Genomic DNA, 271,716 nt, shown 5'->3' on the forward strand with positions numbered 1-271,716 from the left:
GTCTAGAAGAGGCTACTTTTAGCTATAATATTTTCTACTAAGTATTATAAAAGCTAAATATACTAAATACTTATAATAATATATATTATTATGTAATATAGTATATTAGAGTAACTTAGATTTAGTTAGAAAGTATTCTAGAAGCTTAGAAAATATAAATAGGTATTAAAATAGATTATAAACTAAAGAATAATACTTATAAAGATACTAGTAAGAGTTATATATCTTTAAGTCTTATTATACTAGATACGCGTATTTATAGTAGCTATCTTAATATAATAAGTTTCTACTAGAGTTAAATTTTACTACTATATATAGAATAAGAACAACTATAAAAGATTAACTATTATAGATAAATAGCTTTTTAACTACACTTTCTATAACTATTTTAAAATCTATAGCTATATTATATATTCTTAGCTTAAAAGGTCTTCTACTCTTATAACCTAATTATAGTTATCTTAAGTTTTATCTAACTTAATTAATATATATATAATTTATTATATTATTACTAAGTAAAAATAGAATATATATAATTATTTTTAGTTTCTATTAAGATATTCTTTTCTACTTAGCTTTAAATACTAAGTTAGTATTTAGCTCTAGTTAGTAAGATATTAGTAAAGCTTTAGTATATAGTTAAGTTAGTAAGCCTAGAGAAGCTACGTAGAGTCTAGATTGTCTTAATAATCTATAGCGTAAGAGTATTAACACTAGTTTATTATAGTATTATAGGTATAGAGTTTTTAGGCTCTATAAAAGTAAGTAGAGCTACTAGAGTATAGTAGTTAAATATAAAGAAGATTTTTAAGGCTTTTAAGTTAGTAAAAGTAATAGTAATAACTAATAGTAGTACTTACTTAGTATTCTAGGCAATTTAGTATAAAAAAGAAAGAAAAGAAAAATTAGAGCTAGATTTTATATACTTAAAACTTATACTATTTACTACTATAACTATACTTTATAATCTTAGTTATTTTTTTATACCTAGAAGAGCTTATAAAATTTTATAGTACTTTTATAGAGGTACTTTTTAATAATTTAAGAAACTTTTTATTTATAGCGTATCTTTAGGCTTAGTGCCTAAGACTTTTATCTTAAGCTAATTATTACTATAGATAGGTAGAAAGCTTATTTTCTTATAAATTTACTTATTTAGAAGTACTCTTAATACTTTAATAATCTAGTGTAAAATAAAGAATTATAGTTAAGTTAGCGTTTAAGATTAAAAAGCTTTAATATTAAAATTATAGACTTCTAAAAGTAAAAGTTTAAACTATACTATACACTATATACTAAAAATAATAGTTTTATTAATTATTTTATTATTGTTTATAAGTATAAAGTAAAAAATAAGTTAGAAGTATAATTATAGTAGATATAGATAGAAGAGAAAGTGTAAAAGTAATAGATATAATTTATATAGCTAGTATATAAAAGAAATTATAAGTTAATAGAAGTTATATATCTAATTAGAGTAAAGTATCTAAGAAGCTAAAGATAAAAAAAAAGCTTAAGAAATAAAAGCTAAAAAAGTAGTCTAGTTATAAAAAAAAAGTAGTAAAGAAGTATATAGTATAATTTAAAAAACTTAAATTTAAAGAAAGTATTCTTTTTTAAAGATTTTCTAAGAAAATTTAAAAGAATTAATTAAATTTAACTATATTTTAATAAGATAATATTTTCTTTAATTCTAGAACTAGATATAATAAGTAAGTATTCTAAAGTATATAAATATATTAATATGTATAGTAGCTAATAATAAGTAGTATTATAAGTATATCTAAATAATATTATAAGTAAAGTAGACTTTAGGTCTCTAAATATAGTAATAGTAGTATATAGAAAAGTAGCTAGTATTAAAAGAAAAAAAGAGTTAAAAAGTTTTATTATTAAAGCTTATACAAAAGCTTAGACTATTTATATATCTTTTAAAAATATTAAGAATTAAGTAAGTATATAGTATAAATAGCTACGTAGCGTAAGTTTATAAAAGATAAGTAATGTAAAGAGTATAAAAAAGTATTTATAGTAAAAGAAAGTAAGCTACTAAAGTTTTTAAGCTATAAAGTAAGTAATAATAATAGTTTAAAAGTTTATAGAACTAAGTTTATAAAGATACTTAAATTATAAGATAGCTTAAAGCTATACTTCTATATATTTTAAAGTACTTATAGAGTATCTAGTATAATATATTAGTATATATATAATATAATATAATATATTATAATATATATAGTGTATATTTTTTTTTTTTTTTTTTAGAGTCTATTAGTTTTTGCTAGTTAGAGCATGTTTCTATTCTATATTACTTTAGTTATAATAGCCGTAATTAAGACTTTACTCTGTCTCTTTAATTAATAATAAAGTAGTGTTTATATATATTGTGTTTTTTTTGTATTGCAAAGCTTATAGCTAAATTCTCTAAACTAGCAGCGTTAAAATAGTGTACTAAACACTTCTATAGCCCTTAAGATAGGTAAGTTAGCTCTACGCAGGCAATAATAGTAATAAGAAAGTGTAGCTAGTAACTATAGCGCGTAACTATAGCTATAGTTTAAGCCTTATAAGGCTGCTATAGAAAGTATAGTAGCAAAATAGTATACAAAATATCTTTTTGTATACAAAATTCTACCTACCTAACTTCTATACAAATCCTCTTATATACGCTAGCGCTTATTAAATAGTAAGACTTCTATTAAAAAGAACCTTCTTAATTAACGCTAACATCTAAAGATATCTAACTCTCTTAACATACATAGTGTAGCACTAGCTAATATTGCGCTAGTCTCTAAGACTAGTATTTTATACTCTTTACTAGGCGCACAAAAGAAAGCTATACGCTAGACTAAATAAGTTATACTACTTTGCAATACTATAGTAAAGTATAAGAAGAGAGCTATATACTACCTTAGAATGCACAAGCTTCTTATAGAAGTTTCTGTGCAGAATAGCGCAACTATAATAATTACTACTATAAGGTTTAGTATTCTTCTCTATTTTTAGTAGTTAGGCAATATATCTAGAGTAAGAGATTACTAGCGTAAAGAGTAGCTTTGTACCTAATACAACTATCTTAGAAACTTAAAGAGAAGAAAACTAAAGTTTATAAAGTAGTAGAAGAATGCCTTTCTATATAATATAGACGCTAAACTTAAGGCATAGATAGGTAGGCTTTAGAAGTTTATTACTACCTTGTAGAGAGATTAGTAGCAGTAAGCTCTACTAGTAACTTAGAGTTAAACGTAGCTAGTGTTATAGAACTCTATAGGTTGCTAGTGTTGCCTAGTTAATCTAAGAGCTATAGTAATAGCTCGCAATAGCCTATAATGCGTATTAACAGGTAATATAATACTTAATATAATAGATAATGCAACAGACAATACAAGAATAATATAGAGATAAAAAGTAATATAAACGCAGCGCGCGCGTGCGCGTATAATACTAAAGAGATAAGCTAGATAATAGTAGATATACTAGGCTGCAGCGCAAGTACTATATAAGGTATAGCTAGGTTATTATAACGTTGCTGCTGCTACTACAGAAAGTACTGCGTAAGGCGTAGTAGAGTTGTTATAACATTGCTACTGCTGCTTTTGTTATTATTATTAGTAAATAGAGAAAGTAATTAGCTAAGACTTTAAATAATATTATTACTTTCTAAGTTAACTATGTACCTGCCTGCGCGCGCATTTATAACTATAAGTAAGTAGTAAAGCGCTGTAAGCGCGTAATACATGTGTATCTATAGTAATAAAGCTGTAGTAAGTAACTTAGAATAAAGTTATAAAGCTATATACTATAGTAGGTATAATCTTAGACAAATTACTAGTTAGCGTAGCTAGAGATAATATAATTAGTACTACTTCTTTAGTAACTAGAGATATAGCTATAATATTATTCTTAGCGCTTAAACTAAGATTTAACTAAGTAGTATCTACTTCTTCTATACTATTTACGTATAACGTAGATTATATAGACTTTAGATTAGTATACGCTAGCTTATTAAATATAAAGAATAAAGAAGAGAATAATACTATAATAGTTAATACTTAGTTACTACTATTAGATAGTAGCCTATAACTATTAGAGGTGTAAGTAGTTATAAGAGAAGAAGTAAGAGTTTATAAGACTATATTATAACCTAAAGACTAGGCTAACGCTAGTAATCTTATATAAACTACTAGTATTATTTAATATTTATATTAGACTATAGAATAAACTTAGATATAATCTATATAGACTTATACACTCTACTATATATACTTTCTCTACTAGTAGCTATAGGTTTACGTACTAGTTATACTATAGAATATAACTTAGTTATTACTTACTATTTAATATACTACTACTATAACTATTATTTTTAGTACTAGTAGATACTACTTAGTCTAGACCTACTAAGTATTATTATCTTCTACCTATAATCTATAAGCTTAAGCCTTATAATTATACTTAGTCTAGGCCTTTATAGCACTATAGATCTATTAGTTAAGATATATCTTAGTTTACTCTCTATTTATACTTATAGTATAGTAGTCTTCTTATAGTAGGTAGTAACTAATACTATAGTATATTTTAGTAGAATAATACACGCTAGGTTATTAGCTATCTTAATATTAGAATATTCTATAGTAGTTAGGTAAGTATAAACTAAGAGTAATCTTAACTTACTATAGCTTTTAATATTAGTATAAATAAAACACTAGTAATATAACTTAAGTAAACTAGCGTTTTTCTAAGCTTAGAGATAAATAACCTTCTAATTATTATTAGTAAAAGATCTAACTAGAATTTATCTAATATATACTTACGCTATTATAGAATATAAGTAAGTTTAGAGTATTATTAGAAATATAAGCTACTATTTCTCTTAAGTAGATAGTCTATATAGAGATTTAGCTAAGTTAAAACTAAGAGTTATCTTATATATACTTCTTATTATCTAAGATACTTATTTTAGAAATTATTATTAGAGAAAAGTAGTATTAGGTTCTAGCTCTAAAGAGTCTAGGCTAACTTAGTATTAGCTATAAATACCTTAGAATTACTATTATAGCTTAGTAGTAATTTGTCTCTAGTCTCTTTAGAATAATACACCTAATTATAGTTTAATATTATATATCTAGTATTTAACTAACTCTATTATTTAATATTTAAATTACTCTACTTTATAATACTTTTATATATACTATTTAAATATAATAAGCTTTAAAGTAGATCTTTCTAGCGTAATATAATATAGTAGTAAGTAAGCTATACTATTCTTACGCGTAATAAATAATAACTAGAAGAAATTAGCTTCTATATCTCTAGAGATAGTAACACTACCTACTAAGAAACTTATAAACCTATTAGAAGCCTCTTTAGACATTACTAATCTAGCCTTAATTATTAGAGATAGTAACGCGCTATTAGAGCCTATTTTAAAACTAACTAAGCTCTTATAGGTCTTTACTACTAAAGATAAAAATAAATAAGCTACTTTAATTTATAAACTTAAGAAGTTACGTAAGTAGAAATAATTAGAGCGTACTTATTAAAACGTAGCCTATCTTAGAGAATTAAAGTATAAGATACTTATAGGTAACTACTTAGCTCTTAAAGAGAATATTACCTACTATACTTTAGCTCTAAGAAGTAAGTTTTAGTTAAACTTAGAAGCTTTATACTCTAAAAATCTAGAGATATTTACTATATATAATTACTTATAGTATAACTACTAAATACGTAATTATAAGGCTATTTTTAGAAAGACGCTCTCTACCTTTCTAATAAGTACCTAAAAGGTAGACTTTACTATAAGATTTTTTAATAAAACTACTTACTCTACTTAGAATACTTACTTCTAGAACTATATAAGGCTTAAGGCGTTTTAGACGCCTATCTAGAAGAAACTTAAAGTAGTTATACTTAATACGCTTAGTTCTAAGTTATTATAGTACTTTATAGTTTATAATAGACTTAAGTAGACTAAATAGAGGCTAGATTAGAATTTTAACTTTCTTTTAGTCTATCTTAATACACTTTAGAGTAAACTAAGTAACTATATAGAAGAGTAGCGCTATATAGACTTTATAAGCGCTCTTCTTTCTAATATTTAGAAAGAACTTTTACTTTAAGACTAGAAAGACTATAATATAGTTTTTAAGCTTAATACTTTAGCTTACTACTATTAAAGTAAGATAAAGTATACTACTACACTTTCTAAGTATCTAGCTTATAAGAAAAAGTTTTATAGCTATTAGGCCTAGAACTTTTTTTTAGAGCCTTCTTAGATCTAGAAAAAAGCTAAGAAGGTAGGTTTAGTAAAATTTAACTTATAACTAGCTAAATTAAACTAAAATAGTTTAAAAAACTCTAATATAACTTATTAAAGATATAATAAAACTAGATACTTCTAAAAAGACTATCTAAAGTCTAAAAGAAACTCTAAAAGCTTATCTAGCTAGAGATTAGAAAAAGGTAGTAAGTAGAGAAGCTAGAGTTTTTCTTAGCTACCTATGTTACTCTAAACCTAGTATTCTAGAACTTAGAACTTCTTTATAATATACTTTACTCTAAGCTAGTAAAGCTACTAATAGTAAAAGTGTTACTTAGCTAATTAGAGCTTATTAAGGCTCTAGTAGATAGAGGTTTTTAGTTAAACCTTATTTTAGCGTTACTTACTATAGAGTAAAGCTTACTAGTTTACTCTTTATTTAAGCTATTAGTAGATAGAGTAAATAGTAAAGAATTAAAAATTTATAGTACTACTATAGTAACTATAAAGGTAGTAGATTCTTATAGAAAATAAGAGATCTAGAATATTCTATATATTATTATAGAAGTTTATAAGTATTAGATATACTTAGATTTACTCTAGATAGATACGTATTACTTAAAGATTAGCTACTCTATATAGAAGCTACTCTTTTAGAGTACTAAGTCTAAAAATAGAACTATTTATAAAAAGATTATACTAAAAGAGGCTAAGAAGTTTAAGAAAACTATACGTAATTCTATAGTAAATATATATAGCTATCTTATTACTTTAATACTCTAGTCTAGCCTAGAAGAGACTAAAGAGAGTAGTTTACCTCTATAATACGCTAAGTTTACTTATCTTAGATTAGAAGATAACTTAAGAGTTCTTACTAACTATAGTTTATAAGACTTAGCTATTAATCTACTACCTAGAACTATAGCACTCTATTAGCTATTATATAACTTTTTTAGAATAGAGTTAGAGCTCTTATATAAGTATTTAAATAAGTACTTAGTATAAGAGTAGATTAAGTATAGTAAGTTTCTAGTAGAGACGCCTATACTCTTTACTAAGAAAAAAGATAGTAGTATATACTTATACGTTAACTATAAAGGCCTTAATAAAGTTACTATTAAGAATTAGTACTTTTTACTACTTATTATAAAGTTCTTAGAAAGATTAGCTAGTACTAAATTCTATACTAAGCTTAATATAAAAAAGGCTTACTATAGAGTATATATTAAAAAAGGTAATAAGTAGAAAACTACTTTTTATATAAGATATAGTAGTTTTAAGTATACTATAATACTTTTTAGCTTTATAATTACTTCTATATAGTTCTAAACTTATATCTATTAAGTTTTTATAGAATTAATTAATATAATCTATATTATATACTTAAATAATATTCTTATTTTCTCTAATACTAAAAAGAAGTATAAAAGCTATATTAAGAAAGTCTTACATAGATTATATAATATAAAGCTATTTTTAAAGCTTCTAAAGTGTAAGTAGTATATCTAGTACACTAAGTACCTTAGATATATAGTTTTCTTTAAGAGAATATAAATTAATAAGAATAGAATTAAGATAATCTAAGAATAGTCTAAACTACGTATAGTGCGTAAGATTTAGGTATTTATTAGCTTTATAAACTACTATAGGTAGTTTATTACTAGATTCTTTTAACTTACTCTACTATTAACTAAACTAACCTAAAAAAGGCTAGAAGTAGCTAAGAGTAGCTGCGTCTAGTAGAGAAAGAAAAGTTAGGTTCTTAACCTTAATAAGAAGACTAAAGAGGCCTTTTAGAAGCTAAAAGACTCTTTTCTAAGTATTTCTATCTTAACTTACTTTAAGTAAGATAGAAAAACTAAGACTAAAATAGATACTTTAGATAGCGTAATTATAGGTATATTAAGCTAATATATACTAAATAGAGCTAGAAAGTACTAATAGTGTCTAGTTAACTTCTTTTTGCGTAAGCTTATTATAGTAGAGTATAATTATAATATATATAACTAGAAGCTACTTATAATAGTTAAGAGCCTAGAGTATTAGCGCTAATACCTAGAGAGCGTATACTTTAACTTCTAGACTAACTATTAGAACCTAAAATAGTTTATAGAAACTAAGACTCTTAACTATTAATAGATTAAATCTTATATTATACTATCTAGGTTTAATTTTAATATCTACTATAAGACAGAATCTACTAACTCTATAAATAGGCTTTCTTACTACTCTAACTATATAGTAGAAGCCTAGAAACCTACTTAGAAGTATAATAAAGCTTTTATCTAGTCTATAAAAGATTTTATAACTAATAGTAATAGAACCTCTCTTTTAGTAGCTATAGTATAGATATACTCTACTAAGCGCACTAAGAAATAATAAAACCTTACTAAAGGTCTAGAAAGCTTTAACTAAGCTAGTAAATATACTATACTAGAGCTCTAGACTCTAGAGAAGTGTAATAAAATAGATTACGCCTTTTTAGGTACTTTAGATAAGTCTAAGTCTAAAGGTAACTAGTCTAGTTTAAATAAAGCTAAAACGCGCTATTATATAGTAAGAATACTAGTAACTACTAAAGAGAAGTTATAAGCTCTTTAAGAATATTATAATAACTTTTTAGTAAGCTACTTTAGAGTAAAATATACTTTAGAAAAGCTATAGAGGTACTACTTTTAGAAAAGTATATATAAAGACGTAGAGTAATACTATAAAAATTATCTTATATATAGAAAGTCTACTTCTATAAAATATAGGCCTTATAGCCTACTATAGCTTTTTCTAATACCTAACTACTCTTAGAAAAAGGTAATAATAGACTTTATTATAGAACTACTATCTAGTATAGTTTCTAGTATAAAGTATAACACTATACTAGTTATTATAGATAGATTAACTAAAATAGCTTATTATATACTAGTATAAGCTAATTAAAATAGTACTAACTTAGTATAGACCTAGATACGTAAAGTTATCTAACTTTATAGTATACTAAAGCGTATTATCTTAGATTAAGGCTCTTTAATAAACTTTAAGTATTAGAATTTTTTTCTTTACTACTTTAATACTAAGAGAGTTTTTACTTCTACTTTCTATTCTTAGACTAATAGCTAGACTAAAAGGTAAAACTAGATTTTAAAGTAGTACCTTTACTACTATTACTCTTTAGAATAGAATAATTAGGCGCGCTAAATATTTATTAGAGAGTTTACGTATAATAATAGTATCTACTCTACTACTAGAGTTACTCTCTTCTAAATCTACTATAGAAGGTACTCTTATAGAGTAGATTAGCTTAATTTAGCTCTTAGTAAGAGAAAAAGCTTTATAAAAGCTAGCTTTACTAAATAAGTAATTAAACTATAGTAAGAGTACTATAGAAAGATTAAGATAGTAAATACTTACTAGAAAGAGTACGCTAATAAGCACTACGCGCTAATACTCTTTAAGGTAGAAGACTAAGTTCTAGTCTCTAACTAATATATTAGAAGTACTTACTTAAAGAAAAAGCTAGATTAGAAGTTTTTTAGACCTAGAAAGATTATAGACTAGATTAGCCTTTTAGCCTTTTAGGTTAACTTTCTAGAACTTAATAGTATTTATCTAGTATTTTATATATTACTTTTAGAGCCTTTTAATCTAAAAGGCACTATTCTATACTCTAAAGCGCCTAAGTAGAATACTTTAAGAGAATTTAGTAATAATATATATAAAGTAGAATATATTATTAAAAGATAATATAATAAGAATAACTAATAGAAGTATCTAATTAAATAGGTTAGATACCTAGAGAAAGAAAACTTATAGAAACTAAGTCTAAATATCTTAGCTAATACGCTATAAAAGTTCTAAAATAAGAAAAGAATATAATAGTATAGAAAATCTTTAAAAGCTTAGCTTAAGAAGTAATACTATAAATAGCTTTATAAAAAGAGAAGATAAGTTAAGTTAAGCTATAATAGGCTATTCTAGTGTAAACTAGAGTATATCTTTACCTTTTTTCTCTATATAGAGTTTTTTAGAGTATTTAATAGTACCTTAAACTAGAATAGTCTCTAATAGTCTAAAAGAGCTTAGCATAGGCTATTTTACTCTAACTCTTTCTAGCGTAGAGTTATTAGTTCTTTAGGTCTTATAATTAGTTTTAAAGAATAAGTTATTATATTTTAGATAAATTTATATAGATAAATAACCTTAACTACTATAAAGAACTTTTATATTTATAGAGAAATTCTAATCTAAGTATTACTTAAGAGCTTCTAACTATACTATAATAGCCTATAATAGTCTAAAGTAGGCTAGTACTACTTAGTCTAAACTAATTCTACGTAAACTCTATTAAACTCTATCTAAATATACTAAAAGAGCCTATATTACTTTAGAATAGGCTAAAATAGGCTATAAAGAACTATTAGAGATTATCTAAGAGTAACTTAGAGAATACTAGCTCTAAGATACTTAATCTTATTTTTCTTAGCCTTAATCTACTTTTTAAGCTAGCTCTTCTTAGTAGTAGCTTTATTACTTTTTAGCTAGAAAGTAAGCTCTACTTAAAGTTCTTAAATAGTATTCTATAAATCTTTAACTATAGAAATAATAGCTTACTTAGTAGACTTTAAAATAGAATACTATAAAAAAAGTTAGTATAGACTAAAATAGGCTATAAAAGGCTAAAAGAGAGTAAATAGAGGTAAAGTAGCTACTAGTAACTTATAAAGAGCTAATTAGAGCTATAAGAGTCTAGAAGAGAGTATTTTAGAACTTACTAATTACTTAAATAGTAATCTAGTGTTAAGCGCACTAGTAATCTTATTAGCTCTCTTCTTAGATACGTAGAAAGTACTATTAGTAAAGCTAGTAACTATAGTCTTAGCTTTAGTCTTATTATTAGAGTACGCACTAGACTTAGTAGTATTATAGCTATAAAGTGCGCTAGAATAAAATTATAAGTACTTCTAATTAGAAGAGTAGTTACTACTAAAGTTAGTTAAAATAGTTTAGAATAGACTATTATAGACTAATCTAGCTCTTTTAGACTTTATAAAAGCTTTACTAACTCTAGAAAGAATAGAAAAGTCTATAAGACACTAGATTAGGCTAAAATAGACTAATATAGATTAAAACTTACTTAATAATATTATTATAGACGCTCTTATACTCTTCTACTAAGTCTATTTTTAGGTAGTATAAGTTACTACGCTTAAAGTTCTTTATAGCTAGTAGAGTAGGCGCTAAGATATTATTAGAGGCTTAAGAATATAGAATAATAAGTTTTTTACTAAAGAGTTTCTAGTTAGTTAATAATTAGTAGATAATCTTATATATAGTTTCTAAGTTAATAAGATTCTCTAGAGACTATATTAGTTAGTATTAGCGTAAAAAGGCCTAAAATAAGCTAAAATAGACTAAAACTATCTATTCTAGAGCTATTTACTATATATTAGCTTTATAGAGGCTAATAGAGAGTAATAGTAGCTAGAAAAAAGTAAAATAGATACTTATAGTAAAGCACTACTTATTTATAGCTTAACACTAGCTATATAAAATAGTTTAGATAATAGTATCTCTAGATAGTACGCTAGTAACTTTTCTAATTATACTAGTAAAGATAGCGCGCTTTTTTTTAGTCTTAAGAACTAGAAAAGTGTAGCTATAGTAGTTAAATATATAAGACTTATTAAGCTTTTATAACTATAGATAACTAGTATATAGTATATAACTAATTTTAAAAAGCCTAGATACGTAGAAGTAGCTTATAGTAATTTAATTATTACTAACTATAGTTAAGTTAAGGTAAAAGAAGCTATTAAGGCTTAAAATAGAGTAATATAAAGTATAAAAAGTAGATATAAGTAGAAAGAGAGTAAATTAGTATAAAGTACGCGTTAATAGTCTTAGTTAGAGTACTAGAGGCTAGTTAGTAGTAATTTAGTATAATTTACGCTAAAAATCTCTAATTTAGACTAAACTACTTTATTATACTTTAAAATAGGCTATAATAAGTTACTTTAGACTTTCTTAGAATTTTAAAAATAATAGATAAAAAGAGCTAATACTTACTATTATAAAGTAATTAGAAAGTAGAGAATAGAAAAAAGAAATTTAACTAGCTAGAAATACCTAAAGTGTATAGGCCTACGCTAGCTCTACTAGTATAAGTAGTAGCCTTATACGCGCGTCTATACGTAATTTTCTAGAACTACTACTTTTTATAATAGATTTCTACTTTTCTATAAATATAATATACTTACACTAGCTTAGAATAAGCTATTATAGGCTAAAATAGTCTATTATAGGCTATAGTTATCTTATCTAGCCTATTAAATAACTTTAGAAGTAGATTAAGAGTAATCTACTCTAAGAGAGAGAATAATATTAAGTTCTAGCTCTAAAGAGCCTAGACTAACTTAGTATTAGCTATAAATACCTTAGAATTACTATTATAGCTTAGTAGTAATTTATCTCTAGTCTCTTTAAAATAATATACCTAATTATAGTCTAATATTATATATCTAGTATTTAACTAACTTTATTATTTAATAAGTAGTAGTAAATCTTAGTTAAACTCTAGTATTATAAAATAGTAGTACTTAGTAGATTAAGACTTAGAAGTATCTTACTATTTATTTTAAGCTTATAGTATATTCTTTATAGTCTAGCGCTCTATTATAATATTAGTACACTTATTTATAGTTTTATAAAATTCTATCTCTATTAGACTAGTTTTATCTAAGATATATCTATATTATACTTACTCTCTATATATTAAAGCTAGAGTTTTCTAATCTAGCCTATAACCTAGTTAAGGTACTTATAGCTAGTAGCTTTATACTAGTACTACTTAGTATAAATAGACTACACTAAGTTTAGACTAACTTATAGTAGCTTTATAAACTTTTTTAATATATAATATAACTACTTCTAAAGTAATAAAAATAAACTTATATAAGTATTAGCTATAATTAGACTAAGTTTACTTTAGTAGCTTTACTTTTTTATAATATCTTCTCTTTAAGTTTCTAGTACTAATATTAAGATTAGTAAAATAGTAAAAAGTACTTTTAATAATAGCGTAGGTATATAACTTTTTATTCTATATAGTATTAACTTAGACTTATTTAGTATTTCTAGAAAATAACTTATAAAAAAGATATAAAAAAGGCTAATAAAGTAGGTCTTACTTACTATATAGATTAAGTAGTAGTACTATATTACTATAAGTATAGACTTATCTAAAATTTATCTAAAGTTACTTACTTTTTTAAAATAGCTATATACTTACTATACTTAAGGTTAATCTTAATATTATTACTATTACTATTACTACTACTAGCGCTTATATTAGTAATAGATAGTACTAAGTCTTAACTAGTATAGACTTTATAAGTTCTTACTACTAATATTTACTATATAAGTATAGTAGTAGTAGTATAGTAGAGTAAAAATAATAGTTATAGGCTAAATATAAAAGTAATAAACTAGCGCTACTAGCGTAAATTAAGCAAAAAATAGCTTATATTATACTTACTTTTTTTAGAGATAGCTTAGTTAAATCTTAAGAATAGCTAAGCTCTACTGTGTCTCAAAGTCGAGCGCCTACTTACCTATTAGCTTACTATCTGCTAGGGGAGGAAGAGAGGGTAACGTGCGCGTGTCTGCGTCCGCATCGCTAGCGTCTACATCGCTAGCATCCGCATCGCTAGCATCCGTGTCATTAGCATCCAAGTCGCTAGCATCCCAGACACTAGCATCCTAGTCACTAGCCTCTAAGTCGCTGGCCTCCAAGTCACTAGCCTCCAAGTCACTAGCCTCCGAGTCACTAGCAGCAAGAGGAGCCACTCTAGACACGGTCCCCAAGCGCAGGGCAAGATATAGCGACGGTTGTAGTCGAGTGTCTAGCAGAGCTAAGCACTGCCACTGCGCCAACGCGTGCTAGACTATCTGCTGCATAGCCTTGAGCTCAGGCAGATTGATAGGCTGTTGTAGTAGCTGCCAGCGAGTTGTCAGCACATGTCCACGCTCTGCGGGTCAGTAGCACGTACCTAGCGGGTGGCCATAAGAACCAGTGTCTCCTAGTCCTGGGGAACAGCCTGCTCGGCCCTCATTTCGCGCGGGCGCTTCATCGTTGTAGAGGGGGTAGGGAGTGGAGAAGTGGAAATCAGCTCAGGTGACACGATGGAGGGTGGTGTCGAGGATAGCTGCAACGTGATAAGAGTTTTGGTAGGTTTGCGTCACCACATTCTTATGGCCTGGTGGAATAGCCTTTCGCGCTTAGACTTGATGAGGGGCGGGATTCAACGATCACCACTCAAGACAACTCAATCCGCGTCGATGAACCAATCGTATTCGAAATGAGCATCAAAGACGCCTCAGTAGCCTGCGAGGCCTCATCGAATGGGACCATGTAGAATCTGTCTACATCTGAGAGCCCCAGGATACGCTGAACGACCTCACGCTGAGAAGCTGCAGAGGTGGTGGCAGAGAGTCGAGGCTTGCCAATGCATGCCTTCATAGCTGAGCCGCGAGACACTGTAGCGCCAGAGACCTTCACCTGACCGGTCTCAAATTTGCGCTTCTTCTCGGCCTTCGCATTAGCGTACTTGGTGTAGGTGAGGCATGAATTCTCAGTTGGGTTAGCGCCAGCGTACTTGGCAATCTTGTACGCGGCGCAGTCGGGGATGTTGGATGCGGAGATGGAGCTGATCATGCCATCGGAGAACTCTTCATCGACGTTGGAATCTTCCCAGTGCTGGCCGAGCTCCTTGAAGAGCGCATCGTAGACGGTGCTAGTTCTCACGCGAAGCCGAATGCCGTCCTCGATCCGTTGTGGGCCGTTCTTCCGTGCCCATTTGACGACCTTCTGAAACACCGCGTTAACGCCATTGTTGGACTGGGCGCTGACGAAGACGTGATAGCCCATGAGGACCATTGCGACGCAGATGGCGCGGAGAGTGTGAGATTTGCCGGTGCCCGGGCAGCCTTCAAGCACGAGAGTGGCGGCAGTGCATCCGCGAAGCGCAAGCAAGTATGCCTGCTTCTGCTCCAGATCCGGGCCCTCGAACAACTCTCTCAAGCCCTCGAACAACTCCCTGAGCTTGTAGGCGAAGCAAAAAGCCCTCGCAAAATTATACAGTGCTAGACAACTACATGAGATTAGTTTGGGCTGGGATACACGCGATGTTAGTAGTAGTCAACTACATAGACCGTTTCATGTGCCGAGATGCATGCAAAGGATGGAGGGGACGATTACGATAGTGCGATAAGTTGGTCGCTATTGTATGGAGAACTAGCGAGTACCTCCACGGTCCTACATAGCGTGTGGTAGCCTTCCGATGATAGACAATGTCGCAAGCATACCGAGGTCGGGACTTGAGATGGCCCAGGGTGATGAGCGATGCGCACGGCAACCGTAGCGTCGGAGGATACCATCATGGTTTCATTGATTCACATCGAGGTTCATCGTCTCATGCGGTAAGACTGGCGTTATGTAGGATAAGAATTCATCACGATCTTCCCGAGGTCGTGGGTTTGTGAGACTCTATGGCTACGTCATATCGACGCGAACTAGCGTCGCGCTAGTCAGCTAGGAAGGAGACGCGTCGTGCGATCACGATCAATCACCCATCCGTCTTAACTCATCCATCTACACAACAACGATCATCACGGCCACCCCCTCGCAGCCATCTCATTGCGCGATTGCACACTGCCAGATGTGCAGATGCGAACTCCAATCTAACGGGTTCCTTGCGATGGACAACAACGTGCATGAAGTATGCACGACCATGCGGCGTCTGGTCAATTCTCAGGCCATGAGGTGACGTAGTCCACACGCTCCAACCAAATACTGGATGCCACCTTTGTTTATAGCAGCTTTGCGACAACTCCGAATCTCTTATGATTTGCGGCTGCATCAACGCGAAAGAGGTCAGTCGGCCACTGGTGCTCGTGTGGTAGTGAGACCCGACCTTCGTTCGCTCATGTTGCTCTCGTAAAACCAACACATCAACATCACAGGCTTTCCACAACCCTTCGTCGATATCACTGCCGCGACCAGGAACCTCGACCCTGACTAGCGTCGGTCGTGCACCCCCTCCTTCTCACATGAGCCGATCTTGCTGTGCCTCACAAACGCATCTCCCCCTGGTACAGCGGAGGATTTACCTCATACAGTCCAGATTTACAGCGCTTTCAGGAAAAGATTCGACCACATCTCAAACGCTTGGTAGACAGGATGTTGCTCGCATTTATAGCCGCCCTTCGTCTGACCGCAACGACCAGACATTCCGTTCTTCTTCTGAGTGTCGGCTACCTGGTCACCTCCCACGGTCATAACTGTTGATCAAAGACGCATATCGGAAGTTAATAGGCGGCTGATGCATGCTCAACAATTCGGTTAACCGGAAGAATCCTTTCAGGTCCTTGCCCAACCCCACGCGACGTTGTTATTTCCCAATGTGTAAGAATCCTATATGGCCGGGGTCGCTTCCCACAGCACGGTACCCACTATGAAGCATTACTACGAGTCAGTTTCCGAGGAGCTGTCTCGAAAGACAAGACTGGTCGAGGGAGCAAATGGATATCAGTTGATCAATACGTCTCTCGAACCTATTGGACATCCTTCTAGATCTCACAATGAGCAAGATTCTACTCACAGGCGCTACAGGATACGTTGGCGGCACTGTTCTCGCCCAGCTCATTGCAAGCACAGCACCGAGCATCAAAAATCTCACTTTTGACCTCCTCATCCGCGACGAAACGCAAGCTCAGAAGCTCAAAACCGTATACGGCTGCCGTGTAAACACCATCAAATGGTCCGGTCTGGAAGATGTAGCCTTCATCGAAGACACAGCGTCCAAGTACGACATCATCATCAACACAGGCTCTGGCTTCATTCCTGAAGGCGCCATTGCCTTTGTCAATGGACTCGCTCGCGGCATCAATGCTGGAAAGCCAGCGCCATGGATACTACACATATCAGGTTGCACGAATCTATCCGACCGTCCCATATCGCAACCTCCACGACCCATACGAGAATGGAACGACGAGACGGACAAACGCAGGATCTTTAGCTTCATGAGAGCGCTCGATGAGATGGAGCCCTACACGCAGAGGACAACCGAAGTGGGCGTCTTGGAGGCTGCTGATGCTACTGGCGTACAAGCTATCAGTATCAACACACCATGCATCTTTGGCGAAGGCACCGGCTTGTTCAACAAGCAAGGCCTGGTCATTCCATTGATCATGATGTACGTTGTACAGCATGGATACGGTTGGAAGCTCAACGAGACAGCAAACTTCGATTGGGTTCACGTCATCGATCTCGCCGACATCTACGTCCTTCTCGTACGCAAGATCCTCGAACGCGAAGATCGCGGCGTCGGTTACCTCCCATCCGGCAAGAACGGCGTCATGTTCGCGGCCGTCGGGCGCACACTCATCAAGGATATCAACCAAGGGTGTCTAGACGCAGCATTTGCTGACGGTATCCTGCCACGTGAAGGTACTCCCAAAGAGAAGGAGATTCGATCTGTGCCGCTGCATGAGATTTCCGACAAGCTCACTGCGGGTCGTCGCGATATCGCGGAGCGTGGTTGGGGTGGGCATAAAGCTACGAAAGCGGTACTTGCACGCAAGCTATTGGGCTGGAAGCCAAAGAGGCAGCAAGATGCTTGGGAAGCTGACTTCCAAGCCGAACTGATTGCACTAAAGGAGAACAGGCGCATGGTGACAATGGAGAGCTGCATCGGCGCGACTAAAAAGTGAACAACCATGAGGTGGGCTTTCCATTGAGCATGCTATCTACGAGACCTGTTCAATGAGCGAAAGGATCTATACCGCCACCTCATACAAGAGAAAACCTGAACAGGCCTAGAGCCTACATCGACATTAGGTCACCTGCTTTGCGTGTTTACATCTTAATGTAGGCTGTAACAACAAAAGTGTAGGCTGTAGACCTGTTCAGTTTTTCCCTAGGTTGACGTGCCGCGTATGGTCGGTCTCTCTCATTTGATTACCCCAAAGCTACTCTGGTGCTCTAAAATGCGAATAGAACTACGTTCCAACGATCTTCGCTTTCGTTCTCATCGCGATCAAAACATGAAAATCGCTTCCTGCTCAGAATATCCTCAACGCGTTTCATGCAACAGTGTACGCGGCTCTCGCATCCTTCAGTCGGGAATAACATCCTATCGGAGCTGCCTGCCATCCTAAGCGGCAGGTCCCTTATGTAGGATTTAGCCACGGCATACGGCGTGGGGTAATGTCCGCCCTCGAGTCAGTGCGGCGTGGACATTTATGCGAAACTACCGAGTATGAGCTCATCTTTGCGTCAAAATCCTAACCGAGCCTCACAGACCACCAAGAGTTGCTTCTATTCAGATAATGCAACGACAATCTCAGCGCGGCCAGGGGATGCCCATACTTGCTCCAGTGAGATGGTGATCAGACACGAAAGAGATGCCATTTCGAGCCGCGACTGCATAGGCGTCCAAGACCGTTGCACTGGGGCGAAACGACAACCATGTGATTTACCAACAGACATAACGATCGCCAGCCTGTTCTCCCACGCCGTGAGGCACGGCGGGTGGCCCCGAGTAGGCCAATAGGTGTACCTATGTCTTCACCTGTGGCTGCAGTGGCACTTGGCTTTGGGTAGAACACCTTCTCCACACGCATCAGTTCTTCTTTGGTGTTGGACCATCGCAGATGTCTCCACTGCAGAACATGTCTCGTCAAAGGCAGCCTCGCGGGCTCGAGAGTGATACCAAGCAGTCTTCATTGTTCGCCATTGGCATCCCCTTCATCGCAATCGCCAGTGTCGTAGTATTCTTACGCGTCTATGTTCGTGTACGCTTGATACGGCTGAAACTGGCTACCGACGACTGTGAGTTGATCTCTATAGCTAATTCGCAAGCACCGTACTGACAGCTAAACTCAGATTTGATCATCTCTGGCGCATTCTTCACCATCTCGCTGTCAGTCGCTAATATGGTTTGTAAGTCTATAAATCTCAGAGCGAAACCGTAGCGGAGCTCAAGATTGACTAACAGCCCATTTGCAGGCGGTTGGTACGGTGTAGGCAAGCACAGTAAGCAGTCGAGACCGATCATCTGCTCGAATCTTAGCTGAAGATCTTACAGCACCCGACATTTCCAACGAAGACATCACTCCTATGTTGAAGGCAAATCTCGCGACACGCCTACTCTACGTTGTAGCGATATGCCTCGTCAAGTTCAGCATCCTCGTTTTCTACCACAGACTGGACCCTCGACGACCCACGAGATGGATCGTATACTTCCTAATGGCATGGGTGGCTGCACTCTCGATCGTAACGTTCTTTGTGTTGCTGTTTGTCTGCACGCCGCCATCGCTGTTTTGGGATCCTGCGGGCCAGGCTCTGCATCCAGAGAAGTGCCTGAAGCAGGACACGCAGCAAGTGTTCTTCAACATCAACGGGATCATGAAGTAAGCATTGCGACCAAAACCTCGACTGGATGCAGACTCATTGACTCTCGCGCACTACAGCATTATTCAAGACTTCGCCATATACATCCTACCAATGCACATTGTCTGGAAGCTGCAGATGCCGCGCGGTCAAAAGATCGCTCTGTGCGCTCTTCTCGGGGTAGGACTGGTCGCAGTTGCAGCTGGCTGTGTGCGCTTCTACTACGTGCTGTTCCTCTCCGATGAAGCCGATATCTGGTACTACATGGCTGACTCGTTGAACTGGTGTAGCATCGAGATCTACGCAGGTATGTCTCCTCTCAAATCTTTGATCAAATCCGTCAAGGCTAACCCTGTGTTTTTGCAGCCATCATATGCAGCTCGGCATCGACCTTCAAAGTCCTCATCAAAACCTACCTTCCTAGAGTCTGGAGCAGCGCCGGAAGTCACGACAAGGCTTCCGGCACGCCTCGCGCACAGTCCGATCGATCATATAGCAGCAGATTTGAGTTGAAACGTTTTGGCACGTCGTCGAACAAGTCAAACAGCAATAGGAAGTATGGGATTGAGGGGCTCACAGACCTTGGAAACGAAAGCGAGGAAGCCATTGTGCGACCTGAAAGCAAGATGGGCAGGGATATCGCGGTTTTCGTGACGCAACATTAGCTCATTTCGAGAGTTGCAGTCTCAAATCAAGCTGGACAGCTTGGTGCTGAGCAAGAGAGATAGACAAAAGCATGGTTACTGGGAGTTCTGACGCCAATCAATTGTCGAGGTCAGAGTGTGCTGTCCGGATTACTTCCCCATCTTGTATGCCTATAGATCGCAACGGAGAAGGCGAGCCACTTGACTATATCGTGAACTGGAAGACAATGATACGACAATACATTTCCATTACGTGCCGGGCACTACAGAAACCGCATATATGATACCCAATACGCGTCGCATGGATAAGAGTGGAAGTGTGCGCCCGCAGAGCATCTCTTGCGAGAAAAAAGCGATGAGCGATTTGGGACGGGAAGTGTTCTGGGTCCAGATCGCTGCCTAGTGGCACCGCGGAAGCTAGTGGTGATCCGCCTTTCCTTTTTCAGTGATGGCGCGGCACGCCTTACATTCACCCTGAGGCAGCCGCCCATAAACGTCTTCTGGGCTCCGCGCTCGAGCGTTCGTTGCCTTGAAAAATTGCTATTCATGGCTTCGTTCAGGCTGGCCCGACAAGCCTCACGCATTGCAGCCTGGCGCGTGCCCAGATGCAGCATAGCTCGTTCTACACCGTACTTGTCTTCGACACTACAAATGCAAAGACACATTCCCATAGTCCGCTATCAACAATTCACCTCAACCCCGCATACCGCTACCGCTGCAGGGAAAGAGAAAATGGAAGAAAGTCTTCGCAATATGAATCTTGATGCGGCGGAGAAGCACATGAAGGACTGGTTCGGGGACCATGCATCATGGAGTCACGAACAGCTGCTCAATCTTGTTTATGGTACTAAACCTCCATTCAACTCATGACCATACACTAACAAATACAAGAGGAGGACCTCGTATCAGTGCGAAACCTACAGGGCTTTAGTGACTACAGTACTGGCGGTCGCAGATCCGGCGGCGGCCGTCCGTCTTTCCCACTCATGACACAAGAAGAATACGGGCTGCTGACCGCGCCATACAGTCAATGGGCTCCTGCACCTTTCAACAGAAACAACTACAGTTGCATGGACCGCATTGCACCGCTGATGAAGAGGCAAGAAATCCCAGAGCTCCGAAGATCACCACACATGGGCTTCCTCGCGCGTCTACGCCCTCTCAAAGCAAAGCTCTTGCTTGGTATGGTGCCAATCAGCGGAGATCGCTGGGTAGAACGCAAGATGGATGACCCTGCCAACTACAGGAACCTCTTCGAATTGATCAATGACCTCACCAAGATATTTGAATGGTTCAGCCACGAGGAGGTCCACACCCGGACTCGCGACGCTTTCAACTGGATGGTCGACAGATATGTTGAGTTCCAGAAGGCAGCTAATTTGCGACGCGAACAAAATGGCGTCGAAGAGAGATTGGATCTTGCTGGCATGTGGGCAGAGTACTGGAACGACGGGATGACAAACATGTCGCAGCGTACGCATCAATGGGTCGTAGATCGCGTGGATGAAGTCCAAGCACGTGCCTTCGAGCAGTACAAAGATGCTCTGAAAACCGCTGGAACCGACGAAGCAGCTATCGGCGAGGCCGGCAAGAAGTACTACGAGTGTGTTCAAGATCTCAGAGGGATGCTCACCAGACTCGAGTACACGATCGGCGTCCCCATGACCGGTTTCAAGGGCTACACAACCACCAACGCTTTCACCGACCTCCCAGTCGCACAACGAAAAAACACCTGGTCTCAGATCATGGGAAGCAAATCCTTCAAGCACCAGTTAGCCATCCTAGAAGCCGAAGACAAAGCCGCCGCCGACCAAGCCGCCAACCCACCCTCCTTAGCAGAACAAATGGACATAATGGGACAGCTCACTAAGCCAGCCCACCCCCGTTTCCGCGACACCGAGAATCTGCTCGGCCACTACGAAGAAGGCAAGAAGAATCGCGATGAAACCCGCCTCGCCCTCTGCGGTCCACCCAAGCCCGCTGCGCAAGAACACTGGATCACGATTCTCCGCGAGCGCATGGACTTTTACGCAAAGAACCCACGGAATCTCGAGAGAAATCCCGATGCATGGGGTTTCGTATGCTACCGCCTGACCTACGAGCAAACCGACGAAGAATGGGCTACCTTTGAGGAAAACTTCACCAAAGACGTCATGCGATCTGGGACGTGGATCTCCGGCTACGACGCCATCAAGAGCAAGGCCAAAATCATGTTCATCGACGGCCGAGAAGCTGGGATCGCGGAAGGCGACATCGCGGCTGCGAAACAACATTTCAAGCGGACTTTCACCATGCTACCCACGCTAGGCCGTATGTGGACGCAAGATTTCCTTGTCGTGGACAAACAAGCGTTCAAATCGCACATCGATCCTCCGACCGAGGAGACTCGTCCCCCGCCTCCATACGGCGCGTCGTGGGGAAGTAATGGCGGCCATGTGCGCCTCGTAGACACGACATTAGACCTGCTTTCCCAGGAGTTCATCGACCAAGTGTCGCCGGGATACAGAGGCGAGATGAAGATCTTGTCGAGCCTGCTCCTAGAAGAAGTGTATCCGCTGCTCGCGACGCTGTCTGTTCGTCCATTTGGACTTTGGCCGTGCGCGAGGTTGCATCCGAGGGAGGTTTATGTGGGGACTACGGATGCGGCGCAGGAGGGGTGGTGGGAGTTTAGTCGGATTGATCAGAGCTTGATGCAGGGGTTCTTTCAGAGTATGAGGGGGAGGCAGGCGGATTTGAGGGCTAGGCAGGGTTGAGTGGTTGGGGGGGGGGGAGTAGGGAGTTTGTCTTGTGTTGCGGTTCGCGAGATTTTGCTCATGTTGAAGACTACTTGAATATCTGGATGTTCTTTTGCACAGTGACAACTTTCGCCTGCCGTTGAGTTACAAGATTCATACCGTCATTAGATTGTCCGGCCTTTTCTTTTCGCTTTGTCTTGCCAAACCTCCCTTTGTTCCATCTCGCCACTCTTATCACTTGCACTATACCACACAAAGACTTTGTACACGCTCATCTTTATCGTATTCTAGCACACCATACCTGTAATCGTGACCCATGATACCGTAATACCGACCCTACATCCTCCGTCCGCCACTACGATGACTCAACAACGACGAGCCAACCCCATTTGCAGCGCTCCATGCGACCCCTACGCAAGGAGGTGCGCTCGAATGAGAAGCATTGCAACTTCAAGGATACATGTTCCTCCACAGATATCCGATGCGAGTCGCGCACGAAACGTGACGATAGCGGATGTTGAAGCTGCGTTTGGCAGAGATCACGGTGTTGGGTTGTACCAGAGGAAACCACAAAATCTCGTCATGACGGAAGTCAACACAGCGTCTCTCAAGAGCCACAACCCTCCTCCTTCCCAGAAAATATCACGGAAGAGAACCAGAACCGATGTTGACGACCACCCCAACCCAGTCATCACCCCTTCCCCTTCCCACCACCAACTCCCCTCACAGCTCCCCCAATCACACACACTACACCCACCACACCATCACTCCGAACCCAACCAACCCCCACAAAAACGCCAAAAACGCCACATACCCAACTCCTTCTACACCACCTCGCCAACCGCACGCTTCGGCATCATACCCGCTGCCGCAAAGTGTACTTTCAATCACTTAGCGCACATTGGTATGAAGGGCGTAGATAGCTGCATCTGCGTATCTAAGACCGTACACAGGTTATGTAGAGGGATTCCGAGATATGTCCGCGATGTGCATAGAGCAGGTGTAGTGAGAGATGTGTTTGAGATGGTGGATGTACCTGGGGAGTGTTCGGGCTCACAAAGTGGAATACATAGCGCTACACGAGAAGAGAAGGAAAGGATGGATGCTGCCACGCGGACTTTGGCGAAGAAGGTAGATGCTGCGATGCGGGAAGGATTGACGAAAGAAGAGCGTAGACGCGGAGGAATCTTCACGCCTTTTTCTGATGAGGAACTGAGGGCGCTGCGGTCTCGAAAGCGGGATGCACCGAATGCGAAGACTTCAAACCCATCAAGCCAACCCACGCTACCCACGACCCGCTGTCCCCTCTGCCACTTCGACAGCCCATCTACATCCCCATTCTGCACCACATGTTTAACCCCCTACCCACCAGGCCCCTCTCCTCGCTCCCACGCTCAAGGCATAGTACCGTATGACAAATCCCCCGACATCTACACCTCGCCAGTCGACGGACAGCAAGCTACTCTCCTTACCTACACATCAAACCAAGACCCCGATGAAAGCTATCTCTTTACAGGTGGCGCCGGGCCACCCGGTACCATAACGCCCTCTGGTACGCACGTGGCAATAACGCCGGACGAACGGCGTCGACTGCTGCGAGCTAGGGAGCAGGCGTGGGAGAATGATAGTTTGAGGGAGGCGAGGGATCAGGAGCGACGGGAGATGGCTAGGCAGAATGGGGTGCAGATCCCGCAGGGTAACCAACCGTACTTTTCAGACGTGCAAGAGGAGGATGCGACGAGGCAGGCGTTGAGCCTGTATAGAAGTGTTGAAGTGGAAAGGGCGTGGATGTTGAAACTCGCGGGTTACAGAAAAGACGCTGAAGAAGGGGAGGTACCCTTCCCGCTGAACGTCCCTGGATACGAACTACTAGAAGATGTGGAGGCAATGCGGTTAGAAAGAGATGCCGAGGTATTGGATGGCTGGTTGGCTAGTATGGGTCACACTGACATTCTTCCTTCCCCTAAAAGTGGTGCGAGCGGTGACAGAAAGACACCGCTGGCCTCGAAGCGACTAGCCGCCAGAACGAAACGACTCAAAGCGATCCAGCAACGAGAAGCAGACCGGCAGTACCTCGAACATATCGCGGACCTACAACGCCAAGCACTTTCCATGGGATATGAGTTCCCTGAAGGTGTCCCAGGTTGGGAAGAGGTTCATCCTTCGGAGCAACGTCGTATATTATGGGCGGCGTATACAAGTCAAGTCAACGCCACGTCGAAGAAGAAGAGGAAAAAGGCGCGACGAGGATCACGGAATTCGAACACCATCGCCACTCCCGAGGAGCAGGCCCGAATGAAACGTTACGCGTTTTTGAAGGAGAAACTTGAGCAACCATACTGGGAAGAGCGAGTACGTGAGACCGGAGAGTCGAGAAGCGCCATTTTGCGAGCCGGAGGGATGTGGCCGGAAGACGCGACATACGAGGACGATAATGATGAGGAGTTGAAGGAGCTGGTGGGTTATATAACAGAATTTTTGGAGCTGAAGGAAGAGTTTGGAGATCAATAGGAGAAATTGTCGGTAGCCGTAAGCAAGCGTTGAGATGATGTCGCTGGTCGTCTCATTGCGCCTTCCCTCCACAATTAGTCATCACTCATCCAGCCAATCAGAAGCCACAGCGTCGACTCATCCTGAGCCGAGCGTCATCCATCTTAGCACCGCGCCCTGCATGGCCATGTCCTTTTTCGTGTATATGAGGAAGAAGGTCGCCGATGCCCAAGACAACCAAACCTGAAGACTGCATTCCAGCGACGACACTGCTAAGCTCAACAGTCGGCAATCCCTCTCACAATGGTACGCAAAGGGAAAGACGCAGCACCAGCCGCGGAAGAGCATCACGGCGGTGGACACATAACAGTCACGGCGCAGCAATCGCGGTACGCAGTTGATTCTGTCGATGCACCTGCGTCAAAAGAGGTAGGCGTGCCCTCACCTCTCCCTCATACACCAAGTTGAATCATGTAGATACTCGTCAAAGACCTGTCTATCACAGTCGCCAACCGAGAACTACTATCACGTACAACACTCCACCTAGTGGAGGCACGCCACTACGTGATGGTAGGTCGGAACGGAACAGGAAAGTCTACACTCCTCAAAGCCATCGCCGATGGTCTGGTTCCGGGTATACCATGGAGTACGCGCATTCTCCTTCTAGGTCAGACGAGAGAGGACGACTTGGGAGATGAGATGACTGCGTTGAGCCTGGGGAGCGAGACTGTCCTGCAGCATGTTGTCCGGAGTGATCGGGTTCGAGAGCGCTACGTGCGAGAAGCGAAATTGCTTAGTGAGGCGGTCGAGAACTCTGTTGATTCCATGGCACCGGTTCAGGCGTACAGGCGTATTGGGCATGAGAGGTTAGGGTTGCAATTGAGAGAGGGTCACCGGATTGCTGAGAGGAGGAGTGGTGCTCGGGGCAAGGCAGCTAGGAAGGAGCTGATTAAGCTTGAAGAGCGCTTCGAAGAATCTGAGAAGCGGCTGCAAGAGACCGAGATCGATGCCACGAAGCTCAGCGAAGAGACACAAGCAGCTGCGGATTTGCTTGCTGGCGTGCAAGCCTCCCTCGAGCTCATGGATGCAGCTGAGGCAGAAGCAAAAGCGCGCGTGGTTTTGCTAGGCCTTGGCTTCAAGGTGGATCGCATCGACAGGCCCGTGTCGGAACTCTCAGGAGGATGGAAGACGCGCTGCGATCTAGCTTGTGCTCTCACACAGTATGCGGACGTACTACTTCTGGACGAGCCCACCAACTTCCTAGACTTGCCGTCAATTATCTGGCTACAAGACTATATCCGCAATCTCAAAGGCACGACTGTCCTCATAACGACCCATGATCGCGACTTTGGAGACGCGGTAGCCGAAGAGCTCATTGTCCTCCGCAACCAGGTTCTCGAGACTTTCCGCGGTAACCTCAGTCTGTACGAGCGCGAAAGGTGGAAGAAGGTCAGGTACATGACCAAGATGAAGGATGCCCAGGACAAGCAGAAGAAGCACATTGAGAAGACCATCGCAGGCAACATCAAGGCCGCCAAGGACAAGGGAGACGACAAGAAATTGAAACAGGCTGCGTCTCGGAAGAAAAAACTTGATGATAGAATGGGGCTGCAGGTCAGTGCCAAAGGTGGTCGCTTCAAGCTGAACCGCGATCTCGCAGGCTATCACACGACGCAGCGGGCGGAGATTGAGATACCTGATTTCGATCCCCCAGTGCACCTCTCCTTCCCACACCAGCCGCCCGAGTTGAAGTTTCCCGGGGCACTGGTAAGTATAGAGAAGGTGTCATTTGCATACCCTGGGCGAAAGAAATTGCCCATCTTGACCGACGTCAGTCTGACCATACATCCGAGAGACCGGGTAGGTTTAGCAGGCCTGAACGGTTCGGGCAAGACGACGCTGGTCTCCATAATAATGGGCGGTGATGAAGAGGGCGGTCTCAAGCCCACATCTGGCAGTGTCGCGCGCCATGCAAGGGTGAAGATTGGCCGCTTCTCGCAGCAGTCGGTCGAAGAGCTCACTGCGACCGCGGCTGCCAACCCTCAGACGACAGCGCTCCGGCACGTGATGGAAAGTATTGGCGAGGGCGCACAGGAGAAGGATGCGCGGACAGTGCTGGGTGGACTGGGACTCCATGGCCAGACGGTGTCGGACGTTCCGCTCGTGCTCCTGTCGGGAGGGCAGAAGGTCAGGGTCGCACTTGCCAAGTTGCTATGGCCGCCGCCGCAACTGCTCATTCTCGACGAGGTGACGACGCACCTGGACGCTGATACTATTTTGGGTCTCGTGATGGCGCTGCGAGAGTACGAGGGAGCGCTGCTGGTGGTGACACACGACCGGTTCTTCATGAGGTGAGATTATTGCAGTCAATAAATAGAGTTCTTACTAACACCCCGCAGAACGGTGGTGCAGAGGGAGTCGGCGTACAAGCTAGCGCCAGGGGTTCACGCGTCCGAGGGCGAGGCTGACGACAGCAGCGAGTCGGAGGATGAAGCGCCAGGGTTAGCTCCGGGGAGCGTTTTTCGGCTGACTAGAGGGCAGCTCAGGAAGCTTGACGGCGGCATGGACGAGTATGAGGACATTGCGGCGCGGACAGCGGCGAGGCTGGCCAGGGCGGAAAGTAAGTAGAGCCAAAATAGACGCGAGTGCAATTTGTGCGTCGCGTCCAGAGTCCGTAGAGTCCTGTCAGACAGGTCGGGCCCTTTGGTTCGGGCGGGCTGGCTTCCCGCTGCACGCACGGCTGACTGCGCGCCTCCTGCGCGCGCATCATAGTGCCCGGCAGAAGCATTAGGGGCAGCTTTTCGCGCCAAGCCGCAGCGAGATAATATTGCTCCAACGAACGCGTCGCTCCTTTTGCCTGCAGCGTCCAATTGGTCTCCTCTCATTAGCCATTGGCGTGCACTATGCCCATCTTTCCTTGTATACTACCCCTTCCGACCGTAATAGTAATGTCATAGCTGCAGCTATAATCCTTCTACCCAAGGCACGCATGAACGACTCTGCGTATCGAGATAAGCTCGAGCTTGGGAACCCTGAGTAATAATATCTGCAAGCCATCATGGGCGAAACCGAATCGTCCACGCCTCGCTCCACCGCCGAACCACAGCTCAAGGCGGCCAAGGACAAGAACTGTCCCTTTTGCGGCCAGGCCTTCACCTCGTCCAGCCTGGGACGCCATCTGGACCTGTACATCCGCCCCAAGAACCCAAAGGCGCCCGATGGCGTGCACAATGTCGACGAGATACGGAAGCTGCGAGGCGGCATCACACGGCGGCAGGCCAAGGGCAGCGTGTCAACACCGCGGAGAGACGACAGCGGCACGAGCACGCCCGCGAACAAGAAGCGCATAGCGAGCGAGGATTCGGTCCTTGTGCAGAGCCCGGAAGACGACGATGAGCCGCTCGAGGTGGGCAAGACGAGGGGGCAGTTCAAGGATGTCAGCTGGGGAAGCGGCCACCGGCCCTCACGACTCAACACCAAAACACCAGACCCGCGCCGGGACGTGTCGCGGCAGTCGCGAAAGGCCGAGCTGGACCAGAGGCAGAAGTCGAACGAGGAGAATGAGATTGCGAGTGCCACCGAGATGGCGCTGCGGGAGCTGCTGAAGAGCGTGCAAGTAGCCAAGTATGTCACCAATTCACTCACCATATATCCTGCTAACAGACACAGCGCAAAAGCATCTGGCTCCGGCCTCTTCGAATTCGACCCCTACACCCAGAGCTTCCCCTCGCTGTGCCTTCAGATCCTCCCCGCGCCCTCTACCCTCTTCTCCCCCACGCCCTTTCCCACGTCCGAGTCATGGTCCATCACCCCGCCGGGACAGAAGCAGTTCGAAGCGCTGAATAAGCAGGTCCGCGAGCGTCTGCTTGCCTACCAGCGGCAGCGTCAGATTAACCAGGTCTATCCCTCAGGCTCGCACTCCTCCGCTCCTTCCACCAACACCTCGCCCCTGCCCACCCCACCGCTCTTCGACCACGACCCACAGCGCCTCTTTGGCCACATTGCAGACGCCTTCCACCACTGGACACAGCAGTCAGACAAGACGAGGCAGGAGTGCTGGCAGGTTGAGATACTGCGCTGCTATGCCCGTGCCGACGACAGGCGACGGGAAGCCGAGGTGCAGCTGGGGAATGCACGCAGGGAAATTGAATACCTGAAAGCCAACCGCTGGACCTCAGGCGCCCCCGATGTGTCGCCCATCAGCATCAACCTTGGAACCGACACGGCTAGGGAGCTTGCTAAGCACGGCATGGACTACCGCAACTGGGACTACGACCGCCTCATCGACAAGTGGCGGACCGCTATACGCGAGAACAGGGCCTCGGTCTCTGGTATGGGCGCGCAAAAGCCATTGCCCGGTGGTACCAGTACCAGAAGCTGCTCCATGGCTAGCATCCCACCACAGTTTGCTACCGTGAACCAGCCCAGGCAAGGCAGCCCGATCAAGGTTGAGTCTAACATGCCCTTTAGCGCGCCGCCCACCGTGTGTGGTGATGGAGATTGCGATCAGGTTGATGCGGAAGGCGACGATGATGACGACGACATTGACCTGACACCCCAAACTATTGAGGAAGATGACTCGATGCATCAGATGCAGCATCAGGCCCAGCAACAGGCCTTGCACCACCCCCAGCCCCAACATCACCACGGAGCACCCCTCCAGCCCACCCCGCCACATCCTTCGCAACAGCAGTTTCAGCCACACATGCAACCCACCCAGCACATCACGCAGGCCCAGATCGCCCAAGCGCAGGCTCAAGCCCAAGCATGGGCAGCCGCACGTCAGCACATGAACCAGTCGCGCAACCAAGACTTCCGGCCCCACCAGCAGCACCAGCTCTCGCCCCATGTGCAGCACGTCGGCTCAGCTGACAGCAGTCGCCGAGAATCGCTAGCCATGATGGACCCCCACGCCATGAACCAAAACAACATGAGCGGCATGGGCAACTCCATGGGCATGTCAAGCGGCATGGACGGTCTCGACAGCCACCAAGACCAATTCCTGCGCATGGACATGGGCATGTCAACGGGCTTTGTCGGTTCCAACGACCCCAGCGTCTCGATGGGTTGATCGAACTCGAGAGACTGTTTGATGCTGTTCATTACACCAAAGACAGCAAAAATTGTCACCAAACCGGCGTCGGACTCTTCGGGCAAAGGCGTAACGTGATACACGGAACGCGATACATGGAACAGTCCACACTCTACAGCGATATTTCCCTTTTCTCCATCTCCGACATATCTCATATCTACCGCAAATTTTCATTTGTCTTTCTTATCTTTCTACAACTACTACTCAGCTCGGCTTTTCGCTATACCCATTATACCCAGCCTTGACAGCTTGATACCCCCAGTTCAATTTCCTTTATCCTGTATCAACCAGAACGGTACTTTTTGCCTACCGCAACATTTCTTACACATATATACGTACTAATAAGCCTCTTCTCCTCTTTCTTCTTTTTTTGTACTCAGCTATCGAGATTGTTATCAGCATCGTTCTTGTTTTTCCTATGTAGATGTCTACACACATATGCCTTCGTTGGCACTGGCGGGCAAATGTCGTTAGTTGCACCGTAAACTTGGGAGGTCTTTTGTGCTGTTTTAAGTTGTATATACCCAACACCAAACTTTTCACTTGTTAGATATTAGAGAAATATGGGGGGTGGATTGGATAGGATGGGAGGTGGAGTGGGTGGAAGAATCGATTATACTAAAATCTTGGATGTGTTTAGTCTTTTTGTCTTGGGACTATGAGGATTTTGTGTGTCCTGCTAATGTCTGGCAGAACGAGATGAGACATTCCGGGTGCAACCGTATGTCATCGCCGACGCAAGCAGTGTGAATGAATCCGATAACAAAGCTAAGATGGTGCCCTCATCCTCATCAACATCATCCACACGAGGAGGACACAGACGCCCCCGTCATACCCCGACGCAAACAACTCAGTCGAAAGACGACATCCAGAATCAAAACAAGCGCTGTGCATTCGTCCTGAGTCCGTCAACAGCAAAGCCGTCCCGTCACATACAAGAAAATAAGCCCTGTGACGAATACCAAGAAAGCTGCCAGCGTTCCCACCCCCATCTCAGCACCACAGGTGGTCTAGCTGCCTTGATACGGAGTCAGCGGTCTTCATTGCTGCATCGCGTAAATCGCGCAAATTGGTAATAATGTAGCGGAGTCGTCTTTTACGGCAACGTCGTTTCCCGTCTGCGCAGAGGGTGAGGCGGAGGGTTGATCGGGCGTAGAGGATGCGTTTGCGGAAACGTGCGAGGGGGGGCATGGTGATATGGAGCCTGGAGGAGCAGTGTAGAAGTGGGGAAGGATGAGAGAGTGTTGGCGGATTGGAAGGTAGACATAGGTGAAGTTTGGTGTGGATTTCATGGGCGTATGGAGATGCGCCTGGATGGGGCATGTGATGCGAGTTGTGGACTGGTGACGAAGGCACCGGAACGGTGTATTGACGACACAAACTGCTGAACGGAAGTCGAAATTCGCGTTCACATTTAGAGCGTCATGCTTTTACTGCTGATCAATCTCAACTGGGTTGAAATCAGAATTGAAAAACTTGACGGCATGTCTGGAGCACCACGTGGAAACCGAGGAAACAGTATCGGCCGGAGGGGAAGGAGTTCCATTAACTTCGGTTACGGTGGAAGAGGTAGAGGAAGCTTCAATAACACTTTGAATGGCGGAGCGCTCAATACTTTCGAAGGTGGAAGGGGTAGAGGAGTTGGCAACGGCCTTCCGGTCGGAGGCATGGGGAGTGGTACTAGGAGAGGAGAGCCATCGTCCGTTCCAAAGCAGAATGCACAGATCAAGAAGGACTGGTTCAAAGAGAATCGGGTACCCAAGGGGCCCAAAGCCGACCAGCAGAAGACGGAGGAGGTATCGGCCGTCCCACAACGAGATACACAACCCGAAAACGACCGGATCAAAGAGATTCAGGACCTGATACCCACGGAACCAAAAGCTGACAGACTGGCGAGGAAGCGACAGGCAGAAGCCAGATTCGTTCCAGAACAAGACGCACATACCAGGAATGATCGGATCAACGAAAATCAACACAAGATACCCACGGAGCCGAAAGCTGACAGACTGGCGAAGCGTCGGCAAGCAGAAACCAAACCAGATCTCTACAAAGATGCCGCAAGACGAGCATACCACCTTCTCCGTCCTATACAGAAGCATCCACGCCGGGAAAGCATAGACCATCCTACCCCGATATACCGTCGTTCACGCTCACCCGAAGAAGAACGAGAATTTCTCTCTTCTTTCCCTCCACTTCCCTCATCACCAGCAGCGAACCCACTTCCACCGCCGCTGAACCAACCACCAACATCTGTCACCCATCTGCCGCTCCATCGGCGAGACCTGCCGGAAGGGTGGCGTGTTCGACCATGCCTACGGAGAGAACATTCCGCAAGGTAAGCGCGGATTCAATGTCAACTCCATCGGGCTCAATGGAGGGCGACGATGGCAATCTCTACGATCCGAATAAGACTGAAGAGGAGAAAGAGAAGATACGGCAGGAAATCAATGAGCATAATAGGGGCCTATTGGATCCGCCATGGTCCGGTCCAAACCTGGATCCTGAGATGCGAGATATTGAGCGTGGTTAGATCGGTATCTCATACGCTGTTTCCAGTGAAGCTGGATGAAGCAATCTCATCACACCTATGTATACAAGATGATCACGTCTCTCGCGAATGTTTGAGCTCTTGCAATGTCGATAAGAAAGGTACTGTGCCGATAAGTGAAGGTCACCGAGACGTGCCTTCCTCAACCTTGAGGGTGACTGCCCCTTCAACAATCCCATGACAGCATTTTCCTCTTTCAGCCCATGACGTCCGAAACTTACGATGGCAGCTCATTTGCGCCTGCCATCAACGACGACAACCATTCCAACCCACATGAAGTCACTTCCGCATTCCCGCCTTCACCTCTTCTACATTACTGTTACCGCCGTGCATCACTCAGCGTACGACATTCTCGCAAACAGTTCCTTCGAATCACACAGCATGACGGCTACCACTACAGAACAGACGACTACTACAACCATTAGCAAGCATGGAACGGCGAAGAAGTGGCTGCAACGGCATCTTCGCAAAGTGGCATCGCGACAGACGCTGAAGAACGATGAGGGACCAATTGAGATACGGCGAAAACCATCAGTCAGGCGGCCGCGTACGGCACCTTCAACAGGAGCGACACCGAGCCTGCAAGACGCACCAGCAGTACCCCCGCTCCCGATACTTGTAGAGCGGGTGTCGCCTCGACCGCCGGTTCTACCTCCTCTCCGTCCAGCGAGACCCGATTCTGGCGTGATACGGGACGTCAATGCATGGCTCGATGCTAGCATGAATACGCCTTCACCCCCGCTCATGGGAGGCCTTTCGTATTGGAGAGCAGCGACAAATGTAGGTACCAAAGACTCCGCAGTGGCTCAGCACGCTATCCCCGTGGTTGGAGCACCCGAAGTCGTCAGACCATCGACAGCCACCAGTCAACACGGAAAGTCGTTCCTTCGTTGCGCCAAAAAGATGCAGGTTCAGATGCCTTCGCTTTTACGAACCAAGTCTCAGCGCCAGGCATGTCGGAAGCAAATCAACAGACAGTCAGCATCGATGCCACTCTTAGCCATCTCCTACGAGGACGTTGCGGAAGCCCCTGGTACCATGCTCATGTCCCGATCTGGATCGCTTCGTCGCCCCGTCACAAGGCCATCGACACGACATCCTTCGACGCGCGCCAGTGCGCTTCTGTCAATCGACCAACAGTCGCAGCTACCCTCCCGGATGGGCACCCCAGCGAGTGCACGACTCGGCGATACAGAGAGCGTGTTTGAGCGCCGTCTTAACGCCATATTCATGCGCACGGCACGAAGCGCAGACAGCACCCGGCCATCGACAGCAGCGGCCGGTCTCATCCGCGAAGACTCGATGGGCGACCTCTCCGACGCCCCGACATACTTCTCGGGACCTCCACCACCTTCCTACCGGTCGCGCCCCGAGTCTCTGCTCAGCACTTCTTCGTTCGGCTGCATCGATGGCATGAACCCTACACAGCGACAGATCAGTCAGCAGCGAGCGGCATTACAACGGGGAATGAGGTGCAAGCTGAAGAGATTCGCTCAGGGACTTGCGACATGAGAAGCGACGACAAGGCAGACGCGAGGTGAGACACGAGACCACGATGATGACTGACGAAGGGATGACCGGAAGACACATACCATATATGAGTACATGACTATACGACTGTTTATCTTGGAGAGCTGGCATCTTCATACCCATAACAGGGAGGTTGACTCTTTCAGTCGGTACACTGAGGAATGCGCAAGGCGCGCGGTATTTAGCACAACTACATCAGATATAACGTAGGGTCTTAGTTTATAGTGATAATACAGATACAGCACAGGATGTGTCGTGCAGTGATGTTGGAATGCGCGGTAGTGAAGAGGCAGTGTGAGGTGAGAGCACGGTCATATGACGTGGGGACGGGCCGCGGTGAACCTAAAGCGGTTGGGGCGTTTTCACCGCCTACTCATTTGATGGCCGGGCATGGACTCCACCATCTCCATCAACATCATTGGGCCCAACGTGGCACGCTGTACCACGTCTAACGCTCCAACGCACACAATTGAATCTCCATGGCCGCCCGTTGATCCGCTCGGCTGCCAGCACAACGAAACCCAGCTGGCTGCTCCACTCGACTCCTACGATCCGCAGACTTGCATCATTACGTGCAGCTCCCACAGCCAAACGGCTCCCCGACCTCACCTCCCTCGACACGCGCGTGAACGTAAGCATGGCCTCAGCAGACGACTCTAATTCGCGGCCCCAGCGGCCAGCCGCCATGACCAGACAGTCGTCGTCGCAGTCGCACATCTCGCAGTCGCCGTCCGAGGGCGCCCAGCGCTCAGCCCATCACAAGAGCCAGCGCCATCATGTCGTCGGCCAACGCGTGCAGCGGAATACGTCCTTCGGCAAGAACCTCAACAAGCTGAGCAAAGCCGAGAAGCAGGCCCAGCAGGCGCTCCAGGGCGCAGAAAACACGGGGCGACACCACCGCCGCTCGCAGTCGGGCAATTCCATTTCGGCGCCTAGCAGCCCACACGCGCGTCCCGGAATGAAGCGCCATGCGTCTTCCGGCGCCGTTGTGAGAGCAAACACGCAGCAAGCAAACCTGCGCAAAAACCACTCGAGCGGCCATCTCCCGCCGCGGCAAGGGCATGCGAAACACGCGCTGAAGGGGTCTAAGAACGAGAACGCTACTTCCAAGCGTGCGCTCGCGACTCCCTCTCGATCTCGGCAAAGTTCTCCGGAGCCACACGCCGCGGTCCACTTTGACATGCCCAATGACGACGAGGAAGGAGACGAGGGCGGGTGGACCGAAGAGAGTGCGTCACAGTCGCCCACTACTACCCGATCCAACACACGCTCCAACTCGGTCATACTTGAGGCACAACACAGAGCGGCGGAGATCAACATGGAGAAGAACAGAGGAGAGTCGCAACACCCGGCCGGCACAGCTCGAGAAGCGCCCAGCCAGGCCACTCAGACGCTCACCGACCGCACGCGCACAAACACGCAGGTCAACGGCGGGAGCTCCTATCAACATTCTCGGCCTCCAGATGCGGACATGATCACATCGCGACTACTACAGCGCAGCGCCTCACACCATGTCGCTCCCCAGACATCGTCAGTCGCTGCGACCGTCGTATCCTCCTCCGATCGTCATAATCTGCTCAGTCACACAGCTGGGTCTGTTGGATCTACGCTGGTAGACACGCCGGGGAACAACCTGGTATCGCGCTTCATGGACGGAGACGGTTCCGCAGGGACACCTCACGATGGCGAGTACATGGCTGCGCATCAGCTCAAAGACGATACCGATGAAGGGGAGGTGGACAAGATCAAGCGCAACAAATCAATGCCAAACTTCAAGGGCGGCGCGGACACACCCTCCAAGACGCCTCAGCGCTCTGGCGCGACTACACCAACCAACCTACCCCCATCGCGGACACAGCAGAAGCTCATGCTTCAACGTGCGTCGTCCAACATTGAACCGCAGAAGCTCGTTCCCGTAACGCTTCCCCGCACGGGCGGTCCCACATACCTTCAGTCCAGCATCCACTACAACGGCAATGGTGAGGGGCGCCTAGATCCACGCCTGCAGCAGCAGTTCAACCACGTCGCGGTCGAGTACAACGTCGTGCGAAGATACCGCAACCCAATTGCAGACGCGCTTGCACGAATCTACCAAACGCCTGGCATGTCACGCAAAATCCGCGTACCCAAGTCGCACGGCGCAAACGGCTTCACGACAGGAGCCAGCAGCCTGAGCACAAGTTTCAACGAAAGCGGCGTCGAAACAGATGGGACGGGCTCGCGGAGATCACGAGTCAGTTTCGACCATGATGCAGGTCGCGGCAAGACTAGTCGCGACGAGAACGACTTTCAACAGAGTTTCGAGAGTGACCAGGCGCGCAGCCGAAACGAAGCCGAGGAGATCTGTCGCCGTTTATGGGAGAGTGCCGAAGTAGTCGAAGCCGACTGAAGACAATAGTGTGGTTTGTTTGGCGCACGGCGCTGATCAAACATTCACGACTCGCAGCGCGACGCTCTGTTGTTTGCGTCTTTGCGACTATTGTGTGAGGGATTGCCGAGACTGTTTTACTGTCCAGGTTCGTGCGTTCGCTTGCTTCCCTTTCTCTGCATTTTGCCGTAGTCTGCGCTGGGGGATGAGGGAATGAGCGTCTTTGTTCTCCCATCGTGGACTGCACGCACGGGTTGCTATGGCGCAAGGGAGGCTTTGTCTAGTCTGGCTGGAAACAGCATGGTGTTGGGGAAGAGGGCATTTGCGAATATTGTCGCGCCGGCAATGAAGCCGAAGAGGCATGCATGAAAGTCGTGGTGGTGGTGGTCGTTGCTGCTGCTGCATTTGCATTTTGCGCTCAAACTAACTTTTTGCGCGTGGCACAGAGTCGTGGTTCCCCGTCCTAAACCTTGCCGACTGGCGGAGGCGTTTGGCATGACACAACACACAACACACAACACACAACACACGACCGTTGGTTCGATCGAGGAAAACGAAAGCGAGTGCGATGGAAGATGATTTATTGTCAAATTTGCGCGCGCGCGCACCCTCGATTTTCAATCTGCCGTCCGCGACCCAATTGCAAGCATGCGAGCCTCCTAAGGTCGATTGCACAGGCGCGCGACTTGCTTGGCTTGAATTGCTTTCATTTGAGAAAGAGCGGAAGTTAGGAGCTGGACTTGCAATGGCGTTGCGCAGGGCTTCAATGCGATGGATGGGTCACGATGCGAAAGGCGGAAATGAGACAAGAAAGAAAGCCCATATTGTGTACTAGTAATGGTAGGGGTAGTGCTGCGGGCTAGGTAGGGAGCCAATCATGCGGCATGCTCGCTTGTGTAATTGTAATTTCAATTCTAGCAGCGGAAGATCGTTACCTGTTCCTGTGTGTCAGTGGGTTTTTTTATTTTCCTTCACGAGATGCGAGTTTGCATTGATGGTGATGTGTTGGCGAGCGCATCTGGACGCTTCACATGCTACTGTGAAGATTACTTTGAGTCACAAGATGCATTGCATTGCGTGCATGTGTTGAGCAGTACTACGCAAGCAAACTCTTTGCAAGAAATTCTCTACACAGTTCCACACCACCATAGCAATTCTCTCATCGCTCGCTTGCTTCGTTATTGACCGTCTCTTCCGCGTTCAGCCCGCCAAAGTGTCCAGGCAATGATAGCCTCGTCTTACCGCCGTCCACGTTGTTAACCTCACCCCGGGTCTATAGATGGCATTATGGGATGGGTCTGAGACGGCGGGCGCTGGTTGGCTTACCGTGTTACCCAGAACACATGTCGCAACGGGTAGCGTGCCACGAATGCGCGAGCTGAGGAAAGGTGCGGTGTAATAGCACGACGAAATTTGTCGTGCTGGCTCCAGTCGCGTTTCCGCCCTGAGTGGCCCGCCCGCCCGGTGTACAGCATCCAGCAATCGTGCTGGCCTAGCTGCCTCCAGTCGCGTTTCCGCCTTGGAGGCCGACAGACGGCACGATTCGCTGCGCATTGTTTCAGCGTCCGTGCGGGCGAGGCGCGACAACTGTGGACTCAGGCTACTCGGGCTGGAGTAGGAATGTGGAACGCATGGGGTGAGAGAAGTTGCCTGGGGTGATGGCCGTTGAAACTTGGTTGCACCTTGAGCATGGTGAGGATCATGGGGCGTGAACCTTGAGTTCGCAGATGGGCGATGACAGCATCTCACCTGGGCAGAGACTTTCCCAAGGTTGCCCCTAGCGATGGGAGTGAGAAGTGAGGTCACCACCCGCCCGTCACGAGGATGCAGCAAGCGTGCAGCACGTTGGCCGTCGAGTGGGTACCTCGGTAGTTCAGGCCCAGCGCTGCACCTCAGGCCAACCACAGGAGCTTGCGCGGACTGGGATGCAGTGCAGAGATTTGCCGTGGCCGCCCATTGCCAAGCGCCAGATCGGCAGCTTCCTTGCTCAGGTACTCCCGTTAGCACGCCCGAACCTGCGTTAGCGCGCCCAGGGGACCGAAATTGCGCTTTGGCAGTGGGAAATTGCACTGGCGGCAAGGATGCCAGGGACACGATACAAGGCGCCGGGGGCAGCCCACCTGGGTCTGCCCGTTGTTTCCCCCTTCACCCTCCTCAAACGTTGCGAGACAAACCCTCTTTTACTCTCTCTTCCTCGAGACTTACGATCTTTTAAAGCTTTAAGCTTACCCACACTCATTACATTGACAAGTACTATCCTTGATATCTCACTCTCTCTATCACTTGGTCCAAGACTATCCACACTGCTCTCTCGCATTCCAAACAAAAACAAAGCACTGTCGCTCATCTTACACGCACCTGCATAACACTTGCAACTCACCATTCTTCTGATTCGACATCGAAGCACTGCGCTTTCACAGTCGCATATCTCACCACCACAACTACTACCGTCCTTCACCACCAACCACCAAACCAACCACTAAAATGCGCTCCTTCACCCAAATCATCACCGCGCTCTTCGCGCTCCTCGTCTGCGCCTTCGCCCAGGAAGACCAGTACGACGCGACCGTCTACATCACCTCGACCGTCTACCGCGTCAACACCGTGACCGCATCCTCGTCATCCCCCGCCGGCTACACCGCCGCAAACAGCACCAGCACCATCTCCGCCACGCACCCCACCATCGTCCCCTCGTACGCCGCCGGCAACACCACCGCCAGCATGGCCATGCCTACTGCCTCCGGCCCCATGGCCAGCGTCTCCGCTTCCATGCCCCCTCAATTCGAGGGCGCTGCTTCTTCGCTCCAGATCAACAGTCTTGTTGTTGCGCTCGCGGCTGGTGTCGGGTACCTCGTTCTATGAACGTGAGATTAACGGTTTTTCGCCATCATCGACTGGCAGCGCATGTCTTTGATTCAACCCACACCCTTTTTCTCATGTTACATTGTTTTCTAAACAACACCCATATCACGAGGATGTATGTCCGTTTACGTCTTGTCCCTGCCTTCTGTTTGCGCTTTGCATCATACCCCCTTTTTTACTTTCCCTGGACTTGTCCACGGAACCTTTGTTCTACGTTCTAGGATTACCGAATCCTCCTGTCACATTACCCACACACACTCCTTTTGTAATCACACACTATCTTTCTCTTGTCTGCGACGATTGACGAAACTTCGTGGGATTATACATCAACAACTACTGGGTAATACTGGAGCTTTGGAATCTTGCCTTTGTTTGCGGTCGACCAACATTTTCTTTTGTTGAGTTGGTCGACTTTCTGTTTTGTTATACCCCCCCTTTTAGGCGCGCGACTAGGACGCTGCTATGCGGATGCGAATGCGAAAACCATCACATACTTTCTGGAGGTCCATACTTTGTACTTGGTTGAACGCGGCTTGCCGCGCACCTCCGATTGTGTTTTCGCTTGCTTTCTGCTGCGCGATTCGCTGCCTACTTCTCTGGTGGAGCTGGAGTTTGGTGATACCCCGATACCTACTTTTTTTTGAGAGAGTGCGATTTAGCTTGGTGTTTTGAGAGATTGCTGTGGATAGCATAGGATAGCTTAGTATAGTTGAGAACGAAGAACTACTTGTTCCATCGATTTGACTCTTTCTTGATCAACGTGAATGTATGCTTCCCAAAAAAAAGTACATCGTGATCCCAGAATTCCCGTATCTTCACCGCCTATCCTTCACCTCACCTCACCTACTCCCCAACCGACCACAGCATCAATCTCCCATCCTCCTATCCGCTCGGCACCCATAGCCGAACACCTCCCCACAGTCTCGCTTCTAGACCTCCGTGCCCTGGTGCTAGCAATCGTCTAGCTCATGCTTTGTCCACTCATTCTTTCTTTCGGTCGCTGCCGTAATAGCGATCGACATGTTCGGCTGTTTTTCTCTTTGACCGTCTCGGAACCGCGAACTATTCGGTGATATCCGGTTTACGGTGGGTACGGTCGCTTTCGTGATTTGAGTCGAAATGGGGCTGTCGGAAGTGGGTTGGCATGATGGAGTGGGGAGATGAGGGTTGGTGATGATTGTGGGTAGGTAAATGCGGTTGGATGTAGTTTTGGCAGTTGCGATGGAGGCACGCTGATGGCATTGCTTGCGCAATAGAGACTGAAAGAGAGGTTTCTAAGTTGTTGCGTATATGTTGCAATGTAAGTTTGCAGTAGTCTATCGTATGGACTGTCCTGCTGGATTGACGACTAGTCGCACGTGCTCAGTTTGGCGACGGGCATGGAAACAAGAGGCCTTCGAGGGAGCTCTCAATCTATTATATTGGGTTCCTGGAGTTTTGCACTGTCTTCAGTTCTGCTTTCGTGTGTCTTTGCACATGCCAATTCGCTTTTTGGAAACATGTTCCCTTCCCACACACCCCCTCCCGTCCCCAACAATCACCGATAACTCCCCCCCACCGGCCCCTCCAACCCAAAACAATTCGCAAAATAACTCACCGTCCCCGCCCAATCCGTAAAAAGCCCCTTAACCCCCACCTCCCTAACCAGCACATCCAGCACCTCATAGTACTGCCCATCATGATCCACCACATCCGCCACACTCGCGAAATAGTACTCCCCGTCCCTCTTCACATCCGCCAACGGCCCGCTCCTTTCAAACGTCCAAGCGATAATATCCATGTCATTCGCTTTAATCGCTTTCGCGTACTCGCTTTCCACGATGGTGGCGTTGTCCGACCCGCCGATAGATAACAGCATGGGGAGGGATGGCGCGATGATATTCACGCCTGCGGCACGTGCGGTGGATAGGTTTGCGAATCCGGCGGCGAGGTCAGCCGGTGTATCAAACTCCTGCAGGTAAACAGCCTGAGCACCAAACTCCTCATCATGATTAATCCAATACACCACATCCTCAAACAAGAAACTCTGCGGCCACACGCGATCCGCATGGATCCCCTTTTCGCGGAACGCAGATATCATGTCGGACGCGTATTGAGCCTGAGTGTAGTTTCCAAGAAAGGGCATGGGGACGGCTGCGGGTGGTGTTTTTAACTCGGGAGTGAAGTTGCGGTAGCCCGGGTAGGAGTCTACGAGGTCGATGTATTGGTTCAAAGTGAGGGTCTGCGCGCAGGTGTCGTAGAGTTCTGTGCGCCAGAGGGGGGTGCCGGCTTGGTAGGTGAGCGGGGTGGTGGCGGAGGCGTTGAAGCCGTCTTGTTTGCTGCAGAGGGTGGTGACTTTGTTTTGTTAGTAGAGGTTGGGGGGTTCGGGTCGTTGAGGTAGAGGTGGAGGACGTACATTCATCGATCGTGATGTCGGATGTACAGCATAATGCGTTCGCGGGACTCGTTGCATTCGCCGGTGTGAATGGCGTAGTACATTTTGCTGCTAATCCGGGCCTGAGCAGGATATCTGTTGTTCGGTGTAGATCGCATAGATCGTGTCTGCACACCAATCCCCTGTCGCTTGTGAAAGCTACATCACATTCCAAGATACCAGCGCCCATCCGCGCACCAGCATCTTGTGACCGGATCGACTCTTCTGGGAATTGGAGTGTTCCTCCGCCGCGGTGGCCGATTGTGAATGGAGAGATGGAAACCGGAGTGTTTTCACACGACTGGAGTTTCCGCTTCAATGGACTATCAGTCATATTGCTGATGATGTAGTATGGCCGAGGACCGACGGAGACGAGGTAGTCGGTTGCATTTTCGAGAGGTGTATGATGGTGCTTGCTAACAGCAGGATAGCCCAGAGCTGTAGCAGCGAGACCCAGTACCAGCAATTGGCTCATATTGACGAAGAGAAGATAAATTCTTGTAGGAACAAAAAGACGACAAAACCCAACACACCACCCTCAACCCCAGCCAAAGCCATCCATCTTTTATACCCAACGCCGTCAGCTTGCTCGAGCTAAACACCCTTCCCCTACGTCAACAACGCGCCCATTCCACAACCCTAGCCATAAGCTGCAGAAACGGACGCATACTAGCCATCCATCCATCCCATGTGCGCGGCACGTAGTGGGATATGCCCCAGTCGCCAAAGCTTGATATAAAGCTTGCGTGAGCTTGCTCGAGCTTCATCAGCGGCCGCGCCCCGTGAGGAAAGCTTAGTGTGACCAGGAATCGTGGAGGGTACGGACGGGTTAAAGTCACACGTGGGCAGGATAGGCGGATGTGGTTCAACGCGCGCGCAGGTGTAATCGGTTGGGATTGCGCCAATCGATTAGCGCATGTGGGGCGGGGCGCATGCGTGTGGGTTGGTGCGTCCCCGCGTGTCAACCCGCGAACGGCGATGTGGTATGCGCAGAAGAATTGTTCTAGTGCAACAGCCATTGTGGTCGTGAGTACACGATTCGGGGCTCTGGATGCGAGGACAATAACGTTGCGAAGCGCAGCTTGAGTTGCTTCTGTATGCACATTGCGGAATGCAGTCAACTACCCAACTTCCATTCTATCAACCTACTTCTCCAACCTCGCAGCCCTGCTTTCGTCCCTCCACCACTCGCATTGACGCCTCCTGATCGCATCTCCCTCCACCCTGCTATTGCCAAAAGCCTCCATCCTCAACTGCAACCCCGGCCTACCCTCGCCCTCATCCTCATACTTTGGCCAAACCGGTACACCAGTCCTGTTCCCTGCATTTGGATCGCCGAGCGCAACAAAGTCGGAGAAGTACGCATTGAGGAGCTCCTTTCCTACTTCTGGGTACTGCACACCACCGCTGCCGGCGGGTTCCGCCCATGTGTACTTTGTGTCGGCCGTGTGGGGGATACCTTTCCAGGTTGGGAATGTGTTGTTCACGGCGAAGACCATTTTGTAAACGGGAACTGAGGCAGACGACATGCGCATGGCGGTTTCTTGGCCAGCGCAGACGTACATGTAGTCGGTAAGCGCGGCGGAGAGGCGGTTGTATTGGGTGGAATTAGGGCTGTGGGCGTAAGGGCCGTTGATGTCGTCCGCTGGGTCTGGGTATAGCTCCTCGAGATCAGATAGGTCGTCGGTGGTCAGACCAGGAATCAGGTTCTTGATGAAGGCGAGGAATTCTTCGTTGGTGGAAATGTCGCCTGGGGAGTAGTACTTGGCTTCATCGACAACGTTGGTGGTGATGGTGGGGATGCGGTAGAATTGTTCGTTGATTCCGGATGTCGAGCCTGCTTGTTCAAGGAGAGGGCCACCTCGCGTGGGTTGGAATGGCCACGTGATGGGGTATTCTGAAGCGCGCCACAGCAGAGCGCTGGCGTTCTGGATCGCATCGATGGGCACTGAACGTAGGCAGCTAAGGATTTCGGCATCGGTGCTGTTGGCTACTGCGCTGCATCCTGTGTAGCCAAGATATTGCGCAAACTGGTCCTGGTACAACGGGTACGATGCATTGGGGAAAGCTCGAGCAGTCACACTGCCGGACTGGAGAAGAGCCTGCGAGAAGAGCGCCGGTGCGCCCTCGGTTTTGTTGTAGTTGTGGAAAAGATGGATGCCAACTGAGTGCGCACCAGCTGAGCGACCTCCGATAGTGACGCGAGAGGCGTCGCCTCCAAAAGCCGAAATGTACTTTTGGACGAATTCGAACAGGGTTTCCTGATCGCGGAGTCCGAGGTTGAGAAGTCCTTCGCGCTCAAAGACTGGAGACGGGAGGAAACCCAGAGAGTTGACCTGGATGACATTAGTCTGAGTCGTGTACGAACGATAGCCACACTTACCCTGTAGTTGAAAGTGACAACAACAAGCGGTTCCCTAGAGTTAGCCACGAAGGAAGCGCCATCGAAGCTCCTCGCGCTTCCAGCAACGAAGCCACCCCCATGAATCCAGATCAGCACCGGTAGTTCCGCATCTTCCGCAACGCCCTGCGGCCGAAAAACGTTCATGCTCAAACACGCCTCATCCAGTTCATACGGGAGCTCGTCTGGATCCTGGAAGCACGAGTATCCATAACTGCTCGCATTCTTGACTCCGTCAAAAGGCTCTGGCGCGCCAACAGGCGCAAACCTTGCCTCTCCAACAGGCTGAGATGCATAATCGATACCGAGCCAGGCATCTACAGCGCGCGGTAGAGGCTTCTTCGTCAACGTTTGCGAGACCGTCGTGCCGGCAAAGGTACCATAACCAGGAAGCGTGACTTGAGATGATGTAGTGTATGTAGCCGTTACGCTCGTAAGCAGCGCGAAGCTGGTGAGTAGTCGCTGAGCCATGCTATTGTGGCCCATGATGGCGTCGATGCGGGAATGTAGAATTGACGTGACGCGCTCGCACAACGCTGAAGCTATGTCCAGCGCCATGGTGGAAGCTCAAATACCAACATCCGACGTATGCTATACTTCCGAGATCGGTCGTATACCTTGCGCTGCGTTGCATTCGCATCGACGTTCGTCTCCACTCCCGACTCCACTACCCCACAGTCCACCTAGTAATCAAGGGCGCGATGGTCTTGGTACCTGCTACATACGGCTGCGTACGAGTCGAACGCGGAGATACGCGTTGTGTCGGCTGTTATCTGGCATCGGTAATTCGTCGGCACTTTATCTGACAGCCGATCGGATGGGATCCGACGATGACGGATGTTGATAAGTGAGGGCGGATGCCGATAAGTGTGGTGTTGGGACGATGCAGATTGCGCGAGCGGAGGTTTGCCGAGCGCGGAAAACGAAAGCCCGGGAGCCGAGCACCCCAAGCCATGACGGTATCGATGCCAAAGAGGCGGGTTGACCATCACAGTCGACCATGGTTTTCGCGATGATTCACTAGAATGCGGTCCTGCCAGTTGGTTACGCATTTGCTTGCCTGCTCTGGTACACTGGTGTCGGAGATATGTGTCATATTGACATGGCCTCAGACATACTGAGCCTTCAAAGGGCATGGAAGAGCTCCTGCTATCTGTGCCAACGCAAAGTCTGTCTCGAACAGTCTTCTGTCGTCTTTCGCACACACAAGGATGGCCCCGGAGTATTGTTCGCTAGAACCCGTGACTATCTTATGTGCGCCAGTCTCCAAGCTGATTGCAGATGTCCTAGATGCCTACTTCGATTTCTTCAATTTGTTCAATACCCATATTTGGTGTGGACTTAGTGAATTCTTTGAGAACTTCACTTTTGCGTTCGACTCGTCCAGCTGCGCGCAGAATCCCCTATCATTTTTGGATTTCTGAATCAAGCTGCTCCCGAAACTGGAGTGTTTGTAAGAGGCTGGGTTCTCTATCCGAAAGATGAGTGATCCTCGTTTGTTAGGTAATAGATGGTGAGGTAGTCCTTGCTCTTTCAAATGCAAGAACCTCTCTGTCACGGGCCCGTTTGCATGTAGCAATATCATTTTACCATCGAGATTTTGGACGTTCCTCTTCCAGCCTTTCTTCTTTTCTGCTGATGTAAGGTGGATCGTATGGACCATATCTGCATAAAGATGCTGGAATAGCAGATGTGGTTTCTACGAAGCATCAGTATGTCAAATTCGTGTCTCAGGATTTGAACACTTACATGTCGAATTTTGAACAAGAGGAAGGTTCCATCCCATTGAGATGGGTCCGTTTGCACAGCATAGCAGATCCTATCTTTGTCGAGCACTCCCCGCTTGATCTGTAGGCTGATCACGATGTCTTCGAAAGACTTCGAATCGTGGGACCCTGAATTGACAGTATTCCGCCGGAGCGTGAATTGCTTGCTCGTCCCTGTGAATACCTCTTCAAGAGTCACATAGACATACTCCCAGAACACATATGACGCTATTGCCCACGGCTTATTGTGGCAAAGTGTTGGCCCGACCCAGCACCTATCTTGCTCGTCAAAGCAATATAATTCTCCGTATTTCACGACAGTACTTTGTGACCCTTGACAGTTCCTTAGGTCGATGAGCGTGCCTTCATGTTCAGCTGATTTGGATGAGTTTGCGCGCTTGCTACTCGTCTGGTATATGAGTGCTTGTTGTTCGAAATCAGAGATAAAACGCGGAGTAACGCCACCGTCTGGAGCCTTGTGCGCCTCCAGAGACTTTTGCACACCCTCAGGCCGACTATTTTGCTCATCCGTGTCAGACCCGTCGCCTGAAGATTCAGGGCTGTCGCCACGTACGTGACTGTCGTTTCTGAGTGAATCGGTGTTTGACGGCTCTTGTACGCTACATGTGTCCGAACTGTTGCTCCTTGACGTGTCATCATCCTCGATAGCGGCGTCATCATTGTCAGGCATCGATAGCGGTTGTGAGGTTTCCAGGTGTACTCTTTCCACCCAGGAGTGGACTTCATATGACACGTCAACATCAACTTCCGTCATATTATCATTGAGGACCTCGTCTTCCAACGCCACCACATTTTCCGAGTTCATGAACGTTGTCGCATCACGCCTGCCCGCAAGGACGTCCAAATGTATTCGATCCAGTTTGGCCCGAATCTCCAGGAGCGACAGGTAATGCGCCTCAGTATTCCTCTCGATTCTCGAAAACGTGCCGACGTTGATGCCGGTCAGCAGCTGTTGCAACCGAACACTATGCGTCGCTATCTTCTCCCGAATCGCCGCCTGTTTCCCGGTCGTAAACGCCAGTCTATCTCGGTACCGCGCATCGCGTTTGTCGAGCGAGCGGAAGTCATGTAGTATCTTCTTGACCGAGCGGAGGTCGGCTTTGCAGTCTTGCAAGCGCGCAGCGAGCTCGCCTTTCTGCGCGGGGGAAAGCTGCTGGAACGAAGACTGTGGGTTCTTGCATTCATCATCTAGAGCGAGGAGGAGTGTGCGTAAGGAAGCCACTATCAAGCGCTGCGTCAGGATTTGCACGAACTGTACTGGCCTTAGCGAAAGAGAACTCACCATCTGAAGTGATCTCCCTGAAGTTGTCCCCAGCGTTCTTACACGACTTGTAGACTGAGTACGCGTAGTTGCCCACTAGGACGATGTCACCGATTGAAAACCCAAAGCCTGACATTGCGTGGTGTACACGAAGTGACGCTCAAGCCATGAGGATGAGCGTTAGAGGTCATTCTCAGGTCCGGTCAAGGCTGTGTCACAACCGATGTGCTGCGGCGAGGCTGAAGGATTGTGGCGGGGTTGTTCGTGCGTTAGCGCCACGCGAGCGCCTTCACCACGTTCAAGGACCTTGGGAAGACCCGGACACCTACCTCCCAGAAGGCCACCTAGATATATTATCCTAGGACTTCATCATAGAGAGTTATCTGGTCGCGCTGTTTTGTCCCGCTCTGCATGAATGTCAAGCTCACTACAGAGCAGGACCAATCTGAAAATCATGGAAGTGTGTCGGATAGTGCCATTGCTCTCGAATCCAGATGTGCAACTGATACCGCGCTTACAGCAGAAGTCGTGACCAACAAATTTTGAATGATATGCTACAAGCCCAAACCCTAGAAAGATGTCCAGGAGCCTCAGCTGCTTTCCCAATGTCCCATGACCGGAAGTAACGCCACGTAATAAACCTATACACAATAAATTCCCCACCCACCTATCCCCATCTCCCTCCCATCTCCCTCACCACCTACCCCCTCCCCCCCTCACATCTCCCCCCTAACTCCCCCCATCAAACCCCCTATCCAACTTCTTCAGCGCCTCCTCCACCTCCACGGCCCTCTCCTCCCCACCCCTGAGTCCCTGCAACCTTGGCAGATTATGCATAACGCGCTCCACCATCTCCTCCAGTGCTTTAGGATCGCGCACACCACCCCCTGCACCCGTCATCGTACCGCCAATCCCACCTAGCGCGGTAGCGCGCATGTTATCCCACACGGCTTGGGCGGAGTCTGACTTGGCTTTGCCTTTGGTGGTGGTATTGCCAGTATTACTTGCACTGCCAGGATTGCCATTGCCAGTACCGTTGGTGTTGTTGCCCATGTTTTGACCACCCCCATTATCTGTCCCCTTCGTCAGCTCCGTATTCTGAATCGGCAGTTGCTGCTGGTGCTGGTGCATCATATGCGACGCCGAAGACTGGGGCACATGTTGACGTTTCCTCAGCATGACCTGGCCTTGTTTGTCCATGTAGGTTTCGTACCCTTGTTGGTCGAGCACTTCGTCGGGGACGCGGACGTTGACTGGTGATCGGTTGCTGCTGGCCCCAACACTACCATGACCACTACCACTGCCACTGCCACTTCCGCTGCTCTCGCCCGGAACAGCAGAGTTCGAGTTTGCATGTGGGCTTGATGTCGCTGCAGGAGCGGCAGGGGCCTTAGCTTTCGCATTGGCATCTTGATTATACTTCTCCAGCGCGTGAATACGGTCTTGATTCTCCTTATTCCCTTCCATTAGAAACCGAAGACACATTATAGCGTGTTCGCGGATGTAAGGGTTGTGTTCGTCGTAGGAGCAGCAGTTCAACACCGCCTCAATACCACCCAATGGCCGTATCTGATCTTGAACATGCTTGTTCTTCCAGACCAGGGAGCTGAGGACGAGGACGGCGAGCTTCTTCAGGTTGCGCCACTCGAAGTCTGAGGGTTCGTCGGCTGCTTCGTCCATGTAGGGTCGGGGGGATGGTGAGGTGGGTGGAGGGATGTAGGCTTCGGCTGCGCCGGCTGTGGTGTCGTATGGTCGTTCGACAGCGACTGGTTGGGGTTGGGGTGGCTGTTGTTGGTCTTGCTGCTGGTGCGACGGAGGGATGTGGACCTCTACTGGGGCTGGAGGTGGTGGCGCGTGCTGGACATTCCTCAGAGGAGGCGGCGATAGCTGACCCTTGGGTATCGCTGCGTCCAGTTCTTTCAGTAGGGTGACCAGTTCATGTGAGATCTCCCAATTGCTCAGCATCCTCTTCCACGTCTCGTGCTCTGTGAGAATAGCGAAGAACTCTAGGTACTGGTAAACGCCCTCATACATGCGTTCCATGTCCCACAGATTAAGAGGGAAGTCCTCGGGTTGTGCATGTCCCGCGCGGATTTGGCCTTGCAGGAAGATGAGGGCACATGTCTGGGGGATGATATGGCGACGAAACTCGGTAAGTAGGAAGTTGACCATGTGGACATCGCCTTGGTCGACTTGAGGGTGATTAGCCTTCAGATGGCCCTTGGTGGGTTGAGCACGGGCCTGTCTGGCGCGGAAGATATTTGTGAGAAGCTTCATGATGACTGCCTGAGCCGGAGAGATGATGTCCTTGGATCTGGCGTAATGTTAGTTAACGTCCGTGTTTCTAATGGGTATACTTACTCAGACTCTCTAAAGGCGTGATAAGCAAACGGCAGTAGCTGGTTCGCAAGAATAGCCTCCATGATCTTGACCATGAACTTGAAGTACAACTCTTCCTCGCGCAGATCCCAAGCAGCAACAAAGATCAACAACTCGCGCAGCAGATTCCGGCCATTGTCCTGCGCAAGAAGTAGATGACAACGAACACCATGCATGCTCCTGACACTGCTGAAAACAGTCGGGTCAGAGTGATGACCAGGCTGTCCCTCCGTAGGCTCAACGATTCCAGCCATGATGATCATAGGTAGAACCTCAATCTCAGTAGGACCCAGAATAAGCGGAACATCTGTGAGCAACCCTCGGCCTTCATCACCAGGTATGTCATCGTAGTCGTCATCATTGTCATCGTCATCCTCTGGCGGAGGAGAGGTAGGAGACGCTACGTCACTGATTAGCCCTGATGGACGGTCGGGGTCTGGCTCCAGCCGCTTAAGCAGATCTTCTTTGCCATTTTGGAGAATCTCCGCACCGAAGGATGGCGGGTATGTCACACGGAAATCGATCTCACCTGCCGGGGGAGACCGTTTGATGCTGGGATCTAGTAACGAGTCATCCAATGCTGGTTTCGGGGATTGCTTCTCCGCTGTGGGTTGGGATGCTTGCTCGCTGTTGGACTCGTCGCCAGGTAGAGCTGTGATGGATGACCGCATCCTGTCGACCTCCACTTGGAGTTGGTTGATGCTTTTCGCCAGTGCTTGTACACTTTCTTCGTTCTTGGCATGCTGATCCACGACTTTGCGGTATGTGCTGGTTTGAGTGATCTGATCGCGATATCGGGCAACGACATCTGCATAGAGCATGTTCCATTTCTGAAAGTGTTAGCAGGAATCAGGTCACACGACAGACGTAACCTACGTTCTTCTCCTCTTCACCCATGGTCTGCCACCTCCGCCTGCACTCGGCCGCAATTTCATTGGCACCTGCCTTGACACCATGATGTATCAGCGCCTTCTTGACGTCGTTGCCAGTCTCGCCAATGTAGAGCAGGAATGGCGAGGACGCAGGCTGTTGAGGAATCTTGAACGCGTCCAGACTTCGCGCTGCATGAGTCGGCAGAGGCTGCTCCTCCGGTGGCGGGCCTTGATCTTGTTGTGGAAACTCGTCCATTTTGTACTTCATGTCTGCGAAGTTGGGCAGTTCATTGTCGAGATGACTGTCAAATAGTTCGATCCAGAGCATCAGTTTCCGCTGCTCGTTCCGCGCGATGAGATTGTTGAGGAACTGCAAACAAGTGATGAGGAGCTTCTTGTAAGCATTGATGACGCCCTGCCATTTGTCTTCGTCCTGGGTTCCAGCCTCGCCATCATACCCCCGCGCCGTGACGCGTACGCAGACATTGATCAATGCAAAAATGTCCTTGTCAAAGAGCCTGTCTGCACTCAAGTTCTGCACCCTCTCGCCATGTACCTGCACATTCCTTGCAATGCACACGAGCTGATTCAGCCGTTCCAGATCCCTAAGCAGACTCGGTGAATAGCTTGCGATGAGCGGACCCGACAGACCCTCGTATTCAGGCGCAGCAGGATCCGGCGCAGCGAAACAGCGGCGTTCGAGCGAGGGGATAGCAGCTTTAAGCACGCCCGCGAGATCGTCCCAGAACTCCCACGAGAGGCCGAGTTCTTCGCGCAACTCGAGGCTCTTGCGCGACTCTTCCAGCGTCTTCTTCACCACGTCGCGCTCTAGCATGCGCAGTGTATCGTCCCGGACATAGCCGGGGTTGTGGAAATGAACGGTATAGGGCGCGAGCGCGAGGCGTAGTCGGGTGAGGTAGGGTCGCGCGGTCATGCCGGACGAGCTCTCGGGCCGCTCCGAGTCGCTCACGCTCTCCGTGTCGTTGATGCTGCCTTCGGCCATTTGGGGCTCCGTCTCAGGCTTCATGTCGGGCGGTGATGGCGCGCGGCGGTCCCAGTCATTCCACAGTTGGTGCTCGGCGAGTAGCGATCGGTAGACCCATACACGAATGGGCCCGGGTGCGCGGAGGATGCGGTAGACGTTGTTGGAGGCCAGTTTTTCGACTATGTTGTGGTATTGCGCCAGCGCTATGGGTGCAAAGGCGAGGTGGGCAGTCTCTTTGCCCGTGTCTGCAAACGGCGAGGGGAGATGCAGAGCAGCAGGCAGCGAATCGGAGTGCGTGGAGGAGCCAGAGTCGGAGGTCATGATGGCGGCGGCGTTGACCAAAAATTTACAATCGCCTCAAGACGTTGCCCCACCATGCATGATCCCCCGCCATCTGACGTACCCGGTCAAGCAGGTGGTTGCGATTGCCCAACTATTCAAAGGTCCATGGCAAGCATCCCTGAGATTCCATTTCATTGCATTCACGTGTTCACTCACATCAAAATCATAAAAAGTCGATTTGTGACATTTTTCATTCATACCAATAGTGGCATCATCTATATGTACGGAGCATATGAACCTCGAGTAGGCATAGTATTTGGCCCGGCGAGTCTAGTGGTACCGCTTGTCTCAATCTTGGAAGCAATGTAATGTGGTCATGATACACGGTAATAGTATCTCCCACGGACATGAATTGTTCCGTTGGCAAAGCCTTTCAGCTTTGCGCTGTGCCGTTAGGCATGCACGCGTGACCCTCACAAGGGTCGGCGGTGAAAGTGTAGAAAGGGAACGACGATGAGAACGTGGTGGCGACGTTATACGGAGATATTACATACCCTCGGCCTTGAGTCTAGCCGCCATGAAACGGCTCACCTTTTTGGTCTTGCCATCTCGTTCTTCTACAATGGGACTTTCTTCGTCCTCTTCGGTTGCCTTGAATCCGCCTTGACGCTGGATGAACCGGTTGCGCGCCTTGTGATACTCTGCTTTGATCTCGCGGTCCAAGAGAACTGGATCAAACTCATCAGGTGCCTGGGGCTCTGAGGGTAGAGGGGCGTGCTCGGTAATGGTAGTGGCTAGTGTTCGTCCAGCTGGGCCACTTGGCACAGGCGACGCTTCTGGGACCGGAGGTGTTGGCAGCATCTGGGGAGGAGTGTTCGTCGCAGCGCGGGCACTCTTGAACCTGGACACCTTGGCGGGTTTGGGTGGCTCTATCGGAGCTGCAGGAATTGCAGACCGCTCGACAATGGTATCGGATATGGTCGTTGTCGATCTAACAGGTAACCGCGCGGCTCCAGCTGGTTCTTGTACTGGCTTTGGCGCTTCAGATATGTCCAGGTCGTCGGCAAAGCGCACTCCCTTCTTCTTCGACTCCTTTGTATCAGCCGCCGGCGTCGACGCAGGAGAAGCCATGGACTCGTCGAACTGATCGTCACTCTTCACCTTCATGGTGCGAATGTCTCCGATGTGGTCTTCAAGAGATGGCTTGCCCGACTCAGGCCCTACATTCTCAAGCATGCGAGCGCCCAGCTTCTTCTCAAGTTCCATCATCTGCTTGCGATAGTCCTCGGTGATGACGGGCTTGGTGCTGCGGCCATACTCGTCTTCTTCTTCGTCATCCTCGGTATCGTAGTCGCCGTAGTCGTCATCATCCTCTTCGTCAGAGTATGACGCAGTAGGCTGGTCCAGATCGAGTTCAGCGACAATCTGTCCGACCTCCGACATGCCATACTGCAGCATTTGCCGTCTCAGCTCGGCTTCCTCTACAGACTCGTCGTCGGGTATGATGGCATTGGCCAAGCTCTCGTAGTCGTCCTGCGTGAGCTCCTCATCGACAGAAAATTTTGCTTCGTGGTCGGGTTGTGCAGGTTGTGGTGTAGCTTTCGGGGTGGGTTCCACGTCGACCTCCTCAGCGAAAGACACTGACTTCTTGACAGGTTCTGGGTCTGAGAGTTGGGGGGAGGATGGAGCGGGTAGGTTTTCGGATGAGGATTGAGCAGCTTTCGACTCCGGTGTGGTGTGTGAAGGTGGCGTAGACGTGGACGGCGCATCTGGAGAAGCTTCTTGCGCCTCTGCTGCGTTCTTCTTCTCCAGCTCCGCCTTCTGGACACCAGCCTTGCGTAGGACCTCAACAAGCTCAGCTGCAGCCTTGCCCGTCTGATTCACAGAGCTCGAAACCTCGTTGCCATCGTCATCGAGTTCTTCCTCAATGTCCATCATCGGCTCGCCCTCTTCATTGTCCATGCCTGGCTCCAACAGAACATCGACACCAGCAAGCTTCTTCTCGGCAGCATCAAGGTTCTTTTCGATAGTAGCACTGCTCGTCCGAACATAGTCAATGCGTCTAGAGATCATGTCAATAACTTGGTTAGCAGTGCGTTCCTTGGGCGGGTTCTTGCAGAGCAGCTCCTCGACTTCCTTGGTGTCCAGTAAGGTAAGGTCGAGGTCGCGTGCCATCTCACGTATCTGTGAGGGCGAAGGGTCGCTGGCGCCTTGGATTTCTTCCTTGAGCGCCTCATACTCAGCCTCCCAGGTCGTCCAGTGGGAGAGGGCTTTGCGCAGCTTATCGACATTTTGCTGCAGCTGCACACGGCGGCGCTCAATCTCCTCTAGGGCGCTCTGTGTTGAGGCTGCCATTTTTGCTGATGTGGTGAGTGGGTTGGGGAAGAAGGAAAGGTGAAGGAATTTTGTGTACGAGAAAAAGCGTCGGTCTTGGCGTCAGGCCCCACAAGGGAAACCATGCAAGCCATGCATGCAGATCGTCGGTATGTCGTCTGTCAGACAGGAGCAGTTCCTGGACCTCAGATTCAGTGATTATCCCCTCGTCTACAATTCTATCGACTTCTAGTCATGCTCCCAATCTCGTAAGACGACCAGCGACTTCCGCCCGCTGAGTCAGCACCAAACCTCAAGATCCCTCGGCCCCATCCTCGCAGCTCCCTCGCCTCCGCCTCATACCCGCCATGTCGAAATCCGCGCGCGGCGCCGACGCGTCCAAGCCAGATGGCGGTGCGTCTCTCTCCAAAACCCTCTACAACTTGTCTTTACAGCAGTCACACCCCCCACGTTCCCTCGCTGACGATGCATCAGACTCTTGCCCCGTATGCAGGTCGTCGCGCTTCCTCAACTCCAACATGCAGTTCAAGATCAACCCGATATGCTACCACAAAATGTGCGATACCTGCGTGGATCGGCTCTTTGGCAAGGGCAACAGTATATGTCCTGTTGCTGGATGCGCAAAGACGCTGGCTTATCGGAACTTTCGGAGGGCGACGTTTGAGGATCTGAAGGTTGAGCGGGAGGTGGATCTGAGGAAGAAGGTCATGAAGATGTGAGTGCAAATGATTGGAGACATTGACATCTATCTAACAACGTATAGTATGAACAAAACAGAAGACGACTTCGAGTCCCTCCGCGACTACAACGATTACCTCGAGCAAGTCGAAGAAATCAACTGGAACCTCATCCTCAACATCGACGTAGACGCGACGTGGGCAAAACTAAAGAAATTCGAAGCCCTCCAAAAAGCCGAATCAGAAGCCGCCGCCCGCAACAAGAGCACCGGCATCAAAGACGACGTCGACCCCGGTTTCGCAATCCGCGGACTCAAGAAGCGCGTCGCGCCACCCGTCGAAGCACCCTTCGACCCATTCGGCGGCTACACCATCGCGCCACAATACTACGTCCTCCAGGACAGCTACGAGGTGGACTGGTACGCGCGTATGAAGCGAGATCCGGCGCATCTGGTGGGAGGACACAGCTTGCAAGACTACTGCAGTCGTACACTACGGGAAGCATTCGGTGGCCTGGGTGTCTTCGTCGAGGACGAGATTTCCGCGCGCGAAGCTCCGTCCATGTCCATGGACGCGGATGTTGGTACTGAGCATGCTGCGACGGCAGCCATGAGCAGAGATGTCATCATGGACGACGTTTTCTAGTTTCCTTGCACTGTGATACCCGGCTTCAGGCCAGCATTTGGGCGGCGTTGAGATAGCGTTTGAGTAGATGGGATTATCCTTTATGGCATTGCTACACCTCACACAAGAAAAAAACTAAACAGGTCTGCAGGCTACATTAAGCCAAAAGCTTGCAAAGGCGGTGACCCAGCGCCAATGTAGGCTCCAGGCTGTTCAGGTTTTTCCTAGGTTGGCGTGGCTACGCGGTTTATATCCTGCTTTGCCCGACCTCGCCCGCTGCCCCGTGATATCCAATGTCGTTGTACTCAAACTGCTCCTCTGGCAGCGCATACCCGTCTCCGCCCCTACCCCGTTGCGCCCGCGCAGCGATGGGATTCGGGTTGATGTCCCTCCCTGTATCCTCTTCATTTCTCTTCGCTTCCCCTCCATTCAGCACATCCAACTGCTGAAACACGCCCCTCGTCCTCGTGCCCCTCATGACCTTGACATCCAGCCCCAACGCGCAACCCGTGGCAACAAAGCCCAACAACGCGAAGCTGAACAGCGCCTTATACATCCTACACACGCTAACCCCGGTGTCTGACTCCCAACTGTCCGCGTCGCATACATGCGCCAATGTGCCCGAGCACCACCACGCCAGCAGAGCAAACGATACAGTCCAGAGGAGCGTGAGGACGCTGTTGAGAATCAGGTTGAGCGACGCGGATAGGCCGTGGCGGAAGTGTAGGACGATCGTGGTTGTGAGTGCGGCGAGGGTTAAGAGGGATACAGTCATTAGCTGGGTAATAGTTAGTAATGCAATAAACGAATGTAGTAGGTAAATAGCCAGAACGAAATGACGAAGGGACTTACCAAAATAAACGTCCAAGGCAACCTATACCCATCATGCGCCAATTCACGCAGGAAGTAAAACATAATACTCGCTACTACTAAGGACGAAAGCAGTTGCGCGCATCGTATGATGTGGAAGGGTAGGAATGGGTAGGCTGTGGGCTTCACCCGCGTCTTGCGCGGTGCCATGGTGAGCGAATATGTGACGTGCTGTTTGGCGTTGTCGGCAAAGATGAAGTATGTACAAGACAATGATAGAGGTGTTAGTGGATGAGCAAAGTTCGCATCTCCGTCATGCCCATGTTGGGACGCGGAGTTAAGACTAAACTAGGGGTCCAGCTGGCTGGCCTGGGCAGCTCAGCTTTCTCGTGTTGCTGCGGTTGGGCCGGGATGCCACCTTTTGGACGAAAGGCATGTGAGAAAGCTACAATTCTTCCAGAGTCTCGAATGAATAGGTTGGAGAGTAGTTGCGGTGTGTAGTGTGAGGATAGCCTTGTTCGTTCCTGCTGATAGAGGACATCAGGCACCCGACTAGCGCGCCCGCCCACTTGGTCGTTTCAATGTTCTACAGCTTTTGACTATGATTTCATTGACAGCTGCTTGCCTCTTTACCACGTTCTTGCTACGCGCACTTCTACCGCTCGCGCACGTTCGGGATAACGGAAACGTAGCGTTGGCGGCAGATTTGGGGGTGTTCAAAGGCCACCTGGGCATGGACCGTTGCCACCAGTGTGGAATACGGCTCGCGCATGATGCACCGTCCTACGAAAAACCGTCTAGTTCCCGTTCATCAACTCCCGGACCCACATTGCGGCTGGGTAGTCGAACAAGCCTTCACCATGTCCCCGGAAGCCATAGGTACCATGTTCCCGATGGAATGGCTCTCAGCATGGCGACAACGCCAGGGATCGTGACCGCACCGCCTCGAGAGCACCAGAAAGCACTGAAGCTCCCATGAAGTATCCGGATTACTCATACGAGATCCCCGGTAGACGGCGTAAGGACGCAGGCAAAGAGTGGGTGGTGTGCCCGCCCCTGTCCCGTCTCGCATCGGATAAAATGGATACACGACATCAGGCCCGCACCTGCATACGGAATCTTGGATCTCGGACCAAGATCTCGATGTCGCTAGCATGCTTTTCCTAGTTCAGTAGCGCTGACAAGCAATTTATATTCTGCTGGTATGCTCGAGGGCGGCGATTTACCGGTCTCCAAGCCTTGTATCGGCTATTTATTCTTTGAGAGAGCGCTGCTTTTCCACGGGACGCGATTATGAAGTTACAGGCATCCACTTTGCTGGCGTTTGCGCTGTTGGAGTATGGTAGTGCCGCAGTTATTGAGCGGGAGGCAAAGGGTGCGGTTAATGCCAGCTCTTATGACTTTGTACGTTGCCTTTCGAAGCCAACAGGTTCCATCCCAACTCCGAAGATGATCTAACAGACAATGTAGATAGTGATTGGGGGCGGAACTGCAGGTCTCGCAGTCGCTTCACGCATTAGTCTCGGACTCCCAGATCTCAACGTCCTCGTCATAGAAGCTGGACCCGATGGCCGTCAGGAACCAGGTATCAGCGTCCCAGGAAGAAAAGGGTCAACACTTGGTGGCAAATATGACTGGAACTTCACTACCATTGCCCAACCCGGCGCCAACAACCGCGTTTTTGCGCAGAACCGTGGCAAAGTCCTCGGAGGATCCTCTGCGCTCAATCTCATGACATGGGACAGGACTTCCGAGTACGAACTGGACGCATGGGAGAAGCAGCTAGGCAACAAAGGATGGAACTGGAAGAACTTGTACGCTGCGATGTTGAAGTGCGAGACATTCCTGCCGTCGCCTGCATATGGCACCGAGGGGGTCGGCACAACGGGGCCCATCCGCACGCTCATCAACAGGATCTTTCCCCGTCACCAGTCCGCATGGTATCCCACCATGAATAGCCTCGGCTTGGCGACGAACCGAGAGAGCCTGAACGGTAACCCCATCGGCGTCTCGACCCAACCTAGCAACGTCAGCCCCAACTACACTCGCTCTTACGCCCCAGAATACCTCAAACTCGCCAAGGATAACCTCGTCTTGAAGCTAGACACGCGTGTGGCGAAGATCAACTTCAAAGGAAAGACTGCCGTCGGTGTCACCCTGGAAGACGGTACAACAATCACCGCGCGAAAGGAGGTCATTCTCTCGGCTGGATCGTTCCAAACTCCCGGTCTTCTGGAACACTCCGGTGTCGGCAACTCTACTCTGCTCAAGAAGCTCGGTATTCCCGTTGTTAAGCACCTACCTTCGGTTGGCGAGAACCTCCAAGACCACATCCGCATCCAAATCTCCTACCAACTGAAGCCCGAATACCCTTCCTTCGACGTCCTGAAGAATGCCACCCGCGCAGCCGCTGAGCTAGCCCTCTACAACGCGGATGAGGTCTCACTTTACGACTACACCGCCAGCGGCTACGCATACTTCCCCTGGGGCACCGTCAGCAACTCCACCGCGTCCGCGCTCCGGAACCTCGTTGACAGCGACGCCAGCTTGACGTCCGCAACCGACAAGTTGAAGAAATCATACTTCTCCCCCGCTCTCAGCACAAAGGTCCCCCAGCTTGAAGTCATCTTCTCAGACGGCTACACCGGTCTGAAAGGCTACCCCGCCGCCAACTCCACCCAATTCGGCATCGGCACATTCGCACTAATCGGCGTGGTTCAACACCCCCTCAGCAAAGGAAACGTCCACATCCCCTCCCGCAACATCAGCGACAAACCGCTCATAAACCCAAACTACCTCTCCCACCCCTACGACCTCGAAGCCGCTACAAACCTCGCCAAATACATGCGTAAGATCGCTTCTACCGCGCCCATGAGCGAGGTCTGGACAAATGAGTACGAACCGGGCAGTGCTGTGCAGACAGATGCGGATTGGCGCAAATATGCGCTGGCGAATACGTTGAGTATTTATCATCCTATTGGTACTGCTGCGCTGCTGCCGGAGAAGGATGGTGGTGTTGTGGATAAGGAGTTGAAGGTCTATGGTACAAAGGGGTTGAGGGTGGTGGATGCGAGTGTTATTCCTCTTTTGCCGAGTGCGCATTTGCAGACGCTTGTTTATGGGATTGCGGAGAGGGCTGCGGAGATGGTTGTGGGGGAGTATAGTTAGGTGGTAGGGTGTTAGTGAATATGTCCACGATACTTGGATCAAAGATGTTGACTGAGCGGCAAGACAGCTGCACCAGATTACACAGGCACGTCAACCTTGCAAAAATCCGAACAGGTCTAGAGCCTACATCGACGTTAAGACACCTACTTTGCAGGATTCTATGTTAATGTAGGCTGCAGACATGTTCGGTTTTATGCTTGTATGAGGTGCAGGTCTCTGTAACTGGCGCGTTATTCCATGCCGGTCATGCTTCATAAGCGTGTTACTTCCTTCTTCTAAGGCCTCCCGACCCGTTTGGGCTAGCTTCCCTTCCCCCGCATGTAGGACCGACCTTAACCATCACTATTTGGATGCCGCCGATGGCGACATGCCGCGGCATCACTACCAATGCGCCCTTCGGACGACACCTCAACAATTCGGTGCAAAGCATTATTAGGATAGATGCCGACGGCAACAAAGTCATCCTTGGAATGGATGAGCCTCGTCACCAGAGCATGACGCCCAATAATTCTTCCTAGCAGTACAAGCTACATAACCCAGAGCTCGGACAGAAGACATCGGCCCACTGACTACACACCACGAAAACCTCCCTCAGGTTCACTCCACAAGCTATCAACATGTCTTTCTCGATAGGCATGCCCTGGAACGAGGGCGAAGAGAAGATGCACCGCCTCCTCCGCATTCCGCCTCAAGACAATCCAACATCAGCCATGCTCACACCACAAGCTGCCTTCATGTTCCAAAGAGCTCCGCTACTTGCTTTTGGAACTCTAGACGAACAATCTCGGCCTTGGACGACACTATGGGGTGGCGAACCTGGTTTCTCAGAGCCGCTTGGTGGAGGTTTCATCGGTACGCGCACTCTCGTCGACGGCAAGCATGATCCTGTTGTACGAGCGCTCTTGGGTGGAGGGGAGAAAGGAGAGAAAGGCGAGATGCCACAAGCGAAAGACGGTGGGAAGCTAGTAGCAGGTCTAGCCATCGACCTGATGACGAGAAAGAGAGTCAAAACCGCCGGCCGCATGATCGCAGGTACGATAAAAGACGTCGACGTCGAAGTAGAAGGCGAGTCAAACAGGAAACAAACGCAGCTCCAACTCGTCACGAAGATCGAGCAAAGTCTCGGGAACTGCCCAAAGTACCTCAATCAGTACGAAATCCGACCCGCGCTTCTGGACCCAGAACTAGTATCGCAAGGCTCATTGTTATCCGAAGAAGGAACAGCGCTGATATCCAACTCGGACATGTTCTTCCTCTCCACCAGCACAGAAGACGACATGGACGTCAACCACCGCGGCGGCCCACCGGGCTTCGTCCGAATCATATCCCCAACTACCCTCGCCTACCCCGAATACTCTGGGAACCGGCTCTACCAATCCCTCGGCAACCTGATGCTTTGCCCGAAAATCGGGCTTGCTTTCCCCGACTACGAGACCGGAGATGTTGTGTATATAACCGGCACGACCGAGATCCTCGCTGGCACAGACGCCTCCGCCCTCCTACCAGGCAGTAATCTCGCCGTTAAGATAACAATTTCAGAATTTCGGTACGTAAAAACTGGTTTACCATTCCGCGGCACAAAGAAAACACCAAGTCCGTACAACCCACTCGTCCGCACACTAGCTACCGAAGGCAACATCCGCGGCGCACTATCCAGCACCTCCCAATCCACACGCCAAACAGCCCTCCTCACAAAGAAAGCCATCCTAACACCCACCATCGCACGCTTCACCTTCTCCGTCTCCGAAGGTCTCACATACCGCCCAGGCCAATGGATCGCGCTTGATTTCAGCCAAGAGCTCGATGTGGGATATGAGCATATGCGGGATGAGGATCCGGCGAGTTTGAACGATGATTTTGTTAGGACGTTTACGATTTCTTCGACTCCTACTGCAGGAGACGCGGGTAAAGAGAAGGAGTTTGAGATTACCATCCGAAAAGTGGGGGCTGTGACTAAGTTTCTGTTCCAGCAGAATGAGCGGGCGGGGCTGGAGGTGGGTGTTTTGGGTGTGGGAGGGGAGTTCAAGGTCGTGAGTGCTAGGGCTGGAGAGGGGAGAAACGTGTTTGTGGCTGGGGGTGTGGGTGTCACGCCGCTGTTTGGTCAGGTTGGTGGATTGGATTTACAAAACAGCAAGTTCGCGTTGCTGTGGGCGGTGAGGGGGGAGGATGTGGGGTTGGTGCTGGATACGTTCAAGCGGTATCCTGGGCTGGCGAAGTGTGCGAAGGTGTTCTTGACTGGCCGGGCTATAGAGAGTGAGCTTGCTACGATGAGAGATGAGATCAAGGCGCAGGCGGATGTGGTGGAGAGGAGGATGATGAAAAGCGATGTACAGGATGTGCAGGCTGAGACGTGGTATGTGTGTGCTGGAAAGGGGATGAGAAAGGAAGTGACTGGGTGGCTGGATGGACAGAAAGTGGTGTTTGAAGACTTTGATTATTGAGAGCTGGAGAAGATCATGTAATCTTCACCCCAGAACCCCATATCCTCCCCACTCCACCCCCTCCCCTAAACCCTCCGCCTAACCCTCCCCGCAATCCCCTCTCTCGGCCTCATTGTCCCAAACGCCTTCCTCTTATTCCCCGGATCCAGCCTCCTCGCTCTCTCCAAATCACTCACTTCAATCTCAAACACCCCCATCAATACCGCTAGTGTCACAATGCCGATATTGCGTGCGAAATGCCTACCGGGGCATTTATGTTCGCCGCCACCGAAACTAGTCCAACTACCGCTTAGACCTGCGTCGCTGAACTTTTCTCTCTTCTCATCACCAGCATTACCAACGATATACCGATCAGGCCAAAAGGTATCTAGAGGCTTGGCAACAGTTTGAGGTCGGATGGACTTCCAGCCCTGGGTGAATTGGCCGGCGAATTTATGGCTGATGAAGACTTGGGTTCTTTTCGGTACACTGTATTTCCCATCTAATTTCCACACGTCACTCGTAACCTCTCGAACCGCGAGGTTGGAACTATACATTCGTGTTGTCTCGGCGTGGAGGCTCTGGAATAGCGGGCGCGATGTGAGTTGCATGAAGTTGTACAATTTTGTCTCCTCGTCTACGTGGTCCTTCATCTCAGACAACACACGCTGTTGTAGTTCCGGGTTCCGCAGCGTTTCGAACAGATACCAGAATGTGACGGGCACGGTTAGGCTGGTTCCTCCGTAGAGCAAACCGAGAGTTTGAGCGGATCGGCCTTCGATACCGTGGCCAGGCATTCCGCTGTACAGTTTCTCGCGCTCTTGAAGAAGGCCCGAACCTGCCACGGGGTCCCACACAGTGTTTACAGCGTTGGCTTGACGCAGAGCCTCGGACTTGATGGTCCAGGTGCGGATTGCGGAGAGGAGGCGGTCGCGGGCGGCGTATGCTTTTGGGATGACGAAGCGGGGGAGGCCCATGAAGAAGTGATCTGTGGCTTCTATGTGAACCCAAAGGTCTGTTATGATTTCTGGGTAGGATTCGATAATCGAGCTTCCAAGTAGTGTTTCCGTTATGCCGTAGGAGAGGTGGTATTCGAGGAAAGCGTAAAGATCGGGGATTTCGTGCCATGTCCCATCGGGGGTTGAGGCGAGGGTTTCGGAGATGGTGCGCCTCATGACATCGAAGAGGCGTTGGACGAGGAGACCGAGATTGGAGCCAGTGGTGTGTTGCCGGATGTGCGTAGTTTGGATGTAGTCCGTGTTGCTTTCTGGTGAGTTGTAGTAGTCGATGGCGGCTTTGGGACTGCTCATTAGTGCGCCCATGATCTTGTCGTGGATGAAGGGGTTGGGGTCTAGTTCGGCGGAATTGTTGAGCGCGCCTTTGATGTGCTCGGGGTCAAGGATGAAGAGCAATCTTTCGCCTGCGCCGTCGAGGAAGAAGGGTGAGCCGTCACCGTATTCGTTCCTGCTACCATGTTAGTTCTGTTGTGATGTGACAGTTCAGCACAGTTGTCCTTGGTTGCTTACATGCATTTGGCCAGAAAGCCATGTGAATCATACGCCATCGAGAGAGCATGTCGAAGTCCCGGAATCCAATACGGCAGTGTTGGTGGTAAGACATTGTGGCCTTTGCCGTACTTGATGGATCTGAAGACGTGCGACGACCATATCCTCGTGCAAACACATATCGCAGCTATGGCCACGACGCACTGTACGACGAGGCTGCTCTCCAATACTGCGAACGCCGGCCCCAATTGATCGTCCACACGTGTCGCGTTGCTGAAATCCATACCTAGGTATCGTTGCAAAGAGAGCCTTGGACACCTTTTCGATGATACCCCGCGGCTTACAATGACATTGTCATCTTAATGCAAGGAGAGTCCAAAGATAGCAAGGCGACATTTCTGCCAAGTTTGGAGTACGCATCCTTTGATATCCCATAGCCTCCGCAACGGATGGACACCTAAAGTAAAAGGGCCTTTTCGGTTCATCATTATTAGCATGAGCCAAACATTAGGCCCTTTGCCCTGTGCTTGGTGACGTTATCCATGTGTATCCTCGGTACTGCGCAGACTTACGCTGATGCTGTAGCTACATCGCAAAAACAATACATGTTGAGACATCTGCAATGCGCGAAGTATACAAACTCCACGATGATATTGTGCGTGGTGTTGTGCAGCTCACGTGTTACGATAAACCACAAAATCTCCGATCGTCGTTGATGCAGGGCGAGTCAGCGCTAACCCGAAGCGGCGTCTAATCTCTGTGGTATCGGCGGCCTCGTTGGCAGCCTTGGGAACGGTGGGCGCGATGGTTCAACTGGAGGATGTCCTGCATGGCTGTAGTGTACTCGAGCGACAGGTGAAACACCAACGGCGGCTGATTGCGTGCAGGTAGTGCATGAAGGCGCTATTTTTGGTGGCATGGTGTGCATCTGGCGTGCATAGTGCGGAGGTGGAGACGATTGGCCTAGCGTGTCAGGGTCCCGGCTAGAACAACAGAGCTTCGTCAACTCGACATCCTCCGCGCGCTTCGCTGTCATCACCACGCTCCTTCGCGACCTAGACATCCTCCGCCGGAACTCCTCATCCATTGCATTTCTTTTCCCTGTTCTCTTTGCGCACGCTTGTGCTATCCCTCGACCCTCAATAGCTTATCTAGCAGCTAGCTAGGACCGTCGTCAGCATGCCGGGAGTTCGTAAGTGCAATCCTCATCCATTTCCACTCTTCAAATCGAGTCCATCTCCGGATTCGATGCGCTTGCATCTTTGCAAACTTCGTCGTGGCAGTTGGCTACTTTGATGTCTGCTTGTATGCGCGCAAACTCCTACCCCCACAAGCCATGATCCACCACGTTAGCCCGTGTGATCACGAGCACACACGCAGAATCGCTATCTGACACATCCTTCCAACAGCACTCGACGCCATGGACCAGATGAAGAAGGCTTTCAAGGGTCTCTTCAGGGGCAAGAAGTCCAAGAAGGAGGAGCCAAAGCCCACGGCCACGGGTGAAGCCGCTGCTGCTACGCCTGCGCAGACCAAGCCCACCGAGACTACGCCGGCTGCCCCAGCTCCTGCTACTGCGCCCGAGCCCGCAAAGACCGAGACGACACCCTCGGCCACCAGCGCTGAGCCCGCTGCGCCAGTGCCAGCGCCTGCTGAGCCCGCTGCAGCTCCAGCTCCAGCTTCAGATCCAGCTCAGAGCGAGGTGAAGAAGGATGAAGCTGCGGCCCTGACTGAGGTCAAGAAGGCCACGTCCAGTAGGTTTACATCTCGTTCACACTCCAGTCCATTACCGTACCGCGGGAACGAAGCCTGCGATGGCTCTAGGCGGCGACAGAAGGTCGACCTAGACAACCAGTGGAACGGCCCCATCTAGGTGTGGGACTATTGCACCAGATGGATGGCTATGTGTTAGCATCATCGCACTTCCACCAGCACGTTACGACTTATGCGAGATACGACATTTGTCTTGACTAGTATTTCTTATATCTCTTCATCGCTCAAGACACCCAGACTAACGCATCATCTTCCAGCCCCCGAACCCGTTGGTGCCGTCGCGCCCGCACCCCCAACTGCTGCCGAATCTCAGCCCGCTGCCACCGAGGCCCCTAAGGACACTGAGGCCAAGGTCACCGATACACCTGCACCTGTGGCCCCCGTGGAAATGCCCGCAGTGCCTACCAGCCAGCCCGCTGCCGGCATGAGCGCTACAAGCGGTCCTATGTTCGACGAGCCCAACTTTGGCGAGGACAAGGCTGCTGCGCCCGCTGCACCAGCTGCGGTACCAGCTCCCGTTGCGCAAGCTGAGGAGCCCATCGCCCCTGCACCAACCCCTGCGGTTGCGGATCCTACTCTCGCTGCTCCTGCGCCTGCGCCTGTCGCTGAGCCTACCGCTACCACTGCTGCCCCTGCCGCCGCTGAGGAGAAGGCAGAGAAATAGGGAGCTTCCTTCTCGGCTTAAGAGAAGCCACTGGGCATCACCGCACAGTTGAGGAGACACCGCATCAAAAATGGGTCAGAAAACTACAAAAAACAATTTCTTTTGAATACAGCGGGCGAAGGGCGAGTGTTTGGCCAGGGTTTTCAGCATTGTCTCTTTCCACTAATACTATACCCCACTGCTGTATCTTTCGACGGGTGTGTCGAGCTGTTGGCGAGCTTGAACTTGAATCGAAACAATTTCCATGATGATTGCAGCTCTCTTGTCTTAGTGAAAAGTAAACGAATCATCGTCATTGCATTGCCCAAAGCTCCCAACTAGCGCGGGGCAAATCGCAGCCGCGCTACACGTCAAGACAAAGCCCCACCACCGACGTCAACCAAGGGACGCGATAATTCACACTAGAAAGCTGCCTCTCGCGAAACATTTCTACACGCCTGCGAAACGACTCATCCACGACGCGCGCGTGCCCAATAATTCTCACGTTCCCCCTCACTCTGCCAACAACAGCACTATTGCAGCGATGCCTCCCAAAAGCGGCTTCTCGCGCACGCGCAACGTCGACTACGATGACGACGACATCTACGACGACGATGACGATTACTACGAGGAAGAAGAAGCAGCTGGTGCAGCCGATGCAGGAGACGGCGGCATGACAGAAGACGATAAAGAGCAGATGCGTGCAGGTACCATAAGAGTACGCGAGGCGCTGGGGGATAAAAGCGACTTTACGAGCGACGAGCAGATACAAGAGGCGCTGTGGCATTACTACTATGATGTTGGGAAGAGTGTTAGTTATTTGAAGAATAGGCTTGGGGTGGGGGAACCGAGGGAGGAGGTGCAGAAGCAGGGGAAGGAGAAGGTTAAGCCGGTGTCAAGATTCGATCAGGCTGCTAGTGTGGCGGAGGAGAAGGCGCCGGTTACGACAGGTAAGCACGCTCACTGCACTCATCTCTTCACTTGCACTCCACTCTAGCTATGTAGACGCGTCTGCTGCCCCGCTGTCATCCTCCACCGTCGGGTGGGTGGGGGAGGTGGGGGGGAGGCGGAGGGGAGGCGGAGGGGCGGTGGTGGAGGTCTCGTGGAGGACATTTAGGTGTGAAGCAACTGTCATCACACGAAGCCCAACACGTCGCCCTTTCCGCTAGCCATACTCCCCACCCTCTTCCCCCCAACCACCTTCTCTGATTCCATCCCGCACCGTTGCCCCATCTCGATGCGATGCCTACCAACGCTGTCACAGACTTCTTCTGGGATGTGCCCTGGGGCAACGTACCACCCGAACGACTCGGCGTCATCACCGTTGATGCTCCACACTACAAAGGCGGACTACTTGGGGGCTCCTCAAAGCTGGCTGCTCTTGCGGCGAAGCGAAGAAAGGAACGAGAAGATGCGGAAGCTGCTGCCTCGAAAGCCAACAACGATGCGGATTCGGCCATCGCCATGCTTGACAAGCTTTCAGTGAAGAACCAGGAGGGTGGCAATCCTTCTCTCGGCGGCACTGGCCCAGCTCGTCCTTCTCGATACCCCATCCGCAGACGGTCGCCATCGCCAGCACCAGAAGCCCCGAAAGAACCCAAGATAGAAGAGCCTCAAGCACCCCAGCCTGCCGTAGTCGTCGAATCGCCAGCTCAACGCGCCACCGCCTCCATGTTCGCTTCCACCCTTTGCGGCTCTGACGAGTCATCGAAGCACCCCCAAGCACCGCTACAAGAGGTTCCACTACCTTTTGCTGCGTACAAATCGTATGATGGCACTGGTGCTTTTGCTGGGCCGAGTCCGGATGACATTGTGCGGGCAGCACAGGCAAAGGGCGCAGGTGGCGGACGTCACTAGATTTTGATACAACTTCTTTTTGAACATCTCTAAATCATACAGGAACAACACCAAAGAAGAAGAAAAAGCAGACCAACGGTGACCTGACCGAATCGGTCGAGAAGCTTACCGTGGCGGACGAACCGAGAGTGAAGAGCAAGAACCTGAACGTCATGGATGAGTTTGAGAAGAGCGCCTCGAAGCGGTTGGCGAACTTTGTAGTACTTGGTGAGTAGATTTTATCGTCAATGCTATGAAAATCTTATGCTAACTTCCCCAGGCCACGTCGATCACGGCAAGAGTACGCTCATGGGGCGGTTGCTCTACGATCTCAAAGTCATCGACCAGCGGTCAATAGACAAGTTGCGGAAAGAAGCAGAAACCATCGGCAAATCTTCGTTCGCGCTTGCTTGGGTCATGGACGAAACAAGCGAAGAGCGGAGTCGTGGTGTCACAGTTGACATTGCTACAAACTACTTCGAGACCGACAAGACCAAATTCACCATTCTGGATGCGCCCGGACATAAGGACTTCATCCCCAACATGATATCCGGTGCATCACAAGCCGACTTTCCCGTCCTGGTTATCGACGCAAGTACGAACAGCTTCGAGTCTGGTCTTAAGGGGCAAACCAAAGAGCACATCTTGATCGCACGAAGTATGGGCATGCAACATATCATCGTAGCCGTGAACAAGATGGACACTGTCGGATGGTCGAAAGCACGCTTCGACGACATTTCAAAACGCATGACTGCCTTCCTCACCGAAGCCAGCTTCCTCGAAAAGCGGATAACCTTCATTCCGCTCGCAGGCCTGACAGGAGAGAATGTCGTGAAGAAGATCGAAAACTCCGCCGCCCACTGGTACACCGGCGAAACCCTGTTAGAAGCCCTCGAACGCATCGATCTCCCATTCCGAAACTTTGCAAAGCCCCTCCGCCTCTCCGTCGCCGATGTCTTCCGCGGCGACATACGCTCCCCACTCAGCATATCAGGCCGCATCGACGCCGGCACCCTGCAAGTAGGCGACGTTATCCTCGCCCTCCCCGCCAACGAAACCGCCACCATCAAGTCAATCGAAGTACAAGACGCCCCCGTAGACTGGGCCGTATGCGGTCAAATCCCCACACTCCACCTCACAGACATCGACCCCATCCACCTCCGCCAAGGCGACATCGTCTGCGCGCGCAGCGATCCCGTCAAACTCGTCAAAGCATTCACATCCAAGCTCCTCGCTTTCGAACACGTACTACCGATGCCTGTGGAGGTGTTCCGAAGTACCCTAAACTCGCCTGCGGGAATTAGGACGCTGAGTGCTAAGCTGAATAAGTTCACGGGTGAGGTTGTGAAGAAGAAGCCTAGAATTGTTAAGCCGGGGGAGGTGGCGAGGGTGGTGGTGCAGTTGGAGAGGGAGTTGCCGGTGGAGGAGGGGATGAGGGTTGTGCTTAGGGAGAGGGGGAGGACGGTGGGGGCGGGGTTGATGGAGAATGTTGCGTAGACGTAGATGTTGTGTGAAAGGCGTAGAGGGGGGTTGTGCTGGAGCCACCGCCATCTGGAGGCTGTCGGAAATACAGGTTATTCGGTATCCTGCAAGACTATGGTGTAATCCTACGGAACACTAATTCGATTATCAAATAGCCCAGTGGATGTCTTTCCCATCACTGAGACATCTTCTCTCCCCTTCAAGCATATGAAAGTACCTGTTCACTCGCCCGGTGGGCAAGCGTGACTTTGGCATGTGGCATGCAGCAGTGGCGTGTGCTCTTCCTGGTGAGAAACTACCATCGGGAAGCCGCGAACCTTGGAACCTTTCGCTGACACGGTATTTAGCCCTGCTGTCAGCTCTCCTGATCATTCACCAACACTATTCAGGATCGCCAGTCTTCTACAACTCCTCATAACGAGGCGCCCTCATCACCACCTACTGCAAAGACGCGTTACGTGCGTCGCACCAGACGTCGCTTCCAGTTTGACCAGTTTCTCGGCGTGACCGAGCCTACTCGCTGCCACATTGATCGCTCGCACCTGCCTCCTGTCTAGTTGCTAACCCAACGCGGCCAATGGTCTGCCTCGACGCTTTGCAATCGTCCGATACTACGTCAACGCTTGGTCATAGCGGTCGTAGCGCTAATCTCTGGCTGTCTTCGTCTGCTGCCGAGTTCTGGTTCTGTTTCTTCACCTCCACCACACTTTTCACATCCACCACCTCGACCTGTTTCGAATCAACTCACACTCCCACGCCTACGCAATGCCACCTCGCAAGAACAAGGTCACCAAGGGCAAGCGTACCAAGCGTACCAAAGTCACACGTCCTCCAGTCTCGGATGCTGGCGAGTCCTCACCAGCCTATGATCAGGGCTAAGAGCGCACCGACCCGCATTCACCTTCCATGGACTTTTCTTGTTGTGGCCTTATGACGCAGCGCCGCTCGCGCCGTTCTTCAAGTTCTTCTACTGCGACTCTTGACCATGACACCACCCCACGACCCGTATCGTAAGCACAAACCCACAGCCAAGTTCGATAACCGCTGACGTATCCCAGACATCGTACCCGGGGAAAGAGGAACCGAGCCGTCATCCCAGACTCTGATGATGAGCTGGCCACTGAAGACGAGACCGAGGACGGAAGCCCCGTTCCATCGCAGACTCATATTGACTCGGGTTTGAACGATGTGCGAGGATGGGTCGCGTATTGCGTCCTACAATACTACGTCGTAACCTCGCGAAACACAAAGCTGATCCATTACGCAACCACTCAGTGAATGGCTTTCCCATCGATGAGACAACTTCTTTCTCCTTCCAGTACATAACCGCGTCTTCAACCCAGTACTGCTCCATTCCCGCCATTGATGCACTACACACATTCCTCATTCACAGTGGCGCAGGTGTATACATTCACACGACACATTGATCTAGCACTTTGCCGCGCGTTCTCCGACACCACATGCTGACCCAGTATATCGTTCGTCAACACCATGGTCTCACTCGCACTGTCTCGTCACGAATGGGATGGATTTTATTGTATAAAAGACTCCCCAGTATGGCTCCTAGTTGAAGGCATCACATCAACGCACACGCACATCTACACACCCTGAAGACCACCACAGTCTTCATCCACGTATTCCAACAAACACACCAACCGAATCCCCATCTCAGTAACCCAACATGCCTTTCGGATCTTTCTTCGGCGGCGACAACCCTTTTAGCTCCGGCCGTTCTTCACGCCGTGACCCGTATGAGTCTTCTAGCCGTGACCCCTACGGCTATGGCGCATCCAGCTCCAGTAGAATGACCGAACCCTTCTCCCAGCCTTATGGAGACTATACCAGCCAACCCCGTCGTGAGACAACTGGTAGCTCTAGACTTGGCCGCGCTGCATCCCAGCGCGACCCATACGATAGCCGGTACCAGTATCGCGACCTCAGCCCTATGCGCGCTTCCGAACGTCCCCGTGCATACACTAACAAGCATTCATACGACGACCATCGCTCAGTCAGCCCTCTAGGCTCCTCCCGTTTCGAGCAACCGTCTGCTACTCGCCGTCTCCTCTCTAGCATGGGCAGGCCCAGCACTTCCTCTTCCTCGTCCCGCTCTTCCTCCTCATACGCCACCCCCTCCTACGCTTCTAGCTTCCGCGAGCCCCAGCAAACTAGCTTTAGTATTGATCGCGGATACGAGCGTCCCTCGACGTCTGGCGGTTACGGTGGTGGCGGTTTGTATCGTAGTAGCGCGGTGCGTGGTAGCGAGGGCCGCGAGGCGCCGCGCCGGATGGGTAGCGATGGTGAGTATGGAGCTCATCTAGGGACTCAGCGTCGGCCGCAGATGGGGAGTAACTTTAGCAATGGCGGGTTTGGTTGGATGAACTGGTAGGGATGATGAGCGTGAAGGCTGTTGACGCGAAATCCTCGTAGGACCTGGTCCTTCTTTTTTCCTTAGTTTTCCATGTCTTGCGTAGAGCGTAGGTAAGTTGGGCTTGTATAAGCGCCTTCGTACTATGCTGTCGCGTTGCTTTGTAGTTCTGTGATCAGATTATCATCAATCAAGCGTAAACCCCACATCTCAAATTCGTGCGGATCCTGTGAAAATATCCGTCAAATGCATCGCGGTCTATTCTATACAACAAGCCCCCTCAATCCTCTCTATTTCACCATACCCATGTCTATGTTACTGCGTAAAACTCTTCATCATCTTCCTCCCCCTCCCCTCACTTTCACTCGCACTCCCACTAACACCCCCAGCCGTTGTGGTATCTTCATCTCTATACTTGTCCTCCTGTCCATCCTCCGTGATGAGGTCATGAGGCAAATTGATCGCCCGATCAAGCGCATAAGGCAGACCCCTGTGCCTACCACGCAGCATCATGAAGCAAATCACCACTTTGCCAAACGTGTTGAAGTGGCCAGACAGCGACGTGAGATTCGACGGGTGACCAAGCGAAAGACCGACGTTACCGTACGCAGATACGACTTCGAAGAAGATGGCGAAGACGTTGAAAGCCTATTAACATGTTAGTATACCGTTCCCAACTAAGAAAACCCGCTTCGGGGATTTGATCAACTTACATAGTCCTCGCGACTCATAATCCTATCACTCTCCGCAATACAAATCATGAAAACCCCCAAGAAGATATACCACAAATCGAAACTAAGCTGGTTCCGCATGTGGCTGATGAGGTACGTCTTCCCCCCCTTCTGCTCATCGAGATTCTCATCTCCGGCGTAGAGCCCCACGGATTTCTCCTCGTAGCTCTCGCTCATGCGTATGCTGATGGCGATGGGGTAGATGGAAATGTACATCATGACCAGCAGACTGAACTGAACAGCCGGGTTAACAGCCGCGAGGTTGAAAGTCGCGGTACCGGTGTGGCGCGAGGATGCGGATTGGAAGATAGCGGCCAGGATGCGGGGTCCGACGGGTAAGCTGTTTACTTCGGGGTTATCCAGATCGAGGACGATGATAAGGAGGGTGTCGATGAAATTGAGCGCGAAGAGGATGGATGCGAGGATCCAGGTGGCGGTGCTGGGGAAAAGGAGGGTGTAGCATCGGCGCGGGTGATCGAGGAGGAAGCGCAGGGATTCTTTGAGGGATGAAGCGGCGGGTGCGATTTTGTAGATGGACCAGATGAGCAGGCGGAGGAAGACTGGGTAGAATGTGTTGCCCGCGAAGGCGAGGAAGGACATTACTAGCATGGGCCAGGTGGCGTCGCGGAAGGTTACCATGCTGTCGGGTGTGAGGGTCAGGCCGAGGTTGTCGACCATGGTTTGGGCGGAGTAGAACGCCCTGGGAGATGTTAGTGATGGTGATGCGGTAGGGGAGGAGGTGAAGCGTACCACCACGTCTTGTCTTGACCCTGTGATGCGAGGTAGTCTTGATACTTGGCTGGTGCGGTGTGGATCCATGGGAGTAAGCAAACGACTCCCAGTGTGTGTAGGCCGACGAAGTATCCTGGAATGATGATTAGCATGAGCGAGCCATAAATGGCTCTCGATACATACCAATGGTAACCTTGAGCAAGACTTGCAGTGCGCGGTACTCAACACCACCCAATTCTTCCCGGGTCATGGAGCTCAGGTCGATGGTGGGCGTCCTGCGTGCCGGCTTGTCTTCGCTACGACGGGCGCCGCTTGCGGTACTTCCAAGAACGAAGATGGAAGACACAGCGCGGTCTACCGAGGTGGCTTTGCTCATGGTACGCGTGTTCATACTTCTTGTCTCTGACCTCAGGCGACGTAGTGGGTTGCTCGACTCTGCGACAGGCTTGATGCCGTCTTCATCTTCGTCTTCGTCTTCGTCTGTAGCGATCATGTTAGGCATGTTCTCATGGAAGTCCAATTGGCGAGCTTACCATCTGACATCGAAGTGATGTGTTCGCCATTATCGCGTTCTCGTGGACCAGGGACATACAAAGCGCCCTTTTCGTTGACATGGGGACGAGGATCTGGGGCGAATGTAATGCGAGGAGCAGGAGCGGAAGGTTGATCGTTCGACTCGTCTGCAGTGGGAACAGGCTGCTTTTCCGAGACTGTGGTCTCACCGGTGAGACCCTCCTCGATCTTTCGTGTATCGGCGGTGTTGTCGATTGTTTGAGCCCGGCTCATAGACAGTTGCAAGCTCTTGGGTCTACTGTGTGCCGCCGCTATTGGGGGTTAGCTTCAGCTGCAGGCTTAGAGCGACATCTAACATACCAATACCCTTGAGCTTTTGCTTGAACCAACGTAATCGCACAACGACGACGAGTACGTTGATGAATCCCAGATTTGTAACAATAGGTGTGATGTAAACAAAGATCTGCTGGTATGTCTTGAGAGCCTTGACATCAACACTAACGCACTGTCAGCACGGCATCCATCCCAGTACATCAACCCAAACATACGGGTTCAGGCCAGATTCAGTCGACGCGCTGACACCAAAGTAGTACGCATCGATAGCCGAGAGATTGCCATAGGGATAGATGATGATCAGGGCCAGAATCCCGAAACTGAGAATGTATGCATCTACACTTCATTAGCGATGCCGTTCCCGGATCAGACGGAACCGTCTGCAACTTACAATGCAGCGTAATGAAGTTGATTGGCGGCTTCCACATATTGCCTTTGTCGCTATGCGCTCAATCCGCAGTGACACACTGAGGGATTATCGTTACGTGCAGTAACGCAACGAAAGCGCAAGGGCGAAGTAAGCGAAAGAGAAAATAACTCTTTCGTGTTCAAAGTCCAGAGTACAGAAAAGTTACCAGTGTATTGGGAATGGAATAAGAAGGAGAAGAAGAGGACTGCAGAATCACCCAGAAAACACGTGAGCTACAGCGCAATACGGCCTGGGTACAAAGGCCCAGCGAAATAATTGTATGAGGGATTTATCTCGCGATCAGCGGTGTTGCTCAGCCACTGCCATCGTGGGCCTGGTTTTGCCTATTGCGGCGACGAAACCGCACGTGAAAGTAGGATGGGCTACATTTTACTTGCTTCGCCGGCGTGCGCCAAGGGGGGGATAATTCGCGCATTGTGATGATGTCGTGGTTGTGGGAAGGCAGTGCTTTGCCTACAAGCTTCTGGCTGCGGACTAGCGCGGACCCCTCCCGCTGCGTGAAAGCTTGTTATTGGTTGGTTGATTTGCGTGTATGCAGGTGCGCGATCGCTTGCACGGTGGGGGTGTTATTTCACATGGTATACTCGTGGGCTTTGCTGGTTCGTGATGCAGGCGTTGTCGCGCGTAGCTCGCGATGGCTTGCGGAACCTGTGGGATGACTGCCTTGGTGACGGCCTTGAGGGTGTCCACGGCAGTTCAAATGACCGCAAAAGGGCCACGACGTGCGGTGCTAGTGCATCCCATTCAGCCGTAGCCATCTCGTCCAGGGCGAGTCCAGGAACGGAAGACTTTACGTTTAGAATCCTCACCCTTTTCTGATTATTCGCGCAACACGAGACAGGATTTCCTGGCTACGCGCGCGTGATTAAGCTTACACCGCCCAGGTGGATACGGTGATGGGCTTCCTACTTCCATTCCGTCGCATTCGACGCAAGTACATGTTCGCGTTCGCATTCACAGAAGCCTCGAGACACAGTTCTAGGAGCTCACCATGCGGAGCGGTAGGAGTTGGATGATGAGTTCCGATTTTGATTCGACTCTGATGAAGTGGCGTGAAGCCGCTCGTAGCAACAAAGCGCACACAAACTATCATGAGGAGTGTCTGAAATTACTATGCTAACACAACCAGAACCCCAGAATACGTCGCAAAGTACCGTGTCTTGGTAAAGACCCCACTACTCCAAACAATGCCGCTAAAATTCACAAGAAATGTCGTGCAATCGTCTACCCAACAACCCGCACCCCAAAAAGCGCGACAAGAACCATAACGATAGCCGCGACACCCAGCGCCTGCGACATCTCCATCTTCTTCCCCACCTTCGCCGTCATCGCGACCGACTGCTGGAGAACAGGCGCAACAACAACAGGAACCTCCACAGCCTGCTCCACCTTCTGCTTCATCGCCTGCACCTTCTTCCCACCTTTCTTTCCGCGCCTCCTGTTCTTCTTTTTCTGCGCCTGCCGAGCTTGTGGGGCCTCGTCCTCACTATCAACCTCGTTATTGTCATCAGTGTCAACAGCAACAGGGGCAGAAGCGGCGTCATCGGCATCACCGGTATCGTCAGCGGCCAGCACGTGCCACATATTCGACGACACAACAGCCTGGTCTTGTTTGCGTTTCTCGTTGTGCGGCTGGTGATTCGTTTTGCTGGGCGCGGGAGACGGCGGGACGAAATGAGTGTGCTGTGGTGGCGATGACGGCGGCGATGGAGGAGCGCGAGCGGAGATCTGGACTGGCATGGTGGCCGTTTGCGAGGGCCTGTTATAGAAGGCAGCTACGTCGGACTTGTGAGCTGCCTCTTCGGGTGAAGATGACCGCAAGGACGAGGGCGAAACCATAGCACCAAAGTCCCTAACAACGACAGGAGCCTCAGAAATCACACCTCCCCCAAGCGCCGACATAACCTCAGACGGCTCAGAACTGGCCAACGAATCGGGAGCCGGGAGATTCTCAGGCTGCTCCATAGGAGCAGCGGCAGTATCCTTACTACTGGACGTTGCCGCATACGTGACCTCAGCCCTTGTAGACTCGGCGGCAGCCCTGGCCTTCTCCGTGTACATCTTCAGGGGGATGATGAGGCCCTCGTTCTCGCTCTCCTCCTCTTCTTCTTCTTCTTCTTCGTCGTCCTCTTTTTCTTCATCGTCCTGCTCATCGTTCATGAGAAGGGTATACGGATTTGACTTCAATGAAGCCGGGATCGCGGGAGGAGAGGAAGCAGGAGTTGCCAGAGATGCGCGAGAGGCTTGCGAAACGGGGGAGACTTGCGAGACGGGAGAGGTGGGTGTGGCGGGTGACTTTGAGCCACTGGAGACAGACTCGGTAGGAGTCACGGGTTTGGCTTGGGGTTTCGAGCCGGTGGTAGCGGCGAGGGGAAAAGCGAAAGGTGCGCCCCAATCCTGATCCCATTCTTTTGCCAATTGTGACAGGGGGATTATCGGGCTTCTGCTCCTCGTGCTAGTCGCAGTGGTGCCCGCAGTCGCAGTCCTCGCGCGTCTATCTCCGGAGACAATCGCAACAGGCACGCGATCCGCCTTTCCCTCACCAGCAACTCCAGCCTTAGGCGTCCTCTCTTCTTTACCCAAGCCCCCCTCCACCGACACCTTAACTACCTCTTCCCCATCCTTCTCCTCAGCCACGCCATCCGTCTTCGTCGCATCAGCCGCCCCAGGCTCCTCGTACTTCCCAGGCCAAGTCCCATTCTCCCTATCCTGCGCCATCAGGCGCGCGATAATCTCCTGGTTCTCGCCAGCATCAGAAATGCAACGCAGCTTCGCCATTACCATGAGCTCGAACGAGTTCTTGGTCTCGTAGTGGGCGAGGCTAGCTGCGTGGGAGAAGGGGGGAGAAGCCGCAGGGGGAGGAGACATTGTGGGTGCTGATGGTGTGGTAAGTATTGCGTATGTGCGTCAGGATTGTTGACTTGAAATTGGGAGAATATTCAAGCTTGGGTGTTGGTTGCGGGTTGGTTGAAAGTATTGAAAGTAAGAGGCGGTTAGAGTAGTCAGGAGGAAGAAAGGGTGTGCAAGAGATTTAAAGTGAGAGAGCGACTTTGCGACTGTGGGCGGTGCAGGGGCGCGTGCACTGAACTCCAAGGTGAAAATTGATCCAGGTGGAATATTGCGCTTTGTGTATAGGTGCGATAGCGAGTGGAGAAGTGGAGGCTGATTACCGGTACCAAACGTCTATGTCTACCGGTGGGCGGTTGAGCATTCGCGTAATTGTCATTCACGGCCAGTGATCTGGCCACGTACCCCACGAGCGTAAGGGTAGATCCGGGCTTTCACTAGACATGCAGTGGGAACTGTACTTATCGCATACTATTTGGTGCAGTGTCGTGTGGTAATCTTGAACATGGAGTACAGGGGAATGTGGTAGATGGACGGCCACCATCAGGGTTGGCGGAGACATATGCGCCAATGATGTTGTTTGCATTGGTATCAAAGAAATGTAGCGCACGAGGGGTATCATAAAGAGACAAACGGCGATAAGCGTGACGTTGGTAAAACACCCATTCTCGCTTCCCGGGAGGAGACGCAGTCGCGCATGGAGCAAAAACGGACGAAATGATCGAATATCCACACTTACGGCAATACTGGTATCTTCGTAATCCACTCCTCGACCTCCCAGCCATTGTCTTGATACAATTGCTGGAAGTCTGATCGGAACTGTGCTGCTTTTGTGACAATTTCCGCGACGCTGCGATCGCGCAAATGGCCGCTAAGTGGATGGGATGAGTCGGGGCGGCAATACATTGTGAAAATCTTCTCGAAGACTTGAGGACCTAGAGTAGATGTCAGTGTGGTTAGAATAAGCTGTGAACAATGACTTTGAACGTACCGGCAAGATGTCTCAAACCTTCGAGCAGAGCAGTTTCTTCTTGTTCGGTCCACTCCGGCTTATTGCTCAACGCCGATGCTTGACGATGCGGCGGCGCGGAGCGAGGTGTGAATACTGGCAATCGCTCAAAGACAACGCCGTTAGCGTCTCTCTCCTCCAAGTCCTCGAGCCTTGTGATAGCGAGCTTGCTTCTTCTGCGCGCATCGGGCTCACACGTCAAGCGTACAATGTGTAAAGCCTGCCAACGTTTCCACCGCTGCGTTCGTGCTTCCTCAAGCTCGGCTTTGCGGCTCTCCTCCTCTTCTCTTTCTTGCATCCTGCGCTCGAAGTCTTCTTGGATCTTGCGATGGTCCTCCCTAGCTTTGAGTCTACTAAGATGGCCGCGATGTGTCTTGGCGACCTGTCGAAGATGAGCAATGAGACCAATATCGACATCCTTAATGATTCGGTCGCCCTTGGAGCGTTGAGGCACAGAAACATTCCACTCAGTAATGCTGTCTTTGAAAGCCAGTATCCGGTCCATCAGAGGTGAAAGAATCTTCATAGCTTCCAAAGACTCGGTTACGTCACCGCTATTGTCCTGTAGCCACGTATACAATGCTTCGAGGTACAGTGTGAGAGCCCGGAAGACATGACGATAAGCATCTCGTTTGAAGGCGCGCCGGTCCTTCTTCTCGACATCGATGCTGATCTGTCCGAGCGCTCCTCGTAGATCGTCGGCTTCATCGACGACGGTGTCCATGGAAAGGTCGCCTTCCTGAAGGTGGGCTCTGTATGTCTTGCATGCGCGTCTGATGGTGGTAGCCAACTTGGTCCGGCACTTTCCTGGCCGTACCTCTAGGTTGAGGGATTCAAAGACGGCGTCAATGCTCCCAGGCCTTCCTGCAGGGCGCGTTATGTCATCAGCTTCCTCAGCGACGCTACTGGCCTCGTCTTCGTCCGAGTCGTCTCCAAACACGTCAATAACCTGCGCATGTTCAGTCTCTGGAGCATCAGCAACTTCCGCAGCTTGCTTGGGCGGCTCTGCATGCTTTTGCAATCCTCCCACGTTAGCCGGTAACTGCTGGCTTGATTCAGGGGTATCGTTGGTGCGTTTCTTCCGAGGTTTCAATTTTCGTGTAGGACCTTTTAGGAGTCCTAGGAGAGCCTCTTTTTTCTGCGCGTCAGTCCATTCAGCGACTTCTCGCGTGCTTGGAACATCGCCATGTCCGGTCGTAGTCGCCACATCCTGCTGTTGCGAGCTCCGCCGGGCCGGTATCCGTACCTGCGGGTGACTCTTCCTCGATGCGCTCGATTCGCCAGTCGTCCGCCTTTGTTTCCTCGGAATCTTGGAGGGCTGTTCCTCGCTGTAATCCGACTCCGACTTCCGTTTCGACGTTCGTCGTGTACTGCTATTGTCCTCCTGCGCACCAGCAGGTTCTCCATCTAGGCTTGTACCAGTGGCATCGACCACGCCATTGTCGCGTGTGTGCGGGGCGGCTTTAGACGGGGTGTGTTCCGGCGGTGCGAGCTCTGGCGGCGATGAGCGTATCTCGGGTTCTGCTATTGCCAGATCCTCCACCCGCTCTTCTTCATCCACTTGCGGCCCAGCGTCATGGTGCACCGGGAGCTCTGACGAAGGCGCGGGGACGTCACTCCGCTCCTCGACTGCCTTCACAGTGGCCTGCACCTTCTTCTTGGCCGGCTTCCTTTTCTCCTTCCTCTTTCTATTGATCTTCAACGGTTTGTGATTGACTTTCTCTGGCAACGCGTATCGACCCTTCTCAGGGCTCAACTCAATCTCGTATGGGTCACCTCGTATCGCGAGATTCTGTCTGGCTCCTTCAGGAAGTATGCTGACTCGTTTGAGCTTTCCAGGACGCGCTGCGTTGAGGAGGTTGGCGCCGAGGACTGCGGACGATGAGGGTGGGTTGACGCTTGGAGAGTTGGACTCGGCGAGGAGCTGTTGGGTTGCAGCATTGTCGTCTGAGGAGGGCGTGGAAGGCTTTGGAGCTGTGGTATGAGTGTCAGCTTATATAAGCTTAGATGGAAGCTGGTGAGCACGTTGGAGAGCTTCGCGCGTCTACCCGCCAGCTCGACGGCAGCTGCGACACCACGTACCTGCCTGCTTGGGCGCATCCTTAAGCCGCGCCATATAGTGAGCGTTCACAATACTAACGTATCCGTGCTAATGGAGGTATCCGAGCGATGACGGCGATGTGGGGGGAGAGTGAAGTCATCCCCGCGGCCAAAAGCATCCAACGCTGTCAAGGCGCGAAAGAGTGGGTCCATCCCCGAAACACGCTATCACATGAGATCGTCCCTGCCCACTAACCCCCAAACAACCACCACACCACGCACCCCGCCATGTCATCAAATCCATCCAAAGCACCTGTACTAGAAGTACTGAGTAGAGATGCATCGCACAGTTTCCAAGTCCCTGCGAAACGCATCCACGATGGCGACGACGTCACTTTCTTCTTGGCAAGCAGGGCCTATGCCGATATCATGACTTTCATCTTCCAGCTCAACACGGCCATGATACCACGGAAGATCAAGAGCGAAGACAATAACAGCACAGAAACCGCGAAAGAGTGGAAGTTGCATGATCCGGATGTGCCCCATCCACCCGTTGTGCAGAGCCTCGCCAAGCTTATCGATACCCTTCAATCGATAATGGATGAAGCGCCACCAGATCCCGGACCGCGTCGTTTTGGAAACGTAAGCTTCAGGACGTGGTACGACATCGTCAGAGAAAGAGTTCCTGGGTTGTTAGACCAATATCTACCGGAAGAAGTACTCTCTTTCAAATCTTCCTCCGACGTGTCAGCCAAAACCGAACTGGAGGCCTATCTTATCGGCAGTTTTGGAAGCTCTCAGCGCCTAGACTACGGTTCAGGTCATGAACTGAGCTTTCTCGCTTTCCTTGGCTGTCTCTGGAAACTCGGAGCTTTTCCCGCGTCGCAGGATGGCGAGCAAGAACGCGGCATTGTACTTGGGGTCATCGAACCGTACCTCGAATTGATTCGCCGACTCATCTTGACATACACCCTTGAACCTGCCGGGTCGCATGGTGTATGGGGACTAGACGATCATTCTTTCGTACCTTACATATTCGGTAGCGCACAACTCTCACCGGCCATCAACACACCAGCAGACGTGGCAGCAGAAGGCTCATTGCCATCGGCTCCCCACCCAGGCGACGTAGCGAAGGCTCCCGCAGTCGCCCGCGAGCGAAACCGGAATATGTACTTCAGTGCTATCGGCTTCATCTACGACGTCAAGAAAGGTCCATTCTGGGAACATAGCAACATTCTCTACGATGTCTCCGGTGTCAAGGCAGGATGGGCCAAGATCAACAAGGTTAATATCATGACACTCTTGATTACGTGCATTGACTGACCCCACATCAGGGAATGATCAAGATGTACAATGCAGAAGTACTATCCAAGTTCCCTGTGGTTCAGCACTTCCCCTTCGGCTCGCTGTTCTCCTTCTCTGCCGATCCGAACGCCAAGGCCATTCAAGCAAGCGTCCACACAGCCAGTCAGCCAAAGTCAAGTACACCATCTAACACGGCACCAACTGCAAGACCGCAGCCTGCATTGAGAGACCCGATGGCTGAGCCGGCGACTGGCATGCCAATTAGAAGCATGCCTGGCGGTACGGCTGGCACCGCGGCGCCATGGGCTAGTGCTGGTGCTACAAGGCCGGGTGGTGGCATGCCAGCTGCGACTGCTGCGCCCTGGGCTACTGCCAGAGGTGCAGACGCAGGTGTACCCAGTGGTCCGAACCAGCCTACTAAAGCGCCTTGGGCAAGTAGGACACCTGCACCGCCGCCGCCAGGAAGTGGTACTGCAGCACCCTGGGCAAAGGGGAATGCTGGAAATGCGCCGAGTGTACAAGAGGGCACGAAGGCGCCTTGGGCGAGTAAGAGATGAGGTGCAATGGGCAATGAAGGTATGTAGAGGAATTATACACGTCTTGTCAACGATTATACCCGACCAAGGCTCGATTCCGTCTCGTCTAGCGATACAAAGCCATCAACACACATCTATCTAGCCAACGCCGCAAGCGCACAAGGAGTTAATGTTATGAACGTTCCTTGCTCCCTCCACCATCATTCTCCTTACTACCCCTCTCTCTACTACTCCTCTCCTTACTACCCTTCTCAGCTCCATCCCCTCCACGCTTCTCCCTTTCCTCGTAACCGTCTCCATTCCCATCCCCATCCCCATCCTTCCCTTCATCCCCTTCCCCCTCCCCTTCCTTCCCATCACCATCTCCATCCCCACCCCCCTTCCCCTCCTCCCTCTCCCTCCTATTATCCAAATCAAACTGCAGCCTCGTCCGATTCAACATGAGCTCCGCCACCCTCTCTCTCTGCACATACACAGTGACCGCAAGATCAAACAACGCCATTTCCTGCTCTTGTGTGTATTCGCCTTCGGCCACACCGAGACTCTCGTGGGGTTCGGGGATTTCATCCGCGCCGAAGAAGGAGTCGGAGGGGGAGGGAGGGGAAGGTGGTGGATGAGCCGGGGGATCTGAACGGGGACGTTTGGAGGGTTTGGAGGGTTTGGAGGGTTTGGAGGGATGAGGGCTGCGGCTGCGGCTGCGGTTGCGGCGTTTCTTGTGGTGACGGTCTTGACTGGGGCGACGATCTCGACTATGACGACGGTCTCGACTACGCCGGCGATCTTTCCCACGGCCATGTGAAGAGCCGCAACTCCGCTGTTTACTTCGCTTTCGCTCTGGACTTCTTTCCCGCCCTCGACTTCGCTGCCGTTCTGCGCCACGGCTCCGCTCTCGACTCTTCCTCACCCCTCTACTCCTCACCCCCTCCTCCCTCCTGACCTGCCCAGAAGGTGGTGGACTCTTTTCGCGCGGCCGTTGCGATACCGGTGGGGGCCGTCGCGATGAAGCGCGATCGAGCCTTGCAGAGCGTCCCCGTGGCTTTTCTACACGATCTCCTTCTCCTCGGTACCTATCATCCCTTTTCACCAGCGACCTCGACTGACTCCTACTCCGACTGCGACTCCCATCCCCCGATCTCGGAGAAACATCACAACTCCCCCCCATCCCCATCGTCCGGTGTCTCCTCGCCATCCTCTCCAACTCCCCACTATCAAGAGCCCCCCTTCTCCTTCTCTCTTCAGACCTTGTGGTACGGCGGGCCGGCTGGTAGTGGTCACAGTCTTTCCCATACCGTTTCTCTGCACCATCCTGTCCCAGCCCCCGTCGTGCACCAGGACCCCTTGGCCCTTCACTCAAGGATATGCTTGAGAGAAGAGAGAGTGCGTCGTCGTCTTGATGTTCGGAGTAATAGCCTGATCCTGAGCGGAACTCGCGGTCTAGTGCGTGCAGGCCTGAACTGAAGGATATGGGGTTGGCTCTTGTGCCTGGTGTTGGTGTCGGTGTTGGTGTGTCGCGATGTGCGCCAGCCATTCTTTCTCGGTGGTAAGCGAAAGGGTCTTGACGGGGCTTCGATGTATTTTCTCTGGGTGGTACCATTGCATCTCGGCGTTCTTTGGACGGCGTGTCTCTTGGGAGTGGAGGTGCGTCGCGCAATGACTTTGATACCACTGGTTTCCCAGTCACCATCGATAGTGGCACAGTCTCTGCATGGCGGGTCGAGCGAGGCGGAATGTCAGTTGGATTCGATGGCGTTGTAGTTGCGATACGCGCTTTTACTTCTTCAATCTCTTTCTTGTTGGCCATGGTGAAGTGCTTGGTTAGTATCGCTGGGTCTAGTTCTCTTGGTCTGCGCTCTTTGGAACGCCTTGTTTCATCGTTTTCATCTACCCTAGAGCGTTTTATGAGAGGCTCTCCGAGGATTTCACCGCCCCCGAACGGTCTTTTTCCGGTTTTCGACGGTGGTAGGGGTTGTGCACCGGTTGATAGTAGCTTATCCACTAGCATGTCTGTTGTAGGAGTAACACGAAGAAAACCGTTGTTCTCCTGGTGCGAAAACCCGGCGTTTGGCGATTGTTCGTCTGCCATGGCTTTTATAGGATGAGGCTACTGATAATCACTATACAAAAAGGTGAGGCGCGCAATATAATGAGTGAGCTCTTGCGATGAAGAAGATGCTCGCTCACTTTGCTATGTATGTTGACGTCTTTGTTTACTCTGCACCTTTAGCAGACAATCGTTCGCCTGCTTTGCGCCTTTCACTCATCGACTATCATGCTGGGGACAACAAAGACTCGATTAGAGTCAAAGCGCCCGGACAATCAGCGCTTTAGCACAAAGCCGTTCACCAGTGCTATCCCGAATGCATGGCACCTGAAACAAGGAAAAAACCGAAGAGGTCTGCGGACTACATTAAGATAAACCCAACGTCGATGTAGGCTCTACGGTATTCAGGCTTTTCTTAGGTTAGCTTGATGGTACGCTTCTGTGAAGATGCGAACGGGCTCATGGACCATGATCGAAGACTATCGAACCCAATAGTCTTGGTACGCGATGAGGAAAGCTAACAGCAACACTGGCGTTCATGTCAGCGAAAGCCCAGCGGCTTCTCAATAGAATCTTCTCACCTAGAAGAGCGATGATTGTCGCGATACCCAATGCATGAAGAGAGCGGGTTTTGGTGGCCTTGGGTTGGGGTGGATCGACGTCTGCTTTGGTTTCGATGGGCAGACAAGACGCTGTTACGCCGCTTTCGCTTCGAATCTCGGCTGCACTGTCGATTCTCTGAAGCCGCCTGGACGCTTCGTCGGAAGCTGGAGTGCCATCGGACGAGCTTTTCTCGGAGGTCTCCTTGGCCGTGACGACCAGGTCCGCGGGTTGTTCTTTGCTGTCCATTGCCCTACGCTCCTGTTCTAGCAATCCAAGAATTTCTTGCTCGTTCTCGAGATGCCATAATTTTACTAGCTCCTTCATTGAGACGCGGCTTCTGAATCCTCTGTTAATAGTATAGCAAGTAGTTCCAGGTTCAAAATGCGTGAATAGCATCTCCGCTACCGTCTTGTCTTGTACTTTTACGTACATATGTGTAAATTCCCATCCTCCGACCTCCTGCTGTCCACCTTTAGAGATTTGCGTTCTATGGACAACGTTCCTCTCGTACTTATCCAAAAATAGGACGATGAGCTGACCTATAGTACGGGACCACAAGGGATCATTGTGGCGTAGGGATCTAGAACAAAGTTGGACAAAATTGCCCCACAGGAAGCGTGTAACGGGAGATGCGCGTTCAGTCAAGAATTTTCCAAAGCAGGCCACGATTCCCTCAAGCTCTTCAGCTTTCTCGGTCATGTCCAACCTGCGCATCAAACAGTGTGAAACGATGCCACGTGTCTGATCAGATAGTGGTGGTTCGTCAAGTCTTGTAACCCGCCAAAGAATATATGAAGTGTTACCTAGCCAGGCCAAGATAGAAGCTGGAGCTTTGGGTCGGATGGGACTTATACTGCTCGCCGGTTCTTCAATGTCTGTTTCTTTAATCCACAAAACACAGTGATCGCATGCTCTCTGAACGCATTGCTCGGCGGAAGGTAGCTCGTTCTCCAGCCAACCCGGAAATTTTCGTGAGATTAAATGCTCCAGTTGCACAAGGAAGTCGAACTGCGACCTATCTTTTCCAGAGTGGAACCGTAGCTCGATGATTTTACCGTATAGATATGGCCAGTACAGCGGGTCGATAAGAGAAGAAGGTATGCGTTGGAATTCTGCCAAATGCGACTGGGAGATCGCTTCAATCGCATCGAACGCGCCCAATTGGTGCGTCACGGGTTCTAGGGTTCTTGATTCTTCAAGAAATTCGATGACGGTGCGATGTACAAACAGGATACATCTCGATCCGGCGGGTTTAGAAGGGTCGGGTTCAGGTCTGGAGCGCTCAAAACCCCCTTCTTGCTTGCAGACTTCAGGGTTGCCTCGATCCTCGACAAGTCCTCTACAATACCCTTGTAGTTGTCTCCGAGCTTGTTTTTCATGCGCTTTGTACCATTCGTGTGGGTCTTGTCCGTCTTGGTAGTCCAGGACAGGCAATATATCAGGTTCCTCCGTGGATGATCGTGCGTTCATTTCATTTGCATCGAGGTGTAGACAAGACAGCAGCGATAGTTTGAACGGCAATGTCTCGTGTTGCAGCACCATAGAAAAGATTCGACGCGCTCTTTCCATGCGAAATGGGGAGATAGAGCCAAGAAGATGATTGAACAGCTTCTTCAACTCACTAGGCAGTGTGGCCAACTCCCTCTCAAAAACAGAGGCAGCATCGCCGTCCTCCAACGCTTGTCGGAGCTGTTTGATGACAAGTACAACCCAGAGGAAGATGCCATCTGATTTCTTGACAATTTCACTTGTAAGACGTTCTCGGGTGTTGTGGTCTTGCACGGATTCGAGCCTAGAACGTACGAAACACTCCATATCGTGCCTCGTGAGATCCTGCAATCGTATCCTTCGATCTTTAGCAAAAGCGTTCTCAAACACATTCTCTTCCCGGCTGGATACACATAGCTTGATGGAGTTTGGAGAGATCTGTGTCCACTTGCGAAGTTCGTCGACCATGTGTTTGTGATCATATTGGGGTATGTCCTCGTGCTCATCCAAAGCGTCGATGAAGAAACAGAATCGATATGATTGCTGAACGGTTTCATCCCTAAGGAGGGCCATGAAGCCATCGTGAATTTCATCCGAGGAGAGGCTATGTGGTAGCTCCATCCGACCGTCTTTGATGCTCATCCTTTGTTCCCAGATCCCTGGGAATGCATTCTTCGTCAACTCCCGATGGGATAACAGCAGTTGATAAAGTAGCGATCTCTCCAATCCGTTGAGTGACTTTTGTAAATGCAGCTTCGCGGGTTTCCAGAAGAAGTGGCTTGCCATCACCAGCTTTTTATCATCTGTGGTCGTCAATGGACACGTTACACATCAGGGGAAGAACAACGAACCTGCCCACGCCAACAGCCGTTTACGTGTTTCCGGATGCTTGTACAGGAATTTCGTGAGTGTGGATTTGCCCGACCCCAGCTTTCCCGCGATATGGAAGATTCCACAAGCATGATGTAGCCATGAAAGGTATAGTTCGCGAGCGTTAGTCTTCAATGTAACGTCGTCGACGTCTGCATCTTGCTCCACAATCCATCGAAAGGTTTCGCTGTGCTCTTTCGCGATGACATCAACTCTGGCCTCCATTCCTTCAAACGCAAGATCATTGAGGAAACTCCGAGCTACGACTGATTCTTGAGCTACTTCAGTCAATCCAAGTAGCTCTTTCAACTGATCTAGGGCTTCAACACCCAAGGAAGCAACACATGTGCCGCGGCGAATACGCTCGATCTGTTGCGGTAACGTTTGCAAGATTGCTTGGTTTGATTGCGCAAGATTTCCGAGGGCCTGGAGCTGCGCATGTACTTCCGAACTATTCCCGTGTCAGAGAAAGGGCCAAGAGCGAATTTCTGACATTGACTAACCTGTTCAACTTGCTGAATTGCAGATGCAGCTGGCTACGGCATCTAGCTAGTTTGTTCTCAAGTTCTCTTTTGTCGTCCTTGTACTTGATATTCTTGAACGCAGATCGCATATAACGAAGGGTTGAGTTCGGCTTGCTAGGGGCAATTTTCCTTAAGAGGCGGAGAATCTGATCTGACAGCTCACGGCACTCTTGAGCCAACAGACGGAGGTCTTCTTCATCTTGGGTGCGTGCGTGCGTTTTGGGGGGCTCCAGCCTCGAAGTTAGATCGCGCATCTGAATGGTGACTTCCTCCAGGCTCTTATTCTCCAACGTCATGCCGCTAACAGAGTTGCGCATTTCCTTCGCAGAGCCGACAAGCTTCGCGCCGAGGTCGACAAACTGAATGACATTGGCGATCAAGCCGATAGCTGTTAGGGCTTCCATGATGGATGCTGCGCGAAGGCCGAGATGGCACGTCGTGCGTGAATTCGAAAATACTTGAGATGGGAGACGGAAGGCGCGCAAAACAACCCTTCATTGTACCACCCATGGCGAAGCTGTGCCGCAATCATGCAGACACCCAATATGAGCGCGCCGATCAGCGCTGTCGTCCAATCTATGCACGGTAATGGAGGTTGTGTGCGAGAAACCTGTATGGTGACGCATACGAAAAGTGAGTGGAGTGGACAGGGTGGAAAGTGAGTGGACAGTGAGTGCGGGCTGCACATAGAACGGGAAGGTACCACCCACTACACTGCACCTTTGTCGAAGGAAACAGCCGGACACCCACTACGACCCTGGTGACGATAAGAAGGGTAAGTAACTTAGATGTCTACGTTATCCTAGGAACCTTCTTGGCCTTCGTTGCTGTGGCCAATGTAGTCTGCAGCGCACCTGTTTAGTCCCTTCCTTGCGTAAGTGCTCGCGTGGGGTCGCAACATCACTGTGCTCTTCTGCCTGCGAAGTGCCGTGAAACATCACCAGGGCCATTCAGGGATGACCACTTATCGACTGAAAGACATGAGGAAAAGTCCCTCTGGTTCGTTATGGCCGTTCCTTGCGCATGTACATGATCTACACGATCTACACGTCTCCAGATGCCTCACACATGGTATCTTCCTGAGCATGGTCTCCTCGTGTGCATTATCTCCTCCTGAGCACGATCAGGTAGCCGGCGGCGTAACCAGCCCATCGCACTCCTTCGCTTCCACCTGGGTATCATCCTCCTTCTCTATCCGTCTCGACTTCGCACCGATCGCACCGCCAGGGTGATTCGTTCTAAACACCGCTTTCGTCTCGTCTTGATGTAGCGCCTCCGCGACGGTCAACGCCAACATATCTCCCACCGCAATGGTGACAGTGGTGCTGGTAGTCGGCGCGCAGACACCAAACGAAACCTCCTCCAACTCATGTATGGGCGCAGGCAGCAGTATGGAGTTCGGCCGGTCGTCAAGGATCGGGCAGTCTGAGGGCTTCGTATGGGATGTGATGGCGAGGATGGGCGTGTGGGAAGGTATGTGCTCGAGGAGGGCCATGAGCTCTGCTGTCTTGCCGGAGTAGGATATGAACATTATTGCGTCGTTCTACTTCTAGTCAGTACATTTCTCATCTTTAGGGCTTTGGGATGAAACCCACCTTCCTGATGTCACCGAGATCCCCATGCAGTGCCTCAGCAGCGTGCATGAAGGAGCTCGCTATGCCCAGACTCTTCATCGTCGCGACCATCTTGCGCCCCACCAGGCCGCTCTTGCCCACTCCGCATATTATGAGTTTACCGCCAGTCTGGCTGGTCTTCGTAATGACTTCGACAGCCTGTAGGAGACCATCGCGCGCCACATGGTCGGACTCATATAGAAAAGTGACCTGCGAGAGCGCGGTGGCAGCAGTCGAAAGAACGTGGACGGCGCGCGAGAGCAGACGCGATCCTTCAGAGTCGCTTGCGGCTAACGGCGGGGTAAGAGGTTGAGTTTCAGAACCCGCTCGTTTTCTCTTCAGTGATGCTGGCGGGGACGATGTGCGTGATAGTGGAGAGGTCTCAAATGTCGCGGTCATGTTGGTGTGAAATGTGGAAGATCGGCGGGCGTGACGTGAACGCAGGGTCAACTGCTGCTGTATATCAACAAGGCCCTGGCGATCTATGCGACAGGTCTACACATGCGCGATCTAGATTAGTCTTCCTCGGGCAGCATCGGAGGCGGATCCCAGTTTAGTAGGCGTAATACACTTATCGATGTAGCAGCGCGACGCGACACAACCACCAGACGGAGTTGCAACAAGCCCTGGAGGGCCTGACAGCCCCTCCATGATGACAATTCGTCGCATGCCGGCTCGAAACAGGCTTCAGGCCTCGTCCGCTTACTCGGAAGATACCAGAAGGCCGAGGGCGCGAGCCAGACCAGTAGTCTATGGTGATAAAGAAAAATGGATGGCGATATCTACGCTAGAGATGACATGCATGCAGCATGGGCCCGCGACTAGGCCGGAAGCAAAGATAGCCGTTGTCATCAGTCGAGACCAACCATCAAACCACGTTTCTGTCACTGTAGCGTCTGATCGCGAGGAATAGTCGTCCATGTTTAAGGTAGGGAACTGCATACGTGCGTAGACGGCAAACCGCTAGGTCCCGCTATGCTGAGGGCGGAGCGCCCGCTGCTTCGGTGAGTTTTGCCCGCCGAGCCCCCATACAAACCAGCCCCTCCTCCACCCCGTCAAGCTTTGTCATGCCCAATTCCTTCCTGTAGAGCGCTTGCGCTTGCTCGCCGCCGGTCAAGAGGACCATCCACCGGAGGTTTTCCATTCCGGCGCAGATCTCGCGACAGCATGCGATGAGCCATTTGCCGAGTCCTTGGCCCTGGTGTTCGGGGATGAGGTAGACGTCTGTGAGGTAGGCGAGCGTCGTGTAGTCGGTAATGAAGCGCGCCATCCCAATAGGCTTCTTGACGCCGTCCGAGACAGAGTATACACCGAGAGTGAGGCTGTTGTCAAGCATGGTCGACAAGTCCGTGAAAGAGAGCGGTTTCGCCCAAAACATTGCGTCCGTCGCGTAGGCTTCCTGGACGAAGGTGTATGGAAGCAGCGAGCGGTCGGAGGATATGAGGTAGGTGCCTGAATCGACAGTGCGCTCCCATTGGAAGATTTTTGAATCCATCTTGTGCTTGGATTGATAATTCAGAGTGTGTGGTTGCAGATGTTGGCGAGCAGCTTCCCAATATACCTTCTGAGTCAACAGGTCCTATGTTCGGAGATATTCGCGACCCCTCGCGCCCTAGACGCCGACACCACCACCACCCAACCACCGTGCGACAACGCGACTTCACCTCCACCTTCAGTGCTGGACCTGGAACATATGGCATTCGCAAATGGGTGCCGCGATGCAGAAGCGAGGAGGTAGTCACCGCGACTGCCTTTTCCAAATGGCGGCACTTATGTGAGGAAGGTGCATACATACGCGTACACCGTTGCGATTATTATAACAAGTAGTTGATTGCACGCTACATATAGCATACGCCCGTTCAATCGCGCTTACCCAGTCACTTGCAGTAAGCTGCGAAGGTGTTTACTCCCAGTCGCATTATGACCACCTGCAGTCACGTGTCGATCACGCCCCTGTTCTTGGTCAGTAAAGCTCTTCAATACCAGCGGATCTACCCACAATCACGGCCTTCGCAATGCGCCATCAGCGTGTCTTTCCAAATTTCTCGGTCCAGAGTAGCGGTGGTGACGCGGAAATTTTCATACCCATCCAGCGCCCCATACAACTCATAGCCAGCCTCGATCAGCTGCCGCATCAGAGGAAATAGCGCGCTCACGCGTTCGGAGAGGAGGCTCATGGTGAATTCCTCGTCATACGTGTATTCACCTGGGCCATAAATGTAATCTACTCGCAGGTGGAAAACGATCGATGCGCCAGGCGCGAGCTTGAAGAGACACTGCTGGAGCGGAGTGACATTATCTTCGTATTCTGTTCCGCACAACTCGACTTCGAGATGGCGCAATAGACGATCGCTTCCCAGACCGAGACCCCAGATATCAGTCTCGAAGAACTCAGCGACCTCCGTAGGTGTGAGATATAGCCACAATTTGGTATGATAATACCAGCGACGTGCAAACTCGCTCATAGTGTCCAAATCGACAAATTTCTCGCTACACATATGCGCGTATCCGTATCCGCGTTCCTCGGCATAACCCGCAACAATGTCCCGATATGGCTCGTCGACGTCTTCGAAGTATTCGTTGTTGATGAAAATCGGTTCATCTCGAGCAGGGGAGAGTATGTGGTCGTATATCATGTCCCTGAGCTCGCGGGGGAGCTTACTTTGCATGGCGGTACACAATGCCCGACATTCCTGCTGCGCGTAATGTTCGATGTGGGCATCGGCGAAGTCTTCGGTTTCTGCCAGCTCACGATCCAGATTTGCGATTTGGGACGCCGTGAGTAGTGGGCTGTTCTTGTTCAGAACATGGTCGATAAGTGCGCAATACCTGAGTGTGCTGGTCCTCATATTAGTACTGAACAACCACTCCATCAATGACCCAGGTGTCTACATTGCCTTCAGGGTTATCGCGACTTTCATTTTTGTCCCCATGTATGCTGCAGCTCGCCTGTTCAGATTCTTGTATGAGGCTTTTGAGATGACTTACATGTACACGTTTTCACGAGTCAAATCGACTGTGTAAGCCATGTTGCTTTCGCTTTTGGGGGGCTTAGATGATGGGGTTGAAGTTCTAAGAGATTTGGTTGGGTTGAATCAGGTCTGCAGGCTACATTAAGCTAAAACCTTGCAAAGTAGGTAACCTAACGTTGACGTAGGCTCTGGGCTGTTTGGGCCTTTTCTAGGTTGGCGTGACTAACCTGTAATCCACATATTTCACTCCGTAGGTTGAGTCTCTGGTCCGTGGGTTCTTTCCCTTCACATGCACTTTGGATGACTGATCACAACGCCGCGTTGGGAAAAGCACCACTCCTCGGTCCCTCCAGTCTCAACTACCCGCCCAGACCTTTCTTCAACCACCCTCTCGACTCACTAGTCATCCAGTCACCATCATGGAGGTGCGCACTCCGCCCGCTGTAGGATTCTTTCTCGACCATGAATACGTTTCCCAGTAAGTTCCATCTGGGGTGCACAAAGCTAGCAGCTGCTAATGGTCCCAGTATCCTCAGGCATATCCGTATCCTGAAGCACATCGAAGCACCCGACCGAGCTAAGCTCAATCGCACAAGGCCTCATCAAAGGCGTAGTAATCTTACAGCAAAGACCCGACAACGATTCCAGAATCTCAAGCAAAAGCTGGCCAAAATCACAGCAAAACTAGACCGGCTCGAGAACGTTCTCCAGCAGTACTTGGAGGATTTCACGGCTTACCGTCAGCGAATCGTTCTGGAACTACTACAGACGGAGTTTGCCCGGGAACTTCGCGATGAGGTATACGGCTATATGATAAGCGGCGACCAGTTGGCGATCAGTATCAATCATCACGATCTGGTGGCGTCTGCCTCGCCAGCATTCGCCATCCCAGGTCACACGAGCGCAAGTCGTTCCAAGCACTTCCAGACGTCACTCACACGTGGTGGTTATGGCCACTTACTCGAAGCGCGGGCAATACTCAAGGACACGATGCTGGAGCTAGCTCATGCATGGTATAGGCTCTCCACGTTTCGCTTCATGCAAGCCATCCACGTCGATCTATTTCTCAGAACCGACTTTCATGGCTTCGGCCTCGATACGCCGAAGCTGATCCGGAGTGTCGAGGGTAAAGTAGCTGCCACGAATAGCTGTTAAGTTGTTTTGCTAACTTCTTACTAGTATGTGTTCTCCTTGCAATCGGATCATCACGAGACAAGCGCGCAAACAAGAAGATGTATTCTCCTTGCCACGCTTTAGCTGAGGCAATTTAAAGACATCTTAGTATCTGTGCTAACAGCTTGATAGCTATTCACCCCTGTCAACTCGTCAGGCGACTGCGACAAACTAGCTAAAGACTTGGCCGAACTCCACACGCTCAAGACTGGTGCCAACGTTCTGCTCAGCTTCCAGGCTATACCGACAGACGCAGTGTTCAGGGCAATGGCAGACCCCAGCGCAGCAGTCCCGCCTCGGGATCTCGCACTTCTCTTTCCAGGCATTCAGAACTTGATTGCAGCCGAATACCGTGTCACGGTGAAGCTGGGCTACCACTTGAAGTTCAAGGTTGTAAGCGAGGAGCTGACGGAAGAGTGTTGGAAGGAGAAAATCGAGGATAATGACAAAGTAAGTCACATGGTGTGGGGACAGACAATCGCTAAATTCGTCCCAGGCCATACTTGCGAAACGCGCTCTCCGTGAATGAGCGGCCAGTGATGAATCTGATTCGTCTGACGAGTCTGTTGAGTCTGCATTGCAGACTACAGAGTGATGGAAGAGGGAATCGTGCGAGGTCATAGCCTGCGTTGAAGACGTCAGGATGATGGAAAAGGAAGAAGGGCAAGGTCATAGCTTGTGCTGGGGATGACATGGTATAGGAGGGTGTACACACTGATCTTTTAGACAACGGCGAGAAGCGTCCAGAGTCTAAAGAATGAACTTCTTCAAAAGATTGGCGAGCTTCTCCGGCTGTTCAAGTGCCAAGCTATGCCCGCATTCCTCGAACACCTCGGAAATATGCACCTTCTCCGCCGCAGACTCCATCTGCTCCTTGACCAGCGGGCCAAAGAACCTAAACACGTCAGCATCAAGCCACATCAACACATCTCTTTATCGTAAAACTTACTCCGGCGCCCCCACAGTCATAACACAACACCTCAACTTCTCCCCAGTCAAAATCTCCTCCTCAACATCCACATTAACCCAATGCGCCCTATAACTCTCCAGCACACCCCTCAACCCACCCGGCGCCTTCAAACACCCCACCCACTCATTCACAGCCACCTGATCCAGCGCACTAGGATTATAACACTCAGCCTTCATAAAATGCGTCCAAAACTCTTCTTCCTTCCCCTGAATCAACATCTCAGGCACATGCGGCAGCCAAAAGAAAGGGATATGCCAGTTCCACACGCCGGCCTGGTTATACTGCGCTGCGATATTTTTGCGCGTGAAGAAGGTTTGTTTGGTAAGCGCGTAAGAGAGCAGCATTTCGCAGAAGGAGAGGTGGGTTACGCGTTCGGGATACAGGCCCGCGAGGCAGAAGGCATATGTTGCGCCGCGGTCTTCGCCGTGGACGGAGAATTTCTCGTACCCGAGTTGGGTCATGAGCTCCGCCATGTCTTTGGCGTTGGTGCGCCCATCGTAGCCTTCGCTTGCGGGGGGCTTGTCTGTTGCGCCGAAGCCGCGGAGGTCGGGGGCGATGATTGTGAACTTTTTGGTTAGAAGAGGGGCGATGCGGTACCAGTAGTAGTGTGTTTTGGGTGTGCCGTGGAGGAGGAGTAGGGGTGGGCCGGATCCCGATTTGATGTAGTGGAGGCGGATGCCGTTCACACGTGCCATGTGGTGGTGGACGGGCTTGCCATCGTGGTCATGTATTTCAGGCATCGCGGAAAGGCTGCAGTTATTCTGGATACGTTCCTATCGGGCCTGTTGGTCTTGTACCACGTTCGGTTGTTCTAGCAGTATGGTGGTGGTTCTACCCCACATCCAACGTCATGGTTCACGGATGTGTTGCGCGGAGTCATTTCCGCACTATAAACAAAAGCAAATCCATTGGCACTCCACCTTCAGAGTTTTGCATCGTACGATGATTTGGATGTAAGACTTCGATAGGTAAAAACCCCGCCATATTGAACAATCACATCCTGTTCTCACGCGGAAGGTCAATGGAGTTTGAGTCGTAATGACTGTGAAGATTTCGCATTGTCAACACAGCTTGGTGTACTGTCTTTTAGTTTCTATCTCTTTCTTGCAGATGTTCCACCTCATGAGTCCGGAATGGCAGCAATAGCCTCGACTTCAATCAAAAAGTTGCCCGGTAGCTTGCCAACCTCAACAGCCGTGCGGGCTGGCTTGGGAGTGGGCAGCATCGCAGCATACACCTCGTTCATCGCGCTGTAATCCGACATGTTGGCAAGGAAGACGGTGGTCTTCATGACGTAGTCCCATGATGTACCGGCTTCTTCGAGGATGACTGCAATGTTCTTGATGACTTGGGCCTGAACTAAGTGAGTATGGATTCATGATGAGGCAGAAATTGGCTCGTGTACCGTTTGAGCTTCAATGCCGCCTGCTACAATCGATCCATTGAACGAAGGGACGGTTCCTGAGGTGTAGACTATGCCCTTTGATGTCCATGCACCGCTCGCTTGACAGTAATTAGCACGTAGTCATCAGACATCGGCTGGTAGCATACAGAGAATGGGTCCTTGTGTACCAAGATAGGTCACAACCGGTTGCTCAGCGAGCTTTGGTGTTGGCTTGGCAATTACGGCACCAGTAACGGCGAGGAAAGTAGTGACAATGGAGGTGAAAGAGACCATGATGGATGAATTACAGCGATTGAGTTCTGCGAGGTTATGATTGTAGAGACACGAGTATAATGATATGAGTACTTCGATATCGTTGGTCCTATACAGTCTTATAAGAGTTGGCAATGCTCGCGGATCATCATCTCCCGACTCTTTCGTGTCCGGTCAACTCTGACCGCCCGCATTGTACCGAATGCCATGGCTTCCAAGAGCTGCGAGTGTCCATGTACCAGGTAAAGCTCGTTGCCAATGTTACTCCGACATGCAGCCAGTATTGTTGGATTCCAGCCACGGCTGAGGATCCGCGATACAGTCAGACCCGTTTGTAATGGTTAACGGTCCGCCGCCGGCTCCAAGGTACCGGAATGTCCACCAGGAACTGTACTACCTGCACTACACTCAGGTTGGCAGGGCCTCGCGCAACCGTTTCGGCGCCATCGTGGGGTTCAAAATCGCGTAGATATCCAGCACGCACTAGAAAAGGAAGGAGGATAGCACTTGTGGCGAGGTGGAGCAGAGGTCAGCTAAGCTATCGCGAGAAGGGCCGTCGAAGATGTAGTTCGCCTGGGCGCCGAGATATCTCTGCATTTGTATCCTGCGTTTAACGCGCACTGTGAAGCGCGCATTCGTCCTGACGTAACGTGAGATAAAGGCTGCAGGGTGTTGAGATAAGAGTCGGGGTTTAGGCCAGCCGTTGCGCGTTATCGCAATCGTGGCTCCACCTGGGGTATCCATGGCTTGCCGCTCATTTGCCGAGAGGATCTAGACCCCTGTCTGAACTTCCCTCCGTGAAGGACAAGCCTTTCCCTGCGGAGTTTTGACATTGTTCCCGGACGAAGTTCTATACCACGTTTTTGGCATATCTTGTGTCCGACTCATGCTGGTAGCTCAGCCCCACATGCACGCGTTCAGTGCGTTGTAGGGTCGCGCTGGACGAACATGCACATCATCGCACGCACCTCGCTTCTGTGTCACCTTCGCAATAACGCAGTCGATGGGGTGTGTAGCCTTCATCTTGAGGTATGTTTTGTGAGAGTAGTGTCCTTCGTCTTGTTCGAACGACCTGGCGGTCCATGATGTCTGGCGTCGAGGGAAACCGCATTGGTTGGTTCAAGGTAGCATCGTGAAGTTGCATACCAGCGCTGGTATCAGAGCCGAGATCGCTCGGAATGACGGTCGTAGCTAAGCCGAGACTCCTGTCTTATCCGATGTGGGTTATCTTTTCGCTGGTAGGAACCTCAGTCCACAATGCCATCTCTTCTGTAAGCTGAGTCTCCACACTATCACCCGTACTGCATTGCGCTACTGCACCTCGCTTCGAGGGTATACTGCGGGTCAACTGTAACAGGCATTTGGGCGTGTCGCGTACCCCATCTTACTTACGAAAAGTCTTGTAGAAGTCGCGCATGGCGACGCCCTGTAGTCCTTATCGCGGCCGAATGCGTAGAACTTTTGTTAGGCCAACGGCAAACGGTCCGTCCCAACGACAACTTCCGATGATCATGGCCACGCCCTACGACGATAAGACTTGGTGACCAACGGGAATGCGAAAGAAGGTGTAAGCTTCTGCAGTACTGCCCGCTGCGGTCGTGCATGTAGATCTGTATATGAGCAGGGCATCTTTCCCTTCATCTCGCACTCCTCATCACATCCATCTCTTCTTTACACCACAATGAAGGGTCTTTTCACAGCCTCTTCGGCTGCCCTTTCTTTGGCTGGTGGTGCTATTGCCAGCCCAGTTGCTCCTCGATCGGAGGTTGTCTTCTTCAAGCCTCTGGCTGTCACATCCAACTCGGTACACAACGTCCATGTCGGCTATGGAGACGATGACTTCGAGGGCGAGATTCGTCTGGTGTATGGCGAATGCGGCATGAAGAGCCACGCCGACGGTCACCACGACGTGGCATCCCACTACATCAAGCGATCAAGTCGTCCCGAGCGGTTCGTCTGGATCGTACCGGATGATGCTGTCCACGGCGGATGCCTTCACGCATACTCAGGCTCTAACCTGATTGGCCGCTCAGCGCCCATCTCGATCCAACATCCACCAAGGAAACGAGAGGAGATCTCCGACGTGGCTGATGCCATGGGTCCTTGGTTTGACGGTGTAGCCTACATGGAGGCGAAGCAAAACAACGCATCGTACGCCGCAGTCGAGAAGAGCAAAAAGATCGCCATTGTCGGTGGAGGCATGTCGGGGTTGATGACCAGTCTTCTCCTCGACTCCGTAGGCATCCACGATTGGCATATCCATGAGTCCTCGCAGCGCATCGGTGGCCGTATCCGGACGAAGTACCTCGCAGGCAGCACACCCGAGCAATACCAGTACCAGGAGATGGGGCCTATGCGATTCCCTGTTTCGATCACCTACCCGGACCAGAACGAAACACTGGAAATCAATGACCACAAGATGGTTTTCCAGCTCGGAGACGTCCTGAACCAGATGAACGGAGGCAACACCAGCGATCTTGCCGTCAACTTCATCAACTGGATCCAATCAAGCCCAAACCTGCCCGCTAACTCGAATGGGTACCGTCTGCCAAACGGCCGTATCCCCAGCGCAGCGCAGATCAAGAGCAACGCAACAGCCTACACATTGCCAGCAGCTGAGGGCCCTGATGAGGAGGCCGTGGAGAAGGCGGAGGAGGCATACGAAGAATTCGTCGGCTACACACCGGAGGTCGAGCGGGAAATCGCAACCAATGTTTTCAAGGCCCACAAGAATGCCGTCGACAAGGGTCTCTTCCATTGGTCTGAGGCTGCGTATATCAAGTACGCACTGAACGCCAGCGATGATGTTGTGGACTACATCACTGGCAACGCCGATGCTCCGATCTGGGAGTACGACACTGTATACTTCAAAGCAACAGATTGGCGAACAATTGACAAGGGTCTGGAGTCATTGCCTCGTGCATTCTACCCCCACGTCCAGGACCGTTTGACTTTAGGGCGCAAGGTAACCGGCCTGAAGCACGATGAGAGCACCGGCAAGATCGCTGTCCAGTGGCGTCAAGATCCTTTCGCCATGGAGCCGGAGAGTGAAGAATACGACTACGCAGTCGTCGCAGTGCCCTTCTCCAAGGTCAGGCTCTGGGATCTCCCCCAGTACTCCTCGCTTCTGTCGCGCGCCATCAGCGAGATGAATTACCAGCAGTCCTGCAAGGTCTCTCTGCACTACAAGACTCGTTTCTGGGAACACCTCCCAGAGCCCATCATCGGTGGCTGCGGCTCAGTCGACATCGCAGGTATCGGCAGCGTTTGCTACCCCGCGTACAAGGTCAACTCAACTGGGCCCGGTGTCATCCTCGGATCGTACATCTCTGGTACCCTTGCGCGCTCAGTGGGTGCGCTCAGCGAAGAAGACCACGTAGCATTGGTCCAGCGGGCGATGGTGGAGATTCATGGCGATGTGGCTTCCGAGCAGTGGACTGGTGCATATGAGCGACAGTGCTGGGAGACCGACGAGCACCAAGCCGGTGCTTGGGCCTCCCCATTCGTTGGCCAGCAAGACCTGTTCCTGCCCGCCTACTACAAGACCGAAGCCCAAACCATCTTCATTGGTGAGCACACCAGCTACACACACGCCTGGATCTTCTCAGCACTTGACTCCGCCGTGCGCGGCACTTCGCAACTGCTGCTGGACATGGGTCTGGTCGACGAGGCGAAGCAAATCGTGGATACCTGGATGGGAAGGTGGATCTCCATCTAGATGGCTCAATAGAAGAAAGTAAAAGCTAGATAAACAGCAATGAATAATGTCTGATCAATATGATAATGAACTGCAATGGTGGTGAAGTAAGGTCGTGAGAATTATTGAAAGACGCGTGGTGCAGGCGCGATGGGGTGCGACTCCCCTGCGATGGCGTCATCGCCCCTGAAAGTTTAAGACCGAGGCTTTCACATGCACGCCTCCAGCCATCCATCAACATCCTCGCAGAGCTCTCTTTGGGCCCCCATCAACGAGGTGACAACAATCGCGCATGGAGCCGTCCTGCGTCGGCAGAGAATGCGATCGCCCAGCCAAATACCATGTCGTTGGTGACGGCTGCTCATTGTGCCAATCATGGGAGTATCCTCAGCTTTGATTGTTCACGTGATTACGCGCCAACGATCTCCAAACACGCTCCCCTCCGACACCCCGCACGCGACAATCGATGTCGGAATAGTCCTACATGGAGCTTTCGCTGCTCATTGCTCGTCATCATGCGTGTCCAGACCGAGCGATCGCAACGACGTTGCCACTACCCATACAACAGGGATCATCAATAGGTGCGCTGCCGTCTACATCAGTATAGAGGAAAAGGATTAGCCAAAACCCAAGGTGACGTAGGCTTCTGAGAGGTAGGATATACATCTCGTCTTGTATAGAGTGTTGCTACCATAAACCCCGATCGATGAGCCAACTCGTCATTTCCGAAGTTGCGCCGCACGCCGGTAGGAGTCTGAATATGTAAATGCTACGGAGTTCACCTTGCGCCCAACTTGGTGTACTCAGACAGTAACATCTCTCGACTATGGCGACATCTCATCCAGAGAATCCAGTGAGGTCGGCTGGAGCGCTCAAGCGATTCCGTGACATGCTTGACAAGTAAGACAAATCTTCACAATTCACGTGTGTTGTGCTGATAGCCCAAAGGGACTGGTCTGATGCGGAGCCCTGCCGCAAGAAGTTCAAGATCGAAATCCGCAAACAGAAACGAGCGATTCTCATTGCCAACGCGCTGTTGCGTGGATCAAAGCGCCTTGCTGACACTGCTCACGGACCTGCTATACACGCCGCCGCGCAAGCCTGGAAGAGACACGCGAAATTCCTGCCGTACGAAAACTCCGTTGCAGTTCTGAAGAAGAAATACAGCTTTGCCAACTACAACAAAGAAGTACGTCGTTACGTATGTCACGGACTTCTCGAGAAGATCGCAGCGCAAGAGATACGGGACCAAATATACGGATACCTGGTTGAGCCTGGTCTGGTCACGCTCGTTGAGTCCTGGGATAGCCTCAGGGACGAGCATGAGAAAGACCATAGATATCTGGGTAATCGCCGACAAGCATGTCTATCTTCAAGAAACCACGAATATTGGAGCTTCGACTTCCTCTGCAAGCAGCCTGAATTGCCGGAGATCTTCCAGTGCGAGCATGTCGGTCACAAGTTCTTAGTTGAACTAGTGCAGCACTGGTACAGAGTCAACACCTTCGTCATTGAGCGTCCCGATGACTTGTCTCTTATCCCGGACTTCGCTATCCAAGATCGTTGGCAGCTGGGCATCGTGCCACGCGATCATGTCAAGACTATAACATTCTTCATTCATATGGCTTTCGTTGAACGAGATGGCCAAGGAGTGCCACCACCGCAATTGCCGCTGCTACGCAAGGGATTGGAGCAGTTCTTACAGTTCAACCCTGGTACCAAGATCAATTTCAGAATCCTGACAAGCGCACCACCTAGGAGCAGATTCATCAGCAGCCCTTTTTCGTCGCGTAATGTTGTCTCACGGGTACCGCATGAATGGTCTCTTTGGGCACGCAAAGAGACCGAGATACTGAAGTTTGTTGAGGAGCTTGAGAGCGGACTTTTCGATACGTTCAGGAGACTTTGCCATGCTGGGCTTCTACTGGTGGTTAACGTGGACCCTTATCGTGTGGGTCCCAATTTGGAGATTAGGGTCAACAATGAGGAGGAGATCGCATATGATTCGTGGGCTGAGAAGATACTGGCCTATAAAAGTAACTGAAATGAGGACTGAGGCAACGGGAACTGGAAGGCTACTTTGACAATATTCAGCCCCAACCCTCCGTGGGCCACTTCCCCTCCATCATACCATGTCGTACCAAATATATCCCCTAATGTGCAATCAATACATCAACAACAACCTCCCCACTCCTTCCTCTAGCAACTAAACCCACAGTCTGTGGTACGACATCTACCGTCGCCGTAATAAGCTGTCAAGCAGCTGCAGATGTCGGGGGTAGCTTGCGTCTAGTGTTGATTAGAAAATGCATCAGGAGACTCCGGATTGTAGGTCACTTACATCGAGACATTGCTCGTACCAGAGTGCGCAGATGTAGCACCATAAGAGTGGCTTTCCGTCGGCGGCTTCGGCCGCGACGGCCGCGTCGACTGCGGCGTCAATTGCAGTGACGTCGGGGCGCAGGACCGATGATGTAGGGACTGCGATGGCAGTTGTGGCCATGAAGGCGGTGATGAGGGTGAGGAAGTGCATGGCTGGAATCTATTATAGGAATAAGTTCTGGTAGTTAGGTACTTGGTGGAGGAGTGGTTTCTTCCAAATTAGTGTAATGGATTGTATCTAGAGAGACGTAGTACAGGCTCTTCTTATAGTTGGGAGGCTCCTGGTACCAGTAGTAATGCGTCAACCGCGGCGCGAGCGCTATCACGGCGTGATCTTTTGCCGATGAGTGAAGGACGAAGTCGCGATTTAACCGCTGTCCGTGTGAATGTTGGTTGCGAAAGCAGTGAACCCCTTACTTATCATGAGGGGTAGCTATCTTGATGCCTATGCCAGTGTGCCGATTGACGAGCTTATGTGACCTATCATGATGAAATCGTAATCATCAACAGGTGCGTGGTAACGACTTTGTACACGATCTTCCTTCTCGCGCCCCATCTCATCTGGGTTGCCATTGCGGCCATACATCGACAAGCTCAACGCTAACCTATATCTTGTTGCTCCGGGGATAGTTCCAGCTCTTTTGATTCATAATTCCCCAGCCAGAGGGTACACGATCTGTATAACCGATGATAATGATAGGGGATGCTATTGCCTATAGCTCACAATAGACTTTGGCAGTCAACGGCCTTCACCAGATCCTTGCACCGTCTCCATCGAGCTCTCCGATGCAGGCGTAGGTATACCTCGGTATCATGAACTGCTCTTATGTGACACCCCCGCAGCTGATAGCGGCTTCCTACCAACAGCACATGCAAGATGAATAAAACTCCGCAACGTCGTCTGTATGCTTGCGGCGTGGTACTGACGGCTCATGTCGATGACGTCGTGTCGCTGAATATGCCCAACAGCGATTGAACAGTCAGGGAAGCAAGGGCGTGAGTCACATCAGTGATGGTGTGCGGGACGTAGTAATCGGCTAGATCATGCGCCGGCCCGCTTTTGAGTCACACGAAGCAATCGAGATGCTGGAGGACGATGCATCAGCAGGTGCGTGTTGAGACACCTGGGCACGCGTGAACAAAGAGGACGTCACGTGGGCGTTATCGATAAGCTAGCGCCGGAACATCCTGACGCGGGCACCGCGAAACGTCACCTCACGACGCGTGCCATGGTTGCCTTCATCCTCCTTGTCCCCAACCGCGATCTGCCCACATGCCAACGACACCCGCTTCCTCTTTCGCTGGCAGTGTGCGCGTATGGTGTGAAACCCTGACCGGGTGACACGCGCTTGTCCTGTTCCTGTCCCGCTAGCCACCAGCTCCGCCGCCGGGAACGCACGATCGAGTTCTTTTCGCTTGCCGCTGACGCATCGGTCTCGTACGCCTTGCTCATACGAGCGCATTCGGATAGAACTATATCGCTCGAGTGGTGGGAAGACGGTTCTTGCTGGTAAATGCCGCAAGATCGCTACGGGAGATCATGCTGAATGCATGCCACTTCGGCGCTGGGGTCGTCAAAGGGCGGGCCCCACCATCCTCAATACACTTTCGGCGATGGTGACTTTCCAGTCATGCTGGATAATTGCCGTGTGGAGCGCACCTTGTTGGGTCGTCCATTCAGATAGCAAACAAGAGCGAGGAAGCCTCAAGGCAGAAAGGGCGGCTGTGCTATGCTCCTTCCGTACGCCTGCTGTATCCCGCTTCCCGATTGGCGCACCGCAATGTTCTGGCAGCACTTCATTCGAAGAAGAACCTGAGCGCTATGATGCCTACGTTGACGTTAGGTCATCTACTTGGCAAGATTTCGTCTCAATGTAGGCTGCAAACCTAACGCAGCATGCAGCGCACACCTCCGCATTCAATATATAGTAGTAAAGAAAGCATTCAGCCCTGACGGCCTTCATTCCAGAATAGGCCAGCGGCATGCCGCACATCCTATCAGGCAGCTGCGATTTGAGATTCTGTCGAATTGCGTGGAACCGTGGAGTCATCAAGTGTGGTGGGGGAGTACATATAGAGTCCCGTTCCATGGTAAAGGCGGCTTAGCGAGTATACCTGCCCCTTGAATGCTTTGTGCAGCCGCCAGAACCCAAGCCATTCACGTGTGCACGCTAGCGTAGATCAGTCTTCGGAAGCCGCATAACAGCTCAACCTGCCGCACCGTCCTCGCTGATTCCAACCTCATCGCACTGCCACCACGCACATAAAGCCTGCTCAACTCCCGCGCTGTCGCGTCAAGCACGACTGCACCCCGCACCCCACACAAAGCAACAGTCGACCTGCTTCTTCCGCACGACATTATCCCTCAACACTACACCCTGTGGTCGCGGCATTCTACCTGGTGAATCCTAGTGCTCCCGATTAGCGCATGCTTTCACCCCTGTCGTGCGTTGGCTGAACCCACCCCACATCGCGCCACCTGAAACAGGTACATCGTCAAAGGACATCACCAGTCACCGATCCGATTGCATCTTTCTCACACATACTTTAATCCACCGCGACAATTACTCAAAACCGTTGTAGCCGCCATGGCAAGATTTGACGACTTCCCGGCAGAGTTGCGCAACATGGTATACGACCAGCTTCTCCGCGATCGTCATACTCAGCAGCCAACTCACAACTCTCTTGCACTCTTCACCGTCTCACACCAGGTGCATCTAGAGTCTACTTCTTACTTCTACAAGAACAATCCCATCAGCACCGTCGCCCCGTCGTCGCCTATAAACGCTAGCGCCACCGTGCTTCCTCCTATCGCCGATAGGTACCTTCGATTCCTAAGTCGACTGAACGTATCTGCCACGATTGGGAGAGCGAATCAGGAAAAAGAGCGCAAGATCGCTGATACCATAGCATCACTAGCTACGATCGGCGCAACCTTCGAGGACCTGGAAATTTGCATTCAATCCTCCTTATCAAGGCTTACGAACTCGCGCGTGGATGACTCCGTATTGCACGCCAACCATCCCATCACGGTCTCATTGCGACGACTGCTCGATTCTGGGGTGGCCAAAGTCTTACGCCTCGATCTCCACAAGGTCTGGTTTGCGCCCGGTATCGCCCAAGACCTTCACGTTCGATACGGCACTCGACTCCAGTTCGTGGGTGACAGCAATGCTATCAGGGACCCACTCAGCATGGAAAGGTCTCTCATTGGCGTTTCTGCAAGCTCTCATCTGACCGCCTTAGGTGTCGATGACGAAGTCATGGCCAACGCTTGCTCGGACGATGCTTACACTCCCCGGACGCCATCTTCTCTTCCGTCCTCGATCTGTTCAGCATTCGAAGATCTGGATATGTTTTCGGTGACGTCGTTCGATCTCAACTCCGATACTACTGCCGACGACGAAGGGTCTATGGAGCACGCGAATGAAGGTTCATTCTTCTCTGGCGCCGACATCGAAGAATGGGAGGCCTCGACACAGGCTGCCGAACAGGACGAACCGAAACACCAGTACGACATCGAAATCGAAATCGACGAAGACGACGATGAGGATGAAGAGATGGAAGACATATCGCAAGACGATATGGAGGCGATCTTTGGCAATCTGGAGGAGACCGCTCATCACGTTGCCAATGATGCTGACATTTCATACATGACTAACTTTGCGCCTGAGCTGCTCTTGACTCGGCACAATCTTGGTCATCTGGAATGAGGCTTACGCGGTACTACTACGAGGTCTCGCGATACGGCATGTGTGGACTTCCCATGATGTCAGTGCGTGTTGTACAGCAGCCATCATGAGGCATGATTGCAGCGAGCAATATCGCGTGCAATTTGCGGTTATGGCATCTTTCCTTTCTCCGGCATACACCATACAGCGATCTTCAGCACTGAAGCGTGCTCATCGCGTTTTACACCATCGAGTGTTAGCATTTGTTAACGGCGTTTTCTTGGTTTTTCACATGTATCGGATACCCGTGCGCCACCATTACCAGCATTGAGGCGTTTTTCCTTCATTCCACGACGAAACACTGGCACGGAAATCGCCACGTCTCTTTATAGAAATTACCAATCGAAAACATACCTTCCATCCCATCTCACTTCGGCCTACCGATGTCATCATACCTGAGTCATCGGGGAATGACTCCCATAAACTTGCATCCTCATTGCTAATCAGCTTCTCGCAGCACTAGTATTCTCCCTTCATCATCCCCACCGTAGCTCCCTGCGGTCAGCGATATGGGGAATGATCGATGCAGACTTCGCAAACCCCGCATTTCCGATCCTCGTGATTCCCAACACGACGCGACCATGCCGGAGCCAGAGAACCCCTTCGCTCACTTCGTTCACTCCCAAGCACGCCGCAAATCCGAGTCCGCTGCAATCCCAATTCACGACCGTGATGTCAAGCGCGACACGGCGACAAGCTCCACTGCGCGCAACCCTTTTGCGCCGCCGGTTCCACCAAAGGACGAGCCGCGCGAGGTCGCGTCTGCTTCACCAGCGATAAGTGAGACAAGAAACAATCTGTCTGCTCTGGAGAAGGAGTGGATGCTGAACGACTGCATTCAGCCGACATTGGCACGTGAAGATAAGTTGAGGCAAGAATACTCACCGAAGAGTATGAGGGCGATAGACGAAAGCGAAATTCGGGAGGGAAGGTCATTCGCCCGCCGGATACATCCAGCTTTGAGGTCGATCTCATCACCGCCACGAAGCTTCATAGCCCTCCGAGAGAGTGTACAAGATAGCGGCGTCGACGTGTTCAGTCCCGTAACCTCCAGCGATACAACATCGGAGGACGCCAACAGCGAAATCAAGTCGAAAGCCGCAAAGCGCGATACCGTCGCCGATCTATTCAGCGAGATCATGGGAACCGGTAAAGCGCCACGACTACCGCGTCAGAAAGTGCTAGACGAGGTCTCTACACGCTCAGCCGTGCCACCTCCCCTGCGTATACCCAGCAAGCCCAAGCCCTCACCTCGTGGTAGCGCCCTACCGCCGACGCACAAGTACAACAAGCTAGAACTAGGTGGCCGCCCTTCACTCCAGATCGTAACGACGTTCGCCGAGCCCAGAACCGCACCAGAGCCCCTTGCCAATCGTCGCAGTTACACGAAGCGTATGAGTCACGGGCACGGTCGTAAGGACAGACCAGCACGCGCATCTATGATGCGATGGAGTCTCTTCCAGAAAGATGCGCAAGTACCTCAAGTACCAGAATTGCCGCAATTACCAGAACCACGGAATGAGACACCGCCCATACCCCGGAAGAGCAGCAAGAGAGGCAGAAGTATCACCTTGGAAGAGCCTTTGCTTCCAAAAAAGATACAACTTCCTCTTGAAGAAAGTGTGCCACCGCCTCTCACCAAGCACCGGCGCGCGCAAACCTTTCCAGCGCAAAAAAGCTCTCATAAACTGCGGAAGGAATCAGACATTCGTCTTTCACCCACACTACCGCAGCGCAGAGCCACGCATCACATCACCGTGAACAGGATGCGCGATCCAGATGAAGCTTTCGAGGAACTTATCGCGCTCCGCAGACGTGCGATCGCTGATGTCACGGATGGCGCACCCACGGTGCCTGCCCGGGCGAATGGCAAAATAAACGGAGGTAGTGGTAATATTGGTGGCGGAGGAGATTGTCTCGGCCTATACACCACAGCAAAAGGCCGTGTAGATGACATCGTAGAAGTAGTGCGAAGCGTCAGAGAAAAGAATAGAGCGAGGAAGAAGCGGGAGAAGATGATGGCGGAGGTGAGGAGGAAGTATGAGGAGATGGCTAGTGCGACTAGTAATCAGACGGGTGGGGAGGGAGGGTATAAGTGGTTGTGATTGGAGATGTGATGGGGTTTACTATGTTGGTGTATCCATACTATGTCTGAACTTGGATGAAATTTATTCTCGCTCGTTGACCGTGATCCGCAACATCGACGACCTGGACGAAAAGATACTCTCACAAATGGGGGAAGTCACAAGCGTAATATGATGTTAGCCATGATCAATGGCCACACGAAGTTCTCTGCCTTGCCTTCCCGTAGATCCTCAGCTGAGGGTGGGATGGTGGGCTGTCGTATTGGTCGCTGTCGCCCATCCGATGAGTGAGCTGAGGAGGACTTGAGTTGTGCCTGTGGTATGAACGTTGTTGCGTGAGGATTCAAAATCTGGTAGAGTCTTGCTGAAAATTCTTCATAAGAACGAGGCGTGTTCGAGGTGTTGCTGGTGGTGGCATTGGTGTCTATCTGGCTGACATTGGGTTCTTCGTTCGGTGATGTCATAGTGCTGGTATGGAGTGGAAACGGTAAGAGTTGTCTAGGTGTACAGCAATGTTTCCAGAAGAATTGTTCTGACTGTAAAGATGGGAGGAAATGGTTAGGGGCATGAATACTCCATACAATGCTTTAAGCGGCGGTTAGTGATTGTTGTGTGCGACAGTGTCTGGTGACCCGAGCAAACAGGCAAGTGTCTACTGTTCACAGCTCTTGTTCTAAACATGTCTCTAATGCTGTCGCAGAACCTAGCTGGACAAAGATTCCATGTTTAGAGACGTTTTGATGTTCTTACATACCACGTAAATCCCCAAAGAGATGAACGCAGGCCAACACGATCCAGAAACGAATACGATCGAAACGATGTTTGTACAAACAAACAATCGAGTCGTAGAAGTGACCAAGGGAAAAGGTTCTACGAGCACTGAGATGCAGACTGCCAGGGCACTGTTGGTGATACTTCGGCTTCATATGAACACCGAGTTTGTTACGAGGGCAAGCGCTTATTGTCGACACAAGAGCAGGGTGGACAAGGACCGATGCAACTCGGGGTAGATGGACGACTGCTAGCTTCTTGCACGCGTATGTGGATGACGACTTTCTCTCGTGTTGAAGGTGAAGTTTGGAAACGACAAGGACCGATGCAACTCGGGGTACATGAACCGCTAATAGCTTCTGGCAAGCGTGAGTAGGTGGCGGCTCTCTCGGATGTTGAAGGTGACCTCAAATCTGAGACGGAAGTGGGATGCGAAAGGAAAGGTGGTTTGGCGATAAGTAGTGCGCGTCGTCCGGTGTACGATTAAGAATATTTGTGTACCGCTCACAGTCCGACAACTGTCGTACTCACAAAAGACCCTAGCCTCCACCCTAAGGCTACATCTCCAAAAGAAGCCTCGTCCAAAGGCCAAGTAGCGTCATGTCAGAACCTGCTAGCACCGGGACCGGGTGCGCCGACCAAACCTGCCAATTCCAGCGTCCGGCGCAATCCGAAGCGCTTCGTATAGATCGACAAGCGCATTCAGCCTATTTCGGGACACTTGTCGCGAAAGCTCGCCATTGTCCATCCCAAAGCAGAGCGAGTAGTCTCCGCAGACAGACCGCCTGAACAGCGCCGTCGCAACTCCGGTCGGCCAACCTACATAGGACGCCGCCCTGCCAGCCGAACCCAATTTCGAGGACGTGGCTGACCGCCGATCATCGGCGCTAACGACGTTCTAGCGCCTTGGCAGATATGCAGTCTCGTGGCTAGGGTCAAGTGGCGGTGATAAGCGGCTGGGCTGGGCAAGAGATCCTGTTTTGTAGCTCTCAGGCGTGCCGTTGGTGATGCGCTTTACGGGCGTCTCAATCGTGGTAAGCTGTAGGATCGGCTGGGGGGAGTATACCTCGTTCGGCAGGTGACACTGGCCCCGGGTGTCACAGCGTCAAAAGCCAAGCGCAGCAACTCGAAACATGGCAGACGGAAGAACTGGCGCAATGTGGAAGATCAGTGTTGTGAATAATATTGATTGTGTGAACTGGAGACTCGTATTGGGGTATCATCGCGTCGGAAGACCCAGATCGAAAGTGCGACGGTAAAATGAATCGGGGCGAAAACCACCCAGCCCGAACCGAACCAAAACCGAAAACATGATAACAAATGATTGCCAATCCCATATCTGGAAAACGCCGTGGTAATGCAACGCTATGCTATGCGATACGCCCTTTCCTCTTTCTTCGTAAACGTATTATCTTTGCTTTGCCAGTAGAGCAAGCCGTTGCTATTGTAGTATGACATTCTCTTCCTGCTGGTATACGACGCCACTCGTGTTCTGCGCGAAGATCTTTTGTATCGGAAGTGTGAGTGCGTTCATGATGTTCTCGCGGAAGTCCATCTTGACGTTGCTCTTCTCGAACCAGTAGTGGCGGATGAGCTTGCCCTGGCAATTGCTGACTTCGACACCGGGGAAGCCATTGGCCTCTCCGCACTCAAGCTCCTTGATGTATTGCTCGTAGTCGTAGCGGATGTACTCGCCGAAAGCGGATTGCTCGTGGAAGCGGGGTTGCTTCCATTGCGAGCAGTTGGCGTAGCGGGTGTCGTCGGGGCACTCGTGCCATGCCTTGAGAATGGGCAGGGTTTGCTCGTTGTTCTGGACAATCATGAAGCCGGTGTTGGTGTAGGTGCGGTTGAAGCGGTCGGAGTTGTACTGGGGCTCTTTTGCGCTCCAAGGGTCTTTGGCCATGACGAAGGAGTGGTGCGGCTTTACGTCCCAGTGGTTGAGCATCCATTCGACAGGGACGTGCAGGAAGCGGAAAGCAGCATCGGCGTCGAGGAAGATGATGAACTTGTAGTCCTTGATGTGGTTTGCAAGTGCAGAGGGCTTGATCCAGGTAGCGTGTCGGTCTTCGAATTCGCGGGCTTGGACGAACTTGTAGTCGTAGCCGTGGACAAGCGCATACGTGTAGTGGTTGAAGATGCCGCCGGAAACGTGGTTGATGTTGCGCCAGTCATATTCGCCCCGTTCGTACTCCTCAGTAGACTTGAGGGGACGGGTCTCCAGATCCAGAATCAGGACGTCGCTGCCTAGGTTCTTCTTGTAGCGCGGGTTCGGTGGCAACGTGATGTGGCTGCCATTTGGTTCGCGAATGAAGGGCTCAGTCGGTGACACCTTCAGGTTCTGGTACAGTAGCTTGATGACATCGCCAATGGTCGAGTCGGTCTGCGCGCTGGCTGCAGCTCTGTAGGGTCTGTTAGCTTCCGCCGGAAAAGCATTGATTAGGCCATGGCCCTTCCATCCCAAGAACCATGAATTGACAGCACGTACAAGTTAGACTGGCCATGTGGGAAAGTCACCCGGGGTGGACTCTGCCAAGCCATGAAGGCGAAGATGAATACCAGGACACAGCCAGCGCTCACCGAGAGCGCGAGCAACGGGCTCCGACCTCCAGTCGACGGTAGCATCATCTTGGGCGGCGTAGATCCGGGAACGAGGATAGATCCAAACGAGCGACGCGAGAGTGCAGACGGAGATGTTACGATGGCGATAGGGGGTGCAGCGTGCTGTGGCAGGGCGTCGGGGGATCAGCACATTTTAAAAGACGACAGACCCGCCAGCTCGTCAGCACCAGCCAAGACGCGCAGGAGGTGGCATGGGGCGCTGGGGGCCGGCGAGATTGCGCTTGGCAGGCCCTTCAGCCTTTTGCGGTGTCCCTGCAGCCAGACGCCCCCGAACCTGGATCCACTGGCGGTGCTAAAGTGGCTTCTGGATCCCGTCTTGGGGCGAATCAGATGCTGGCCCGCTGCTGAGCCGTGAATCTTTCCAAATGGTGTTGATGCACGGTTCCTGCCGCGCTGGTAAACGGCTGGCACGGCATCACAGTGCAGTTGGCGGTCATGTGCCGTTGTGGCTGACAGCGCATCAATATAGACAAAGTCGAAGCTGTTGATATTTTCCGAGGAACAGAGGACAGCTGTTGTTGTACGTGTTGGGCTCGAGGCCATTTCCAGTGCGACCGGACGAGCGAAGATGGTGGCAAAGGGTCCAAATTGGGGCGACGCCTACCAGAAACTGGTAATCTCCCCGCCGGACTACCCGCCCCACTCGACATCTCCATCCCGCCTCCTGACATCTTCGCTGTTCCCGATAAGCCAACGCCTCCTTTCCAACATGCAGAACCACCCCGCATCCGACGCCGCTGTCTGTTACTGTCTGAAACGAACCTGTGTCCACTGCAGCGAAGGCCGTGTTTCCTGGGCGGTGCCACAATATGCGGCTGCTGACTGGGCGTTCCGCACTTCCGTGGAGCAATCAAACGTTCGACATTGTCAGCGTCAATGCAATAAGCTCGGTGATTACTACACCTATGGGGCTACGATGGTTAGCCTAGGTATCATTACTGGTCCTGATCACTGATCATCACTGGGGCCGATGTCTATTTCTTACATTCTTGTCCTCAGCCTGCCGTGCCGCGTAGTCGACTTGTCAAACCTCGAGTATGCGACACAACTCTAACTCTCTGTAACTAGCTGCACGGGTGTTCTTAACTTAAAACTGACTTCGTGACGTTGCTTTATAGACCTCATGCAGCGTAGCCTGTGCGCGCTGTATGCATGCAAACGCCAACCGATACTCAGGTCTACAGGAACTGGATGCCTGATCTGCCACTCGGGCTTTACCCACCCTAGCGCAAGGCTTGAATGGACGACAGACAACTGACTCCTCGTAGCAGAGTAGTTTCTAGAGATCTAATTGTGATGCTGGTCTGTTTGACTGTTTTCTCCGTCTGCCTTCCGCTTTGTCGCGCACTCTTTGAGATGAAGCAAACTTCTCCGTCAGCTGGGTATGTATACCGGGCTGCGCCACCACTTTCTCTACATACTTAATACATAACAAGCCATGAATTTAGTTCGCAGACTCCAAGATACAATGACAGAAGCAGGCCACCAAATGGAAAGTTCATCAACCCAAAGCCAGTCTTCGGCACCACAATCCTTCGTATCCACGAATCCCAATCTCATCGACACTAGTAGCGAAGCACGCGAACATGATGAGTCCAACGCTTCCTCTACCGACGACCGAAGCGATCATGACTCACGAGCCTCCGAAATCCCGACACCAGAAGGCGAAACGTCCGGCACATACACCCCCTCACAACTACTCATGGCCATATTCGTCGCAGTGGTAGTCTTCCTCATACTCGCAGTCTACCAGGGCATCTTGTACATTCCTGGTGCTCATCCCATCACCGCCGCGCTCGCCACGGTCTCGATCTGTACCGCGATCACTTCGCAACCCTCCTTCCTTGGTCGCTTCATCTACCTCATATTGTACGCAATCGGCTTCATGGCTAAAGTCATCGAGACATCGGTCCATGGGGGTTATGCCCGTGGCTCAGAGAGTCACTCTAGATCCTCCTCATGCCAACGTGGTTCTGGCAGCTCATCACCAAAACCAAGGCCCGCGGTCCCAAAGAAGAGTAGCCGTATCAGTAGTATGAAGATTTAGGTCACCACTTCTACGCTCCTCTGGTTCTTGGGTGCTTGGTGACGCAGCGAATAGAAGGCCAGTTGTGGAAGAGCCTCCTCTGGAAGAGTTCTTTGACCCTGCTCCATGATAAGGTATACGGGCGGAGGTACGGGAGATTAGAACGCAGCGGCAAGTACTTTGGAGTCCACTTTCCATTTTCACCTTTCTCCGCTATGGTAAATGTGGTAGATGTAGGCTGTAGAACATGCTTATTAGACAGCCAGTCAAGTCGTTCAATCAATAAACTATCAAAAACAGTCTTCCTTCGCAAAATCGTGATCCAAGACCTGTTTGGCAATTGCTAACCACAACGTATAGCTCTGTGAGCTTATGACACTGACATCTACCAGACTGCTCACTCGATATAGTGCTAAGTGCTTCGAAAAGACGCGGGGATAAGCCAAGCCACAGTCTTTACCCGGACGCCCATATACGGATTCGCCAAGCGCATCCACTATACTCTCGTGTTGGTGGCACAGCTGCGGCGCATACATGTGTATACAACCACCACCATCTATCTGGTTTATTTCCGCTTCTCTTGCCTCGTCCCCTCGACATTGACTTCCCACTGATCGTGCCGCCATCGCATTATCATGCGCCGCCACATCCAACATCCATCGATCTTGCTGTGCCTCATAGGCGCATGTACCGGACTCCAAACGGAAGAATCACCGGCTACATTACAATTCGACCTCGTTTTCCCTCCGAACTACTCCTTGATCGAGCCCTACTACCCAGCACCCGTCATCTTCGCGGTTCACAACTTCTCCGCCATCGGCCAAAACACTTTGTTCTGGAGCTGGAACATTCAAGGGCTATGAATCAACCACCGTCGTTGCCTCAGGTCAAAGCCGCCCCGATACCATCGGCGTAGAAATGTCGCCTGATGTACTTCTCATAATTGAGCCAGTCTCGCAGTTATGGAACAACACCATGGATCTTCTTCGTTTGAGCTACACATTTGGGCTGACGTACGCTTGTGGCAACACAACTGGACTCTCGACAACTGTTTCGAACGACACAGTACAGTTTAAGGGAGAGAGCTTCTTTGCGTTATTGCCATACTCCTCAGAAGAAGACGACGAGTCTCTAGTGCTCGCGAGAAAGGGACGCTGCGGCAGACCGATTGGGTCTGTTGGAGTTCAGAAGCGACCCTCAAGTACTTCGGAGCAAGACTGTCAGGTTCTCAACCCTGGTATACAGCCCACGCAATCATGTGCGCTGCCCATCAACGCGAGAGTCACAAGATGGGCGGAGTCTGTGATGAATATAGCAGCGGAGTGTCCTAACCGGACTTGGCCCGATACTACTGGGCTGATGGGTAATTGCATGTCGAGAGCGTCTGGGAAGAACGATTTGGAAACCCGTGGTATAGTTCTGTTCATGATTGCAGCCTTTCTTTTGATCGGAATTTACCCGTAATCTAAAACCAACACTGTTGTCTGGCAACAGCCAATTTGGTTGGAAGACATCGGCTGTGCACCAATAGAAGTTTTACGTTTGCTCTAGAGCTGCACCGCGTGCTTAGGGAAGGATGAAACCATCGCTCGTCAATATACGTCGTCCCTCACATACCTTGAGAAAGAAACCACGTCTACACAGGGTGAAAACAACTCAAACTCTTCCACAAGCAAGATGATCTCGCGATCCTCCGAACCAGCCTACATGACCATCTCTTGCCCGCGCAGCACGGGCATCAATCCCCGAAACAAGATACCAATTGGTATCGTCGACCCGGGTGCGCATCCAGCGTGCACATATTGGCACGAGAATCTGGACAACAGCCTCCCTTGTTGTATCCTTACCTATTTTTACCTCATCACGACTGAAGAACTATTTGCGTGGGTCGGTATTAGTGTATGCGCTTTATGACTTGGAAGAGCTGATGAGATGACAGAACCCCTCCCTTACCAGTGAATGCGGAAACTACCAAGTTGGCCATAGCTACTGCGTTGAAGTTGGTATCAAACCCAGCTATTCTGCGGAAGCTTTATCGAAGATGGTATGTCCGACTCCTTCAAGCTCACGATTGGCGTCTACGCCAGTCTCTCGTCCTTCCACAACGTCGCCGGTTACCTCAACTTCCCCCATACCTTCTCCCACGCCGGCAGTGACCACACTATCTACAACATCTCACGCATCTTCTTCAACATTCGCTTGGAATGGAATCGCTACAGCCCGTCAGAGACTGAGCCGATACCTGGGATTGTGTTGGGGGTACATCACGTAGATTGGATAGACCATACACGCTCTCACACGGGTCCGAAGGTACACTGCCTTGCTAGTAAACCTCCTATACTACCTGTACTAGAGCTTACAACGAGCCAGATGTCAACATGGAGGTATGCCCGCTAACCTCTGGATTGCTATCTGGTAACGGCCAGCATGTAGTAGCCGTATAACCCACCAAAACCTCAACACATGACACCACGACCCACTAGCGCCCCTTGCGTCAGCCCCACAACCCCCAATGTATAACGACAGCAACCCCAACATTCGCAGTCTCAATATGAACAACATCTCTAGCCCTCTTGCTCGCTTTTCCTCTCATCCCACCAACCATCAGCCTGTCGTGACACTAACAACTCAACCACGCTACCCGTCATGTTACCCGCAGCCGAAATCGATTCTGTTGGAGTTGGCTGAGGATTGGTATCACAAGTTTGGGCTGTTTGGGCCGGATCGGGAGCATCTTGAGTCATTTTTGGTGCATGGTGGGGTTATGAGTGTGGTGTAGCAAGTGACGCGTGAGCCCGGAAGCACGCTAGACGGCGACGTGGATTTGAGTTTGTAAGAATATATTGATGATGGGGTATCGAGCAAGTGATATATACAAGAAGAGGTGAAGTCTATGAAATGATGTGATGTGGAGAAAAAAAACACCCATGTGGGGGATGAGCGCACACCTGCTAGGCAGCCCAGAAGTCTACAATGCCTTCATGATATCATAATTTTGGTTTTCATAACGATGTAGACTGCAGGGCATCTGTTCGGGTTCTTCTTTGAACGAGATTGTACGGAACGCTGCTTAGTGACCGCTCTGATTTTGCTGCCCTAGATCTTCGCCAAGCTGTGGAGACCATGGGAATAGATCCAGGAATGAAACGTTATCCTCTTGACTGTGAACAAAGCTTTCATCGGACCTCGGAAGAGCCTGGTGATGATACCCGGACAATGATCCTTGCGCAGACGGAATGTCCTGATGCATGTTGTAAGGTGATGCTGCGGAAGGTAGCGATGGTGAATAGAAAGAGAAAGGCGACGCTAGAGGGCTTTGACGGGTTGGATCCACTGGGCCGTGTATGGAGGTAGGTCCGGTGTATAGGTGTGTTGGAGGGAAGTATGATGAAGAAGTGGTGTCGAAAATGTTGTTGCTTGGTAGGGTGCTCGGATCCGTCGACCCAAGATATCCGCTCACATTGGTTGGCGACAGCGGGCGTCTGTAGTCCTGAGCAGTGTAAGAAGGATGCAGATGCTCTGGCGATGGCCAGACCTGCTGTTGGGCGGCATTGTACGGTGTCAGTCCATGTTGGCCAAGACGAAGAAATGGATCGACAGCTTGGTGAGATGGTACCGCCTCTACGGCTTGCTGCATAGCGTAATGGAGCTGCTGGAAGGCTTGGTCCTCGCCTGCTGCCGGATCATACGATTGAGATGGTATCGAAAGCCCGTTTCCAGCGCCCCTGATATTAAAGAAGTCGCGTACAAGCGAGCCCTCACTTGGTGCTTGCTGTGTGTCGGGTGGAGTATATGAGGTCTGGGTTGGGTGTGCTGCGGATGCATGGATTTGAGGGGTCTGCGGTGCCGAGGGGAGCTTGGCTGGGGCAGGCCTCTTGGCTGATCGGCGACGGGATGTGGAGCGATTGTTGGCTTTGCGTGATGGAGTCGTAGCAGTGGCCGTTTTGTCCTTCTTTCTCCTGACGGGATCGGGGTGTAGACCCGGCTGGCACTTGCGCTCGTGCTTCAACAGGGCATCATTGCGAGCACATAAGACGTCGCACTTCGTGCACCTCAGAGAGGTGGCGTAGTGTTGGGTCCGTATGTGTCGTGCGAGATTGTTCGTCCTGTCGTTACCAGTGAACGGCACATTGCAGTGTTTGCACCGAACCTGGTGAGAGGTCGATGGTGGCGGCGCAGGCGTGGAGGAGGTGAGGTGCCCAGGTGCGTTTGTATCGACCAGCTGCTCACCACGTCGAGGATTGGCCGAGCCTTCTGTGGGTTGCAGCGGTAGGCCGTGGGTAGAGTTCGCGTGCGCGTGTACGGTGGGAGGGATGTCGTTGGCTTGATGGTCGCAAGGCGGCGTGTTATCGAGCTGGTAGGGAGGTTAGTCATGGACGCGCAACGAAGCAGAGAATGGCTTACATGAATGCCATGCTGCGACCAAGGATTAGGAGGTGTCGTGGCACAATGCGACCCTACGCCAGTGAGGTTGTATGCCGACTTGCCGGCGCCCATGGAGGAGCGCAAGGGACGCTCGAGGCATCCATCATCGTTGTGGTATATCGGCGGCGACATGCTGAGATGTTGCCCTCCCTCTAGTCCTGTATGAGGTGGGACGAAAGGTGGGTGAAACACCCAAGGTGGTCAGCGGAGGGTGTGAAGGTATGTGTCGCGGTTTGGTCCAATGCGATCTGGTCGAGGCGCATCATCGGTGGGTGAAACAAACGTCCGAAGGAGGGCTGGGGCAGCAGACTTTATGCATGGGAAGGTGCTGCGAAGCCGTGAACGAAGAGCTTCCCAACGGCAGCCAATGTGGTGCGCCTCCAGCCCGCAAGTGTGTAATTGCTCCTTTGCTCGTCCTCCCACGCTGCATTATCGTCACAAGAAGGCTAGCCGGTGCCCCGTGCGGGGACTGATGTATGAGGGGAGAATTCGTAGGGCTAGCCTAGGGGAAGGATTCCGGAAGGATGCCGAGAGCTTTGGATCTTAGATCGCGACCAGGATGGCCTCGTAGGGTGGAGCAATGAGGACGGCCTTTCTGAAGTCGCGCGTTGGTATCTCGTAGAGGGAGGGACGGGGCGAGTGCGCAGCCATGCAGGGAGCTTAGCAATTCAGCAACTGGGGAAAACGCGATTTGTACGTCACAGGGAATTGTCGTATGAGAGCGTGGTGGTACCAAGAGCGTAAGCCACTCAGGCTAGTATCTTCAAGTCGAGGCGGTGCACAGCAAGGCAACCACCAAGCATGGAAGCATAGAAGCTTTTTGCGCCTCAGATCTCATTTCCGCTCGCCGCGCTGCAAACGCACGGCAACTGCAGCATGGAGTAATGGAATAATCCATATTGGCGTAGACGCGTCCCCATCGCGAGCGCGGGAGTGCCTGGCGTCACCGCGAGCGGGGTGTGCAGTGCACAGACCGCGACAAAGGCACCTGTGGACCTATCGTGATCGCAAGCGGGAGGCGGAGCAGCGAAGAATAGTGGCAAATTTTCAGAATGCGCGCAGCTGTTTGGTGTTATGGGAAGCTCTTTGCGCCCAGGCTGGGGGACTCTTACCAAAGCTTCTTGGATGGTGTGGGTGGAGCGTGTAATCTCCATCAACTGCTGTCCTGCGCACGCCAGCCAACTTGGCGTCGTGGCTTCGCTCTTGAGAATTTTCTGAACATGAAACAATGCCCGAACGAAGGTCGAGACGCGTCCTTCGTAAACATGCTGGCGAAGGACGGGTAATTCATCTTGTTCGACGGATGACGTCGGTGGGTGAGGGGTACCGACTCCGTGACGCTCGAAGACGGCGCTTACGGCTATCTCAACAGTCTTCGGATAAGATCTTGGCTTCGTACGTGGCACGCTCAACGCAGCGTCAAAGCGTATCGCACGCCGCATGCAGTCAGCAACGTGAAACGGGTTCTGGCCAGAATTCGTGCGATGTGATGGCGCATGGAGCTACAGCTTCCCCTTAGTTGCACTGTGACCTGTCAGGGTAAGGTACCACTTGACACCGCACATGTCGATCCCGTCGTTCCCACAAACGCCCGCCTGTCGGGCCCTCTCCAGTATTGCATCATATTTATCCTGGCCCTTGACGCCGATCGTGATCGACACAAGGCCCTCTGGATGCCCTTGACGCCCTGGAACGAAACCCAGCCTGGCGTTCGTGAAGGCCAACAGGTCGCGGCTTCGCACAACGCCAAATATCGCTTCCCACTCTCGTGCGGCCGCTTCGTGGCCAAGGTCGCCGGGCTGCAGACGTAGTACACAGCCCTCTAGCGTAAGGTGTTCGGTCCGCTCCATGCCGGCCCTATAGCGGTCGATGTCTGAACCGCAAGCATGCCATGGAGAGAAGCGAGACTGGACAGGCGTAGGATTCTTCGGACCTGGTACGTGGGAGTCGAGTTCTGGCATCATGCCGCCTGTCACCTCGTTAGCCGTATACCCTTGCGATTGGTAGGTGCCTAGCGTACCTTTGATGCCCTTTGGATGGTACTGAATACACACTGAATCCGCGTAACTATGCTCAAAGATGACTTTGGACAGTCCCTTCGCTTCGATGTATTCGCGTCGCTTTTTCGCGTCTTCGGTCTGCATGATGATCATGTATCCGCCGTCACCGCGCTTCTCGATCAGCCGTCCGGCAGTCGTCCCTGGCTTAATGGGCGAGACCACCTCGATGAAGTCGCCGCCGATTGGTACTACAGTCATGTTAGTCGCTGAAGCTAGGAAGAGACGATGAACGTACTGAGGAAGTTCTTCAACCCCCATTGCTCGACAGCTGGATCCTCGAAGACGACTTCTGTTCCTAGAACGTATGTCTGGCATCTCTGTCAGTTCTCGGTCTGTCGACCTTAACATCGTCGGCCTACAAGCTGCTGCTTCGCGCGTTCGATATCCTTCGCGACAAGTGCGACCTGGCGTAGACGCGTTGGGGCCGGAGCAAGAGCCATGTCTGCTTGGATGTTCTTCCAAGGATATCGGATCTAATGGATAGAGAGAAATGATGAGATTGGGACGCGTAATGCCTCATCGACGCTTACTCGAGCTCAGCGGCTCAGCAGCGAATAGCTTCTTCCCCGCATCAGCAGCCGCGGCACTTCCTAATGCGGAAGCTACAACGTTAGTGTACTAGGTTAGTAGAGCATCAATTGGGATCAATGGGACGATGGGTGACATCGCAGGTATCGACTGAGATACGTATCAGAAGCGGTGTCGTGACGTCGTCAGGGCGTGATGTTGCGATGTTTCATCGCGACTGCCATCCCGGAGGTCGGGCCGAAGTGCCGAAGCACCGATGCTTTCGTCCGATCTTCAACGCGCCTTCCAACAACAATCACCTTCTTTTCACTTCCGCCGCTGATGCACATGAACATTCACCAGTGACTTTATCTAGTCATCACGGCGAAGGAACGACACGAATTGCGCTCCTTTTTTCGCACGCCTCTCGCGTACACCATCCACGACATGGAGATGGTTGGGCTCCAATGAGTCGTTTGCAAGACTACACCGTAGCCTGGAGGTACACAAACCCCTTAGATCGATCTCCTATCGGCAGGTGCTTCTGCGAACATCTCCGGACTAGGTTTGACGATGCATCACGAAAAGCAGCTTCTCCGTATACGTGGGTCTGTTTACTTACCGACTGATACATCTCTTACTTTACAGACCTTGACAGAAGGTCACCAGGCTTTTGGAAAGCTTGCCTCACCGCGACTGAGCTTCTGCGTGTGAGGCATATCAACTGACGATCGTTTGCTGACTTTACTTCATGACATGTCATGCCGCCTTCTTCGGGTCTATCTCCAAACGTCGATAACAATACTTCGTAAACAACTTCAGGACTCAATCCACACACAGCGAACTCAACACTCATCTTTCTTTATTACTCTGGATCCACTGGATGGTTTTATAAGGTACGCTTGATGTGGCATGCGAGGCCCGACCATCGCCACTTGTCACTGTTGCTATTGTGTACGAACTTCACTGGCGTTTGCCGGGCAAAAAGACCTGTCGCAGTAAACCATCGATCCTTGACGTCAACCAGAATACAGGTAATGGTAAGAGACAACCAAGGGCCTGACTACCGGCTACGACCTTTATCTACTATAATCCCCCCATCTACCGATCACTGCGCATTATCGACCTTTCCATACATCTTCTCTCTGATACTCGGGGGTTGTAGCTTTCGGTCATGCGTTCTCAAGCCTGCATCCACAAGAGCTAAACACAACTAACACCCAACGTAGGCTTTCAAGCTACACTGATCCGTCTTCATGGACTCATTCTCGAGTACGGTCTCCGTAGACTTGAGTCCTTTAGTACTACAGGACTATCGCCTTCCTGACATCGCACTTGCAGTCAGATCTGCCGACTCTACATTGAACTTCCGGACATCACACGTCGAATTACATCTGGTATACCGCATACCCTCCTCTAACCGGCTCTGAGCTATGGACGCTTTCGCTGGGAATCTCGCTGCGTATATCGAAAAGTCGTTGTATGCGCCTAATGTTCACAATCTCATACCATGGTAGCTATCCTCTGCTTCGCGACTAGCCACACATGACGAGCCAATCACGACTGTTTCAATCATAACGATCCTACATCGAGTTTAACAAGGAACCGCGTTCGACTCAGCAATCATAATGGATGCCTCAATCATTACAAAGCGTTCGTCGAGGAATGACTGTCAGAGGGCTTCCTTTCACTTTTGGTAGCATGTCCTGAGGACGTACTACACATCTGGAACAGGAAGCTGCCCAAGGTCCAGCTGATCAGGAGACCCTCGTGTCGCAAAGAAAGAGATTACCTCCTCACACTCATGGTCACGGCTGACCTGTTGAGTCATCCAAACCTGTCGACCCCTCCCTAATCAAGACAACATTCAGTCCAGCAAGATTGTCAGTACGTCATCTGCGTCTGTTTCTGACGCGCTCAAGTCCGTTTAAGGGATATACAAACGCTTTTGAAATATCCTATACGCGCCTTTTACGCGTTTTTACGCGTTGTGAGCTTCTGTAAGCGTCTTGTCGGCTTCACCACGGGAGTTCGGGTCCGGTGCCCGAGCGCCCACCCTGCCTGTTCAAATTCGTCTTCGCGGTCACCTCCGATTATACTCTCTTCTTACGACTCTCATTCAGCTTCGAAGTATTCGTTCATCTTCTTGTCATTCTTTATAAAGGCCGCTGTTCCTGTAGTCGTCTTCCCTTTCTTCGACCACTCCCTTGCTTCTGTTCCGGAGACGACGAGTCAATCGTTCTGTTCTACGTTTTCTAGGTAAGTCCCTCTTTTCTTTACTGTTCTGTTCTGTTTAGCGTTCAGCGTTGTGCTTTGGTGGGAGCTTCAGTGGTTTATAGCTCTACAGTGAGCTTGTCAAGATGTCGGACTCTGTCAACAACTATTTCTTCGCGATCGCGGCGGCAACACCGCTTCCTTCTATCGAGGGTCAAGACCCCATCAACAACGGCAACCTCGCGCCTCCGCTACCTCGTACTCGTTCTCAAGTCTCCGCACTTCGTTCACCTTTCACGGTTCGACCCACTGTCCTTTCCGCACCCGTTGCCAAGAAGTCGAGTACAAAGCCAAACAAGAAGCGCAAACCTGATTTCACCATCTTCGTCGACACCGAGGCAGCCAACGACATCCCGAGGCCCATCCAGACACCCAAGCGGTCCAAGACCAACAGCCTACGCACTCCGCTCGGCGACAGGACCTTCTCTACTGCTTCAACGCCCTCGCCGTCTCCCCGTCTTCCCGACACCCCGTTCCGCTTCTCGCCTGCCGACCCTCTCTGGGAGAATACCGAGAACTATGAGCCTTGGACTGAGACTCCTCCTTCGACCCCACTTGGTCCTCCTTCCACGCCCCTCGGTCCCACCGCCTCGGTCGGCCCACCTCCTCCGCTGTCCGCGCGCGCTCTTCGTCCTCGCCGTGATCGTGCTTCTTCCTTAGCCAATCTTCTCCCCCCGGTCAACATGCTTGCCTACAACATGCTTGGCATCCAGAACTGGAGGATCAGCTCTATCGGTATCAACCTCGCCTACCGCAAGGTCGCTAGTAGAACCCACCCGGACATGGTTGCGCCAGCTCAGAAGGAGCTTGCCACGCTGGACATGCAGCAGATCAACGCCGTCAAGGACATGTTGATGGACAAGGTAAGTCTCAATTGTACGAGAGGAATACGAGACATGTACTGATACCTCTATAGGACCTCCGCATCAAGTACCACCGCGACGGTCTCATCCCCTGGGTCGTCTGAGGCCCCGAGATGTTGTACCACACTGATGATACGATGACCACGATACGACTATAATGCTGGGTTTGTGTAAGAGATACTGGAAGAGAGTTGTGTACAGGGTTTTGCCGCCTGTGGCATCCCAGTGTGTTTTCCAAACGGTTGATACGATGAGTATGAGCATGATGGTAATGGTCAGAGGTTAGTGTGGTAATGGACAGTGGTTGGGTATATTGATGAAGGATTATGGTCCGTGGTGATAATGGGCGGTGGTGGAAAAGTGCCTGTCTTTCCTTGTTTTCTTTTCTCTTGCTTTCACGACACTCACTCGCTTATGGTGGTGCTACACGCACTCATTCGCGCACGACGGATACGTTTTCATGACGCTTAACGCGACACGATGGTTACGAATACTGGTATGCTCAATACATTACATTCATTTGTAACTCGAGCGTTGCGATGATATACGAGTGAGTTTCTGAATGATAATTTCGTGTCAGTGAGCACGTCATACACCTCCATTCTCACGTAAGCTGCCCTGAACTTGAGCATGGAATACATGACACAGTCTATAGCACAAAAGACGCGACACATCCCGACCACACCAAAGCCAACAAATAAAGAGCAGAGTGCACTTCAATCCCTCGATTCTTCGTCTATCGTACTCCGTATATCGTCGTCGGGTCGCCCCATAAGCTTCTCACTCAACGCGACCATCGAACTAAAAGCAACTCCGTGTAATATGCTTCGCTAGTAACAACAACAAGTGGTCCGCCCCATTCGCCCATCGGGTTGCCAAGGTTCCGGCCCGTCCCACTACAACATTTCATCTCAGCGGACATCTCCGCGGCACACTCGATCGCGAAAAAAAAAAACTGCCCCGCAGCGTGCCGTGCTTAGCGATTCAGGGCCAATTCGTCCTACCGTCGCAACCCTTCTGCATAACGTAATTCGAAGCGGGTCTGTCGATCTTCCCGTCCAACACCACCACATTCCATCAATACCCTTCCGTCCTAATCCTCACATAACTATCCGCATTACTAACATACCCCCTGAAACTCGGTCCCAGACTCCAACTCGCCAACTCCCTGACCACATCCCTCGCCGCATCGCACAGATCCACCTGGCCCGTCTCTTCATTACTACACAGCGCCTGGTCCGTCGCAAAGCTCCAATCGCACTGGATGTTCAAACTCATATCCATGAGCCACTCCATGCGCTCCTGCATAGCAGGGATCTGGGTAACGAGTTCGCGGAAGGCGGGCCAAACGATGAAGTCGACGATGTTGATGTGCGGCATGAAGAGTTGGTTGGGGGTAGGGCGGAACCATTCGGGGATTGCGTTGTAGGTTTCTGGGCTGGGGGAGATCATCCAGCGCATTAGGTACCAGAAGAGGTACATGGAGCCGAAGCAGGAGAAGGTGTTACCTGTGGGGGGTTTGTTAGCGATGACGTGTTTTTTTTGGGGGGGGGGAGGGGGAAGCGCCTGGTGAGATGTACCCTTCATGTATACGCCGTGCACCATGCCGACTGCCCATTTGGTGAGTATGCCGGAGTTGTTATATACGTCTTCGTCCCAGAGTGCGGCGATGTTGGGGTGGGTTTCGATGATTTGGTCGGCGGGTATGCCCATGTTCATGAGTGTTGTCGCTTGTTCGTAGATACCAGGGAATGCGCGTTTTAATGACCCGGGGTCAGGTATTGTGTTAATGGGTAACATGGACCATGTGGGTAGAAACAGGTTGGTGATTTGCGTCTCTTGGATGTCGCCTGGATAGTGGTTACTTCGGATGCTACTGGAGAATGGCATGTTGCCGAAGAGGTTGCGGAGGTTGAGATTTGGGTGTATCCTGATGGTGTTCACGATCGGTTGTCGACCAGTGAGATGCGTAGGGTATGCCGAGCGTATCGTGTTTTGTCTGTGTGGTGAGGGCCGTTGGCTCCGAGATGGTTTCGATGATGGTGCGGCGTTCCCGACTCCGTCGAAGCTCGTTCCTTGCTGCAAAAGTCGTGGGTCAATCTGGCTTTCCTGAAGCCTATCTTCCTCTTCACTCTCTTCCCCAGCCTCGTCCCTTGTTAGGAGATAGTCCTCTCGATCAAACAGCGGAACTAGGAAGGGATGATCGTTCGCTCCATCTGCCGTTGCTGCTTGTTTTCCCTTACCCGACGCAAATGTTGATGAAGGTGCTGACGGTGACCAGCCTCTGTTCTGGCTGGTGGGTGATGCCATGGAGATATTGGAGCCTTTTCGAAACTGTGAGGCGCCTTTACTCGTGTCAAATGCCGATTCGTGGCTCATACCGCTTCCAGAGGTGTCCGTGGACTCCTGAGCCAGTAAGCTGAACCAGAGTTATAAACTTGTTGTAGCCAGAGGAAGCTGTCGAGTGATGCATACCTGGGGGGTTGGCCGGATACCGCCGGGGATACTGTCATTGGGAGGGTCTTTGCGACCTCTTCAGGTGCTTCACCGAGCCTTAATCGAGCGAGGACAGCGGCGGCCTGGTCGTCGGTCCCGGAGCGTAGCGAGGTAACAATGCGCTTCAGGTCATCCAGCTCGCCAGTCATGCTGTCTCTCTTCATAATCTTCATCCGCTCGGCTCGCGAGACACCTTCGGCGACGTCGTATTGACATGATAGGTCGTTCTCCTTGCATCGATTGCATCGGGGTCTGGTGCCGTCACACTGCGAATAAGCAATCAGCACAGTCCGCGGGGCCAATGAAAGCTGCAAAAGGCCTACGTACAGGTAGTGTCACATGATGTGAGTACCTATAGAAGAGCGCAAATCAGGGATGCATGGGCCTTGAGTACTTGGAAGTATCCTTCAGTGCCTCGCAGGGCTGTAGCATGGCATAGTGCCTGATAGCTGAGCGAAATACCTTGGGATGGTCCAGGGCATTGCTATTGCGTGTAACTCGGTCCTACGTACCTTGGCCTTCCCATTTCGGCACTGCACGCACGCCACGGCAACAGCCTGTCGCTTCTTCCGCCGGTCTGAGGCTGCGCGTCGCTGCCCCGGCTCATCTGAGGCTGGTGCAATGCTTTGCCATCGCTCCGAGTGATCCATACCGTGAATGTCGATGTAGTGGGCGAGATCCCCGGTGCTCAGAAATGCCAAAGTCGCTTGTGGAGCCGGTGGAGCCTAGGCAACGTCGGATGCGTGAGCGTGTTCAGCAGGCCGTGTTGTTGGGCTCGCCTCGCGCTCTGGAGTTGCGCTTCGCCAACCTGTACACATCTGCAGCGGTTCGCCACTTCCTGTTGCACAGATAAACCGGTCGGGGACGCCACGGGTTCCTCGCCTTGGAATATTAGAACGGATCGCATTTGCGACCAAGATCGAATTTGATCGAAAGCTCGGTACAAAAGGCCGACAGCAAGCTTCGTCCGGGAATGCTCTCCTGACCAATGAGACGCTATGGCGCACCATCTCACGTGCTGTAGAGATCGGTCCAGAATAAGGCATCGGAATCTGTTACTATGAAAAAGAGGCGAAGGAGAAAAGTGCATGAGGGTGGAAACCGAGGCTACGTTCCAGACGGATAGATTGGCTAGCTTCGGCGGCACACGTGCGGCGGTTCGGGTCCAGATGTATTTGCTCGCTAGCATTCAACGGGGTTCCAGGCTCCCTAACCCTTCGAGAGCCTCAAACGACCGTCTGAGGTGTGGGTGAAGACTGGTCATGATTGGACGGCGTGTAGTAACAGGTGTGGTGGAGTGGAGGTGGCGGTGCGTGTCGTGCTGACTGCTAGGCTGGTCCATTGCAGCCGAGAAATATCTCGCATCGAAGTGTGACGTCGTGCCATCCACAGCGTCTCCCAAACAACCTTCTCTTGACCTTAGTAGGCATACCATGCATATACGCCAACGGGCGCGGCAGTCAGGTCGGTAGAGCAGCGTCGCCACCGGTCCTGCCTGGTGGGCTCTCCATGTCGCCGACCGTACATTGAGAAGAAAGGCAAAATCGCAATGCGCCTCGGAAGAGCTGGCGGACGAGGTTCAAATACAACATGCGTGATTGACGTCACTGGGCAGACTGAACTCCAGGATTGCTTTGAGGTGCCACGATGGCAAATCCGGAGCCTAGACCACATCGCGTTGCAAAAAATGTCCGACGGATGCTACTGGCTACATGCATCGGCAAGTTGGGTGGAATCGACATGCGTTGGTTGTCGTGGTATTGCACGAAGATCGCAACACCATCAACGGGAACGGGTGCCTGTAGCACTGCGACATTCGTGCGTCCTCTTTTGCTTGCTATGTAAGGTCCGGAGTTTCAGGCCGAACCGCCTCATTTTTTCGAGTCCGCAGTCAGCACTCGGAATATAGAACGACTGATATGGTATGTGCACGGCTTTGCTAACTATATGTCGACAAACTTTACCTCTTTCAACTGCCGTTGCATTGGAGAATCATATCTGATGAGAGCAAAATCCGAAAACTTCAACACGTGATTCTCGTAACGAGTTGCCCCAGCCACGGCTTCAAAAACGGAAAAGTGTGAGAATGCGAGCCACGATCTGTACTGCCAGTCTTGCCGATTCGCCAACGGAGTGCACATGCCGAAACACCTTCACGAAAAGGGTACGAGCCAGACCTCCTAGGGCCATGGAATTCGCAAATCGCATACCCACACCAAGATAGCCTCATCTTGGATCCACCTCGGTTCGCCCTCCGCCGAAATCTCGGCCTCCGGCGCCGCCCGCCAATCTGTCGCCAGCGACAGCTGCATATGAAGTCTAGGTACTATTTAGCTGTGCCTCAACATCAACTAGGGAGCATGCTTCCTGGTCAGGATGGGCAGGGTCCATCTGCGGGGTCTAGGCAGTGAACTTCGTAACGAACTTCGTACGCGAGAATAAGTGTTCAAAAATGTGGATACACGACGAGGTGATATGTAAGATGAATTGCGATACTAGCAACGGGCGAGTACGCCTCAGAAGCTCCTGGACTCCTTGCTCGACATATAAAATCCCCCGGTATATCCGTCACTCTATGTCTACGTGTCTAAGGTCCTCAACTGACAAAAGAAAGCGCTATGCCATGGCACATTGAAGGCAAACCCGTAATCCAGACACTCAGGGTTTCTAAACCCGACCCAATACCATATCGTTATCTGATGATGTGGTGTCCATACTCTTGCCCCGACTCGCCCTGTTCTTGCCAATCGTGTTACCAAGCGCTGGGAAGCAGTACCCAGGATGGAATACGGTAAGCACCAACACACTCATGACGATCATGGCACCTTCCAAGATGATAAAGTCCGTCTCATCGCGCATGAGCTCGCTGCCCCAGCCATCGGTGAGTTCCGGAATACGGTAGATGCATCGAATGTAGATACCCAAGAAGCCGACTATGATGGCGAAGATGAAGCATCGGAACGATGTCTTGCGGAAGAGCGTCATTGCTCCAGAAGAGAGTGAATCGCGGCGGTGGTAGGTGCGGATGGTGTACTCGACGAGAAGGGCGCCGAAGATGGACAGAACGACGACCTGAAGGACGACACCGGCCACCATGAGATTTGTTCCGAGATCCTGCAAATCCGAGCCGCTATCTGCTGTAGCAGCAATGCCACCACCGGCACCCTGGAGAACGAGCGAGAAGATGTCGCCGGTAATGAAGATGCGCGTGTACCACACCGGCGACAAGCGTGACCACGATTGTCCGAAGTTAATGACGATGTGCTTGAGCGTGACGTATATTCCAGCCGAAACGAAGGCGGGGGAGATAATCAAGCAGCAGATCTGCATCTGGAAGCCGGTCTCGTCGTAAGGGTTGTTGTACAAGAGGATGCGTCCGATGTATCCGACAAGCTCGCCCAAGCAGCCTAGACAGAGAGCAATCTATCGGGTATTAGATGCGTCCTGCCGAGTCGAGGAATAACTTACCATGTAGGTCCACGTCTTGTATCGGATACCCAGCCCCAGATTGATAACCAGGCAGAGGCCGAAGAACGCCGCGAAGAAAGCATTGGCTTCGATGCTGGGGTAGTAGCCGTATAGTGTACCCTCTACGGGACATTCGGGGCCAACTTCGACGCACCACTGAGGGACAGCTACTTGTTCGGGCATCGTCAAGGGTTCTTGGAAGCTGGAGGGTCGTTGCGATAGGGGTGGAATACTCCGAAAGCGATCGAGATAAGTGATCTCTGGAGAAGATGGAGGTAGATGCGGTGGTTTGTGATGATGACCTGTTAAACGACGGGTGATCCCTTACCTTATAGCCAACAGTCGGAGATACAGGTGAGATGGTGTTTCGCACCATGCACCGAATCCATACATGGCGCAAGTATAGCCCCAGCCTGAGGCAGTGCGGGCTACGCGTATCTCAACGACCCGTTTGCTAGTCCTAGAATAGCCAAGGATGCGAAATCTGACAAGCACATGCAGGATGCCTTCTCTTGCAAGCCACGTTCTAAGTCATCATTGTTTCGCGGATTGCCCCAGGATAGGTTTAGTGGCATCGCTTCGGTAGCCAAGACTTCCGAAAGTGGGTATGATTGGGTGCGTCATGTACTGTGGGCTGAGCAGATGTTGGTGATGAACTTATTTCACCGGACGTGTTTGCGTATATACGCATCTTCATCCGCATCTCCACATCATCTACGTAGGTGATGTGATGGTGTGGACCAATCGAGAATCTTGGACACGGGCTCGCGCGACACGATAGCTGCGAAAGACAACACCGAGTATGCCAAGCATACAGCAAGTAATGCGCCAGTCGCTACAGCGCGAAAGACAGAGACTGCAGTAGTAGTGGTGTATATTCGACTGTTGTTCCGCCCAGCTTTGTGGACCTCAGAGGCATACCGCCAGCGCCATGCTGACGTTTTGACGCAATCTGCGGAGGAACTTTAGGCCACCGCACCGCAGAGACACGGTGAGTTGTCAAGCCTCCAAGGAGTCCGACGAATTATGAATCGATAAGGATTATTTTTTAGCGGTATCCAGTTGGTTCCTCGTGTTTTATAGGGCTTGGCACCTCATCGTCCCGGTTACTCGGTCTTCGGTCGATGGACGGTTCCTCCTCGTTTGCTCGTTCGCAACCTACAAGCTTTGCACAGCCATGATACATGCGCTTGAGTAGTCGTCCTCTTACGCGCGATGAACTGCGAGCCCCATCGTCTCTACCCCTTTATGCACAGTAGCATCCAGAAGGGACAAGCGTGGGAATTCATGCTGGAGCAGCGCCGTGCTTGCCGTCACCGTCAGCTACCACGAGGGAAGTAAAGGGCAATTCAGAAACCATGGCGCACGCGAAACTGAAATTGAACAGCCAGCTCTGGACAATGTATCGGACGAATCGTGATGCGCTCGATGAGGGTGTTGCGATGGACCGTGGACGCGGCCTCAGCGATGGAACACGAGAAGCCGCCCGGCGCTTCGGCATCCGCATCTCCGACAATCTGGAGCGGCCGTGCGTACATAGGTCTCGCATCCCAGCTCTTTTTTGCAGCGCTCGCTCACCGTCGCGCGACACCGAAAGATCGCGATTGACACTTACGCGCACGAATGGATCGAAGGTCCCAGCATCTCAACAAAGAAGCCACGGAAAAGTGCCGGTCCTGATTCAGCGTCGATGCTGCGCGAACAGCGTCCTCCGGCGAGTCGAAGTCAACGTGCTGCCTGCATCATCAATTCCATCCGCACAAGGTCAAGCTATTTGGAGACGACTTCGGGATGGGCGGTTCATCGCGCGATCACGTCACATGTCACGATGCTTCCCTCCGCTGCATGCGAGTAACAGTCGCATCAATGGAAGGTAAAAGGTGAAAGGGATGCGACCCCTGAAGGGGATTACTGTTTAACAACTACCCTCCAATTAATAAATTGCAGGCGCAAGATTGGCATACGCTAGAGAATGCGCAAGATGAATCTGCATGCCTGGCTTTCCACCTACTGTTGTTTTCAAGGCTCTAACGGCAGTACATGGAGTGCAGCAATTGCTGGCAGGATTGCACAGCTTTAGTTCCGGATATAAGACGTCTGGTACCACGACCACGGGATGAGCGGCACAAGCTGGACGTCGCAGCATGCACTCTTTACAATGGCACCTGGTGCCTGTCAGAATCTCCAATGTCAACACCGAGCAGCCCGAGCATTCGTCAGTCTCGATCACACTTACGCACATAATAGCAGACTGTGAAAAAGATATTGTCTTGCTAGAGCGAACAAGAGCACACGTCGCATACTAAACACTGCAATTTTACCTTCGCATGGCGTCTGCATGGGACATGCTGTACCACATCGGCTCTCCCACACATGTCCGACTGTCGGTACAAGGTATACCAAAGTTTCCGAAAGATCACCATCGTTTTTTGCCTCAACCGCACCACGCTAACCTGTTCCTAGTCTAGGCAAGCCATCATAGAAGCATTGAGATGCACGCCACTTGTGTCTTCCATTCTTTTCCAGCCCAGCACGCGAGACAGCGTTTCGGACGGGGTTCCAATTGGCATCTGTTGCTCCTTGCATGTGCATGTGGGTTTTCTTGATCGTGCGAACACCCCGTGTGAGCCAATAGCTGGCCTCGGTATCGTCAAGCTTTATACCTCCACAATGGTCAAAACGATCAAACCATTCCCGCGTTGCAGCCCGCTACAAGCATGGAGACGGTCGGACCCTTGTTGCATCTGTGCAACATGGTTCTTTTGCGCGTATCGGGTGCTGGCACGCAGACGTATTCTACCCCTTCTGGAAGGGCGGTCTGTTCAAAGCCGTTGATCTTGGCCCATCGTGCAAGGGTTGAGAGCTTCGAAATATTGAATACGCGTTCATATCTGATCGGAGCGATTAGAGCATAGTCGAACGGGCCAACAACGTCAGTCATTTCCATGAAAAGCATACATTCATACTTAAACTCTCGAGAGCGCTGCTTCTTCAGCCAGATATACACTCTTTATATTTCATTCGTTACTTGTTGAGCAACATGTTGGGTCTATCTCAGGCACTCTTGTTGGCGGTGTACGCTGGAGTATCTTGCGCAAAGACTGTCACTTATGACTTCGAGGTTGGCTACGTGACTGTGAGTACTCTACTATACCTGTTGACACCAAATGACAACGCTAACTCACTGCAGGCTGCACCTGATGGCTTCGAGAGACAGGTTATTGGCATCAACGGAGAGTGGCCGATTCCTACCATAGAATGCGATGAAGGTGATACCGTTCAGGTGACGGTTCACAACAGCCTTCCGGATCAAACCACTGCTCTCCATTTCCACGGCATATGGCAAAAGGGAACGCAAAACTACGACGGTCCCAGTGGAGTTACTCAGTGCCCCATACAACCTGGGTCGTCATTCACCTACACCTTTATCGCGAACCCTGCTGGCACGCATTGGTACCATGCGCACGAGAAAGGTCAATATCCCGATGGTCTGCGTGGCAAGATGATTGTGCACGACAGAGCTTGGGAGGCGAGCTTGAATATCGATAAGCAGGTGTACCTTTCCATGTCCGACTGGTAAATAAACTCAGCCTTCTCCACGCGCGCGAGCTTACAACGATTAGGTACCACCGCCCCATGCCCGAGATGATCGAGGCTTACATGAGCCCCGACAACACCAACGCCAACTTCGACTCGCCCGACTCTTTCCTCTTCAACGATGCCGCCAAGCCTTTTGACCTCAAGATCGCTAAGAACAAGAGGTACCTTCTTCGTATCGTCAACACCGCCGCTGTCGCATGCGCTCGCTTCCACATCGCAAACTACACGCTGAGCGTAGTTGAGATTGACGGTGTCCAGACGCAGCCCCAGGAGGCAGAGACGATCATCATTTGCGCCGGCCAAAGCTATGGTGTAATTGTGCAAGGAAAGAAGGACCCCAAAGGATCCTCCAACTGGATTGCGCAGATGATGACAGACATGTTGACCAATGGCGCTCCCTCAGTCGAGGAACGAACGGTCATTGGAGAAGTAGTTTACGATGACATCTTCGGCGAGATCGACGACATCATCGACAGCATCTCTGATACAATCGACGGCATCTTCCTCGAGCCCGAGTGGACGCCCCCACCCCAAACCATCCTCAACGACTTCACCATGAAGCCGCTTGATGGCCAGAGACTCATGGGCCCCGTCGACAACCACATCGAGTTCACCACCAACCAGACCTACTTCGAGGGCGTCGGTACCCGTACTCCTCTCAACGCCCAGCCCTGGGTTCCTCCTCAAGTGCCTACTCTCTACACCGCTTTGACAACCGGCAGCATGGACCCCGCCACCTACGGCCCTGGCATCAACCCCTGGGTCATCAAGTCCGGCGAAATCGTCCAGATCGTCATGCACAACCCGCACATGTACCCCCACCCCATGCATCTCCACGGCCACGTCTTCCAAGTCGTCGCCACGGGTCTCGGAGTCTGGAACGGCGATGAGAGCTCGCTGCCCCGCGTGCCCCTCAAGCGCGATGGTTTTGTCGTACCAGCTTTCGGCTACGCAGTCATCCGTTTCAAGGCTGATAACCCGGGTGTGTGGTTCTTCCATTGCCACATCGATTTCCATCTCGTTGGCGGTATGGCTGCTACTATCATCGAGTCACCAGATCTGCTGAAGGGCTCCGTTCCTGCTGCTGGTGTTGCGCTCTGCGACGCGGGTAAGAGGAAGTCGAGCGGTAACTGCGCCGGTGAGAAGGGTGAGATCTCCGCGGCAGACGCGAGCACCAAGTGTAACAACGTGTACAATACCCGCGTTCGTGGTGCGTTGATCGAGCAGAATTAGTCTTTTCGCATTTTGCAACTTCCTCTTCTTTGTAGAACATTGAATACTGTACATGTCTTCATCTATATTTAATTAGACTGTATCTTATCATACCATTATTTCTCTTCCTACTATACTTCAGTGAGACTTTCCACAGCTGCATCCGCTCTTTGCTCCGACCCTCTTCTTCCAACTCCATGTCATTGTCGGGTCGGCAACCATTTTCTGCATCACTGCAGTATCTTTGTCGTTCCAGCCTTTGTCTAGCATGCTCATCTCCACACTTAGCCTCGCATACCGCACTGCCTCCCACTTCATCCCAAAACTACTATATGTCTCCGCAGCATGCTGATACGCCGTCGCAAGACTAGCGTCAAGACGCTCTTGCTGGTACAAACTGATGAGAAGCTCTGCCGTTGCAGGGGTGGCGGCAGAAGATTCTGTCCAGTCACTGAGAACGTCCTGCTGGATAGTCGCAATCTGTTCGAGCCTCGAATCCGATTCCGACACTAAAGAAGCATGTGCGGTGCATGTGGAGCAGGAACATTTGAAGCCCCAGTTCTTTTCCAACCCGCGCATGCGCCGTGCGCGCGGTAGCTCGTTGTTGATGTATGTGATTGTGATTTCCTCGCCGGGGTAGATGGGTCGGATGGCGTGGACGTAGTGCGTCAGCGTCTTTTCATCGAAGAAGTACGCGGCATTTGGTCGGCAGTCGTGGTTCAGCATGGCTATTTCAGGGAAAAGCGCGGATTGCGCGATACCATCGATAGCGACTTCGAAATTGTTGGTCGTGATGCGGTCGTCTATCGCGTCGGCATCGGGCGTGTGACCCATGAGCTCCCAGAACAAGGATTGTGTCGACTTCGGAAGCGTGTCTATGCCGCGATGCAGCAGCGCAAGGCGCTCGGATTCGGGTAAGTCGTATAGATCGGGGTCTGTGATGAGGATTGGCGTAGAAGCGAAGATCTCGTCGCCTCGCTGAAGGGTCTTGTTGGCGACTAGGCCTCTTCCTTTTCCAGGGAATTCATGCTGGTAGAATGGTGGGTTCTCGTAACGGTTGATGCGCTCGAGGGTTTCTGGGCGCTTGAATGCGTCGTGTTGCAGCATGGCGTAGGCGAAGGTACGTGCGGTGACGATGAAGATGCCTCTCCCCGATGCGAAGTCTTGTTTGCTGAAGACGCAGTAGGGCTCTGCGACTTTTTCGTTGGTGAAACATTCTGGCCAGAATGTCCAGGGGAAGTTTTCTGTTTGGGAAGCTAACGCGCGGGCGTCTTCTAAAGAGTTTGTGTGAGGCGAGGGGTCGGAGGTATTGGACTGGAATGCTACTGATGCTGGTGAGTTGCCATATGCCAAAGGTAGGCATTTGCCGTTGTCAAGTAGGTGATTTGATGGGCATGCGTCTTGTATGAGAGGTTGTTGCGCAACAAAGCCGACTTTCTCGTTCGATAGTGCGAGCGCGCTTCCCAGCAAGCTCAGGCTAATAGCTGACTTCATGATGATAGGCTGTGCTTTGTAAGTGGATTCGGTATTCCGGGAATGTGAAGATACAGGAGCAAAAGAACAGTATGGGTTACAGTTTCGTTTTTGTATAAGAATGTCTTGAACTTTTGAGTAGAAACTTGAAACGCATCCTGATCGTGAAGCCGGAGATGAAACGATTGCGCAAAACAAGCCGCACCCAGACGCGTCGGAACCACCGTCTGGAGTTGCTACATGGATACTGTAACATACTGGGTATGAGGCTTCAGCCTTTGTTTAAACATAGCTACGCGTTGGAGATAGAATGTTAGCTTGGCTGGCGTGTACTCCCTAAGTAGTTATGGGTGTCGCGAAGCTCAAGCGACGCAGCCGGAGTGGTCTTCGTAGGAGTCGTGCTGCCCCCATGTTGGGAGTCACTAGAGTGCGCAAGATACATTTCTGTAACATTGCTTGCTTGCAACAGATGTTGCTAGGATGTCGGATTACGAGTGCGCGGGGAACGGCGGGAGGATGCACGTGAGTGAAGATGTGACGCGTTTCGAGAGTGAAACCCTGGCGCTATCGTGCCTCGGCAAAACTTACCCGCTAGCACTCTCCAGAGCTAGCGCAAGCCCCGCCACTTGAACCTTTGTCGGGAAGCATCCACGCCCACGGAGGTTCATCACTCTAATTGCAAAACGCGTCATCTTGTGCCATTAGGCTGCTAACAGCATACATTTTGAGCGGAATTCTTAGGCCTAACGCGACGAAGTTCAGCGAGCCCCTCACCATACTCACAACAGCAAAACCTTTCGGCTCTGCGGGTACCTGAAGCTGCAAGGCCCCGAGAACTCAGCCATCTATAGGAGATGATCGATTGGTATAGACGCAGGATCGTTGCATCAATGAAGTATTCCCGAAAAGCAACTTTAGAACTGGTCTAGACTTCCCTAATCCATCAAGGATCCCACTCAACAAAAGCCGCTTGGATTATCGTTGTCACTCTTTCCAAGGTGAGGTCCTCTGGTCCAAACACGACTGTCCGGTTCCACATTGGTGCTACTATGACCTTATATCCCGCACGTCTCAGGCATGCCAATAGCCAAAACAACCACTCTACTTTCTGCGCGTAATCTTCCGCGTCGGTGCGAATCACGTCTAAGGATCTGGATTCGTTGTTGTGTCCTTCCAGAGTGATCGTAATGGTCGAACGTTCTTTGAGCTGGAATAGGGACCCAAGCCTTTGCAAGTCGAGGATCTCTTCGGCAGTGTCTCGGGCGTATAGAACAGGTATGTAGATTTCGACGTTTAGGACCAAGTCAAGTGGCTTACCCACTAGAGCAGCACTCCATTCGAGCTGAGAGAGGCAAGAATCGATGGTGCTGGCATCTTCGGTAGAGAACCTCGTCGCTTCGTACCATGCTTTAGCTAGCTCTTGTTTGATTTGAGTATCCGCAGCGAAAAGTCTGAAATTTACCCCAAGGTCTCGGCGGAAGGGAGCAAGATTACCGACCTTATATTTCCGCGCCGCTAGATTCTCATACACGTCTTCGAAGAGGTATTCATACACCATATCGCGAAGCTCTCGAGGCCAGAAATCTTGCATGTGCTGGAGGATTGAACGACGATAGGCGTATCGTATCCGATCGCACTTAGCTTCATGGAAAGCGTCGATATCCGCTTTTGTGGCATGTCCTGTTGGACTGTGGTAGGCTGATGAATGAAGAGCAGTCCAAATCTTCTGAGAGCCTCTCAGTTCTGTCGTCGCGCTACGAAACGTTAACAACCATAACATCCATGGTGACACCCTGATACGCACTCATTGAGGTATGCGCAACACGTAGGCCAAGCAGCTTCAGCGGCTTCTCCGTCTAGAATCGCACCAGCTTCCTCGCCTTGGAGCTCACCGTTTTCTAGAAGCCCGTCGTGCTCATCTCTTAGAAGCGCAGCGTATTGGTGGTTCGAAAACCCGCATTTCTCTTGTGGAAGCCTATCGTCTTTATCTTCTGAGTCTCCATCTTCCGAGTTCTCATCCTCTTCATCGTCTGAGGCCTCATCGTCTTCATCTTCCGAGGAACTATCTTCTTCGTCGACTGACATCTCATTGTCCTCCTCATCCGAAGGCACATGATTATCTGCTAGAAACTCATTATACTCAGCGTCTGAGACATCAGACATCTCCGTATCTGAAGAATCCGAAGAATGCGAGAACCCTACGTTGGCTCTTTTCGTTCGTTAGTCATCAAGATCTAAAAGGCTTTTACAGTAACTTACTGGTGGGTTATATTACCCGCGGTAACATAGTGATTTGTAGCAATTTCTTGCATCCTTCGGCCATAGAACTTATTAGTAGAACTAATATCGATTCAGAAGTGAATTTGTATTGTAAAACGTGCGAAAAATGAGAGTTTAAGTAGTGAACCCCGGCATCCGGTATCGCTCGGGGTGCCGAATTAGGTGTCTTCTGTTGCCATCTTCTTACTCGTCTTTGGTAGCCTCATCGTTCATTTCAGTGGTAGTAGAAATCAGGGCGTGCCGTATAACAGCTACGGTAGAGCAGTCACGACTAAAGGATACCATGGGTTTTATGCGCCCGGGTCTTGCGGATGTACGCCCAAGTCTACCCGCTTTCTTTATCTAGGTACTGCTGTCGCTTCCGGCACAGCGCTATCGAGGTCCATGGACTGGACTTGGTGTCATAATGTGAGAGCCAATAAGGCAGTAAGGAAATCATGACTGCGCGGTACGCAGTTTCAAACTGAGCATGTGATGTTTTCTGGGATGGTACGGACGGATAAGAGCTCCACTATATCCAAAGAACAAGCACGATGAATGTAACAAGCCAGTATCAGACCCAGAAGTCCACATAGCTTGTAAGTAAGCCTGAACTACTCTTTCAAACTCATGTAGACGCCAGAAATCACTCATTCGCCCTCAACCATGCCTCCACCCAGCGGTTCCCCCGCTCCACCACTCTCTGATCATTCATGTACGGTCGAACTATCATCTTATACCCCATACCCCTCATACGCAATGCTACCGGGTATAAAGATTCAGCGCGATATAAATCTTCATTCGGATCATGACTCCTTTCAGGGAATCTTTTCACGATGATGATGATGGTTGTGCCTGGCTTGAGACATTCAAGGAGCTCCAACTCTTTGCTTACAGCCTCGCGCATCAAGGGGGCTTCCAGGGGTTTTGTCTTTAATTGCACTCGTCTGATAAGTTCGACTGGATCAATGCCAGCGCTCCATGGATATCTCTCCAGAGAGGGGCGAATGAGTGCGGCATCCGTGACAATGAAGTATGATGTCCGGAACCATGCTTCGATGAGCTCAGTCCTTACTTCATGGTCGTGTATATATCCTGGCTTGAGTAGGTAGCTGTAAGGATAATGTCTTCCCATGTCTTGCTTTACACAGTCCGGAATGTCGTCGGAGTTCTCGGCTTCGGGTTTGTTCGCTTCTAACAAGACGTGCGTGCCCTGGAAAATATTCTCAAAGACCATTTCACGAAGCTCCTTCGGTAAACGATCCCGTATTTTCTGGAAGAACGCACGGCAACATGGGCCTTCTTGGATCATAATCCGTTCGTCGACCTCGGCTGGAAGGCGGGCGAGAATGTTGGAGAGGCTGCGGTCAGCTGCGCTGAACGTATCGCACTCTGTTCCGGTGGCGAATTTAAATTTGCCTGTTAGCTTCGGTGAATAAGCCAGGAATTCTGCACGCCCGCGGTAATCTTCTAGCCATGCGCTTGCACTGAGTTGTGTCAGCATGTGTCTTTATGACAAGGAGATTGTGTTACACACTCTCTAAGGTAGTCGTGGTACTCTTCCTCTTGAGGGTCATCGTAGCTATCAGAAGGATTGCCCTCATAGAATGGATCTGGGTTGGGTCTCGTGAGCTGTGCCATACTGTTAAGCGCACTGTTGTCGTGGAGCTGTGTTACAGGTTGGAAGGTGGAAGTAAAAGAAGCCTTCGTGGGCATGGAAGAAATTTAAAGGGTAGAAGCGGAAAAAGATTATGGCTGTATTCTCTTTAGTCTGGTAACGTTGGGACTGCGGAGCCTGTGAGTGGCTTACCGTCGTTAGACGTCATTACAGTACCAGTGGATGAAGTGGATAGCAACCAATGTATGCGTCAGGGCCCATGGTAGCGACGGTAAACTCGAATTGCGCACTCGCGTCGGTCGCAGGTACGTTAGCAAGCGCATACGTTCCAAGGCGCTGGACAGCGGCCTCCCCATATAATATGACAATAGAATACTATCCCAGCGTATTCATCCGTGCCGTATGTCCCTCACATATATACCCTACTTCCCCCTACGTGTCCTCAACACCCTCCCCCCTCTACTCGTATCGCTCTCCACAGCACCACTGTCCCCACTCTTCGCTTCTCGTCTGACCCGCCCCTTGTTTCGCACCCTCTCTTCTTTTCTCGAGACCCTGCCGCGTCTACCAGCGTTCCCCTCAAGATCCACACTTTGCTCATCCTCACCTTCCGTTCCGCGCTTGGCCAGCGCCTCATTCTGGACCCGCTCTTCTATCCTCAAGACCTTGATTCGCCATATGCGCTGCTCCATGCTCAACTTCAGTTCTTCTAATTCTCTCTTCTCGGTTGCCGTTGCATTCGTCGGAAGTTCGGGCAGAGAGGCTAGGAGGTTCATGGCCTCGATCTCGGTTTCTTCTGTAGCATCTATCGGTTCGTGCGGTTCACTATCTGGTGTCGGGTTTTCTGCGTTATCCAAAGCCGGGTCTTCGTCATCGTGCGCGTCAGGTATGATCGCGCCCTCTTCTTCCTCCTCTGCAGCAGATATACCGGGCGGTTGCGTCGGAGTCTGAACATCAAGAGTGATGTTATCGTTATTCAGCTGCCAGTGCGGCTCCCTAATACGCTGTTGCTCAAGTCTCGATAGTCGTTTCTTCCTCTTCCTGCTTTTCTCCCTCGCCTCATTGCCTTCAAGATCTGAGAGGAAGCCAGTGTCATCCGGTACCCGGGGGTCGGGGTCCTGGTGCACCAAAGTTGGGAGTTCGACTGCCAGGGGATCTGGCATTGCGTCTTCGTTCGCTTTCCGTCTCTTGCCTCTTGGTGGAGGCTTGGGTCGCGTTGGCTTCTTCACAGCGGATGCATCGGGATTTAGGTTAACTTTGACGGGTCGCACGCCAGAGAGGTACTGGTATTTTCCCCCGGCGAGTGGTTCAGATGAACCTTCTTCTTCCTCCTCTTCATCTTCGTCGTCGTGGTTGACAGGTGTTTTCGGCACCTGTATACGGGTATTCCGGGTCGTGCGGCCACCTTTCCTATCCTTCGCGTCTGACTCCGGGCTGGCTAGCCCAGCTCCCATCTCATCGGCGTCTCTTTCATATTGTTTCAAGACCGCTTTCAGATCTACAGCTTTGGCCCGACTCGACCTGCCAGCCGCAGACTTGTTCTTCTGTTGACGCATCTTTACAACTTCCTTCAGTCTTCCCGTGAAGTCTGGGAGAGTAGCGCCAGGTAGTGATGAGATCTCGCTCAAAAGCATAATGATGTCGGCACCCCATTGAGGGAAAAGGTCCTGGGGCCATAGTGGACGTGGAATACAGTCTTTGGCAAATTCGAGATGCCAGTTGGTCATGATGGTGGTGACATGTTGTTTCAAGGACCTTGGAGAGATGTAGTTGAGCTCTGATTGGATGGCTTTCGATATATCGAAATCTTTGGAAGGTGCCATGTTCGCGTCTGGGAAGAAATGTCGTATATCGTATTGGTGTTATTGAATAGTCGAGTGCGAAACATAAGGATCATGAGATGGAGGAGATGGGATTCGTAATTCTGGCGCGTGTGGAGGCAGCATCGTGGTTTGGGGTGAAGACATCGAATGAAGCGGCGAGTGCAGTATTTCCAGGGTAGAAAAGGCGGTCAAAGCTCATTGCCGTCAGCCACGCCGACTCGAAGAAGCTAGCATCAACCTGCAGCTATAACAGACTTCGTTGAGTGGCTTCCCCACGGGTGCGTTCTAGGCTTGGAGGCATTTGCAGTGTCCCAAACGTCGCGGGATGCCGGGGAAGCTCAGAGGATTATTTACTGGAGAGTGGGTCTGATGATGTCATCAAGATATTCTAGGCGGGTTTTGAGTTTAAACTATTGCGGTAAGCTCGGATTCGATAGATTGGGTGCGCAATAGCTGGTGAACATTGAGATGTGTCGTATCTTTTGAATTCCGCACACTCAAGCTTCCGTCTAGAGACGCCTCCAGATGTTGTACAAGTCGTGTCGCGTATATGATACAGGTATAGCACAAAGCTGAGGAGAGTGTGAACGCCGCCCGCTGCCGAAACCTGCGGTATATGCCAAACATCCCAAAAACACCGTCTGCCCAGACATCAGACATGTCGCTGCCCGCCCGTGGCCTGATAACGGTTCGCTCTGAAGAGGTATAAATCGTGAATCGAAAACGTTTTACGCGGCCACAGCCATGCCGCCGCCGCCGGATGGTGCACCCACGTCGGCTGGTGGTGGTGGGGGCGCATCGAGCCTTGTGTTGTCGGCCATCATGCGGTTGAAGCCAATTGAGACACCCTCGATGACAGCCAGCAAAATGGCACATGATATCGCGCCGTTTCGCATCGACCTGTATCCTCCTCGTACTGCGAGCGAGCCACCTGTGAAGAATCCTGCGATGATGGCGTTCCACGGGTCCTCCTTCTTCCGTATTCCCTTGACTGCGCAGTCGTATGTGTTGAAAAGTCCTCCCCAGACTCCGAAGTTGCCGCCGAGAACAGGCGCGCGAGCTTTGATCGCTGTGATGGCGCCGATGCGTCGCTCGCCGTAGGGTGAGTTACGGAACTGTGGCTGTATAAGCGCAATTCAAAGTATGAATTAAAAGATACTTACACCCTTCACACCATGCCATACTGCTCCTCCGACAGCCTAATGCGATGTTAGTATACGGGCCAGAGATGCAGCGCTGGTGGGGACATACACCCATGGCAAAGGCACCGCCAAAGTCATTCAGAATGACCCAGGGGCAGGGATCGCGCGAATGGTCCATTATGTATTATTGGAGGATATGATGTGTTTTGGGCGATTCCGGGGGTGAGGCGAGGGCGTGGGCGAGCTCGTGGTCGGACGGTAGCCACCGGTGACGATGTGCTTCGATGGAATTTCTTGAGGACCCTTGCTGCTTTGGCGCTAGCGGCAAATCTTCGGGACTGGCGCGACCACTTCTGCCGTCAAACCTCCTTCCATGTATCGTCACTCACCCTCAGAACCATCTATGCGGCATCAACTTTTCGCTTTTATGGAGTCATATGCTACTTTCTCTGTCATTTGTCAGCCATAGCAGCTCTGTCGAACGATGGAGCTACAAATCGCTCCTCCGCGCAGCACCCATCGCCTGCGACTGTGCACGTCCAATGAATCTATACTGCAAGATCCAGATCAATTCGTCGCGAAGTCTACTACCACCTCATACAAGAAAAAGGCTGAACAGGTCTAGAGCCTACATCAACGCTAACTTGTCTATCTTGTAGGGTTTCAAGCTAATGTAGGCTGCAGGCCTGTTTAGCTCTTTTCTTGGTTGGCGTGCTACGTCTATTCTGTGATAGTAGCAGCTATTCGACATCTATGTGACAGTTCTCCTCTGTCCGCCTCTCTCTCCCGCGATGATTCCCCAGCTTGTCCATCAACTCTGACTGTTTTCGTTTCTATATCTTCAGCATCAATTCTCTGTACTGTGTTTCCGAGGACGTGTGCATCGCTTCCGAGGTGAGAGTGTGACCTGGACATCACTCTCAGACCACGTACAAAAGAGATGATATCTCGACGGAGTTCTCAGACCTACATGCAGGTAACGTACAAGCATCTGTCGTCCATCCAACTCATGTCTTCTCCTCGCTGCAAGTTGAGCTCATGCGTATCATGCATTCACCGCTCACCGCTCCAGAAGTGGTACCAGACTCGCGCTCACCACGACATTCCGGCCCTCTCGTCCTGGGGTTTCTACGCTCGTCCAATGGTTTCCATTTGCGTACTGCTCCTGGACCCTGCTTTGGAGTCTGTGTCACCTCGGATTTGCTGCCTAGAGTCAAGTCTTGGCGCTCGCGCTCTTGTTGTTGTCAATTTTGCTACCACACTCACCTACTTACCTCTTACCACTACACCACTTGACTTTCTGTACAACCTCTCAAAATGGTGGGTGCTACTCGAGGCCGCACACGTAAGGAGGCTGTAAAGCGACCAGTCTCACCTAGCGACGATGGTACCATTGCGGACGCACCGCTCGAAGGTACCGCTATTGTCGACGCTCAAAGCAATCCGCACATGCCTTCGTCAGCCACTCACCCCGCGCGTGACGACGTATCGCGTCTGAGTGAGGGTCTCGAGCCGCTTCACCTAGTTGGGCAAGATGGTGAGTAAAGCGCCAGCACAACAAGATTTTATTCAGCTAACAATAATCTAGACTCAACACATCCAATCAACACACCTGCTTCTAGAGAAATCGATCCACTTACTATCCATGTGAAGGAGGCCATTGCGACAATTGGCCGACTAGAGGCCTTAGGCTTGCAACGCTACGACATTCCCCTGCCCAAGTGCATCGTGCTAGGTAAGTCACCAAATTATAGAAAATACAAAAGTTTTGTTCGCTGACATCCTTAGGCGAACAATCTACAGGAAAGTCTTCAGTGATTGAAGCCATCTCTGGTATCAAGACTCCGAGAGCCGATGACACATGCACCCGATGCCCTCTTCTCATCAAGTTGGAGTCCTCCGATGATCCGCGCGCGGGCTGGAGCGCGACCGTAACACTTCGACGCAATTTTGGTTACGATGGCAAGCCTGCAGGTCCAAGCCACGAACGTCGCTTTCCCGGTTGGATACAGTTACCACTGCCTAACGACGCTTTCTTCGCTGATACCGACAATCCTGAGAACCTGGAGCACATCATTCGCCGCGCACAACTGGCCACTATTAGTCCCCGCGTTGACTACCATGAATTCTTGCTTCCGAGTCTTGCCGCACTTGGAGAACATCACAAATGCAAGTTCAGTCCGAACATTGTATGCATCTCCATCACTCAGCCGGGTTCACCGTCTTTAAGTTTCTACGATCTTCCTGGTCTCATCAACCAAGCCGACATTGAAGAAGAAGCGTATCTTATCCAGTTTGTTCGTGACGTAGTTGTGGACTACGTCAAAGACGCCGAGTCTCTCATACTAGTCACCTGCTCGCTAGCGACTGATATCGCCAATTCAACCGCTGCTGGCATCGCGCGTAGTTTGAAGGCTACTGACAGATGCATTGGTATGTAACATCATCGTCTATAACTGCTTTTGCTAACGTAGCTTCCAGGCGTACTCACCAAACCCGACTGCCTGCCGAAGGGATCACGTCACGACAAACTAATGGAAGTCTTCGATCAGAAACGGTTCGCGCTAGGGCACGGTTACTTCGTTGTGAAGAACCCAGCACAGGATGAACTTAACAAAGGCCTTACACATCAAGAGGCTCGGTTGCAAGAGCACCACTTCTTCAGCGGAGAAGACCCGTGGTCTACAACCTTCAAAGATTATGCACACCGATTCGGAACTCTCAATCTCCAGAGTTTCCTTTCGGGGAAGCTTGCCGACCAGATAACGAAGAAGCTCCCAGTCATCGAGCATGAGATCGATACTCGGCTTGCTGAAGTAGAGGCTCGTCTGCAACAGTTCCCTGAACCTCCCAACCACAACGCGTCGCGTATCATCTCTGACATCGTGCTCGACTTCTCACAGGGGGTTCGTAAAGAGCTCGAAGCCGAATTCCCATGCAAGGAATGGCGTAACAAGTGGAGGCTTCTGCAAAACGCTTTCTTCGATGCGCTAGTCAGTATGAAGCCCACAATGGCGACGGGTGGACGTCGAGACGCAAGCGTTTATGCAGACGTACTAGACTCTCAGCCAGGAAGTTCTGCGAATAAAGCTATTTCGCTAGACGACGACGATGACGGAGAGCACAGCGACGATAGTGAGTCTGCAGCGCGCAACAACCCCGAGACACCTACCAAGAAGCGCAAGATCGACGGCATGCCGGGGCTCTCTCCAGTCAAGACACCGAAGCGAGGTCTGCCCAAACCGCTGGAAGAACAACCAATGATTACAGACTTCCGTGGCTTGAAGAAGAAGTTCGTTCTCGACGAAGTCACTGATTACTTGTCCGAACACTCCCAGTCGAAGGTACCAGGCCAGATCGAGCCACGAGTAGTCGATAACCTCATGCTCAGCACGCTTGAACACTGGGAGCAGCCGCTTGCGAAATTCTTCGATGCTTTCGAAAAGCAGATTAAGGATCAAATGAAAGCCCTGTTCACCCAACACTTCAAGAAATGGCAGGGCTCAACTTTCCATCAGACCGCATGGAAGATCGTTGAAGAGATGCTAGCAACCAACTTCGACCAGCAGCGCACTACCATGGCTAACGAGAGCCTCAATGACGAGAAGGAAGGACCATACATCTTCCATAACGACATCTTCGAATGTGAGAAGGAGGCCGTCTTGGAGAACTACCACCAGGCTCGCTTCAAATATCGCTTCACAAAGTACAAGAACAGCAGAGCGCAGCGCACAGGCAAGCCAATGAGTCCTGCTGAAGAAGAGAGGTTGAAGAAAGATGTCAGGGCTATGGAGGTATTCAACCATGAGCCTTATCTCGTCGAGCGAGGCGTTGTCGCTCAGGTCACTACCTACTACATGCTCGCCGTGCGCCGCTTTCACGATGCGGTATGTATGCGAATAGAGTCCAAGTTCTACAAGCAGCTCCGCACTCAACTCCGCGACGAGCTTGAGAATGGTCTTGGTCTGAACGAGGGTCATGAAGGTAAGTTTCCATTATCCAGACGGGAGACTATACATGCTAATTGTTGCGATTCAGGTTACGAAAACGCCAAGCGCCTCCTCTCGGAATCCTCTTATCGCTTCAACCAACGTATGGAGCTTGTTGGACAACGCGACTCTCTTCTTCAAGGCCAGAAGATCCTCCGTGATCTCCAGCAGAGGAGGTACGGTGGCGACAGCTCATCCTCCACCTTGGACGTCGGTTCTCGGACTCGCCGCTCCAGTGCTTCCGGCGGCATACCCACACCGGTTTCGGCAGAGATGGAGGACGTGGATATGGCTGGCGTTCCGCGTCACTAGTCTGGTGGTTTTTCATCTGTGGTTATGGCCTTGTTCTGGATACGATATGATGCACGAAGCTTGCGATGTTGGTGGATAAGGAACACTGTTTGCAGGAAGGTTTCTTTGGTCTACGTACGCGTGAACCAGTGGTCACGCGAAGCAGTTGCATAGCATGAGTATTGTCGTTATGGTTCATTTCTGGCAGCGTTGACTGGCGGCTAGCTGTCGAGCTAACTTTCATGTATGACGACTGACACGCAATCAAAGCACTTCGTCTATTCTAGATTGCTAATATGATCTGTGAATACAAGTGAGCATCAAGTCTAACATCCTAATCTACCGATCTTGAGATAGGAAGAAACGCTGCTTACGACGTCCGCGAACCGGTAGGGATAGACCCGTCTTCTCCTTCATTCCCTTCACTTTCTCCATGGCCCTCTCCTTCCCTGACATCTTCTTCAACATCTCCACCCTCGCCAGCTCCACCTTCCCGGTTCTGCTCTCGCCCTTCTTCCACACCTCCGCCATCACCACTCTGTCTCTGCCAGCGCTCATCCCCACCCGGCCCAACCGTCTCACCCACTCTCTGGGGTCTTCCAAGACTCCTCGCACATGCATATGCCTCAGCAACACGAAGCTGTTCTTCGGAAACTCTCAACTGGCGAGTGGCTTGCTGGTATGCACTCTCGCCCTTAAAAGCAGCGCGAGCACGCTTGGCTTGCGCTACTTTAACCGCCGCTTCAGCGACTACTACTGCATCCCAGGCTGCTTGCATCTCGAACGATGCTTCATCACTTCGTGCGGCGTAACGTCGTTGTTTATCTGGCCGTGACGCTGTTGGTACTGCCTCTGGCCGCGCTACCTCGGGTGGAGGGCCTTGCTCATTCTGATCGCCTTCATCGGCTGATAGTCCAAGCGAGTCCTCCGATACCGATGCCCAGCGGTAGCTCCTAGCAGTAGCAGTGATAGCTTGATAAACTGCCTTGAGACTATACCGTTTCATCCTCTTGCAGCGCATTTCCAGTTCCTCGCTGATCTTCTTGCCTTGTCGCTTAGTAGGAAAACGTTCGGACAAGTCGCGAAGCAACTCGATGATCACATCTTCAATACCAGTATCCTCTGGAGCATTAAGATCGCCTCCGCGTAGCATAGCTGGGAAGTCTTTGTGCAGTGAGACGATCTGCCAGTTGGAGTATATGAGGACGAGTGCCGAGTCTTTATCATCTGTCGTATGTATGGTCTGGGCTTCGGGTGCTTCGCTGAAGATGCTTGAAGTGTCGTCGTCGGCTTCTGCTTCGTTTGCGTTACTCTTTTCCCTTTCTGTCTGCTGTGCTTCTTTTTCTGCTTCGTCCTTTCCGTGCGATCTTAGTCTTCGTCTGAACTCATTTGCCGCTCCATTATTCGCTGGCTTGGCTGCAGGCTTAGGATTGGGTGCTGGAAGAGGCTCATCGTCTTCTGCTTCGTCTGATTCGGGAACGACGATGTCTTCTTCCTCGGATGTGATCGCGTCATCTTCATCTTGATCGTTGCTGGCGATGGGGATGGCGGTAGTGGTGTTCTTCTTTGTCTTCTTCCTGGCAGCCTGTTTCTTCCCAGGCCCCTTTCCCGCTGCTGGTCTCTTCTTCGTGTTGTTGGCTTTGAACTTCGCTCGGTCTATGAAGGCGCCCGCGAGTAGTTTCTGCAAATCCTGACAGATGTGACCCATCTTTTCCGACTTTGTGCTTCCTATGGGTCCTGCGCTTTTGTTGTGGTATCTCCGAACATAATACTGCTCGATTTGGTCTTTGACTTCTTGGCCCCGATTCGGAGTGTTACGCGATAGATCTCGGAAAGCGCGTATAGTCGTCATGTCGCAGGTGAACTCTGTCATTCTCTCCGTACTACCCTGGAGCCAAGTGTCGACGTGCATCCAGTTGCGCATGGTGGAGAAAGCCTGGCCCCAGTTTGCGATAATGGTGGCGATCGCCTGTCTTCGTTCCAGGGCTTCGGCCTGGGTGTCTCCAGGGGGTTCGGCTCCCTTGAGGTTGGGCGTCTTTGGTGGCATTGCGTTGGTGATGTCTTGAGAGTTGCTTGAACTGCATTTCCAAATCACAGCTCTCCTCTCTTTAAGGTAACCCCGCGCATTTCCATCTTATTCCAATGTTTGTTTCCAAGCAAGCACGCTCTTTGATCTTTGAACAAGACATTGCTCGAATGTTGCCAAAGCAGCAACAGTATTGAGCGGAGCAATCTAACATCTGAACAATGGTACTTTGGAGTGTGTCGCTGTGTTGCTAGCATCATTGGCGATGACATAAGAAGACACAAGTGTGGCAGATGATACTCTCAAACACAAAAAATGAGAGTTGAAACGCCTTAGTTCACATCCAATACATATATCGATGAGTGAACGACTTCTCAAATATTTACTAGTGCAATAGAAAGAGAGTGACATGAAGTAACATCGGTCTACCGACACTCGCTGGGTGTTAGCAAGCCATCCTTCCGCTACTTCGGCGGCGGCGGCTTCTTCGTTTTCTTCCTACCTTCTCCAAGACCTCCTCCGCCACTCTCTCCACCGCCCCCTTCCTGCTGTCCCTCTCCGCTTCCCTCCTCACCAACACCCTCAGCCTGCGCGCGGCGTCCCAATTCAACGTTACCGGAAAGACCCCCAAGACCATCACCCATCGTACTCCGTCTCGACCGTGCTCCTACCCAGCGTCCCTGTAACTCGTCCGTCCTCGCATATGCTTCGTCACTCACTCTTCTAGCTGCTTCAATTCCCAACAGCAGAGCGGCTTGATCCTGAACGGACTGTCCATTGAGAACGGCCTGCTCGTATCTACGACGGGCCGAGTGAATGCGTTGATCAGCTTGCCTGCTGTCGTTGAGAGCACGGCGTAGCGTCCAGATCGATCCTATAGTCAGTACACCGCCTTCGAAACGCGATAATCCTAGTTGTGCAGCAGGCTGCGTCGCATCTTGCGAAGCTCGGAATGATTGGTTTGTTAAGAGAGGTGCAGTTGGAGGATAACGTTCGCGGTCTCGGCGCCTGCGCTCCCTTTCTTCGAAGGTGAGTAGGAGTGGCTCTCCGCGCGAATCATCATCAATCGTCGATTGCCTTGCTAGCATTTCAGCGGCGCTGAGTCTACGTCCTCCCCTTGTGATTGCCGTAGTGAGCCTGGTCGTTGATCCCCCTGGTGTCGGTACTGCGGCATGCGTCGGCCCATCAAACTGTGCGAGGAAAGCAATGGCTTCATCTGTACTTCTCGCCCTTATAAAACTCTGCATCAAGTGAGCCCTGATCCGTTCCATAAGAGCAAACGCCTGCCGAGAATCATCGTGAAGGTTGGAAAGGTCAAGCAATCGTGCGACGAGTCTGAGGTCGATAGCCGTATCGCTCGTTATGTTGGCTGGAAAGAGGCCTCGGGGGAAGTCGAGATGCAACTGGTAGATGTTCCAGTTGATATAGATGTCACTGAGTGCCCGTCCTCTCTGTGATTCGGTGAGTACTGTAGCTTGCGTGGCGTTGTTTGCTGTTCCAGTCGCTGCTGCTTTGCCGTTCTGCTTTGCGCTTGCCGCTGCCTTTCCGCCATCGTCTGCCTTCTTCGGGGCTGGGCCGTCGTGGAGTATAATACTGGAACCTGAGCCAGAGTCGTCGTCGTCGTCTTGATGTAGGCGGTGAGGATCTAGGTCGTTGTAGTTCGGCTTTGCGCTATGCCTCAAGGTCTTCCTGCGCTCAGACATCTCTTTACCGTCATCTCCTGCAGATCTCTTCTTGCCTTTGCCCTGAGCTTCGGCCTGCTTCTCGTACTCCTTTAGTATCCTCTCCAAATCATCGCGCAGGCTCTTCTGTTTCTCAGCCGGCGTACTACCTATATCGCCAGTCTTTGACTTTCTCGTGTTCCAGCGCGACTCAATTTTCTTTCTGACTTCTTTGCCGAGATTAGGAGTTGCGTCGGATAGCTTCCGCAGTTGTTTAAGGGTGTCTGGTTCACATGTGTGTTCAGTCAAGTCCTTCGTTTGACCTTTGAGCCATGTATTTGCCGGTATGCAGCCGCTCAGGGTACTGAACTGTGGACCCCAACTCCTAGCCATGGCATTCGTCTCTTGTCTTACTCGTTGAGCGTCCGTCAGAGCAGGGGCCGGGACAGGTGCGATCGCCGACGCAGCTGCATTACCCACAGGAGGAGGAGGAGGATCACTCGCAGTCGCCGGTCCAGCTACTTCGTCGTCTAGTTCAGTCAAGTAGTTAAGCAGCTCTTCTTCATCTTCAGGAACAGGTTCGCGGTGCGGCTTCTGTACGCCATCTTCTACTGCCTCCTCCGCCTCCTGCTCAACCTCCTGTTCTCTCGCCACATCCGCCTCATCATCAACCATCATACTGTCTTCCCTTGTATCAAGATTTGCATCAGGTCTGGCTGGTGCCACAGTTGCCGTTGATGCTGCTAGTATGGTGGGTGCGACTGGCCCTGCGTTGCCGTTGTTCTCGTTACCGTCGTTCTGTTGCCTCCGCCTTCGTAGCTCGTTCTCCTTCCGTAGCGAGATATCATACTGGCGATTCTCTTTCGGCGGCATTCTCAGACTGGTATCCTTAGTATTCTTTCGATTCTATCGTACAGACTGAATAGTAAGATGGGCGAATGAACCCACTTGGACGTCCCCCCCTCATTAATACCCCTACCTACTAATCTATCTAATTCTATCGTTTGCATCTAAACAAACTCGTTCTTTGATCTCTCAAATCTGAAATGAATTAAGTTAGTACTAGATTCTTGTAGAGCAATCTAGAATCCAAGCACTCGCATTTCGAAAATGCTTCGCGTTATCGAGAGCATCGTTGGCTGGTGGCATCGCGATAAACGAGTCTACCTAGGTATTGAATCTTGCCCTTTAGTATTGCAATAAGTACCTGTGGGTCTTAATATCCTCCCTACATATATCACACACCGATCTAGACAGATCTTGGACTCTTGCTAGTTCAACTAGAAGACACTGACATGAGAAGATATCATTCAAACACGACCATTAAACGCTACCATCTCACATTTGCATTACCCAACTACCCCCCTCAATCTACGACTTTGTCACCGTCCACATTTCCATCAATCTATTCATCTCACTCTTCTTCCCCGTCGTCTTCCCCATCATCTGCATCCCTTTCCTTCTGCGCGATAACATGTTCAAGACGCTCAACTTCCCGATGCCTAGCCGCACTTCGAAGCACGCCGTCCTCGTACCTGAGCAGATATCCCCTTCCATCTCGATCAGTGCGTGCGGCAGCAATACGAGCTGCTCGCAGTAGAACTCTGGTGTCAGAAGTCGTTCCCATGTTGTCGGGATGCGATGGACGCTGTCCTTCAGCGGCGGCGTAGAATTGCTCGCCAGCCACTGCGATGACCGCAAGGATGTCCTCTAGAGAGGTACTTGTACGCGGGCTCATGCTGTCATGTAGCGCTTGTCTGACGGCTTGACCTTGCTCTGGTGTATTGGTGATGTTGGATAGATCGCGTATGCGCTCGAGGATGGCCCGGGGAATGTGCTCATCTGCGTCTTCGCCCATTTCAAACCAGCGTTGTGGCAAGAACTCCAGGACAGATTCGATGCTCCAGTTCTGGCGGATGAGATGGAGTGCGTCTCTTTGCTGCTGTAATGTCCGTATTCGGTTGCGTAAAGAGCTGTCGGGGTCTGATGCTTGTTGTCTTCCACTCTGCTTCTCAGTCGGTTGCTGGCCATCTTTCTTCGGCCTCTTGCTCGGCTTGCCGCCACCTTGAACTCCATTGTCCTCATCATCTGACTCTTCGTCGATATCCGCCATGGCGTCCGCCCTCCGCTTGCTCGACTTGTCCTTGCTGGCTCGTCCTAGATTGCTCCTGTCCTTCGTTGTCGACTTTGCAGAGCTCTGAGCCTTTCCTCTCTTTTTCTTAGGTCCTGATGCCGCTGCAGCCCCCCGAGGGGTCGCAGGTATCTCTCTATGCGTCTCCGGGTCAATCCTGTCCCCTTTACGTAGCCTTTTGATATCATCAACCAAGTTTTTCTCTTTCTCTACGGCACTGCCCCCTATCCTTCGATTAGCCCCTGTACTCCCCCTTTTATCGAAGAATAATCCAATTTGCTCTTTCATTGCATCGCCTTGTCCTTGAGTCTCGTTTGACAGCCCTTCGAACTCGTCAATGGTATCTAGTTGCCAGTTCTCGTCTTCGTAGTCCTTGAGTCCGCGCGAAAGCCACTTCTTTTCTGGGATGCACTCTCGGATGCTTCCAAAGCCCCAATTTCGCTTGATGGTAGCGGCCGCTTGAGTCCGTCGTTGAGCTTCAGTGAGAGCAGGAGGAGGGTTCGCAGGATTGTCAGGGTCGTCTTCCCCATCATCACCCTCGTCGATGACCACAACATCTTTGGCAGGCGCATTCTTTCGCGGTTTTCTTGCTACACGGGCACGCTTAGGAGGCTGTACAAGATCGTCCTCTGTTTCTTCAGGTAAGTGGTACGAGTCCCCTGTGTCATCCCTTTCTCCCAGCACTTCCTCGTCCTGCTGCTCTTCCACCGCAATTACATCATCGTCATCATCGTCACTATCAAGCACCGGAAACTCGTCGTCTGGTACTGGTTCTGGTTCCGGTACAATTGGTGCTGCGACTTTCTTCTCCCGGCTTTTGCTGGGTCTGACGTACTTGATTTTTGCCATGTCGAGATCCGTATCTTCGGTGCTTTGCTTGTCTTTCCCCATAGGCGCTGGATAGCAAGATGAGGGGAGAATCCCAGCACGACAGTACCCTGCCATTAATACACCCACCAACACGTCCATCCCCTTCCACGTTTGCTCCATCGACAAACACCTCCCTTTATTCCTTCCTTCCTGAACGCGCTGGAAGAGCCGTGTTGGTACAAGAGATAACCTGCGCGAAAACGAGAGTTACAAGATTGAAAAAATTACATTATCTGTAATTCCCATTCCGCGTCGACACATCCATCTTGCGACCGTCAGTAAACATCCCTACTATCCCTTCGTCCATCTAACCCCCTGGAAACCCTATACGCCCACCTCCCCATCCCAAGATTAGATAAGAGACCCAGATAAATATACAAAGAACTCAAACTTCGAGACAGAAAAACATGAAGAAAGGCGTAGTTCAAAAGGAGGCTGTATATCCCTACTCCGCCCCCTTCACACTCCCATACGCTCAATTAACTCATCCACCACAATCATTCCACTACCACATATCGTCATCCCCCCTCTTCCCCCCCTCATCATCGCTATAATTACTATACCCCCCACCTCCACCTCCCCCTCCTATCCCACCACCCCCACCCCCTTTACCACTCTGCCCCAGATAATTCTGCGTATTCGCTACACTATATCCCCCACCACCACCTCCACCACCTCCGCCATTCGCACTATGATTCGAGTGATGCGAATCACGCGGGTTCTGGTTATAAGAATTACCCTGCTGAGATCCGCCTCTTGCATGCTGTTGTTGTTGCTGCTGGTGTTGTTGCTGGTGTTGACCGTTTTGTTGCTGTGAGAGGCCGCCGTTGGCTTGTTGTTGGTGTACAGAGGGCCATTCTTGTGAGGATTTTTCGGAGGATTGCTGTTCGTGCTGTTGCTGTTGCTATATTCTTCATTAGTCTCCTCTTCTAAATATTGTTGCCTTTGGGATGTTCTTACCTGCTGGTACCGCTGATACTGAGCAAACTCCTCAGGCTGCGACTGTTGCTGCTGTTGTTGTTGCTGCGGTTGCTGCTGCTGCTGTACCTGCTGCTGAGATTGCTGGGCGGCCTGCTGCTGATGTTGCTGCTGTTGCTGCTCCTTCTTCTGCTGCGCGGCTTGTTGCTGTTGCTGAGCCTGTTGAGCTTGCTTTGCTTGCTTGGAGTTGCCAATGGAAATCTGCGGGTGCATTTGCTGGACCTTGGCGAGGTACGAGTACATGAAGTTGGACAACAAGACTTGGGAGTAGAGCTCGCGGCGGGGGTTCGCAAGCTTGATGTGGGCCATGCGGTAAATCGCGCGTTCTTCCAGGATCGAGAATCGGGTCCAGTTGTAGTCGATATCGGGCTTCAGGATGCGTGGCGGGGGCTCGGGCGATAATCCACGTGAGGCGTTCTTCTTGTGGGACGACTCTTTCTCGCCCTTCTTCTTTCCTCCTCCGAAGATGGAGGACAGCAATCCAGGCTCCTTCTCTTTCTTGCCTTCGCTGGATGTTTTTCTAGCGCTCTCCTTCTTTCGCTCTTCTTCCAGCTTGACGCTTTCGCGATCCAGCACTACGCTCTCTCTACCACGACCGCCACCCTGTATCGATGTCTGCAGGAGGTCCAGTCTCGTATCATCGTGGCCCTTGTCCTTCTCCTTCTCCTGGGACTTGCTGAGCTTGTTCTTGACCTTCTTCGGGGCTTCTTTTTCTGAGTCTTTGTCTTTTGACTTCTTGTCTTTTTCCTTCTCCTTATCACCGCCAAACCAGCCCCAGCTTGTCTTCCTTTGGCCGCCTTCAGAGCCATCTTTATCCTTCTTATCTTTGGCCTTCGGTTCGAGCTTCTTCTCTTCTGGTGCGTTCGGGATTATGGATAACGAATCGACCCTGTTGTTCTGGCCGGGCATCGCCGAAGGATGCGCTACTAGGTCATCGAAGGACTGCGCGGGCTTGATCGGGGACGACTGAGCAGCTTGTGCATGACGATTCGGTCGACTCGACGACTGGGGCTGGCGCTGTTGTTGCGGAGGTTGCTGCTGAGGTTGAGGATAATGGCGAGGGCCTGCAGGTTGTTGCTGGGCTTGAGGCGGAGGTTGGCGGGAGGAGTGACGTTCGGGTAGCTGAAACTGAGGTGTTCGGTTCTGTTCTTGTGGCGGTGGTGTCTCGATGATCTGGGGTACCTGCTGCGGCGGAGGTGTGTAGCCTGGCAAAGGTGCAGTCGTGCGGCCGTTGGAGGCGATTCTCGAGTGGAACTGCCTGGGCTGCGGCGAACTTCGCTCCTGCTGTGAGATAGGCTCTGTAGAAGCTGACCTGGGGTACTCCTCCGACGAACCAGGTCTCTCGCCGCCATAGCTGGGAGATGCCCGCTTTGCCCCAGGTCGCGAGAAGTTGTTCGACGAGCCTTCAAACGCCGAGTTAACGGGTTCCGACTGAACGCGGTTGAGACCTGGGAGAGGAGGGACTTCGGGTATGCTCTCGGTAGAGTGGACGGGCGAGGTGGACGGGGAATCTTCCGTGTCTGTGTCTCCTTGTCGGCCAGAGACGAGTCGCCGTGAGAGGGGCGGGCCGCCTTTCCGCAGACTGCCTCGTCTGTAGGTAGTGTGTGTTGATCTCTTGAGCGTGCCCAGACCACGCATCTTGCTACCCGGCACAATGGGCATGCCGTCGGCGCCCTCTTCCCCTTCCCCAGCCATGCCCTTTTGATCGATGCTCATCCGTCTTATCAAGGCCACCGGGTCCTCCTGTATGTGCTCGAGCTCCTGAAGGTTGGACAAGCCCCCGTTGGGCTGCGCGCCGGATCGTTTCCTCTCCAGCCTCTCGGCGCCGTCCTTGTAGCCAGAGCCAGTATCAATCTGTCTGGACAGCATCGACTTCTTCCGCCGCAGCCCTCCACCCGAGCCCTGACGCCCCATGGCGCCATCCGGAGATAGCGAGTCAGAGTCTCCGGAGCGTCGTCTCGTCCTGTCAATCTTGTCTTCAATGAACGTCTTGAACTCCATGGGCGCCAGTTCGGGGTGCAGCCGCGCGGGTACCCAGAAGAGTTTCGACTCGTCCTCTTCCGACATGGCCGGTGGGGAGGGCGGTGAGTTTGCGGACTGGAACGAAGGTAGATCGGGATCGGCATTGTTAACGCCCATGGACATCCTCCGTATGGCCTGCAGGTTGCTCAGCTCCTGGGCGAGGCCCGCCGGGCTGTTCTCGTAGTCGAGGTTGTTCAGCGGGAACTGGTGCGACGCCGTGTTCGAATTCGAGCGGGACAGCGGAGGGGACATCTGGCCGCCGTTCGACGGGTGCCGTTGGACCGAGGCCCGCTTCTGGGCCATGTTGGCGGTGCCATTGGGGCTCGTGGGCGTTTGGGGCTTCTCGAAGGACATCTGGGGACGCAGCGGGGACCTCGCGGGGGGCGCGTTGGGGAAGGGGTCGAAGGCCTCGAAGGCGCCAAAGGACTGGATCGAGTCGCCGTTGGGGCTGGGGACGAAGCTTAGGGGTCGCAGGCTGCGGCGGTTGGGGGCGTCGGTGTCGCTGTCGCCGCCGTACATGTCGCCTATGGCCTCGGTGACGTGGTGGCTGTCATCGCTGATGGATATCTGCGGCGCATGCCCCCGGCGCGGGCCTGGGTTTCGCATCTGATATAGGCGGTCCAGCTCTCTGGCTCTGTCGGTTGCCTGTGGGGTACGAGACTTGGTCAGCTTGGGGGCTCCTTGGAACGTCGGGTTGGCGCCGCGGGCCTTTGCCGGGGAATAGAGGAAACGAAACAATGGCGACCTCAACTGTCACCACAGTATTTGGTAGATGTTTGCCTGAGGCTAGACACGTGCTACTCACCATTTGCGAAAGGTGCGGAGGTGCGGGTTAGCACGATTGCCACGGCTTGCTTAGGGCGCCGAGGCGGTGCGGGCATCCAAGGGCCCAAGGTTTGCGAGGCGGACGAGTCGGGCGTGTTGGTGCTGCGGCGAAGGAGTATCAAGCACCATGGTCTCAGGGAGAAATAGTAGAGGTACACATTCGCGCCGTGATGCACATGTCCAGCCAGCACCCCAACTAACTGCAATGTCACTAGCCCGGAGCGCGCCCAAGATGCACGACTCGGCGCCCTCCAGCTGCTCCGCCACACAGGGGGGCATCACCACAAGCCGAGTGTACGTCTGCCAGCAGCCGCCCTCAACCCGCCAGACAGCCAATCCATGTCCGCCTTACCCAGCCTGGCAACTTCGATACCGCATCCAGGGTCCTGCTCAAAAACAACTAGACCGTTTCAACGTCTACACCCAAAAGGAACTCCTACTGGAGTTTTCACGGTTTCGGCAGCACGCGGGTGTTCACGTTGACACCGAATGTGATGCGTGCGAGAGACAAGAATAGCCGTCTCGTCTCAGACTATTCGCAGATCCCCGGACTAAGTCACGGAAGTGCACCATGAAGCACGTCGCTAGCCCACACCATTGTCAAGCGAGCTGTCACCCTCCCTCGCTCCCAGCCCAACATCGTGATCCCATGCTAACTCACCGATATCATCTATCCACATATTGGCGCTACTCCCCGTCAGGCCGAAGCGCCAGGGGTAAATGTCCCTGCGTCTACCTATTCGCTCGTGCCGCTGAGACTTGTCTGTTGTACAACGTAGCCGCACGCCAAGGTGATGTCATGCTTAAGCGCTGACCCTCCGCGCTGCCATTATCGTGACTGCTGCATTGCCATCATCTCCGACGCTTGGATTCTTCCTATTGCGAGTAGTTTGTCTATAGGGGTGGAAGTGGTGTGCTGTCATGGTATATACAAGAAGCAAAGATTCACATTCATGCCTGGCCCCTGGTCTCAGATCTCAGCACCTCATACGAGGGAAAAACTGAACAGGTCTGCAGACTACATTGACCCAAAACCTTGCAAAAGAGGCGACCCAAAGTCAACGTAGGCTCCAGGCTGTTCAGTTTTCCCCTAGGTTGGCGTGTCAGGTCGATGCGCTGCTGCGTCTCCAGACAAACATCGCCGAGGCCACTGCGCACGTGACGGCTCCGAGCGCTAGGTAAAGATTGAGATAATCGTAGCCGTCCTCTTCCTGCTTGGGGAAGGCTGTCGAGGGGTGGGTGGCGCTTTCAGCCAGCTATACGGTGTTAGCGCGTGGAATTAATCAAAAGGCGTAGTACGTACGTGAACAAACAGCTCCGATATGCTGTTCCACGTCGTGCTGACGTGCAGTGGCGGTGCCATTCTCAGGGCGCTGGTGTACTCGTCGGGCTGCTGCTCGCATCGCTGCATTGTCTTGTCCTGGTCTGCCTTCAGGGCTGTGTAGACCGCTGGCAGTTGGTCGAGATGGGGGTACTTCTTCCGCAACTCTACAACATGCGCAAAGCTCGTGGGGTCGCTCGAGTCGTAGGTATAACACAACAGATCGCACGCGTCTAGCTTGGCCTGGTTCTCTAGAATCGCGGGTTCGAGTTCACCGAGCTCCTCTAGGATCAGATAGCATTGCTTGCCACCTTTTAGTTCCACGCTGTTGACTGCCGAACGCGGTTTTATCGTGGGATGGTAGGTGTGGCTGAACGGTCGCTGGAGGAAGGCAGACAGCAATGAGCTCTTTCCACTCCCGCTCGACCCTATGACATAGCATAGGAAGACGTTGCGTTCGACTCGTCCAGGCTTCTTCCGCCGCTTCCTAGCTTTGGTCACCTTGAGTGCGCTGGTCGTGCCTCCGCGCTCGCCGCTCTCAAATCCGAGGTATGCCAGGTATGCTAGAGTCGTCTTGGGCTCTTCAAAGGTAGTCATGCTCCATTGCGCGAGCCAACCCTGTAGTGTGATGTATCCAGCTTCGTTACGCACTGTACATGATGGGAACGACGAGTCCACCCACGATGTCGGCATGCCGGGGGTCGGTGCGAATAGATTCGCGAGTTCTCTGTCGTTGAGTCCTCCGTCATTGTCCATATCAAACTTCAGGAACAGATCGACGAAGAAGCGGTAGCCGGACGGGCTGAGTTCGGCGGAGGAGAACTGAGGAACGTCGAACTTGGGGTGGAGGAACGTGTCCTGGAGACTGAGACTGTCGGTGTAGTGAAATTTGCGCAGTATGATCCAGATGGTTTCGTGCCGCCCCTTCTCCGCGAAGATCTTGTTCAGGAGCAGAAACCCCTTTTCGTCCATGCCATGCTCGCCGGTCAGACCAGGAGCAAAGCGCTCCATCGACCTCTTTATGTTCATCAAGTCGTCGTCCCCCAGCGGTTTCTCGAAGCACTTGATCTGGAAATCGTGAATCTCCTGATCGTTCCAGTACCCATCCTTGTCTGTGTCGCATAGATGGAAGACGCGTTGCAGTGCAGACACGGCTGCTGGCTTGAGTGCGTTCTCCTTGGAATCATACAGCGGCGCTATCGGGTGTGTGACGGCTTTTTGGCAGAGAAAGAAGACCTCATTGATGTTGTGGTGGTCCTTGGCGCTGGTGCGGATGCAAGAGTCGATCTCCTTGAACTCGTTCATGACGGGCAGCATCTCCTCCGACACGACTTGGGATGTTGTACCATTCGAGGCGATGTCGGACTTGTTCGCGCATAGCACCACTGGCACGTTGACACCCAGCGAGCGGAAATAGGGCATCCAGAACAGCGCCACCCGCTCATAGCTGTAGTGATCCGAGTACACGAGTAGTATGACGTTCGATTTGCGGAGCTCTGTGCGGAGAGTGTGTCGTTCGTGGGGCAGGGCGGAGGTATCGACGATGGTGGTGGTGACATTGTCGGGCGTCCCAAGCGTGGGCGGGAGCGTCACCTGTGGCAGGACGGGCTGGATTTTGGCTGTGACGAAGACGTCCTTGACAAGAGACGTGATGATGGAGCTCTTGCCGACGCCATCGTCACCGCAGAGACAGATCCGTACTGCGGGTGTTAGTGAGTGTGCTGTCGGGAAGGAGCTCCACATACCGGTCGCCATTTCCCGGCGGCATTATTGGTGCATTTGGGTAGGTGTGAGGGATGTAGTGGAGGTAGTGAGTGGTTGGAAAACTTGGTCGGACCTGCCGTGAGAATATTCAGACTTGTGCAATATTCATAGCACTTCGAGCGACTCGTGGTCAGGGCAGCACCAGCGCTGTCAGGAGGCTTGGCACACGTGGGAGACGATCGCAGCCCTGGAGCTTCCCCGCCAGCAGCCCCGCAAGATTGGCTGCTGGGAGGTGCAATGCGTCGACCGTTGTCGAGTGGCCCTGCAGACACGCCGGACCCATGTCATGTCTCGTCCTCTCCACCAACGGCCAGCGGCATGGCAGGCAATTAATAAGACTGCCCAGTGCACGGAGCCATAAGGCGCCCGTCTCGTCTCCGCTTTCCACTTCCCCAATGGTTCCATGGCCCGCGCTCCCATGCCAGTCCCAGCCTGCCTGCCGCGGGCCACAAGCTTCCTTCTCCGCGCGCGCCCAAATTGACGTATCCTGCCTCTTCACACGCCGATGCCATAGCCGCGGTACTTGCTGGTGCTAATGTCTTACCCTTAACTCTACCCTGCCACTCCTAGCCAGGCACCGCGACTCCACCAGGCCGTAGTTAGTCCGCAACTGATTACACTGCAGCAGCTATGTTGTGAGTACCTGTCCTATCTCTGGCTGACCGCCAGTCGCCCACCAATGGCAGCCCTATCGTGCTCCACCCCCATCGGACGCGCGACTGATGTGTGTACAGCGTCCTCCCTCCGCCGCCGCGCTATCCTGTCGGAGGCTACCCGGGCGCGCAGCCGGGCCAGCTTATCGAGACCAACAACACCCTCACCCACCCCACCGGCCCCGAGCACCAGCTGGTCGTCGGAGAAGGTAATTAACCAGCCTGGACCCTGCAGTCCCTGCCCTCACTGACGCTATGAAAGGTACCTATGTGCTGCGCGACGACCTCCACCTAGCTACGCCCCCGCCGCATCCCTCAGAGGCCCCCATCCACAACCCGAACCCGCTTGCGACGACAGTCTCTCCTCCCACAGCCGGCACCAAGCTCTCGCTGGTCGCCCTTGCGCCCCGCCAGCCTTCGCAGTCGCAACTCCACCGATTCGGCACACGGACGAGCACCCGGTCGCAAGTGCCCCCGAGCATACAGGAGTCGCCGCACGAGAGCAACAGCCAGGCGAGCGATGGCGGTTCATACAGCGCCAATGGCATCGTGTCGTCTCCGCTCGATGGGCTGAAGACACCCGTGTTCGGCGAAGGCAACGCGGCGCTGGCAGTCGTCAACGGCAAAGACTCCAAGGATCCTACTAAGAGGCGGAAACCGAAGAGCAACATTGTTAAGAGCAATTCGTCCTTCGTATCCAGAGTCATTCCCCACGAGGCCCTGACCAAGCGATTGCAAGAACACAACCCCAATGGCCTCTATGCCTTCGCAAACATCAACCGCGCATTCCAGTGGCTGGACTTGACATCACCTACCAAAGACGAACACCTGACTAAGATCCTCTTCACCAAAGCGCACGCGCTATGTCACGATATAAACCAGATCACAAAAGGCCCAAATCATCTTGACATCATCATGGGTTTCTCGACAGGCGACATAATATGGTATGAGCCAATGTCGCAAAAGTACGCGCGCATCAACAAGAACGGTGTCATCAACAAGACCGCCGTGTCGGATATACGGTGGCTGCCGAACAGTGAGAACCTGTTCCTCGCAGCGCACATGGACGGCAGTCTGGTGGTGTATGACAAGGAGAAGGAAGACGCTGTGTTTGTGCCAGAAGAGGCCGTTACATCTCCTAGCGAGAATGGGCTGACGGATCAGGAGAAGAAGCTGAAGCACCTCTTAACCGTGAAGAAGTCTGTCAACTCGAAGAACCAGAGAACGAATCCCGTGTCCTACTGGCAAGTCTCGAGGTCAAAGGTTAATGCCTTTGAATTTTCGCCCGACCGACGTCATCTTGCGGTTGTGTCCGAGGATGGGTCCTTCAGGATCATGGATTTCCTTCGCGAGAAGTTGCTCCACCACTACATGAGCTATTACGGCGGCATGATGTGTGTCTGCTGGTCGCCTGACGGTCGCTATGTCGTCACAGGAGGGCAAGACGATCTCGTCTCGATATGGTCTTTGGAGGACAGCATGCTGGTAGCGCGCTGTCAAGGCCACAATTCGTGGGTGACGGCAGTGCAGTTCGATCCATGGCGATGCGACGAGCGCAATTACCGAATTGGCAGCGTAGGAGAGGACTGTCGTTTGTTGCTGTGGGACTTCAGCGTCGGCATGTTGCACAGACCGCGAGCAGTGAGTGCAGTTGTTGAACGCGACAGTTGTGATGGCTAACATTGATGTAGGCGTCTGTGCGACAGCGCGGTAGCATCGCCTCGTCGAACCTCAAGATGCAGCGCACACAAACGGGAGGAAGTTCGGTCAATAGGCTGCGATCGAACTCCAACCTCACATCGGGCAGCATGGCGGACGAGGAAGAAATAGTGGTGCACCCCGTGGAGCCTCGGGCACGCACGGCCATGCTACCTCCAGTGCTGGTGAGTTTGGCCTGAAACCTCAACATTCAATTTCTAACCGCCAATACCCATAGGCAAAATCCGTCCACGAGCACCCACTGTGCTGGCTAGGCTTCGAAGAGGACTGCATCCTCACCTCATGCAAGAACGGTGAGTCGCAGCAGCAGCAAGCAAAGTTTTCCGTTCAAATCACCTCATATCCACCCGTTACGCGCACGTTTGGCACCATGATCTGCGATAAGGCCGGGTTTCTACTACAGGCGCCAGGTGGCCGTGCGCAGGAACACCCGTCTTAGTGGCACACAGGGATCCGCGCCGACGCATTTGTTGAGTTCGCGATGGGCAAAATTGAGAGATAAGGAAAGTGGATCGCTGACAGCTTTGTATTGCAGGCCATATCCGGACTTGGGACCGACCGAAAGAAGGTGCTGGGAATGACGACAGCAGTACGTCTGCGAGTGCAAATGGGAATCATGCATAGGACGCGGTATTTGGATCTGCATAAGACGTTATCGCGCGATTGGGTTTTGGTGGTGGTGGTGGCGGGATCGAGGTCGAGGTCGGAGGTCTTCGTGCGCTCCGAAGACTAGCCAGCGTTCATGTGCACTTTGCTGCATACGCACCACTACAGTCTGGGAAGTAGACGATCTCTACGATAATGTATACTTCTACTGAGAGTATAGATTGTGATCTCTGAAAATGTGGGTTCACTGAAAACGGCGCGCCACACGGAATCTCTCATCCTGGTCCTCAATCGGAGGAGGTTGGACACCTCCGATATATCCCGACATCAGTCTGACACATGCCAGACGCCGTTCAGCCCTACATGCACGTCTGTCTTCCTTGCATGCTGCGCGGGCGAAGAAGCTTACTTTGTTCTAGAACACCCAGTACATCCATCTGCACACACACATGCGTCACCTAAAATCAAGTTTCCCTTATCTCCACCATGCACCCTTTACGGCAAAAATCACGTCCATGAGGACCACCTACTAGGTTTCCGGCCGGTAAACTAAATTAACTAGACTATGTCGATTGCGCTCACGATGTCGGAGCTGTATGTGCTAGGAGGGTGGAAGTGGATAGTGACTGTGGATACACGCGGCGGCGCATGCGGGAATTATGTGTAGTTGAGAAGAGAAGCGATTGTGGGTCTCTATATACTTTAATGTACGTACATACATGTACTTGTACATGGCTATGATGAGGCTCTGCTCGCATTACCCACAGTTGCGGCAATGCAGGTCTAGCCGCAGATTTTCGTGGCCGTGCATGCTCGGACCGAGATTAAGGTAGGCGTAGAGTGGGTGAGTGAGTGGTGTGGTGTAGTGTAGGAGGCTGGTGGCTGGTTTCAGCGTGGCGGTCAACACAGTCGTGACGGCGACGGCGTGGCTGTATCGGCGATGCGTTGTGTTGAGACCTCGAGATGGAGTCAGGGTGAGACGGAGGCAGGAACGATGGTTCACATCACACGAATAACACCGCAGCTCAAACCTAGATAGCCATACCCCTCCCATTTCGCAACGACACGCAATACACATGCACGCACACCCTCCACCCAATCCCTCCACGTCAGGCGACCCTCGTTCGACCAGACAGCAGAAATGCCAGACACGACGATAGCATTCGTCGAAGATTGGAACCGGCGAGGTGCATTCGCACGTTTCGGAATTTGAGCTGCAGGTTGGCCGATGCTGCAAGATGGGCGGCAACCATGCCAGGTGTGGCGCAATCGCAGCTGCTATCCATGTGCAATGCGTAAGAGGTAGAAAAGCGCACTAGAAGGCTGGGTACCATGTGGAGATACTTCGGGAGAGCCGCAAGCAAAACCCTGAAGAGCTTAGGCTTAGTTAGAGCAGGAGGGCGATGTGACTCCAAGCGAGGGACGAGGAATAGTGGGTGTTGTCGGCGGGTTTGTTGGATAGGCTGTAAGACGGAGGTATTCATGATTGTATCGCAGTGAATTACTCTGGACGCGCGTAATCAATGTCTCTGCACATGTGAAGGCTACTTGCACAGGCGCGCTGCTATCGCCATGGCCGCCGTTCGCGGTGTCTTCTTATCGGAAGACCTTCTTTGGGACGGCCCCTGCTGCCAGCCCCGGCCTGCCAATGCGACGCCTAATGATTGCGCCAGAAAATTCTAAGACGTGAGCGCAACCCAGGAGCCGCGCTAGACAGGCGACTACAATGATGCGAGCAGGCCTACTGGACTTGTCGCGTCTCCACTTGCAGCCCATGAGCTCATCAGGGTGCAGGCCGCCCTTGCCCGCTTTATCCCACGCGCAGCCAGCTAATGTGGTATATCTAACGCGGTACCTACACGCGGCCGCGGCCAGCTGAGTAGAGTCCTGCCCTTACTTTACTTTGGTTGCATATCTGTGACGTGCGGCGCTTTCTGTGTCTACTTCCTCCCACGCTTCGAATCAGCATCTCTCAGCTTGCTGACTGCATCGCCGTCCACGTTCGCATATTATACCACCTACGCCTGCTAGAAGTAGAAGGATACACTGTCGCTGGTTACGTTTCTACAACCGAGAAATTGCTAAACACCTTTTGGGTGGTATTTGGTTCGACTCATAAAAAACGACCCTCGTTACATCATGCCTCGCCCAGGTGTCGGGGTCTTCGGCAGACATGCCGTGCCCACCCTGGAGATCAAGTACGCTTCTACCACCGCCAAACCTCAACATGGCGATATCTAACACATTCCCAGGCCGGAGTCGCCTTTTGTCGTTTTCTATGGAGAGTCGTCCGAGTCGCATGAGACGGAGCTGAGGGGCAGGTTGATTCTGAACAATCCAGAGTCCATGTCAGTGAGGAGCTTGCGCATAACACTCACGGGCACACGCAAAGTCTCGTACGGTAACGCCCCTGTCGACACTTGCTCAAGATTGCATGCTAATTGACCGTCCGCGCAGATGGCACTTGACCAACACCGTCAGCCCGCAGCCGATTACGCAAAAGACCAACTTCCTCGTCGAAGAACTCCACCTCTTTCCCGTCGATGTCGGCAGCAAGACCAAAGCGCACAAGCTCAACGCCGGATACCATGAGTGGGATTTCAAGTTCAAGATGCCGCCTAACCTCGACCAGAGTGTCGAGGGGCTCCCGACCAACTGGGTGGTTTATAGTCTCAAGGCCCACGTGGATAGAGGGTACATGAGCAAGCAGCTCAGTGCTACGGCGCACATCCGCGTCATTCGCACGCTCGGACGCGACATGCTCGAATCCATGCCCATGGAGCAGATCAACGAGGATATCTGGGCGAACAAGCTGGCCTACAAGATTACGGTCCCGCAGAAGAACTACATTGTCGGAACGTCGATAACGGCCGATTTCGTACTGATTCCGCTACGCAAGGGTGTAGAGATTTCGACAATCAAGATGGAGCTGATAGAATCGCGGCAATTGTTCGCCGACTACGCTGGCCGCCGGATAAGTCACAACAACGACATGCAGGTTGCGGTCACAGAAGGCGACATGCCCGAGGACTCTGCGCGCAGGGTCCCCGACGGAACAGAAGACACGGACGCGCTATTCGACGAGTCGCATCGCTTCTCCATGACGCTCGATCTACCCAAGTCGCTCAAGAACTGCCGGCAATCCGTAGACACAGAGAACATACGGCTAACGCACAAATTGCGCTTATACGTCAACCTCAAGAACCCCGAAGGCCACACGAGCCAACTGCTCGTAAAAAACCACGTCCACCTCTTCATCTCGCCGAACCTGCCCCCCAACGAAGACCAAAGCGTAGTCGTAGACCAAAACATCCTAAACGCCCAAGCCATCCAAGACGAAGTTAACCAGAACGCGCCCCCGACATACGGGCTCCACCAGCTCGACTCTCTCTACAACGACATCGACCCGTCTGGCTTCATGACACCCGGCGGCGTCCACAGCATGATGAACAGCGGGGCCAACACGCCCTTCTACGCGCAATCGCGGCGCGGCTCAGCCGAAGACCTCACGTCGCTCGACGCAGCCGTCCACCAACCCGGCGGCGGCGCCTCCGCAGCTGCCCTCCAACACCGCCTCGCTAACCTCAGCATGCATCACTCCGACCGCCCCACCCGCTTCCAACCCACCCGCCAACATTCCTCCGGCGAAAGCACACCCGCCCACGGCTCCAACAACAACACCAATACCACCGAACAAGCGTACTTCGACCTCCCCCCTTCAAACTACGACATGGACGCCCTCGCCCGCACACCCAGCTACAACACCGCCGTGCGCACGCCCGCTGGTTCGCGTACGCCCGGCGGCATGGATATGGATTTGCCGAGCTATGAGATTGCGATGAGTAGACCTAGTAGTCCTAGTAGGAGTCGGGGTAGTAGGGGGACTACCCCGAGTCCTACAAGGAGTTTGGATACGTTGAATGAGGAGACGTATCGGAATACGCAGATGAATAGTCGGAGGCAGAGTCCTAGGACGGCGAGTCCGAGTAGTGAGGGGAGGTAGGGGGGGTGGTTTCTGTGGGGGATGGTTGGTTGGAGAGGGGTTTGTTGTTGGGTTTTGGCTACGACGCTGTTTTCATGGTGTCTCAACGCCTGTTTCCCCTATCATCGTTGCGATTACGTTCACGAGCGCATGTTAGACGCAGAGACGCATATTTTCTTCCACTTCAGCATTTGTATAGATATAGACTTAGATTTTCAGTTTTGGTCTTGTTATAGGGCTTCACCACTCTCGATGGGTTGGGCTGGGTTGGGTTAGAGTAGGATACCCCAGGCGCATCATTTTTTACTACAGGTAGTAATTGCATATCATTACACTCTATCCTTCACCATCTCGAATGCTGCATCTACCATCCCCCATCCACCACTATCTCCAACATCGATATGACGTAGCAAATCACCTTGGCATCGCATGCATGACTCGCTCGCTGTCCCTACCATGGCACTTGTTACTTCTACATTCCCCCCACGACTGACTCAACTTCTATCCTTCTGGGGTAAATGTGGGAAGATCGCATAGATAACAAGCGCCGCAAGATGATCACGCGTACGCGAGAATCAAAGTAGATGTTCCACCTCTCACACACGCCAAGCTGTCATCGGATCGTGGCATGCCCAGGTGTCGGGTAAACACCGGGATGCTCGGGCAGATGACCGAGATGTAGGTTGTGGATTGTGGGTGGAAGCTAGTATGGTTTTGGTAGGACATCCGCCATGCCAATTGTGTCGCATCATGCCAGACCAGAGCTTCGGCATCTTGGCTTGAAGGGGAGGTTGGACTAAAGTTCAGAGTACGGGATTATCGATATGCATTGTTTTGTTCTTCTGGGGTTGCCCTAGATGAGGTTTCTATCTTGTTTTCACTTCCAGCATCAAGCCAACGTTGATATGTACGCAAAAATGAGCTTCAGGGGACACTTTCTGGCATCACTGATGTTCTTGTTGGAATACGAGTATATCATGTACAGCTTCATTACTCATTACACCACCTCCATATATACTCGTCCCTTCTACATCCCCCTCTCTATCTCCGTCTCTACCACCACCCTACGAAGGATAATGCTCAAACAAAAACCCCGCCGCCATCTCCGTATCCCCCTCGGTCGCATTCAACGCCGCCAACGCCTCCTGCCTGCTAAACCCCAGTACCACCAACTTCTGCACTTCCTCATCTGGCCAAGCCGCCCTCGCAGCAGGCAGGTTGCTAACCATATTGCGTATCTGGTCGGCCGTGATATTCTGGAGTCCGCTTCCACTCCCATTACCACTTCCACTACCACCACCACTACCACCACCACTAACACCACCCACCCCACCCATCGCCGCTCCACCAAAATCATAGATAGGCGTTGTATCCAAGTCAACATCCGTTCGTAGAGACAATCCTAGCGCTTTAACCCACCCCGCCTGCACAGTCTCGGTATCGAGATCGCGGGAGGTGATGTATTCGATATCATCATCACAATCCCCCGCATTAAAATACTCCCAACCCATCATCCCCCCAAACCCCTTCCCCACCTTATAATAACTCTGCCGTAACTGCTGTGCAACCACCGCCAGGCGTCCCACATCCACATATCCACCCCCATTCGCCTCATTCGTCACCACGCCCATGACAATCTTCTCTGGTTTCCAGCCCGCGGCAATGATGGTGTCGTACCACGCCGTTGTAAACGCGTCGCCCCATCCGCAGTAGAATTGCGTGTTGTACCATGCTATTTCTTTCCCCCAGACGCTGCATTCGAGCTCCGGGTAGCTGAAGCCGGATAGATGGCGGAGCGTGGGGTGTAGAGGGTTGGGCGTGGGGCCGCTGGCGAGCATGGGGCGGGGCGGGCGGAGGTGTGCGGGGATTTTGGGGTCGGGGATTAGGGCTGTGGCGACGGGCGCGAGGGTTATCAGGAATTCGGGGCCGAAGTCTGCTCGGAGGCGTGAGATTAGGCGTGTGGTGGTGGAGAGGGGGATGTCTTCTTCGATGTCGAGGTCCAGGCCTGAGAGGGAGCGGGCAGTTATTAGGGCGGCGAGGGGGGTGTAGTATGCTTCGAACTGTGGGGATTCATTAGCTTTATGGGCTTAGGGATGATGGGATGGGGTTGGTGGCATACACTCTCTTCGTCTCCGCTCAACTTCTCATAACTCCCCTTTGCTGCTCCACCCAGCATACCCAACACCTTGACCCCACTACCCTGCAACCAATTCACCTCGCCCCATAACTGATCAAACCTCTTATCATCCGGGCTATGATCATTCAGCGTAATATTCCCAGGCCCATCATTAAGGTGGATAGCCGCGACAATCACATGCGTGATGCCCGTGTTATTCGTGAGCAGTGGAAGCAACGAGTGGTAAGTGCCGTTTGAGTCGTGGAAAGTCTGGTGGTAGACGATGAGACGGGGGCCGGTGGATGGCGGAAGGAGTTTCGCATTGGGAGTCATTGCTGAGTCAGTGGAGGAAGCGTGGTGAGCAGACCTCCCGTGGAGACCTGGTACGTGGACGCGTTCCTGCAGGTCCGTAGGGCTGAGGTGGGGCAGGCGCGCTACGTCATTCAGAGGTGCCAGGGGCATCATCGCCGCTAGGGGCAGCATCGCGAGCCAGCACAGGATATTCATATTGTTGATGTAGTCGTATGTAGTATTAAGGAACGACGCACGAGTGCGAAGTTATATATTCCATCTCTCCTGGCATCAGCAGGACATGGCTGTGGTGTACTTTGGTTGTCAAGATGCGATTTTACTGACATCCATGGTTGCGATACACTGAAGCACCGTCAACCACAGTTCCACTTCGTGAAAAAACGACAGTGTGCATACTCAAGTATTGAGATCAGAACGTGCTGGAATAGACGCAGAGCAGTCGTAATACACTGAAACCAATGCTCACATTCAACACGTGATATCGATGTAGTTGTATGTAGTATTGCATGCATGTACTCAGTAGCATACCCTGACCAGAACGCCATTTGCTGTCCGATAAAGACACAGCCCCAATCCTTGTAACCAGAACAAAGCAGGAAAGCTCCTAGACACTAACGTCTCATCTTGCTCACCAATCCTGCAGACCACTCAAAGCGTAACAGTCGTAGCATCCTCCTGGGACAGGCTAGTGGTAGCCGTTGCTGTATTCGTGTCGTGTGTCACCGTTCATTCCGCCAAAGTACGGGTGGATGACCGTCTGCTTTGCTGAGATGCGGCCGGCGGGGTCGTACACAAGCAGCGCATCGAGGAGGTCCAGACCGACTTCATCGAGATTGGTGACTATGTTTGCGACGTCTGTCCGGCCCCACTTGGGGAACGAGGGCTTGAAGTCGGGGAAGGAGGTGACGCCGGGCCAGTCCTGCTCGTTGGGTGTGCCGAGGATACTAGACATGATTAGTATATGGAGATAGTATAGAGGTGTGAGTGCATACCGGAAGATCTTGAAGATCTCGTCAATCTCCGAATCACCAGGGAACAGAGGCTTGCGCGTGCACATCTCGGCGAAGATGCAGCCAACAGACCACATGTCGACACCAGTTGAGTATTGGCGACCACCAAGAAGAATCTCCGGAGCGCGGTACCATAGCGTGACGACCTATTACATGTCAGACAACCCCAAATCACATATGCAGTATCCATACCTCGTGGGTGTATGTTCGCAGCGGAACACCAAACGCACGCGCCAGACCGAAATCCGCCAACTTGAGATTGCAGTCCTTGTCGATGAGCAAGTTCTGCGGCTTCAAATCACGATGCAGCACGCGATGAGCATGGCAATACCGCACACCCTGACACAGCTGCATCATAAACTTCTTAACCATCTTATCGTCCATGCTCAGGCTCTGTCCCGCCAGCCCAGACCCCTCCGGCAGCGCCTTGCCCCGTCCGCCCTGGCTGACCGGCAACGCCTCCATGTACTTCTTCAGATCCAGATCCAGGAACTCGAAGACGAGGTAGAGCTTGTGGCCGTCGGCGTGTACGATGTTGAGGAGGCGCACAATGTTGGGGTCGTTCATCTCTTTGAGGAGTGAGATCTCGCGGATGGCCGTCGACGGGACGCCTTCATCTTCGGCTTCGAGGCGGATCTTCTTGAGGGCGACGATGCGCTGGTCTTTGGTGGTGAGGTCGCGCGCCTTGTAGACAACTCCGTAGGTTCCTGGGATTATATCAGTAGGCGCGTGGGAAGCCGTTGGGGGATAGCGTACCCTCTCCGACCTTCTCCAACTTCTGGTAGTTCTCCATGGTGGCGGGCTGGGACTGCGATTGCTTCAGACGACAAGCGGTCAAGCGTGTTTAGGTGGATCGCGGGAGATGCAGTTTCGCCGCGAGTCTGTATTAATCCCGGTTCGAGGTGAGGCTCGGGTATTGGATGCCTCTCGTGTGTACCTGTGATTAGTACGTGCGGGCAGAGAGGAAGGTGCAGCGGGGAGCAGGGGACGAGGGTGTCTGGTGTTAGGAAATTCGAGATGTAAACACCCTTGACGCATCGGGCAACGCGCACCCGTCAGCCACAAACGCGAGCTTAGTCAACAATACCTCCCACGTTTCTACAGCCCCATCATCAACATTTACCCGTGGATACGGCTCACGAATATCTGCACATACATCCTTAAATTCCCACGAATTCCTCCTGTCAAGACCCCACGCAAAATGCACCACCTAGACCCCCATGAACGCCCTCCAGACAGCATTCGCAACGTCTACAAAAAGTACCAAAAAATGAAAGCAAAAGACATAGACCTAGATGCCGACATCATCGATCTCTCCAGCGACGCAGCCGCGTCATCAAACCCCAAAGTGCGCGTAGTAAAGGAATACACCGCAGAAGACCTGACCGCCATTTTCCGTTCTTTCGCCGGTGACGGTGAAGACGGGGGGAAACTGCAAGCCATAGATCTGGCAAGATCGGTACCAGTGTATGAACACGAGGATATGCCAGGTAGGACGTCTCCCATGTTTTGAATAAATGAACTATTCCACGCTTGATATTCTGAATTTGCATCTTTTTGGTTTTCAACATCATCTCACACCCCTCATACCTCAACTCCTAACACCTCCCCCAGGCCTCCACATAACCCCCTCCCTCCTCCCCCTCCCCACCCAAATCACCCTCCTATCAACCCTCCTCCACACCTCTCTCTCCAACCCCTCCCACCTAACAAACATACACACCCACTACACGCTCTCCTACCCCACCTCCCCATCCTCTTCTTCCCCCTCATCTCCATCCCCCTCCTCATTCTTCTCCCTCCCCCCGCACTCCCCCACTCCCATCGCTACCCCCCTCTCCCCCTCCATCCACAAACCACTTTCCATCTCCCAACTCCTAAACAAAAAGCTGCGCTGGACAACCCTAGGCGGCCAATACGACTGGACCGCAAAAAGATATCCAGATACACCGCCTCCACCCTTCCCTCCCGGTATCAAAGGCCTGTTGGAATCCTTGTATCCAGAAACGAAAGCAGAAGCCGCGATCGTGAACCTGTATTCTCCAGGCGATACACTGAGTGTGCATCGCGACGTCGCTGAAATGAGTAGTACGGGACTTGTTAGTGTGAGTTTGGGGTGTGATGCGATTTTTGTGTTGGGCATGTCAAGTACGGCAAGTACATCAAGTACATCAAGCACTGTAAAGACAGAAGAGAAAGAGGAAGGAGAAGGAGGAGAAAAGACAGAGGAGAAGATCATAACGCTGAGACTGAGATCAGGGAGTGTGGTGTATATGAGTGGGGAGTCTAGGTTTGCATGGCATGGGGTTCCGGCGATAGTAGCGGGGACGTGTCCTGAGTATCTTCAAGACTGGCCTGCGTCAGCACAGAGGGGGGAAGAAGACGATGGAGAGGAAGAAGGGCAGTATGAAGCGTGGAGGGGGTGGATGGCGAATAAACGGGTGAATTTGAATGTGAGGCAGATGTTCGATTGACCATTCCACTCCACTCCACTCTACATCATGTTACAACACAAGGCAAATCGAGGATATGTACAAAAGCATTATCATGTATTAGTACTATTCAAAGCAAAAGGGGGTATGTATATATATCCGCATCCAATAATCCTCGTCTCGTCTCGTCTCACCTCACAGCCTCTCCATCAACGCACACCTACCACAGCGTCACCTTCGACCCAACATCCACATCCTCATCAGACGTACACGTAGCGATCATGAGACTTTTCCACTAGTATTTCCCCGGCTCACCCGGAACCGCACTCCCCGGTGCCGTCGTCGCACTACCCGGCACCGCACTCGCAGGCGCACTAGTACCACCGCTCACAGCATGGTCAGTCGAGTTAGTACCAGCACCCTCCAGACCCGTGGTCTGGATAGGAGCAGGCTGAGTCTTCTCCTCCGGATACATGTTCTGGGGGCTAGTATCGCCAGAAACAGGGCTGGTGGGAACGTCGTTTGTGACTTTACCCGCTGCGCCGCTGATGACCTGCCACCACTGCTCCGCAGCCTGTGGCGTGTGTGCCTTGAACGCAAATTCATGTGTCATGGAGAACGCACCGCCGATCTTCCCCTTGGACACATCCTTGCCCTTGACATTAAACTTCTGTCCATTCACCGCACCGATCATACAATCCGGAATATAGAGCGACAGTTCGGGGACTGGGTCCTTAGCAAAGTCGTCGTCTGTCTTGAACTCGTGGAGGAACTTGGAAGGGGTTACGACGTAGTAGTTTGTGTCGTAGGAGCGCATGATCTTGCCCTTCTTTTCGAGCGAACCGGAGATGAGGGGCTGCGTCGCGCGGTGGTTCTGGTTGGGGAAACTGATGTCGGAGAGGGTGCGGGCGGGGGCGGCGGGGTCGATCAGCACCGTGTTGTTGCGCTGGATGAAGCCGTTCCATTCGAAGTCTTGGGGGATGCGCTGGGAGGTGCCGACCATGTCGCCGTATGCGGCTTTGGTGTGCTCGGCTTGCGTGTTGACGACTTGCAGGAACTGGCCCATGCCGGACTGGATCGTCTGGATGATGTGGGCTTCGAACTGGGCGAATGAGTTCTGCACACTGATCAAGTCCTGGCGGTTGTTGTTCTCCTCCTGGACTTGCTTGTGCAGGCGGTGGTTGACGCCGCGCTGGAGGATGTAGGGGTCGTCGGTGGCCTTCATGTTGCCGCTGTGCGAGTCGAAGACTGCCGTGTGCTGGCCAAGGAGCTCAATCTGCTTCTGGGTGTGCAGGCGAGCCTTGTCGACAGCCTTACTGCCCTTGCCAGCTCCCTTGGTGAGCTCCTTGCTCTTGTTTTTGATCTCGGTGTGCAGGCGGTCGAAGATGGGGAGGACGGCGCCCTTGAGCTGCTTTGCGGTCTCGTAGTGTTGGTTGGAGATGCCCTGCCATGGTTAGTCTCAGACTCGGTATCTGATGTGGGAGAAGTCGTACCTGGGTGTTGGACCTGATGTTCTCGAACATGCCCGCAATACCACCGAGCGACTGATCGAAATGGTGGCCCTCCTTCAGGGGATCCTTGACCGTCTGTTCAACGTCAGTAGCTGTATCACTATCGCATTGAGTCGACCAACCTTCAAGACGCGCTCATACTCCTTGCCGTGTGCGTGGTTCGTCTTCTCGGTAGCTGTGACATAATCCTCGAGGTAGGCGACGGCGTGCTTCCAAGCTTGCAATCGCTCCGCAAAGAGCTTCGTGACCTGAAGACGTGTTAGAAGCTTTCCCTTTCATCGGTCTACAGACTACTCACCTCTGAAGTGTCCTCGCCTGGGATGGCATCGTCGTCGGCAGATCGGTTGGTGAGGCTGCGCGTGGGCATCTCACTCGTGGCAGAGGTGGGCGCAGACATATTGCAGGTGTGTCGAGATACTGAAGAAACAAGGTGCAGTCGTGGAACGTGTCTTCGCACGTGTAGGAGGTAACGTTGTTGTTGCTGTGAAGCTCGAACGACGCGGCTAGCGAGATTTGGTTGGTGAAGGCGGGGTTCGCGTGCTTCCGGAAATGAGCCCGTGTCGTATGCTGCACGAGGGAAACTTTTATAATAAAGATATCTGGTTCAGTAGGATTATTTTCCAGGGTAAAATCAGGGTCCAGGGAGGGGTTTAAGTTTGATTCAAGCTGCCGTGGGCGCATCTAGATCGACACGCACACATGCCGGAGAAGCAGGGTGCCATGAGGGTTTTGGCTGGCCCTGTGACGTCAACGCTCGCAGCTTTAGTCTAGATCCACGCGGGATCTACGCCAGGAAATGGGTTTGGAGCGCTGCTGCGCCACGATCCTAGGGGTGATCGCGGGACACACCCTGACCACATGGTTACATTCAAGGTCGTTGACGTATCGTGGCTTCATGCCATTGCGCCCGAGTGTGAGAGGGTTGTCAGGGTCTCCGCCCAACGCCATAGTACCCCCACATTAGCACCGAGGAGCGGCAGACGCTCCGAGGCCTTCAACGAGCACAACATTGCGCTAGGCTGAGATTCGGGTCAAGCAGAAAACTTCCAAGGTCGTGATACCCCTGTAGAGAGGTAGTTAAACTGGAACTCGGAGTCTGGTGTGGCTCTACGAGGGGTGCTTATTTGTCATGCCGTCAACTTTTCTGGCTGCATGTCGGTTGCCAGTGTCTGACCAGAGCGGGTAGGAGGAAGGAAAGCGCCCTCTGGACTCGTCATACTGAGACAACTCATATGCTGGAACTGTGTTCATTCAATACATAACTACACCTTACTAGATCCTGTACTCGCCAGACATGCAATGCTATCGAAAGGGGTATGCAACATCGCTAAACGCTAAAGACCGAATCCCAAGTAAACAAGCCTATTTCCCAATGCCCGCATATCGTTTCATCATCCGTAAACCACCATCTTTGAGGCCATACACCACCCGAGCCAACCTAAATCTTTGAAATTACCCAAAAAAGAAAAGCTATCACCATGTATCTTTGCCTGCATCTACGCCGGGTGAATGCCATTATACAGCTTCTCCAACTTCAGCTCATCGACATCGCTGGTCCACTCGTGCAGCCTCGGCAGAGTGACTCTCCACCCTCTGTCTTCCATCTCTTCTAGTATCGTTGTCGTCTTGCGATCTGCGTCATCTTGGTCTGTGGCGCAGATGACGAAGGTGGTCAGGTAGAACATGACGAAGGGGTATTTGGAGTTGAGGAAGTGCTGGATGTAGTATTGCCAGGCGTTTGCGGAAGAGGGGCGGTCGAATGCTGGGATATGTGTTAGTCGATGTTAGAAGAGAGCCAGAGGAAGAGACGTACGCATCGCGTTCCAGCGGTAGACATGACCTTCCCACGTCGCAAAGTTCAGACCACTCTTGCCTAGACTCTTGATTGCCGGCATGGGCCATGCGCAGTAGTGTGTCTGTATCGAACCCTTGGCCATTATCGCATTCGGATGCTTCAGCTTGTAGGCCAGCGCGAAGTCGGTGAGACAAGTCTTTGACGGCAGAGGTAGCGCTGGCGTTTGCTCGCCTTCAGCTCTCGTAGCGCTGTCCTCGTAAGGGAAGTAGAGATCAGGCGCGCCATCCGCGCCTTGTACAATAAGAGGACGAGTCTGAGGCTCTTCGTACTCAGATGCAAGGCTGATGATGCCGTAACGCTCCATGTCCTCTATTGTGCGGCGGATGAAGCGATTGTCATCTCGAGAAACATTCTGCAACGTCGTCAAGCTTTGCTTTTTGGCGATGATCACTGGGTCTGGGTCGTATGTGCGCCATCTGTTGCCTTCGTGCTGAATTTCACCAGGCGGTGGGTACCGTAGCTCGGAGGAGCATTCGATCTGGATCTCTTCCAAGTATATCTCTTGCACTGAGGACGGAATGACTTCGCGTATGACACGCTTGGCCATCTGCCGAGGTGAAGGGTCTCCGACCAACATTAGCAAGGTATCTTGTACGATATCGATCAACCGAAAGGGCAGTCCGACTTCGCGATCTATGATGATGAACTGCCAGGAGTCGACAACAATGGGATCGTACATAGATGTCTTCCTCATACGCAGCTGGTTCTTGACCTCTTCCAGGGTAAGCGTAGTCGTGAAGTCGACTGCGTCCAGCTCATCTAGGCTTGTCGCAGAACGATGGCGACTGATGAAGAGATCCGGCTCGGTCGGATGAACGGTAGCGTCTGCATGCGTACCTTCGTATACGACGAGGTACAGCGATGCAGTTCGTCTACGAAGCTCATTGAGGAAGGCTGCCGTCAAAGGATGTCCTATTGCCATCTGGCCACACAAGTAATTGCGCGACTGGCGCTGAATCCATTTCCCATCTTCTTGCTTGAGACCCGTGTTTGATCCGAAGTCCCCTTTGCTCGTTGGTATGAATCCCATGTACACACCTGTCGCGCATTCGGCCAGTATACTTTTGGGGTCATACCAATGATTGTTGTACAACTTCAGCATGAGAAGCTTGCAGATAGTTGTGTAGTCTTCAAAGTTCGAGCAGATACTAGCGAGTGTCCATGGTGTGAGTAGTGTAGGGAACCAGCGATGACTGAGACTTGTTAGTTGATGCCTGTATAGGTATAGTGTGAACTTACAGGATATCCCAACATGGCTTGGTCATCTTCAAACCTTCGGTGGTGCTCGGTATCGTGCCTCCAAGCAATTGGATGGTCTTGATGTCACCACCTGCAAGCGTTTGCGCGCATATCGCAACACGGAGGTATTGGACAGCATGTGGGCGCCACGCTTTCTCGAAAAAGTCACAGTACATCTCGAGCTGACTAGCCTGACAACCAGAGAGAAACTCGTGTATGCCTTTCGATCTTGTCGCATGCTCCAGTGTTGCAGCCTCGCTATCGTTTAATACCATGATGCGAAACCAAGCGCGAATGATTTCCGTGCCGGTGTCCGGACCTGTCTTATCATTGGTGCCAGGTGAATCGGGAAAGCTTTGCGAGTCGTCCAAGTCGGGAACAATGGTGTACAGCCGACGTATGCTGTCGGCGCAAAGGTCCAGATAAAAGTGTTTCAACACAAGTATGGTGCCATCGTCGGGTAGACCGTTCAGCGAGTTCATTGGTATCCTGGGGTCCAGAGGCGACCGAAGAATCATAATCTTCTCCCCTTTGTTGCGATGATTTGGATGAGGCGATGTAGTATGGATCCCAGGTGTCTCTGGAGTCGGGCCGCGGTTGAGGTTCGACACTACGTTACAAACATGTCAGTTTACGCCCAACATAGGAAGCATGATGGAGAAACTTACTCAGTAGTGCATCAGCGAGAGCCCTGACGTCGTTCTCCATCTTGTGAATCCACTTGATGTAATCTTGGATGTCTCCGCCGCGAGGGTAGAAGCGATCCTGGATCTGCCGCCTGAGATCAACCGACTGGCGCAACTTCAAAATCTTCTGCTTCGCGGCATCCAATCCAGTAACCATCATCTTTTCAGCATCCTTATGGACCCGACTCCATCGCAATGTCATCTGCATCCACTCGTCGTGGTGCCTGTAGCACCAAATGTCGTCCGCGCTCGACGGGAGCGCGACCCAGCACGCTCGCCCATCCGACTCGACCGCTTCGCAAACATCACCAGTCGTTGTAGGCGAATCCGGAACGTCGCTCAAACGAAGTAACCGTCGTGTGTTGCCCCGAAAGGTTGTGGGTCGCCGTTCCTGAGAGCTGCTAATGCGCAGCTGGACGCTCATAGCTGGCGATCGAGTGGGGTTGGCTTCGGCGACACTCTGGCAAAGTCTCGCCGGCATCTACTTCAGCGCAAACAACGAGCAAGAAAGAACAACAACGAAAAGTGAGCGAAGGACCGAATGCAATAGTTAGGGGAAGCGGCGTATCATATCAGCCTCTCGTGACCAAGCCCGAAGCATGAGTTGTCCGTCTGGTCGGTGTGTGTGCCCCGCGGGGTCTGCGCCCGTTTACAGGCCATGTCTCGTCAAATACGGCACGGCAACCGTGAAGTCAGCGTACAGCCATGCCGTTTCAATTGGCGCAAAACAAGGGCCTCATTGGCCCCTTCGTAAGGCACGATAAGGCACAGACCGCCATGTATTGTTGCTACTACGTGCAGATAACGTGGCGTCAAGTGGGAGGAAGCTGGGTCTGAAGCGCGGCTGTCTACCAATGTCGGCAAGAGTCCTAGGTAGGAACACACAACTGGGCTAAACCCGGGACTCTGATTGAACGAACCAATGAAGCTTTCGCGCAGCGGATATTGCCCAATCGATGTATGCGATGAGCCGCTCTTGACCCCGTGGGCCGCCAGGTTATAATCTCCCCGCCCCCTTCGCTAGGTGCTGGGGTAAAACGGCTCGATGTTGAACATGTTCGATTCAAGATCTTATCTGGTGCTCAGGTATGAGTGTATGAATGACTGCTATTCCATACGTCTTCGAAAATGCCTTGCCTGTTGCATGTGCCGTGCCGTATGCAGTGGTGTGTCTATTGTTGGAGTTCTCCAGGGTGCAGAACCACATGATGTTTACCGAACCGAGGACGTGACATCCTTGCAACATAGTCGTGATCCCGCACCCATGCGGAAGCCACAAATGCATTCCTCTTCGGGTGCATTTTGAGCAATCTGAAACACTTGAATATGGGGTACCGAGCCTCTCATCGCGGCTCTGCGCGTGCAAGCAGCTTTCTAGGCACTCCAACACACAACCCTCTATCCATCGTGATGGCTCAGATTGGTGGGTTGGACTAAGCCCCTGGGCGCTTATGCGGGCGCGTATGCAATGTGAAGGAATGGGGAACGAATGAACCGGCTGTGGACTCAAGTGTCACGCTCAGCCAACCGAGCGGACCGGATAATCGACCCGCCGCTTTCGGGGCCATGAGATGTCTCGCGAACCAGTCGCGGTGACAAGCTGTGGAAATCAGCCCTCTTTGCTGTGCCTCAGTGAGCCTACTGTTAGCTTCTTCGTGTTCAGGTTTGTCCTGCAGTACGAGCCGCAGATATCGTCACTCCGGGCTACAGCAACCACGTGGCCAACCATGGTATGGGTAACGCTACTGATCATGACATTGACGATGAATCGTCTGTGCAACAAAAAAAGCAAGGAGAGCGTGGCACCCTGCAGTATGGGGAAGACATGCAGTTGGGACCGAACAAGTTGTGCGAGGCTCAGACAATGACTGCAAGCGCGCGCGTTCAGCAGGTCGTTGGTAGTCACTCGTTGGACGTCTCTTGAGGCCTGTGAGGCTGGTTACGATGCAGGAGGTTGGCGCCTCCAACAATGGAGGAGGTTGGATCCTTTGGGGCCGCCCAATCCTCTTTGGTTATCGCGTTTCGAAACAAAATGGCAATCGGCGGTCAACAGAGCAAAAGGGTTGTGATGTTGGTGTCATGTTGTGGTTGGGATGAAGAACCGTCCCGGGCAGGTGTCAACGAACGTTGATGACGTCGGACCGACCCATACTGCGACCCTTGAATATCCGCTCGTCTACGTTAGACCTCCGGTCGGCCTCAGCGCCGCAGACGCGTTGGAGGCTCCTTAGAGCAAAAATAGTGAATAGGATCTATCTCCGATCTAAGTTGGAGGCGGCAATTGCTTACCCCACATTTCGGAATACCGAATGTGGCTAAATTCAGCTGTCATCCGAGGTCGAGCTGCGTCGCAATGTGGGCAGCATAGCACTGGAGAACGGCCCTATCTCCCCACACACTGCTCGGTGCCGAATTGGGCTATACATATAGGAATTGGCCTCCAGAGCATCATACAATACCAGCAAACATATCTGTGTTGCTAATCCCATTGACGTGCTACCAATAGGTCGAATTGGCACGCGCCTCCCCGCATTTCTCCACACAACCGAACAACGCGACAACAAGAACCGTTGCTCACGATGGTGATCTCAACAGCAATTCGCATTGCGCCATCTCGCGCGGCTCGCGCACTCAACCTCCTTCGAACCGTACAATACACACATCCTCCATCATGTCCCTGCCATTCGAACCCCAACTACCACCAATCGCCGTCTACTGTTCAGCAAGCACGACGACATCTCGCAACACCCCTCGATCACTCCCAACAAAAGGAATATGCGTTTGAGATGGCGGCATCAAGCATAAGATTTGGGCCGGGATGTACAAAGGAAGTTGGCATGGACTTCAAGAACATGGGCAGTAAGCGCGTCATGGTCGTCACAGACCCCAACGTGAGGAAACTAGACGCGATGAAGCAGGTCATTGAAGGTCTGGAGAGAGAAGGTGTGACATACGAAATCTTTGACAAGGTCAGAGTAGAGCCAAAGGACCACAGCATATTGGAAGCCATCAACTTCGCGAAGCCATGGAAACCAGATGCGTACCTAGCTGTTGGTGGCGGCAGTGTCATCGACACAGCCAAGCTGATGAACTTGTACACAACCTTCCCCGACGCAGAGTTCCTAGACTTCGTCAACGCGCCTTTGGGCAAAGGAATGCCCATTCCGTCAAAGCTCTTCCCGCTCATCGCTGTACCAACAACTGCGGGAACTGGCTCTGAAACGACTGGAACTGCTATCTTCGACCTGGTTTCCAAGAGAGCGAAGACTGGTATCGCGCATCGCAACCTGAAGCCCACTTTGGGCATAGTCGACCCGCTGAACACACGCACTATGCCCTCTGCTGTCCACGCATCTTCAGGTCTCGACGTACTGTGCCACTCTCTCGAATCGTGGACCGCAATCCCATACTACGAGCGCACTCCACGACCGACCAACCCCCTCAACCGACCAGCCTACCAGGGTGCAAACCCCATCTCCGACATCTTCTCTCTCAAGGCCTTGAAAGACACAGTCAAGTACCTGCCCCGTGCGGTGAAAGACCCCGATGACCACGAGGCCCAGTCGCAGATGTTGCTAGCCGCGACACTCGCTGGTGTAGGCTTCGGTAACGCAGGTGTACATCTCTGCCACGGCATGTCGTACCCCATCTCAGGCCAGAACCCTGGATACAAGCACTCAGGCTACGACGTCGACCACACCATCATCCCCCACGGTGTCAGTGTCGCAGTAACCGCGCCTGCAGTCTTCAAGTTCACCGGTGCATCAAACCCGGAGCGACATTTGGCGGCGGCAGAAGCATTTGGTGTCGATATCTCGAATGTCAAAGCAGAGAGCGCGGGAGAAGTACTTAGTGAGGCGCTCGCGGAGTTCTTGGTCAAGCTTGGTGACCAGCCACGTGGGTTGAAGGCGCTTGGGTTCGGGAAGGAGCATTTGGATCAGCTGGTTGAGGGTACCATTCCGCAAGCGAGAGTGCTGATGCTGGCGCCTAGTTTGGAGATGCAAAATATTGATGCTGAGAGGGAGCAGTTGCGGGGTTTGTTTGAGGATGCGATGGAGTATTGATCAAATACCGGTGGACATCTAGGTACGCAGCTTGCTTTGTAAGATTCGCAACTTACCATACATGAAACATTTATTCGAGATCGCATGCGCCAAATTGCTTGAGTTGCATAGTACTCTTTTCCACATCGCCAGACATCCATGATCAAATTCCGGGTCTGGCAGGTCTTGCCGTCGCTCTTGGAGTCGCGACGATGCTCACCCGAGCGCGTCTTTCCATATCTGAGTCGCATAAGCTGCGGAAGGTGTAAGTGGCGAGCCGACTCTGAGCCGTTGCGATACCATGGGATGGAGGTGGTGAAATCAGATCAAGGGTACAAGACGACGCCGTGAATGGTAATACCGGAACCCCAACTCGACTATGCGAACGAATTTGGCTGCCCCATTCTTGCTACTTAAGCTCGCAGTCTCGCCCGATATATTTGTTCATTAAAATTATACCTGCAGACATCTCCTGTCCTGGAAATAGCAAGAAGTATTAGCTATACTACGTTGCGAGATGGCACTACAGTAAGCCACCATTCCAGTCCAATAGATCCCAACAGCTAACGAACGACAAGGCGTCGATCAGGGACGCCGGTGATTCCCGATTATGACGATGTCGGTCCTGCTACGCGCGGTTATTATCTCAGTATCGCCGAGTAAGTGGTAGCGTTTCGTTGTGATCTGGCAATATTAACATCGAGTAGCGCATCAAGACAGCTCCAGATCTTACTGAAACAGTTGAGATCTCTCCATCGATTTACCCACAAGCACAATTGGACAGTACTAAACTATGCGAAAAAGGAGGAATTGGCCGCCTATCACGCGGCTGCTTGCAGCATTATGAACGCGATCCGTCGACTCAGAGCCGATGTTGACGAGCAGATCGTAAAGCATGAAGCTGCCCCGTGCAATCAGATATTGCAGAAAGTGAAACCCCTTCCGCAGGAGCTCCGCGATATGATATATGGCTTCATTTTCCAGGACTCAGCTGCTCGTCTATTGGCGGAGGAGGACGAAAAGTTCGAGTGCTACGTTGATGCCTGCCTCGAATCGGGAAATACAAGGCGCATCCCTTACCGCTATCTTCTAGAGCCCGATTACTTCGTTGATGACGCTGTCATCAGGGAAAATTTGGCTAGAGGGTGGTTTGAAACTACAAAATTTGGGATTATGGATCCCTCCATCATGAATTCTTTTCTCCTTCAGTTTCCGTGGAGTACTGGACTACAGCCACTCAGCTTACTACACCACGTCACCTTGGTGATATTTCTTGAAACCGATACTGTCGACCACACCGGCTACCTGGAGCGATTCAAGTCACTGCTCCTCCTCGACAAAGCGCATACAAAAATCACGATCTGCGTAAACGACCTCATTTACTACCCAAACTTCAGAGACGCAAAAGTTTTGCCATTGAGAGCGTATGCGCAGAGTGCAGCCTACCTCTTCCCAGACTTGGTTGAACTGAGAAGGAAGGGATACAAGGTGACAGTGCGTTCTGAAAGGGGCCTGGAATTTCTAGTTGAGCCTGAAGAAACTACTGTGGAAGGGTGGACGAAGAAGTTTGAAGCAGCTGTTGAAGAGGCTCGCATAAAGTTCTGGAAAGAAGAGTACAGTGGACATTATCCGGACTGGGACGACATGCAGGACAAGATGGAAGATGCGTCACAGAAGTATATCTCGGATAGCTCACAGCACTACTTTTCAGGTGATCTGCAAGATGATGATTCGGATGAATCACGCGAGGATGAGTCAGACGGGTCACAAGAGGATGATATGGACGAATCAGAAGGATAAGATTTGGAACAGCCGCGAGCAACGTAGTTCTTGTATTGCACGACTCGCTCAAAAAGAAACGGCACTAACTGGAAAATTGTTGATTAAATGCGTCACATGCTGGTGCTATGGGCCATCGAACGCCAGCACGTATCGAATGTAAGCCTTGACTCTAGTGTATCGCAACCATGGTTCTCAATGAAATCTCATCTTAACAACCAAAGTATAACACGGTCACATCGGACGCTAAGCCGAAAGAGCTTGGATGCGTCACCTTTGCGACTTAACTTCGTACTTCCCCAATATTTTTGTGTACCGAGCTTTGAACACACAGGTTTCCTCGTTCACAGAATCAACAATACATCTTGGAGATTGACTATACTGCTTGACACGAGATGGCGCAACAGTGAGTAGCAATGACAGTCCTCCAAATTTTGGTAGCTAACGAGCGAAAAGAGCCCAGATGGAACCTTCAAATCTCTGGGACCCCATGTATGATGAAGATTCCGAGGATGAGATGAACACTTACCTTAAAGAGTATGTAATACGCTTCCTTTACGATCGAGATAGTTATTGACATCGACCAGAGCATCGTTCCGATTGGAAAACGCCAAAAGGCTTTCATACGCTGTCCGGCTATTGGAAAACGACGCAGACGTGCCTGCGCTCTTGACCACTGAACAGCAAACAGTCCTTGGAAAGACAGACGGCGTCGCGAATACCATCATCAAGCAAACCAAATGCGAGGTAGACACTTGCATCAGGTCTCGCGAAGCGCCGCGCTGCCGTGCGTTGCTCGAGGAAGTACGCAAGCGATTCTGTCAAGAACTTCGCGACGCGATATACGGGTTCCTCTTCCAAGGCCAACGAGTGGAATTAGACGAAGACCATGAAGTCAGCGGACACGAAAGTATTAAGGGTATTAGCAAAGCTAACCTAAAGTGCCGGTCTGACACCTGGCTACTGACTCCCGGCTACTTCACTCAGGACGACCCAATTAGGCTCGAACTGGTTAAAGCGTGGTACCGGAATGCGACCTTCCTTGTCATCGATCCCAAATTCATTTGCAGATCTCTTAGAAGATTGCGATGGTCCACCAATCTGAACCCGCCCCGATTCATCAAGAGATTTGAGATCAAGGTACGGATCGGTGGCGAAACGTTTGAGCAGGAAGAGTTTGCGGAGAGGCTCGAGTTGCTCAGGCATTTCCACAGGACGTGCCCGATTGTTACGATCATATTGGAGAATCTCATTGAAAATATGTATGACGGTCATGATGCGCAGGCATGCGCTCAACACGCCGCATACATGTTTCCAGCGTTGCTGTCACTGCATCGTTTGCGGTTCAAACTCATAGTTCGATCTGAGTTGAACTTGAAGTTCGTGGTGGTACCCGAGGAGACTACTGTGGAAGAATGGACCAAGAAGTTCCATGAGGCGATCAATGCGTCGGAGGGGATAGTCGGGACATGATAATGAAAGCTGTGCGCACGTGTCACCGCTAGGCATCACGAGCGTGTTCCGCTTATACCTCTTCACGTATAGCAGACCCGCAGTACCACTTAACACCTGCACTCTTTATCACTTCTTCAATTTCACACTCAAGTTGAGAGCAAAACATCATGTCAGTGAGCATCGACAGCAGCGTCACAGGAGTAACGCCAACTCAAGATGAAGATCGGGAGTATCTTCAAACGTACGCGCCATTTTGTTGAGAAAGAACAATAGCTGACCTCCAACAGCGAGTTAAAGAAGCTGAAAGTCCTTAAGAAGACGATAGACGCGAGCGTCGGAGAATTGAACGCCGAGAATCATATCTTCTGTCTACGCAACAGTTGTCCAGTCAAGGAGCCTTCTCACGAAACCGGTCGATACCAACGGATGTTCAGACTCCAGGAAGAAGCCCGGGATATTGCTAGTGAGATCAACCACCGTATGACGCGGTATGCAGCGGCGCAGTGTCTCCCTATCTGCACTATGGTCTGCGACAAACTACCCCGCGAGCTTCGCGACATGATATACCAATACATCATTGGGGAGTCGATCGTGAGGATTGATAAGGAGGTACTGAAATCTTTCCTCTTTTGTTCCGAAATCGGTGTCACGCCCATGGTCCCCGCAGGGTTCCCAAACCGCACCAATATTGCCTACGAGCACCTCTGGGATCATGACTACTCCGGCAAGCTCTTCTACTCCGAGCTTATCGAGGCCTGGTACCGCACTACAACATTCTCCTTCGTCGAATGTCGTCTCATCCCGGACTTCCTCAACGATCCGCGCTTCGGCTACGGCGTACTACCGCGTGAGTGGGTGCGCAATATCAAGATCATCAGGATTACGACAACGGAGAGCGTCCTCTCTATATACAGGGGAGAAGAGAAAGCATTTAACATCAAGACCGGCGATCTCCATAATCTCAAAGACATGCCCAAGCTAACGGGCGTTATATTCGACTTTGATGCAGCTTTTACGTCACTTCCTACGTATCACGACAACTACAGGCGATTTGTATTGACGGATCTGAAGGAAATGTTTCCGAAGATTCAAGATCTACTAGATAGGGAGTGTAGGGTATCGGTAATGTTCTCCAGTATGGGGCCGCTTGAAATGCGAAGGGATGAGCTTACTTCTCAAATATGGGAGGATAAGCTGGAGGCTATCAGGCCTGATTAGACGAAGTACACAACACCCACAAGGGCAGCCGGACGGCTACATCTACCAAATGTTATTCCCTTGTACTGTATTATGTTATTGTCGTCTCCTGGCTGAAATCGAACGAACCTGAAGATCCCCTTCACTTGATCTTTCCCTGCGCGCGTCGTCGTCGGCGCGTCCCCGCGTTGCCCGGTCACTCACCTTCACCACCACGCCAGTGACCGCAAATTCACGCTCCTTCCGCAAACAGAACGCCCACACCCTTCCAGACTTTTCCAATGCGCGTCATCGCCACCCATTACTCAGCCCCGGCGCCGGATCAATCCCCCGCCGCGCGCCCACACTGGCTATATAATCTCGCCTGCCCCCTCCCTCCCACCTTGTTTCTTTTCCTTACCTTGAACTCAAAACTGCAATCGTCGCTCTTGTTCGCATAGACGACCCAATTGCGGTTTTACTCCTCGCTTTCTCGCGCTGACGTGAGAGAGTGAGGTGGTTCAAGGTCATACCGCTACGGCGGTCGCTTGGCCTTAGGGACAAGCTTTGCGACCTTACGGGGTTCAATGGACACACTTTCATCGGAACCCATACCTACACATCCTTATGGGTGTCGCTTATCCACGGAGAAGCTGTTTTGAATCTCTCAGCTCATACTATCGCACACTCGGGGCGTACGCAAAAGCTGCTACGGCAGTGCTACGCCGGTGTGCGTGGTTTGACTGAGACAAGAATCTACGGATCCCTTGGCTGACAATTCCACACACTTGGGAGCGTCGGCGGTTCATCTGTTTGGGCTACTGACGGCTACGTCAGTCGCGAGAAGCTGCGAGAAGGCGTCTTCTCGCAGGGGATTGTTGATCCATTGCTGAGGGTGGGAGGGAGAGGGAGAAGCTTTCATGACCATCCAGCTCATTCTTTCGCACACTCGGAGGAATGAGCAAGGTTGGCATGATTGACAAGACACCGATTCACGCATCTTGGCTGATCTGTCCCACCTACTTGGGAACGGTAGCCAGTCGTGATGACATGTACTTGAGGGAAGATGGGGTGGATGGGAGGGGGTTTTGATATGGATGGAGATGGATGGAGGGTTGGAGAAGCGGAGAAGCGGAGGAAGTTGTGGTGTCGGTGTAGATAGTAGATAGAGTAGAAGAATGTCCATTCTTCTACACAACGCTCTTCTGTCGTGAGTGCTCACCAAAAACCCCCAACTTGAACTGAACTTGTTCGCTGGATGTTTCTTCGCGCAGTACTTGGATTGCTACAAGATATCGCCCACTTCGTGTCGTACGATCAGAAGACGAAGTAGGCGGCTCACACATGGTCTCGCGAAAAGTTCCAAGAGGATTGTGTTTGCGACATGCGTTCTAACGAGAGGAAGGGTTTTGAGTTGCAAGTAAGAAGAGAATACGCGCAGAGAACTTGAATCACGTACGAACACAGTATAAAACCTTTGACGAATCCCAATACAAGGGGACATAACATAGCGTCATCTGATGGATGTTGTCGCTTCTAACAAGCATCACCACTTCATCGCCCGATCTAGTGACGCGAGATTCGTTCTCTTGATATTCTCCAAACTCTACGCTGTGGGAGCAAAGTCATGAAAGCATGTAGTATTAGATAGCCTTCCTATACTTGTCAGTGCTCGTAGTCGGCGCACGATGTAGACAGTACTATACATGCCACATCATGAATCAGACCCAGCGACGACCATATCGACCCGCTTCCTTCTTCCCACTGCTTTCGTACAGCAGTCATACATTCTCTAGTGTTCTATCATTTCTCCGCTGCTGCTTAACATCTTCCTCTCGCTTCGCGTTCTTGGCATCCACCCAAGCCTAAAAAAACATCAAAATCACAATATTATCACCCTTAACCGCCAAAAAGGTTCTCGACACATCCAAGGCGAATGTGTGAACTGTAAGCCCGACGTGGGGGTCGAACCCACAACCTTGAGATGAACCAATCGAGTCTATTTAGGACGTGAAAGCTAAGAGTCTCACGCTCTACCGATTGAGCTAGCCGGGCTGATATATTGGCTTCGGGAAAATTAAGGTGTACTCATTTACTGTTGTGAGGGCTGGATTGAAGCATCAGGGCTCAAGAAGCTTGTAGCATCTGGTGTGAGGTGTTCAAGTTGGGCATGGTAAAGGTAGGGTAGAGTTTTTTTCTTTCGGCCGATATACGGCTACACTTGAGGAAGGTATTCCAGCATAGAGCGACCACTATGTTGATATGCGAACCACATGGCATGTACACATGGCAATGCTACAAGTGAATAATACGCGCGAACAGAACGCAGAAGTAGTAATACCTACACCCCACTACACACCTTCCACACCCAGCCTCAGGCACAGATACATCATCCATCACAACACATGCCACCTTCGCTATCGCAGTCTTACCCCTGCGTGTAACAAAAACGCACATGCTCACCGTCAAAAAATACAATACCTCAACAGTTCACAGCTGGCCGTCAGCACTACACCCAAACCCTACACACCACCCAAGCGAACACACTTGAGTGCTCAATCCGCGACACCAACAGGACCCACATCGGCGGTCATGCACGTACCCGCAGAGCCTCAGCACCTTCCTCCGACCCCCGATACCAGCCGCCTCCATATCCAATATCCAGTAGTGTCAATTCCCATCGTCTGACCTATCATTCGTTCGGAGTCGGCACGGACAGAGTTCCTACACAATCTATCGTTCGATAGTCTGTCGCAAGACTCCGAAGCAAAGACTTTGCTGTATCCACAGTCCAGCCACCTCGGAGTCGACGTGAGACAGCGATGGCAACGGTGGTTCGCGATGGGCTTAGATTACAAGCTTCCATATTCCCGGCCGGTGAACTAGCGGCGCGGAGGTCGTGTTGGTGGTTGTAATGTATGCAGTCTGCGTTATGCGAGGGTGATGCTTCTTCTCGAAGCGGCGCTAATGCAGAGTCTAGAAGGGCGTGAGAGTACATGCCACATGCGATTCCTCGCGCGATTATTCTCGGGAGGATTGGGATAGGCTGGGAAACTTGGGTAGTTGCCGTTGTTTTTCGATACGCCGAACACGTTGTCTAAGCGTAGGTAGGCGTAAGCCGGAGGCATCGCATCGGAGGTTAGCTGGCATCGGTGGTTTGTAGGGCTATGGTTCTACTCGCTTGGGACTGGAGAAACCGAGCCGAGCCTCCGAGGATAGACTATCGTTGTCTTACCATGCCGGAAGCAGTAGCCCACTAGCATCCATCGCAGTCTAAACGAAAGAAAGATAAACTAGACTCGTTGCGAGTAAGTTGATACCGGTGTAACGTTGCTTGCCCCAAACCACCGCTTGCGTGGCGGTGAAAAATGGCTGTGGCTCAGATACTCGAGAGGCTCGAGCCGAGCATTCACCGTTGTGGGTCGCAGACGCTGTCAGCTGCGGACATGGAACATGGCATTTCAACTCCATGCCATATCCACATGTACAGAAATAACCGAGAAGTTCTGGACTCGCGGGAACTACTCGTTGTGCGCTTTACAGTGGACCTTTTTGTCGGAAATGTACGGGTGAGATTGAGAATTATTCTCGTCCGCGCATCTGCAACCCTTAACTGCGGAGTACAGCCAGACATGTGACAGCAAAAGACAACGGGAACTATGCGAGGATTTACGCCCCCCAGGTGGAGATATTGATCCTTGTAGAGCGAGTAGAAACCGAGAGTTTGCATGCGAGCTTTACTTTGATGGGGAAGGATCATGACAATGTGACTTGCAAAACCAACTAAAGAAAAGAAAAAACTCCTCTTCATTCAGACTCGTGCAGATATCACGTCCGATGTAACAGTGCTTTGGGTAGCAATGCAGGTACGTACCTGCCATTTTGATTCCGTTGAAACAATAACCCTGGCTGCGCTCGTGAACTTGCGTTGCTTGCGTGTCGGTGGAGCTCGGCAAGCACCGCACACATGCGCGCCCGCGCAGGTTTGGCACGTGAAACTCGGTTCATGCATGCATGCGTTCGCAAGTCAGCGTCCGTCGGATTTACCGACATGAATGTGCTGCAGCGTCGACAGCTGCGCATGAGTGACGCTGTTCATGAGGAAATGGATACGATTGTGTGATTTGTGCATACTCCATGCCCAATGCGAACACAATGACGCATGAATCAGCTCAATCGATACATTCAACACCCTGCACGCATGCGCGTCAACGCGTCGCCAGCCTCGCGAGTGCCGAATACGGAAGACTCGTCTCTAATGGCCACAGGAAGTATAAAAAAGCTTGTTGTGCGGCGAGGCCAATTAGTTCTAGGCGTAAACGATGTAATATTCTCTGGGGCTTCTAGAAAATCTTCGCTTGTGTGTGACGATGGCAAAAGGCGAAAAGGGCTGAGATCCGCTGGCAGCCAATCGATCCGGTGGAGCGGAGGGGCTGTTGGCGCTGGCGATAACGACTCCACACCACTTGCGGGCACCAGAGGTCTTGTTGAGAGAAACATCGATATTGGTGGTTAGGCCTAGCCATGCCAATCAGCAAACTACCATCGCTATTTCGTCAGCGCGATCTTGTTGGATTTCTTGTGTGACGTATGAGCAGCTCTGTTGAAGCAAGCCAACAATCCTGCCGCAACATGTCTCGTGTTGGGGAGCTGAATAACCCTGAGGCTGACAAAGACATATCTTTCGCGCTGTAATTTACCAGTGTTCTGCATTTAGCCTGCCTGGGGGAGAGGTTTGACCCGGTTTACCCAATCCAGTAACTTCATGATCGACGTCTTGGGCCTTGGTACCTGCATTGGATCCGGTGTGTACGTCATGGATCCCAAACTCCATGACGAAGCTCGAGCAGGTTCACCCCAGAAAAGGGATATGCTTTCTACCCCATGATGTGTTGCGACCCATTGTCTCCAGATTGTAACAGGTTCGTGACCAGGATCTCGCGGCTTCTGGCAAGTGAGGCGCATTGATGACAGCATCTTTGATGCAGCGAACAACCATGGAAGCAACTGATGCGAAAAGGGTCTTCGCGTCGAGGGTCGAAGTTACGGGGCGTGTGGAGTGGTACCCTTGACACGTATGGATTTGAGCAACCTGCGACGTCCGGGGTTGCCAGTCTGGGGAAGTGTAACCACCAGTTCCACAGTTTCAACAGCACACCTGACATCTCAAAACCTTCGCTCCAAACTCTGTTTGTCAGTCGTGAATCAGTGCTTGGGCGGGAATTGCCTGTTCTGTTTAGCTAACCGCTCGACTTGAGTCCTTGCGGGGTAAGCGGCGTTCGTGGGGAAGCTAAGCAACGTTCCGCGATATAATCGGCACGAGATAGCAAGAACGCGGATTGGTGGACAATCGCGCCATGGAGCGGTGTTCTCGCCGACTGTTACTGTCTGATTTTCAGGGTACTTCGGTCCATCTTCGTTGTTTTGACACGTGCGGGGCCGGGTCTGCAGACCAGGGAGATCATGAGGTAAGGCAGTAAGGCATGATGCGCAAAATGAGTTCTGGAAAGTGCTTCATCCGAGCTGTATTGCGCCGAACGTCTGAGTATCCGAAGATACCCGAGGCGGCCTCTGTCGATAGTGTGCTGACTTCTGGTAGTAGGCTCGTCCTTGCTCCGCAGCATAGTGAGTCACCAGATTCTTGATAATGTCTGTAAGCTGATGGGTGAGCAAAGCGGTGCCGCACGCAACTTATTGCTGAGGCGCACGCTACGCAAGGATGCGTCGCGTGGGAAGAGCTGAAGCAGCAAGCGCATGCCTGCGACGACGGCGGGGAAGACGTGCCCGCTGCAAGATCAGGAGACAGCTGACCACGACGAACTCCCGAACCTTCTGGCAGACTTGAGCCCTGCAGAGACGTGTAATGAAACAGCAGATAAAAGAAATTGGGATGTAACAAATACTGGGCGGCGTTATGCTGTTTCCGGGAGCGCCATCCGATACTACGTAAATCTGGGGTCTGGGGATAGTCTCCAAGGTTTGGTTCTACCGGTAGCGTACCATGGTCTTCACTCGCCGCTCGATCGAATCGTAGATTTAACGCACAGCACCGGTTCAATGGGTGCCGTTCCTGAGAAACGGTTTGCATCATGCTTGCCTCAAGTCTCAAGATCGCCGTGTTATTGTTTGGTTCGTGATAACCGTTGCGTATGATCATCTTGCTTTTCGTGGTGGTTGGCCATCGCGACTTACCTTCTTTAGCAAATGTCCGGGGTACTCTCGACATCGTCATGGCTGCGTGCATCGAAGCTTGTCGCAACAGGTCTCTGCGCGGCATGAGGACCGTCCATCTTCACGGGCAGTGCTAGGAGCAGCACGGTGTCCATGTGCTCGTATCTTGAGAAGCCTCGGTGTTGTCGAAGAGTGGCCGGGGGTTGTTCCGCTTGTCCAGCGCAATGTCTCCCCCGCCTCTTGGACCCCAAGTTGGTTGAGCTTCGATAGCGCAGTCATGCAAATGCCTCGGCTTGCTGTGTCAATAGCTGGAGGCTAGAGCATGCATCAGCACGGCGAAAACCGCAAGATCGCTGTTGTCGTTTCCATTCATAACGTTAGAGAAGTCAGGGCGACAAAAGAGGCTGGTGAGCAATGACGTACATCCGTGAATGCGATGGACATGTGGGTGATTTAGGGCTGCATACTACCGTGGCGTCTCTATGGAGTGGAGCAGGTGTCCATCTACCGAGACTTCGGAAAAAAGATGGTGCATGCCTGATCTCGATCTTTGCAGGTCTGCCCTGGCATCATGAGACTGATCGTGATCAACCTGACGCGCCCGTTAATCGCAGACACGATCGAGAGATCGCGATCATTCGGGAATGTAAATATCCTGATTGTCGTCAAACGGCCCTTTCATATCGCGATGGTGTTGACTGAAACATGCCAGCGAAGGCTGGGGTAATTGACGCTAGGCTAGGGCAATGTCCCGGAGTCAGAGCCACTGCCGAAGATCTTACCGACTAATAGCCAACTATCGTGAAGGTCAACAGACGGTATGAGCGCGCTTGGGCGATGCGCTGGCAAGACTTGAGGTTTGAGCGGGGATGGCTGGCGTTCAAACGTGTTGGAGACAGGTGATGCATCTGTAAACAGTCAAAGCGCAAGTGTTCCTGTGTCTGCTCCTACTATTTCGAGTTAGTGATATGACGGTTGAACTGATAAAAAGTAGATTGTGGGGTGCCGTTTGCACCGCGTGCCTGATGTAAAGAATACCACCGGATGAAGCATGATGGTGTACCGCTAGGCTGATGTGTAGGCAGAGGGTCGGGGTACGGCTGAAGACTAGTGACGAGAATCGACAGGAAGCAAAGAGAATGTCACTACAACGACAGAGACACCTCATACAAGAAAAGAACTGAACAGGTCTGCAGACTACGTTGACCCAAAACCTTGCAAAGTAGGTGGCCTAACGGCAACGTAGGCTCCAGGCTGTTCAGTTTTTCCCTAGGTTGGCGTGGAGAAGTCGTAGTGCCTTGGTTCTGGTGTTGCTACTCCCATGTGCCCTGCTGGACTATGGGCAGTGCCAATGGCTGCATTCAAGGCCAATAAGCCATTGGTATGACCGAATCCTCTCGTACATTAGGTGCGTAAGCCGAGTATTGTGATTAAAGTATGTGTAATGCGGGAAGTATTGACGGAACGATGGCGCTGCGTGTGGGACTCTACATCCAGGCAATGGGAAAGACTTCCGCGGCCACGACCTCAAGCACGACATTTTGACGGCGCTCTCGCCGACCTGATCAGCGGAGAATGGCGTCCTGCACAGCGGCAATTGATTGTCTCTGCTTCGCCTCAGCGACACCAGCATCCCGAGATCCGTTCGACGCGTAGGCAGACGCAGACATCAGATCTGCACGCAGCGGCATTGGCGAGAAGGGACGTCACCAAAGTGTGACGATAGGTGTTCATGTGACGGGACCCCCACGGGGGCAGCAAATGAGACTGCGGAGACAGGAGGCCTGGAGTGATACTGAACCGAAGCCGCCGACGGAAGCGATAATCACAGTCACAGGACGAGGGATGTAAGCGGTTGAGCCAGATATTGCCAGGGAGCCCTTTGGCGTGGCGGAGTTCCTCGTACATGAGGCTGAAGCATCTCCAAGTTGACTCGTCAAGGCTGGCTTCAGATGACCACTCGCAGGCGCTAATATGCCAACGCATCGACCTCCAGACCGACTTGGTCGCGGGGTAGCGCTGCGGGTGCCTGATAGAGCGTCGCCTTCCGCCGTTTTCAGGGATGAATGTTGTTTTTAGCATCCGGATGATCAGAGGACTTTGAAATCAGTGGTAATAGTGAGCGTCAACAATGCAAGCTGCTGGAGCGACCGGGGCCGCGTTGCGCTGCGCTGATTGAGCCCGCGCAATCCGGTGGTGATGATTGCTGAGTGACGGCCGAGGGACGATTGGCGAGGCCGCTTCCCGGAGTCATCTGGCAAGGCTTGCATGGTGGTTGAGTGATGCTGATGCAACGCATATTGAGCAGCGAGGGGCGAGGGCGAGGGCGACGACGCCTGGAGCAGGAGCAAAACGGCGCGCGGGGAAGTGCGGTAACTTTCAGCTAGCATGACGTAGTGGCGTCGCTCACTATTGTCAGTGTCAGTGTCTGCGAAAAGCCTCGCCGCCCGACTCGTGCTCTGCCCTGCTGAAACCGCGAGCGTTGAGATTGCGTTGCGCGGGGGCAGCTGTTGGTGTTGAGTTCGCAGCTCGAGTCATAAGGCTGAGCGGCGTCTGCAGCCGTCGAGTCTCGCCCGCGATCCCACGACGCACGACGGAGGGTGGGTGTGCTCGCCACGATGCACGCACGATGCACGTTGCCTGCGCCCTGGCCTATATGGCGCAAGGGTAGGCCCTCACGGGGCAGCGCCCTCGAGTACCGCATGCCCTTGGTGATCTCCTGTGATGAGCAGCGGCGCAGCAACATGTCAGGCACACAGAGTTCGTGACGGTGAACAGGAAGCCGGGCCGAAGCAAGGGCGGCGCGGCTCAGTCCAATTTGACTTTGGGCTGTGACGAGCGACGAGCAATGTCGCGGCTATTGCAGATCCAAGTTTCGCCATATCATCAATAAACAATGACCAGGCTGATCGCCATCGTGACACAGACAGCGTGCCCTCTAGGCGCGGCAGATGTAACGGGGGGAATCAGTGTGGTGGTGGTGCGATCCGGCACTGCATGAAGCCTACAGCAAAGCGTGCATAAGCGCTTCTTAGGCAGCTAGCTTGGAGTGGTTCAGAAGAGCGGTAAAGGAACCTGCCAAACAAGTGGCTCTTTACAATCGAACATGCGTCTTGTTGGGACCTCGAACCCCGGAACAGGTGACAGCTAAAGAGTCAATGAGGCTTCGAGGTACATCGGCCTAGTGCATGGCCTTGCCGCCACAGTCACTGTAGGCATCATGTAGGAGTGTGAGATAGTGAAGAATCCGCTTTTTATCATTAGGTATCTAGGCAAACACCTGCTATTTCCAAGCTAGGTGTTGCTGTGGTTCAACAGCTCCGTGGAGCCGTCCCATGCCGGGGTATAATGGGTCGGGCAAAGAGTCCGATACAAGTACAGTGCAGGTGATAGTACAGACCAAATAGGCGTGAGCCGTAACCCGTCTTCAGACCAAGAAGCACCCATTGTCCGATAACTGCAGGAAAGAAATTCGTAGCCTCATTGGGCGTAATCGATGCCCTGGTGGTATCAGAAGATTTTGGGAGGATCATAACCCATCATCGCCTGCAGAGCGCTAAAGTGAAGAAACAAAACGCCTTGGTCCAATGCCAAACCATAGATGCCGCTAGAAGTGCAAATGTGAAGAAATGATGATGAAGTGCTACCATCCGGAGCGGTGGTACTCTTGGGCGTCGCCGCCGTCGAAGAACTGGTTGTAGGAGCTGTCGGGCTTGTTGTCGTCCCGGAAAGTAGTAGATCTAATTTGAGCTTGTTGCTCGTTGGTGTTGAGGCCCTTGACATCGCCGGTGGTCATGGCCCGGCGGAGGGCTGGTAGGTTGACTGCGCTTTGTGCGCGCTTTGCTACTGCGTTGGTGGTGGCATTCTTTTGCTGCCTCTCCCACAGCAGGTTCTGACGAAGTGAGCCAGTCAATTCTGAAGTAAGCATGTTTCTCCTGCAAGTCTTCGGGGACATGGCGGGTGGGTGAACGTTGGAGGTGGTCATGATGATGGGCTTTGGGCGGGAAGCCGGCTCGCGCATCATCAGACCCTTGTCCTCATGGGGAGAGTTGCCGGTCGATGGACCGTTGGGTGCGTTGGTGCGAGAGCGTCGGATAGCAGGCGATGATCGCGATGCTTCGTTCTGAAGAGCTGATGCGCGGTCACCCTGGTGAAGCGCGGTGGTGAGTAGGGAACGGCGGGAGGTGAGGTTGGGCTTTGAGTCGACGCGCGAGAACAGGGGACGGTGCTCAGCAACGCTGGGGGGACCGCTCTCCTCGTTGTCGTCGTCTTCCCACTCGTCTTCGTCGGAGTCCTCGTCCTCGATGGCGCTCTCGTCGACGTCGTCCTCGCTGTCGGTCTCAATGGCCGCCTCGCTGCTCTCGGAGACGTCGTGGAAGGTGCGGGTGCTGACCTCGTTCTTGAAAGAGGTCGTCTTGCGCATGGGAGCGGCGTTGCGCAGCTGCTGTGAGAGGGAGCTGCGCTGGAGAGAGTAGGCCTCGAAGGAGCTGCCGTTCTCCTCTTCCGAGGAGCCACCGAGAGTGAACATGGGCTGCTTCTTCTTGCTCAAGTCGGCCTTGGCAGGCAGCGGCTTGGTGACAAAGCTGGAGGTCTTCTTGAGGATGGGGGTGGGGTTCAGGTTGGTGGTGGACCGTACCGAGGTGGAGATGTGGCCAGGCTCGAAGCCGCGAACGACGCTGTGCTCGCTCACGTCGGTGGAGGTGCTCGCTTCGGAGCTGACGGCGGGGCTCATGATGTCGCTGTTCACCGTGGTGGCTACAGTGGAGGTGGAGGCTTCGGGGATGGGGCGGGCGGTGGTGGGGGGCGAGGTGTTGTGTTGGGCGGGCTTCTGCTCGGGTACAGGCGGGGCAAGCTGTGCGGGCAGAGGTGAGAGCGGCTCAATGAACTTCTTCTCTTGGATCGAGTTGACGACCTTCTCGAGACCGATGGGCGTCATGTGCTTGCCGCGGGCCTGGCTGGTAGCGGAGTCGTGGCGGCGCAGGTCGGGGCGGTCGGCCGAGAGATCAGAGCGGGAAGTGGTGATGATGGCGCTTTCCACATTGGAGTCGTCGGAGGCGACGCTGGTAGACAGCGCGGGCATGTCCGCGGCGCTAGCCGACAACTGGCGCTGAAAGGTCCACTGGGGAGCAGCCACGGGGTCTGGCTGGCAGCAGAAGGTCTCGCGGGACCACAACCGCCAGGCCATGTTCTCGTAGCGTTTGCCGTCTTCCATGGCAGGCGAGCATCGTGCAAATACTGGAGGGTGGGTTAGTCGCTGTTGTGCGCTTCACATGCTATCATGGCGATGTATCATGTGTCTATCGGCATGCATGTCACTCACCAGACCAGAGGCCGAACAGGTTCTCGGTGCTGCGGGTTTCGATGGTGCGCATGGAGCTGTGCTCGACACGCACTATGGGCCGTTCGGCGCGGAGAGGCATCGTAGGCGTTGTGTTGGGGTTGAGGGGGAGTTCGTTAACGGTGGTTCCGCTTGCGTCAGTGACGATGAGGTTCCGGGTGCGTCAATGGAGTTGCCGAGCAGAAGGAGTTGCCGGCGATGCTACAGCGCTGACAGATACATGGATAGACGGTGGTGAGTGAATGGGTGTATATGTGGGGAGTTCCAAGAGAGCGTAGTGGGTGAATGGGAGCAGGCGTGTAATGCTATGGGCGAGGTATGTAGAGAGGGCATGCAAGTGGGAGTGGATCTTGTATGTATAAGCCCAAGTACTGGTGTGCGTGCAAGGTCCACTAAGAAGGTGCAGGGGGGCAGCGACGACCTACGACCTGGGCCGACATGGAAGGCGCGATGGGCACCCACACTAACAGGAGACCCCTGCAACGCGCTCCTTCCCCCGGCAGATTGCCATCAGAGCCTTGATCCATGCCCTTGCGGCCTTTCTCGGGCTACCGCTCTTTTGCCCGGAGTCCAGAGTCTACCATGGATCCTCTCAGTCAGTTTCTGCGACGCTCGTGGCCCTCGTCCCCATCGTCATGCCCCCCAGAGACATGGCCGCATTCACTCTTCCAAAACAACGCATCCAGGGCCGCCGCCACCTGCGCCAGCGAATGCCACCTCTGCGTCGTCGCCCGCGTGGTGACGGCCTGGGCGTGGGGAGGCACATGATCTGAACAACACAGGCCGTGCACGCTGGTACTTCCAGAACACTGCCTGACTCGCTGTCTCTACCGCCTCCCTCAAGACTCTTGCCCATCCCTCGCGCTGCTGCGTCGAGCCCATCGGGGCCATGCTGACCACGGCACCCTCTGCTCCTACGGCGCCCATGGTCGGCTTGCCTGGCTGACTGGTAGCACTGTCTGCTGTCGCTGGCGGACCCGTTGCACCACAAGTCACCTGCCCGGCGAACCTTGGGAGAAAGTTACGCCGCCGTAATACAATACCGCTAACTCAGCGGTTTCGAAAACCTATGCACGCCATGTGATGCTGCTTGTCGCATCCCGTTAGCGCTCGCGGAAGCAGCTGAAAACTTCCGCGCGGCGCTTCTTTTCCCTAACTCGCCTCTTCCGACATTCCCCCCTGCACGAGTCTAGCCTTTGAAGCCCATGTGCTTCCCTTGCCCAAATGGCTGCGCCCTTGGCTGTGCCTCTTGGACCCTGAGTCAATCCTCATGCCCATCCACACCAGCTAGACAGCCTCACAGGCAACTTGGCACCCTCGACGAGACAGGTACTCGTGAACGTCGCGACAGCCCTGTTTTCAGGTCCGCATCCGACACTCTGTCGTTTGCACCGTCTGCATCGTCTGCGCAAATCCCCCGCACTGGGGTCGGCAACACGGGATCCTCAATTCTTCCGTGGCGGTCAAGAACAGCCTTCGCACGCTCTGGTGACAGGGCTGCTTTCGGTGTGGTCAACTCCGCCTTTGTCTCTGCGATTGCGAATTTTACCGCCTACCACCAACGCTGACCTGCCACTGTGAATCGGCAAGCCATTGTTCGCTAGGTTCCTAGATGCGTTGGTTATTCGCAAGGGTGCCAGGCCACGAGGTACAAGCCCGGTGGCCACCTGGTTAAAGTGCTGTCCTCGACGCCTCTGAGACATGCCAGCTACCCCAGATATTCCGCTCCAGACTTTGGGGTAGCGACAGGTACCCTGCCATGGTGCACTGTGCGCCCACTCGTCCTCCAGTAACTTCCAACTTGGCTGTTATGCTACGTCAGTCCAGTACACGGCAATTTCTCGAGGTCATCTGGGGCGCCTGTCGAATCACAAAGCCGCAAAAGCATCAGGTGCGACCGCACATTATCGCTGAATGCGGCGTGATGCTTGTTTCATGAGTTGTACACCGGCAGCTACCTCTACGTGGCACTAGACTGTCGAGTGCCTGTCGCTCTGCTTATCCAACCGGTCGTCGCTCCTGAAAGCCACCCGGCTCACGATGCAATCGATCGCACATTATGCACAGCGATTTCTTTGGTACAAAGAACAAACGTCAGCGTGGGGAAAGACGGGGCCATGTTCACCCCAAAGTCTGTCGTTCGCTCGTGACATGACATGGAGCTGAACTTTAGTTCCCCGGACCGTGGCCCCGTCGTGGTTGTCGTATGCTTTTTCTCACGATCATCATACAACCGTCAACTTCCACAAGCTCTCCACTTCTATCGGCTTATCGCGACGGAATGAACCGCCATCAAACCTGGTACGACTGCACGATACGCCAAAGGTGTATTTCATGTTCGCATTAGTCGTAACCACCTTTCATCGTTCCGAGACTGCGTATATGTTGTATCATGACCTAAATCGGGTTGCTTTGATCATCAGCAGGACGATGACTGTACCCCAGATCACGACATAGCAAGCTGTGACGCTTGCCAAGCGATTGTGGTATCGGGTCTGCCGTTGCTTTTCGCTCTACAACGAGCATGCACGGCCATATGGCGACGGTGGCACCTACGTGATCGGTATGCGCACACGTCGTAATACGAACGACATTCTGTCGAGGCTGCGCACTGCCCAACTTCGACGACTCTACTCACTCACTGCCGTCGCCCTCTCTTCGGGACAAAATCGAAGCGATCGAGTTCGTCAGCGTCCAGCTGAGATGAGAGCTCGTATCTGCGTCGGGAGTAGCCAGCAGCCTGTCATTTGTGGTTATGACAAGTGCCGGAGAGTCGATCGCTGTATGATTACTCGTCACATGCTCGACGGCAAACGATCTCGGTACATTTTGTGTTTTCCTTTTACGAACGACTTCTCTGCACTGCGAATATGAGCTGCGCTATCAAGCCGCACACATCGATCTCGCATACAACCCACACTAACTATAGGATAATACATACTGCACCCACGATGGCGGCTTGACAGTGCCACTCTACCGGACACTGGAGAATGCAAAGAGCCCGACAGCCTGGAAACCATGTTCGAGCTAGCCGTATCGGATCCGGGGCGTCCAGCCGCTCCCCGCGGGCGTCGCGTGGCTGCTACCAAGGTGCACCAATTGCCTGGCTTGCAACCACCGGCTGTTACATCGGTTGGTCGTGATAGCATTACACTCACCTTTCCGTGTCACGTTGTGATCATGCTCTGGGTCGCGCAGCTCCTTCTCCTTCTTGGTGCTTTCCCGGCTCGCGCATCGCAGAATCCCTTTCTGTGGCGGCGCCGGCCGTTCTCTGCGCTCACTGTCCAATCATCCGCAACAACGTGCTCACCCTCACATGTGCTGCTCGTCGCGATAGTTAACCGAGGCTTTGATGGTCAGTGCAATGCCGCGCAATGCCACTGAAACATCACCATCGCAGAGAATAGGAAGATTTGCCTTTCCTGTCGCTACAGCGCTTCTATCACATCTCTAGCGTACGGGGGGAACTTGATGCTGGTCTCCGCCGTCTGGCACGAATCGACATGAGGGATTTTGCACGAATCGCAGTAGTCCTGTGCGTTCCCCGGAAGCGGACGTTGCGCCCAACAAATAGCAAGGGAGAAATTATTCCTCATTTCCAGTGAGTCGGGTCTCCATTCTGGCGCGCATTCAGTATCGTCGATTGCCTGAACGAGGTGCTGTGGCTGCCCAAAGCAGCGACACGTTCCCCAGTGCCTGGCGGTGGGGCCCGACGCGCAGGCATCCCACGCGTGCACGCACGAGCTCGTCGCATCGTCCACCTCCGCACTGATAACCAACCAAATGACATCCGGACGTCTCGCCGGTCACCGATGGCAACGCGACATCAAGCGGATCAAGGCGCCGGTCTTTCCGCCGAATGTCACAAGCAAAGTCATTCATCTGTTGGCCTTCGGTGCAATGTCGACCTAGTATCCCGCACTTCGGAGCAAAGGTCCCAAGAGGCCAACTACAGTCTTCCAGGCTCATTACCCCAGCCGGCATCGAGTTCACATGGACACGCCCCCTGCTTGGCGAACGCCGTGTGGTGTATACTGCTCCCACGTGTGCAGCTTATCATGGCTTATCCGAGTAGAACGCCCTACTCCCGCAGGATTCTGCAGCGACAAACGGGCCGGCTCATTGCTCATGAGACCGTACCTGAAACCCAAAGATGGGGGTAAAAGTTTGCAAAAGCAACTGCACGTCTGATATCTTAGCAATATTTTTTGTAACGGGCGAATGGAGAGGGGTGGATTTGATGATGTTTTCCCGTAGGATTGTGGCAGATTCCTTCGCTAACGGCCATCTTGTTCCACCTTCTGCATTCAGGCTGCGCCTTGCATGGGCCCTCTTTCCGGCACCTACCTTGGTTAGCTTATCGGTCGAGCCGTGAGCAAAGTCTGGAGACCTCGTGGGACTGAAGACGGGTTACAATTCCATTACTCGGCACCTTGCCATCTCTGGCAACCCTTCCAGACGCCTGTATGACTGGTCTTTCCTTTGAAAGCGGCTTACAAAACGTCTTGAAAGTTTCCAATATAACGCCTCGAACATGGTAGTTACAGGCTGTTGCAGAAAGAGGCGGTTGGCGAGGCTCTTTCACCCGTCCCGGGCTTATGGTTCCCAGTTCCAAGTCTGGTTCGGTAACACTACGTGCTGACTGTCATCTGCGCGTCTTCATCTATCTCGTCCTACCCGAACGCGCTTACGGTGCCAACTCAAGTGGTGGTCAGCCTGCGCTGATGTACCCGCTCCCATATTGAATTCATTACACTCAGCCAGCGAGAGCGTATTACCGTGCTGTCGGGACCGAGGCGCTGACCCCAGATACCAACCCTGATTCCAAGGTCTCACTCTATGGTCGTACAAGTCTACCTAGGGGTGCTGTAATGCTGTGGCAGGATGCTCGTATACCCCTTCACCGCCAGAAAACGGAGCTGAATTTGGACTCTGTTATTCAAGTGCCGCGCATAGCTTACGAAGATCGCAATGCCAGTCCGCACAAGACTATGATTGTGCACCACTCAAAGATATCGCTAACGAGCTCAAGACTAATAACACAACTGCCGTATCATCTCAGCAGACCCCACGCGTTACGCCCGACAACTCATCACACAACCACATGTATACCCAGGTACTTTATCACACGGCCCGAGTCTTACCAAGACTTTCGGCAGCCCTACACCTCCATGGCTCACCACGGCCCGAGCGACATGGCTCTTCATCCCGTGGTTGCGGTTCGCATGGTTCATGGATAAAGCACAAATATCCAGCCTATCAAGCCCCCAGCATCCTATGTCATTTCCAGCCACCACCACTCACTCCCAAAGTCGGTAATAGACGCAAGCGAGAAGTTCGGCTCCCATCTTTTGCAGGTTCCTCCATAGCCCCATATGTGGCCGGCAGGATGTCGCACCAAAAGCGCGATTTCGATCACGCAGTCTACCTGCTGTAGCACACCAACCTTAATCAAACGCAACGTCTAATTCCACATTCTAGAAGAATAGGCAGAACCTCTCCTCCACTGACAGACAGCCGAGGCGTAGTTATACAGGACTCTCGGCATCAGCGAACACCCAGTCGGTCGATACCTTCCGTTTCGGTTCTGTTCCGTAGCCTCCGCGTCCGCATGCCTGGCGCAATTACCCCAGACAAACGTCGTCGCGTGGTTCGGTTCTGCATGCGCTTTCACCGGTGCTTACGCGCTTCCTTCGTATCGGGGTATTATATCTGGCTGTACTTTATGCTATGTTGATCCGCCGTCACATCACATGCGAAGACTATTTCCGCGGTCCATTATCTCGCAACGAGTTTCGGAACACGAACTTCGGGCGGAACATGATGCTGACATCAGACGGCAGACGGATGTAGAGCCAACGGTGAGGGAGGGAAGGCTCGGGGCGAGAGGGCGATATTACTGCCCTGCGTTTTATCACGCTCGGGGCTCTTGCTTACTGTGACAGATGACTTGACCACTGCGCTGTACAACACAACTACCCTGATAGCGTCATCAGCGTCCATGTCATGCTTTCTTGTGAAAATGGAAACTTGGAGACCCCATCTCCACCCCCGCATATCAGCCCGAGATCTGATCTCGCCATAGCCTTGATCCGGGCTGACATCTCGGGTGCAGTCAAGGAGAAAAGTGTCACCTGTCACGACTGAGGCTCCATGTGTCCGGACACGTCTTCAAGGCTCTCACATGATCCTCCTTATTGCCGCTCTTGTCCCGTGCCGTCGTCGAGTATTTTCGGCCCCCTGCATGCCACGTTTGTCTCCACATCGACACGCGCAGAGTATATCAACATGCCGTTATAATAGTCATCGTTAAGTTCATGCACTTCACCAGTTTAGCATGAGATCCCGCCCTGCGCCCAGGATATCTTCGTCACGCGCTTCCGCTTCGCCTCAAAGTCGATCCTTCGTGTATGGGTATGGGTAAGGCGAATGGCAGCAAACCATGCTGATAGTAAGATTGGGCGCGTGCCTGAATACCAGGGCGATCGCTTAGCTGCATTTAGAAAATGCTGCGGTTTACTTACGCGAATGTATAGTCTTTGTTTGATATAGACTAGATGCGGTTCTCTTTCGATAAGGGAGATCAGAGCGAATGGAGCGGCGACTTCCATATGGTAATTGTTGGAATGGGCGATTCGTTTCGAAGGATTGGTGTGGTGATCGCAGGTCTAGATTTGGATGCGAAGGCTGATGCGGATGAGTTCGCCGTCGCCGATAAGCCAAACATGCGAGTACAGTACTCACCATAGGATGCGAGTGTTAGTTTCACACAGCGATGGAATCGACAAGTCGTCATAACTACCGCAATAGCACCATCTCCCACCGGCTATCCTCTACCCTCACCTTCCACTCCCCATCTCTACCCGCCTCCCACCCGTCCTAACAATCCTCATCACTCCCCTCCACCCGTCAATACATCTCCTCTCCACTCTCCCCAAATCATCTCCACATCCCGACCTCTCACAGCCCACCTCCACCTCAACAACACCATACCACTAACACCCAGCAAATACCCAGCACTATACGCATAAACGCCCTGCAGCAACATATGCACCGAACCGGCTAGCCTGTTCCTTTCCCTCGTGTTGTCGTATGCAGGACGGACATATCCGCAAGGAACAGATTCCTTCATCTAAGAGTTTGCGCTACTGACGTGCAGCGCTTCTGGATATGCAGGAATACTGCAGCGAAGGAGCGTGTGTAACGTGGGTGAGGAGGGTTTACCCGGTCGCTAAATGTCGAGGCGAGATGAAGCGAGGAGTGGTGAGGGTATACTACACAGTTTGTTAGTCGAGAAGGGTGACGTGGTATTGATGTAAGCGAGGTGTGTGTGATGAGAGATGGGGATACAATTATTGACTTATCGTGGAGTTAATGTTTAGCTAGAAGTGCATGTTTTCTCGGCGATATCTTCCTGGTCCAGTGATGGCTTACGATGGGTTGATCAGTCAAGCGAGCGAGGAGGCTACACCTCGTACAAGGAGAAAGCTAGATATACTTGCAGCCTACACCAAAAAAAAATATGCAACGATGGTGACCTGATGTTAATATAGACTCTGGGGTGTTCAGTCTTGAATAGAACAAGATAGTTACTTGATATCTTGACGTAGAAAGTAGAACAGCAAGTCTTTCTCGATACGTTCACAGTGTATACACTTGGTAACGTAGTTCCTGACATGTATAGCGATAGTTCTCTTTCAATTTTAATCCAGCTAGTTTGATCTTGTTCCGCGAAAGCCAACAGCGGCGTTCCATACACCCCAAGCTTTCCCCTCATTCATTTTTCTGCTTTCATCGCCTCTTGGAACAATAAAGACATCACACGCCGATATGCAGCGGAAATAGACCGTTAGCCCATCATGTCGTTCGACTTCAATGTCCAACAAATAACCCACCTCGCAGACCAACCCATTCTCGCGTCGAGTTTACACCGATCCCCTGCGTATCGTGTATCCAGATGTCTCGTAACGAACGACAACGACGCGGCAGCATGACTTGGCAAAAAGGATAGAAGTCAGGAATCGAATTTCCCGATCTAATCAACACGCGATTGAGTATGCTATGCCATGCACACATGCGATATGCATTCGCATCATGTAAAAAAGGCTTAGATTCGCTTACGGGGAACCGGACATGAGTGTCAAGAACGACGATCGTAGGATCAAAGGATTGGGCCTCATGCCGCGGAGAGACACTGTGATGCGAACATGATACGCAAGCCTAGGCGACTCGAAACCCCAGATACGTAAAGACAACACTATTAGAGTGCGGCGTCAACATGAACAGTTAGTAAGAGCCCACATTGTATAGCACCAAGATGCTTGTATTGATTTTACTTTGAATAGTCTATGGGTATTAACGCCTTAGACACGGCTTCTAGATGTTATGTTGCCATCCAACATGCCCTTGCGCCTCGCTCGCGTCGACGCGCCCACGACCAGGCATAAGCACAGTCACAAACACAAGTGCACAGATCAATCGGTGTGATAGGTACGGCGTGGGTGACATGATCGGCATCTAGAAGTCCTGGTCGTCGTTTCCAGCAATGATGACGTTGTTGACCTGTGCGTTTGGTGTCAGTAGTTGTTTGGCAACAAGGCCAGTGATCCAGCGGTGAGGATGAACGGTAACACAAAGCGAAAAAAAGGGAAGGGTGGTGTTTGTTCGCGTGTAACGAGAACAATGCAACCTGCATAAAGCGCGACCCCCGTGCGACGCTTTATCTCGGCTTCCCCGCTTCCCCGGCCTTGCAATCGATCCAGAAGACGGACGCAAGGGAGGGAAAGTGAGCAAAGCGAGGTTGCACAGACGGGAGGGAAGCGGAAGGGATAGCGGGAAAGGGAGTCACACCAAGGGGTGTGCGGTGCGACAAACGACAATTCGTTACGGAACAAGGGAGGGAAAGTTACGATACGTACCTTGAGTACCATACGGCACAGCTGTGTAGCGAGCAACAGTTGTTGCCGCTTCGAGATCAAGGGATCGATCACGAAGTGCTCCTTCATATCTGTGATAACGCCACGTTAGTACAATCTTCGGTAATTCAGCCACCAATGAGGCCCATGACGTTGTGCATAACAATGACAGCAAAGCAAAGGTCTCAGATGACTCCTGCTCATCTCCACTTGTAGTTGCGTTCATGCCAGCGCAGCAAGTGGCGTGGCGTGGGGTAATGCGCCGTACCCCACGGGGGCGTTGGATGCGGGAACTGAATGCGGGAACTTGAATGCATCACGGGTCTCGGGTCTCCCGGAGATAGTCCGTACTGCAGCTATGCTTGATAGCGGTGAGGCAGCCGGGAATCATAGAGACAGCCGTGGGGAGATGGTTGGATAACAAAGAGCGAAGTGCACTTACCGTTGCTTCCCGTCTGCATGCAGTCAACACCTAACCTGGTGTTTCCCTCCTTGGCTTGTCGGGACTTGATGTTGGCGAGGGTTTCGATGGGGCTAAGACCGGAGTTCTCAGCCAGCGCCATGGGGACGGCGTCAAGGGCATCGGCGAAGGCGCGCATCGCGTATTGCTCGAGGCCAGGGCTCTGCGAAGTGTTAGTTGTTGTTATCGCGGAGCTCCGTTACGCTTACCTTGACCGCGGCATCCTCAACTGCTAGCGAGCATGCTACTTCCGCGGCTCCTCCACCGTATACAATACGGTTGTCGCGCACCAGGTTTCGGACGACACAGAGGGCATCGTGTAGTGATCGCTTGGCCTCGTCGATGATCATCTTGTTGCTACCACGAACGAAGACGGTGACAGCCCTTGTGTTCGCACACTCCTCAATGACCAGCATCTTGTCGCGAGTGGTTCCGAAGGTCAGTTCCCGGACAATGCCAGCCTTTCCGAGCTTCTCTGCGCTGAGGTCCTCGAAACGGGGTACGATGCGTCCGTTGGTTGCGATGGCGATCAACTCGATCTCTGGGCCTCCTACCCACCGTACAGCGGGCAGCTTGTTTGTGAGGAGAAGGTGGTTGGCTTCGTCATCGAAACCCCACTGACATATTACCACGTTGGCGCCCGTGTTCTTGATCTGCTCAATCATCTCGGTGAACTTGTTTGACTCGTAGTTTTGCAGCTTCTTGAACTCCTCTACGGTGGTAATGTCCAACTTGTGCTTGGTCTTGGGCTTCGGTGGCTCGAACGCGCATGTGAGGATGGCGAGTTTGGCGTCCTTGACCTCGGACGGCATCTGGGGATGCGAAAAGTCCTTGTCTATTATGACACCCTTGACAAGTAATGTGTCTTCGAGCGATCCACCGACCTTGCCGTCAACCTTGATGAGCTCGAAATCGACGTCTTTCCGCTCGAGATCTGCGACCGAAAGCACAGCATCTACGGCGATTTTGGCGAACTGGTCGTGCGCCTTGGAAACGATCTTGCTGCCCAAACTTGTCTTTGCGACCTTGAATAGCTCTTCGGTGTTGTCCTTGGAGAAGTGGATCTCGTCGCTGACCTCGTCGAGCTTGGCCACGGCAACCTCGCAAGCCTGGTCGTAACCGTCTGCTATCCTGATGGGGTGGATGCCCTTGTCGATAAGGTCTGCTGCCTGCTCGAGGAGCGCGCCCGCCAATACTACGACACCGGTTGTTCCGTCACCAATCTCGTCGTCTTGTGATTTGGATAGTTCGACCAGCAGCTTCGCGACGTGGTTGGAGATTTCCATCTGGGAAAGAATGGTAGCGCCGTCATTTGTGACTGTGATGTCTCCGTCGGGTGAAATCAGGATCTTGTCCAGTCCTCGGGGTCCCTGGTTTCATAAGTTTATGTCCTACTTCCTTCCACTAGAGCGGTGCTGCGTACCAGAGAGCTCTTGACGATGTTCGCGACCGTCTTGGCCGCGAGGATGTGGGACTTGACCGCATCGTTGCCGTGTTGCCTCTGCTTCTTGCCTTGACTGCCCCAGACATTAGCTGCTGCCTCTTACTGAGCCTTAAGCCCTTTCCATATCATTCCACGTACTCTCTGACAATGATGAATGGCCTGCCCGATTCATCCTTCATCACCTGCGCTATACCCCACTTTGTCAGCCGTTGATTCGTGGGCGTTTCGTAGTAGATTCGGACGCATACCGTTGGAAAGGTCGACCTCTGTAATTAAACAAAGTTAGCATATATATCTTACTACCGGGGGTTTGGGAGTTCGGAGCTGTTGCTGCCCGCACTTACGCATCTTTGCGGTGTGGAAATGCCCGCTGAAGTAACAAATGCACGGCTCCGAAGAAGTATCAGACTACAGACACACACTAGGAGAGAATCCCGGGTATGTTTGGTAGTGAGGGGTGGTGGGGTATAGCCAAACAGCTGCCATGTCGGTCTTGAAATTTCCCCAGAAGGGCTTGGCATCAGGGCGCACGGCCGCGAGTCGCGAACGCGCCTTCCGCCAGCTCCAACTCTCCGATCTGCCCTGACGCTTGCTGCCCCGAGCTGCCACCACACCCATCCCCAGCGCATCGCGGCCTTCCAATCGCGCTTGTACGAATCGCCTCAAGCTCCACGAAGACTGACGTCTCCGTCATATCCATTCTCCATTTCTAGCGACCGCGTTTCGACATGCCTCGTGAGTCGCGCCCGCCCGCCCAAACAATCACCATACGCGTAATATCCAGCTGCTAACTTGCGCAGCCGCTCTTAGCGATCACGGGTCCTCGGACGCCGAAGATGTCCCCGCGCAGCCAAGGAAGGGAAAGGGCAAGCAGCCGGTGCAGGAGGATCCCATAGACGACGAAGAGGACGAGGATGACAGTGAGGTGGGAGAGGACGAGTACGCGCAAATTCATATGTACATGGATCGCATCGTGCTGACAATGCGACAGATACGTCGTTGAGGCGATTCACGGCCACAGATTCACAAAGGTGCGCGCAAACACCACCTCTTTCCCACGCGCAAACACTGACAACACCAGGGCGTCCTCCAATTCGACGTGAAATGGGAAGGCTACGACGACCCCAAGGACCGGACATGGGAGGCAGAGGAGAACATGTTCGTTGCGGCATTGCTCTGTACTAGGTTGAGACTGACAGTCGCAGGGAGGGAGCCATTGATGTGCTGAACGAGTACTTTAAGAAGATCGGAGGCCGACCAGAACCCAAGGGCCAGAAGCGGAAGGGACGACCATCGACCGCCGGCATCAAATCCGAGTCCGGCACCCCGTCGTCCTCTACGAAGCGCGCGAAGGCAGACAAGCCAGAGAAGAAAGTGGTAGAATGGAGCCCACCGCCAGGCTCATGGGAACACGACGTCGACCACATCGACACGGTGGAGCAAACGAAGGACCCCAAGACGGGCCAACTGGAGAAGTTTGCATACTTGGTGTGGACAAATAAGCAAAAGACACAGCACCCTCTCAAGCACGTCTACCAAAAGTGTCCACAAAAGGTGCGTCAAAGAATGCTTTCTAGAAACCATTCACCATGCTAACATCTCGCAGATGCTCGAATACTACGAAAGCCACCTAGTCTTCACCGAGAACGTGGACGAGCCTCTAAACGGTGACGACACCAACGACACAGTGATGAACGACGACTAATCCGCTTAAGTCGAGTAGTACCCGAAACCGAAATTGCCGATCAAGATATTCCCTTCCGGTAAAGTTCGATTCGACTTCGCCCCCGCGATGCCATACGCGAAGATGCTACCCAAAAACTTCCGTTCCCCGACATGGTCACCCATCACACCTCTTCTATCGTTCCTCCAGTCGCCGACCGTATCTCCCATCACACCTCCTCCACCTTTGCGCAAACCACCAATCGTGTCCCGGTTGATACCCACGGAGCAGTTTTCATCTTCCAATCCTCTGATGCGCTTGGGGGCTGGGGAGGATCCTGATCAGCTGCACAAGGGTACACATGTGTCTGCTGGGTACGGCGTCTAGGCACCGAATGTATTATAAGAACTTCTTTGGATAGGTACGGAAAGGGAATACTGGAGTATCAAGGCTTCGTTCAAGCGGTTCCAGTTTGTACCGTGTATCTGGTATCGTTCAAAATTTACAACGTTTATACATACGCCTAAGACATGACCTACAACGCCCAGTGAACATGATCGCGTGCCTTGCAAGTCCATGTCAGCACACCATTGTGGTTGGTATGCGCTTTTCCTGTACTACATTCTCTCTCCCAAGTTGTGACCAGAGGCTCAAGTCAAATCAAGTCGAAATAGTTCACAGACGAGGCAATCAAGAGAAAGGGTTTTAAGTAACTTTAAGTATGTGATTCATTCCGTTCCATTCCATGCGCAATTGTATATACAAACATAACAATAAGGCTCCGTAATAACGTTGCGGGTATCCCAATTCGGCCCATGCCAATTTAATATGGCATCTTCAATCGCATTATCTCGTTCTCGCGTGCAATAAAATTCCGCGTCGCAAGTCGCATAGCCATGCAACCGCAACTGCCTAAAACGCCGGTGTAAATGCGAACCACATCGTCCTTATCTCCGGTGATGTGTTGTCTTGTGTTGTACTGTATTCATATCGTCGTAAAATGTCGGTCCCTTCCTTCCAAACTGTTTTTGTTGTATCGTTGTGATGCGTTGCAATTGTGTAGTGCGTGGTCGTTTACACGTTCTCAGTCATATCCGAAACAGACGACGCGGTGCCGCCGACAGCCATGCGCGTCTGGAGGTAGTAGATGAGGTATGCGATGGCGGCAATCAGGATGAAGAGGATGAGGATGATGAGGAAGATGACGATGTTGCGCTGCATGGTTGCGGTTGTGGGTTGTGGAACGAGGGGGTCTCGTTGGTTGGAGTGGTTGAGGTGGAGGTGGTGGTGGTGGTAGTTGGTGCTGAAACGGGTGATGCGATGCGATAGTCTTCTGTAGTAAAGTCAGTAAATCGTCCTTTCGTAAACAGAGTAATAATTGTATGCGCACTGTAATCTCAGCGCAAACAATCAATGGTTTTGTATAACGCGGTCGTGGTGGTGTCCAAGCGCAGCTATCGTCCAAGCAACACTTAGTAGTCAAGTGATGGTATCCCGGAAGCAATCGAATGACCAAGGATAGCGATAGTAGTACGAGACAGGAACTCGAAAAGTGTGACAAAGTACAAGTGTATGGTAAGTGTGTGTGAGGGGAATCGAGTTAATAATATCAGCGAGGAAATCTGCAAGCCAAGTCGTAGTCCATTCTGCAGGTGGCATGCAGGCACTTTTGTACAGACGTGGCGGGGTGCGTGCGCCGCGTGGGTGGTTGGGTCGCGTCCATGGGCCGAGGGGCTGGAATGCTGGTTTGACGTGGCTGGGATGTCGGCGTTACTGGCGGTGAGGCTGGGCTTGAAACGTTGGTTGACGGAGTTGATTTAATTGAGTACGTGGTGATGCGTTTGTTGAGGGAAGCTTGTTTTTGAAATGTGATTCAGGGTACAGAGATGAGGTTTGTGTTGGTGATGATGGGGGGATGGGAAGGCGCGCGGTCAGGTGTTCTGGGTCTTGGCGCGTTCGGGGCGGGAGAGCGATCTGACGGCTCGGGCTTGCGACGACTTCACCACCATTGGTGTGCAGTCATGATGAGCTGTACTATCATCGCTTCCGATCATGCGCATGCCACGAATCACCATCGCAACAGCCAAAACTTCGCGCAATAGCTGCAGATCCGACGCTGCTCTGGAGGCCTTTCGTGAGCCCGGCAAAGAGCATCTCACGCGATCTCTCTAAAAAGCTCGCTGCTCCCAGCATAGCTTTGTTTCGCTTCTTTCCAGACAGTGTTTAAGGCCGCATCCATGAGCAGAAGCTCACCTTAGTCGGTGTCGTATCCGGTCAACATGGGTATTGCAAGAAGGTGGACGTCACCTCAGTATCGAAGGACGTAACAAACTGACCTCTGAGGTAAAGTAACCCCACTCGCAGAGTGAGTGCCATCACTTATGCTGGAATTTAACGTCTCGTCGGTTGGGTAAGACTGAGAACTCATCTATATCACTCACTGTCCGCAAAGCCACCGCTCGACAGGCAGGTGAGAGACAGAAAACTCTAGGTTCTCGTATATTTAAGCCTGCCATTCTTATTCCACTTCTCAAACACCATCTTTCCTTACCACTACGACCGGATCGACTTCAAAGTCAGACAACAGTATGCCACCCAAGAGAACTCACGCCGAGATGTCGGCTACCGGAATGAAACCGCCTGCGCTGGATTCCTGCCCACAGGGAGAGCAATTGGTCGCTTTGTGGGTGGCTACGTTCTTGCTTGAGGTACACTCCACTGACCATTTCTAACAGCGCACGACGAGAACATGAAGTCATTCAGATATACCTGGGTTCCTATGAAGCCCCCCTCGGTTCCATCTTCTTGCCCCGTGAGAAGCTAGAGTCCGTCTATCGCAGCGGCGGCCGTCCTTTCGTCTACCGCCAGCATGGATCTGGATCCGCACCGAGGTTGTTGCTTTCCGAAAGCAACTGTCCCGAGGTACTTGGTCTGTTCGTACAATGGCTTTACAATGGAAGATACACCGAGTTGAATGGTCCAGTCAAGAACTTTGACCGTTCCACCGCGACTCCGCTCCTGGACATGTGCGAGGCTTACGAAAAAGACACCATGGAGTGGACAGTCAAGGCTGCGATACTGGCTTGGTCCTTAGGTCGACAGCTGGATGTACCCGCGTTCCAGAACCATGCTATGAGACGTCTCTTCGCCGCTTTCTCACGCCCATCTAAAAGGCCACTCCTCACACCAACCTTGTATGAATGTGTGAAGAGATTGGACCACAGGTTTCCCTTCATGGGTTTGGCCTCATGGACGGATTGGAAAAACAAGGGACCACTGGCGCGCGCCATAGACGTCACCATCATTCGTAATTGGGGCGACGCGGCTGTCGTTGACCAGGAGGAGTTGAAATCGTGGGACTCGTTACTAAAATCAAACGACACGTTTCGGGAGAAGTTCCTCGAAGGATCTTTGCTGTCGCTAGAACAACGTCGAGAGAAGGTCTTGGTGGTGGAAGATTATTTCTAATCAGTATCCGATAGCGTGGCAGAGACATCAACTGCGAGAAGGCGCGTGCGATGAATATGACGACATTGTACTCGTCCGAGGGGAGGGGGTTCGAAGCAAAAGCATGTGTGTTTGTGTTACTTGGTTCTGCTGCTCTATGATTACACCTTGCATATCTTTGAGTCCTACTGTGTACTCGCTATGAACTTCGCTTCCCAACCGCCCGTCTTGGTTACTAGTTCCTTTCCAGCCTAGGTCTTCGTCTATGCGCTGTAGTCTTGCGTAGTATCTTTCTCGATGAAGCTATCAATCACAATTGCCATATAAAAAAGCCGGTAGCCCAGACATGTATTGTGACCCGCTTCCGATATCTCTTTTTGCCTTCCCTCAATGCCCCATCGTCCCATCAGCCATGAACGTCGAACGCTGCATCTCTCTTCACAACGAAATCGTACGACATGGCTGGGTCGGCTCAGGCCGGTCCCCAGATACACTTGCTTCGCACGGCAAATCTTGGTTCCAAGTATTCGGCGAAGAAGCCGAAGCCGAACGATCAAATCTCTCACCCGATCTAGTCCAATTCCTCGAGCAAGTCCAGATCCCGCGCGTAGAAGAAGAAGGATTCTACCCCGAGTTCTTCTACTGGGTCCAGGGCCTGTCTCATCCTGAGTACATGTTCGAGTTTGAAGATATGTTGTGGGATTACGACTATACCAATGAGCAGGAGAAGGAGGGGAACGGTGAGGAGGAGGAGGAAGGTTATGAGGAGGGGGAAGGTGATGAGGAAGAGGAAGGTATCGAGGAAGATCAAGGTGACGAGGAGGAAGAAGGTGACAAGGGAAGGCGCTTAGTCCTGTATGCTGCGGCTCATTTTGACACAGGGCATATCTGTGGGTTGATGTAAGAGACTTCATTTTGCTGTTCTACTGGAACAACGAGCTCACAAAGACAGATATGACCAGAAGACCAATCTTTGTACTCTAAGTCTCACTACATACGATACCGACGATATCAGTACTCAGACGTGGTACCCATTAGAGGCCGTACTTACCTTCTGGCTCTCTCAGATCCGCAACGAGACCATCCAGGCCGCACCGGAAAAAGGGGGCAAACTTCGTGGAAAATGGCCTGATGTATTCGACGAGTATTGGGAACATGCGCCTTGGGTTTTCCTGCCATACAATGAGAATATGCTCAAGCACAACCTCGATGTATGGGAAAAGCTTGCTGAAGCAATCGAGAGCCGCATGCCTGCAGCTTGTAGATCACAAGCAGCCAACCGACCCGTATACGGCCTGCTAGAAGATAACATACGCAACACAATAGACATCCCTCAGCGATTCGCATACAACTTCCTCTTCCGCGCCCGCCGGCCTCGCTTCAAGATGATAGCTCCGGGTCTCCGCATTATCACATCCGCAGACTTTCCGGACCAACCCTTTCGCTCCTACATGTCCAAAGACAAAGAAGAAGTGCCACCCATCTTGCTCTTCCAGTCCGATCTCAACTTCTCGGAAGACCCATCCTGCACTCCGCAAAGTCCAGATGACGCCATGGTACCGAACTTCTTCGACCACCGCGGTATCAAGACTTACCCTTCTGGCTTGTACCTACTGCCTACCAATCACAGAAGTCTGGAAGATGGGATCTCATTCGTCTTGCCGTACGCTATTGGCGGTAAGGGGTGTGCGAAGAGAGGCGATGGGACGAACTTTGGAGGTGAGAAGGACGGGCCCGGGATCGATAGCTATACGGAGTTGTATCAGCCTGGAAGACGGGCGCTTGAGGACTTCCAGGCGCAAAGTCTGGCGGGGGTGTTGGAGAGTTGGCTGGGTATGGTGGAAAGAGGGGACTGGAAAGTCGATGAGAATGGGGTGATGGGTGATATGGAGACTTGGAGGGGAGCGGATACGGAGGAGGGGTGGATGAAGTATGTTGTGCCGAGTGAAGAATAATCTAATCCCGACTAGAAGTTGGTGTAGATAGATAGAGGCCTTATTCTAAGGCAGGGAGGCTTCGATAACCACATCTAACGCATTCTCATGACTCCAAATGCCCTCAATATTGAGCCCCACCGACTCAAGCAATTCGCGAAACTGCGACTTAGTTCGCTCTTGACCAGAAAGTGACTGCATGACATTGACATCCATAGCCGTAAACGCCCACGGCGCGTTGCGATCAGGTATCAGAAGCTCTTTAATGAGAAGCTTGGAGTAACCGGGCTTCATAGCGGGGACGATATTGCGCAGAATGTGCCGGCATGCCTCATCGCTACTGAAGTCATGGAGAATATGTTGGAGCATATAGGCTCTCGCACCTGTCAAGAACCGTTAGTGGCGTATACGTAGGGTTGTGATACGACGAAAATTGTACCTTTGATCGGCTGAACCTCATTCCAGTCCCCAACGTACGCTTCGAACCCATTTTGCTCACTCCTATCAACAATATGCTTCAACTCCTGCAGCACGAGTCGCCCCTTGACATTTTCTCCAAGCGCTTTTCTCAACACACCCAAATCGCCCGCATCGCCGCCTCCAATATCGACAAGTAGCACCTCCTCATCAGACACAGGTCCGCCTTCCACCAATCGCTCTTGGAATGGATAGTACCCTTCCTCCCAAAAGAATGGCTTGCCAGCGTTGTACATCTGAATCATGCCGCCGAAGCGTTGTCCCATCGCCGCGTCTTCGTTGAAATACGTGTACAGCGATTTGTTAGAGAAGCCATGGGCGTGCTGGAATGGGCCGTTGTTGATATCGGATGGGTTGCGGTGGGAGATTGAGTCGAGGAACGAGGGGACGCGCCAGCCTACGTTGTAGAAGTCGTCGAACCTGTTGTGGGTGTAGTATGAGTCTCAAGACGTATGTATGTGCGTGAGAGCATGAGTTTGAGTCTTACATGAAGTGTATAGCATCTTTGAAAGACTTCTGCCTCAAAGAAGCTGAGAGGCGAGTGCTTGCGTAGGTATCATGATCGACTTCGCGGATCGTGCCGTTTGCTGCTAGATGGCGTAGGAAGCGTGCTGTGAGTTCTCAATTAGCATCACCTCATGAGACAAAGATTTCCAGTCCCTCCAAATAGTTCCGCATGCCAATCTTGAGGGCATTTGTTATAGTTTGCGATAGTGCATACATACCAACCAACCTTGCATCCGCCCCCGCCCCCTCAGCAATCTCCTCACACGACACGCCCTTCTCACCAACATCACCCAACGCCTCAAAAACTCCCCATTGCAAAGCGAGTCGAATAGCGAGATAGTGTCCAGGCTGAATGCATTTCGTTCGTGGTTAGCGCTAGCCGAACAGATGCAGTAACCACAACCCCGCAAACCCAGAAAGACTACTATGACTTATCAGACGTACTTCATTAAACGTCACCCGGAACATAGCTTCATCTGGTCTTTCCAACTCGTTTCTGAGCGCTTCGGCTAGACCGCTGAGTTGGAGGCGCTCGGTGTTGCTGAGTTGAGCGCGGAGGGTTGGGGCGGCGGATAGCAGGGTTTTGAGTTGGGAGAGGGCGTTGGACGCCATGGTATGCGGAGAAGTGAGTTTAAAGTATACAGTTTGTGGGTGGTGATGATCGAGATTGACGATGGTACGGCATATAAAGTGAACATGCCGGCAGAGGGGGAGTAGCCAAGAAGGCGTATCGCGCCTGCCGTTCCAGGTCAAGCGTAGGAAGGAACGAACCGTGGGGTACACCAGTCTGCTCATATGCACAATGAGACCTCGTGGGAAGCTTTGGAGGCTCAGATGAGATTCCTCTCAGTTCCTATTTCCAAGACAATATGATGATGATGTTGTCCCTCCGCGAGATTCACCCATGCAGCGTCTACAATCCTCCCATTATGCTCATGGTCTTTCCTTTCCTTCTATTCAATCGTGCCTTGTCCATCTTCCATTGCCCCCAGCAACATGCTAGTGCAAAGATTATTGAGCCCCTGGGAGGAGGAAATCGTCCTTGGAATGTTCGCATGAGCGATCGACCGAAGAGTCGAGCTGCCAGCATCGTTGGTTACTTCCGAAAAGACTGAAGTGTTGGTTAGGATTGGTGTAGTTCTTGGAGCCAGTTGTACCTTGATGAGCGGTGGAAGACTGTAATCAGGAGGTAGACGCGGAATGTATTCTCATGAGCGAATAAGTTGTCGTTGTTGAAGAGTGAAAGTAGCGCCGTTTGATACAGTTTGTGATAGAGAAAAGCGAAAAGTGAATCCCATACGCGGCGACATATATATGGTGAACGAAATGTTTGGCAGCTATCCATGCGTGACGTGGTCGCGAAAGAACACAGCCGTGGTTGTGGAAAACCAGACCCACTTCATGTGTGTGGTACCACCTTCACTCAGGTCCTCGAGCTCAAAGACATTTGTCGTGGTCATCCACATTCTCGTGATACGCAGTATACCATAACCATGTACATTAACAAAAAAGGGTATATACAACCACTTCGCGTCTTCCAAAGCTTCCGAGTCTTCAACAGAGAGTAGCTCAACACTATACAAAAGCCCTCATCTCAGTCCCATTCCCAGTCTTCCCAAACAAACACCAAAAACGCCATTCTTTTCCTAAATCTACCCATCCCTCGCATCTTATCCCTTCAACCCATCTCATCCACCTCACTGATAAAACCTCCACTTAACCTCCTTACACGCCCACTCCTTCTTAATCCCATTAATCCTCTCAACCTCCCACCCACTCGTCCACTCCTCATCCCCCACCTTCCCACCCAACCTAATAACCTTGCTGAGATGGCACTCTCCCTCCCCCTTGGCCGTGTACCGCCATTGCAGACAGTCTTCTACTTCCGAGCAAACGGCCTGGCAGCGCTCGGAGCTGTCTGCTGCATCGGGGTGTTTCTCTGCGAGCTTGTCCCAGTTTGGCGGTTCTTTCTTGTCTTCCTTCATGTCCTTGCCTTTCTTATCGTCTTTCTTGTTTTCGCGTTTGGAGATGCTGTTCGAGGTGGGGAGGGCACCGGCTTCTTGGAAGACGCGGGAGTCTGGGGGTGGGGCGGTGTCTAGTTTGAGTTTTGCGGGCTCTTTCTTGTCGTCTTGCTGGGTCTTGTCTTCTTCTTTCGGGGGTTCCTCCTTCTTGGCGGTGTCTTGCTCTCCCTTCTCCTTCTCCTTCTTCTCGGTGTCTTGCTCCTCCTTCTCCTTCTCCTTCTTCGCAGCGTCGTCTTTGAGCTTTTGCCGACGTCCTTCTGGTGCGACGATCTTCGTGTCCTGGCTGAGGTTGTCCCAGCCCACCTTTTGCGTTTCGATGTGCGGTTCCACTGAGTCGTGATAGGCGTCGCGGTACAAATATGGCTTCTTCCAGCCATTTGCTGTGGTCCATTTCTTCTCAATATCCCACTGCCTCGTGAGTTGGTCACCGCCAAGGTGATTCCATGACACGGCAGGAGCACACCAGTGCTTCCTGGTGTAGTCAAGTGTACTTGGCTGTTCGCTCTGGAGAAGTGGCCAAGAAGCGTAGAATTCCACATGTGCGTCGCCCAGCGCCTTCGCTAGCATCAAGTCGCCGCAGCATTGCTCGCCGTTGTCCGGTTCCCACTTGGTTGTATAGAGCTCATCGTAAGATTTGGAGTACCGGCGTAGTGCGCCCTGGGACATCATGATGCCTGCTCCGCGTTGCGCTACCTGTGTACCTGCGATGTAGTAGGGAGCTCCGCTGTAGTACGGTATCCGGTAGTCCAGCCTGTTCAGCCATTGTAACAGGTTCGTCCAGCTCAGACTCGTGTCGGCTTCGATGAAGACAAAGAACTTGGCACTGGGGTTCATGTGGTACGCCTTGTACACCATGGGCAAGAACTTCCACTTTTCCAGCTCCTCCAGCTTCTTCAGGTCTGGCTTGTGCTCTGCATCAGCATGCATGAGCTGGTATTCCTGAAATTCTTTGTGCTTGAACTTGGTCTCGCCGCTTATCGAATCGAGCGCATCGTGTACTTTGTGCCCTTGGAACTCGCCGGCGTGGTCGCTGAAGATGGCGAAGGTGGGAACGCAGGCGAGCAGATTGCTGAGGTGGCTGTTGAGCTTCTCGATTTCGGCTTTCGATGTCTTGAGGACGACCATGACGTCTTTCGCTCCGTCGGCGTCGTTGCAGAACTTCTCGACTGCGTGTGTAGGAATGGCGGCTTCGGCGGGCTTTGTAGGCGCAACGTCCGGCTTAGCCGCAATCGGACTCTTCGACGCAGGTATCGCCTCGGTGGCTAGTGTTGTAGGTGCAGCCATTGCGCCTGAAGCCAACATGCTCTTGGGCTTATCACCACCCTTCAACTTTTCTTTATCCTCCCATCTTCCGCCATCTTCCTCATACTCCGCGACGCCTGTCTCGGTAGGCGCGGACGGTGTTGTCTTTCCCTTTCCACCCTGCGCTCCCTTATCGTCCCATCTATGATCATCTGTCTCCTTCGGATGATCTCCATGTGCTATCGGCGTGGATGTCGCGTGCGGAGTCTCGATGACGGGCGGCGGTATTATCGGCTCGGTATGCACATTCTTGTGGTCGTAATGGTCGATGACGGGTATCGTCGGCTGGGGCGTCTGTTGCGGCAGACCGAAAGTCCAGAAGAAAGTCAAGAGCGAAAAGGAGACGATGATGATGGCGAGCCGTGAGGGGGTGATGAGCGGCATCGCGGCGATAGGGCTTCGACCGCCAAACTTGTGAGTTGAGGTTTGGTTGAGGGTATTTTAGGGCATTGAATTAGACGAAGTCTTCGAGTGAAAATAATCAAGTCATGGTGGTTGCAATCGCCAAAGTCGCGAATGCCCCTCTGAGCGATGATCCCGGGAATGATGGATGGATGAGGCGGTGGCTCTCACCCCTTGGCTGTGGCGCTCGGTCTAGCAGGCGCGCCGGAAGACGCGCTATCACGACGCTTGACCTGCCCAACTCCATTTTTCGGTCTTCGATGCTGACGCAGATGCTTGCTTTTGGAAGAACAACTAGAGACTTGGAATCGCATCTACAACACTACTGTATTATGCAGGGGCTTCTGACAGCTGTCACCACGTGTCGAGGGCGCGCCCGCTGGCGTAGCTCACAATATCACGTGACCTCGGGATGCACTTTGATTCCTTTGCATCAAGAACACTGCACGCATGCAAAGCGATTACAACGTTCCACCGACTAGTTAAGATAACTCCTATAGATCTGCAATCACTCTTCGGCCTGAAATTGGACGCCTTGCGTCCTACTCGGCGTCTCTCTCCGCGTTCAATTTCCCTACCACCGGAGTTCCTCCGCCATCCACAACTTCATCACCCAGCACGCCACCACCAAGTCGCGTTTCTTCCCATCCTTCTCAATTTCATCCGTCATCTCCAACAAATGGTCCTTCCCATCCACTTCGACTTTCGTTTTCATACCCGAAAGACATGTATCCGCGGCATCATTCCCAATCTCTTCCCGTGCAACAACCACCCCCTCAGCATCCTCCCACACACCCTTCTTAACGCAGTACAAAAGATGTTTCTCGGGCTCACATACACCTCTGTAATCGCAAACATGATGCCGAGCTTTGCATTTGGTAACATGCCAGATACGCGTCCATTGGCCGCCCCACAATGACTCCCCAGACGTCATCTGGATGCTTCCGGGAAGTGTTCCAGCTTTCTTGCCGCGCATCTCGAACTCATCTATGCTATATAACGTTTCCTCGTTACTGTAGGGGGTCGGTTGGTCGCGTGCCGTATGTGTGGTTGGTACTGAATATGATCGCGTCTCGCGTGCGTGTACTGCGCGGATACCCAACTTAGATACCGATCCGTCGCGGTCGCGATCGCGTTGCAATTGGTATCGCGGGACGTTGTGTGTCTTTGTGGCATATATGAAAGAGCCCTCTAGTCTGAAGGTCTGCGCTTCTCCGATGGGCACAAGGTCGAGTATCGTCTTTTTCGCTTCTCGTTGGTCCTGGACTTTCGATCGCGATTCCTCTTTGTATTCTGGAAACGTATGTGCTTTAGCGAGCGGGCGACGAGCTGTAACGTTGGCGCTTAGCAGCTTCGTCTCTGGTGCTGTGGCCGGGCTGCTGCTTGGACGACTTGACACCGACCACATGCTGGATGGAGAAATGGCCTCGTCGAAGAGTGCGTTTTCACCATTGGCAACCGCTCCTGTTAGAACGTCGAATGGGTTCATCTCTTTCGCATACGTCTTGAATGTGAAAGAAGGGTCAACGAGTGGGATTAGTTCGTCTTCAGCAGATGCTGTAAACTCAAATAGGCGGCTGAACATCGTTGCGGCTTTTTTCCATGAGATCAGATCATGGGTAGACTGCTAAGCATAGGACTGAGGGTCTATATATCTGTCCGCAATGTCTCTGAGTGTTCTACGTCGTTGATGTATCAGCCACGATGGGCGTCTAGGTTAGACGTTGTGGGCATCTCGATACACCAGCATGCGCTGTATAAGTCGATCGCGCAAGGACAAGCTGCAGAGTCATCTGGCAGTATTCAAGCGATTGGACTGGAAAGGCCGTCGTGTGTGGGCGAGGCGCGTTGAGCTCTCAGTAAGCATGTGAATAAGCGCAGATCGCAGGTCGACTACGCGCGGCTACTCGCATACGCATCACAAAGCACTTCGAAGCGAGACATGAACGCAAGGCGCGTAGCGAATGAATTTATTATTGCAGCAGTCTCGCATATAACTACTCTCCTTTTGTATACAGCGAGCGAAAGCAGCGTACGTAGCCAGATATCCTCCTAGCCACACGGCTCAAACCTACAATGGCTGCCCATCCTCACCCAAAATGGGAGCAAAGAAGTTGAACTTGCCAAAAGGATCATACTCCTTCTTCAGCTTCCGCAGCTTCTCCAACCTCCACGGCTCATATCCGTATAGCTGCTCCGTTGTCTCATCACCCCTCGCATAGTTGATGTAAGACTCATACGGCTTGTTCGTCCCGTTAATCATCGTATCACGGATCTTACCCGCATAGTCCCACGCGAGTGCATCAAGACTAGCGTTCTTGTCGTAGGTCATGAAGGGTGAGAAGAGGAGCTGACCATCGCGATCGGGGTATGCGGTGCTGTCGCTAGGGATCTCGCCGACGCGGTTGGTGGAGTAGCTCTCGAGGAGGACAGCGGAGTTGCGGAACTCGGCTGGGAAGGTGGCCATGATTTCAATGACTTCGCGTAGGGAAGGTGCGTCGTATGTATCTGCTGAGACGGGGACGAGGGAGCGGGTGTAGCCCTTGGTACAGGAGGGGCCGTCGCTGTCGGCGCCGGTGAATGTGCTCACGCCGGCAAGGTCGGTTATGCCCGACTCGGTGTTGATGGGGGATAGTGCGACGAAGGGGTCGGTGTATTGGGCTGGAACGGTGTCGGCACCTTGGTAAATAACCCAGATGATAACGATGGGCTGGTGATGTTAGTAACAGGGTAGTTTTGGAGCAAGGGGCGTAGACTTACGTTCACTGGGTCCACCTCGGGATCGAAAGAGAAGACGACGTAATGTTCCAAGCTCACCGACCTGTTGGCAGCTGTCATCCAGGTATTCGCGACTGCTACAACGTCTTCCATCTTGTCGTGCGTGAAGAAGTAGCCGCTGACAGCCCATCCATCCACAACTGGCTTCTTGTCATAGATCTTAATCTCAGCCTGGGTCACTAGACCAAAGTTGTGGCCAGCGCCACGTATCGCCCAGAACAGGTCTGGGCTGCTCTCATTGACAGTGATGGCGGTACCGTTGGCTAGGACCATACGCGCGGAAACGAGCTGATCGGATGCTAGGCCGTAACGTCCTTGATTCCAGCCATGGCCTCCTCCGAGTATAGGGGAGACGTAGCCGACGCAGGCACAAGCCGTGGTCATTGTTTGCTTGTCATGGAGCCCTAGGAAGTCAATGACGTCGCCGTTGAGGATACCGCCCTCAATCAAAGCAGTGTCGCCATCGTCGACGATGAAGATATTGTTCATACCCCGCATGAAGATTCCGACGGCGTTTGTGATGTTGTTGAGGTATGTTGTCGTCGCATGAGCGCCCGAGATGGCGTGGAAGGGCTTATCGTTGGCATTGGCATAGAGGATCTGGCTTAAGGTTAGCTAACGCAAGGTTTACCATAGTAGAGGTTTGCTCACAGTCTCCTGAACATCTTCTTCCGTCGCAACCTTTACAATCATATCGTAGTGCGGAGTCTGCCCGGCGCCCCATCGTACAGTGGCATTGGCGAATTCTTCTGAGCCTGGCAAGTAGACCTCCGCAAGCTGACTCAACGAAGACTTGAAAAGCTTGAAAGATGAATCAGACATGTTTAAAGAAGCCTGGGCGGTAACCACCCAGGCCGCTAGGGCGGTCGCTGTCGAAAGAGTGTTGCGCAACATTGTTGTGATTCGATCCGATGGACAACAGATGGAGTACGGAATTCCATACTGTGGACTTTGATCTTATAGGACTCCGGATACTGGTGAACTACCGTGAAAATGCGTGAATTGCGCGCCTCACCCACTTGTCGCCATTGTTAGTTCAAGGAGCGCCCTTCGTCTTTCCCGCTTCTCCACCAATTCCAACATTGTGGAACAAAGGAAATGTAGTTCGCTAGTATCCTCGTTACCGACACAATGGGTCCGGCGTGAGTCGAAGGCAAAGGGTCAGTTCGATAGGGTAATCGTGAAAGCCATCACTTCTTCTGGGCAGGTACCGTGGTGAACTGATTGGCAGGCATGCGTGACGCTTACTACGAGATTTTCGGAAGATTCATTGAACTGCCAAGTTCGGCCGAAAAACAAATTGATAGAACAGAACGAATATAGAAGGTATTGCCTACCGGTGTTGGAGGTTGCGCATCGGATAATAATGCGCGCTAGCTCGAGACGCGCGTTAGAAGCAAGCGCGTACACATGCTGGTAGGGCCCTGAGAGACGCGCCCCTTGATGTACCTGTGGCGATTCGTGGCTCCAGCGTCGCCGCGGAGAGAAGTGTACGGCACAGGTCCACGAGCTTTACCTGGTGAGCAAGCTTGCTGGGAAGCCCTGGAAATAACCCCTAGATACGTGATTTAGTATGTAGTGACATACGAATTCGTATTAGCATTGGGGGGGTGGGGTGAGGCCACGAGCCGGCCGACGTTGATGTGTGGTCGGCCTGGAGTGGATGGGATGAAGACGGGGAGATGGCGCCAGGCGCTGCTGCCTTTGGCGGGGGCAAGCTGCGCCGCCCCACTCCGTGATTGCAACATCCCAGACAGTACCTGCTGGCTACAAGTCGTGTCTCATACATGCACACAAATCTTAACAAGTAAGTAGCTGGTATGTAGCTGACCAGAAAATGCACAATTCTACGTTGATTTTTCAAGACTGCGACACGAATTCTAGCCACCGCTGGGGCCACTGCGACTGAGTCGACTGCGTCATGCGAGCGGTCCAGCGCAAAAGAACTGCTTGTTGCGGTCGATTGCTATCCCCAAGAGGCTCATACATGTGCAAAGCCGGCGTAGAATGAGGCTGCGGAAGTAGATGGCTTGGTGAGCCTACGTGGCGTGGCGCCCCTCAGCCGGAGGGGCGTGTGCATGGAAGGGCAACACAGCTGATGCATCACCGCCCCAGGTAGTATATATCCACTTCCTGTTTACTTCTTCGCACTTTGCGTTTCGTTCTTTCACTATACTCTTCTCCTTAATACGGTAACACATTATCATCCCAGAATGCCATCGCATCCATACATTAACGAGTTCTTGTTCGATCGAGATGCCTCAAAGCCCAACTTACACACTGCTGATGTACCCGGACCAGAGGGTTACTCCGACATGCAACCTGAACAACGGGACGCTAACTGGCTTTTGGAATTTCTCGAACCATGGAGCCGGACTGCGAACGATGAAGTGATACCAGGACGAACCGCCGGTAACGTCGGGTCACTCGACGATTGCCTGAGAACAAGCGATCAAGCTCAAAGGTCGTATGTATCTCCGAGCTGCTATTTTTTTGTTGTAACATACTGACACACATGGGTGGGGGCACGTCGCATCAAAGACGTTGAACCTCTACTGCAACGAAATAATCCTTTTGTCTTTCCTTCGTCTTTTATATGTTTCCTGCCTCTATGGCTATACTATGTATCATTATCAGGACTGTAAGGTATTTGCTAATTGGCACAGCAGAGCACGTGAAGTACCACCAATCGATGGGCTATGGAACTGTTTCTTGTGTCTTTCCTCTGTTGCCGTTGCGAACCTGTATTGCGCCTAGCGTGTTTTTCCCAATTTGGCATCTAAGCTCAGTCTCGGTCGTGCCCCCATCTAGGTCATACAGGTCGTACATCCCGTGGCATCATACTGTTGCTCACGGCGAGGACCTCTTCGAAGACTCTGTCTTACGGCTTGGTGGGGCCGTCACAGACGTCAACTATGGACGTGAACCTCTACGTTCGTCCTTCAACATCTTGGGGTCAGACGAACACACCCCTTATGGGACCGCACAGATTCCAGATGTTTGCAATCTCCAGAACATCGAAGCGGGTGGAAACGTGGCGCCGGTCGTGCTAGAAGTCGCGGATTTGGATCGAGGAGCCCTGTCTTCCGGATCTAACCAAATGATAGGAAAGTGGAATTATGCAAGCCACACGGAAACGCGTAACAGCACGACGCCTACCGGAAACGCTGGCGACATTCCTTTCCGCGTCGAGACTAAGAAAGTCTACATCTGCACACATACCGGCTGTAACAAGAAGTACTCACGCATGCCGGACCTCCGACGCCACTACCGAGGATTCCATCTGGACGACCGTAGGTTTCAATGCCGCGCCCTGGGTTGTGAACGAGCAATTCGCGGCTTTCCGCGGAAGGACAAGAGAGATGTGCATGAGAAGAAGATGCATATCGACATTGGGGACGGTATCTTGTTGTGAAGGAAGAGATGGGGTGACACGCTCGGGAGAGGCCTATTGAAGCGGAAGACGATTCCGCTGTAAGAGCTGCGAACACTTGCGTCATATGTCGCACATTCTGGGGCGCCACGTGGGAAACGCGCACGAGGAAGTTTCGGGTTACGGCGCAGTCTTGCCATGTCTTGTTTACTACGTGGCGTTCATGCTGTCTAAGCGATCCTGCACAGCTCAAATCGAAAGCATTATCTACTTTTAGCGAGCCAATACATGCTAATCAGCTGGCTAACTTACCTGATTCCTGTCTGCGCGCTTCTCCTTCCGGACGTGTGATCACCCGTTCGGTCTTCCTGCGTATCACCCATGTCCGACTCCCGGCGCATCGGTGATTCGCATGACTCGACCTATCTCTGCCTCCGACTTATACCAGCGCATCGTCATTTAAAATTCGCAGTCTGCCTCGCATTGATTGAGATCAGCTCTCGAACTACACTGATCGTGACTATTGGCAGTAGTCGCGAAATTAGCTTTCGGCAATGCGAACTTCCCCGGCGGTACTGCGGACGCACCCTCATGGCCGCAGTCAGGCGGATACGGGCCGCCACGACACCATACTGATTGGGGAAACTCTTACAGCTTTACTTGCCCCGACGAAGTAACCCTTGCTGAAGAGCACATGGTTCAGGGATGCAGGGCAAAACTTTCGTGGCACAGTCCAGGTGTGCTCTGTTTGCGCGTACTCCTTATGCTGACCGCTGTGTTACCTTGTTCTCTTGCTCTGTCAAGTTTCACCTACCTTCCTGCATTCATTCATCTTGACCACGTCCGCGGGACCGAATTACCAACTCTCGCCAAAAGGAATCATGTCAAGAATTGCTTGTGCCTGGGCGGAGTTAGGCGAGGATGCAAACGATGCCTATCACTGGTACGAAACCACGCATATACCCGACGCCCTGGTGAAGATCAGGTCCACCGCCAGACATGCAGAGCAAGTGGAAGACAGTCCTTTCCAGGAAGTACCTGGGATTGATGGCAGGTTCATGACCATTTATGATCTACCGAAACAACCAAGCGCGCAAGACCTGGATGCGCGGATATGCCCTGCGCTGGACAAACTTCCGAGTGAGGCGAAGGTAGACACACGGTTCTACACAGAGCATAAGAACTGGTTTGGGGAAGAGTGGCGCGGAGGTATGTCATCCTCAAGATCATGATACAAGGGTGCACCATGGAAGCTAACACCCTGCATCAGATCCCCGCGATGTCCAAATGTGGGTCGTGGTTCTTTGGCAGCCCGCCCCGGAGGTTCACGACGAATTCGTAAAGTGGTTCGGAGAAGAGTTTACGCCCGGTATGCTCGAGAGTCCTGGACTACTTCGCACGCGCATCTTCAAGCTCGAGCACGCTTCGCTCATCCAGGACGAGAAGTACAAACAAGTAGACAAGGCGTCAGTGTACCAGTACATGACGTTTTGGGAGTTCGATAGCGAGGAGCTGCCATGGGAGATCTTGGTATATCTGGGGTCTTCAGAGAGGTGGAGGCATTATGTGGAGGGTGGGCTTCTGGTACGTCGCATGTCTCCAGTCAGATGAGAGTGTTGATAGCTAACAAAGTCGTAGTCATGGCAGGTCGGACAATTTCTGGTAAATAACATCTATCCCGACATCGAGGACGCGGACTCCCCGGCCGTCATGGGGGCGAAGATCATCGTAACCCCGGTCGCACAGGAGACGTGAACGTTGTCGACACCGAAACTGATGCTAAGTAGGAATATCAGGATTTGGACGACGACATCAGCCAACATAGCGGAAGTGATCAGTTGGATGGAGGAAATGACGCAATACCCGTAATGAACAGCGGATATGATGACTTGATCGAGGACGTGGATTAATTGGATTGGCTACTATTTTGCCTTCGGTAAACGGCGTTTAATAATACCCCAATTGTTGTTTTCCATTCAGAGTTCCTGTTTCAGACACTCACATTGATGGCCGGGCTGACCGTCATATGCCATACCGCGCTGCTGTATCATTTCCGTATCATGTCGCCTTTCCGGGCGTATATGGTGGGGTACCCGGGGTGACACTTGAAAGGTACCGATCAGATGGTACACCGGCCTGAGCATGAACTAGTCCAGGTATACCTGAAGTGACTTGTTGTAGGGGTTGTTCTGGAAGAAACCGTGGCATTGTTGCCCGTGTGGCGCCGTGTGTTGACAACGCTGTTCTTGAAGGACTGATGAGAGCCGGTGCTCGCGATCTTGTAAGAATCTCATGTTCATCATGGTTGAATACAGTGTGTCCGAGATCTAATGCAGGTGGATTTCGAGACAGGCTGTTTGCGTCGGGGTTTTGCTGTTTTTTGCCTAGCGAAGGATCGCGTGCGAGCTGGGATGCGGACTCATGCACGTCTGGCGCAATATGATCGTCTGCCCGACCCGCTCGCAGCCGTCTCTGCGTTTCGACTCGAGAGCTTGTCCCGAAGACTAAGTCGGAGGACTCCTGTGGCGTCAGCCCGGGTTGCCTGAAAGGGCTTCCAGGCGCTTCTGATATCCCGAATGCGTTCTGCTCTCCGTCGGGTGACACATGAGCTTCCAATTTGGATGTATCTTCTTCGGGTTTGATGACAAGCTTGATGGTATTGTTCGCTGTGGCTGTTCGAGATCTTCTTGAAGAAAGTACCGGTGCTGATTCCAGAGATGGTCTGTTTGATCGATGCTCTGGGATCGGCAGCGCGCCTAAGCAATGATGGTCTCGACGGCTTCGCACGCGTTCTTCGGCTGGCGAAGTCGGCTCACCAAAGCGGCCTGCTTCTTTTCGTATGTGGATTTGTGAGCCGTCACGGGGATTGACATCACGCGTCCTGCTGCGTGAGCCATTATGCGACTTGCAGAATATATGCTTCCCATTATCCCCAAATCTGAGATGCCTGGGCACGTCCCTCACTTCGTCCGAGCTTGCACTCAAGAGTCTGGCTCGTGACGGCGCAATTCGTTTGCCTTCAGAACGACTACCAAAGTCTTCATCGTGAGCCTTGACAGCCAGCTTCTTAGCTTTCGGACGCCTTTTCCTCGCGGCATCTGCTATCGGCGGAGATCGATGCGTCTTCTGTCTCGGGCTACGACCCTTGGTGTAGCGCATGGTGCGTTGAATGCCAGCGAAACTCTGCCGCTCGTCGTCGTCGAGATCGACGCCTTCCACATTCGTATATAGCCTGACTTTACGTCCACCCTTGCCTGTACGCTCGCCGCTGACTCGGTAAACGCATGTTCGTCCCTTTCTTCCACTTTGATGTTTCTTGCGCGCGCAGACGTATCGTGGAGCTGCGGTCTCGGCGTGGTCGCTTGTCGTGATCTGAGGTGAGAGCAAGGATTTGACCAGCCCTCTTAATCCGCAACTCGGAAGCAAGACGATGTCCATTGCGATAGGCCGTAGGCCAGAGGTAACGATAGGGTTGACGGCGGGCCGATCGCCGTAAATGTGGTCTCGAATGTGTAGACATCGCGTGCCACAGTTCCCGAGTAGGCGGTGGGGTCGCAGTTGCTTTGAAGCTCTGGGGCAGTTATTGTCGAAAGGATCTATATGAGTAAGGGCACTACGCAGGAGGCGTGACTGCTGCTTCCTGAAAGTGAAATCATATTCGTAGGTTCCTGTACACCATTGTCATCTTGAGACGGTTGTTTCTTACTCGCCCATGCATCTTGAGACTTTGCAGATGCTTCCATCGCAATGAAGATTTCTGATAGACTGCTAAGGTCGCATTGCGACTGGTAAGCAGGTACCTCAGCTTCGTAGAGACCAAGGTGCCTGCTGTTAATGATGCAACTGCGTTGGAAGATGCCATTGGAAGAACTGTTAATGATGATCAAGTGAAGCACATGCTACGCACGGAACTGTCAGCGCTTCACCATATCCAGAGTTGTAATTCGGACTCCGGAGCGCATTAACGGCAGTTTGGAGAGATATGCTAGTGGTATCGGTGGTGAGGTTGGGGTGAACAGGAGGGCGTTCTACGTCATCGAGATCGCAAACCCCTGATGGGCCCCGCTCACCGAATGACTAAGCCAGTCTTAGCCTATTCTGGATGGCAAGCTCTCCTTCCCTGAGAACAGTGACAGCCGTCGACACTTTTCATTCCCGGACGCAACTACGACTTCAACCACTCCGAGCAGATACTCGTTTTGCTTCCATGCATCTTGGCGATCAACTCCTTATTTTTGAGACACCTCAACCTCCTCCAGAGTTCCGTTAGGAACGCGTGTCGCAACACCTGTGGACCAGGATACACATCGCGCCGACCGTCGCATCACGTCTTAGGCACTATTGAACATCACCTTTCATTACTGATGTAACGTCAAAGATGAATCTAGCTAAACATAGGCTGTATCGCTATATAATGTCGAAATACGAGCCGATTGCGACTATCGCCTTCAAGCTCTTCCATTGTAAGCCAATAGGTTTGGTGCGCCTGCTACATCTGTGAGGCGATTTGGCTAAATTACGGGTTACGAAGTCAGTCAACGTCTCCCATGCAGTTGGTGCAGAGTCACTTACAGTAGCCAATGACAAGACTCTTGCCCTCGCGGCCGGACCGATTGATTGCCCTTCGAGACCGCGCAGATAAGACACTATGCCAGCCACAAATGGTGCAGACGCCGAGGTACCACTCGCTGTCATTGTAGCTGTATCTGATGTGTGCCAGGTAGACGTGATATCACCACCTGGAGCCCAGATGTCTACGGCCGACCCGTAATTCGATGTCGACGATCGAGCATCATTCGATTGAACGCTTCCTACGCACAGAGCATTGGCAGCACGAGCCGGTGAGACATTTGCGGCCGGCTGATTTTCGTTTCCTGCAGCGACGACAGGCAATATACCTCGGTTCGCCAGTGCGTTAACAGCGTTATCCATGGATGAGGAGGCTGGCCCACCGAGCGATAAGTTCACCACGGCTGAACCCAGTCGGCTCTTCGTAACGATATCGTTTGTCACCCAGTTCAAGCCGGCCAGCACGCTGGAGCCAGCTGCGACGTTATCATCGCCTATTACCTTGACCGCAATGAGAGTCGTGTTCTTGGCAACGCCGTAGGTCTTCGAACCAATCACACCAGCTACGTGGGTGCCATGGCCAGTGACGTCGGCATTGTTGGTGTTGGCTGCGTTGTATCCCCAGGAAGCGCGGCCTTCGAACTCGACATGGGTCGTTCGAATACCACTATCTAATACATACGAGTAGGTGCCGCTGCCAGCTGTCGAATCGTATATATAACTGGTGGCTCCTCTGGTCCTGGAGGATACGCTTGCAAGACCCCACGGTGCATTGGTTTCTGGTAGTTGTCAGCGGCATGCTCTCCCTTCATACAAGGAAAACCCCGAACAGGGCTGCAAACTGCATCAGGTCAAAAACACGCAAAGTGGGTGACCTAACGTCGACGTAGGCTCCAGGGTGTAATATACGTACGCGTTACGAGAGCCGTAGGATACATTAGGAAGTCCTTTTCGACGAGGAACACATCATCCAATGTCTCCAATTCGGCAACAACCGCTGGATCAAATGCCCCGGCATAGCCCTTGAAGTCTCCGAAGTTGTACTCCTTATCGATCCCTGCATTCAGGTCGACGTCGTCTCGTCGTCCGAGATGGCGAGCTACTATACTGCGGACCTTCTCGCGGTGAGCGGTAAATGTTGCGACGTCCACGTCCGGCTTCAGCTGTACGATGTATCGGCCCGCGATCGAATCCTCGGTTGAGCGAGTTTGAAGAGGTGCCGCATGAGCAAGAAACGATGTCGCAGCTACGGCAAGAGAAACAGCACGGATGAAGAACCGCATCTTGAAAGACAGAAAGAGGGGTAGTAATTCCTGGAAGATGAGATCGATGGAGATAGTTCAGGACTTATCGCAACGCTATCGCATACTTATAGCGGCCCAGAATACCAAGCTCGACTTGCTCCATCGCGCACCCTCAATCCAGGCTACTACCGGCGGAAGAATCGAAAGCCCATATACCCTCAAAACATATCCAATAACGACAACTTGAGAAGCAAGATGCCTGGCCCCCAGGCGCTTGCGGATGTCGCCCGGCTGACGTGCGCAGAGACTATCCTCGTATGTACTCCACATAGTCCACTGAGAACTGATCCATCTGCCCGCTCCTGCCTCTTCTTCGCGCGATCCGATAGTTCATGCAGATGTCCTGCGATGCAATGCAGGGGCCGAATGCCCTGCGCTGCACGTGCGTGGCGAGGCAGACTGGGCGTGGTTTGTTGTCACGGTCTTGAGAGCTTCAGATCTCTGGTGATCCGCCTGAACAGAACTGCGATGTCACATCAAGATAATCTCGACAGCAACAATGTGCGTTGTCGTTGACTGTGACACAATGAGAGAGCCGCTTCGTGATCGCGTTCCGGCCACGTGCCGCCCGCGGTGGGGCAATGTCTCAACTGCGCCGCAATTCATCACCGACTAGACTTGATCTCCGGAACTACTGTGCCTCATACACATTTTGCTGCACGCACTCCGAGACCGGGAAAGCTCAAGTAGACTGGCGATACGACGTGGCGAAATGCTGCCGCCTGCGTCCACCTCTACCTGCCGGGTACTTCACTAATCACGGCCGCTCTTCGGGGAAGAGGTATTACTCGTTGCATTATCATATGTACCGGCTATTAAAACGATCCTACTATCCAGTAAAGTCTCATTCTGCATTCCGAGGCTTGCTCGAACCCGACTCGCGTAACCACTTTGGCCAAGCAACTCTCTTCCAGCAATTTACTCCTCCGGGTCGCGACCTCCACGCTTCTTCATCTCCTCAAGATATTCCTCCTCGGTCTCGAGATCAAATGGCAAAGGCCTGGTAATGGGATGGATCGAAGCACCGTGGTCTTCGAGTTGCTTGAGACGCTTCATCGTGGCGGGTTTGGTGCGATTGACGCTGTAAAGCTTGACGCGGCTACAGTAATGTTAGCCTTCTGCTATCGAGAATGCGAGATCACTCAGACGTTAGATACTTACTGGCATGAGGATGTCACGTGAAGATCCCAGTTCCATGCACTTCGCACGAAGGTAGGTTGCGTCTGCGTATAAGGTCAGCAAATGTTGTCCGGTAGTCACAGCGAGCCTTTGCCACGCCACATCGAGACAATCACGACGTAAGATGTGCGAGACCTTCGCAACGGGAGTCGAAGTTTGCTTACATTCAAAGCGTCATCCCAGCAACGGACGCAGAACTCACTGAGCAACGTTAGCATTTGTCGCAGCATTACCGACGACAGTAGACTTACAGCCATCCCTCAGCATCGACTGGAACATCGACCCACCACGTGCGCCAGGCATGGTAGTATTTCTTGCTCAAGTTCTCGTATGGCACCTCATACCAAACACCGCCACCATCGTTGCTGACTTCGACTCGTTCCGGCCAGCCACTTCCACTATATGCCCACCCAGTCATACGAATCTTGCCGTCGTGTACAATGACGTCTTTGTCGACAGGCGTCATGATAGCACTCGCAACAGGCATCGTCTGGATACTGAAACCGTTGCTGTATGTGACGTTTTGCTTGCCGTTCTGCGGGGTATAGTAGAGATACTCCTTCATTTGAACGGGAGCCAGAGACGGCTGGTCGATGACGTTGATGCGAGTGAGCCATTTGCAGCTTCTGGCGCCGATGTAGCCCATTACGACAGTACGGAGTGGGAAGCCATGGATGGCTGGTAGTGGCTCTCCGTTCATCTCCCACGCCAGCATGACCTCGTTGATCTTTACCTTGCGAGTCGGTACTGATACAGCGTAGTTGTATACGTGACCCTTCTTGAAGTAGGTGTCGGCGCCAAAGAACTCGACGTGCTTTCCTTCCGGCTTCAGTCCGCAGTACTTGAGCACCTTCTTGAGACTGACGCCCACGTAACGGGCCGTGCCAATGGCGCCTTCTCCCCACGGCGCGTTGATGAGTTCGTCTCCGTCTCCCGGATAGTCGTGGATCTGCTCGATACGGCGCGTACCACTACACTGAAGAGTAACGCAGGTCTCCATGCGTGGGAAGATGCTCTCGTCCTGTAGTTCCTTCAACGTGATCTTCTTCGGCTTGTCGACGAGACCTTCGACTTCAAAAAAGTATTTCTCCGGGTCGATCTCAGGTATACCACCGTGGTTTCTCACAAAGTGGTCTTTGTTGTTGGTTATCTCGGTTTCGACAAGGCGCTTGCGCTCTGGCTCTCCGTTGTAAGGGAATTGCAGTACATGGACCATGTCCTCGCTCTTCTCTTTCTTGACGTGTTCCCAAGAGTCGGCCGGCATATCCTTCAGCGTCTTGCCCATCGCGTAGTGATAGTGTTTCCATCGTACACCCTCAAGCACCGGGTTGGTATCGGGCAGCGGTTTCAGCTGGAATTCGGGAGGTACAGGGAAGTCGTATTTCGCCAGGATTTCCGCCGCCTGCTTCTTCTTTTCTGGGTATCGCTCCCACTCGATGTATCCTTTCCATCCTTCTCGCTCTTCTGGGAAATTCGGCTCTTCGGCTGTCAAGAGCTCGAAAGGCTTTGCGTTGGGTTCAGCGGGCGCCATGGTCGGGGTGTGGAGTTGGGGAAGTTTGATCTAGCATGAGGCTCGGGATGCATCCCCCTACAAATGCGCGCGACTGTCGCATTGTGGAGTGGACGCGCCAGCCCATGTGCGTTATGTCATGACCTCAAGGTGACTGATACTTAATCATGGGCTATACTGATCTGCCATAACGTGTACTGCAGGCAACCCCTGTACATCATCGTGCCAGCACGTGGTCTACCTGGATCCACGAATCAAAATGCCGCAAGCTCCGCAAAAACGTTAGGAAGAGATACACCACTGCGTCATCATGATGAACGTTGAAGAGCTGCCACACATCCTGGGATGGTACCACGCGCCTAGAACCAATAATCACTAAGTCCGAAATCCGAGCATGGGCAGGGCAAATGCCGGAGAAAAGATGGAAACGGTGCGACCCGCATGCGATTGATGAGTAAGAATGCTAAAGTCTTGAGAATGCTTCTTATTAGTAGTCATTGCTTACAGACATGCTTGGCGTAGTACTCGTGAACCAGACCAGTTCAAGTCGGTGATGCGGAGGTGATGACATGCAGGCCGCATACGATAAGTTCGAAGAGGCTCGCTTGTGTCGCCGACAATTTTCGGGAGGGCCAGCGCGAATTTTCATCCCAGGGGTCAGGCATACTGCAGACAAAACCGGAAAGCAGCGCGACGACCATCGTTGTTGCAGAGCAAGGGATGGCCAAAGTTGGCATGCACGCATGGAAATGCGCGGCAGTTGCTTCACAGGTTCTGCACGTGTCGCCTCGGCAAGTTGCATGGCGCGCTAACCTGAAATGGCTTGGCCCGCTGAGGCCTGCCGTCATCTCACCGCAGAACACCACGATCTCAGCATCTAAACATCCGTCAGTCTCCACACGTTTGCATTCGATATGGCTGATTAACAAAGAAGCCGCAACAACGTCTCTCGAGATACCAGCGTAGATCACCAAGATGACAATCAGCTTTCGCAATGGCGGACGCGGAGCTAGTAGCGCAATGGAGTGCACCCCTATGGAATTGCTGCTACCTCAGCTGTAGGCATTACACCGCCTCATTCCAACCAAGGATAGAATTTAGACCCGTCTGTACCAATGCGCATCACAAAATAAGTCAAAGCCAAACACCTACAGGCCAGAGGAGCGGACTATCTATTGCTCCTTCTCACGCGCTCCACGTCCTCATTATCTGATCGAAGAAGTCTCAGCGAATAGCGTTGCAAGTCACGTCCCTTCCGAGGAAGGATCAAACATCGAACGAACGCGATTCGATATGCCATCGGAAGACGAGGACTTTCCCCACGTGGCGGCGCCATCAAGGGCCGCCCTTACAATCACGGCCCGCGTCCTTCGGTTCCAGAGTCCAATATCATTGACTGGCCGACATGCGACCTCTAGGAAAGCGCGCGATATGGAGTAGCATCAAACACGTTCAGCTGGATGTCGAACGAACACCATAGCCGGGGCTATGGGCTCGTATTGCTGGAACGTGTTCAGTCCCAACTGTACGAGTAAAAGCTATGAAACACGAGATCAAGGGATCGCCCAATACATCGAAGGAGCCGTATCAGCTAAACTCCAGATGGAGATTCGTAACTCGCATCTGGCGAACGGAAGGACCATGTATGCATATCTCCGTGAGGACATCTGGACGATCTGGCCAATCGCAATTTTCGATCTGGACTTCTACGCCGCATAAATGCAGATTTGGTTCATACTGGGTAGAAATACGGCGACATATGGCTTGGAGGATGGCAAGCGCGGGTTACGTGTCTGCCCAGAGAGACTATAGGAGGCACACCATCATCGAAGGGGGAAGCCCAGTGCACCCGGCAATAGACTGCTACATCTCGGCTTGTTCAACACGTCTTAAATGGTCATATCCATCGGTCACCCTCAACCCTAGTCTTCGCCCCCGCATCTTCACCTCTCATCTTCACGTTTTGTTGTCTATACTTTTAGAGCAGCAGTGGTCAATATGGTAGCAAATGCTCAGAGCGCGCTGTTACAGAAAGCAAGAGACTCAGCTTCTTTCGACACGTTCCAGCTGACGTGCATACTATGGGGAAGGTAAGTACAATCTGCGAGCTTATATACCATCCTTGCTAACCCATCTGCAGCGAGAAAGTTGTTAAGGAGCGACGAGCCGCCTTCAGGCGAGTTGAGAAAGCAATCGGCACCGACGACAATGCAAAGCTTCCTCGATGCTACTCAGAGACCTCACGCGAGGATCTATTTGAACAGGGTCTTGAGATGGGAAAAGCGTGTCTCGATGATATGCTCAACCATGACCACGAGCACTTTGTGTGGATTACGCCGCGATACAATCTCATGAACGCCAGGTATGTTGAGGTGGTCAGGAGAATCTTCCATGACTAGCCAACTAACTTCTAATAGCCCCTTCGGTCACAAAGCCATACTCTTCGAGCCTGGCATGGAGCACAACGGTACAGAGGAACAAAAGGCAAAGTGGCTCCCGCTCGCTCGATCTGGCAAGATACTTGGTACATACGCACAAACCGAGCTTGGTCATGGCTCCTTCGTGCGAGGTATTGAAACCACGGCCACCTTCGACCCCGATCGCGATGAGTTTGTCGTCCACTCGCCAACAATCTCGTCGACAAAGTTCTGGCCTGCGGGGCTAGGCTTCTCGACCACGCACGGCACAGTCATGGCGAGACTGATTGTTGGCGACGAGGATCATGGCCCACATATATTCCTTGTACAACTTCGATCAGTCGAGGATGGCACACCAATGCCTGGTGTGAAGATGGGTGATGTTGGCTTGAAGCTTGGGTAAGTAATGAGATCGCAGAAGACGTCGAGATTTCAGTCACTCACTGAGACTTAGCTACAACGAAGCTGACAATGGTTTCGCCTCCTTCGACAACGTGCGCATCTCTCGATCGCAGATGCTCATGGCTCACAGCCAACTCACATCCGATGGCACATTCACCAAAGATCCCCTCCGCGCTAAGCTCTCATACTCCGTCATGCTGCTCGTCCGCGGCAGGATGCCCAGCGTCTTTACGGTTCAGCTAGCCCAAGCTTTGACGATTGCGACACGATACTCTGTTGTACGACAGCAAGGCCTCGGACCTGCCGACGCGTTTGCCACCGAAGGAAGCATCTTGCACTACAAACATCAGCACTTCCGTCTTTTGAGCTTGATCGCCAAGACGTACGCCATGTTCTTCGGCTCTCGGGTCTGCGACGAACAGTACAACAAACTGCGGGAGATGCAGAGCAAGAACGATCACTCTCTTCTGCCGGCTGTTCACGCATTGACTGCTGGGATGAAGGCGTATGTCACGTCCGAGGCCGCTGATGGTGCCGAAGACGCACGTAAGCTGTGCGGCGGTCATGGCTATATGGCTATCTCCGGCTTACCAGATATCGTCGGTGCCTTAGTGGGTGGAGCGACCTTCGAGGGCGAGAACTACGTTCTGTGGCAACAACTCGGGCGACATCTCCTCAAGCAACTTGACCGCCTACAAGATGGCGAGCTGATCGAGCCCCATGTCCAGTACCTGACCGATATCGAAGACCCCAACCTCCCATGCTGCGCATCTGCAACGCAGTTTCTCGACCCTAAAGTACAACTCGCCATCTATCGCGACCGTGCACACCGTATGGTCGTGAAAGCGCATTCGGCAATTCGTGCATCAAGCAAGTTGCCAGCAGATGCGTGGAACGAGCATATGATGCTGCTCATCTCCGCCTCGCGGGCCCACATCGAGTACTTCATCCTGAAGTCATTCACCGACTTCATCTCAAGCCTGTCTGACTCTACGTGCAACTACCTGCGTATCGTTTTGAACCGTATGCGCTCCCTCTACGCCCTGTCAACAATCATAAACCCACGTACCGTCGACGCAGTCTCCTTCATCGAGACAGCTGACGAGCGTTCTCCGTACTTCACGTCGGGACAGCTCGACACTATCCGGCATCTTGTCAACGGCCTGCTCGATCAACTACTGCCCGAGGCCGTTGGCCTGACGGATGCGTGGGACTTTTCTGATGCCAGTCTCTGTAGTGCGCTGGGTATGTACGACGGTAATGTGTACGAGAATATTATGCGCTGGGTTGAGCAGTTGCCTATCAATCAGAAGGCGTGGCAGAATGCTGGGGTACAGCAGGGGTGGAAGAAGTGGGTTGATCCGATTCTGAAAAGGGAGGCGAAGTTGTAGAATGACGGAGCCTGGATGTGTAATACACGTCGTCGCGATAGTATGAGTGTGACGAGGATAGCAGTGTTGGATGCTGTGAATTGGAATGTTTTGTATTCGCAAGACAGCTACTGCAATACTTTTGTGCGCTCTTATATAGTACAAATCAAGAAGTCCAGCGAGCTTGACACCAACGAGAGCTATAGGCCTCCAGTTACATGTGACGCAATCCCAATGCTCTTCATCATAAGCTGCAAGATGGTAGTGCGTCCCGATGCGTCTGTTCAGCTTATGACTGTATGTCAAGTAAGTCTTTGTCTGAGAGCACCTCACTCAACTGACTGATCCAATCCGACGCGTTCAGCTTTTCAACCTTGACTTCGAACAGATCATGGCCTTTCACGTTGACCATAACTTTCTTTCCCCCTTTGACGAGTTCCTCCAGGACAGGAAAAACCACTTGAAGCTCCGTCACAAGCTCTATCAATTGCTGCCCTGCCAGCGTCGCGTAGAAAAAGTGCATACATTGGAGTTGCAGAATCACCCGCGCATTTTCTCCCAGTGACGTCAGTCTCCGGAGGTTAGCGGCAAGTTGGGTAACGTTAACATGCACGTCTCCGTCGTATTCGAGGCGGATATAGATGTGTCTGACGTGTTGGCGCACATCGATGTCCAGACTCCAACTGTCGTCGTCGAAGAAGTCCAAGGCTCTTGAAGCACGCTTTGGGTCGTTACCACTACCGTAGGAATAGCCGAGAACAACGAAGTTAGACCGCTCGTACCACAATTCGACGATTTCCTTCATGATGTCGAATGAAAGATATCCCTCCATGAAGAGATGATCGCAACTGGACTTCCGCAGGAACCGAATCCACTCACGTTTGTGGGCGGGGTGCCACACGATGTAAGTTCCCCGTGGTACTAGATGAGTGTACACTATATCGCGTAGTTCCCGTGGTAGTTTGCTCTGCACCATCTTGGACAGTGTCATGCATTCTGCCTTTGCGTAAATCGCTATGTACGTGCTGAGCTCTTCGTCGACCTTTTCTGCGACTTTGTCGATCGCAACCGCTTCGTGAAGTCTGGCCCGAAGATGCTCCTGAGTCGGGGCCGTTGTTGTTTCGAGGACTGAAGTGGAAACGTGAGCCATCAATGCTAGTTTCCGCAGAGCGCTTAACGGCTGGTTAGCAGGTTCTTTCTTAGTCGCGATAGCGCTTACTTACCGGTAGACCAGATCCCTATCCATGATCGAGCTTGACGGGCTGTGTCGCAAAGGTCTCAAAGCTGTCGCAATGTGGGGGTTGTAGGAAGGTGGGTAGAGTCTCGGTACGAGAGATCTCAACTTAGCGTGACGCTAAGTTCTCTTCACTGCTCCTTCTAGTCTGTTAGGCAACAGCAGCGGCACGTGATAGACCGGGTAGGCGCACTGAAAACTTTCCGCAACAAGCTAGCACCTCTGCTTGTACTACTCAGACCTTCCAAGTCACATTCTCGCAGTGATTAATCTCCCTCATATACCTTCTCCATACTCATGAGCCTGGCACGTATCTTCCTCGCAGAAACCTCTCCCAGACATACCCAGTCGTCATCCCTTTGAGCAGCCGATCAGACCCCTTCCTGCGTCACCGATCCAGTGCTTCTTCTCTCGACTTCGAAACGAGAATGCGCTTAGGTCTAGTCGTCAACGCGGTGAAGAAGCTCACCAATTTGCACTTGGGAGCAGGAGATGAGCACTGCACGCCATAGCCTTTGTGTTCTTGGGAGAATACCGCGCCTTGTCATTCCTCAGACGTCTCTATTACAGTACACTCAGGAGCTACTCGTTGTCTTTTGACGGGCGTGTTGTCAGAGCACATCACCCTTATATGCAGCAACTGTTGTATTTGCTCTCCAGTCACCAATGGGCAACGATGATCGATACGGCAAAAGATCATGAACTGTGCGCATCAAATAACATGATAAAAGTAAATTAACCCTAAACGCCGTCTCCTAGCCCGTGCGAGGGCAATGGGTATCTATGCAGGCCGTTGGTACACAGAGTGAAATACATTTGCAACCAGAAAAACGCCACCTCCCCCCTCATTCCTTGTTCACTACAGCCACAATACGCCACGAATGTCAGCGCTCGAGGACTGGTAAGGAAACAGCTCCGCGACATTATCTGGGGCATCTTTCCCAGCTAGGCAATCCTCCACCACACGCACAATGCCTTCGAAATCAGACAAGACGCGTTTCGCATATGGCTGACTGAAGGCCAAGTCATGTAGCATGCCCTTAGCGCGATGGAAGGCCTCGATGTGGGCAAGTGTTCGTCCAGCAGAGTTGCGGATGAGAAGAGAGCAAAATACCAGAAGTGCATTCGACAGGGCCGATGTCATGCGATGCCGGAGGCTGAATGACTGACGAACTTCCCGCGCAAAGAAGGTCATTCCTGTGAGGGTGGAGCAGGCAAGTTGGCTGAGGTGTTCAGCGTGATTGTCATCGTATTGCAGGGAGATTATGACGGAACGTAGCCCCCAAAGAACGAAGTCCGTCTTTTTCTGCTTGATGAACATGTTCAGCAGTGGTACACCTCCCTCATCCCGCCGAGCGTACGATGGCATCCCCAGTATTGGTAAGTCGTGATCGAGGTAGTGGGAGATCTGCCGATCAATGATGTCCTGGGTCGTGCTATCGAGACTGCGGCCGTCGACAGCGTTACTGGTGTAACGCGCCCAGAGAATGACGTAGTGGATGTAGTGGTCGATGAAAGGTCTGGGATCATCATCCTCGGTTTTGTAGAGGTTTGCCTATAGAACGTGAGCGTGAGGTAGCAGGAAGAGGGGAAGTTAATCTAGGAAGGAACTGAATACCCTGGAGGAGACATCAACGTCAAGACATCCACTTTACAAGTTTGATCTTGATGTAGTCTCCAGACCTGTCCAGGGTGAGGAAGAGTGGGAGTTGGAGGGTTTACTTACCCGTTGCGACAGATCTACAGGTGCCTCAACTTGAATGTCGGTTTCGTGGATCCTGTATGGTCTTCCACACGTTAACGAGATGAATCGGTCTTGGACGAAGAGATTCCAGAAGGTGCAGATGCGCTCATATGCTTGAACCGTCGTGATGTTCGTCCACGTGGACTGCTGATGTAGGGAGAATTGGAGCGCGAGTGTTGCAGCGACGCCGCTAGTGTTGTAAGCTGGGCCGGGCATGTCTGCGTATTGGTAGTAGATGGCCTACAACTATTAGTCTATGCGCATCAAGCTTAGAGCCTTGGAACACGTACCTGGAAAAGGAAACACTGTATCAGCGTCAAACCGCCGCATCCGCTTAGTAGCGCCCTCGTGTCGACGAGCTCGTCAGCCATGTCAAGCCAGCGCCAGCCCTTGGGCTTGCCAGTGTCGATGGGTGCGACATTGAGAAGTACGTCGCAGCATGCGAAGATGGTGTAGTTCAGCGCGAGAAACTCGCGATCTTCTGAAGGTATGGTCGTGCTTGCCAGCATGTGTTGGCTGCGATTGCGGAACTCGGGTTCATCTATGCACGGATGAGACAGGTGAATGTCGGTGAAGAAGGAGGCTAGGTACTGTTGGTAGTCGGCGGGACTGGGAAAGGGCAGCTTCTTATTGCCGAATTGTACGAGGTGCGATGGGTCGTCGTTGATGGGGGAGCCAGAGACTGGGGGGACGGGTATTGCTGGGTCTGCCGACTCTTGCGAGAAGAGCGAGGGCTGTCCCATGAAGGCGAGAGCTGGGTTGATGGGGTCCAGCGGCGGAACAGACAGCGCGGCCTCGCCCCGAAAGACATCGCTGCCGTTCTCGTCACGTTCGACACTGCCCATTGGCGTCATAGTCAGGCCTCGGTCGCGCATGAGAGCCTCCATCATGGCCTCAATTCGGGCCATGCGCGCTTCCATGGTCATACCGCGTGTGCTGGCATCGCTCGCCCTTCGCTCGGTGCCGTTTTCCGACGGCATTAAGCTCCTTCGTGGTACGTTGTGGCCGTTGCCGTTGCCGCTAGTGGTCGAGGCTTGTGTGTGGAGGGCAGGCGTGGGTCGACTGAGGTTCTGCAGGGCTTCGGCGGCCGTCTGGTCTTCAGAGAAGAAGCATCGCTTGCCGTTGTCCATGCACCGCTGGCATGGGTTTTCGCCGGAACACTGTTGACGTCAGTTGTTGTCTCTCATGGTTGTTGCTGGGAGAGTTCGTAGATGCGGAAGCGACGCTGTCACACGAGGAAGTCGCGATGCAGTCGCGACAGAAATGGCCGAGGCAGCCAATGTACAAAAGAGCGTACATACCTTGAGCTTAGATCGCCTGCATGATACACCTGCACAGTCTGTCAGCCGGCTGATGGCATAACCTCGTCGTCCCGTCGCGCGAGCTGCGTCGAACCACTACGGAACCATCGGAATGCCGCATAGGAAGCTCGAGATGCGCCGAACCAGAGCGAGTGTCGCGACTTACATGCTTTGGGCGCGTACTTTTGGCGGACCTTTTTGCGCTTGGGCGACGACGACCTCCTCTCGACGTCCATGTGCTCCATAGGCGAAGGGTGGCTGTTCATGGCGCGATGGAGTTGTTGGAAGAAGGATGGCGCTCCCTCAAGCTACTTCGGAACGCGACCGGGATCCGGGCCTTTAGCGCGTCGACAGCTTCCGTCCTTGTGCAGCCAACGACATCGCTTTCAAATCTCCATTCAACACAGACGTCGTCAAAAAGACTTGTATCAAAGCAAGGAGGTTCAATCTACACGAAGTCATCCTGCTCAAATGGAAGTTTCACAGAATGCCATCTCGAAGCGAAAGGTCCGGTAGGGCCATGCCCAGCCTCTGACATGTGATCGCACCAGCCTGAGGCCTGTTTTCATTGCGCATGTCTACCTTCATGCCCACAGAACCACTCGACAACGATCATACTTCACTGTCTTTCAGTCCAAGTCCTCGGCACTCAGACTCCTCCCACCACCCCTCCACAACACCACACTTTTGTTCTCCCGCTCTTTACTACAGCTTCTTACAACTGTTCTTCACTTTCTAGTATTGTCGTAATAGCAGAGGCTACTAAACTCGGCCACACGCCTAGGAGCGCAGCGCTGCAACATTAGAGCAACTCGAGCCGCAAGAGGCTACTTTCAGTACCAGCTCGCGACCATCAGCTTTAATTTCACAGCAACCAAAGCGGTCACAATGTCAAATCAACGGCTGCCGCTAGCGAGTTAGGACTTTTCTGAACTTCGATGAAATTGACTATTATTGCTATAGACTCTGGAATGGCAGGGAGCTGAGACGTCCTCACGGCTTTGCGACCTCACAGCTGACAGTGTCTTCATCTCCTGCCTCGCGCTCGTAGCCGTAATGGACGTATGAGTTGTCAACCTCTGGACCGCGGTAGGTCTCGAAAGATAAGGAACAATGTAATCGAGAAAGTAAGCGACTAAGAAAACAATGAAGGAAAAACTTGCTTGCTCGCTGGAAGTGCATGACTGCATATCTCCGATACCCTGATGAGAGAAAAGTAGATGTGGTAGTCGTGGCTTCGTAAGCCGCAGTGTCGTGAAGTCATGAATTCGTGAGGAAGACCAATTTTAGCCCTTCCCGTCATCCTTCCGGATATCTCCTGATAGCGAAAGAGATCAGAGTCAAGCTCAGGAATAGCGTCCAGCGAAGAGACTATTTTCTTCATCTCTCGCTCCCACCATCCAAACCTGATGAGATCCTTGTGCTCCTTGACGGTTGAGCGGGTGGTCTTCATCTTACGGTCTTGAGCCTTAATGGTCTCTCTTCCACTCCCCATCACCCATGCACCGCCCAAATCTTCAACGCCAACCCACAAAGCTTCCTAAGCGCCTTCGTCTCCTTAACCTCCTTATACCTCTTCGCCAGCCCATCAATCCTCCTCACACACTCCTCAATCTGCGCGCGATAATACGACGCATCCATCGTACCCAGCACCTTATCCTCACCACCCGCAGCATCAACAAGCCCCTTGATGCACTCGGTGACGGCGCGCCGGTGACTGCTCTTGGGCTCGGCGTGCCGGAACATGTCGTCCATCTCGGCTTGGAGAACCATGTTGTCGGTGCTGATGTACTGGAGGACCGAGGTGCGTGCGGCGCTGTCGCCGGGCTCGATGGTGATGGATGGGATTTGGGGGTTGGCGGCTCTGGAGGCGGCGTTTTCGGCGGTTGCGGCGTAAAGCTTGGATAGGCCGCTTCCGGGTGGTGCGGAGGTGGTGGCGTTGGGGATGGTGGATTGGGGGGCGTCGGGGTCGATGCCGGAGGTGGAGGCTCGGCCACGGAAGGACCATCCTCCTGCGGAGGGTGGGACTGCACCAGGGAGGGAAGAGGCGGTCTGAGATGTAGTGTTCGCCATGATGTTGGCGTTTGTAGAGCTGGAGCTCTGATAGAGGTCGCTGAACGGCTGTGGCTTGGGCGCAAGAGGGTCGACAAATACCGTGGGGTTGTTAAGACGTCGAAGGATCTCTTCAATACACTGAGCCATGCGCATAGTCTGTAAATCCAAATTGTTGGACCTGCCCAGAAGGAAGTCATAGAGTGCCTGTAGACGAGCCATGGGCCAGGCCTCCTTGAGCTTCTGGGCGCCATCCGGATCCAGGGGGATATCAGCGTCAAACTCTTCAAGCACACGCTTGACGGGTTCCAAGACTTGGTGGGTCAGAACTTGCACGACTCTGGCCACCTCCCACTGTTCTCCGGTTTGGAGAAGATGTTCAAGTCGGTCGATGCCTTCGAGCATGTGGCCGGTGTGCCATGCTAGCACGTTGATACGGCCCTTGTAGACGTCCTTGTAGTGACCAAGGAGAATCTGTGTTTTGAGTCGAGTGACTTCCTCTTCGCGAGCTAGGCGAATCTGCTCGTCGTACTGGCGCTGTACATCCACCTTGTGAGCTTCGAACTGGTTGAGAAGGCTGATCGTGGCCATGCGCTGGTTGTGCTCGGCGATAACGGGTTCCATGGGGTTGTGACCGGAAGGAAGGATGGGCTCTTTCATCTTTTCCTCACCGAGGATGTTGGTCAGCTTCTCACGCACATACGCCCTACGCTCCTCGGAGGTCTGGTTCTCGTAGAACTCGGCGGGGTGTTGTAAGTTGCTGAAAGCTTTTGGCGGCGGGAGTGCTGGCTGTGACGTCCACCGGGGACGCTTGTCCTTGATACCGGTTGTGCGTTCCAATGAGGTTCGCTTGTAAGGAACATGACGCTTTTGTTGTTGACGTCGCTTGCGCTCGGCCAACTCCCTTCGCTCGTTCTCTCGGAGACGCATTTCGCGCTCGCGGTACTCTTCTGCGGACTTCCGCTTCATGGCCATGTCGTACCATTTAGGGTCCAGTTCTCGGGGATGGGGTTCCCGCTTGGGTTTCGCAATGCGGCCTGTGGCGACGGTGTGGTAGGTCTGCTGCTTCTTCGGGGTGTCAGCCGGATGGCGTTTAGTCTTAACAGCAAGTTTTCTAACCTTGACCCGCGGCCGGAGTTCTGTACGCGCCGAGCTGTCGCGGACGTTGTTGAGTCCTGCTGCGACGATGTAGGGGGTTGGCCTCTGGAAAGATTGCTATGTCCATGGTTAGTCGTAGTCTGGACGCCATCTGATGTGATATACAAACCTTGAAAACGCGAACATGGGTTTCGAGCTGCAGGTATACCTCTTGGTACTGGATCTGCGCCTTTTCTCTAATGACGCCTACCAGGTAGCTTGCACCTTTCCGGATGGTCTCGGGGATAGGAACCATAGCGGCGAAGTTGGTGGGGGTGGATAAGCTGAGTGAAGTGTAGGTAGAAGTGATTGACACAATTGGGTGACTGCTAGGCTGTCTGGATCGTGGAGATGTCGATCAAGATGCGAAGTCAATGTGCAGCAGAGGCAGTTCGTACTGTAGAAAGTTGATAGCGAAATAGAGAAACGTTGGATAGAGGAGCAAGAGGCAGCCAGACGGTATACGCTAATATAATCGCGCTTAACCGATGTAGGGATCTTGGCGTCGTTGACAGAAGTGAATACTAGTGAATGGGGGGACTATGACGAAATGACTGGAAAATGCAGTCGTGAAAAGCCAGTCACCGTGGCGAGAAGAGCCATTCACGTCAGGCAGGCAAGGAAAATGGGAAAGAAGAGGGTTAAAAAGGCTGGGAACGGGTCTGGTGATTCGCGATTGACGTTATTGCACGCGAGCATTCACTGTGGCGGAATTGGCACCTTGTGACAGTCCTACCGGCAAAGAAAAGACCGGGCAGGCTACAATGCTCCGCCATCGTGAAGTCGGGGTGAGTAAAGGTGTTGGTAGACAGTGCATGCGGATATGGTGTTCAAGACAGTGTGGACTGACATAGAGTCGTCTCCACAGGGGCATTTCACACCATACCCATGGAGGTGCAGTAACATGTCGACCCTGAGATGCCTGGATTCAACACTACGCACCCTAAGGTAGAAAATAGGAATGAATATGAGAGCATGCCGAGTGAGGGTCGTGTAGGAATGAAGCAAATGTCAATGTGCGAAGATGGGATGGTGAAGGAGAGGAAGAGAGGTGTGGGGTCTTGTATAAGGAGTGAAAGGCATCCAGAACCTTAGGTCAAGTCGAGGGTAGTTGTAGAAAAGGATAGAGCTGAGTTTTTCGATACAGCAGACGTCGAGGCAAGGACGTCGGGGACTGCACTTGCCGTTTGTGTCGAAGCGGAAGCCGCCATTGACTTTCCGCCACGTTTCTACACCGCGTACTGCCCTCTTGCCCCCATCTCATTTCATCACCCCTCGACAGCCTCGAAAGAAGAGGTAAATATGGTGTATCTCAACACCAGAAAGACGGAGGCAAAGGGAAGAGAGATTCCAGACGACGACCCCTTGCTCACCTGCCGCGCGTCTTCAAGTCCACGGATACGGAAGCAGCGGCACTCCAACTGTTCGAGACGCCCAGGGGCCTCTAAAACAACACACTGAGGTGAAGATGCAGCCATGAAGGATGCAGAAGAAGCCAGACCAATGCAGGTGGGGACCCCAAAATGAAAAATGTGGACACGACTCAGGCGCCATGCGTCTCGAACGAATCCTACTCCATGGGCATTCAGGCGTCCATCGTTTGCATCGTATTGCGGTACGGATCGATCGCACGTCCAGTCCTTCGAACTCGGTGTTGCACGTCAAGTGTGGCGTTCACTGAAGAAAGCCAGTCATCTGAGGCTGACGGCAACAACGGGATAGCGCTGCTTACATACATCGCGACGCGCCTTGAATAGTAATCCACCACAACGTCCACAGAACCCCCGATACCAATCCCCCCCTTTTGACGCCTCGATGACGGGACGCGCAAGCCCCAAGGATTTGGGCGAGATTTGTTCCTGCAGACGGGCGGCTTGATGTGGCTTCTGTGGCACAGGGCGGCTTGGCCGGATGCCGAAATCCGAGTTGGCGCGTGGGATCTTGCCGCAAGCGGCTAGCCGACGGGGCGAAATCGACGTTTTCTGTCGAAACGCAGCCTTTCTGTCGAATAGCATTGATGGCCCCAAGGCAAACATGCCAAAGCAGGCTGTAGCCCATGCATGCCATCTGTGGGGGCCGTGCCCTCACATCATGGGTGCCGATCGCCTGGGACTTCTTGATCCTCGTAGTATCAGGTTTCTCAGGGCTGCCCCAGGTGCCCGCTTGGTATCGTGTATATCTCCCGTCTGCCCTGCCTTTGTCGAAGCTGCTTCCGGGGTTTTCTCACTTACTACTAATTACGCGTTCTTGGGGATAGGACGCTCAGTTTACCTTTCTTTTCGCGGCTACCTACATTAGTCACTCGTTATACCGAACTTTGTAATTACGCTAATATGAGGGTCTCACAACTTCCCCTCCTCGTTGCCATCGGAGCCAGCCTCGTGCTCGCTCAAGAACGCTGCGACGCGCCTTCGCCAGGCATATACTGCAACTCGACGGAAATTCTCGCTTACCACGCGGACGACTGCAAACCTTTCCACGTGTTTGTCGCACGAGGCTCTGACGAACCCTACCCTGGCCGCCTAGGTAACCTTACCTCGAAGATCTGCGCAGCGATTGGAGGATCATCAGAATGCGGTTACGAGGATGTCGAGTATCCTGCAAAGAGCTCAGCATGGGGAGCAACCGCGTGGTGTGAATCAGCAAGCAAGGGTGCGAAGAACGGACAGGAGCAGATGAAGGCGTACAGCCAAAAGTGCCCAGACAGCAAATTAATCGTCTTGGGTTTCTCGCAGGGAGCATCCGTGGCACAGGACATGCTCGGTGGAGGAGGAGGACCCGTCTTCGCATGTGAGCAGGACATGAACCCAGCTCTGGATGCTTCAATTGGTTCCAATGGTACGTACGCACATGTAAAGAAGTCAGGCTCTACCCTGGTTTACTAACTCATCCGCTCTAGTCGTTGCAGCAGTAACATTTGGCGCGGTCGTCCGTTCCCGTGACCAGAACTTCACCGTCGGCCGCGGCGTAGACTACGACGGAACCAGTGCGCGCAGCCCAGAACACCTCGAAGGACTAAACGCCTACGCCGACGTCCTCCTCGACTACTGCCACTACGGCGACCCAATCTGCGCCGTTGGATCCTCGCCCCCAGACACAAACGAGCACCTGAACTATTTCTTCATGCACAACGAAGAGGTCATCAAGTGGGTGTCCGGCATGGCCAAATCAGGTGGTGATGTGAGTGCGAAACCCAGCAAGCCCGTAATCAGCCAGTCTGCCTCTTCGACAAGTGTGCCCGCGAAGCCGGCCGCCACAGCATCTGGATCCGCTACCCCTTCACCTGTTGCGACGACAACTGACGATGCGACGAAGGTTGCAGCGGCTACCGCTACTGGTGCTGCCAGCTCGCTGACTGCTACCCTTGGCTATATGTCTGGGTTAGCTTTGAGTGTGGCTTTCTTTTTGTAGATCGTTTGCGTGATCTTCTAGCGTCATACCCTACATTGTATTCCGAGAGCTTGTATCACAAGCATTTTTGTTTAGATATCCAGCAGAGGAGCTGAGGAGTCGAGGAAGCATACAACAAGCATATACACACGGCGTACATGGTGTTCATCACAAGTCTTGATTGGAATTTGAACATTACTCTTTCATTACTATGAAGCCATTATCATCATGACATGCAAGAGGTGCTGGTGTTCCCAAGCTTTGTGCCAGTAAATGCAACAACTATCAACAGAACAAGACGCCGCAACTGCACTGCATGCGAAACAATATCGAAAACAACAGCGAATCTACAAAAGACCAATAGTCCTCTGCTTCATGGTCCTGACATCGACATTCTGCCAGAAGCCAACACTGAAAAGCGTGATGCAGTAGACGCAGACAGCCGAGATAAGCATGTATCTCTGCGTCTGGCCGTAGCTGAGGTTGATAGCATCGCGAGTGGGACTGCCGACAGGGTAGCTGTCTTGCACGTTGAAGTCACCGTAGATAGCGGCGAAGTTGTCCATGGCGCTCTCAGGCAGGTTAGCCATGAGACGAGCAGGGAAAACACCGGTCCAGATAGCACCCGCAACAGTAGAGCCGATGGCGCTTCCGATGGAGATGATCATAGACTCGACGGCCAAGAGCGCAGGGAAGTCTTGTTGCTTAGACACAGCCATGAGGGTAGTCTGCTCAGAGATGACCAAAATACCACCACCGAAGGCGATGAAGATCATGCACATGACAATGTAGCCAATGTTCTCGTCCGGCTGGCGGAACTTGATCATGAGACCAACTCCGAGCATGGTAAGAGGCACACCCAAGAACAAAGAGTAGATCTTGAGCTTTCCGTAGTATCGCAGCACAAGTCCGTAAACGATGGAGCAGAAGCAGCTGCCCATGGTGTAGATGTTGGCGATCCAAGTAGCGTGCACGGGGCTCTGGTCGAACAGTACGACAAGAAGCGAGTAGAAGTACGAGTCCCAGCAGTACCAGCCGATGTACAAAGAACCGGCCATGGTGTAGGTGAAGATGACAGTTCGGTTCTTGAGCAGCGGCCATGGGATGAAGGTGACGGGTGCGCCGTACTTCTCCCACAGACCGAATGCGACGACGAGGAGGGCGCCGAATACGAGGAAGCAGATGATTAGGGGTGACGCCCATTGCTTGGCTTGGTAGGAGTAGATGTTGAAGGCGAGGAGGAAGAGGGATAGTCCAGCGGCGAGGAGCAGAAGGCCTACGGCATCGAACTCGCGGAGGTAGTACGTGAGCGTTTGAGCAAAGTTACCGCGGCTGGGGCGGGGAGTGATGAGACCCTCTTTCTTTGCCTTGCCCTCGTAGATGATGAACAGAAGCATGAGAGGTGAGGTCACTATAGGCGCAATAATGGCGAAGATGTGGAAAGTCCATCGCCAGCCGATGCCGCCAGGCGCGGTGATGCTGTTGATACCGTAACCGTAGATCCAGGTGGTGATGAGCCATGGAGACGACGCATATCCGATGAACAACGCTCGGTTCCTCAACTTGGAAGTATCGGCGATGAAGACCGTGATGAAGAAGTCGATGCTGTTGGAGCCAACGTAGAAGAAGGTCTGTGCCGCGCAGTAGGCCTTGACGTTGTTGCAGCTCGCCATCAGGATGAGACCGAGGACGTAGATGGCTACACCTAGGCCGAGACCGAAAGGTCGGCCCCAGATGTTGAGGATCTTGGCGTATGGTAGCTTCCAGATACCGCCGACGATGGAGGAGATGACGCTGGTCAGGGCGGTCAAGGAGTGCAGCTGGAAGTCACTGGTAACGTAGGGTGCGAGGGTGCTTGAGGTGCTGGATGCGTAGGCAGTGAAGAACTGGATGAACCACATGCTGTTGTCGTTAGTGTAGCTCTGGAGCAGTGTGGAGGGAGTGACTTACGCAATGTACGCGAGGATCAGGTCTCGCTTCTTCCACAGGAGCGAGGCAGCTTGCACATGCTGAACACCTGTCTCCGCGGTGGTGTCGACTTTGTTCAGTTCCTCATCCGATTCTCGACTCCTGGCCGACTCCCTTGGGCTGCCGACCTTCTCGTCAGGACGAGCAGCATCCATGCTGGTGTGGCCCTGGTACGAAGCAGGCACGTCGGCAATGTCTTTCTCATTGGCATCGGCATTTTTGTTGTTGCCAGAGACCAATGCACTGGTAGTCAATCCCTTGAAAGTGAAACCCATCTTCGCGATAGGTGTAGAAGCACACCAAAAGAGAGGCTGTGATGGAAACGAGATGAAGAGATTGATAAGACAAGGTACCGCGCGCGCCTCAGGTTCATATACCGAAAACGCAGATCCACGCAGTTCCACCGCAGGCCCTTTCCGAGACGCGCCCGGTTACCGGCTCCTCGTCGCTGGGTGGGGAATTCCGTTCACGCTCACCATGAACAGGGTAATAGTCGTGAATATCACGCGCTCGCTCCCTGTTAGCATCATGCACCGAAGCTTGACTTTCCTGAAAGCAGTTGGTTCCCCGGAATTAAGCCTTCCCAAGCACGGCCCAGACAGCCTCCAAAATCTTATCTCGATAATCAGCCGGCATCTCGGGCCAATGGGAGCGCGCGGTGGCGTGACGCGTGGGTTATCAGATGAAAATTTTCGATCTAATCATTATCTGATCAAAACCCGCAAGCCACGACGCCTGCCTGTACCACTCCACTGCTTGCCCTCTGCTCCGTCATGCCTTCGTAAAGCGGGGGTACCGAGGGAGATGATGCTACTTAGTCTGCGACTACGGACCTGCCGATGGTGCTCCCAATACTTGATAGCCGCCGGGCTTGCGGTGGAGCTGGCTCGGGGTTTCTGCAGAATTTGCTACTTTGCTCGTACCGTGGTGGCGGCCTCATAGATAGGAAAGAATAGAAGTGGGTAGAGAAGCGGGAAGAAAGGTACAATAGGGTCAAATGGGGTTCGGGAAGCATTTCTGCGCAAGCATACCGTTCCTTCAGTCGCCTGCGTCCAATCGCATCCCAACGTCGCTGCTGCTATGAGCGGAATCAAGGGTCTGGCAGGTTGGCGTAGGTGGGGTTGACGGTTGGGGTGCTCGTGCGAAAGGCGTGCTAACGGCGGCTAATCCTTCATCCTCGGGTCCCGACAGCAGGAAAGGCTTTCTTGAGCGCAGATCCACCCATCCACCAGCCTGGAAACCGAACGTGATGCTTTCCGTGTGATGCCGGGGAGCAGAAAGAGGAGGAGCGATGGCGTCGTCAGTCGGTGGTCGCGCAGAGGTGCACTGGACGCGCACGAGTCATGTCAGCGGCCGACCATCGGACATGCGCGCGTCGCGTACCTGCCAGCTGCGATCGGTTGCGTACATGTCTACGTCGACCTGCACACGCCACAGCATGCTTCGCGTACTCCCCGGCCGGGTCGTTCGTTGCCACATCTACATGGTGTTATTGTAGCATGCGATTGCCGCGACATTTGCAATACCCTGTGCATGCTGGGAGGTATGGATCGCGCTGTGTGTTTCGCGCCGCGAGTACTAGAACGTAAACCTTCGGACCACCACTGATGTTCAACGTCAAGTCGCATGAAGTGGAGGCTTCTGTGCGCATGATCATCATGATCAAATGTAGCGGTGGAGGTGTCGAGACACTGTTGAGTGCACAAAAAAACCATGGGTATACTTAATACTTGTTTCCTTGCGTTGCATGGTCGGCTAATGTCTGTTTCCTTGCGTTCTTCGATCTTTCGATAACTCCCTTCAAGAAAGCTGATACCTTAGCTCTTAGGTACCGCTCCAACCCGACCTCCCCTCTCCGATCATATGCTCAGCTCATTGCCTCATCCATCTTCTTCACTCACTTTCGCTGTGTCGCCATCTCATTAGCCTAACGAATGAGATAATTCTCCAAGCTTATCTGCTGATTTCGCCTCCTCTCAAGTGACTGCTTGGTCGCTGAGATAAAGACCTTGCGGAAATAGGGACAAGTCTTGAGTAAGTTCGACCATGCTTCTCCAGCCACGTGGTCGACAACGTCATCATCACCCCAATTACGAACGATGACGTCCTGTATCAACCTCTGTAGCGGCGACGTGCCGTACAAAGTTCCCTCGTTTTCGACTTCGTAGGTGTGGAGGATCAAATTGGCCATCAGTGGATGTAAGAACGGACTTGAGAGGGCTTCGAAGAGGCGCTCCATGGCGTAGTTCTGAAAACCCTTCGCTCTCAGGCTCGCGCCGAGCTCCCAGCACAGAATCGCTGCTTTGACGGCCCAGTCCATTACACCATCAGGTGGAATAATCCAGCTCACGTCCTCTGAATTAGGAAGCGGGGATGATAGAGATTTTCGAGATGCCAGAGACTCCACCAGTTCTTCCTTCTCTTGATATTTTCGGGTATACAGCCACTGAACGAACAAGTCGAATATTGCCGGGTCATGCTCACTACCTAAAAGATAGCAGTCCTCGTAGATGTCCTCTTCCAACTGGTCGGCCTGGCATTCGCTCTCGACCAGCATCATGTGAACCGACCATTTTCGGCCAGTTGCTCGATGATGAATGCTGCCAATCGTACCGTTCTGTATACTGAAGGTGGTTTCGATTCAGTGATAGCTTGTCGATAGGGTTGCATTAGCAGCATACCTTTTCAAAACAGCCTCTCCATGAGCGCAATGCTCAATTCCACCCGGACTTGCGAATCCAGTTGCCATGTTGTTGCTGTGTCTGGTGATGTTGGTAGTGGTTAAAAGTTTGGTGAAGCAGGAAGGCGTGAGTAGGAAGCAGAAACTGCGTCTTGATATACCAGCGTCCGCTGGGTAAGGTGAGAGAATGGCGCGTTCTCACGCCCTTACGCAGTGAGAGAGTACTCACCGTCAAACACAACATCACCTTCACACACGCTATTTGATACTCGATGAGAAGATGTAGTCGAGGGTGGAGAGAGACTTAGTTGCATAGCGGTGACCCGATGAGTTCGAGTAGACGTATTTTGCTGTGTTGGAGAAGCCCAGCGTACAGGCTGCGAACAATTCTTCGCATGTGGACATAACAGCGTAAAGTTCGCAAGCTCCATCGAAGCACTCAGGACGATGCGCAATACAGATATCCCACAACGGCCACGATTGATAAGAATAACTTTCATGCGAGATCATAAAGGAACGGCATCGGACGTGGACTACCTACAGTAGCAACACCGTCACTACCTAAGTATCGTCGGCCTAGATTTTCGACCCAAAGTCGACACCTGGTCATAATCTGCGCGAACCATGTCCAAAAGAAAAGTCAGTTATCTGTAAAGTACCGGCTTGTCACTCGCCACCTGGCGTTCACTTTCTTGACACTACCTCCGAACCAAGCCCTCAATCGATACTTGGCCCATAGCCACAACTTGCGCAAAAGAACGCTTTTGTATATTCTATCCACACTATTGTGGGGTTTGGTCCACAGAACCCCACCCTTACCTAGCTATGACCTGGTCTCAACGGCCGAGATGCACAAGGTGCTCAACGAAAAGGACCACCGGGCGAGACTTGCAGAGGTAGTTTATTGCGGTATCAATAGTAGGGCCGACAAGGCCTTGACTTTGGTTGCCACCATGGATGTCATCCGGAAATGCGGGCGGTTCATCCCACGGCATTACACACGTGGATCATCTATACGGAGGGTCTCCGATTGGTTGACTCTGCTGTTCGCAGTTTCCCTGCAGCTGATGTACTGGCAGGTGCGTTCTACACCTTTCCGCGGCAAGAGCGATGTACGTGCCCTAGCGAATTCTGATGAGCAGTTGGGACATGTAGCATGGATCTCACAGTCTGATCGAACTTCTCACGTCAAGAGACTATGGCTTAGAAGGAAGAAGAATTCATTCGCAAAATCGCAGTCATAGGGTATCTAATCGTCAAAGTTCGCCGCCACCAGCTTGCCTACACTATCTACGCACAGCAACCAGTCGGCCCTGCCGCTTCGATAGAAGAGCGTCTTGTGTCCTTCTCATCGACCTGACCATATGGTATCCTGACCACCATCCAGTCGCATAGGAACTTGCCCAGCACAGCACCCAGTATGATGGAGATGAAAATATATCCGTTGAAGTGCATGACCAGCAACATGATGATGTACGCAAGACCGAGAGTCAAGCCGTGAATTGAAGCGCGAACAAGTTGTTGCAGTGCCGTGGCGCGGAAGGTAGCGTGTTGGAGACCGAGAGTCGAGGTGGGGCCGTCGCAGCAGTTGGTGGGTGTCGCAGCAGCGAGAGCCGCCCGTTGTGCGTTCAGTTGGCGCTGGAATTGGCGCAGGAGTAAAGCATCGTATTCGTGGCTGACTCTTCGCAGGAATTCGAGGCAGACGACTAGGAGAGCTGCGCCGATGCAGCTTGCGGCCATCATGCCGTTGTTGGTCACGTGCCATGATTCGGAGAGGAAGCAGGCGTCTTCGACACGCCAATTCCACAGCATCTAGAGAACGTTAGTCATGATATCATATGCGTAAGAAGTGGACTGCAAACCTCTGTGACGCAAGTGCTGTTGGGCTCCATGCCCGCCATTCCTGTCATTCCGTGCATGATGGCGATGGTGTTCTTAGGATGTGGAGTTTGGTTGGGCAGTTATTGCGAACCGTGGAAGAGGACTGTCAAAATGATATAGCAGACGTCGGACCAGACCCTGCGACTGCAGATGCGGCGCCATGATATGTAGGAACGAGATGCCGTCTCACGACAGTCTGGCCCGAGCAAACAAGCCGGCAATCGCGCCGCGAAATATGGGGGAACTTGCTCAAACACACTCGCACTAGCCACTTTGATGGCCCCAAGAGAGCGGGAACCGCCCAAAGACCCGCCTAAGCGTCGCCGCCCACTTCTCGAAGCCTTGGCCCGCGTTTTTGCGAAACGTGCTCACCACGTTTCCGGTGTGCAATGCCCGGCCGGCGATAGGTCATATACATATGCGGCGCACTCCACCCCGAAACATGCAGCACGCATCGCATCTTCAATTCTTGCTTTGACCATGGCCGCTGACATGCTCGTCGCGCGTGCGCACATCCAGAACTACTCCGAGGCGAGCGCTGTCGAGCCGCATTGGGGCTACGCAGATCGCCTCGTCCCCTGCACCAGCGACCCGGGCTCCTGCTTGTACCTCGACGTTGTCTACCGCAGTCACGACAATGGCATGCTCTACATGGGCATCGTATGGGCAACCATCGGCGCCATTCTGCTGGTGTGGGGCGTTGGCCGACACTTTGCGCCCTCGCAGCCATCCGGCGTGCAATTACCAACAGAAGCAGGAGAAGGAGTACCGCAGAGACGCAGCGCATTCGAACGACTTCAACGGGCAGTTCCATCATACGCACGGCAATACCTTCTGCCTGATGCGGCGCGACCAATCTTCGGACGCGTCACTCGCACCCAGGTCCTGACCCTTATCGTCTTGACGGCGTACCTGACCGTCTTCACCTTTATCGGCATCGTCTACCAGCAATGGATCACGCCCGTAAAGAAGTATCCCGGCGTCTACAATACCCGTACCAGTCTCGGACCATGGTCAGACCGCATTGGCGTCATCGCATATGCCCTTACCCCCCTCTCCGTTATGCTCTCGACGCGCGAGTCTATCTTGTCGCTCGTCACTGGCCTGCCATACCAGAGCTTCAACTTCCTCCACCGCTGGCTGGGATACGTCATCTTCATCCAGTCCACCCTCCACACCATCGGCTGGCTGATTATCGAGCTTAAGCTCTATCAACCCCAGCCACAAGTTATCAAGGAGTTGGTCTCCCAAGAGTACATCATCTGGGGAATAGTCGCAATGCTTCTCTTGCTCCTCATGGTTGTCCTCTCCACTCCCTGGGGCATCCGACTCACTGGCTACGAATTCTTCCGCAAGGCCCACTACGTCCTCGCCATGGTGTACATTGGAGCGTGCTGGGGACACTGGGAGCAACTGAAGGTCTTCCTCCTACCCGGACTCCTCGTCTGGTTCGTCGACCGCGCTATTCGGTTCGCCAGGTCAGCACTCCTTCACTACAACTTCCTGCCCTCCGGCCATATGGGTTTCCGCGCCGCTTCTGCAAACGTCGCGCTCTTCAAGGACGAGGTCAACGGCGATGTCGTGCGACTGGATTTCGACCACCCTCAAGATGCCTGGGCAGTCGGCCAGCACTTCTACCTCACCTTCCCCGACAGCTCCATCTGGCAGTCCCACCCATTTACACCAATCAGCCGCCCGGTCTACGGCGCTGACTCCCAGCGCCACTCGTACATTTTCCGCGCAAGGGGCGGAGAGACGAAGAAGATTGCCGACCTGTCCATGAAGCGCATCGCGAACATGTCAAGCCACCAAGAATCGCACGAGAGCCTAATGGCCGACGCCCGCCTCTCTGTCGTCATGACCGGACCCTACGGCGAGCGTACCATGCGTGGTCTTGCTGCCAACTCCAACATCCTCTGCATCGCTGGCGGCACCGGTATCGCTTACGTCCTTCCCGTACTTCTCGACCTCGCTTCCAGCCCTCAGTCACCTGACCGTCACATGACGCTCATATGGAGCATACGCCGAAGGAGCGACATCGACTGGGTCGGCCCCGAACTTGCTACCCTCAAGCGCAAGTGCCGGAATCTACGCACCGGTATTCACATCTACGTCACCCGCGCCGCAGAAGAAGCCAACCTCGATCTCACAGTCTCAGAGAAGGCCGCGCCCAACGAGTGCTCCAAGGAGATCAATTCCGCCTCTGACTCTTCATCTGCCGACGCATCCTCTGCACTGTCAGTTCACGGTGTCGCAAAGTCGGAGTTGGGCCTCAACCACATCCAAGCAAGGCCTGACCTAGATACTATAGTGTCAGAGTTCGTTGCCGGCACTGTACGAGGAGGCACCGAGGTGTTTGCTTCGGGACCCGGTGGTATGATTAGCGATCTTAGGCGGATAGTCGCCAAGAACAACAAGGGTGGTGAGGTGTGGAAGGGAGACGACAGGTGGGATGTACGGTTGACGTGTGATGATCGATTAGAGTGGTAGTTTGCTTGACCTAGATACCCCAATTGCATTGCTTTCATGTTCAACATGTCTTCTTTCTGTGGGATGTTGCGTCCCCTCTTGTGCAATTTTAGCTGCGCCCTGGCAAATTGCATGATGCGTGATATCAGTTGAAGCGTCGGCAGAAACTGATGGATTTCGGCGTTCCGACTGCCTGCTGACTAAAAGCTGCGCTAGCGCCCGTTGTGACGTTTGCAGGTGTCCAGCCTGTCGCTCGAGACTGTGGCGTCTTCTTTCGTTACACAAACATTCTCATGTTACACAGTAGTCTCAGCAAGCACCAAGTAACGCGCAGTACTCAGAGAACGAGCAACTATTAGAGTGGCGTCAGCCCGCTGCGAACTATACGGGGATAGGCGTTATCTCCGGACCCCACATCGTCACCACTTGGACCCTTGATTTGTCTCCGCTTTCCACCTTCGCTACCAACTGCTTTGAGCATTCTCACTTCACGGAGACAGTCATGATCGAACTATTAGACCTGTGTTATGATGTTCTGATCGGGATCTTGGAGGAGATAGATCCTCACGACCTCGCGGCATGTGCACAAACGTCCAGAGGCTTCAACCAATTCATCAAGGAGAACAAGCGACTTTACAAGACTTTGTACCTGAAGCACTTCGTATGAGACATCCTTTGCTCGCTCATATATCATGGAGTCTAATGATGTGGCAGGACGACCCTCGACGCCGAAGACCGGCCGATCCTGAGCCAGAATGGGTAGGAGCGATGCAGAGGGTAGTGAGATGTCAAAAGATCCTCGATTCTGCCAACAATGACCTCAAGGTATGTTTCAGTTTCGATCTACAGGCAATGTTGCTAAGCGGTAACAGAGAGAAGAGTTCACATTCGTCGCAACGACCGTCGACGAGCTTATCGCCACGATGTCACAAGATGAAGATGGCGTGACTCACAACAAGCGATTAGTGACCGACCAGTTCCAGCGTATCGCACAAAATCATGATGCCTTCATGTGCCGATCTTCCCTGTTCGACCGTGCCGGTACAGGAAAGCAGAGGCCAGCTGGGGATGAAGAGAGTCGACAGCTGAGCGCAAGACTGCACAGTCTATTCGGCTTCCCGCCATCCAACGCTGGAAGAAGAGATCTCTCAACAAACCCGTATGCCAGATCGCGTGTATACGACCTGCGAAACTACACCGATAACAACGAGTGGGGACCTTTCCGTGACGATGGCACCATGCGAGTGGATTGGGAGATGATCGAAAGCATCATGATAGTCATCGGCTATAACTCCTGCTACTGCACGCATACCGTATCGAACAAACTCCGGCCACCATGGTTTGCTCCACTTGATGGCGTGATTCCGGAAGACGCTCATCAGATGGGCGCCGCACGGAACTATACAGCGTTGGTACAACAACCGGACATTTCCCTCAACATGAAGGATCCATACGGAGTGGAAGGTATCTGGTCGCGTGTAGGTTGCATATCGCCCGAGCACTCAAAGTCTCTCTAACGACATCTAGATCGTATGTTTCCTCGATTACAACGACTTGTACCACTACAACTTCAGCACCGAGGCGATGAAAGTTCCTTCCGACGAGCCGAGAGACGCACTCAACACCGACGAAGCCATCAGACACATCATTATGGACTTGCGCATCACAGACGTCACAGCACCAGGGCCTTTCGACAACTCAAAGCTACCCATTGTTCATTTCAGAGGCAAATCGAAGTCCGTAGATGCGCATTGGGATCCAAATGCCAACTCTGGTATTCGCGGCACTGTTAGCTTGACACCGGAAGGAGAGGTTCGCTGGCAGACTATCTCAGTATTTCAAGGGTAAGTAGAAAGAATTATGCCGATGTAGTGGGCAGAGTATTACTGACTTTGCGACAGCGGTGAGGAGCGATGGCGCAGTGATGGTATACAAGTTGGTGGGTTGCACTGCCCACGCGGTGTTGTAGGAACGTGGTTTGACAAGGACTTCGATGCGTAAGTGGTATTGATGTACGAATTGAAGTGAGACGCGTGCTAACTTCATACACCAAACTTCAGTCATGGCCCTGCTGGACCCACAGCTTTCTGGAAAGTCAGCGAGAGGCCTGTCGATTCTGCAGATGAGGACAGCGATTCCGAAGATAGCTTTTGGGACGCTTCGTAGCGAACTAATTGGACTGAAGTACAAAGGATCAGGTCGTAGCTTTCACATCTCAACATATCTCCACTTCAACGTTGTCGCCGGCAGGCCTTCCACCTGCACCTCTTTCGTTTCCCCCGGTACCAAGTCAAACCCATTGTCACTCAGACGATGTTCGATATCCTCGTCAAACACAAAGCCCTTGACTGGCTTCGCGGAAGAAACGAATACTGTCTTCTTATCTTCCGAGTAGCGCACATGTACGCCTGGATTATCGAAAGTGAGATATTTGATCGGCTCAGGCCAGGACACGTCGCTTGCGAGAAGCTGACCACCCTTGTATAATGACACTTGGATGACGAAAGGGTCGGCTCTTGATGTACGAAAAGGTCCACCCGGCTCTTGTGGATCATCGACCTTGACGACATGGTCAGTGAGTATCTCGGTTGTTCCATTGGCCGCAATGCGTATCTTCTTGTGCTCTTCAGTGCTGATGTCCTTTCCTGTGCCAATTGAGATGTAACGTATCGCAACATCCACTTCGGCCTCCATCAGCGTACTGTTAGAGACCCAGAGGTCGTATTCGACGTCCTGCCACAGCTTTTGCATATCGATGTGTCCAGTATCACGCTGCCACAGTGAATCAGCGGGTCGCACAGTCCAACTTTGGCACTTGCGTTGAACGCCGATAGTGATGGGCTGCATGGCACGCTTGATAGCATAGTACGCTGGCTTTGGTACCTTGTAATAGTCCACCACAGCCCATGATATCGTCGGCCAACAGTCATTCAGCTGCCATACCAACGCACCACCACATTTGCGATGCCCAGCTGATCCCCATTGGCGGCGCCAGGACTTGTAAGCCCAGGACATCGCATCCGCTTGCATCACCTGGGTAAGATGTGTATAGCCTTTCAGAAGGTACTGAACCCGGAAGTTCTCAGACACGTAGCTGATGAGACGTCGCTCATGACCTATGGCTTTATTGCGGAAGTCCATGGCCATCGAGCCAGGACGGAGGTCGTTCGGGTGATTGATGCACATCTCGAGTGTGGAAACATGAGGATATGCTTCCATGCCAAATTCGGATACGAAGCGTCCGCCCATCTGCGGCAATCGTTGATACGGCTCCATGGTACCGTGCCACATGTTCCACTGGTGGACATCGCCGATTGTAGGATCCACTCCTAGGACCGTCGACTTGCCATCACCGAAGGGTGAGCTGGGGTGGTAGGGTATATCTGTACATTCTTCTGCAACTACCTTTGGCAGAAGATGCTCGTAGATGTAGCGGGCTGGGAAGTCGGTCTTGAGCCAGGATTTCGGATCCTTGTCGTCAGGGTCATATTGTAGTTTGTATCGTTCGACGATCTGGTAGTCCTCATTGTTTCCTGCCCACACCACTAGACTGGGGTGGTTTCTCAACCGTCTAACATTCTGTCTTGCTTCGATCTCCACACTCTTCAAGTACTCGGGGTAGGTTGGGTAGCTGGCACATGCGAACATGAAGTCTTGCCATATCAACACGCCACACTCATCGGCGGCATCGTATAGCGCATCCGCTTCGTAGATGCCGCCTCCCCAGATCCTTAGCATGGTTTGATTGCCGTCGGCCGCGAGTTTCACCCAATCGCGGTAGTCATTGGGTTTAAGCCGTGTGAGAAACGAGTCGGCGGGTATCCAACACGAGCCTCCGCAAAAGATGTCGACATGGTTGATGCGGAAGTAAAAAGAAGTGCCGTGTGCGTCTGGCTCTTTGATCAGCTCGGTGCGGCGGAAGCCAAACTGCTTGGATATGAGGTGAATGGGATTCGGGACACCCTGCACAATGGCTTCTGCTCTGATGGTGTAAAGACTTTGTTGCCCATAGCCTCGCGGCCACCAGAGCTCGATATTGTCCATGGTAATAGTACTTTCCAGGGGACTCTTGCGATTATTGATGGTGGTCCGTATACCGTCAATGTCTTCTCCGTCCTTCGAGACCATTAAAAGTATACCCGTGGTCGTACCCTCCCATTCGACGCTCATCTTCAATTTTGCAGACTTCAGGTCTTGCGACAGTTCGTACTGCACATTCAGGGATGATAGGCGGCATGCCCACGTCTCAATCGATACCGGCTTCCAGGGCCCACATGTCATGAGGATAGGTCCCCAATCCCAACCCCAGTGGTACTGGGCTTTGCGAACAGGTCCTCGCGAGATCTCTGTCTGGTGTACGATAAAGCGATGTTCTGGATGCTGTTCCACCAACTCCAGGCCCTTCTTGCGCGCTGACTCGAAGACGATTTCGAGTACGTTGTCCTCAGCCTGAAGCTTGCCTGAAACGTCGATCTGATGCTCGATAAACATGTTGTCAGACTCCAGAATCATTTCGCCGTTCAAAAAGACGGAAGCAAAGGTGTCGAGACCTTCAAATCGAAGGGTGGTGGCCGCGTTCGCCTTCCCATAATCGGAAGGCGCAGCAAAGGTCGTGCGATATGTCCATGTCTCATCGCCAACCCAGCGCACTGCTAGCTCATTGAGGTCATGGAAAGGGTCTGGGATCTTGTCGTGTTTAAGCAAGTCGCGATAGACTTCAGTTGGTGCATCGCAGGCCGGTAGATACTCGTTGGTAGAAGAGCGGTCGCCCTGCTTGAACGCCCAACCACTAGTCAGCGGCGATGAGGTGTGCGGAACAGGCTCCATGTTGTACGTTAGTCGTAGACTAACGTTGAGCCTGACCGATGTGACAGCTAAATGATGGACGTTCGGTGGTTGTTCACCCGCGGGTAAACACATGCGGGGTACCTGCCCCTCAAGATGCTTGGGTGAAACGCTGATCAACGACTACGGAGCTTCCTTCGTTCAACACAAGCGTAGGCACGGCCATACTTACGGATGTACATCAGAGGCCGATTTATCCCGCCGCGACGATGCGCCTGCGTCACGTCCTCTCGCATCCACATCTTCCACAGACTCGCAGCGTTAGGTGGAAAGTACAGAGTTGGGTAAAAAGGACGAAGTTAGGTATAAAGTGCAGGATTGGGTAAAAACGACAGAGATGGGTAAGAAGTAAAGGGTTGGGTAAAAACGACATAGTTGGGTAAAAACGGCAGAGTTAGGTAAAAACGACAGTTGGGTAAAAACGACAGACTTGGGTAAAAACGATAGACTTGGGTAAGAAGGATAGAGTTGGGTAAAAACGGCAGACTTGGGTAAAAACTACAGAGCTGGGTAAAAAGTGTAGTTACTTCTTAGGTAAATAGTGTGTGCTTTGTACCTAGGAAGAAAGCATAGTATATTCTTAAGTAAAAAGCACACCTTGATAGTTTATACCTAGGTAAAAAGCGCAGTTTATACCTAAGTAGAAAGCATAGTTAATACCTAAGCAGAAAGTATAGTTTATACCTAAGTACGAAGCATATTTTATACCTAAGTAAAAAGCATGTAGTTTATACCTAAGTACGAAGTATAGTTTATACCCAAGTAGATGTTATAGTTCATACCCAAGTAAAAAGCCTGTAGATTATACCTAGGTAAAGATCGTATGAACTGTACCAAAGCAAGGAGTATTTACCCAAGGGGCATCTCTAAGCGCTGTTCAGGATCTCGAAGCCTACAAGATCCGGCCCAAAGCTGTCACCATACCCTCGGAACTCAATCATGTTCTCTGTACCTTCCACAAAGCCGTCGAGCTCTATCTGCAGTCGTAGACTCTCCTCCCAATCGCCACCAGAGAGAGGGAAGGCCCATCGCTTCGCCTCAGCACCATTGACTGCGATGGTCATGTTACGTGTGTTGTCGCCCCATTCCCATGCAGTGGTAAATGCATAGTGGTAGTTGACGAAGTCGATACCCATGAGGTTCTTGCCAGTGGACTGAGAGCTGACGTTGGCAAACATGACGCTGCTGGCGCGGCCGATGTACTCAATCTTCGAGCCAGTGGGAAGGCATGCGCCGGACGCGCAGGAGAAGTTGTGTGCTGGTCCGGAAAGCGACGCATTAGCAGCGGAATGGTACGAGTCGGAGGTGAGAGGGGCGGCTGCGACGATGTTGGATAAAACCCATAGTCGCAGCTCATGTCCAGCCAAGTCAGCCGTCTGGGCACCAGACAGACTACCAAGGTCCTTCGCAGCCCAAACATCGCGCACGTCGGCCGAAGCTATGCCCAGTGTTGCCAGATCAAAGTCTACCGCTTGGGAGTCGTTCTTCCAATTCGCGACACCCAGCACCTGCTTCGATCCCGAGAGTTTCCCCATCCAGATATCCCACTCGTTTTCGGTGTCACGACGGACCAACATGGCTTGCTGGGCGAGTGGGTCTTGGTTGATGGCGATAACTTCCTTGTTCGAGAGGATGTCTAGCGAGCTCTGACTAATGCGTTCGGGATCGAGGGCGGCGCCGATGATGAGAGGAGACTTGTTGATAGCCCACATGCCAAAGTGGAAGCGCTCTTCCTCTTCAGAAAGGGCATTGAGGCCCACGCTAGACTTGTCAGTTGACGACTCCAGATACAGATCACTCGACTTACGTCAGCATGTCCATGTCTGCAAAGGCACCAGCAGTGGTGTGCCTGAAGTATGGCACGACCTGATTGGTGATGCGCCAGATGCTGCGCCAGCCATTGTAGATGTCGTTGCTGATTCGCCAGGTGTTGCCAACCTCAGCAGCCCAGTCACCGACGTCAGTGCCAATTCCCCACTGGCAGACGTAGTAGTGTATGTCGCGGTCTACCGCGTCTAGTTCGGCCGCCATGTGTTGGAAACGTGCTGGTGATTGAGCTTCTGCGGAGCTAGAGTCGACCATCGTGGTGTTGGAAGTAGAGTAGCAGTTGTCGTACCTGCATAACGTTAGCAAGTGCGAAAGCGTATTGAGGAGGCTTGTGATCATACTTGAGGCTATCTCCTCCCCACTGAGCGAAACTCTCCGCATCTAGTTGTTCGTACCCCAGACTCGCAGGTAGCGATTCTGACCCACACTGTAGGTACCCAGCGCCAGAGTAAAGACCAAAGTCCAGTCCTAGATCATGGAGATAATCTCCAAGTGCCTTGCCACCAGATGGAAAGAGGGTCTCGTTCCATTGAAGTCTCCCCTCTTCATCTCGATCATGGGCGTTCCAGCCGCAGTCGACTGTCACGAAATTGTAGCCAGCGTTGCTAAGACCGAGGTCGATGAGGCCATGAGCACTCTCGTGAATCTTCTCCTCAGAGGGCAAGCAGTTCCAGGTGTTGTACGAGTTCCATCCCATAGGAGGTGTGGGTGATCTGACTGTTTTGGCTGCTGCTTGTAGGGCAAGGCATGCCGAGAGCAAGATTGTGGTAGCCATTGCGATGCGAGCTTGATGGTGAGAACTGCCAGTCTGCGCACTCGTTTTCAATCGCCCATCACGAGCTCATAATATCCGGTGGTCGCTGTGCTGCATACTGGATGACCTCACACCAGCCAGCGTTTCCTGGCTACGGGCGCGGGCGACGGAGGAATTGGTCGCGATGCATCATGTTGCACGTCTTGGCCTGCACCGTTTGACATAGCGCACCAGCTCAAGGGAGTGATCGACAGCTGTACGAGATGCGCGTACAGGGATGGGGTATTTGTATTCTGGGGTTGGGTGAGGAGAAGGTGGAGGTTTGCCGGCGCACGCGTGACGAGCTATGGCCGCGAGCCGGAAGGCGCCAGTCGGAAGCCTTACCCCGCCAGACTTCGCGCGACCAGCCTCGCCCAAGCACCAGCTCGGCGTCATGGCCGGAGAGATTACTGCCTCACCCCCAACGCGACTCGGCGATGCGGAACTGGGTAAAGATGCTGAAGAATTCAGGTGCGACGACGCGCCTGCACCAAGCCCGCTCGAATACACATCCTTCACGCAGTCGCAGCGGCGGCAACTACGACCGCTTCTTGGGTTAGCAGCTATCACGTCACCCTTGACGGCGACCATCTACTTTCCCCTTCTTCCTCTGCTGCGCACACAGTTCAGTACTACAGCGCAGGCTATCAATCTTACAATAACCCTCTACATCATCTTCCAAGCCATTTCACCCGTCATATTCGGACCACTGTCTGATGTTCATGGCCGGCGACCCTACTTCCTGGCCACTCTGGCCCTGTACGTCATCGGTAACTTGGGACTAGCTCTTAACAAGCGCAACTATGCTATTCTCTTAGTCCTGCGCGCGATACAGAGTCTCGGGGCCAGTGCAGCGTATGCCATCAGCTTTGGTGTCGTTGCAGACGTCTGCGTGGCTAGCGAACGAGGACAGATGCTAGGCCCAATCAGCATGGCCATGAATCTGGGCACTTGTGTAGGTCCAGTCGTAGGAGGCGTAGTGGCTTACACGAGTGGAAACATCAATTGGGTATTCTGGGCCCTGTTCATTGTCGGCGGAGTCTTGTTCGTCGGCGTGGGCGCGCTCCTCCCCGAGACAGCTCGCAACATGGTCGGCAATGGCAGTGACAAGTCTGGACACAAATGGTGGCAGTACAGCTGGTTAGGCCTTTTACGAGAACGGCTGAAGGTAAAAGCAGTAAAGAGACTGAATGAAGGAGGTTCGACTGCAGTGTCATCAGCGGCAGCTCCATTCCAGGCGACTAAGCGGAAGTACGGACTGTCTAACTTGCTCGCCTGCTTTCGCATCATCTTCTATAGGGACACCTTCCTCACTTTATGGGTTCACGGATCGTTCTACACAGTGGACTACTCCTTTGTTGCAGCGGGCCCAGACATCTACAAAGATATATACCATTGGAACGAGCTTTGCATTGGCTTGTCGTATCTGCCGCGTGGCATTGGCACCATCGCCGGAGCCTACTTCACCGGAAAGATGATGGATTATAATTACCGTGCTATTGCTCGCAGCATCGACTGGACCATCGATAAGGTATCTGGTGATGACCTTCTGAAGTTCCCAGTCGAGCGTGCAAGGACAAGATACAGCTACGCCATGCTAATGATATCGACAGCGACCATGATCGGCTATGGATGGACTGTTCAATATCACGCCCACCCGACTATTCCGTTGATCCTACAATTCATGCAAGGTTTCTGGGGTTGCTACGGCTATACGACATTCAGCACCTTGCTAGTGGATTCTTTCCCCCAAAGCCCCAGTACTGCTGCAGCCGCTACAAGCATTACACGCTGCGCCATGGCCGCGACTGGAGTTGCAGTCTTAGAGCCCTTGCTAAATGCAGCTGGTAGAGGATGGTATTTTACGGCTCTAGGCCTGTGGAGTGGCATACTCTCGGCACTTTGCGTCGCCCTGCTACAATGGAAGGGCATGCATTGGAGACAAGTACGGAACGGTCGTGTAACTCAGAACGGTTCCCTAGTCTCCGGACCGATTACATCGTTGGAGACCAAGGCTGGAAACTGAAGCATCACTGATAAGCTTCCGGAGGATTCTGTATGAGAGCAGATCATAATACAATTGCTCTATGCTAGCATTGGAACCACTCACCAAGCAGCTCGCCCTACACAGTATGATCCCGCTCAGATAACAGAAAAGCCATCTCAGCCTCTTGTAGTATCGGAGGTCTCTCGCCTTCTGGGAAAGGCGCGTATCTGTCGATTAGAAAGAGCATATCGTTGTAGGCGCTTTTCGGGTGTTAGCTATGCCGTATCACTTCCTGCTCGACTTACACTTGGCGGATCGCTTTACCCTGGGCAATGTGGTTGACCGAGTAAATGACATTCCAGTAGATACTATAGAGTCGATTCCGATCGTCCCACTCCTCCTTCGGTTCGCTAGGCTCTTGGTACTCCAGATAGGTTTCCAAGTATACCTTGTTGCTGATCTTGTTGTAGTAAGGTCTCCAATCCGCCACTTCGAGCTCACTATGGGCGTAGAACGCAGCAGAGTCGAAAAGAAGCACATCACTGCCGTCAATGGCTGTACCGATGTTGCCTTCCCAGAGATCACCGTGAATCAAGCTTGGCTTGATCTTACGACCTTCCGTAGTTAGAGCTCCGAGCAATCTAGGAATGACAAACCGAATGAGCCGCTTCTCGGCCCTGTCGAGCTCATCCCAAGCTCCGTTCAACTCGAAGTCGACATCGATGACGTGTTGCAAGAGTTTGGTGAAGAATACCGTCCAGTCCTTCTCCCATGCTACACACTGCGTCGCGCGACCCTGGCATGTCGTTACATGGAATCCGTATTGACCAGTAGGTGAGGCGCTTTCGCGATGAAGACGAGCCAGCTTCTCACACAGCTGATGAGGATCAGGCATTGCGTCGCTCATGTCGATGTACTGTGAAAGGAAGAAGTGTACTTCCGGCTCATCCACTCGGTATCTTCCCCACGAGTGCGGCTTGGGCACGAGAGTTGGGGCCCACTTGTACAGCTCAGACATCGCGTTGAACTCGCCTTCTATTAAGGTGCGACCATGAGCCTCTGAAGCCGACTTCAGAAAGTAGCGTTCTTCGGTACCGTCGGACAATAGAAGATGTAGCCGGGCAGTCACTGTCCAAGATGATACTCCAAAGCGGTGCGCAAAGATGACTTTTGTACCCTTTGCAAACTTGAGAAGAACGTTGTCGTCGACCTTGAAGTCTCCGTCGTGGTCGAGGCTGTTCACGCGAGACTTGTCCATAGGCACTTGGAGTGGTGTGAATGTCTGCATCATGATCTGATATTGCGAATGCCCTGAGACGTCGATTTTGGATCGCGATGTAAGTTTTCGTTCGAGAGGATGGTGTTGCAACATCAGCGAGACCTTGCAGGGTTCTGCGTCACGAAAACTACGCCACTAAATCATGTGACTGTATGCACTGATGAGGCACGTACCGCACGCGCCGTTTGTCAAGCATGAGCGGCGCAGTAGACGATCAATGCCTTGTCGCGGTTTCTGCTAAGGTACAAACGTTTTTACCTAGGTATAAACCTGTCTACTTAGGTAAAAACCTATCTTCTTAGGTGTTAACTTCTTTTCTTAGGTATAAACTCTATTCTTAGGTATAAAGTCTTTTTCTTAGGTATAAACCTTTCTGCTTAGGTTTTAACGTTTTTACCTAAGAAAATACTACAACTTAAGTGTGTACTACGTGCTACTTAGGTAGAAACCTTTATACCTAGGTATAAACGATATAACCTTTTACCTAGGTAAAAAGTACTTTATGCCTAGGGAGAAACTCTATACCTGTTGCCTGTGGAATGACTCAAGCCTAAGGCGACGTCTTCTCTGGCTAAGCATTTTCTGCAAGAACGCAATCGGTGACAGATCTCGAGCACAAGACCTTCGATCGCTAGGATCCAGAATCAGTACATCATCAACAGAAGAAAGCGGCAATACGTAGGGTTGCAAAGGTGTTTGATCTTCATCTATCTCAATAGCGGTGTCACTCTGATCGCCTACGAAGATGCTGGCGGCTGAGGCCACTTGTCCAGCACGGTCTCCTC

At 51.9% G+C, this 271,716-nt stretch overlaps 85 protein-coding genes and 1 non-coding gene across 86 annotated transcripts in view; 37 read left to right on the forward strand and 49 right to left on the reverse strand.

Moving 5' to 3' along the window:
* Nucleotides 1-14,570: 14,570 nt before the first annotated feature.
* J4E87_009589 (uncharacterized protein) lies at nt 14,571-15,474 on the reverse strand (the record flags this gene model as incomplete). The annotated part of the gene is made up of 2 exons (XM_049381164.1): nt 14,571-15,405; nt 15,467-15,474. 2 exons carry the CDS (start codon nt 15,472-15,474, stop codon nt 14,571-14,573), a joined length of 843 nt encoding a protein of 280 aa, XP_049229014.1.
* A 1,420-nt stretch (nt 15,475-16,894) lies between these two features.
* Nucleotides 16,895-18,025, forward strand: J4E87_009590 (uncharacterized protein; the record flags this gene model as incomplete). The annotated part of the gene is made up of 1 exon (XM_049381165.1): nt 16,895-18,025. One exon carries the CDS (start codon nt 16,895-16,897, stop codon nt 18,023-18,025), a length of 1,131 nt encoding a protein of 376 aa, XP_049229015.1.
* Nucleotides 18,026-19,249: 1,224 nt separating this feature from the next.
* Nucleotides 19,250-20,371, forward strand: J4E87_009591 (uncharacterized protein; the record flags this gene model as incomplete). Its single annotated transcript, XM_049381166.1, has 5 exons — nt 19,250-19,256; nt 19,323-19,349; nt 19,402-19,726; nt 19,787-20,013; nt 20,073-20,371. 5 exons carry the CDS (start codon nt 19,250-19,252, stop codon nt 20,369-20,371), a joined length of 885 nt encoding a protein of 294 aa, XP_049229016.1.
* Nucleotides 20,372-21,159: 788 nt separating this feature from the next.
* Nucleotides 21,160-23,103, forward strand: J4E87_009592 (uncharacterized protein; the record flags this gene model as incomplete). The annotated part of the gene is made up of 2 exons (XM_049381167.1): nt 21,160-21,164; nt 21,291-23,103. The coding sequence occupies 2 exons, from the start codon at nt 21,160-21,162 to the stop codon at nt 23,101-23,103; spliced, it is 1,818 nt and encodes a 605-aa protein (XP_049229017.1).
* Nucleotides 23,104-24,108: 1,005 nt separating this feature from the next.
* On the forward strand, nt 24,109-25,596 carry J4E87_009593 (uncharacterized protein; the record flags this gene model as incomplete). The annotated part of the gene is made up of 1 exon (XM_049381168.1): nt 24,109-25,596. The coding sequence occupies one exon, from the start codon at nt 24,109-24,111 to the stop codon at nt 25,594-25,596; it is 1,488 nt and encodes a 495-aa protein (XP_049229018.1).
* A 282-nt stretch (nt 25,597-25,878) lies between these two features.
* On the forward strand, nt 25,879-30,646 carry J4E87_009594 (uncharacterized protein; the record flags this gene model as incomplete). The annotated part of the gene is made up of 5 exons (XM_049381169.1): nt 25,879-26,004; nt 26,053-27,926; nt 27,975-28,195; nt 28,629-29,199; nt 29,245-30,646. 5 exons carry the CDS (start codon nt 25,879-25,881, stop codon nt 30,644-30,646), a joined length of 4,194 nt encoding a protein of 1,397 aa, XP_049229019.1.
* Nucleotides 30,647-33,488: 2,842 nt separating this feature from the next.
* J4E87_009595 (uncharacterized protein) lies at nt 33,489-37,134 on the forward strand (the record flags this gene model as incomplete). The annotated part of the gene is made up of 5 exons (XM_049381170.1): nt 33,489-33,493; nt 33,578-33,995; nt 34,125-34,653; nt 35,324-35,376; nt 35,419-37,134. 5 exons carry the CDS (start codon nt 33,489-33,491, stop codon nt 37,132-37,134), a joined length of 2,721 nt encoding a protein of 906 aa, XP_049229020.1.
* A 2,463-nt stretch (nt 37,135-39,597) lies between these two features.
* J4E87_009596 (uncharacterized protein) lies at nt 39,598-39,975 on the forward strand (the record flags this gene model as incomplete). Its single annotated transcript, XM_049381171.1, has 1 exon — nt 39,598-39,975. The coding sequence occupies one exon, from the start codon at nt 39,598-39,600 to the stop codon at nt 39,973-39,975; it is 378 nt and encodes a 125-aa protein (XP_049229021.1).
* Nucleotides 39,976-41,512: 1,537 nt separating this feature from the next.
* J4E87_009597 (uncharacterized protein) lies at nt 41,513-42,863 on the reverse strand (the record flags this gene model as incomplete). The annotated part of the gene is made up of 2 exons (XM_049381172.1): nt 41,513-42,309; nt 42,371-42,863. 2 exons carry the CDS (start codon nt 42,861-42,863, stop codon nt 41,513-41,515), a joined length of 1,290 nt encoding a protein of 429 aa, XP_049229022.1.
* Nucleotides 42,864-43,533: 670 nt separating this feature from the next.
* On the reverse strand, nt 43,534-47,973 carry J4E87_009598 (uncharacterized protein; the record flags this gene model as incomplete). The annotated part of the gene is made up of 6 exons (XM_049381173.1): nt 43,534-44,724; nt 44,772-45,331; nt 46,380-46,488; nt 46,539-46,637; nt 47,130-47,797; nt 47,859-47,973. 6 exons carry the CDS (start codon nt 47,971-47,973, stop codon nt 43,534-43,536), a joined length of 2,742 nt encoding a protein of 913 aa, XP_049229023.1.
* A 593-nt stretch (nt 47,974-48,566) lies between these two features.
* J4E87_009599 (uncharacterized protein) lies at nt 48,567-52,394 on the reverse strand (the record flags this gene model as incomplete). The annotated part of the gene is made up of 3 exons (XM_049381174.1): nt 48,567-50,151; nt 50,199-51,046; nt 51,093-52,394. The coding sequence occupies 3 exons, from the start codon at nt 52,392-52,394 to the stop codon at nt 48,567-48,569; spliced, it is 3,735 nt and encodes a 1,244-aa protein (XP_049229024.1).
* A 507-nt stretch (nt 52,395-52,901) lies between these two features.
* J4E87_009600 (uncharacterized protein) lies at nt 52,902-54,710 on the reverse strand (the record flags this gene model as incomplete). The annotated part of the gene is made up of 1 exon (XM_049381175.1): nt 52,902-54,710. The coding sequence occupies one exon, from the start codon at nt 54,708-54,710 to the stop codon at nt 52,902-52,904; it is 1,809 nt and encodes a 602-aa protein (XP_049229025.1).
* A 326-nt stretch (nt 54,711-55,036) lies between these two features.
* J4E87_009601 (uncharacterized protein) lies at nt 55,037-56,011 on the forward strand (the record flags this gene model as incomplete). Its single annotated transcript, XM_049381176.1, has 2 exons — nt 55,037-55,404; nt 55,453-56,011. 2 exons carry the CDS (start codon nt 55,037-55,039, stop codon nt 56,009-56,011), a joined length of 927 nt encoding a protein of 308 aa, XP_049229026.1.
* Nucleotides 56,012-56,237: 226 nt separating this feature from the next.
* Nucleotides 56,238-57,010, reverse strand: J4E87_009602 (uncharacterized protein; the record flags this gene model as incomplete). Its single annotated transcript, XM_049381177.1, has 2 exons — nt 56,238-56,768; nt 56,843-57,010. The coding sequence occupies 2 exons, from the start codon at nt 57,008-57,010 to the stop codon at nt 56,238-56,240; spliced, it is 699 nt and encodes a 232-aa protein (XP_049229027.1).
* A 1,083-nt stretch (nt 57,011-58,093) lies between these two features.
* J4E87_009603 (uncharacterized protein) lies at nt 58,094-59,968 on the forward strand (the record flags this gene model as incomplete). Its single annotated transcript, XM_049381178.1, has 2 exons — nt 58,094-58,204; nt 58,271-59,968. 2 exons carry the CDS (start codon nt 58,094-58,096, stop codon nt 59,966-59,968), a joined length of 1,809 nt encoding a protein of 602 aa, XP_049229028.1.
* Nucleotides 59,969-60,585: 617 nt separating this feature from the next.
* On the forward strand, nt 60,586-62,409 carry J4E87_009604 (uncharacterized protein; the record flags this gene model as incomplete). The annotated part of the gene is made up of 1 exon (XM_049381179.1): nt 60,586-62,409. The coding sequence occupies one exon, from the start codon at nt 60,586-60,588 to the stop codon at nt 62,407-62,409; it is 1,824 nt and encodes a 607-aa protein (XP_049229029.1).
* A 65-nt stretch (nt 62,410-62,474) lies between these two features.
* Nucleotides 62,475-64,177, reverse strand: J4E87_009605 (uncharacterized protein; the record flags this gene model as incomplete). Its single annotated transcript, XM_049381180.1, has 2 exons — nt 62,475-63,852; nt 63,948-64,177. The coding sequence occupies 2 exons, from the start codon at nt 64,175-64,177 to the stop codon at nt 62,475-62,477; spliced, it is 1,608 nt and encodes a 535-aa protein (XP_049229030.1).
* Nucleotides 64,178-65,072: 895 nt separating this feature from the next.
* On the forward strand, nt 65,073-66,330 carry J4E87_009606 (uncharacterized protein; the record flags this gene model as incomplete). The annotated part of the gene is made up of 3 exons (XM_049381181.1): nt 65,073-65,085; nt 65,303-65,647; nt 65,924-66,330. 3 exons carry the CDS (start codon nt 65,073-65,075, stop codon nt 66,328-66,330), a joined length of 765 nt encoding a protein of 254 aa, XP_049229031.1.
* Nucleotides 66,331-66,853: 523 nt separating this feature from the next.
* On the forward strand, nt 66,854-69,642 carry J4E87_009607 (uncharacterized protein; the record flags this gene model as incomplete). Its single annotated transcript, XM_049381182.1, has 4 exons — nt 66,854-67,259; nt 67,574-68,158; nt 68,209-68,373; nt 68,426-69,642. The coding sequence occupies 4 exons, from the start codon at nt 66,854-66,856 to the stop codon at nt 69,640-69,642; spliced, it is 2,373 nt and encodes a 790-aa protein (XP_049229032.1).
* A 750-nt stretch (nt 69,643-70,392) lies between these two features.
* Nucleotides 70,393-70,905, forward strand: J4E87_009608 (uncharacterized protein; the record flags this gene model as incomplete). Its single annotated transcript, XM_049381183.1, has 2 exons — nt 70,393-70,478; nt 70,686-70,905. 2 exons carry the CDS (start codon nt 70,393-70,395, stop codon nt 70,903-70,905), a joined length of 306 nt encoding a protein of 101 aa, XP_049229033.1.
* Nucleotides 70,906-72,307: 1,402 nt separating this feature from the next.
* Nucleotides 72,308-74,729, reverse strand: J4E87_009609 (uncharacterized protein; the record flags this gene model as incomplete). The annotated part of the gene is made up of 8 exons (XM_049381184.1): nt 72,308-72,640; nt 72,706-73,423; nt 73,474-73,588; nt 73,639-73,929; nt 73,989-74,279; nt 74,329-74,465; nt 74,517-74,637; nt 74,693-74,729. The coding sequence occupies 8 exons, from the start codon at nt 74,727-74,729 to the stop codon at nt 72,308-72,310; spliced, it is 2,043 nt and encodes a 680-aa protein (XP_049229034.1).
* A 1,226-nt stretch (nt 74,730-75,955) lies between these two features.
* J4E87_009610 (uncharacterized protein) lies at nt 75,956-77,599 on the reverse strand (the record flags this gene model as incomplete). The annotated part of the gene is made up of 1 exon (XM_049381185.1): nt 75,956-77,599. One exon carries the CDS (start codon nt 77,597-77,599, stop codon nt 75,956-75,958), a length of 1,644 nt encoding a protein of 547 aa, XP_049229035.1.
* A 714-nt stretch (nt 77,600-78,313) lies between these two features.
* On the reverse strand, nt 78,314-80,703 carry J4E87_009611 (uncharacterized protein; the record flags this gene model as incomplete). The annotated part of the gene is made up of 3 exons (XM_049381186.1): nt 78,314-78,513; nt 78,570-80,561; nt 80,670-80,703. The coding sequence occupies 3 exons, from the start codon at nt 80,701-80,703 to the stop codon at nt 78,314-78,316; spliced, it is 2,226 nt and encodes a 741-aa protein (XP_049229036.1).
* Nucleotides 80,704-80,915: 212 nt separating this feature from the next.
* RRD1 (Serine/threonine-protein phosphatase 2A activator 1) lies at nt 80,916-82,489 on the forward strand (the record flags this gene model as incomplete). Its single annotated transcript, XM_049381187.1, has 2 exons — nt 80,916-81,911; nt 81,962-82,489. 2 exons carry the CDS (start codon nt 80,916-80,918, stop codon nt 82,487-82,489), a joined length of 1,524 nt encoding a protein of 507 aa, XP_049229037.1.
* Nucleotides 82,490-86,290: 3,801 nt separating this feature from the next.
* J4E87_009613 (uncharacterized protein) lies at nt 86,291-88,398 on the reverse strand (the record flags this gene model as incomplete). Its single annotated transcript, XM_049381188.1, has 4 exons — nt 86,291-86,524; nt 86,766-87,403; nt 87,452-87,921; nt 87,974-88,398. 4 exons carry the CDS (start codon nt 88,396-88,398, stop codon nt 86,291-86,293), a joined length of 1,767 nt encoding a protein of 588 aa, XP_049229038.1.
* A 719-nt stretch (nt 88,399-89,117) lies between these two features.
* Nucleotides 89,118-90,006, reverse strand: J4E87_009614 (uncharacterized protein; the record flags this gene model as incomplete). Its single annotated transcript, XM_049381189.1, has 2 exons — nt 89,118-89,537; nt 89,590-90,006. The coding sequence occupies 2 exons, from the start codon at nt 90,004-90,006 to the stop codon at nt 89,118-89,120; spliced, it is 837 nt and encodes a 278-aa protein (XP_049229039.1).
* A 574-nt stretch (nt 90,007-90,580) lies between these two features.
* J4E87_009615 (uncharacterized protein) lies at nt 90,581-92,636 on the reverse strand (the record flags this gene model as incomplete). Its single annotated transcript, XM_049381190.1, has 4 exons — nt 90,581-91,186; nt 91,481-91,498; nt 91,764-92,445; nt 92,596-92,636. The coding sequence occupies 4 exons, from the start codon at nt 92,634-92,636 to the stop codon at nt 90,581-90,583; spliced, it is 1,347 nt and encodes a 448-aa protein (XP_049229040.1).
* A 362-nt stretch (nt 92,637-92,998) lies between these two features.
* Nucleotides 92,999-94,281, forward strand: J4E87_009616 (uncharacterized protein; the record flags this gene model as incomplete). Its single annotated transcript, XM_049381191.1, has 4 exons — nt 92,999-93,057; nt 93,107-93,710; nt 93,885-94,202; nt 94,249-94,281. 4 exons carry the CDS (start codon nt 92,999-93,001, stop codon nt 94,279-94,281), a joined length of 1,014 nt encoding a protein of 337 aa, XP_049229041.1.
* A 221-nt stretch (nt 94,282-94,502) lies between these two features.
* Nucleotides 94,503-95,462, reverse strand: J4E87_009617 (uncharacterized protein; the record flags this gene model as incomplete). Its single annotated transcript, XM_049381192.1, has 2 exons — nt 94,503-94,647; nt 94,702-95,462. 2 exons carry the CDS (start codon nt 95,460-95,462, stop codon nt 94,503-94,505), a joined length of 906 nt encoding a protein of 301 aa, XP_049229042.1.
* Nucleotides 95,463-95,842: 380 nt separating this feature from the next.
* On the reverse strand, nt 95,843-96,400 carry J4E87_009618 (uncharacterized protein; the record flags this gene model as incomplete). Its single annotated transcript, XM_049381193.1, has 3 exons — nt 95,843-96,076; nt 96,128-96,225; nt 96,274-96,400. The coding sequence occupies 3 exons, from the start codon at nt 96,398-96,400 to the stop codon at nt 95,843-95,845; spliced, it is 459 nt and encodes a 152-aa protein (XP_049229043.1).
* Nucleotides 96,401-98,060: 1,660 nt separating this feature from the next.
* Nucleotides 98,061-100,097, forward strand: J4E87_009619 (uncharacterized protein; the record flags this gene model as incomplete). The annotated part of the gene is made up of 1 exon (XM_049381194.1): nt 98,061-100,097. One exon carries the CDS (start codon nt 98,061-98,063, stop codon nt 100,095-100,097), a length of 2,037 nt encoding a protein of 678 aa, XP_049229044.1.
* Nucleotides 100,098-100,965: 868 nt separating this feature from the next.
* Nucleotides 100,966-102,120, forward strand: J4E87_009620 (uncharacterized protein; the record flags this gene model as incomplete). The annotated part of the gene is made up of 2 exons (XM_049381195.1): nt 100,966-100,976; nt 101,025-102,120. The coding sequence occupies 2 exons, from the start codon at nt 100,966-100,968 to the stop codon at nt 102,118-102,120; spliced, it is 1,107 nt and encodes a 368-aa protein (XP_049229045.1).
* Nucleotides 102,121-105,046: 2,926 nt separating this feature from the next.
* J4E87_009621 (uncharacterized protein) lies at nt 105,047-106,171 on the forward strand (the record flags this gene model as incomplete). The annotated part of the gene is made up of 1 exon (XM_049381196.1): nt 105,047-106,171. The coding sequence occupies one exon, from the start codon at nt 105,047-105,049 to the stop codon at nt 106,169-106,171; it is 1,125 nt and encodes a 374-aa protein (XP_049229046.1).
* A 599-nt stretch (nt 106,172-106,770) lies between these two features.
* J4E87_009622 (uncharacterized protein) lies at nt 106,771-108,294 on the forward strand (the record flags this gene model as incomplete). Its single annotated transcript, XM_049381197.1, has 1 exon — nt 106,771-108,294. The coding sequence occupies one exon, from the start codon at nt 106,771-106,773 to the stop codon at nt 108,292-108,294; it is 1,524 nt and encodes a 507-aa protein (XP_049229047.1).
* Nucleotides 108,295-110,485: 2,191 nt separating this feature from the next.
* J4E87_009623 (uncharacterized protein) lies at nt 110,486-111,669 on the reverse strand (the record flags this gene model as incomplete). Its single annotated transcript, XM_049381198.1, has 2 exons — nt 110,486-111,443; nt 111,530-111,669. The coding sequence occupies 2 exons, from the start codon at nt 111,667-111,669 to the stop codon at nt 110,486-110,488; spliced, it is 1,098 nt and encodes a 365-aa protein (XP_049229048.1).
* Nucleotides 111,670-113,152: 1,483 nt separating this feature from the next.
* On the forward strand, nt 113,153-113,685 carry J4E87_009624 (uncharacterized protein; the record flags this gene model as incomplete). Its single annotated transcript, XM_049381199.1, has 2 exons — nt 113,153-113,557; nt 113,614-113,685. The coding sequence occupies 2 exons, from the start codon at nt 113,153-113,155 to the stop codon at nt 113,683-113,685; spliced, it is 477 nt and encodes a 158-aa protein (XP_049229049.1).
* A 5,931-nt stretch (nt 113,686-119,616) lies between these two features.
* Nucleotides 119,617-120,614, reverse strand: J4E87_009625 (uncharacterized protein; the record flags this gene model as incomplete). The annotated part of the gene is made up of 3 exons (XM_049381200.1): nt 119,617-120,362; nt 120,410-120,482; nt 120,534-120,614. The coding sequence occupies 3 exons, from the start codon at nt 120,612-120,614 to the stop codon at nt 119,617-119,619; spliced, it is 900 nt and encodes a 299-aa protein (XP_049229050.1).
* Nucleotides 120,615-123,041: 2,427 nt separating this feature from the next.
* Nucleotides 123,042-123,922, forward strand: J4E87_009626 (uncharacterized protein; the record flags this gene model as incomplete). The annotated part of the gene is made up of 2 exons (XM_049381201.1): nt 123,042-123,818; nt 123,872-123,922. 2 exons carry the CDS (start codon nt 123,042-123,044, stop codon nt 123,920-123,922), a joined length of 828 nt encoding a protein of 275 aa, XP_049229051.1.
* A 973-nt stretch (nt 123,923-124,895) lies between these two features.
* J4E87_009627 (uncharacterized protein) lies at nt 124,896-126,964 on the reverse strand (the record flags this gene model as incomplete). Its single annotated transcript, XM_049381202.1, has 4 exons — nt 124,896-125,326; nt 125,399-126,237; nt 126,294-126,580; nt 126,827-126,964. The coding sequence occupies 4 exons, from the start codon at nt 126,962-126,964 to the stop codon at nt 124,896-124,898; spliced, it is 1,695 nt and encodes a 564-aa protein (XP_049229052.1).
* Nucleotides 126,965-128,981: 2,017 nt separating this feature from the next.
* J4E87_009628 (uncharacterized protein) lies at nt 128,982-129,965 on the reverse strand (the record flags this gene model as incomplete). The annotated part of the gene is made up of 2 exons (XM_049381203.1): nt 128,982-129,737; nt 129,783-129,965. The coding sequence occupies 2 exons, from the start codon at nt 129,963-129,965 to the stop codon at nt 128,982-128,984; spliced, it is 939 nt and encodes a 312-aa protein (XP_049229053.1).
* Nucleotides 129,966-132,822: 2,857 nt separating this feature from the next.
* J4E87_009629 (uncharacterized protein) lies at nt 132,823-134,615 on the forward strand (the record flags this gene model as incomplete). Its single annotated transcript, XM_049381204.1, has 3 exons — nt 132,823-132,918; nt 132,973-133,358; nt 133,406-134,615. 3 exons carry the CDS (start codon nt 132,823-132,825, stop codon nt 134,613-134,615), a joined length of 1,692 nt encoding a protein of 563 aa, XP_049229054.1.
* A 117-nt stretch (nt 134,616-134,732) lies between these two features.
* Nucleotides 134,733-136,088, reverse strand: J4E87_009630 (uncharacterized protein; the record flags this gene model as incomplete). The annotated part of the gene is made up of 1 exon (XM_049381205.1): nt 134,733-136,088. One exon carries the CDS (start codon nt 136,086-136,088, stop codon nt 134,733-134,735), a length of 1,356 nt encoding a protein of 451 aa, XP_049229055.1.
* A 2,884-nt stretch (nt 136,089-138,972) lies between these two features.
* On the reverse strand, nt 138,973-139,967 carry J4E87_009631 (uncharacterized protein; the record flags this gene model as incomplete). The annotated part of the gene is made up of 2 exons (XM_049381206.1): nt 138,973-139,813; nt 139,864-139,967. The coding sequence occupies 2 exons, from the start codon at nt 139,965-139,967 to the stop codon at nt 138,973-138,975; spliced, it is 945 nt and encodes a 314-aa protein (XP_049229056.1).
* A 399-nt stretch (nt 139,968-140,366) lies between these two features.
* J4E87_009632 (uncharacterized protein) lies at nt 140,367-141,767 on the reverse strand (the record flags this gene model as incomplete). Its single annotated transcript, XM_049381207.1, has 1 exon — nt 140,367-141,767. One exon carries the CDS (start codon nt 141,765-141,767, stop codon nt 140,367-140,369), a length of 1,401 nt encoding a protein of 466 aa, XP_049229057.1.
* A 728-nt stretch (nt 141,768-142,495) lies between these two features.
* Nucleotides 142,496-143,087, reverse strand: TIM17 (translocase of the inner membrane; the record flags this gene model as incomplete). The annotated part of the gene is made up of 3 exons (XM_049381208.1): nt 142,496-142,882; nt 142,931-142,966; nt 143,019-143,087. 3 exons carry the CDS (start codon nt 143,085-143,087, stop codon nt 142,496-142,498), a joined length of 492 nt encoding a protein of 163 aa, XP_049229058.1.
* A 1,139-nt stretch (nt 143,088-144,226) lies between these two features.
* J4E87_009634 (uncharacterized protein) lies at nt 144,227-147,210 on the forward strand (the record flags this gene model as incomplete). Its single annotated transcript, XM_049381209.1, has 5 exons — nt 144,227-144,446; nt 144,498-144,644; nt 144,698-145,342; nt 145,391-146,893; nt 146,948-147,210. 5 exons carry the CDS (start codon nt 144,227-144,229, stop codon nt 147,208-147,210), a joined length of 2,778 nt encoding a protein of 925 aa, XP_049229059.1.
* Nucleotides 147,211-147,559: 349 nt separating this feature from the next.
* On the reverse strand, nt 147,560-151,979 carry J4E87_009635 (uncharacterized protein; the record flags this gene model as incomplete). Its single annotated transcript, XM_049381210.1, has 3 exons — nt 147,560-149,267; nt 149,684-151,782; nt 151,974-151,979. 3 exons carry the CDS (start codon nt 151,977-151,979, stop codon nt 147,560-147,562), a joined length of 3,813 nt encoding a protein of 1,270 aa, XP_049229060.1.
* Nucleotides 151,980-152,290: 311 nt separating this feature from the next.
* J4E87_009636 (uncharacterized protein) lies at nt 152,291-153,898 on the reverse strand (the record flags this gene model as incomplete). Its single annotated transcript, XM_049381211.1, has 1 exon — nt 152,291-153,898. One exon carries the CDS (start codon nt 153,896-153,898, stop codon nt 152,291-152,293), a length of 1,608 nt encoding a protein of 535 aa, XP_049229061.1.
* Nucleotides 153,899-154,382: 484 nt separating this feature from the next.
* Nucleotides 154,383-157,685, reverse strand: J4E87_009637 (uncharacterized protein; the record flags this gene model as incomplete). The annotated part of the gene is made up of 3 exons (XM_049381212.1): nt 154,383-154,781; nt 154,838-157,627; nt 157,683-157,685. The coding sequence occupies 3 exons, from the start codon at nt 157,683-157,685 to the stop codon at nt 154,383-154,385; spliced, it is 3,192 nt and encodes a 1,063-aa protein (XP_049229062.1).
* Nucleotides 157,686-158,805: 1,120 nt separating this feature from the next.
* Nucleotides 158,806-160,778, reverse strand: GEM1 (ERMES complex Ca(2+)-binding regulatory GTPase gem1; the record flags this gene model as incomplete). Its single annotated transcript, XM_049381213.1, has 3 exons — nt 158,806-158,958; nt 159,006-160,723; nt 160,769-160,778. The coding sequence occupies 3 exons, from the start codon at nt 160,776-160,778 to the stop codon at nt 158,806-158,808; spliced, it is 1,881 nt and encodes a 626-aa protein (XP_049229063.1).
* A 639-nt stretch (nt 160,779-161,417) lies between these two features.
* J4E87_009639 (uncharacterized protein) lies at nt 161,418-163,598 on the forward strand (the record flags this gene model as incomplete). The annotated part of the gene is made up of 5 exons (XM_049381214.1): nt 161,418-161,422; nt 161,522-161,649; nt 161,703-163,081; nt 163,132-163,323; nt 163,377-163,598. 5 exons carry the CDS (start codon nt 161,418-161,420, stop codon nt 163,596-163,598), a joined length of 1,926 nt encoding a protein of 641 aa, XP_049229064.1.
* Nucleotides 163,599-165,938: 2,340 nt separating this feature from the next.
* Nucleotides 165,939-167,768, forward strand: J4E87_009640 (uncharacterized protein; the record flags this gene model as incomplete). The annotated part of the gene is made up of 3 exons (XM_049381215.1): nt 165,939-165,943; nt 166,018-166,113; nt 166,223-167,768. The coding sequence occupies 3 exons, from the start codon at nt 165,939-165,941 to the stop codon at nt 167,766-167,768; spliced, it is 1,647 nt and encodes a 548-aa protein (XP_049229065.1).
* Nucleotides 167,769-168,811: 1,043 nt separating this feature from the next.
* J4E87_009641 (uncharacterized protein) lies at nt 168,812-170,196 on the reverse strand (the record flags this gene model as incomplete). The annotated part of the gene is made up of 2 exons (XM_049381216.1): nt 168,812-169,807; nt 169,867-170,196. 2 exons carry the CDS (start codon nt 170,194-170,196, stop codon nt 168,812-168,814), a joined length of 1,326 nt encoding a protein of 441 aa, XP_049229066.1.
* Nucleotides 170,197-170,860: 664 nt separating this feature from the next.
* J4E87_009642 (uncharacterized protein) lies at nt 170,861-171,978 on the reverse strand (the record flags this gene model as incomplete). Its single annotated transcript, XM_049381217.1, has 4 exons — nt 170,861-171,119; nt 171,168-171,331; nt 171,378-171,892; nt 171,942-171,978. 4 exons carry the CDS (start codon nt 171,976-171,978, stop codon nt 170,861-170,863), a joined length of 975 nt encoding a protein of 324 aa, XP_049229067.1.
* A 1,934-nt stretch (nt 171,979-173,912) lies between these two features.
* J4E87_009643 (uncharacterized protein) lies at nt 173,913-175,525 on the reverse strand (the record flags this gene model as incomplete). The annotated part of the gene is made up of 4 exons (XM_049381218.1): nt 173,913-175,061; nt 175,111-175,203; nt 175,251-175,376; nt 175,427-175,525. 4 exons carry the CDS (start codon nt 175,523-175,525, stop codon nt 173,913-173,915), a joined length of 1,467 nt encoding a protein of 488 aa, XP_049229068.1.
* Nucleotides 175,526-176,624: 1,099 nt separating this feature from the next.
* Nucleotides 176,625-179,332, reverse strand: J4E87_009644 (uncharacterized protein; the record flags this gene model as incomplete). The annotated part of the gene is made up of 4 exons (XM_049381219.1): nt 176,625-176,890; nt 176,942-178,176; nt 178,223-178,832; nt 178,891-179,332. 4 exons carry the CDS (start codon nt 179,330-179,332, stop codon nt 176,625-176,627), a joined length of 2,553 nt encoding a protein of 850 aa, XP_049229069.1.
* A 2,155-nt stretch (nt 179,333-181,487) lies between these two features.
* Nucleotides 181,488-182,972, forward strand: J4E87_009645 (uncharacterized protein; the record flags this gene model as incomplete). Its single annotated transcript, XM_049381220.1, has 1 exon — nt 181,488-182,972. The coding sequence occupies one exon, from the start codon at nt 181,488-181,490 to the stop codon at nt 182,970-182,972; it is 1,485 nt and encodes a 494-aa protein (XP_049229070.1).
* An 822-nt stretch (nt 182,973-183,794) lies between these two features.
* Nucleotides 183,795-184,751, forward strand: J4E87_009646 (uncharacterized protein; the record flags this gene model as incomplete). The annotated part of the gene is made up of 2 exons (XM_049381221.1): nt 183,795-184,096; nt 184,193-184,751. The coding sequence occupies 2 exons, from the start codon at nt 183,795-183,797 to the stop codon at nt 184,749-184,751; spliced, it is 861 nt and encodes a 286-aa protein (XP_049229071.1).
* A 442-nt stretch (nt 184,752-185,193) lies between these two features.
* On the forward strand, nt 185,194-186,203 carry J4E87_009647 (uncharacterized protein; the record flags this gene model as incomplete). The annotated part of the gene is made up of 2 exons (XM_049381222.1): nt 185,194-185,267; nt 185,318-186,203. 2 exons carry the CDS (start codon nt 185,194-185,196, stop codon nt 186,201-186,203), a joined length of 960 nt encoding a protein of 319 aa, XP_049229072.1.
* A 149-nt stretch (nt 186,204-186,352) lies between these two features.
* Nucleotides 186,353-187,403, forward strand: J4E87_009648 (uncharacterized protein; the record flags this gene model as incomplete). Its single annotated transcript, XM_049381223.1, has 2 exons — nt 186,353-186,426; nt 186,473-187,403. The coding sequence occupies 2 exons, from the start codon at nt 186,353-186,355 to the stop codon at nt 187,401-187,403; spliced, it is 1,005 nt and encodes a 334-aa protein (XP_049229073.1).
* A 1,908-nt stretch (nt 187,404-189,311) lies between these two features.
* J4E87_009649 lies at nt 189,312-189,416 on the reverse strand. The gene has a single exon. It is a non-coding gene; the product is annotated as a tRNA-Lys (tRNA).
* Nucleotides 189,417-197,175: 7,759 nt separating this feature from the next.
* On the reverse strand, nt 197,176-198,952 carry J4E87_009650 (uncharacterized protein; the record flags this gene model as incomplete). Its single annotated transcript, XM_049381224.1, has 2 exons — nt 197,176-198,767; nt 198,853-198,952. The coding sequence occupies 2 exons, from the start codon at nt 198,950-198,952 to the stop codon at nt 197,176-197,178; spliced, it is 1,692 nt and encodes a 563-aa protein (XP_049229074.1).
* Nucleotides 198,953-207,387: 8,435 nt separating this feature from the next.
* CCT5 (T-complex protein 1 subunit epsilon) lies at nt 207,388-210,037 on the reverse strand (the record flags this gene model as incomplete). Its single annotated transcript, XM_049381225.1, has 8 exons — nt 207,388-207,432; nt 207,789-207,877; nt 208,228-208,408; nt 208,455-209,615; nt 209,669-209,762; nt 209,828-209,876; nt 209,938-209,955; nt 210,034-210,037. The coding sequence occupies 8 exons, from the start codon at nt 210,035-210,037 to the stop codon at nt 207,388-207,390; spliced, it is 1,641 nt and encodes a 546-aa protein (XP_049229075.1).
* A 380-nt stretch (nt 210,038-210,417) lies between these two features.
* On the forward strand, nt 210,418-211,394 carry J4E87_009652 (uncharacterized protein; the record flags this gene model as incomplete). The annotated part of the gene is made up of 6 exons (XM_049381226.1): nt 210,418-210,424; nt 210,490-210,628; nt 210,681-210,720; nt 210,771-210,847; nt 210,895-211,243; nt 211,296-211,394. 6 exons carry the CDS (start codon nt 210,418-210,420, stop codon nt 211,392-211,394), a joined length of 711 nt encoding a protein of 236 aa, XP_049229076.1.
* Nucleotides 211,395-215,211: 3,817 nt separating this feature from the next.
* On the forward strand, nt 215,212-216,754 carry J4E87_009653 (uncharacterized protein; the record flags this gene model as incomplete). The annotated part of the gene is made up of 2 exons (XM_049381227.1): nt 215,212-215,654; nt 215,752-216,754. 2 exons carry the CDS (start codon nt 215,212-215,214, stop codon nt 216,752-216,754), a joined length of 1,446 nt encoding a protein of 481 aa, XP_049229077.1.
* A 45-nt stretch (nt 216,755-216,799) lies between these two features.
* Nucleotides 216,800-218,329, reverse strand: J4E87_009654 (uncharacterized protein; the record flags this gene model as incomplete). The annotated part of the gene is made up of 5 exons (XM_049381228.1): nt 216,800-217,116; nt 217,173-217,630; nt 217,698-217,821; nt 217,936-218,065; nt 218,162-218,329. 5 exons carry the CDS (start codon nt 218,327-218,329, stop codon nt 216,800-216,802), a joined length of 1,197 nt encoding a protein of 398 aa, XP_049229078.1.
* Nucleotides 218,330-219,414: 1,085 nt separating this feature from the next.
* J4E87_009655 (uncharacterized protein) lies at nt 219,415-221,424 on the reverse strand (the record flags this gene model as incomplete). The annotated part of the gene is made up of 1 exon (XM_049381229.1): nt 219,415-221,424. One exon carries the CDS (start codon nt 221,422-221,424, stop codon nt 219,415-219,417), a length of 2,010 nt encoding a protein of 669 aa, XP_049229079.1.
* Nucleotides 221,425-223,513: 2,089 nt separating this feature from the next.
* J4E87_009656 (uncharacterized protein) lies at nt 223,514-225,114 on the reverse strand (the record flags this gene model as incomplete). Its single annotated transcript, XM_049381230.1, has 3 exons — nt 223,514-224,152; nt 224,203-224,820; nt 224,872-225,114. The coding sequence occupies 3 exons, from the start codon at nt 225,112-225,114 to the stop codon at nt 223,514-223,516; spliced, it is 1,500 nt and encodes a 499-aa protein (XP_049229080.1).
* A 3,360-nt stretch (nt 225,115-228,474) lies between these two features.
* On the forward strand, nt 228,475-229,348 carry J4E87_009657 (uncharacterized protein; the record flags this gene model as incomplete). The annotated part of the gene is made up of 3 exons (XM_049381231.1): nt 228,475-228,802; nt 228,864-229,177; nt 229,232-229,348. The coding sequence occupies 3 exons, from the start codon at nt 228,475-228,477 to the stop codon at nt 229,346-229,348; spliced, it is 759 nt and encodes a 252-aa protein (XP_049229081.1).
* A 2,809-nt stretch (nt 229,349-232,157) lies between these two features.
* Nucleotides 232,158-233,445, reverse strand: J4E87_009658 (uncharacterized protein; the record flags this gene model as incomplete). The annotated part of the gene is made up of 3 exons (XM_049381232.1): nt 232,158-232,281; nt 232,413-232,941; nt 233,076-233,445. The coding sequence occupies 3 exons, from the start codon at nt 233,443-233,445 to the stop codon at nt 232,158-232,160; spliced, it is 1,023 nt and encodes a 340-aa protein (XP_049229082.1).
* A 939-nt stretch (nt 233,446-234,384) lies between these two features.
* On the reverse strand, nt 234,385-236,176 carry J4E87_009659 (uncharacterized protein; the record flags this gene model as incomplete). The annotated part of the gene is made up of 4 exons (XM_049381233.1): nt 234,385-234,565; nt 234,628-234,689; nt 234,810-234,846; nt 234,897-236,176. 4 exons carry the CDS (start codon nt 236,174-236,176, stop codon nt 234,385-234,387), a joined length of 1,560 nt encoding a protein of 519 aa, XP_049229083.1.
* Nucleotides 236,177-238,153: 1,977 nt separating this feature from the next.
* On the forward strand, nt 238,154-240,365 carry J4E87_009660 (uncharacterized protein; the record flags this gene model as incomplete). Its single annotated transcript, XM_049381234.1, has 4 exons — nt 238,154-238,245; nt 238,296-238,517; nt 238,573-238,971; nt 239,027-240,365. 4 exons carry the CDS (start codon nt 238,154-238,156, stop codon nt 240,363-240,365), a joined length of 2,052 nt encoding a protein of 683 aa, XP_049229084.1.
* Nucleotides 240,366-240,633: 268 nt separating this feature from the next.
* Nucleotides 240,634-241,494, reverse strand: J4E87_009661 (uncharacterized protein; the record flags this gene model as incomplete). The annotated part of the gene is made up of 1 exon (XM_049381235.1): nt 240,634-241,494. The coding sequence occupies one exon, from the start codon at nt 241,492-241,494 to the stop codon at nt 240,634-240,636; it is 861 nt and encodes a 286-aa protein (XP_049229085.1).
* A 943-nt stretch (nt 241,495-242,437) lies between these two features.
* On the reverse strand, nt 242,438-244,889 carry J4E87_009662 (uncharacterized protein; the record flags this gene model as incomplete). Its single annotated transcript, XM_049381236.1, has 5 exons — nt 242,438-243,133; nt 243,305-243,562; nt 243,613-244,482; nt 244,624-244,652; nt 244,790-244,889. 5 exons carry the CDS (start codon nt 244,887-244,889, stop codon nt 242,438-242,440), a joined length of 1,953 nt encoding a protein of 650 aa, XP_049229086.1.
* A 1,228-nt stretch (nt 244,890-246,117) lies between these two features.
* J4E87_009663 (uncharacterized protein) lies at nt 246,118-248,068 on the reverse strand (the record flags this gene model as incomplete). Its single annotated transcript, XM_049381237.1, has 2 exons — nt 246,118-247,890; nt 247,943-248,068. The coding sequence occupies 2 exons, from the start codon at nt 248,066-248,068 to the stop codon at nt 246,118-246,120; spliced, it is 1,899 nt and encodes a 632-aa protein (XP_049229087.1).
* A 2,077-nt stretch (nt 248,069-250,145) lies between these two features.
* J4E87_009664 (uncharacterized protein) lies at nt 250,146-251,223 on the forward strand (the record flags this gene model as incomplete). The annotated part of the gene is made up of 2 exons (XM_049381238.1): nt 250,146-250,650; nt 250,712-251,223. 2 exons carry the CDS (start codon nt 250,146-250,148, stop codon nt 251,221-251,223), a joined length of 1,017 nt encoding a protein of 338 aa, XP_049229088.1.
* A 326-nt stretch (nt 251,224-251,549) lies between these two features.
* Nucleotides 251,550-253,445, reverse strand: J4E87_009665 (uncharacterized protein; the record flags this gene model as incomplete). The annotated part of the gene is made up of 2 exons (XM_049381239.1): nt 251,550-253,104; nt 253,153-253,445. The coding sequence occupies 2 exons, from the start codon at nt 253,443-253,445 to the stop codon at nt 251,550-251,552; spliced, it is 1,848 nt and encodes a 615-aa protein (XP_049229089.1).
* A 1,652-nt stretch (nt 253,446-255,097) lies between these two features.
* J4E87_009666 (uncharacterized protein) lies at nt 255,098-255,727 on the reverse strand (the record flags this gene model as incomplete). The annotated part of the gene is made up of 1 exon (XM_049381240.1): nt 255,098-255,727. The coding sequence occupies one exon, from the start codon at nt 255,725-255,727 to the stop codon at nt 255,098-255,100; it is 630 nt and encodes a 209-aa protein (XP_049229090.1).
* Nucleotides 255,728-257,140: 1,413 nt separating this feature from the next.
* On the reverse strand, nt 257,141-257,769 carry J4E87_009667 (uncharacterized protein; the record flags this gene model as incomplete). Its single annotated transcript, XM_049381241.1, has 2 exons — nt 257,141-257,662; nt 257,713-257,769. 2 exons carry the CDS (start codon nt 257,767-257,769, stop codon nt 257,141-257,143), a joined length of 579 nt encoding a protein of 192 aa, XP_049229091.1.
* Nucleotides 257,770-258,211: 442 nt separating this feature from the next.
* On the forward strand, nt 258,212-260,221 carry J4E87_009668 (uncharacterized protein; the record flags this gene model as incomplete). The annotated part of the gene is made up of 1 exon (XM_049381242.1): nt 258,212-260,221. One exon carries the CDS (start codon nt 258,212-258,214, stop codon nt 260,219-260,221), a length of 2,010 nt encoding a protein of 669 aa, XP_049229092.1.
* A 481-nt stretch (nt 260,222-260,702) lies between these two features.
* J4E87_009669 (uncharacterized protein) lies at nt 260,703-262,366 on the forward strand (the record flags this gene model as incomplete). The annotated part of the gene is made up of 6 exons (XM_049381243.1): nt 260,703-260,861; nt 260,915-261,025; nt 261,073-261,678; nt 261,728-262,044; nt 262,102-262,197; nt 262,261-262,366. The coding sequence occupies 6 exons, from the start codon at nt 260,703-260,705 to the stop codon at nt 262,364-262,366; spliced, it is 1,395 nt and encodes a 464-aa protein (XP_049229093.1).
* A 42-nt stretch (nt 262,367-262,408) lies between these two features.
* Nucleotides 262,409-265,027, reverse strand: J4E87_009670 (uncharacterized protein; the record flags this gene model as incomplete). The annotated part of the gene is made up of 1 exon (XM_049381244.1): nt 262,409-265,027. The coding sequence occupies one exon, from the start codon at nt 265,025-265,027 to the stop codon at nt 262,409-262,411; it is 2,619 nt and encodes an 872-aa protein (XP_049229094.1).
* Nucleotides 265,028-265,911: 884 nt separating this feature from the next.
* On the reverse strand, nt 265,912-267,647 carry J4E87_009671 (uncharacterized protein; the record flags this gene model as incomplete). The annotated part of the gene is made up of 3 exons (XM_049381245.1): nt 265,912-266,806; nt 266,853-267,161; nt 267,214-267,647. The coding sequence occupies 3 exons, from the start codon at nt 267,645-267,647 to the stop codon at nt 265,912-265,914; spliced, it is 1,638 nt and encodes a 545-aa protein (XP_049229095.1).
* A 325-nt stretch (nt 267,648-267,972) lies between these two features.
* J4E87_009672 (uncharacterized protein) lies at nt 267,973-269,691 on the forward strand (the record flags this gene model as incomplete). Its single annotated transcript, XM_049381246.1, has 1 exon — nt 267,973-269,691. The coding sequence occupies one exon, from the start codon at nt 267,973-267,975 to the stop codon at nt 269,689-269,691; it is 1,719 nt and encodes a 572-aa protein (XP_049229096.1).
* Nucleotides 269,692-269,953: 262 nt separating this feature from the next.
* On the reverse strand, nt 269,954-270,943 carry J4E87_009673 (uncharacterized protein; the record flags this gene model as incomplete). The annotated part of the gene is made up of 1 exon (XM_049381247.1): nt 269,954-270,943. One exon carries the CDS (start codon nt 270,941-270,943, stop codon nt 269,954-269,956), a length of 990 nt encoding a protein of 329 aa, XP_049229097.1.
* Nucleotides 270,944-271,668: 725 nt separating this feature from the next.
* J4E87_009674 (uncharacterized protein) overlaps nt 271,669-271,716 on the reverse strand; it is a gene marked incomplete at both ends in the record, with an annotated part of 2,184 nt that continues 2,136 nt past the window's right edge. The window contains one exon of the mRNA XM_049381248.1: nt 271,669-271,716. This exon is cut by the window's right edge and continues 2,035 nt beyond it. Coding sequence (XP_049229098.1) covers nt 271,669-271,716 — 48 coding nt within the window.

The sequence above is a fragment of the Alternaria ethzedia genome (assembly GCF_023757985.1).
Source record: "Alternaria ethzedia strain BMP 0044 chromosome Unknown scaffold_37, whole genome shotgun sequence".
In the NCBI taxonomy this organism is placed as follows: domain Eukaryota; kingdom Fungi; phylum Ascomycota; class Dothideomycetes; order Pleosporales; family Pleosporaceae; genus Alternaria; species Alternaria ethzedia.